Source organism: Rhamphochromis longiceps, linkage group LG23, assembly GCF_057381845.1.
Source record: "Rhamphochromis longiceps isolate RC_006_pf linkage group LG23, R_longiceps_female_GT1.1, whole genome shotgun sequence".
NCBI classification, from domain to species: Eukaryota; Metazoa; Chordata; class Actinopteri; order Cichliformes; family Cichlidae; genus Rhamphochromis; species Rhamphochromis longiceps.
The window spans coordinates 34447817-34736174 of NC_140578.1; the positions used below are offsets into that span (position 1 = coordinate 34447817).

The 288358-nt window shown below is 40.8% G+C and overlaps 14 protein-coding genes across 28 annotated transcripts; 6 read left to right on the forward strand and 8 right to left on the reverse strand.

The window, feature by feature from the left end:
* Nucleotides 1-8648: 8648 nt before the first annotated feature.
* Nucleotides 8649-34524, reverse strand: LOC146642452 (carboxypeptidase O-like). 6 transcript variants are annotated; one of them, XM_085397702.1, is made up of 12 exons: nt 34312-34523; nt 34122-34220; nt 33831-33922; nt 18641-18764; nt 17341-17380; nt 15651-15752; nt 15466-15570; nt 14855-14971; nt 14504-14597; nt 10802-11004; nt 10144-10228; nt 8649-10051 (listed from the first exon to the last, which is right to left on the reverse strand). In XM_085397702.1, exons 3-12 carry the CDS (start codon nt 33865-33867, stop codon nt 9786-9788), a joined length of 1173 nt encoding a protein of 390 aa, XP_085253828.1. In that variant the 5' UTR covers nt 33868-33922; nt 34122-34220; nt 34312-34523; the 3' UTR covers nt 8649-9785. The 6 variants fall into 6 exon arrangements, with proteins under 6 accessions (XP_085253828.1, XP_085253829.1, XP_085253827.1 ...); XM_085397703.1 differs by adding an exon at nt 19076-20353 and having other exon boundaries at nt 34122-34523; XM_085397701.1 differs by having other exon boundaries at nt 34122-34523.
* On the forward strand, nt 23786-39339 carry cpo (carboxypeptidase O). The gene is made up of 9 exons (XM_085397709.1): nt 23786-23868; nt 25210-25249; nt 25977-26078; nt 26159-26263; nt 26716-26832; nt 27120-27213; nt 35718-35920; nt 38461-38545; nt 38662-39339. Exons 1-9 carry the CDS (start codon nt 23801-23803, stop codon nt 38925-38927), a joined length of 1080 nt encoding a protein of 359 aa, XP_085253835.1. The 5' UTR covers nt 23786-23800; the 3' UTR covers nt 38928-39339.
* Nucleotides 39340-39495: 156 nt separating this feature from the next.
* nudt15 (nudix (nucleoside diphosphate linked moiety X)-type motif 15) lies at nt 39496-40992 on the reverse strand. Its single transcript, XM_085397708.1, has 3 exons — nt 40743-40992; nt 39784-39977; nt 39496-39679 (listed from the first exon to the last, which is right to left on the reverse strand). The coding sequence occupies exons 1-3, from the start codon at nt 40889-40891 to the stop codon at nt 39570-39572; spliced, it is 453 nt and encodes a 150-aa protein (XP_085253834.1). The 5' UTR covers nt 40892-40992; the 3' UTR covers nt 39496-39569.
* Nucleotides 40993-43895: 2903 nt separating this feature from the next.
* On the forward strand, nt 43896-52082 carry trim25l (tripartite motif containing 25, like). The gene is made up of 16 exons (XM_085397427.1): nt 43896-44669; nt 45067-45162; nt 45291-45524; nt 45935-46094; nt 46175-46207; nt 46327-46362; nt 46455-46499; nt 46619-46672; nt 46754-46801; nt 46914-46976; nt 48411-48635; nt 48772-48885; nt 49789-49824; nt 49948-50016; nt 50153-50218; nt 50978-52082. The coding sequence occupies exons 1-16, from the start codon at nt 44070-44072 to the stop codon at nt 51535-51537; spliced, it is 2439 nt and encodes an 812-aa protein (XP_085253553.1). The 5' UTR covers nt 43896-44069; the 3' UTR covers nt 51538-52082.
* Nucleotides 52083-53243: 1161 nt separating this feature from the next.
* trak2 (trafficking protein, kinesin binding 2) lies at nt 53244-73868 on the reverse strand. Its single transcript, XM_085397426.1, has 17 exons — nt 73749-73868; nt 68702-68903; nt 67396-67584; nt 64593-64652; nt 62417-62493; nt 62202-62318; nt 61137-61352; nt 60970-61048; nt 60732-60862; nt 60567-60641; nt 60005-60142; nt 59260-59339; nt 58966-59106; nt 58597-58889; nt 57868-58359; nt 57682-57781; nt 53244-57602 (listed from the first exon to the last, which is right to left on the reverse strand). Exons 2-17 carry the CDS (start codon nt 68754-68756, stop codon nt 56822-56824), a joined length of 3024 nt encoding a protein of 1007 aa, XP_085253552.1. The 5' UTR covers nt 68757-68903; nt 73749-73868; the 3' UTR covers nt 53244-56821.
* Nucleotides 73869-73917: 49 nt separating this feature from the next.
* Nucleotides 73918-81456, forward strand: stradb (STE20 related adaptor beta). Of its 2 annotated transcripts, XM_085399042.1 has the most exons (13): nt 73918-74130; nt 74516-74608; nt 74768-74834; nt 75439-75519; nt 78305-78407; nt 78499-78620; nt 78713-78821; nt 78974-79097; nt 79218-79389; nt 80529-80633; nt 80725-80981; nt 81096-81138; nt 81271-81456. In XM_085399042.1, exons 3-13 carry the CDS (start codon nt 74823-74825, stop codon nt 81430-81432), a joined length of 1290 nt encoding a protein of 429 aa, XP_085255168.1. In that variant the 5' UTR covers nt 73918-74130; nt 74516-74608; nt 74768-74822; the 3' UTR covers nt 81433-81456. The 2 variants fall into 2 exon arrangements, with proteins under 2 accessions (XP_085255168.1, XP_085255169.1); XM_085399043.1 differs by having other exon boundaries at nt 74516-74834.
* Nucleotides 81457-90043: 8587 nt separating this feature from the next.
* nbeal1 (neurobeachin-like 1) lies at nt 90044-151207 on the forward strand. 4 transcript variants are annotated; one of them, XM_085397371.1, is made up of 55 exons: nt 90044-90123; nt 90641-91032; nt 108063-108154; nt 109354-109515; nt 109663-109744; nt 113274-113401; nt 115646-115731; nt 116760-116845; nt 117272-117635; nt 117861-117967; nt 119433-119519; nt 122605-122688; nt 123088-123186; nt 123407-123978; nt 124401-124533; nt 124805-124924; nt 125081-125390; nt 125508-125593; nt 125744-125833; nt 126881-127058; nt 127157-127290; nt 128545-128704; nt 131157-131259; nt 131336-131495; nt 132700-132858; nt 133358-133517; nt 133864-133952; nt 135585-136187; nt 138068-138243; nt 138335-138623; nt 138701-139009; nt 139096-139245; nt 139335-139492; nt 139972-140096; nt 141042-141168; nt 141274-141422; nt 141517-141650; nt 141740-141841; nt 142035-142130; nt 142240-142364; nt 142461-142601; nt 142739-142869; nt 143022-143131; nt 143558-143675; nt 143780-143877; nt 143959-144075; nt 144176-144265; nt 144381-144490; nt 145035-145207; nt 145496-145590; nt 145967-146083; nt 146342-146503; nt 146944-147092; nt 147352-147487; nt 148534-151207. In XM_085397371.1, the coding sequence occupies exons 2-55, from the start codon at nt 90982-90984 to the stop codon at nt 148636-148638; spliced, it is 8277 nt and encodes a 2758-aa protein (XP_085253497.1). In that variant the 5' UTR covers nt 90044-90123; nt 90641-90981; the 3' UTR covers nt 148639-151207. The 4 variants fall into 4 exon arrangements, with proteins under 4 accessions (XP_085253497.1, XP_085253499.1, XP_085253496.1 ...); XM_085397373.1 differs by lacking the exon at nt 119433-119519; XM_085397370.1 differs by lacking the exon at nt 148534-151207 and having other exon boundaries at nt 147352-148488.
* Nucleotides 151208-151278: 71 nt separating this feature from the next.
* Nucleotides 151279-157407, reverse strand: LOC146642459 (uncharacterized). Of its 2 annotated transcripts, none has more exons than XM_085398788.1 (7): nt 157329-157407; nt 156402-156439; nt 155241-155330; nt 154212-154750; nt 153986-154123; nt 153404-153515; nt 151279-151455 (listed from the first exon to the last, which is right to left on the reverse strand). In XM_085398788.1, exons 2-7 carry the CDS (start codon nt 156436-156438, stop codon nt 151382-151384), a joined length of 990 nt encoding a protein of 329 aa, XP_085254914.1. In that variant the 5' UTR covers nt 156439; nt 157329-157407; the 3' UTR covers nt 151279-151381. The 2 variants fall into 2 exon arrangements, with proteins under 2 accessions (XP_085254914.1, XP_085254913.1); XM_085398787.1 differs by lacking the exon at nt 157329-157407 and adding an exon at nt 156557-156649.
* Nucleotides 157408-157737: 330 nt separating this feature from the next.
* Nucleotides 157738-163019, forward strand: LOC146642460 (adrenodoxin-like). The gene is made up of 4 exons (XM_085397844.1): nt 157738-158215; nt 161183-161307; nt 161419-161548; nt 162055-163019. The coding sequence occupies exons 1-4, from the start codon at nt 158091-158093 to the stop codon at nt 162161-162163; spliced, it is 489 nt and encodes a 162-aa protein (XP_085253970.1). The 5' UTR covers nt 157738-158090; the 3' UTR covers nt 162164-163019.
* Nucleotides 163020-163291: 272 nt separating this feature from the next.
* On the reverse strand, nt 163292-204684 carry LOC146642461 (rho GTPase-activating protein 20-like). 2 transcript variants are annotated; one of them, XM_085397837.1, is made up of 17 exons: nt 204653-204684; nt 194069-194174; nt 190148-190233; nt 180859-181032; nt 180323-180472; nt 178463-178504; nt 178289-178373; nt 178059-178136; nt 177570-177636; nt 177114-177287; nt 176854-177023; nt 175193-175357; nt 171478-171590; nt 171197-171389; nt 170334-170448; nt 168040-168929; nt 163292-165441 (listed from the first exon to the last, which is right to left on the reverse strand). In XM_085397837.1, the coding sequence occupies exons 2-17, from the start codon at nt 194138-194140 to the stop codon at nt 164659-164661; spliced, it is 3357 nt and encodes a 1118-aa protein (XP_085253963.1). In that variant the 5' UTR covers nt 194141-194174; nt 204653-204684; the 3' UTR covers nt 163292-164658. The 2 variants fall into 2 exon arrangements, with proteins under 2 accessions (XP_085253963.1, XP_085253961.1); XM_085397835.1 differs by having other exon boundaries at nt 168025-168929.
* Nucleotides 204685-208966: 4282 nt separating this feature from the next.
* On the reverse strand, nt 208967-227330 carry pspc1 (paraspeckle component 1). The gene is made up of 10 exons (XM_085397838.1): nt 226944-227330; nt 226555-226704; nt 226305-226456; nt 224945-225040; nt 224605-224801; nt 224183-224267; nt 223796-223901; nt 217469-217526; nt 212913-213049; nt 208967-212483 (listed from the first exon to the last, which is right to left on the reverse strand). The coding sequence occupies exons 1-10, from the start codon at nt 227322-227324 to the stop codon at nt 212298-212300; spliced, it is 1548 nt and encodes a 515-aa protein (XP_085253964.1). The 5' UTR covers nt 227325-227330; the 3' UTR covers nt 208967-212297.
* Nucleotides 227331-227341: 11 nt separating this feature from the next.
* On the forward strand, nt 227342-255192 carry lypd6 (LY6/PLAUR domain containing 6). 3 transcript variants are annotated; one of them, XM_085397842.1, is made up of 5 exons: nt 227342-227477; nt 249115-249264; nt 253885-253983; nt 254753-254883; nt 254954-255192. In XM_085397842.1, exons 2-5 carry the CDS (start codon nt 249147-249149, stop codon nt 255131-255133), a joined length of 528 nt encoding a protein of 175 aa, XP_085253968.1. In that variant the 5' UTR covers nt 227342-227477; nt 249115-249146; the 3' UTR covers nt 255134-255192. The 3 variants fall into 3 exon arrangements, with proteins under 3 accessions (XP_085253968.1, XP_085253969.1, XP_085253967.1); XM_085397843.1 differs by lacking the exon at nt 227342-227477 and adding an exon at nt 243098-243200 and having other exon boundaries at nt 254934-255192; XM_085397841.1 differs by lacking the exon at nt 227342-227477 and adding an exon at nt 243098-243200.
* A 458-nt stretch (nt 255193-255650) lies between these two features.
* Nucleotides 255651-261949, reverse strand: mmadhca (metabolism of cobalamin associated Da). 2 transcript variants are annotated; one of them, XM_085397839.1, is made up of 8 exons: nt 261910-261949; nt 261379-261421; nt 260150-260291; nt 259818-260035; nt 259418-259523; nt 257022-257143; nt 256858-256944; nt 255651-256475 (listed from the first exon to the last, which is right to left on the reverse strand). In XM_085397839.1, the coding sequence occupies exons 2-8, from the start codon at nt 261385-261387 to the stop codon at nt 256257-256259; spliced, it is 903 nt and encodes a 300-aa protein (XP_085253965.1). In that variant the 5' UTR covers nt 261388-261421; nt 261910-261949; the 3' UTR covers nt 255651-256256. The 2 variants fall into 2 exon arrangements, with proteins under 2 accessions (XP_085253965.1, XP_085253966.1); XM_085397840.1 differs by lacking the exon at nt 261910-261949 and adding an exon at nt 261644-261863.
* A 7139-nt stretch (nt 261950-269088) lies between these two features.
* LOC146642465 (uncharacterized) lies at nt 269089-277093 on the reverse strand. Its single transcript, XM_085399300.1, has 5 exons — nt 275227-277093; nt 270635-271657; nt 270237-270392; nt 269846-269938; nt 269089-269412 (listed from the first exon to the last, which is right to left on the reverse strand). Exons 2-5 carry the CDS (start codon nt 271649-271651, stop codon nt 269089-269091), a joined length of 1590 nt encoding a protein of 529 aa, XP_085255426.1. The 5' UTR covers nt 271652-271657; nt 275227-277093.
* Nucleotides 277094-288358: the final 11265 nt, after the last annotated feature.

Sequence of the window (288358 nt, forward strand, 5' to 3'; positions counted from 1 at the left end):
AATGAATGTTTTCCATATGCTAAAATTACCCTCCCATAGTCCCATAATCCCACAGTCCAGCCACACCTGGGCGAATGGTCCTTATATGAAAGAGACAGGAGAGGAACTTCTCTTCCAGTATGGTAAAACTCGTCAGCAACAGACCAGGGAGGGGGCTCCTATCGCAGACCTGTCTCCTCCTGACAGCGCGTCGCCGTACAGTCCCGCCCCACTCCACACCTGAACACGGCCTCCCTCGTCTCACCGTCAGATGCAGGCAGAGGGGCATCCCTGCCCTGTCGTGCATTGCAGCCATCGGCACCCACTGTTGCCGTTCCTGCCGTTAGGACTGGATCGCCGAACAACTCGCAGCGCCCCACAGTCAGGCAGCAGTTCGTTCCACACACGTGCGGGGTTGCACGCGTTCCTTTTTCTCCTCCTCACCCTTCGTGCGTCACTCCTCTCTCCTTTTGTCTCTGCGCTCACCATCCCCTTTAACAGGTCTACCTGGTGGCTGATAGGCCACCTTGGGGAACGCCCCCACCTCACAGGTGCCTACAATTATCTGTTTAGTCCACAGTGGGTTAAAGGAACATGGTACAACATTAACACAAATATAAATATGAGGATAAAACCATGCAGTATAAATATCAACAAACAAACATGCAATATAAATATCACTATAAAATCATGCAAATAAAATCAACACTATGTACCAATACACAGATTGATAAAACATAAAAACACAAATTTCCGCTGTGTGACACAAACAAAACAGTGAAGAAGGCGCAGCAGCGCCTCTTCTTTCTCAGGAGACTGAAAAGATTCGGCATGAGCCCCCGCATCCTCAGGACCTTCTATCACTGTGACATTGAGAGCATCCTCACTGGATGCATCACCACCTGGTATGGCAACAGCACCGCCTACAACTGCAAAGCTCTCCAGCGAGTAGTGCGGTGCTCTGAACGGATAATTGGAGGTGAGCTTCCCTCCCTCCAAGACATCTACAGGAAGCGGTGCCTGAGGAAAGCGGGGAGGATCATCAAGGACTCCAGTCACCCCAGCCATAAACTGTTCAGACTACTTCCATCAGGAAGGAGGTTCTGCAGCATCCGGTCCCGTACCAGCAGACTGAGAGACAGCTTTTTCCATCAGGCCATCAGACTGCTGAACACTTCATAGACACCTCAGATTCACTACTGGAACTTTAACATTATGCACTCCATACTGTACAGTAATGCCACTGTTTTGCACATGTCTCACTCTGTATATTTTATTTTATATATTTTATTTATTGTTTACTCTATTTAATTTGTAAAATATGTGTACACACACACACACACACACACACACACACACACGTAGAAAAATATTTAGTATACACATCCAGAAATGCATATACTATTATATATTGTACATATATTTATTAGTTTCAGATGTAGCCATTCTTGTATTTTGCTTGTTTACGTTATTGTATTTTGCACAACTCTGTTGCTTGTGAAGCTCGCACACAAGAATTTCACTCACATGTGCTGTACCAATGTACCTGCACATGTGATGTGACAATAAAAGTGATTTGATTTGATTTGTTCGACTACTCCGCCTAGGCTGCACTGTCGAGCGCAGATCCACTGAGCGCTCAACACAGACAGCATAGTCAGAAGGAAGAGCGCAGGGCAAGCTAGCAAGACAGAAGTTAAGCTCTGCTTGCAACAAGCAAATTGAACCTCATTCAGATCTGGCGTTTGGAATTATTTTGGTTTTCATGTGACGTATGACCCTGAAGGTAAGCGAGTCATGGACTAAAGTAAAACAGTATGTTGGATGTGCCATGCAATGCTCAATTACATTGGTGTGAACTAGTGTGTTAGCGCAGTTAGCTCGTTAACGTGTTGGCCGTCTAGCCCCATGCACGGAGCGATCGGCGGTAGCTCGTTAACGGAGATTTGCCGTGTTGTGGCGTTAAGGTCATTTCAACGAGATTAACCTGAAAGCACTAGTGGGAACACAACGAATATGACTGCACATTTACGCCGACATCATCCTAGTGCAAAGACAAAAACAACAAGCATGCTACTAACTTTAGCCGAGTCATTTAGACAGCTGTTAGCACATGATTCTCCTTATGCTGCTGAGAATATAGCCCAGAAGAAGCGGATAGTATAGCTTTTATTTTGGAAAGAGCCATTTCTCTGTAATAAACTCTCTTTTCCAAAGATGAGTGATTCCTCAATCAGATACAGGGCTTGCAATATCGCTAGCCCGACGCTAGCGATTTTTTTCAGTCGGGCTACCAAAATCTATCTCTTCCCTGCCCGTCGGGCTATTGTAGGAAAAATATATGTCAATGCTTTTGCATTCTTTCAGAAATGTAGCTGGGTAATTATGTCATTGGCATCGGTGAGCCACTGTCAATATGTGATATATTGAAGTCGCGTTTGAATTTGCGCTTGTTTTTTTGCTTTCACTTTGCAATCGCGCGAACTGTGTATAGAGAGCGACAGCACTGATCTGTGAGTGATGATAATTTGTGCACCAATTCCTCTGACATCGTCTTATCAATTGTTAGCTTACTATGCAAACATGACAAGTGAAATCTCCCGCAGCAAGCTTAAACATGTGAGAGGTTGATCGCGCAGAGAATCGCTGAGCTTATGTGAGTGCATGTGTAAAAGCATTTCACTTCTGCTGAGCCAAATAAGACAGGTCAGGGTGAAGAAGTGACAGCCAAAGAAAAGCTTACCACAAAACGGAGAAGTTATGACAAATCAGACTATAAGGCAAAAAGAAAGTGCAGCTTTATGGTTTCATGGACAAAAGAATTTCTGTGGCTGCAATATGATGAGCTAAATAACCAGGGCTGCACATAAGTGGTCCGCAGGTGTGCATTCGCTGTCAAAATAAAAAACATGCACAAGGGTTAGGGTTAAATTTAAAAACTGTACTTTTGAGTTAAAATATATATTTATAATTTTAATAAATGACAAATTAAAAATGCATGAACATTTTTTTGTATCGAAAAAATATCGAACCGTGACACCAAAGTATCGAACCGAACCGAACCGTGAATTTTGTGTATCGTTGCACCCCTAATAGATATGGGGGAGACTGACGGGGAGAGTGTGTGCAGTGGAGGAGCTGCGAAAAGACCTGGGCCCGTATCCCTAAAGATTCTGAGAATCCTCTCAGAGAGCTCCTAACTTAACCTAAAAATTCCTTGCCAGGAGTTTTAGCTTAGAAGTGATTCCAGAACATTTTCAGTGAACTCTGAGCAAGGAATGGATGGAAAATCCTATCTTAGTGAGGAGGTGTGGTTGACCCCGTTGCTAGGTATGAGTCATCATTTCAAAAGCCGTGATTGGTTGATCCTACAAGTTTGATGGAAATGAGCTTTTGGTGATAATGAGCAAAGGATGTACCCTCAAATCAATAAACATATTATATACTCTAATCTTATGCTGACTGTAATTGTAAATAATATTTCACATTCAAGAAAATATCTGGAAAATGAATAGTAAGCTGTAGGGGTTATAGCCATTAGAATCTAAAATATGTGAAAACTTAAACTCATTACACCCTGTTCAAATAATGATTCGTGTCTTATTTGCTCATATTAATATCCTAGCTGGCATATTTTGTACTTTCACTCCCATATGGACCCCGTTGAAAACAAGATGGCCTATCTCAAGAGGCTGTCCTTAATGAAGTAGAAATCACAACGTTACAAGTCCAGTGTGGTCTTAACGAGGGTAACACGGCTCAGCTTTTAGCAATGTCTGTGATTGAAGACCCAAGTCATCACTGCTGCATTGTTGCATTTTCCCGGTTGCCAAATACCTCGGGGTTGTGATTACTTTCGTCTCCGGTGTAATAGCGTTGTGGCGTCGAGTTGGTGAAGTAATTGCATCTCTAAGGAGATCCACCACAAACATGATTCCTGCACGATCCAATCTGTAGCATCTCAATAATTCCCTGTCATCCAGTGTTTGCAGGACATCTCTCCTGCCTCTTCTGTTGGCCATTTTGTGCAGCTGCTTAGGGGAACTCCTAAGCCACTAAAAGTCCTCTTCCCTGCTCTTAGCAGATCTCGCCTTAGGAGCCCTTTTAAGCACTAGGAATCTTGAGGAATAGCTTTTATATTAACTGGGATTGTCGTGTCACTTTTAGGGGAAATTCTAAGAAAACGTCATGACTCTGAGAATTTTCTTAGAATTTGGCCGCTAGGAGCCACTTTTTGCACAAAGATTCTTTAGGGATACGGGCCCTGAACTCCTGGCCCAAGTGTGCCATACCCTCAGCAATCTGCTTAGCAAAAAGAATAAAAGCAAACAAAAACACGTCAAGTGCACTCTCTGTCACAATGTGCATTTTCAGGCCTGGACAGGCCCACCCTCTGCTCTCTCACTGCTCTCAATATCAGCGTTAGCTCAGATTTCAGTGATAATCATTATTTGATTCAGCTTTTGCTATGGTCCCCCTAAACTGCTTTAATAAAGTATCCTGCATTCAAAAACTCTAAATTGTAGACATAGACAGTAAAGGTAAAAGTCTGTATATTATAACAATATCACTCAAACGGTTCTTACAGGTTACTCTAGCCTTAAAAATGAACATATCCTTGGGTCCTATTTTCCAGGCCACTAAATTTTAACTCACTTATCAAGTGCATGGATTACAGAGGAGACCTGCTGTGAATATGACTGGAGCATTGTACTTGACCGTCAAGGCCACCCAGGCCATAACACCTTCAGAGGGAGCAGGATAAACATTCAGAGGCTGTTCAGGGGGGTTCTAAATCACGGCTCCCTCCAAGCTCTGTATTGCCTACTGGCTGATACTCAGAGAATCAGATCACCTGTGCCTGACACTGACATGCCTTTGTTCATGTGCATCATTGCTACATTAATAAATTGTATATTGCAACAAAATGCATTATTCTGCTTTTTTTTTATTGTGAGAGTTAAGTAAGCCATGTCTGTCATCTACATAAGAAATCATAATATTTTAGGGTTTAAAGAATAGCTGTGCTCACTAACCAGAGCTGCTTCAGTCTGCAATCCCCTCCTCTGCACTAGCCATCAGTACTCATGACATGTAACCAATCAGATCCAAGACAGGACAGTGCTCGCGGCTACAAACAGAGAGAAGCAGCTGCATCAGAGCCAGAGTAGTTCATTTTTTAATCGCTTTAAAGGGGCATCAAAACAAAACACCAAGTATGTTCCATTGCATTGCTAAAAATAAATTAAAAACAGGATGCAAACACTATATTGAGGACTCTACAGTGGAGCTTTCAGGTTAACCTGAACCCCGGGGATTCAATAATGGCATTACTTTAAAAATGTAAAGCCTCATTGGATGAAGCCAATAAATGCCTTGTGTTCCAGCTGAGCTCTGCAGATGTTGACCAGCTTCATATCAGAGATGAGGAAAAGGTTGTTTATGCCTGTGGTATACTGTACCTGAACTCTGCTGTATTTGAAAGTATTAGAACCTGTTTTATATTTTTTATCACAGTTGCTGCTGTGGTTTGTCAGTGCCTGCCTGCTAATGTGAGGCTGAATAACGCTGAACCTTAATCTTCATCCCAGGATAATGTTCTTATGAAACATTTTAACATTTTTTTTTACACCTATTTTTTCCCTTTTTTTTAAACTTTCATTTTTGTGTGTTCGTTAAAGTGGACGTTTGTAACATTAGATGAGGAAAAAGTTGAAACTCCACCCCAGATTTATGCTCTTTATGTATAAATCTTATACCACATGACCACACACCCAGCCCATCTTTCTTGGTGCCCCATTGGTGAATAAATACTAATGACTGGGAGGATCCGGGGCAGTATCCAGGACACACTGGAGAGATTATATCTCCTGACTGGCCTGGGAAAACCTCGGTGTTTCCCCGGATGAGCTGGAGGAAGTGATTGGGGAGAGGGAGGTCTGGTCTTCTCTGCTCAGGCTGCTGCTGCCCCCACATCCTGGCCCCAGATAAGTGAGAGAAGATGGATGGATGGATGGGTGTTTAACATTTGTTTTTCTTTTTTCCAGTTCAATCACACAATTGAGTGGATTACTTTCTAAAGGTTAATTGTGAAATTTCTGAAAAGACCTTTTCTGTTTTTAATCAGCTTACACTGTTTCTAGATTTTTCTAATGCATTTTCTTATCTAACCTTCTCCCTGTTATGCTCATAGAGTGAAAACATGTTTATTAGGGGTGCAACGATACACAAAATTCACAGTTCGGTTCGATACTTTGGTGTCACAGTTCAATATTTTTTTGATACAAAAAAATGTTCATGCCTTTTTAATTTGTCATTTATTAAAATTATAAATATATATTTTAACTCAAAAGTACAGTTTTTAAATTTAATGTTGCTGAAACAACAAAGTAATAAAAAAAAATAGATCTCTCTGATCGAGAAATCACTCATCTTTGGAAAAGAGAGTTTATTACAGAGAAATGTCTCTTTCCAAAATAAAAGCTATACTATACACTTCTTCTGGGCTATATTCTCAGCAGCATATTAAACATATCAGGTCCCCATAAGGAGAATCATGTGCTAACGGCTGTCTAAATGACTCGGGTAAAGTTTGTACCATGCGTGCTTGTTGTTTTTGTCTGCTTCCACTTGTCTTTGCACTAGGATGATGTCGGAGTAAATGTGCAGTCATATTCATTGTGTTCCCACTAGTTCTGTCAGCGTAAATCTCGTTGAAATGACGTTAACGCCACAACACCGCAAATCTCCGTTAACGAGCTACCGCGGTTCGCCCCGTGCGTGGGGCTGGACGCTGTCAACACTTTAACGAGCTAACTGCGCTAATGCACTAGTTCCCACCAATGTAATTGAGCATTGTGTGGCACATCTGACATACTGTATTTACTGCGTATTCCTCAGATGTTCTGCCTCTCTAAGATGTTCTTTTTAGGTCTGGTTATGTTACTTACTTGTTCCCAATAAACCAAAGTAGGTGCAAAATGTTCCACAAACGGGCTCTTTTTAGTGTCACTTACTTACCTTTTGTAGCCCTTGTTCCAACTTTTTGGATGCCAAATTAAAAATGGCCTTACTTTTTAAAAAAAGAAATGTTTCACTTTAAGTTTAAATTGGTAATATATTTTCTACGCTGTAAAAAATATTCATAAATTAACAACTTTTTTCCCATATAATTTTGTACAAACTGTTCCTATTATTTTTAAAACATGTGAAACATCAATACGATTACAAAAAAATAGTTGGTAAATTAACACGTCAAACAACCTGTACCTGGGGAAAAACATTATATTTAGTTTTGATCAGAAACAAAGGCCCAGCTCAGGCCCTCTACAGTGTAACTTGAACAGCAGTGAACTTTGAAATTAGCATATAGGAGGCCATCGCAGATTGTGTAATGTGAACAGAGACAGAGGGGAAGAGACTGTGAGAGCTCCTCAGTTGCCTTAGCAGCGCAGCCTCATTCCTCCACAGTCGGGCTTCAGTCCGCTGTACTGCGCGCTTCACAGGGCTTCCCTCACGGCTTCCCTCACTGCTTCCCTCACGGCTCCCCATCAGTTAACCCTGTCACACTCCGCCTGGTCTCCATTTATTCCATTGTGCTCGAGATTTATAAAAATCTGATAAAAAGAGAAGAAGAAGAAGGAAAAGAAAAGCAAACAGAACTCTGGGCCGCCTCCAAGTTTCCTAAATGCCCCTTCTCCGGCTGTTATGAAGGAGCCAGAGGTAAGAGCCAGAGGTAAGAGCACACAGTTTTCCACATCTGAATCATCCAGGCTGAGGTGTTAAACCGCTACAGATGGCACCAACACCTGGCCCCAGACCCGGTATAAACAGATAAGGTGTTAAACCCTATTGTGTTTAATGTTGTTATTATTATTATTATTATTAACTTCGTTCCTCTTCAATATTGTTCAATATTGATCTTTTCATAAAAACTAAATATGAGTGATTATTTTTAAAAAGCAGCTTTCATTTCTTGTTAATCGTGTTGTTTCCCTTCAGTTTACAAACTGATTAGTGACTAATTCCCTGGTTAAAAAATGCAATCAGTAGACGTAATGTAATGTAATTTCATCTCCTAACTTAGATGATGCAGAACACTAAATAATGCACTTTTACCTACGGATCATTATCCCCACACTGTGTCAGATTTGTGTTTTTACCACAAAGCCATTTGCAATCAGGAGGGTTTTTTTTTTTTTTTTAATGTCCTCATGTGTTTAATTAATCACCCAGCTTCTCACTCAGTTTTCCATTTTTTTCTCTCTCTCTGTCTGTATAATTAACCCACCTGTGACTAAATGTGCGATCAGACACTTACAGCCAGACAGCCAGTTGATGACTGATTGTTAAACTGGAAACTGTTAGTGGGATTGGTGCTGATTGGTGCTTGGTGTTTGCATGTTTGTATGCTTTGGCTCTGATTCTAACTTACCTTCTGTTCCTTTCTGCGCAGGAAACCAGACCTCATGAGAGAGTTGTCTTGTCTTTGATCAGAAACAAAGGCCCAGCTAAGGGTTTAGTCAAAAAGGGTTTAGTCAAAAAGAGGATGATCGCTAATGGAGATAGCAGTGACCGAAGCTCCAAGCAGAATGATCGTCGTGCATTTTGAGTCCACCAGCTTACATCAAACATGACACATTTTGAGCAAAAACTCTGTTGTTCAGTGAATAAACTATGATATTTAATCTTTAATTCCACACTATAGGAAGTTGAAGGGAAATGCATTTAAAAAGCTGAAACGCTACAGTGCAGTCGATGCCCACAGTACAAATACATTCTCTGAAGTCACACATTAAAGTGGGCCTTGTTTACTCTACAAAGTAGCTTCAGTTATTTAGCAACAATCAGTTTCATCAACTCAAAAATGGGAGAACATTTCAAATAAAGCCAAATTAGCTTTTACAGTGTAGCTGTAGATTCGTATTAATTAGTAACTGTCTTCAGCCATGGGTGAAGGTTTTGTTTGCACATTAGGAGGTTGGGCATTAAGTGGGGACCAGAGGGATGCTCACCCTGGAAACTTTATGCAGAGTTTTGACTCACTTGAATGCTTCATTTATCTTTTGTTTACTTCGTGTTAGAAAATGTATTTATGTAAAAGAAAACACAAAAATCTGCAGTCACTGTGCTGACGGTTATGTTATCTGTCCCTTGCATCACTCCTGAAATCTGTTTTCAGTACAGAATGTCTATTTTAATCATTTGTGCATTCCTTTAGACTTAGTCCCTCAATGAACAGAACATATGATACATGCATGAAGGAGACAGAAAGGGCTTGGAGCCTCTTAATATACGTAGATTAATTGTATATCTTCTATATGTCATTTTATAAAACAATATCCATCATCAAGAATAATTACAGGCACACTGTTTTAAAACTGTTGTTGTCTCAAATGTCCCTCCTTTGTCTGAAAATATCATGTAAATATCAATGTTGTTAAATAAGTTTTATGTAGTTTTATTTTGTTTTACATTCTTTTTATATAAGGCATTCAAAAGACTTAGATGGACACAAAAAAAAGTCCTGATAGTCTTGGGAATATTTCAACACACCAAGTATTGGCAACTAATTAAAACTGCTATAACTTCTAATCATTTTCTTTAAACTATGTGAAAAAGTACAGTGGCTGAGGAGATGCTCTGCAAGTACACTTCATGGATTAGAATTTTTGAGTACAAAGAGTTGTACATCAACTGCACTTTTTTAGAAAGCAATGAAACTTTAAAACTCTATTTCTGAAAAATTACTTGAAGAACTAAATATAAGTGCCACAAATTGCAGAATGACTGAAATCAAACAGCTCTCATCTCAGGGTGGCTCCAGTGACACCTGCTGCTAACAGTATGCCGGAAAGGGTCACAGCAGTGTTGGCTACAGCACCGTTAAACGTCTTGTCGTGGGCGTAGGTGATGATGTACAAAACTCCTCTGTAGGCCTCCTCGCATGTAGGCTGGATCTGATCCTCAGGAAGCTCAAACCTGTATGTCCCATTGTCTCTCAGCTCAAAGATGTAAGTTAAAGGGATCCCCTGCATCCGAGCCCAGTCAGTGGCTGAACCAGTTATGGGGTCTGGAGAAAGAAAAGCAGCAGTTATATTTTTTTAAAAACACAGAGATACTGGCAATAAATTTAACTGGCTAGCAATTGATATATAAACCCACATAATACATCGGGCGGGGTTCCTACAGTGTAGTTTGTTCGGTGAACCTTCCACATTGCTTCTGTTGCTCCCTGACCAACCATCATCTGAGGAATCACAAAGAACTTGTCATACAGTCAATAAAATATGGATCCAGACAACCTTGTTCTTGTTCTGTATGAAAAATTTAGTGGTGATATGGAGATTTCAGTAGGCAATAAATACAGATTTAAATGTTATCAGTTCCTTGAGTATCCCGTTGTCTTAGTAGTTTTCCATCTTCCAAAAAATTCCAAAAAGCTGATTAGCTTTTTGGAATTTCTGGACTGCTCTGTACATACTTATTAAAGGCACTGGTTATGTTTTCATCCTGCTGTGTTTTGGTCCACATGCACACTCAAACATGATTGCACTAGGCCTTATGTATATTTTAAACTCTATAGTTTGTGTGGAATCTTGTTATCGTCATTATTGAACGTCCATTTACCTGTTTGCCATTCCACTTTTATCTATTACTCTTTTACTAGATGAATTAACAATAATTACTCATTCTGCTGGCTGTTTGCCTTTTTAATATAAATGCATGCACGATTAGTCATTGTCAGGCTATAAAGATACATATGTGTGTGTATGTTAATTTTTTTTTTAAAAAGCATTATTGCATTTGTTGGCATAAATACCAGTTCATCATAGTTGGGAGCGGTGTAGTTGGGGTGTCCGTAGGGAATCAGGAGCATCTGGCCATAGGAGTGGATGTTGAGGAAACACAGGAAGCTGTCCTTTCGGCTTCTTACAAAGTCAGTTACAGCCCTGGTCTCGAGCTCAGACATAGCTTTGCTTCCAGGGTAGAATTTTGAGCAGCAGTTAAATGAAACCCCAATAGCTGTGAATAGAGGCCAAGGAGGATGATATGAAAGACATATAACAATAATACCTCTGTTTTCAAATTCTTTTAACAAAGGTTAACCTTTTTACATAGTGTGACCTGTTAGGTTGTAAAATTTGGCCAAAAGCTGCAGTTCCTCTAATAGCCACTAAAGGCTGCTTCATGTGTGACTCCTGTATTAAAATGTCCAGAACATTAAAAACCATATTGGCTTTTTCCACCTCATTTTTTTTTAAAGAGACAAGTAGTTAAACAGTGTCTCACCTACCTCAGATGAACAGCAATACACAACACATTCGTTTTATCTATTTTATGAGAAATAAGCCAAAATGCAGAAGCAGTGTGTAAAAAAAGAAGCATGCCTTACTGCTTCTGTGGAATTAGAAGGGTAACTAGCACCAAGGTCCTGCTATTCAAATTCACACTGATCATCAGCAAGTGCAAGCACCTCTAAAGAAGCAGAGGTTTTGGAAGTTTTCTGGAGCATTCATGTGTGTGTTAACAAAATGCTAAGATATAAGCTCAGAGAAGTAATTGTTCCTATCTATTGAGAAAAGTTATAAGGCAAGGCAAGGCAAGGCAAGTTTATTTGTATAGCACAATTCAACAACAAGGTGATTCAAAGTGCTTTACAGAGACATTAGAAACAAAAAACAAATAAAAAGCATGATTTAAAATTGATTAAAACAAGCAAATAAACTAACTAACTAATTAACAAACAAACAAACAAACAAAACAGTATATAAAATCAAAACAGATAAAATCAGAACAGTAGATAAAATCAGTAGTTAAATGTAAGTTTTGAAATTTAAGCTTAAAAGTGTGGATTTGGTGCTTTATTCAAATGCAGCTGAGAACAGGTGAGTCTTCAACCTGGATTTAAATAAACTGAGTGTTTCAGCTGATCTGAGGCTTTCTGGGAGTTTGTTCCAGATATAAGGAGCATAAAAGCTGAATGCAGCTTCTCCGTGTCTGGTTCTGACTCTGGGAACTGATAAAAGACCGGATCCAGATGACCTGAGGGATCTGGAAGGTTCATACTGGGTTAGGAGGTCATTGATGTATTTTGGTCCTAAACCATTCAGAGCTTTATAGACCAGCATCAGAACTTTAAAGTCTATCCTCTGACGGACAGGCAGCCAGTGTAAAGACCTCAGAGCTGGACTGATGTGGTCCACTTTTTTGGTCTTAGTGAGGACTCGAGCAGCAGAGTTCTAAATGAGCTGTAGTTGTCTGACTAATTTTTTAGGTAGACCTGTAAAGATGCTGTTACAGTAATCAAGCCTACTAAAGATGAATGCATGGACTAGTTTTTCCAGGTCCTGTTGAGACATCAGATCTTTTATCCTTGAAATATTCTTGAGGTGATAGTAAGCTGATTTTGTTATTGTCTTAATGTGTTTTTCTAAGTTTAGGTCTGCATCCATCACTACACCCAAATTTCTCGCCTGGTTTGTGGTTTTTAGATGTATAGATTGAAGTTCTCTGGTGACCTGTAATCGTTTTTCTTTGGCGCCAAAGACTATTACCTCAGTTTTGTTTTTGTTTAGCTGGAGAAAATTGTGGCACAACCAGTCATTGATTTCCTCAATGCATTTACCAAGAGCCTGTACAGGGCCTTGGTCTCCTGGTGACATTGTGATATATATTTGTGTGTCATCTGCATAGCTGTGATAGTTTATTTTGTTGTTCTTTATAATCTGTGCCAGTGGGAGCATGTAAATGTTAAACAGAAGGGGTCCCAAGATGGAACCTTGGGGAACTCCACATGTGATACTTGTCTGCTCAGATGTGAAGTTACCTATTGATACAAAGTATTTCCTGTTTTCTACGTATGTTTTGAACCAGTTTAGTACAGTTCCTGAAAGACCTGTCCAGTTCTCCAGTCGTTTGAGTAATATGTTGTGGTCAACTGTATCAAATGCTGCACTGAGATCCAGTAAAACTAAGACTGACATTTTTCCACTGTCTGTATTCAGACAAATGTCCTTAAACACTTTGGTCAGAGCGGTTTCAGTACTGTGGTTCTGTCTAAAACCTGACTGGAAGGCATCGTAGTAATTATTCTGTTTTAAGAAGTAATTGAGCTGTTGAGAAACTGCTTTTTCAATGATCTTACTTAAAAATGGGAGATTTGAGATCGGCCTGTAGTTGTTCATTTGTGTCTTGTCAAGATTGTCCTTTTTCAGTATAGGTTTGATTACTGATAATAAAGAAAAGTTGACGATCTGTAACAGGTCTGACTCTAAAGTCTTTGAGACCTTTTTGAAAAAACTTGTTGGCAGGACATCTAAACAGCAGGAGGAGGAGTTCAGTTTACCTAAGATGTCCTCCAGGTCTTTGCTGTTAATAGGGTGAAACTGTTTCATGGTGTTTAAACAGTTTTTCGGTGGACACAGTACATATCCTGAATCTGCTGTTGATGTACCAATTGCTTGTCTAATCTTTTGGATTTTGTCTGTGAAGAATTTGGCAAAGTCATTGCAGGCCATGGTTGAATGAAGTTCAGCTGCCACTGGCACAGGAGGGTTTGTTAGCCTGTCAACTGTAGAAAATAAGACCCGAGCATTATGGCTGTTTTTAGTGATGATGTCAGAGAAGTAGGACCTCCTTGCACTCCTCAGTTGTAAATTATAATTGTGAAGTTTCTCTTTATAAATGTCATAATGAACCTGGAGGTTTGTTTTTCTCCATCTGCGCTCAGCTTTCCTACACTCTCTTTTTTCGTTTTTCACCAGTGTGGAGTTTCTCCATGGAGACTTTTTCCTTCCAGAGATAACCTTCACCTTAATGGGAGCAATAGTGTCCATTACATTTAACATGTTAGCATTGAAGCTATTGACGAGCTCATTGACTGACCCTCTGGACAGGTCAGGTGTTAATGGGAAGACCTGGTTAAAAATTTCACTACTGTGTTCAGTTATACACCGTTTTGTGATCACTGTTGTTGATATATTTGTGTGGGCTGAGATTTTACTTTCAAAGAAAACACAGTAATGATCAGACAGGCCCACATCAGACACAGTAATCTTTGAAATGCTCAGGCCTTTGGAGATCAGTAGGTCAAGAGTGTGTCCTCTATTATGTGTGGTCTCTGTTACATGCTGAGTCAGCCCAAAGTTGCCCAGAGTGTTACTCAGGTCTTTAATGCCATTTCCACATAATTTAAAATCCACCATTACACAATGAGAAAGGTTATTCAAGTGGAAAACATTCATAAGTGTTGCCATATTCCCAGAAGTAGTCATCTTAGCTAATTCACTACATGGTCAGGGAGGTGATGGTTTGAGTTGAGTCAGCCATACACGCCTGTATACCAAAGTATTCTACAGTGAAAATGAGACCTCTATCTGAAAGCTAAAGTTTGAATGAGATTGGGTCATGCAACAGGACAGTGATTCCAAACATATCGGCAAATTAGTAAAAATAGCTGAAAAAGAAAAGAATCAAGATGTTTCAATGGTCCAGTCAAAGTAAGAACAGCTGCATCACTCACTTCCCCAGTTGGCATCAAAGTTGCGGTTGAGATCGGTGCCATAGCAGCTGCAGTCCTCAGGACCTGGTGACCTGTTCTTCCTCCACAGTCGAGTCTGAGTGGAGCAAAATGTTCAGTCAGTCATAAATAGAATGGCAGCACAACATTTTTGTAGATATTAAATGCTTCCTGTGATTGATGCTGTTCATTATTATTCCATGTGTCTTACTGTAAAACATTCAATTATTTTGTACTTGAAGGTTTTTGAGCAATAATCATCCTATTATATCCTGTTCATCTGTGGTTTGAGATCCTGAGTGCACAACCCTAGAAATGTAATTGGATAAATATCTATCAAATACGAGGACTGACTGTCTTATTTTCCCACGTGTAGATGTAGCCGTCTATATTGAGCACTGGAGTGACGTAGAAGTCCACGTTCTTCATCATCTCTTCCATTTTGGCATCTGTTTTGTATGTCTGCAGAATCTGTTTGGAACAGACGAACACACATCAGGGGCAGGCTGACACACTGGAGGACATTTAGTTATTAAATTAGATTCATTTTGTCAGACAGGATGTTTTCTCCTCACAACAGAAAAAACAATCAGGACAACAAATGGAATAACGAGATTTGTTGTAAATCTCTTTTTTCCTCTTTCTTTTCCATCTCTCTTTTTGTGTGTGTGTGTTTTATTTTGTTTCACTCTATAACGTCCACCACATCCACATTGGCGACCAAACTATAAGTTCATATGTTCATCTGTTAATTTTTTTTCAAATATTTCAAAGAACATTTAAAAGTAGAAAGAAGCTTGGCCTGTTTGGAAAACCTGTAATACCAAAATGTATAAGACATTATTTAAAATGAAATGTTCTTGTTTCTAGAATAAATGTGGCTAACAACACCCCCTAGCATTAACTTTACCCCTAGAAGGGTCCCACGAGTCCTGGTGGAGGTATATTGACAGCAGCTCTCTTACCTCTCTAACAAAGTACTGGCAGAAGGCTGGAGCGATCCACTCTCTGGCATGTATTCCACAGTCCATCCAGATAGCTTTCTTTTCCTTTCCAGTATTCAGGCCAATCTGGAGAACAAATATCAAACATCCGTGTGCATCAGTATCCGTTTGGCATATGCCAGCTTGTGATCTGAAACTTTGTTTACCTTGAGCAAGCTAATATCCCTGCTTTCATAGGTCTTTCCATATTTCACCACGGTTACAACATCAGGGTGATCCTTTACCATCTGTTCCATCCAGCTAGTGATCTGCAAAGTGTAGTACCAACATTGGCAGCATATCAAAACTCTACTAAATTTTCACTGGTTATTTATCCATGAATTTGCACATCCATCATACATACATTTTGATTCAAGAGTTTATTTGAAACTTTTGGAGTGATCTTGACTAATAGTTCTGCAGACTTTCCAAAGGTCTTTCAAAGTTTCATTTGGACGATGGTTTCTTTTTTTTACTCATTTTCAGTCTAAGCCACTATAAATTATTCAAGTATAACAAGACACCTAACTCAAAGGGTAAACCAGTGTTGCATCTCTAGAATAAACAAATTAGCAAAGAACCAGTTTTAAACTAAACTTATGGAATGCTGAAGCCAAATAGTCATCAATCTATACAGAGTAGGTCAAGAGAGAGCTACAACAGTCCTGGACTGTCTGAAAAATGTGAAGGAGCCTCTGTTGTGGTTTGGAGTTGTATTTCAGCCAGTGTTATTGGTGATATTTTTCAACCCCCAAATAATCCCGAACACAGTGCCAATGCAGTCAAGCATACCTGGATAGACAAATACACAATAGAACACTATCAGTCATGGACTAGTCCGCAGACCCTGAAATTGAAACTTATATAAGCAGTGTGGAATCATCTTGATGGAATAAAAGACAACCAACATCCAAAGAAGAGCTTTAAATGTCTTTGGTGAAGCCTGGAGAACACACGGAAGCCTGTTTGTGTTTGTATATGCCATTTAGGAAGTTATTATAATCTTGAATATATTGAATGAAAGTCTGAATATATTGAATGAAAACTGATGTTCCAGCAGCTCTGGCGCCATCTTGTGTTTTAGATGTGTAATATTATAGCATGCGATGTTGCTGCAAGAAGTAGCTCTGTGAATAAGTTAGCAGGGAATCAGTATTCCTATGTAAAGAAGACATAAATCTATAGAAATGCTTGTAATGTACAAACTAATATCAGTAACAGGGTACAGTATGGTACTGCAGACAACAAAATTTAGGTGCTGTTTAATCATGGAAGACCGAATGTACTGAACCTTTTGTTTACCTTACTGAGGGAAGTGCTAAACATGCAAAAATAAGAACTAAAAAATAAGAATGTAAAGCTGGACCCTCCCTAGCCTGCTCAACGGCTAGGTCTGGCCAAAGTTGTGTATTGCAGTCAATATTTTCAGTACCTTTAGTTAGTTATAAGTACTGGGAATAAATCTGTACATCTGGTCTGATGAAGAATATACTGATTTATTGACTAAGTTTCATCACCAGTAGTACAACAGTGATCGTTGTTATTACTATTCTTCTTATTATTATTATTGTTATTTGAACGCGCCTTACCTGTTTACATATGGGGGGGCACATAACATGCTATAATACACATCTAAAACACAGCGTGGCACCAGAGCCTCTGTAGTTAGCTTTCATTCATTCGGGTTTCATTCAATATATTCAGACTTTTATTGCAATATATACGTATATAGAAATAAAATGCTATTATATATATATATATAAGTGTGTGTGTGTGTGTGTGTGTGTGTGTGTGTGTGTGTGTGTGTGTGTGTGTGTGTGTGTGTGTGTGTGTGTGTAAGTGTAACAGCCACCTCACCTCTGTCAAAGGGTGGTATTTATAGTGGTCGTACTGCACTCTGTTGCACATAAAAAACAAGAGAAACATGAGAAGCAGTGGAAGTGGATCATACCTAGGGATAGGTACCGGTATCCGGTGCCATTATGGTACCGGCTCTGACATAAACGGTAGTAACCAGACCGAAAAGCAGCGCACATTTCGGTGCTTTATTTCGGTGCTTTTTTTTTTCCTGAGAAGTCATACAGTTTGGATTCTAGCCAATCATTTTACCGTTGCAAGGATAGTAGGCGGGCCCAGGTACGTACGTTCTTTTAGAGCAGATCTACAGATTAAAAATGCCCAAGGCGAAGTGGTCAAAAGTCTGGCTGTACTTCACAGCAAAAGATGCAAACTCACCAGCCTGCAACAAGTGCTTTAAGGTGATACTGTGCAAAGGAGGTAACTCCTCGAATCTGACGTCTTCAAGAAATTTTAAGAAGTCGTAGCTTTTCTTTCCAAGCTCCTTAAATAAACACTAGAAAACAGGTCCTACATATTTTTATATACAGTTTATGCGCATTGAATGATATATCCTCGATAAATGATCACTAGAAGATTCCTCACAGTGTTACTGGAGTTCATGGTAATTCCATTCAGTGTGGTTAGACAATGTTTCTAAGATTTTTGGGGTCGAGTACAATAACCTCAGTTTTATCTGATTTCAGAAGCAGAAAATTCAGGAAAGAGTTCATTCAGGTGTTTGTCTTTAAGACATCTCTGCAGTTTGAGTGTCATTGGACTTCATGGATTGATAAAGCTTGGCAAGAGAACAGGACTACGTCACCCACATTTGAGACATTACGAAACCAAACATAATTCAAAATAATTATATGCGATAAGTGTTCTGTTGGGCTCATATTTATTTGGGGTGGATTTGTTTCTTTTAAAGCAACGAGCATCTGGGACGACCGGGGTAGAGCAAGCCCTCAGGTGATAGCTGCATTGCTGGCAGGTTGCACCAATGAGACTATCTTGTGGTCGTTAGTGACCTTTCCCATTTTGATGTTTTAGGCCTTTTGCAAGCCCTTTGTGTTCCCTTTGTATACCCTTTGTATATATATATATATATATATATATGCATGCTAAGATACTGCGCAGGACCCTCAAGCTCCCAGGCCTCTGGTAGAGGACCTGAGCTTGAAGGATCGACCGTCCACAGGGGCGAGTAGGGATTTTTTATTTTTTTTTGCTAAAAACCTGAAAGTACAGTAACTGATATTTTGAAGGTAGTTCATCTATTTACAGAAATGATCAAACTTATCTAATGAAGAAAACTCACCTCTCTTTTGTTGCTGTGCCCACTGCTGAGAGCAGCACCACAAAGCTCAGCCTTACAGAGATAAGCATCTTTGTGAAAGTAAAAAGTCCTTGTAACAGTCGGCTATACTGGTCGCAGGAAAGCCCTATAAAAAGACGCACATTTGCCTTCAACACAGACCACTGTAAGCATACTATCACTTGTTAATAATTGATCTGAACTAACAGTCCTTTATGGATGTGTAATCCATTTAAATCATCAACTGCATGAAACCATAGTCGAAAAAAACTGTTAACTCCAGTGTAAACTTTTTGCTGCCATCAGCCGCTGTCACGTTCTTTCTCAGTTTTATACTTTATGCACATATTTTCCAGAAGTAACATGGAAAAAATATTAAACATGGAGTGAAATATGTGCACAAAACATTATGGAATAAAATGGACTTCACCCTCTTACAGAAGCAATAATGAGATGCAGAGAGTCTTCCTGATCCTCCAGAAAAGGACACAGAGTGACTGATTAACTAGTTTGTCCTTTACTCACGAATGAACAATGATTGGTTTATATTTTAAGTTGAGTCTGTCTGTTGGAAAAGCTGGAATCAGCAAAGACGCTGCAAGCTGATAAAAAAAGAGCAAAGGTCTTTTCAGAAATGTCACAATGAACTTTTAAAAAACACAACTGTAAGTATCACACCACATTACCCTGTTAACAGGGATTTTCTTCCAGTCACAAACAGGACTGGACAGCGGTCAGTCTGTCAAGAACATGCAGGTTCATATATCTGTGGAAGTCCTACCTATCCACTGTGCCTTTCACCGATGATGCTAACATTTTTATATTTACTGTTTTTGGGTTACGCAGCAGGCAGGAGGGAGGGCCCATATGAAGGACTCATAAGGACTCTTGTAAGGACTCAGAAACAGCAGGTTGAACTTAAAGGGAACCCTGGCTATTAACACATATTTGCGCTAAAATATGTACTGTGCCTTCAATAACATATATGTGGTATTAAAATACACCAAATGTTTTCCTTTTAAGCACATTTTATATAAAACCGATTTACCAGTAGACCGCCATTGTTATTTACTTCTCAATGCACTCTGTGCTGTGACGTCACATCTTTGCACCGCATAGAGTTCACAGTTAGCAGCACACTGGAAATGGCTTCCCTATATGGAAAAGATATATATAAATCTTATAAAGTTTGTATCTGTCTTGTGTGAAACTTGTATGAAAAGCATATAAGAGTGAAAACAGATATAAGATCCCGTGAAAAATTATATAATGAAACTTGTATGTTTTGGATACTTACTAAAACAATGTATGAAAGTAATGAGAAAGTGGCCACTTTCATGAGTAATCACATATAAGTTTTTACTATTTCTTTTCCTTTTTTTTTTTCTTTTTTTTTTTTTTTTTTGTGTCCCGTTTGGATCTTTAGCCATCAGAATTGTTGTCTTAAGGCCAAGAAAGATGCCAAGCGGATTTATTTTACCAAGTGGATCATCATGGCCTTGCCATATTGGTCCATTTGATTGACCTTTATTATAATTATGAATTTATTTTATTTTCAGTTGCTACAAACGAGACAGACATGACTGGGGGATAGGACAGGGAGAAAGAATGAAAGAAAGAGAGGGAGAGAAAGAAAACCAAAGGGGAGAAGAGACGGTGAGAAGGGGGGGAAGAAAGAAAAAAAAACAAAAAAAACAAACAAAACACCTGGGTCACCTGTATGGAGAAAAAAAACAGAAGAGAAAGTGTGGGCAAGAGATATTTTATTTTGTATTCTTATGATCACAGTTATAATCAGAATTATCATTGATTAATCATTTACCATTGTTGAATCAGTTGACAGAATAATCTTTGAATCACATCTATGTTACTCTGAGCAAATACTAATGCACACGGATTATCAGTACTTTAGTCAGTCTATTGTTGTTCTGTATTATTCTTTCTAGTTGCTTAGGCTGTTAACCGCTCGGACTTGTGGGTCCTGTTGGGCCCTGGGCTGTCTACATTCAGTTCTGCACGTACTCAGGCCTGTAACAACATGCACACACTTATGTAAAACACGCACGTTCACACACACACTTAGTAAGAATAGGAGGGTCGTCTGAGGACAGTTTTTCTAATAGATATACTTTCACAAAATGCACAATATAATACACACTTGTTTTTCTCTAAAAGTAGCAGTTGATGTCCATATAAGGAGAACTTTTTGAGTGTGGGGAACTGTTATCATTTCCAGTAAAGATCTAACTGTGACGTCATCATGGTAATATAAGGATGCGGGACGGTCCATTCGCGAACCAACCTCAACAAAAGCAAACAACAAAGAGCAACATAATAAAAAAAACAGCACCATCACAATAAACTAGCTAGCAGTAGATATCAGTAGATACTAAATAATAAACGATATTGTGCAGCACGCAAGATAGACAGTGCACAATGTGCTTTGAGGCAGCAGCCAAGAAAGCTGTAGTCTGCATCTGTGAATACCCGTGTGTACACCTGAGTGCATACCTGTGTGGATCAGCATGCTTGCATTCCAAAGGTTTCACCATGTAACGATCTGCTAGGGAGTGTGGGGGGGCCACAGCCCCTTCCTCCAGGGTATGAAGCAGGTATGGAGGAGATCAAAACTCCAGACATCCAGAGGCCCCCAGAACACAAGAGACCAAGGAAGACCAACAGAGGGGCAGCTGCGCCACTGTCCCAGTAAGAGCTGAGGAGAGTCCCAGATGAGGGCTCACTCAGCAGCCGCGGAGCAGAAGCCAGGGGGAGTTGCAGTGACGCGCCCGTGAGCTCCGCCGGCAGCCAGCTGTGCCTGAGTGACCGAGCCCCAGGCCGAGAGGCCGGGGGCACCCCACCTCCGAAGTGGCCCGAGCGAGCCCCAGGCTCCAGGCCCCGATAAGCGGCCGCCAAGGAGTGAGCCGGTGTGTACCCGGACGCCCACCCCCAGACACAAAGAACCACCAACGCACCGATACCTGAGGGAGTCCGCCACTGGCAGGGGAAGTGGTGGTGGATGGAGATAGGCCCCCAAACCTTGGAGGGCCTGAGATGTCCCCAGAGAGGTAGCGTCTGATACCCAACCTGACATATAGACACAGACATACAGGCACACACAGACACAAACATCCATTCCCACCCTCATGCTCTCATATGCACTTACTCCACACTCAACCAACGTGGAGACAGACATGAAGAGACGCTGTACACACGATCACACTCCCCAAGCGTACTCTACGAACCGGCTCTAGGTACCCTTGCCCCTGGAGGGGGGAACTGCACCCAGACCCACGTGGTGTTACCCTTTTCCCTGCGGTGGGGAGAGGCAGACCGCCCGGACTCCGTAGCAGCAGGGAGGCCCCACACTACAGACCGCAGTCGAACGGCCAACTCCTCCTCCTAGACCCCCGCTCCAGCAGGCCGCAGAGAATGGGGGTGAGAGAAGACTCCAAACCTATTATTTTCTTTTCTATTTCTTTTCCATATGGGTCTGTTCAACCTTTCCAGTTTGAACCAGAGCAAACTGATAGAGAGAATGAAAATAGTCAATCAGTACTTAGTTTAGATGAAGATGAAAACAATCCGTCACACGAGGACGCGAGAGTGAGGGAAAACTATTCAATTCAATTCAATTTTATTTATATAAATCACAACATAAGTCGCCTCAAGGCGCTTCATAGATACAGAGAAAAACCCAACAATCATATGACCCCCTATGAGCAAGCACTTTGGCAACAGTGGGAAGGAAAAACTCCCTTTTAACAGGAAGAAACCTCCAGCAGAACCAGGCTCAGGGAGGGGCGGGGCCATCTGCTGCGACCGGTTGGGGTGAGAGAAGGAAGACAGGATAAAAGACATGCTGTGGAAGAGAGACAGAGGTTAATAACAGATATGATTCAATGCAGAGAGGTCTGTTAATACATAGTGAGCGAGAAAGGTGACTGGAAAGGAAAAACTCAATGCATCATGGGAATCCCCCGGCAGCCTATGTCTATTGCAGCATAACTAAGGGAGGATTCAGGGTCACCTGGTCCAGCCCTAATTATATGCTTTAGCTACTGGTGTCTATGCGGCTGCTTGCCAATGGCAACGGCGACTGAGAGCGTTTGTTGTAAAGAGCTCAATTTTATGGCAGCAGCTATCCATGGTATCACATAACTGCATGATAAAAACATTACTAGAATTCTAAGTTTTATTATACAGTGAAATTACGATATCGTTATTTTTACAGATTCTCCATGCAACATAGTGCACCAAAACTTTGAAGCCGTCGTGCCAAACTAGGTATCCCCGCCAGAATTTGTTTCCCCTGCATCGGGAGCATACACTGGCCTTTCGAAATCATGGACTATCAGTATCCCACGTTCGTGATTTTTAGTTCTTAAACACTTCTTATAATGACTAACTACTCCAGAAATTTGGGAGATGTTAGCTCTTTATACAGTAAAGTTACAGTGGGATACAAATAATATCAGGCTGATCATGCCACAAATTTGTTCCCCTGTTCAAAGACTTAACGCTCCTGAAATTTGGGAGGTTTTGGCTCAGTACAGTGTTGTACAGTTACAGAAAGATATAAATAATGATCAGTCAAAATGTCATTGGTTTATTTAAATAATCCCGTCCGATGTTGTGCCAAAGTCCCAACGCAGGGGAAACAAATTCTGTCGGGGATTCAAAATTTGGCACGACACCTGTCGCCATTGACAAGCAGTAGCGGCATAGACACCAGTAGTTTTCCCTCACTCTCGCGTCATCGTGTGACGGATTGTTTTCATCTTCATCTAAACTAAGTACTGATTGACTATTTTGTGTCATGTTTTGTCTGCATATTTTTAAATATGCAGACAAAACATGACACTGGCCAAGATAATAAGGCTGATAGCAGCAGTCAAGAATGAAAAGTAAGAAGTTTGCATTTACAAAAGAGAGCGACTTTACATGTCAGCACAATCACCGAATTTTATGGCCATGATCATGGGCAGTTAATGATATAAATAGATGACGGATACATTACTTTCCATTGTAAAGTAATTCACTTAGTCATTTCAGATCAAATATTAACAAGTAGTAGAATGCAACACATGTATCTCTTTACTGGGCTTCTCTGGAATCAGTAAAGCAGACCAGTACAGACAAGGACTTTACTTTCACAAAGAGACAATGCTTGACTGTGTGGGAATGAGTTTTGTGTTGCTGCTCTCAGCAGTGGGAGCAGCAACAGTGGAGAGGTGAGTTTTGTTCATTAAATAGATCTGATCAGGGGTTGTTGTTTTTTTAAATAGATAATTACCTTCAAAATATTCTTAGCATACAAATCCTTGTGATGTTGGTATAAGTTGGACAAAGCTTTCACTTTTGTTACTTCCTTCATTTCTGCTACTCTTCACTATTTGCTGACTTTCATTGTTTAAAGTGGTACACTGAAGATTAACGGCTGGGAAGCGTTCAAGACGTTAAGATGGTGTTGAGAATTTTAAAGTATTTTTAAAGAGTAAAAATGATCTACACATCGACACATCTGCACATCATCAGCTACAACCTGTTTAACTAAAAATAGCTTAAAGACAAATAAATATTAAAACTGAGATCATTTTGTATATTTATGTGTACACAAACAAGGAAGTTGTCTTGATGTAATTTTTTTATTATTATAAATACACATATATTCTAACTATATACAAAAGGGTTTTGAATTGGGGACAGGGGTCAATATGGGCTATGGGCTGAATATGGGCTATTGTAAGACAGTTGAGCAGAGAGCAGGGCGTGGAGGGTTGTAAAGTATCCAATGGCCTAGTGAAAGAAACTTTATTGTGCTTTTAAATATATAATAATTTTTCATTTGGTGGTAGCAAGATTTTTTTTTAAGTTTAAACATGCTCATCTTCATCCTTCTTCTCTGTAATAATATGGAGGAGGCTGGCTGCTGTAGTCTATAGAGCAGGGGTCCCGGGAGCAACTTGCAGCCCACGTCACCCCTACTTGCGGCCCGTATATTGACATGAAGAAATATAATTCAGTTTGGCCCTTGAAGTTACTTTTTTTGTTAGGGAGGATTTGTTTGTTGTTGAGTGCAATGTTAAAATAAGTTTTTTCTTTTTTGTACTACTTGAACACTTAAGTCGCCCTCACATGAGACGTCAGCGCCGGCAGTGGCCCACAGCTCATTTAAGTTTGAGACCCAGGCTCTAGAGCAAAGCATTTTCCTATTATAGCACTTCAGCTGCTCAGTAGTTCATGGCACCTTTTCTCTAATTTTTTATTTCATAATGTGTCAAACATGGTTGAACAGATTCCTTTACTAAACACCTATGTTGCTGTAATTTGTGCAGAATGTGGTTTTGTGAAAAATTTGACAATGGACCCTTGTACCATCACCGATGCTGGCTTTTTAGCTTGTACTGACCAACAGCTGGATAGACTGCCTTTGAAGCAGTTAAAAATTGATTATTGCAGGCTTGTAATTTTAAAAACTATTAACTACAACCCAGATAAAAGAGCATACTATTATTGAGGTATGATTAACGTCAACTGCTTCTCAAGATTTTCGTGTATTTTTTGTGCAACAGAGCCCAGTATGACTACTATAAATACCACCCCATGTCAGAGGTGAGACACACATAACTCAGATGTCACATCTCTCTCACACACATGCACACACACACACATTTTCTAAAATATGCTGTTTATACAGCACTGTACAAAAGTCTTGAGCTAGCCCTCATTTTGTTAATGTTTTCCAAGAAAAACAGGAAACAGATGCAATAATTTACTGGAACATGCAACATTTATGGAAATGTGATAATTTTGCACCTCGCCCCTGACTCCTCTGTACAGATTGATCCCGATTTGAACCAAATCAACCTCATCACTCCATAAGACCAATTTTGGTTCAATTCAGTTTTATTTCTATAGCACCAAATCACAACAGTTGGCCAAAGGCACTTTCTTTGCTAAGTTGTCTATTATAGCGATGCAACACCGGTTTATCCCTTTAGATATGTGACTTTTTTAACTTCATATTTCCATAAGTTCATGGTGATTTAACAGTTGTTTAATGCACACACACACAAAAAAAAACAATACTCTTCTTGAAATGGCCAGATACAAGAACTGGACTGAAAATGGGTGAAAAAGAAGCAAGTTACCGAAGAAAAACTTTGAAGGATATCCAGAAAATCTGCAGAACTATTGCTAAAGACCCTAAGTCTGGAAGCAAATTAAAAAGAAATGAGGGGTTTGATACATGTTTGTGCGTGTGTGGATATTAGAGAAAGACAGCTAACCAGTCAAACGTTTGTAAGACTGCAGTATATGTTGGTACTCCATTTTACAGATCACTAGCTGGATGGAACAGATGGTAAAGGATCACCCTGATGTTGTAACCGTGGTGAAATATGGAAAGACCTATGAAAGCAGGGATATTAGCTTGCTCAAGGTAAACAAAGTTTCAGATCACAAGCTGGCATATGCCAAACGGATACTGATGCACACGGATGTTTGATATTTGTTCTACAGATTGGCCTGAATACTGGAAAGGAAAAGAAAGCTATCTGGATGGACTGTGGAATACATGCCAGAGAATGGATCGCTCCAGCCTTCTGCCAGTACTTTGTTAGAGAGGTAAGAGAGCTGCTGTCAATATACCTCCACCAGGACTCGTGGGACCCTTCTAGGGGTAAAGTTAATGCTAGGGGATTTTGTTAGCCACTTTTATTCTAGAAACAAGAACATTTCATTTTAAATAACGTATTTGGTATTGTAGTATTTCTTTTTAACTATTTTAAGTTTGAATTTTCCAGAACACGCATAAATTCTATTAAAAAGGGTGGAGATTAACCTAACCCTACCCCTAGTTTGATTGCCAGTGACCTGACCTGAGTGTGATTGATGTTAAAAGGCAATAAATATATAAATAAAATTAAGATTTACAGCAAATCTTCTAATTTGTTGTCCTGATTGTTTTCTGTTGTGAGGAGAAAACATCCTGTCTGACAAAATGAATCTAATTTAATAACTAAATGTCCTCCAGTGTGTCAGCCTGCCCCTGATGTGTGTTCGTCTGTTCCAAACAGATTCTGCAGACATACAAAACAGATGCCAAAATGGAAGAGATGATGAAGAACGTGGACTTCTACGTCACTCCAGTGCTCAATATAGACGGCTACATCTACACGTGGGAAAATAAGACGGTCAGTCCTCGTATTTGATAGATATATTAAATTAAATATTAAATAGATAGATATTTATCCAATTACATTTCTAGGGTTGTGCACTCAGGATCTCAAACCACAGATGAACAGGATATAATAGGATGATTATTGCTCAAAAACCTTCAAGTACAAAATAATCTAATGTTTTTACAGTAAGACACATGGAATAATAATGAACAGCATCAATCACAGGAAGCATTTAATATCTACAAAAATGTTGTGCTGCCATTCTATTTATGACTGACTGAACATTTTGCTCCACTCAGACTCGACTGTGGAGGAAGAACAGGTCACCAGGTCCTGAGGACTGCAGCTGCTATGGCACCGATCTCAACCGCAACTTTGATGCCAACTGGGGAAGTGAGTGATGCAGCTGTTCTTCAGTGAAAGCTGATCGTTGCAGTCTTTCCTTTTTATTTATTTTTTTATTGCTGTTTTTGAAATTATGGCCAAGCATGAAACTCTCCTCAGGTCTTTGGAGAACTTTTGGCATCTTTTACCTTATTTCTGTGACTCACTGGTTTTATTAATGAAACTCTTTTCCACCAATCTGTGCTTAAACCATATGCATCACAGTTTTATGTACAATTCTAAGATTCATCAGTGTCTTCTCAAAAGAACTGGTTCCTAGCTAAACTCAGACACTACATAAACATCAAAAATGAAAGACAGACTGCCTGAGATAACTTAAATACACATCGTAGTCTAAGGAGCTTAGAAAGAAAAGCGTCTGGACTTCTTTAAGCTGCTTGAAGACATTTCACCTCTCATCCGAGAAGCTTCTTCAGTTCTAAGAGCAACTGGTGGAGAGTCCCAGATTTAAGCCCTATGGGAGTGTCCCCAAGAGGGTCATGGACCCCCTATTGATCCTCTACCTAATCACATGAGTGAAGGTGTGAAAACGGGTGTAGGTCACAATCAGCCAAGGTTTCAGGTGTCCTATCATGTGATTTCCTGAGGTGAAAAGGCCCAGGGTGTGAGTGGGCGTTAAACCATCTGGGAAGGGATCACAAATCTGGATTATAGATGGCAGACAGTTGGTGTCGTAAACCACCTCCTCTGTTCAAAGATGGTCGTTCACAGTGCATATAAATGGCTTCTTTTACTCCTCTTTCAAACCGTCTGTCTTCTCTGTCCAAAATGTGAACATCGGCTTCCTCGAAAGGTCCTCTTGTTTGAGGATGTCAATGTTAATGCCCACTCACATCCTGGGCCTTTTGACCTCAGGAATTTATGATAAGGTGGGGCTAGGTTTCACAGCGGTTCCACCCAAAACCTTGGCTGATTTTGACCTGCCTACTGGTGGTGGTCAGAGGGCCCGGTGGCGCCAGTGTCCGGCAGCCTCGCCTCTGTCAGTGCGCCCCAGGGCAGCTGTGGCTACAATGTAGCTGCCATCACCAGTGTGTGAATGGGTGGATGACTGAATGTAGTGTGAAGCGCTTTGGGGTCCAATACAAATGCAGACCATTTACCAAAGAAGTCCAGATGCTTTTCTTTCCAAGCTCTTTAGACTACGATGACCTGGATGACTGAGAACCTTCACAGACTTAAACACACATCTTTAAGTGTGCATTACTCTTATTCCCTATATACATGACAATGAAGTGCACACATTTCATTAATCAGACAACACTGTCACAACACAGGAGTCATGGTAAAGTTCTAAGTTATTACATGTCAGATGAACAAAGCTGACTCAGTGACTGCCAGGTTCCCAGGTCCTGTGGCTGCCAAAGAAGCCCAAATCATCACCTCCCATTTTGTAATGAATTGGCTGGGATGTCCTGGGAAGATTGGCAACGGTCTTGAATGTTTTAACTTGTGAATAATCTCTCTCAGTGTGGAATGATGAGCTTCAAACTCTCTGGAAATGCTATTATAAGCTCTCCCAAATTAATGGACAGCAACTATTACTTCTCTAAGAAGACTGCTGATGTCTTTTGTTCTTGGCATTGTGGTAACACACACCTGAGTTCTCCAAACCAGCAAACTGGCAACTTTTATAGAGGGGCTCAGACTTGCTGATGACCAATTAATGTAGTGAATCTGATTAGCAGGGCCTGGCTGCTACTTACTCTCTTAATTCTGACTTGGCAGTCAGGCTTAATTGAACTCAAACAGCTTTAATGCTGCAGCTCGCAAACAAAATACAAAACAACAAGACACACGACTTAAACTGACAACAGGAATGATGACATGGCAAAGATCAAAGGGAAACTGAGGACTTAAATAGACATGAGGTTTATCAGGGAAAGAGACAAAGCTGGGGAAAACAAGGCACAGGTGAACAGAATCAATTAAAGAGCAAGGGGGAACACAAAACCTGAAGGATAAGAGACTATCAAAATAAAACAGGAAACTAACACTAAGATTAAAACACAGGAATTTAGCAGGCCAAAGTAAACACGAAGACAAAACTGACTAAACACAGACACATCAGAAACACAAGCTAGGCCTGGGGAACATAGGAGGGCTCAATACAAAATCAGAATGAAAACCTAAGGTAATGAAAACCTAAGCCTAAGGTAATATTTGAACTGAACACTACAACAAAGTCAAATGGGAAAAATCAAACAGAAAACGGAGTCCCAAACAGAAAACGCTGGGTATCAAATCAAATCAAATCAAATCACTTTTATTGTCACATCACATGTGCAGGTACATTGGTACAGCACATGTGAGTGAAATTCTTGTGTGCGAGCTTCACAAGCAACAGAGTTGTGCAAAATACAAGAATGTAAACAAGCAAAATACAAGAATGGCTACATCTGAAACGAATAAATATATGTACAATATATAATAGTATATGCATTCCTGGATGTGTATACTAAATATTTTTCTGTGTGTGTGTGTGTGTGTGTGTGTGTGTGTGTGTGTGTGTGTGTGTGTGTGTGTGTGTGTGTGTGTACGTACACATATTTTACAAGTTAAATAGAGTAAACAATAAATAAAATATATAAAAATATACAGAGTTGAGACATGTGCAAAACAGTGGCATTACTGTACAGTATGGAGTGCATAATGTTAAAGTTCCAGTAGTGAAGCTGAGGTGTCTATGAAGTGTTCAGCAGTCTGATGGCCTGGTGGAAGAAGCTGTCTGTCAGTCTGCTGGTACGGGACCGGATGCTGCAGAACCTCCTTCCTGATGGAAGTAGTCTGAACAGTTTATGGCTGGGGTGACTGGAGTCCTTGATGATCCTCCCCGCTTTCCTCAGGCACCGCTTCCTGTAGATGTCTTGGAGGGAGGGAAGCTCACCTCCAATTATCCGTTCAGAGCACCGCACTACTCGCTGGAGAGCTTTGCAGTTGTAGGCGGTGCTGTTGCCATACCAGGTGGTGATGCATCCAGTGAGGATGCTCTCAATGGCACAGTGATAGAAGGTCCTGAGGATGCGGGGGCTCATGCCGAATCTTTTCAGTCTCCTGAGAAAGAAGAGGCGCTGCTGCGCCTTCTTCACTGTTTTGTTTGTGTGTACTGACCACGTAAGATCCTCAGCCAGATGTACACCAAGGAACCGGAAGCTGCTCACTCTCTCCACAGCAGCGCCGTTGATGGTGATGGGGGTGTGTACTTCTCTGCACCTCCGGAAGTCCACTATCAACTCCTTTGTCTTTGCGACGTTGAGGGTGAGATGGTTGTCTTGACACCAGTGGGTCAGGGCGCTGACCTCCTCCCTGTAGGCCGTCTCATCACCGTTGGTGATAAGACCTACCACTGTAGTGTCGTCCGCAAACTTCACAATGATGTTGGAGTTGTTAGTGGCTGTGCAGTCGTAGGTGTAGAGTGAGTATAGGAGAGGGCTCAGTACACACCCCTGTGGAGCACCAGTGTTCAGTGTGATGGGGGATGATGCTGCCCAGTCTGACCACTTGGCGTCTGTCAGACAGGAAGCTAAGGATCCAGCTGCAGAGGGAGCTGCTCAGTCCTAGATCCTGCAGTTTCCTGTCCAGCTTCGAGGGAACGATGGTATTGAATGCTGAGCTGTAATCTACAAACAGCATTCTCACATACGTGTCTCTCTTCTCCAGGTGTGACAGGGCAGTATGTAGTGTCAGGGCTATGGCATCATCAGTGGACCTGTTGTGGCGGTATGCGAACTGTAGAGGGTCCAGTGAGTCGGGTAGTGCAGAGCGGATGAAGTCCCTGACCAGCTTCTCGAAGCATTTGCTCACGATGGGGGTCAGGGCTACAGGTCGCCAGTCGTTCAATGAGGAGATGGTGGAGGATTTGGGTACAGGGACGATGGTGGCCATTTTGAAGCAGGCTGGGACTACAGACAGAGAGAGGGAAAGGTTGAAGATGTGTGTGAACACTCCAGCCAGCTGAGCCGCGCATGACCTGAGGACGCGGCCGGGAATCCCGTCCGGACCAGTAGCTTTGCGTGCGTTCACCTTCCTGAAGCACTTCCGCACATCCTCCTCAGACACAGTGTGCGCACTGACGTCATCCGCGGTGCGCACACTGTCCGGTCTCATGGTGTTCGCTGTGTCGAATCTAGCGTAGAATACGTTTAGATCCTCACACAGAGAGGCCGTGGTCTGCGGTGTGCTGGTTTTCCCTCTAAAGTCTGCGATCGTGTTTAGTCCCTGCCACATACTCCGAGGGTTGTCAAACTGTTGCTCCACCCTGTCCCTGTACTCACGTTTGGCTGCTTTGATCGTCTTCCGGAGTTGGTAATGTGCGTGTTTGTAGTCCGATGTGTTCGCGGAGGCAAAGGCGGTGCTCCGTGCCGCGCGAACATCTCCGTTAATCCAGGGTTTTTGATTTGGGAAGGATTTAACTGTTCTGGATGGGACAACATCTTCCACGCATTTCCTGATAAATCCGCAGACTGAGTCTGTGTACTCATCAATGTCCCTAGCAGCCACGTGAAACATTTCCCAGTCCGCGTGATCAAAACAGTCCCGCAGCGCAGACTCCGATTGGTCCGTCCAACAGTGCACCGCCCTCCGGGTTGGAGCTTCCTGTTTCAGCTTCTGCCTGTAGGCGGGCAGGAGCAGGATGGAGCGGAGATCTGATTGGCCGAATGGGGCGCGGGGGAGGGTTTTGTACGCATCCCGGAAAGAGGTGTAGCAGTGGTCAAGTAGCCAGTCTCCACGAGTGTTGAAGTGGATGTGTTGGTGGAGTTTGGGTGAGACTTTCTTCAGGTTTCCCTTATTAAAGTCCCCGGTCGTGATAAACACTGCCTCTGGGTGTGCGGTTTCCTCGCTGCTGATCGCGCTGTACAGTTCCCTGAGTGCTCGGTCAGTGTCGGCTTGTGGGGGAATGTAAACAGCCATAATAATCACTGCTGTAAATTCCCTCGGTAGCCAGAATGGCCGGCACTTAACCATCAGGTACTCCAGGTCCGGTGAGCAGAAGGATTTGACCGGGTGCACGTTCGCATAATCACACCAGCTGTTGTTGATCATGAAACATACACCACCGCCTCTGCTTTTCCCAGTAAGATCCTGTGACCTGTCCGCGCGATGCACGTAGTTGTATTGCGGAGTCCGGTACCTTGTCCGATAGCCAGGTTTCTGTGAGGCAGATCACGCAGCAGTCCCGCATCTCTCGCTGGAATGAGATCCGTGCCCGAAGCTCGCACAGCTTGTTCTCCAGAGACTGCACCAGAGGCGGAGCCAGACATTTAAAACACCCGGGGCTTAGGGCTTTTTTTTTTTTTTTTGGGGGGGGGGGGGGGTAGAAATGACTGAAAGATTAATAGGCTCTGTTTTGAGTTTTGTTTAAAAAAAAATGACTTCATATAGGGAAAAATATATATCACATCTGCAGGACACCTTAAACTAGTTTTTTAATTAAGCAGCGAGGCAGAACAAAGTCGGGGCTTTATCAAGACATGAGGACTAAACCCCAATTCAACCAGACCCAGAACTGATCCGGAATTAAAACAGGACTACAACAGTTCAAAATCAGGACTACTGAGGACTTAACCAAAACAGAACCAGAATCAGAACTAGATGATAGTAGCACTAAAAATCATCATAGACCTGCACTACACTTATTTTTTTAATTCTACCAAAGTACACTATTTAGATTGAGAAAAGTTTATATAATTATTTAGCCTTGTTGTGCAAACAAGCCTGCAAAACTTAATAAATATAGAATTTGAAAAATAGTAAACCTAAAAAGAAACACTTGGTACGAGATACATGAGGACCTATGATACGGTGATACTCTTGGTAAACGACCATTTGACTAACATGTGTGGCTCACCTGCTCTTGTTCCCTCTCTGTTCCTCTCTCTCCCTCTTTGTGCTGACAATCATCAAATATACAGTTTAAACCAGATATTTACACACTCTTCAGATCAAAACACTTTTTTAATTGTAACATCAAATCAGACTAAATGTTTGTTTGTTTTTTAGATTGATAAATATATTATTTATCAATAACATATTTGTTAACTTTAAGAGTAAAGAGAGAAACTGTCTGTATTTCTTAATTGTAAATGGCACCAAATTGTATTCAAACTTGAGCCACACTTATGGAGCTCCACAGTTCTTTTCCTGGTGTTTTGGTTGACATCTCTTGATTTTCCCATGTCACAGAAACAGGCTCTGTGTTTTGCCTTATATGCATCCACAGCTGTGCCACCAGTTTACTCACATGGACTCTACTAACTAATCAGAAGCTTCTTCAGCTCAGAATGGAATCGTCTGCAGTTTTCTTATTAATTAACACTAAACTTAGTGTACATGTACTCCTAAATTTGATGAAAGTGATTAAAATAGAAGCTCTGTCTCTCTTTATTCTGACATTTAACTAATTCAAAAGATATTTCAATATTTATTTATCCAAAACAAAACAAGTTTACTCTAAATTGATGTTGTACAGTAAAAAAATGTTCTTGTGTTTTCCATAAAGTGTAAATATCTGGTTTCAACTGTGAATACACTGCTGTGTGTTGAAGTTCCTCTTGTTTTGCATAGGAATATACTGAACAACATCCAAAGCATAATATATAAAATACTACCTGAGTTTTTTCTTTGAAAGAAGCTCCTTATGTCCATTCTTGTATATCAGTGCATTACTGAAACAGATTTATTTAGCCGTGGAGGGAAACAACTGAAAATATGAAATAAACACATGTAAGCTAAGACTCTCTAAAAAATAGCATTTGTTCAGCTTTTCATTTCGCCATTTGTTGATTCACTTGAAGAGCAAGTAACGTAATATTGGTCAAGTGATCAGTTTGATATCAATCTTTCGTGATTCACCATCATATTTACATTATTTGTACGGTACGAATGATTTGATTTGGTACCTGGTCAAACTTTAGCTCTCCTTAGTATGGCTGGCTCCGTCTCTCCAACAGCGCACACAGGCAGCAGCTGCCCCGCCCTCTCGCTCAGTCGCTTAGTGCCTGAGCTCAGATCATACCAATATCAGGGGGGATTCACGCACAGTCGTAAACTCCCACAGTGTGCACTATGTGCTTCGAATATTGTGTGTACCTTTTGTTTTATACAGTTGTCAGTCAGGCATCTAACTATGAAAAAATTACACTCCAAAAGACCCCGGGCTTCTGACAAAACAACCCGGGCTTAAGCCCAGTAAGCCACCCCCACGCTCCGCCCCTGGACTGCACATTAGCCAGTAATAAACTGTGTAACGGTGGTCTGTTAGTGCGCCGTCTCAGTCGAACCAGAACGCCAGATCTTCTCCCTCTCCGTCGGCGTTTGCGGCCTCCAGGGCCAGAGAACAAAGGCGTCTCAGGTGAGATGAATGGGGGGTCTGCAAACGGAGCGTCCGTGTTGCAAAACTTGAACTCCGGAAAGTTATAAGAAAGACCGTATTTTATGTCCAGTAAGGTTTGTCGGTCGTACACAAGGAGACATGTGCTACTCGCGAAAAAATGAAGGAAAAGTAAAATTAAACACAGAAAAAAGCTGTTGCTTGGGGGAGCTCGCAACGAGGCTGCCATACTCGGCGCCATCTTGTTGAAGAGGGTACAAAACCCAGGATCATGACAACTTCCTTTTTACAGTGACTGTATCTACATACATGCTAGTATTGAAGTTCAGTGTTGCTTAGTGGAGAAAGACATGCTAAAAGTAAAGATGAAAGCAAAGAAAACACTAAACTTTGCTTCCTCCAATTTGCCAAAATCAAGATGCTAATGCTAATGTAGCTTTAGCTTATCACGCTATACAAAAACCATTAAACCTCATCCGTGAATAGGAAACAATGTTAACAGACTCATATTTTGTTTGATGTTTGAACCAAGTAGCCAAAAAACGTTTATAAGTTATAGATATATGCTCCAAAGGTCAAAGTGTATATCATGACATCACCTAGAGACTTTGGACTCCATTTTGAAGCCTCAGCATTTGGTCACTTCCATTTTGTTTTTTTTAGAGTCACAAGTATTTGAAGATGAGGGTAGAGTACAAAGTTATCTGCTAAAGCTATTGGCTTTGTTAGCAAGCTCCATTAAGTATAGACACACATATCTGTCAATTATTACTAAGCAACAAAACTGATAAAATACCAGAACTTTAATCACCGCTCATCCACGTACCAGGCTACATTACCTGTTAGATAATTCCATTGCAAATATCGCAACAGCAACAAACAGCAAAAACAATAGCGATATGCAGTTCAGTGACTTGAATTAGCAACGGTGAGACACTGTTTAACTACTTGTCTATAAAAACAAAAACAAAAAAACAATTAAAACAGGAGTCTATGAGGTTTGACTCACTTTGGGAAGCAGCCTAAAGAGGAACTGTAATTTGTATCCTAATTCTTCAGTCCAGGGGTTACTACTACTTCAAAAGGTAAACTTGTGTTAATAGAATGTGAAAATAATCATGTTAATATTATATGCAATTCATATTCTCCTTCTTTGCCTGCACAGCCGTTGGGGTATCATTTGACTGTTGCTCAAACACCTACCCTGGAACCAAACCAACATCTGAGCCTGAGGCCAAGGCTGTAACTGACTTTGTAGGAAGCCAAAAGGACATCTTCCTGTGTTTCCTCACCATCCACTCCTACGGCCAGCTGATCCTGGTTCCCTATGGACACCCCAACTACACTGCCCCCAATTATAATGAGCTGGTATTTATATCAACAAATATAGTGATGCATTTTTTTACACTTTTCTGAGACACTCTTTATAGCTTGACAATGGTTATATCTGTGTGCATTTACATTAATAAAGAGGATAGCAAGTAAGGAAATGGGTAAATGCACTAGGACATTAAATTCATCCTCATGTGCCAAGAAAGAACAGTGCAGATGAGGTATTGGGTCAAAAATCTGGAGCCAAAATACCAAACTTTGGTTGGTCGTTTAGGGATTCAATTCTTCTAATCTTGTTAGGAATCCAAAACACTCAAAATAAATCACTGATAAAGACTCTCATCTTTCCCAAAGTAGTTCCCAGATTGACAACAAGATGCATGAGATCTTTTAAGTCCTGTAAGTTCCAAAGTGGGGCCTTCAAGAATTGGACTTGTTTGTCAAGCTCATCCCACAGATGCTTGATTGGATTGAGATCTTGGGAATTTGGAGGCAGAGCCCAAACCTCAAACTCATTGTTGTGTTCCTCAAGTAATTCCTGAACCAGTTTTCCATTGTTCTTCCTGAAAGAGGCCAGAGCCACCACGGAATACTGTAACCATAAAATGAAAGGGTGTACACGGCCTGCAACAATACTTAGGTAGGTAGGTAGATAGTACTGTCAGTCCTTCCATCCATGTGGTAGAACCCAAGGTTTCCCAGCAGGAAATTGCATCACACTGCCTCTGTCTGCCTCTGCATCCTGGTGCAACATGACTGGTCTACAGTTATGTCGCCCCATACAAAAGAAACTGTGATGAACCGGGTATTCTGACACCTTTCTATCAGAATCAGCGTTACATTTGTCTAACAATTTGAGCTACAGTAGCTTGTCTGTGGGAGCAGACCAAACAGGCCAGCCTGAAGCCACATGCTTCAGTGAGACTTGGCCACCGATGACCCTGTTGCTGTTTCACCAATGTTTTCTTCTTGGACAACTTTTGATAGATACTGACCACCGCAGACCAGGAACACCTCACAAGAGCTGTAGTTTTAAGATTACCCAGTTGTGTGGCCTGTTACTCAATTACTCACTTAAGCTTGCCCACTTTTCTGCTTCTAACACTTCAATTCTGAGAACAAATTGTTTACTTGATCCCTAATACATTGTACCCACAAACAGGTGCCATGATGAAGAGATAATCACTGCTATTCACGTCACCCATCAGTGAATCGCAGATATATAGAACAGCTACAAGGGTTTAAGTTTTTGCTGTTAAATAAAAGACATATATATAGCATTCTGACAAGTTTCATTTCATATCAGTCTTGTATAATGGCAGCCTAGTGGGGCAGACATTAGTGTTGTCACACTCATCCCGGTGCCTGGTGACTGGTTCCAGCTTCCTCCCACCCTCCAAAGACATGTAGGTCAAGCTGACTTTAGATATGGGTTAGATAAAGCTTTTAGCGGTCAGTAATATTGTGAATGAGCTAATATAAACACTAATCTGTTTCCAACAGTATGATGTATAATATTTTTTTTTTAACTGTATCAAAATAAATTAATGCATTGTCATGTAACCAATTTTCTACTTTAAAAAAAAAAAGAAAAAAGAGTTCATTGTTTTACCTTTACTTTGTGGTACAAAATTGTCAACAGAGCTTTAGGAAAGATCTCTGTAAAATACAAATAAGTACAGCAGTGAAATTCTGCATTACCTCTTAAAAGGTACAAAACTTACTTTGGTTTTGGAGAGTGTATTTTCTGAGATTACATATAATTTTTAAACTCCTGATGCAGATCGTTTGTTGTGATTAAGATGAATCTAGTAGGACCATTTTGATGTGGAACATTTGCAGGTGAAAAATAATCAATCATAATATAAACCATGTGACACCATGTCCCATGCACACTTGTTATTTCAGCCATCCCATACCAGATAATGTAAAGACATTTTTATATGTCTGGCTTTGCTAGATTTTATTTAGCTAGCTGATATTAAAATTACACGACTGAGTCTTAGTTACCAAAAGAAAATATAAAGAAAAATAATGCTCTCTAACTTGCGTTGATGATTCAGTACTTTTAATTGCTTTTAACTGAGTAGAGGCTGGAAAGCAGCCATTATAGATGCATGAAAACTCAAAGTCCACAAAGAACAGTAAATTTTAAGAGGAGTAACAACACAGCTGAACTGATCACAGCCTGTCCAATAAATCTACTGGAGCTTACAGTACAAATTAATTTGGAAGTTTTATTAACACTAGTCTGATTTCAGTATATCTATACTTGGGTATCTTCACTTTCCAAACCCAGCATTAACTTCTGTACAAAAAGGATTAAGATGAACCATAAATCATGCAAAGCTACTCCAGCAGAATCAAAGGATAAACATATAGAATAGGATAAGGGAACAGTAGGTCACAAATACTCATGGAGCACCATAACTTTTAAAACAGTATTGATTGCCTTATACAGTTAGTGGCATCTCATATCTTTCCTCTGAACTTTTATTAATGAAAACATACACCTCCAGATTCTGTGGACTCATGTTTAAGTGACTGTATGCAAAAATTCCTTTCTAATTCCTCAGATGATGGTCGGAAAGGGTGCAGCAGAAGCAATTTGGAAGGTTCACGGGATGAACTACACTGTAGGAGCCTCGCCTGATGTACTATGTGAGTTTACAAATCAGCTGCTAATTATAATAAAATAAACTGCCCATATCTTTAAATATTATGTTTGAAGGATTTTTAGGTGGTTCAGAAATGTAACTGCTAAACTCTTTCTCCAGACGCCAACTCTGGTTCATCCAGAGACTGGGCTCGAATGCAGGGGATCCCCTTAACCTTCACCTTTGAGCTCAGAGATAACGGGACATACAGCTTCGAGCTTCCTGAAGACCAGATCCAGCCTACCTGTGAGGAGGCCTACAGCGGGGCTCTGCACATCATCACCTATGCCCACGACAAGACCTTTAGCGGTGCTGTAGCCAACGCTGCTGTGACCCTTTGGTCCATACTGTTAGCAGCGGGTGTCACTGGAGCCACCCTCATGTGAGGTGGAGAGCTGTTTGATTTCAGCCATCCTGCTGTATAAGGCACTCATATTTAGTTCTTCACCTCAAAGTCAGATTTAGAAACAGGATAAGCTTTAAAGGTTCAGTATTTGCTGGAAAGAAAAAGAACAGTTAATGTAGAATTCTTGTACTCAAATTTTCTTTTATAATAAATAGAATAGTACTTACAGAGCATCTCCTCAGCAAATGTCCTTTTTCACAAGGTTTAAAGAAAGTGATTCTCCCCAATAATATTAGGACATAAACATTGTGTAAAATGCACTTTTTTCTTGCATTGTTTGTTTGTCAAGGCTAACAAACTGAGAAACTTGAATGCCTTAAATAAAAATACTGGCAGTGGCGAGTGCAACCCCTCAGCCTCCAGTAGCTGCACCTCTGGTATGAATTTCAAAATCCTGCCTTGCCTTTTTCTCAAGTTATTGCATTCACGAGATTTTCACAAAACTTCACTCTGACCTTGAGGTCAGGGTCACTGAGATTTATTGCATTATTTCAGAAAATACAGTATGCAATATAAAAAATAAAAAAAAAAGACATGTGAGACAACAGCGGTTTTTAAACAGTGTTCCTGTATTATCCTTGTGGATTAACAGTTTTTCATAATATAACTGGAAGTTTCAGGGTCAACTGTCTTTGTTCCTGAATGGTTGAAAGCCTTGTTGCCTCAAGCGGGCCAGTGGCATGAAGAGCTGCTGCTCTGGAGGAAAATCATCCCAGCGTGTCCACATCCAGCCTGCAAAATGAGAAAGCAACACATTTTGTTTCATCAGCTGCTCACTGGGTGCTTAGTGGAGGTGCTTTCCCCCCACTGAAAAACAGCAGTCCCACTTCACATACCTTCATTTTTGTCTGGTTCCAGGTTTTGTGGCTCTCCTGACTGCCTGTCCAACTCTCCTTGCATGAATATGGTAACATAATGGTACTGTTCCTCCAGCTTGATGGCGTTAACTACTGATGCAAAGTGGGTGTTCACCAAACCCACCCCAGCTTCTTCCAGCACCTCTCTGTGGGCACATTCCTCCCAAGTCTCCCTTTGAATGAAATAAAAAAATAACATCTTATTTAACATTAGCTAAAGTACATTAACGGGCTTCTAAGGCTATTTCAGCTCTTTCTGCCTCCATTGTCTGCATGCATGGGAGTGCAAAAAAAAAAATTAGCAGCACTCCTGAGTTGTTTTGTTTTCATTTTTATACTGAGAAAATGTAATCTGTTCACAATTTCCAATTTGCCAAAAAAATGTTTTGGTCCAAAGTTTGGATGTATATGGAAGAGAGAGGAATTGCAGAGCAAGCTGGATGAAGTGGTAGAGATTGTGCTCCCAGGCAGGAGGCAAAGAGGAAAACCACAAATATGACTGGTGGCTGTTGTGAAGGAGGATATGCAGAAGGTTGGTATGACAGTAGACGCATTTATGCTCAAACATTGCGTCAGACGTTAAAGTGCAACAAAACATATTGGAAATGGGTCCAGAAACCATTTTTAATTAAATATAACGTAAAAACTATTTGATAAATGAAGCTAAAAATTTAGCAGCAATCATTACATATATCAAAACTTTTCACCATAAAGTTTTAAGGCAAATCTGAGCTGATCAAGCAGAGAAGAATGCCCCATTAGCATATATCACAAGTAATGGGATAAAGATGGTGTGGGACCTCTCGTCCCCATATTTCAGCCGGTTAGGGGACGGAACTACACCTGGTTGTCGCACGCCAACCACTTTAATTAAAGAGAAAGAAGAAGAAGAAAACTATGTCAGATTTATGAATGGAGTCTACAACGTCAATGTATACCCGAACTCCAGGTGACCTCCTGGGAGCTGGTATGTCCCTTTTCCCACCGCACTCTTCCGTTTGCCCAAGAGTACACAGCCTGGGTGAGCAGAGTCCGTTACCAGCACCCCGACCCCGACTCCAGGACGTTTAACGACATTATTTGGCATCTGAACGAAACTGAAAAATGGCTCCGAAATGAAAACAAGTTAGTTCAAATCACGCAACACCGCTATGCTACACAGTAGAGAAGCGTCTCCACCTTGTACTTCCGTGTTCGCTTAAAGCAAGCCGTGTCTGTTCTTGAGTTAGCGTTAAGTCGTTTTTATTCCGTCAATCTGGGTAGCAACAGTGATAAGCCGATATACTACCTTATATTATTAGTTCTATTTATCCGCTTCTTTTTAATTTAGTTAAATAGAAATGACTCGCACATTGTTCACTTTTGTCAACATTCGGCAAGTGGAACGGGTTATTTACAGGCTATTGCTTTAACATGAGTGCAGCACTGCCATCTAGTGAGTGGTTGTAGTTACACTAATAAAAGACCTGAGTTCAGGTATAAAAGTGTACAATAGTGGAGATTAGGGGCTCAGAAACTACTTTATTCATGATAAAGTTACAGTTCAGCAGTCTTTATTTATTTAAAAGATTTCAACTGACAAATAGTTCAGTTATTTGAAGGCAAACACAATGCAGAGAAAAGGTCAGGAAGATAATAGTTGGATATGTGCAACAGCAGTTTAAATCCTCATGTGGAGAGGAAAACAAATATATTTAATGGGTTTTCCGATTATGGTACAGGCTCACACTGTGTTAGCGTTGTAATTACCACTGTTTTTCCAGCATGTAGACATCAATCATGGTGTGAAAAGTCATCAGACTCTGAGCACAAAACATTTATATTAAAGAAAAAAATTTTTTACTGCCCAAAGATACCCACCACATCCTCTCTCCTGCCTACTGCTGCTTTAGCTGACATGTTCCTCACCCAAAGTTAAGTCTTATTCAAAGATGACCGTGCAAACGTGTCGGGTTTTTTTTTTTTTTACTTTCCAGTCTGTTCCCGGTGAAAATTTGTTGGTGAGTATTATTTGTAGTGTCACATTTACTGTCTGATCAAAAGGAAGTCTGTCATTATCCAGTAAAAGCTTTTGTGAAACTGCAGATTAAAAGGAGTCAGAGCAACCTCCCAAATAAATGAGGCCAAAATAAACAGTGCATAATGGGCAGAAAGGAAGCTGGTTAAAATACACAAATTAGCTGGATTTGGATTTGCACTATTTGTGCCTATTTTCAAGGAGGCTGATGCTGGTAGTGAGACATTTTGGGAAAGTAACTGTGCCCAGTCTTTTGGACAGACACCTGAAAGCTGACTATTTTTCATTGTTTAATTGCAACACCCTCCATCAGATGTGTTCTATAGCTGCTCATGAAACTTGCAGAAAGATGCTGATATATTTTGGACAGTCCTACAAAACTATTTTAGGTTGTCAGTATTTCTCAGATGTCTTAATTGAACATGCCTTATTAGGTCATGCCACAGTGCTTCAGTGGGTTACCCCCTGTATCATTTTTGATACATAGAGATTTTATGTGTTTTTGAGACTTCTACAAGTATCTTTTTTTTTTTTTTTTTTTACTCCCTTGACCTTTCCTTAAAGCTAAACTGACGTGTTGCCTTTCACAAACAAAATATTTCAACAGCAGGTGGGCGGGGCTTCCTAAGATCAGGGGTGGGGGAACTCCAGGCCTCAAGGGCTGGTGTCCTGTGGGTTTTAGATATAATCCTGGGTCAGCACACCTGAATCAGATGATTAGTTCATTACCAGGGCTCTGGAGAACTTCAAGAGGAGGTCATTTAGCCATTTAAATCAGATGTGTTGGATCAAGGACACACCTAAAACCTGCAGGACACCGGCCCTTGAGACCTGGAGTTCCCCAACACTGATGTAAATATTAGAGCTATCCATCTCACTGACGTACCCCAGAGGTAACTATGGGGGAAAAAATACTGAAACTGAACAGTCAGCATGAATTTTGCAGGGATTAATTGAACATAACTCATTGTAGACACTTTCTGTGTTCAAAGCTACTCATTGGTTAATGAAAACTTTTACCACACTGTTTTACTAACAAACAATATATTCTGTCCCCAGACAACTTTCAGCTATTCTGACATTTCTATATTTATTTTTTTAATAAATATCCTGTAAACATTTAGCAATACAAATAACTTGAATAAGTGATAGCAACGTGAACACTGTAAAAATGTTGAGTCTCAGGTGGACTCGGGGAAGACAGGACTAGCACCGTTGAAATGCAAAGCCCTGGCCTTAATTCAGCATCAGTTGATATCTCAGCAACACACGAATGTCTTGGAAACAAAATTTAAATGTCTTGTTTTTATTTATAGATGTAGTTCATTTTATAAGATGTTTTAATTCATTTTCTTTTAAAACAAACTTCTACATCTAACATTCTAACTGTATGTACACTCACTGGCAACTTTATTGGTTGCACCTTGCTAGTACCAGGTTGGGCCCTCCATTTGTCTTCAGAATTGCCTTAATAGACCATGACATAGATCCATCCAGGGGCTGGAAAGTCTGGTAATACATGGTACGGCTCATCAACTCTGGAAATCCTCCAGATATTTTGGTCCCTGCTGACATGATAGCATCACACAGTTGCTGCATTTCTCTGTATTTCTGTGGCAGAGGTTTTGTTGATTTGTCTGATGATAGGTCAGTTTTTTCTATATTGTAACCACATCTATTCTAATGTTTACCACAAAGCAAGGACTGAATTTTTCAATTCTTCTATACCAATAATAATCTCATTTATCTTGTGGCCGTATAGGGGGACTTAAGCGCAAGGTCATGTACTACTAGACTGAAAAGACTAGAATTAAATAAGAGTAATATGCTGCTTAGAGTTTAATACCTCAGCGTTACAATCTAATAATGTTAAATTGTCCTCATAATAAAGGAATAATCTACTCAAGTAGATTTTGCTACTACATGTAGTAATATTTACTTTCATAAAGAGCCCGAATATCTGTGCCATACTTTGTGATGTGCGGATTTGTCCACTCACACCTTTGGTTTCCTGGCATTCCACAGTTTTCCACCGACACCCGTTCTCCCCGCTAGACCTGCCTGGTGGCTCTGGTCCCGCCCAGCTCACCTGAGAGTGACAGACACTTTCCTCCTGTGAACCCAGGCTTCACACTACCTTCTGAATCTCTGGAGCTTGTTCTTCGATTCTTTGCGTGTTTAAAAGTCTCTGACTTGCTAACCATTTTGACTCTTTTTTTTTTTTTTTTTTTTTTTCATTAACAGCATTATGAGTGCAAAGCTGTGGACAGAGGAGCAGTTTAACTGCCCCGTGTGTCTGGATCTGCCAAATGATCCTGTCACCATCCCTTGCGGTCACAGCTACTGCATGGCCTGCATTAAGGACTACTGGACTAAAGATGACCCCAAAGGGATCTACAGCTGCCCTCAGTGCCGTCAGACCTTCTGCCCCAAGCCCTCCCTGTCCAGGAACACCATGCTGGCAGAGGCTGTGGAGCAGCTCCGCAAAGGAGCCCTCAAATCTGAAGTGCGTCAATCCATGCGACTCGCCAAAGAGAAGCTTTCCTCCTCGGTCGTACCATGTGACATGTGCAAAAATGAAAAACGAGCTGCAGTCAAGAGCTGCCTGGTGTGTATGAGCTCCTACTGCGAGGCCCATCTGAAGCCTCACCAGACAAAGAAATCCCTAAAGCAGCATGAGCTCATCCCACCGACAGGCAACCTGGCCGAAAAGATCTGCACCCAGCACAAATACCTGCAGGAGTTCTTCTGCCGACAGTGCAAGATGTTCATCTGCTGGCTGTGCACCAGCAACCAGCACAAAGGCCACGAGAGCGTGTCCACCAAGGTCGAAAGGCTGGAGAAGCAGGTAAGCAGAGGATGGGTGCTACATAATGACTGGGGCCAGTCAGACAGTTACCAGGGTGATCTAAAGTAAAATTAAAATGACTGGTTTGGGTGTTGGGAAAAATCTCCATAATTTTGTAAATGGAAGTTTACAGTCAATATTCTATAAATAAAGCATATCCGCCCTTCTCTGTGCTGTCCATTATTGTGTATAAAAGGTTTATTTGAAAGAAGTCAGTTATTTCCTTTTGTGTGCGACGCCGGGTGCAGCCAGGCTGAAGACATTCCTAACAACATTCCTAGCCTAGTCATTCATAATGCTCCACCCTCTCACGTTGTCTTCTGTGCCACCTACACACCTGCTTCCTTGTCTGTGGGATTGTTTCTCTGATCTCGTGTCACGGCGTGCGTCTCTGCAGAAATTGCTGTCCGACCTGCAGTCAGCGAACCAACAGAAGCTGAAAGAGAGAGAGCAGGAGCTGAAAGACATGAAGAAGATGATGGAGCAGATGAAGGTTGGTCAGCGGTAGACAATTTTTTTTTTTTTTTCTTTTAAATGGAAAACAGGTTTTCTACAGGGTTTAAATAATATGATGGTGGTTGAGGGGCCTTAATTAGTTTTGTGTTTTCCTTGTGTGCGCAGCGTTCTGCTGATGTGGTGCACAATGAAGCGGAGCAGGTGCTGTCGGAGCTGCTGCGCTCCATGGAACGTCTTCAGGAGCTGCTGGAGGAGGTGATGGATCAGGCCAACCAGGAGAAGATGGGCCATGCACAAGAAGTTACAGATAGTCTGGAGGCTGAGATCAAGGAGCTGAAGAAAAGGGACACTGAGATGAAGGACCTGGCAAGCTGCGAAGACAACATCTACTATCTGCAGGTAGGCCGGACTGTGAAGCTCACTGAGTGGAAATATTGATCATGGACACAGCAGTGATTGCTTATTCTTTACACGTCTTATGACAGAAGGATAACAGCAAGAGTGTTAGGGAAAGTTTACTAGATGGTAATGAAACCTTTGGAGACAATGGCACTGTGGAAACGCTAAGGTTTTTGTTGGGAGTGACATCACATTGAGCATTTTGGAGACAAAATTAAAGCGACATGGTTAAGGTTCAAAGGTGACAGTGGATATTTTGAAGGATGTTAAATGGAGAGTTTGAGGCAGGTGGAAAAGAGGAAGACCACAGAGCAGGATATACAGTCATTTTTTTCTGAATCTCAAGACTCCTGATATCCTGATTAAATAATTTTTGTTGTGTTTTTTAACTAACTGCCATGTTTCCTCAGACGTACGAGTCTATGTGCAGTCCTCTTGAGTCTGGGGATCTGCCAGCTGTGAAAGTCAATCACGAGGCTTCCTTTGAGCCTGTACGAGATGCCATCCTGGGTCTCAGGGAGCGAGTGGAAGATCTATGCAACCAGGAGCTGGGCAAGATCACTAAACAAGGTCTGTCCAAAGAGGCCTTTTGTTCTTATTCTGTCTTATTTTGTACCTCATTTAATGTAATTATCTGTGTTCTTTTAAAGTGAATGACACAACACTGTTCGCTCTGGGAGACTGTAAGTTCCAGGCATTGTTTATAGTTCGTTTTTGTTTTTTTCCAGCGTAATTATTAATGCATTCAAGTTTAGTGTGTTTTTTTTGTTTGTTTTTTTAATTGAACTTCTTCTAATCTTAGCCAACCGAAGCGGACAGAAAGGAGGGATTTTAAAATGTAAGGTTTGAATTTTCTTATTAAATCCAAATAAACGTTTTCACATTTTGCATGATGTTGGCAGAAAGATACCGATTTTCCTTTTTCTCTAGTGTTTTCTGGTCTCAGTGCCCGCAACACAAACGCCCGTCCACAGGGTATGTTTGGTGTTTTTTTTCTGACCACATTTTGTCTACCATGACTGCATATTTACATCTTGTCGTCCAATCTTGTTTAAATATTTGAAATAATTTGTAATTTCATTCTTTTTCTACAGCTTCTACACCCACTATCTCAATTGGAGGGCGAAGTACAGACAAACGAGGACTTGGTACTGTACTCTGATGATTGTTAAGCTTCATTTGACAACGTACAAAGGATTTCCCTGACATTGTCACTTTTTTTTATTCAGGTATAGGACTCAGGACTCAAGATGTGAGGAGCAGAGACACAGCACGGGGTGAGAGTTTGTATTTGTGCCGCTGTTTAAGCATTAATTTAAATTTCGCTCACAGCAGGGATAAAGTAGAGAAAAGTTTGTTTCAAAAGTCAGTTTCTTCCTTGGTTTTTAGACAGAGCTAACACAAGCTCACCCAGACTGCAGGACAAACAGAGGAGAGAAGACAGAGATGCATGTGAGTTGACACTGTCATTAATATCATCACCCTTCATGACAGTAATCTGGTTTTTACTTCCTACTGCAAGGTGTTTTTTCTGCTTAAATGACAGTTCTTCCTTATTTTTAGTCAAGGCACATTGTCTTGAGTTACTCGACATTTGCATTTTCTGTGGCTCAGTTTCTCTTTATTAGAGTCACTGGGCTAACAGTATTCTCACTTAGGCAGAGGGTGGCTGTCTACAGGTCAGTCCTGGGTGGTGGTTCTTCTGCTGCTTAATCTTGCTAGCAGCACACCGTCATCTGCACCTGTTCTATGCTAAAGGCAGATAGCGTGTACGCATTGCGATTGCCACACACAGAGCTATGCAGATGACACTCAATTATACATACTTATTACACAGGGAGCACTTTCTTATTAGACTGGAAAAGCATTATACTAAATGCCAGTCCATTTCCATTAAGCCTCATCCACAGTGACTTGGATGTCAGGTATGACTTTGTAGCTGCTTTGTTGCTAACAGGAAGACATTCATACGCTAATACAGTAAACCTGGTGTAAATCTGGTGAACAGAGTACATCGGCTAAACATCAGTGTGTTGATATTCTCATTGTAACACATGTAAATCTATTTCATGTTGCACCATGAACGCGTTAGTAATTGTGAGGTGGGCCTTCTGCTGTTGAAAGACACAAAACTATTGTTGAAACTCAAACAGAACTTAAACAGTTTGTATTCAATTGCATTTAAGAAATATATATAACAGTAGTTATATTTAAGGATGTCTGATTACTCAGGCCTCACTACGTACCTTTACTTCAGTCTTTTCTTTTTTCATTTTCAATGTCAGTTTTAATTCTTGAACTATAATCATTTGCGTGATTTTTAGATTCCTAAAAGTCTTTTTTTGTCCTTTGTGTTGACATTCATTGTATCCACTGCCTAATGACACTATTTTAGCTTTCATTCCTATCCCCTTTTTTAAATTGGGGGCCTTAAATGGCCATGTCAGCGATGTCAGCGATATCAGCTCTCATAGTCTCTTTGCTCATACAAAACTTTGAAACTTTGTCCATGTTTAATATGACCATACCCCATCGTAACAAACAGAAAACAGGGAAAGATATAATGGTCACCTTTAAGTGACATTCTAAGATGAGACGTTTTTTATAACAAAGAAGCACTAGTGACTAATATTAAATCTCAGTGTAAACTCTGGACTCTGTGACCACTGTGAACATATTTGAAGTGACGTTAAATCAGTTGTGCATGAAGTACCATAGATAACCGATAAAAGCAGATGATGTTCTGATACCATACTGATGTTGTCACCAATCACTTATATTTGCCATAGACACTTTAAATTTTGATTTAAAGTTTATGTAAACACTTAATTTTTGTATGGCTTCGATAAATTAAACTCAATTTTATTCCATGTGTCTTCCAAAAAGTGAGGGAGCCTAACCCCAGAGCCAGCACCAGATCCAACATCAGCATCGGGTCCAGCATCAGCCACAGACTGAGCCCCAGAGCTAGCCCCACCCCCAGCCGCAGAGAATCTCAGTCACTCTGGAGTAGGTCTAGCCAGAGCCAGGCCACAACTCCTACTCCAGTCCCAGCCAGCCTCACTCCTGCTCCTACGCCTGCTCCTGCTCCAGCACGGGCATCTACTGGACGTATGTTTGGATTGTTTCCATTTCTGTTTCCATTTCCATTTCTGAAAAATAAGTTTTCAAAAATTAATAATAATATTAATACAGCTTTGACAAACACTATGACGTGGATTTGACATCTGATTCATGGTATTCTCAGATTTTAGTCGAATGGCGTCGATCAGCAGCATCTTCCGCTCCAATCGCCGTGGCACCAGCCAGGCTACTCCAGCCGCACAGGCCAGCAACACACCGTCCGCAGGAGGAAATCCATGTAGGACCTGACTCCAACAACACTCATACTCTCTTTGCAATCTCAGTAACCAAACCATTAAGTGACTAGTAGATGGGGTGTTTCTGAAGAAAAGATGAAAAAGTGGTTAACATGGTTACATTAAAAAGTTCACTTTTTATAAAAGAGGTTCAAATTAAAGTAAAAGTAGTTCAAGTGTCAGTTTAAATGACGCTTCGTTTCAGTTTAGGCTTTGATAGGTTTTGGTGTTGATCATGAAAATGAAGGAAGACATAAATGTCAGTGCTGAATAAAGCTGAAGTGTCAGTTTGAGTTAGAAAAAAGTGCAAGCAACAAGTGAAGCTGGGAATCAGCTGAAGTAAAAGTGCTGAAAAAGTCGATCATTTAAATAGTTTAGTTGCAGTGACATTGAAGTGTAGAGAATAAAGCAAGCTGGATGAGAGGAAGAAAAGGAGTTACAGATCGCTGTGTACTTTACAGGACAGTGAGTGGAAGTGTCAGCTGATGTGTAAAAACTGAAAGTTGGAGCAAGTGTTGTTCAAAGGAGGAAGCCTGAAATGTTTTGAAGTCGAGGTGTGAGGAGTTGGAATGACGGCATGAATATCGTTTAGCATGTAAGCAGTGAAAGCATTGAAACATCAGTTGATGTTGAAAGATCCGAAACTCAGTACCAGTAATAAGGGGGGGGGAGAATCTTGCTGTTTTATGGTTATTTTTCTGCCTTTGCTTTTGTGGGAAACAAGATGATGATGATGATGATGATGAATGAGAAGTTGGCTAAGTGCTAGATATTTATAAGTTATTAGATGGTTTTACATTTAAATAGACAGCTTTGACTTCTAGTTGAAGTGTTTACTGACTGAAGCACTCAAGAGCAATTAGTGACATTAACAGAAGCAATCACTCTGTCTCTGCATTCAACAGGGGGCATGGCTGAGCTGTCTGAAACTCCCACAGAAAGTAAGAAGATTGCCCTTCTATATATAACATGAATGTATTGTCCCATCAACTGTTCAACCGGTTGAATAAGTTAAGCAATATGCGTTTCAGTGACGTCACTAATGCTGTTTTCTCATTGGTCAGTTAACCCCGGTCTCTTTTTGGATACGCCCACTCCGGACTCCATGAATCACGCTCCGGCTTTCCCCGCCTGTGAGTCATTCAAGCTTTAGTCATTTTGGTATTGAGAGAAGAAACATAAATGGAAATCAAACTATTTGATGTACAGTAAAAAAAAAAAAAGATGCATTTAATTTTTGTTGTTGTTGTTGTTGTTGTTTTTTTACAGTGAGAGAAATCAGCCTTGACAGTATTCAAGCCCCGGAGCCGAGGACTAGAGAGGAGTTCCTGCAGTGTAAGTCTGTACAAAATGACAGATCTAAGCACAAACTGGGACCACAAACTGTCACTTTTTAACCATTCAGTCAGTTTATTCATTCAGTCACAACATACTACACAGACCATACAAATAATATAGGATCAGATGCTCATATATAGGTCTGGCCTGGGTTCATATCATTAAAAGTACCATATGTTCCAAGAAGAGGGGGGGGAAAAAAGTAATGACAACAACAAGCAGATAAACAATATTCTTAAATGAAACCTTCAAAAACATATTTCTCGAGCATTCATTGAAGGCCAAAACTCAGTTACACATTTTTGTTCTCATATAAAAATCTTTTGTTTTGTATATAAGTGAACTGTAGTCACATAGATGAAGAACTCCTAATGACTGTGATGTTTTTCCTTTAATATAATGAGCATGTTACCAGGTGAATTTGTGATCAGTCACAACAATGAAGCATTTTTAAAGACAATGAGCTGCTCAGGGTGCTGTTAGTGAGAAATATACTGTAGTATCATATTATATAATAAACTCAAGGTATTCATGTATAGTTATTTAGTATCCATTACCATTATTTTATTAAACATCTGTCATGCTACCTTAAAATTAACACTGCCCAGAGAGTGAGCCAGCTTGGAGGAGGTTTGTGCTCTCGGAGGGCATCTTGTTCCACTGTAGTGTATCAGAACATAGATGTTGACGTACAGAATTGGCCGTGATGTCATGATAAGTTGTCAAAATATTTTGTCCTTGAAATGTCTTTCCTAGACTCGGTGAGCTTGACCCTCGACTCCAACACGGCCCACAGGCAGCTGACGCTCTCTGAGAACAACACTAAAGCCGCCCTGCAGGGGACAGCCCAGCTTTACCCCGACAGCCCCCAGCGTTTTGATGGCTGGACCCAGGTGATGTGTGACAGTCCGCTGTATGCCCAACGCTGCTACTGGGAGGTGGAGTGGAGAGGCCGGGGCTCCTCAACCGGCATAGCTTACGGGGCGATGGCCAGGAAGGGCTCGGACGCCAGGTCAGGCCTCGGATACAATGCCCAGTCCTGGACCCTGGAGCTGTCGGACACCTGCTGCACAGCCATGCATGACAATCAGAAAACGGACATTCCGGTCGTGTACTGCCCCCGTGTGGGCATTTACCTGGACCTGTCCGCGGGAACGCTGTCGTTCTACAGCGTCGCAGAGAGCATGACCCACCTCCACACCTTCCGAGCCAACTTTACGCAGCCGCTTTATGCCACCTTCTGGGTGGGGAGCGGAATCGGGGTTGGGCTAGACTTCAGTTCAAGTTCTGAGAGCATCAAGATCTGCCCCCTGTGAAGACCAGAGAGTTGGTAATTCACTGACTGACTTCAGAGCTGAACACAGGAAAAACACAAGTGTTCCTGCTGATTGTTAGAATGACACACTGACTGAAATTATTTGCAAAGTCATCTATAAATATATGTATGTGTGTATATGTGTACATAGCTTAAATGCACTTAGTTAGCTTCTACTATTCACAAAAAACAAAGAGTGCACTGTTTTTAGCAAACAGGAGATTTCAATGCCACAGATTTTGGGTTGAGGCTGTCACAATATCAGACTGCATAGTTATCATGGCGCTGATGCCATGTCTTCTATAGAAAGAGAAAATAATCTTTAACTTTATTTATTCCACTTTTGTATTTAGTTTTGTTTTGTTTTTTGGGGGGATCAAGATGTTTGGGTAACCAGGTGGGTGCAGGTGGTGGTTATGACTGAGATATCAAATGAGTAAATGTCATTATCAGAATGTAAAAAGCATCAGCAAAGTGTATAAGGGCTAAAATATTTTTTAAAAGATGGTATTTCGATGTTGTGCCTAATAAAGAAAGTAATAATAATGCTTGACTGAAGTGTGATGAACAAATGCCACTGATATGTGCATATGTGGATATCTGGCACAGGACACGGTGCTGCCTGTTAACAAAGTACCAACTGCACTTCAAGCATGCAAAAAGTCGTTTATCTAATGTAGTCAGCCATCTCCTCCTGGTGTATGACCTTTTGTGTTTTGGGTTGTTTGTTTGTTTGTTTGTTTTATAAGGCATGTTGGTTACTACTATTGCAGTTCTTCTAATGGCCACTTAAGACTGGTTTCAAAAGTAAGTCAGTCCACATGTACATTCATGTTAAAATGTCCCAATTTGATTGTTTGTTTTTTAAATATAACTCTTCCATTTGGGAACTACTAAGGCTTGGAGTTAGGGACGTGGTTGCTTTGAATTACAGGTGAAAGAGAATCAGGTGCCATATTTATCCCATATTGGCTTTTCTTCATTGGCTTCCTGTTTATCCACAATCAAATTTTAAATCCTTCTCCTCACATAGTCTTGTCTTGTATAATCAGGTCCCATCTTATATTAAAAACCTTGTTCTACCATATCAGCACTTTGTTCTCAGACGGCTAGCTAACTTTGCAGAGTATTTAAAACTAGGATGAGCGGCAGAGCCTTCAGCTTTCAGGCCTTTCTTCTGTGTAGCCAGCTCCCAGTTTGGATTTGGGAGACAGATGCTTTCTTTACTTATAAGACTTTTTAAAAACTTTGTTTTAATAAAGCATAAAGTTGGCACTGGATAAGGTCACCATGAATCCTCATTTAGCTCTGCATTTACTCAATATGTATTATTACTCTGGCTCCCTTCCACAGCCCGTCTCCCTCACCTCACCATCTGCCAGTTGTGTCAGATGGTGAGGTGTTAACTAAGCAAGTTAGCATTAGCTTAGCACTTTAGTCTCTCTTCCAAATACGGTCATTAACCCAACTATCTTTTATGTACAGTCTATGGAATCCACTGAAGTTAGATGGCAGTCTTAAAAAAAAAAAATCAAACATTTTAGTCCCAAACTTTTAATATCCCATAACTAACAGAGAGATTGTCACGAAATTTGCAATAGAATTAGTGTATTGCATACAGTGGACTGAATTTACACCCAACTGCAAACCATTTGTCTGGAATTTAAGTCAACTTCCATCAAATCATAACAAAACAGTGAGACGGGCAATATATATATTTTTTTATTTATTTAAAAAGATAGACATGAATAATAGGCATGAGACATGAAGGAATCGCAGGACATTTTCTCTTATAGCCAGAGAACCTCCTGCTTCAAGGGGATGGAAGTTATCCAACTTTATGAATGTACCTTCCTTCCCCTCTGCAGTCCTGCTCTCCTATTAAACATTCAGCTGAAGCTCTTGTTGCCCTTTAAAGCATTATTGTTAATTAGCTGCTAAATGCATCACAAACACATGTATAAGCCAGAATATTCAAAATTAAAAATAATACTGAGTTTGGATTCCCTTCATGTGAAAAGCACAACAAAATGCTACTTATCCAAATTTTTATGGAAAGATGTTAGCTGATATTGTTACAACATTCACAATTATGCTAAATGTCTCTTATTTATGTAGATCAAACTCTTTCATCAATAAAATAAAGGTTAAACACAAAAAACTAAAAGTGCAGTTACTGGAGATGGGGGGGCGGGGCAAGGTCTGGTTGGGAACAATAGCACTGAAGGGTCACAGGGATAAAGCACAAAGCTCTAAGTTTCCTTATTTTTAATGCTATAGCCTGTCACATGTACAGAATGATGTCAGATGTTTTCCTACAGAACACTACCACCTGCTGGCCGATACACAAACTGTATACATCCATGAGATAAAGGAGAAACATATTTTGATCAAATCTTGATCAAATCTGAATTAGGTTAACAGCTAAAATAATAAGTGAGTGTTTTTATTCCCTCTTTACAGCCCAAACCTGAACATCTATTGTCAAAGCAAGCAGTGACCCTTAAACCTCTTAATCCCACTAAGTCCAACTCATGTCCAAATACAGCTTAAAAAAGGAACTCAAACTAGAGCAGTGCTAGTTTCCACATACGGCCTCATACCATTAAAAACACACAAACATAAACACGCACGCACACGCAAAACACAAAGACCTGAAGGAAAACTTTCACCCTATTTGTTTTTTTGCCTGATGTCCCATTTGGTTTTGTCTTTGCCTTCATCCTAACTGTCTGCCAACAGGTGCATGCTGGGACCAGCAGACAAGGTGGTGTTCATGCAGGCGTTGGGCATGGTGCATGGACGGTCACTGGACATCCGTGCAACACTGTAAAACTGTTACAATAATACTGGCATGTTCAGCTGCTAAACCAGCGAGTGGTTGAAGTCTCCAAGCTTGTCCTCCTACCTGTATGTATGAAGAAAGCAACTGCTACGCTATGAGCTAGCAGGATGTTGTTCTATAACTGAGAAGCCCTTAAAACAGCAAGACCCCAGAAGCCCCCCTACCCCCTCTCCCTTATTTTCTTCTTCTTTCATGTTTTAGGGTTTCTGCCAGTGTATTACAAGCTCCTTAAACACCAGATATTTTTGTTTTTACACAACAGCTCCATATATTAATTTAGCTAATACGTCATTAGCCTACTGTTACTGTTAACCACTTTACACACATAAGACCAGCCCGAAAAAAGTTGTTCAAATTGAATAGTTTTGCTTTCTAGTTGGTATCCATCCACTTATGTCCACTAATAACAGAACTGCTAGGCTTTTTTACTGTATGCAAATGATGTTTAGCATGATTGGTGCTCTCGCTTTTAAAAGCTGGAAAGCCAAAAATAAACTCTACAGTCTCTCGTTACCTGTTGTGTGCACAGGTGTGTCACAGCTGGTCAATGGGAAACGGTGTGTTTCCTTTTAATCCTACTGTACACAAAGTGCTTGCAATTCAACTACGGCTGCAGCAGGGGGCGCTCATGGCACAGTCCTTAATGAATAGGAATGAATGCAGGTAATGCCAAAATAATTGTCTGTAGTCAAAATTATGCACATGTATAGGGCTGCCACAAACGATTATTTTGATAGTCGACTAGTCACCGATTATTTTTGCGATTAGTCGACTAATCAGATCGTCATCCATTGGACGTAAAACGTACAGCTTATTGCACCAGCATGCATCTGCTCTTATATAACTATCATTAGCTTATAGCTTGGAGTGTTTAAAGTACGTGCTAACTAAAAATAAAGACAAGATGATAGTTTATTAAATTTTAATGAAATTTGCAATTGTTTCGGTGGAGTTTAATAAACTCCTTGCTATCTAAAATATAACAGGACACCGGAGAATATTCTCGAGCATCTCACACTTCTGATAATCAGTTGTCTGCCTGATGTTTATTCAGCTGTGTAAAAACTTTAATCTCAGCCAAACCGATTTACTCAGGAACAAATAAAATACTAAAAAAAGCCAAACAATAACATTTTTAAGTTATCTAAGTGACTTGTATATGTTTAACCTGAGTAGCGAAAGACAGCGGTGGGTTTGAAAACGATTTGCCGGGAGTCCGGTGTTCTCACGGGCTCTAGTGAGCCTTGCCCCCGGCTAGCTATCGAGCTGGTGGGTAACAGACGTCTCCAAAAACGTCGGAGCACTTTTGAAAGTATGTGGTGTCTTAATAAACTGAGCAGATATTTGAGGTTTACACAGCTACATTCTCGCCTCAAAATATGTTAAACTTTATTTTGTGACCCAGAAATAATAAGAGTAATATTAAAACTAACTAGCTGTCGCCATTGTTGACAAGTGCGCTGGGCCGCACTATGAATTATGGGACACAGCTTCTTCTTCGGGGTTTAACGGCAGCTGGCATCCTTGTACATGCAGTGCTGCCATCTTCTGTTTCAGTCCGTTATTACACTCTTAAATCCTACTACTCATTCCTGCGTCTTTTGTGATCTTACAAAGCTTCAAACGATGCGTCGACTAATAAATTAGTAGTCGACGATTTTAATAGTCGACGTAATCGTGACTAGTCGACTAATCGTGGCAGCCCTACACATGTATGTTTAAACTTTTGCACACAATATTGTTAATATGTACAAACTGAATCGAACTGAACAAATTTATGACTTTTTGTTTTGTTTTTTTACAGTAAAGCTAATTTTGCCCATAGCATTCTTCTAGTGTATGCTAATGGGTCGTTAACCAAAACTTATCAATTACCAAGTTTGTACAGTTATACATTTATTACAACAATATAGATTTTCTGAACATTTTTTTAATGACAATTGTGAGAGAAAAATGCCTGCTTTCCAGCCTGGGCTACTTGAACCCCCTATGTTAACTGATATGGCGGAAACCCCGTCTTCTGACATAAACATACTGACACCCTTTTCGCCCTTCTTTCACTTCTTCCTTTACTTTTCTCTAATCAACTTCCACAAACCTTCGTACACTTACATTTTCCTTTCTTGCCCTCCTCTACCCATGCCTAACATCTAGAGCCTCACTGGAGAACTACTGAGTCTATTTAATATAAGACTGAGAAGAGGATGACCCACTCAGAGGCAAGCTAAGGCCTTTTTAACTATCAGCATGGCAGACATCCACATACACAGAAAATGCAGGGTGGCTAAAACAGTCAGTATCATTAAATTGTGCTTTAAAATTAAGTTCCAAAAAAGGACGGATTGTTCTGCCCACCGCTGCCCTGACTTCTCTCTCCAAAGGCAGAAAGGAGGAGAGATGTGGTGGAGGAATAAAGGAGGGGACTGATGTTCTGTTAAGTTCAACGGTTGGCCGAACTTGGGTAGGAGATAGAGGCAAGATGCCGCCGTCTTTCTTTTAGGTTCCCCCATGGAGGTGGGGGGATAGCCAGGGTCCTGGGGTGAGGAGGAGGAGCTGAGTGACCGGCTGACTTTCCAGCTCGGGCACCAATCATAGCCGGGAGGCTCTGGTTGCGCCTCAGGCCATCTAAAAGGCTCCCTCCACCTGCTGACACAAATGTGGCAGAATCCTGGCGTGGCATTGAAGCATCAGACTCAGAACCATGCAACACCTTAGTGAATCCCAGCTGCCGGAGCTTCTCCACCAAACCAACACTGGCCGGGTCGGGCCTGGATCTGCCTGATTTGGCGGATGAGATGAGGGCTGGGGTTTCTTTGGATGGGCTTGGTAGGTCAGGATGCGGAGCGCGGCCCAGGTTTAACCCATAAACGTCTTGGAGAAAAAGCTCTGCGGGCCGCGAGGCCAGGAAATTGTCAGCTGGGTGTTGGCGGGGCTCTGTAGGCACTGGGGAAGGGGCAGGAGAGTGGGAGGGGGAGTTGGGGGGCGTGCTTGGCAGAAGCTGGAAAAGGGGCTGCCAGGGGGCGGGTCTCGGGGTTGGAGGAGGGTTGGAGACTTGTGCAGAAATACCCCTCTCTAGGACCAGCTTGGTCAGGCCACTGGGGGGTGCAGGCAGACGTCGAGGGGGGAAAGAGTCACCCAGACTGAGTCTGCAGGGAGTCACAGGGGTGCTGGGACCCGTCCTCATGGAGCTAGGCGTGTTCGCCATGTGGGATGACTGAGAACTGAAAGCAAGAAAAGGAGAGTCTGTGTTAGAACAATAACAGTGTTTATGGGATGCTTATTTTCTTGAAGAGGACTCACCTTGGGGTGACCTGTGTGATGTCACACGGGTGCAGAATGCGGCAGGTAGTGAAGGTGTAGGTGGAAAAGGTGGAGCTCTGACACTTCCCTGGGTTTTGGACTGAACAAACAAGAAAACTTCAGAAAACCAAACACGCGCACCTTGGAAATGATGAGCAATAACAAGCTACAAAAAGTGATTTTTACCAGAGGAAGATACTGCTGTCGATGTCAAGGTTTGGCTTTGTGATTGGAGTCCTGCTCCAGAGGCTCCTGGAATGGGCTGAGGCGATTGGCCGGGTTTCTCTGTGGCATGAAGGGGTGTAGGGCAGATGTCTAACCTGATGGAGGAGGAAGCAGCTGGACTCCCAGTGGAGAGAGGTGGCACTGGGACAGATGATACCGCATGCTTTCTGTCCTTTTTCTCCTCGGGTGTAGATGAGCAGCGCACGTTAAAGGTGATTCCGCCTTCCTCCTCCTCATCTTCCTCCTCCTTACTCCGCTCTGCTGCTCCTTTCTCCAGGATACCATTCCTTCTGTTTTCTTCATCTTCTTCATCCTCCTCCATGTCAGACAGGTGGTACACAGCGTCCTGAGCCAATGGACGAAAACCTTTAGTCACTACTCCAGGGTGTGGGTCCAGGATGGTTCCCAGGTGAGGTTTGGCCAGCTGCTGCCAGTGGTGCAGTGTCAGCGAGCCTGAGAAAGAAATGTCAGCATGTGTTACTGCATACTCTGCATTTAATTATTAGTTATTAATAATCTCTGGCTCTCTTCCACTGCATGTCCTTGTCCTGTCTTCCTCCCCTCACCCCAACCAACCCCAGCAGATGGCCACCTCTCCCTGAGCCTGGTTCTGCTGGAGGTTTCTTTAATTGGATTACATCACCTTGTAGTAAACGATAACCTTCGAGGTGTCAACAAAGCAAACATTACCTTCCATGGGTTTGACAATCTGGAGCTTCTCAGGCAGGAAAGTCTTAAAAACAATGGAGGCGATGGAGAGATCCGACAGGTTGGAGAAAGACGAGACTGCACTGCCCATTGGTGAGCTGCAGCAACTGCCTTCTCCTTCCACCTCCGCCAGGGCCTGCACCTTCTTTTCCCGCTCCACCTGGAAGAACTGTCGCTCGGACAGGAAGTTCTGACGGCGCAATGACAGGCGGTGGAGTGCTCTAGTGAGGTCGTTTCCTCCCGGACAACCAGGCTGGCCCACTCGGCCCTCCTCCCTGCAAAACATGCATGTTATGACCTGAAATCGAGCATAAATCTCTTCCAAAACAGAAAATGCTCTTTGAAACTTACCCCTGTGTGGACTGAAACGGCTGCGCTGTCATCACCAGAGAGCTCTGTCCGGAGCCAGGGATTGGTGGGTTTGCTGAAGCTGATCGTAGTACTGAGGCATTAACGGAGCGGACTGTTTGGAAGACTCGCTTCTGGGAAATTCTATAGGAAAATGAGGTGAAAGGTCAGAGACTAGACCTAAAATATAATGCAGACACCTAAACTTTTCAAACCCATGAAAAGTCTGGAAAAAAGTACGAGTTCTCCAACACCAACTGTCATCCTCAGCAGCAAACACATTCTGCAGCTTTTAACCTTTGGTCCTGAAAGGCGGTCTCCTCCTCTATACTCAGCTCCTTCCTCATAGTTCCCTCAATCTCTGCTGCCAAGGATTCCTGTAAAAACAGGACACATACGGAGGATTAAAAGTATGCTGTGGATTCAACAAAAGTAATATTTACAGTCACTGTTCAGTTTAATTCATCCAAGCCTAAAAAATAAATGCACACAGGCCAAAAACTGCAGCTCCTCAAGTGGCCACTTCAGGCTGGCTCCCAAAAGCAAGCCAATATCAGCACGCCCCAGGGCAGCTGTGGCTACAGTGTAGCTTGCCATCACCAGTGTGTGAATGTGTGTGTGAATGTGTGGATGACTGAATGTAGTGTAAAGCGCTTTGGGGTCCATAGGGACTAAGTAAAGCGCTTTACAAACACAGGCCATTTACCATTTACATTTACCAATATCCTACAGACTCCCACATTATACTGAACAAAAACTTTAAAGAATATGTCTAAAGCCAGATACGGTTACCTCCTTAAACCCTTAAAGCCTGAAATATGAAATGTGTTGTGCAGTTTATTTAGGTTTTTCAAGGGTAAAATAAAAATCTCACCGATGTTGTAGAACTCAAAAAGTCACAAAAAACTTTATGTAGCAAATACAACACACTGGGTGTTAAAGGGTTAATAGCAGCTGTATGATTCCTTGTGAACACATGTGCCAGGGACTGTATCTTCCTCTGTGTGCTCCAAATAAAAGTTCAAGGGTGCGTTTCTCTCACCATGGGGTAGAGGCCGTAGGGAAGGTGCCGGCGCATCCCAGCTGAGGGGCTGTTTTTACTGCGCAGCTCTTTGATCTCCTCCTGCGACTCATGGAGCATCTCTACACACTCAGCATTCCTCTCGGCCAGCTCGTTGAGCTGCAGCAGACACGTGCAAATAATCGGGCAAAATTACTCACAAGTTTGTATATTTATATGAATTTATTTTAAAAAGTAAAATAAAACTGGGAATAGGAGGTGGTTAGTTTGTGATATTTCTCAATACTCTGACCTAAATTTACTGTTTATGCTTTTAGGACACAGTTTTTAGGGAAACACATCATTTTCCCTTGTATTAGGAATGATGTTAGGAATGAAAATCAGATCAGACTGACAGATTTGACAACGTTAAAGCTCTAAATTGCTGTAAACCGGCTCCAACACAAACCATAAGTGTGGTTTCTTACAAAGGCTTGACATAAAAGCTACAAACCTACATTATATGATCACATTTGCATCTTTGTAGAATAATTAAACTGGTCTTGCTCTAAAAAGGAACTTGAACACTCGTATGAGACTGTACCTCTGCTGTGAGCTGTCTCTGAGCATCTTTGGAGGCCTGCAGGTGGATCCTGAGCTCCTCTTTCTCCAGAGCCAGCTGGAGATAAACAGCATCACACCAAGAGCGTTCACACACTGTGCCAGCATCTACAGTAGGTAATCAGTGCTAGCAGTTAAGCTTGCCCACCTCCTTCACTCTGTGTTGCAGCTCGACTATTTGGGAAAGCAGCTGAGCGATTTCCTCCTGGTGTCTGAGCAGCTCCTCGTTCTTCTGAGATAGATCTTCAGTCAACGAAACCATCTGGCTGTTGGACTCGCCTGACCCCACGTGTGATATACACAAACACACCAAAGATTAAATTCAGATGCCTGATCTGTAAAAGTTCCTTTTGAACATAAGTTTGCAAACTTCAAGAAAAACTCACGGAGCTCTTTGACACAGTCGCTCACTAGCTGCTGCTCCTTCTCCTCATAGGTGATGGTGTCTCTTTTGAGTTGACAAGCCTGGATAAGTCAAAAAAGCTCAGTTTGCAGCAGAGATTATACTTCAACATCTGCTTCTGATCAATTTGCTTCCCAAAGAACGACATACCTCGGTTCTCAGTGCCAGATTTTCTTCCTCTAGGTCCTGCAGCTTGCTCTGCAGGGACTCCAGCTGACTAAGTGCAGCAGCGGCGGTTCCCCCCGGCAGGTGAGGTTGCCGCAGTGGGGTTGACACGCTGGAATCGGTCTCGCTCTCCTCAGAGGCGCTGGCCACCATCCGCAGCAATTCATCCTTCTTACTGAGCTCATGTTGCAGCTGATGAACCTGACCAATGTGGACAGTTTAGGAAAAGTGATTGGTGTTTACAGGATTTTAACATTTTAAAGCTCTCTTTTTCTAGAGATACAAAAATCTAACTTTCAATTTTTTTGGTTGAAGTTTAGTTTAAAGCTGGAAAGTGAATGGAATATTTGTATGTATACAGCAAACATGCATGACTTGTGGCAGAAATACCATTTTATTGAAATAAAATGGTATGTTATTTTGGCTGCAGATGCATTTAAAAAATAGTACATTATTAATGTATATCAAGCATTTTTTGGTCCATGAGATATTCAATTCAATTCAATTTTATTTATATAGTTCTAAATCACAGCAACAGTCACCTCGAGCCGCTTTATATAGTTCGGTAAACACCCTACAGCAATACAGAGAAACCGCAACAATCAGAAGACCCCTATAAGAAAGCACTTGGCAAAAGTGGAAAGGAAAAACTCCGTTTTAAGAGGAAGAAACCTCTGTCAGAACCACGCTCAGGGAGGGGCAGGCATCTACCGCAACTATTAACTAGCTAACTAACTATTAGGAAAAGGTGTACCACAGGGATCTATTTTAGAGCCCCTTTTTATTATTCAAATGTCTAAATGCTTTATTCTATTTCTCTTTTAAAAACCTATTACAACAATATCACTAGATCATGCAGACATGTTGAGGAGGTAATTTAGCCTTTAAATCAGCTGTGCTGGATCAAGGACACATCTGAAACCTGCAGGACACCATGCTCTTGAGGCCTGGAGTTCCCTCACCCCTAATTTAAATTGATCATACTATCACCCTCTCTTTATGTAGCACAAAACATTATTTACACATTTTAAAGTGAATAAAAACAGTTACCTGATCTACAGACTGTGCTATCTGCTCCTCTAAGGCCTCATTTCGCTCCTGTAGCAGGTGGTTCCTCTGTAGAAGTGACTGACCAATCCGAGCTGCCAACTCCAAATCTCTGTCCCGCTGTTCAAATAGAACACAAGGCACCCAGGGTTAATCAGTTAACTGGCTGTTGTTTTCTTAGCTGAAAAAAATTATCACAAATGAGGTCAACGCCCTACCTCAGCCAAAAGGTGTGTGACCACTTCAATGTCATTGTACGTCTTGGTCATCTGTTCCACTCGATCAGCACTGAGGACTGGCCAGAGGGAAAACGTTAACTTTTAGGCAGCAAACAAGCAAAAACACACACACACACACATCTAGGGATGGGTACCGGTGTCGGCACCGGTTCTGACATAAACGGTAGTAACCAGACCGAAAAGCAGCGCACATTTCGGTGCTTTATTTCGGTGCTTTTTTTTCCTGAGCTGTGATACACTTCTAGCCAATCATTTTACGTTTCCGAGGATAGTAGGCGGGGCCAGGTACGTACGTTCTTTTATGCAGAGCTACAGATTAAAAATGTCCAAGGCGAAGCGGTCAAAAGTCTGGCTGTACTTCACAGCAAAAGATGCAAACTCAGCAGCAACAAGTGCTTTAAGCTGCTACTGTGATACTGACAAAGGAGGTAACTCCTCAAATCCGATGAAACACCTGGCGACGCATAGCATTTTTTTTTTCTCCAAAAACCAAGAAATGCGCTGTATTTGATAGCTTGCTGCGAGACCTCACACCGAGCGCATCTACTGCGGTGTGGTGCCTGTTATCGGACCCGGAGTTAGCAACATACCCAAAAACACGAAGAGGAGAGTCCTGGCCCCTAGCCCTGCCAGTGTAGCAGAAATGATGACGGATGATGATGCAGCAGCAGCCGTTCTTCTCTGCGTGAGTAATTTACGTTGAGTAGGCTAACCACGTTATTAAATTAATGCATGTAAGGTGAACTAGCAAACATCATCATATCTACATGCGGCTGTCTTCTTGTTTGATGGCAGATACTCCCTTCACCCTGGCCAAAAAGGCTAAAATGACCAAAGAAAAAGAGGGAAACAGCTAAACATGAGCGGTTTTTGGACAAAGTTTGTGTTTTTTCCATTGATTAAGCACTGCTTCCAGCCAAGAGTGATACCATATATGCCCTATAGCTGCAGAAAAGGCTAACATTGTTATCTTTTTACAAAAACCAAATCAAATCAAATCAAATCACTTTTATTGTCACATCACATGTGCAGGTACATTGGTACAGCACATGTGAGTGAAATTCTTGTGTGCGAGCTTCACAAGCAACAGAGTTGTGCAAAATACAATAATGTAAACAAGCAAAATACAAGAATGGCTACATCTGAAACTAATAAATATATGTACAATATATAATAGTATATGCATTTCTGGATGTGTATAGTAAATATTTTCCTACGTGTGTGTGTGTGTGTGTGTGTGTGTACACATATTTTACAAATTAAATAGAGTAAACAATAAATAAAATATATAAAATATACAGAGTTGAGACATGTGCAAAACAGTGGCATTACTGTACAGTATGGAGTGCATAATGTTAAAGTTCCAGTAGTGAAGCTGAGGTGTCTATGACGTGTTCAGCAGTCTGATGGCCTGGTGAACCAGCTGAACATGAGAGGTTTTTGGACCAATTTTGTGTTCTCCATTCTTTAAGCACCGGTTCGAGCACCGTTTAAGCACCGGCACCGTTTCAAAAGTACCGATTTGGCACCGGTATCGGATAAAACCTAAACGATACCCATCCCTACACACATCTAAAAAAAATCTAGAATCCACACTCTGGCATGCACACTGTGCATCCAAGCAACTCCACACAAACATGAAAATAAAATCAATTACTGGACACGTCTTTAACATGCATGGTCTACTACATAATAAAGAATTCTGACCACAAGCAACATTAGGAGCTACGTGGCTATTATAGCCACATAACATCACCATTCTTTACACTTTTTAGCATCTGATTATGGACGCGTGGTCCAAATTATGTCCACTAAATTGCTAAATGATTATTGCTGGAGCAATAATTATGCAACACGTGCTAGTGGTCTGAATTTAAAAAGAACACTAGCTTTACAAATTAATAACTGTACTACAAGCTGACTACAGTACACAGTACAGTACTACAGTTGGAAGCAGAAGACCTTTACTATGCAAGTCTCTTGTCTTATTGTTTACATGCAAAAAGTGGAGAGGGGCTCCCAATCAGTGGCCTAGGAACGGATCCTAGATCACATCCTAGAAGTGTGTGGCCACACTTTTGACAGAAGCCCCTTTCTCACACTTGAGTTAAATGAAGTTCCAGAGAAGAACAGGCAAGTAGGAAAAGTAGGATACCTTTGGAGAGGCTCTGAGAGCCTGGGTGGGAATAAGAAGGAGGTTCCAAAGCAAGATATGCTAGTGAGAGAGATGCAGAGAGAGAAAAAGAGGGGAAAGTTCAGATGGTGTAGAAGTAAACCAGCCAGTTTTAAGACAGATGGAAAAAGAAAGGAAAAGGAAAGAGACAAACACTGGCAGAAAAATGAAAGTTTCAATAAACCAACATCATGTAGAGACATTAGTTTGTTGAGAGTCAGAGAATCTACACATCGATTAGTCTGGTCTGCTTTTAGCACCTGAGTGGGTGTCACCAGCGCTGCACAGTTCAGCGTTCCACCTGTTCAAAGAAAAGTGGCAACCCTAATCAATGAGCCATCTGGTTTCAGCTAGAAGCCCTTTAACAGAGTGATGCGTGTCCCCAACACTCATTTAGAATATTTACTTCTGTTGGTTTGATCAAAAACTTACAACCTTATTACAACTTCTTTGTGCAATCCCAGTTTACTGCTTACTGTACAAACACCTACAACTACAATAACAAAGTGTAATCCAAGTACTGTTAACGATAATCTAACCTAAAGAGCGATCGCTTACTATGACACAGCGTTGCACAGATTCACATCGGACTCACTATCTTTTTTTCTGAATAAATGTAGTGTAATAAAACAGTTTCAGCAGGGATTAAAAGTAACAAGCTGAGCTAGGCAGCTGCTCAAATGGATGAGAGCATTCATCCAGTAATCTGAAGCCTACAATGACCTCTGAATCTGGACACTGCACTCCAACAACCAGCGGGTAAAAATAACCTCTGCCCAGCACGGCTATCCTTGTTACAGTTACAGTGCATACATAATGCATATAATGTCTCAAGTTACTGTTCCACACACACAAAATCACAGACAAAAACATACACTAATACCTTTACCTGCTGCTGAAAGCATGCCATCATTGTATGGGTTATGTATGTCCATAGTCTGGCTTGATCATGATCAGATGCTGCATAAATAAATGAAACTGTTTACACCACATGCTGATCGCAGGGTGGGAAAGCAGTGCAGGTTGTATTGACTTATACAAGGCAGTAACTGAACTCTGGCCGCAATAAATTTCATAACAGCAAAGTCCAACCTCTGTTTCATTTTGACATAAATTCATGAACTACAGACACACAACAGGCCAATGGGTGGTCAATGTGTTACTTGTTAAGTAACATGAATCTCCAGAGTCATGGCTGCTTGAACCTTTGGCATCAATAAATTCAACATGTGATTATACAACAAACTCAACTTCAAAATGCAGTGTGAGGAATAAATGGTAGAATCATATGGACACACCAATATGACACCTGGATCAAACTCAAAAAGCTTATCTCTTTCAAATCAACTCTAGGTCGCTCTATGTTTGCTCCGTCATGAGCCAGCAGAAATGCACAGGTTAATAACTCGAGTTAATAACTCATGCAAAGCTACTGGAATTGAGCATAAGTACCCTTTATTCACAACTTTGTCTTTTCCCAGACAAGAAAGTTTTACGACTCAAATCCTGGAGCGTAAAAACACTCCCAGCTCTTGTTGTCAGGCTTTGAAAAAGAGATGGGACATCATCTCGTCGAGCCAAATGACAAGATCCTCAACAGCCATTAAATTACAGTATAAACTCTTCAAATTTCACAACATGACACTAAAACCAGGATACTTGATACTCGTATAACCATAGTGGAGTACTGAAATATTTCAGCGTCAACTGCAAAGTCTAAATATGAATGTCAAAATCAGACCTCTCTAAGTGTTTTCACACATCTTAACATGCCATGCCCCAGCACATGTTATTAATAGGCTGTGTTTAACTTTGCAGAAGTGGAGCAAACAGCACCATGAAACTGAGACTCCTCCAATGTCCAATTTCCTCACATGTGCAACTAAAACACTTCATTCATTACTTGTTTTTTTTTAAGTTACTATTTATTTGAGAAATGCTCAAATTGTTGGTTTGATCAAACATTAATAAAAGGAAATGACGAAACATTCAGTGAACTGAAACAATCAAGATCTGCTCACGTTAAATCAAATAATCTTCAAACGCAGGAAACAAAGCGTTGGCAATTATGAGAAAAACAGGAAGTTTATCCTGTCTCGTTCCAGCATACTGCAACCTGTTTAAATGTAAACACACCATCAGATTTGCCCACTTCCTTTCTAGTAACACACACAGACACTTTGCCCTCTACGCTGTCACGTTTTGCCTGACCTTGCTGACATGCTTACTGAAGCTGGATGCCTGTCTCTCTCTCTCTTTCTGTCTTTCAGACATGTACTGAGGACTGAGCCCATGCTCACCTTCCACAGGAAACTTATCGTACGCCTCCTCATTGTGGATGTTTAACACTGGCATGTTGTGTCTCCTCTCTGTGCTCTCTTGTCTTCATTCTCTATCTATCCACACCGCCTCTCTTGTTACTGTCCCGTGACTCACTCTGGCTTTGGTTTTGAACTCCGCTGCACTTAACTGTGCTGGATCTTTCTCTCTCTCTCTCTCTCTCTCTCTCTCTCACACACACACACACACACACAGTGCCACAGTCACACAAGCAAAGACAAACAGACACAATGACGAACGCTGTGCGAAATAATGTCCACACTAAATCCCTGCGACTTTAATTGAACGGCGCCACATAAAAAGAATCCCTCACATGCCTAATGCACTCACACATACACACACACACACCATCTGCTCGGTTCTGTTGTACAAGGCTTAACCAATCAAAAGGACGTCTGCAAAAGGAAGCAGCTTTGCAAAAATATACCAAAATGTACACACTTACTCATGTAGCGGAAAGTCTCCTCAGCCAGCATGGGGGAGATGGCGCTGTTCCTGGGACCTTCGTCTGGGGAGCAGCTCGGGGAAACCACCCAGTCCTGACTGTCTGACAGGTACACGGAGCCAGAGCCGACCGAACCGGAGCCCAGTGAGCCGGAGCCATAATTCCTCCCGCTGCTGCCCAGCCCCTCGTCTGGAGGAAGACAGACAAAAAAACTCATCACCAACAGCTGGTGGAGCAACCATTACTGTCATTATTGTTGGGGGTTTTTTAATGTTGTTGTTTGTTTGTTTTTTGTTTTTTTATTAATCTTCTAGTCAATAATAGTTGACTAAGTCTCTGTGTCTCCTATGACAACTGGGACAGGCTGCAGCACAGGCCCTTGAATTGGATAAATGGAAGGTGGATGGATGGAAAATCTTCTAGTCTAAAATTGTCCATAATGGCAGGCATATGATGAATTCCTTACTTTTTGAGAATTAAACAATAAAAAAGTCAAACAAAAGAGCTGCTCTATCACAACAAGGTGCTTAGGCTGATTTAGAAATAGTATGAGTCCATTGGTGGGCCAGCAGAAGTTCACAGCACTCCTGGCAGTGCGTGCAGAACAAATAGCAGATGGCAGTGTGGAGTCAAGCAGCCCTTCCCATCTTGTGTTTTCCCTAACACCTGGCTCACTGGCCAGCCTGCCCTTGTAGCAGTTCTCGATACCAACTAACTGCTTCTCCAGTGGATTTCCAGTGAGTTGGATGTACTCCAACTGTACCAACTGGGACTGCAGCTCCCCTTTAACCCTAGATAGATCTCCGATTTGAACTAGAGAGATGTTCAATGTCACTAACCGCTCTCTAAGATGGTGCAGATATACTGATTATGCTGTTTAGTTATGTATTCCCCACAAAGCACTTGAAAAATCAATTATTTGCCACAAAAACAGACAAAAAGTGTGTGGGCTGAGGTATTATCATGGCACAATGGCATTCCATTAAGTTGATAAATGAAGAGGGAAGCTTTTATTTTGGCAAAGCTGTGCAGCGCCAGTGAGATTTGCGTGTGGGCTGATGAACAGTGTGTGTGTGTATATTGTCTTGGCTCAGGCACTGTACAAGCCGATGTCCTTCCACTCGAACAAATATGTGGTTTACTAGGACAAACAGAGCTAACTATAGCATCAGGCTTAAAGGCACCACATACTGTACCTCAGGGAGACCTGATACTCACAAAGCAGCATTTAAAAATGTGCACAAAGCAAATCGGTGGCTGTACTGCAGCTTTTGATATATGATATTTATACAGAAGACCATCTCACCTGTCTCCGTGCTCGACTCTTTCTTCTCCACCGCCCGGGGTTTGACTTCAAACATATCCCGTCTTTGGAAAGGGGGAGTGAGGAGGGGAGGCTCTCCCACTCGTGAAAAGAAGAAGCTGGACAGAACACAGGAGCTGCTACTGGCATGACATCACATCCTGTTCCTGTGCTGACAGGGCGGTGTGCCCATACACACCGCTACCTGAAACAGAAGAGAGAAGTGTTAGTGGTCTCACAGATAAAGATGTGACCTCCACAGAGGCTGAATGAGGGGCAATATTCATGTCCAGGTAACGTGTGCAGCTGGTAATAAAGCAGACTGACTCATTTCCTTCTTATGCTCTCCATCACACCTGTTTTATAACATTTAGAGCCACCCACAGTGTTTGATTTTTGAACCACAGATATCGTTTTCAGGCAAGGACAAATCTAAAATAAATGCTAAAATGCTAACGCTAAAAGATTTCTTCTACTTCTACTAAACAAACTAAAGGTGAGGCTCTGAGATTTTGATTGAAGAAATGTTGTGACAATAACTCCACATACAGTTTTTAGGGAGGGGTGACATTGAGCCAGCCCACATCCTGTTGCCTGTCTCTGTATGAACTCTTCCAATGCTTAAAGGGATGACCGAAGGTAGGGCTGTTCCATATAACGATATATATCGGACGACGATATAAAAACGTCTATCGTTTCATTTTACGCTATCGTTTGTTTCGTGATGTCGCAAAATAAACTGTTTACGGCAATATTTTTTCACCGTTTTGATGGTCACTGTAGTGGCTATATAAATTTCTTAAAGTTCTCTCTTTCTCTTATATTTAATATAACCACACTACCGACGACAAGAGCCTGTTTTTATGCGTTGTCGTTAGCAACAACGAGGGTAAAACCATCGCGTGTCCGCTTGTTTATTTTCTACATAAACCTTTCACAATAAAGCTCAAGATCCTGTTAAGACCTTTCAAAATAAACTGAATCACGTGAAAGAGTATGCAGAGTATTTACGGATGAGAATTAAAAAAGAGCCGCCAGGTGCTAAAAAATAAACCTCAGACTCAAACGTTAGAACAGGCTTTTCCCCGCAGCACGCCGTGTAATAAATACCCACAAAGAAAACGGCAGCCGTTACAACTTATGTCTAAAAATGTGTCGTTTCATGCATCGGTTAAAACACTCAACTCCAGGTACATGACACGCAACTGGAAACACTTCCCGCAAGTCGAGCTGCCCGAGATTCACAGAATTTACAGAAAATGTTAAATTTTTGTGATTTATATCATTATCGGGACTAGAGCCAGGCGATATGAGATTTTTTCATATCACGATATGTTTTTTTCATTTCAGGCAATAACGATATCTATCACGATATAAGCCAAATATATTTGTAAGATTTAAATGTGCCATTGCTCACAAGTAAAATGTGAAATAATCAGCAGCTTGTTTTGATTTAAATATTTATTTCCCATAATAAGTTCAACAGGGTAGATGTACTTAAGGAACATGAGACTTTTTCAGATAAATAAAGGCAAATATTGCAAACTACACAAAAGGCAGCCGCTAAAGCGTTTAAGTTTCAAAATAGAACAAACGAAACAGACTAAATTGTCAATTCCACTTAGAAACAAAATTTTAATTCTAAAAATAAATCTTAGTTTGTTTTACAGAAGAACAGACAAAATTGACTAACTTTTGTCAATATCAAATAAACTGAGAACTAAAAGGAAATTCTCAATCTCTCCTTGTTGTGTAGCTGAGCTTTTCAAACAGTTTTAACAGTTACTTTAGTCTGACAAAAGCCGAATGACGAATTAGCGCTTCCAGTCAGAGATTGAGCATGCACCACTTTATTGGATTTCCTTGTGCTGTACGTAACAAGTCACGTGACGTGACGCTGCGGCTGTGATTGGTTTGGCTCTGCGCTACTTAATTTGGATTGGCTGTTCTGTTTTTTTTTAAGAGGACAAGAGCGGCGAGGCCTATCGCAATAGTTTAATTTTTCTATCGAGAAAAAGTTGTTTCGCAATACATATCATTATCGTTCTATCGCCCAGCTCTAATTGGGACGATAGATGTCTTATATCGGGATATGAGATTTTGGTCATATCGCATAGCCCTAACCGAAGGAATGAGACAGGATGTGATGTCTTAAAGGGATGGGACATGTGCCTCTAGATATATTCTTATTTCCTTACACACATCTTTAATCTCAATTAACTGGCTGCTGTTGGAGTCATGAAAAACATAAAAAAGTCAAAAGTTTTTCAGTTTGCCAGACTACATTTCCCATGATCCAGTTTGCTTGATTTATATAGACGTTATATAAAAGGTGAACACAAATTCAAGCTCTAAAATGTGAACACAGGATCTCTGTTAACAATATGACTATGACGTCATCAGGGTTATTTCTGTGGACTCTAGCCCTCTACAGTGGACAAAGGAGATGTTATACAACTCTTTCCACGAACTGAGCAGCACTTCTGTCCAGTCAAGTGATCATCATGTGTAAAAGTACATCGGTGTTAGTACATCTTAGTAGTTTTCAACATGACAAGCAATTAGAAAGAATCTAGGTTTAAAGAAATTGCACATTGCCTAACTTTTCAGATCCAGGGGTTTCTTCTATCTTTCATATACAGTCTGTGAAAGAGACATGCTAGGAATAGGCTGAGTACCTTTTGCATCAGCAGCCTGTGCATGCAGATGCACACAAACTCTATGTGGGTGTTTATCAGAGAGCATGCCTGTGGAAGGACAGAATCCTTGGGCAACATTCATACACTCCTTACATAACAGTGACACTTAAACAATCATCTCCATAATAGAGGAGATTAAAGGAGATGAGATGCATGCAAGCCTAAACTTGCTGCTTACCACTAAACACCTGGTAGATATACTGGACCTACCCATTAATGACCAGTTGACTCATCCTAGGGTTCAAATGATCACATTAGGCCGTGAAGCAATTTTAAGCACAGAATATTGCATGTGTCAATCATTAATATGAATCTCTATCAAACAAATGCTTCTTATTTTCTCTCCCATTTAAAATGCCAGGACTGATGGTGTCCAAGTGCCTCTGAGTCACTTCATGACTGTCACAGGCAGACAGCTTCCTGACTAAGCACTCAGAAATTAAATGGAAATTTGTGGTTCATTGGCTAGGCTCATACACACAAACACAACACTCTCTGGCTTCACTGTGACCACTGCTACTTAAGAGAGGCGACGGTATAAAGATGTAAAATCCACAGCAGTAAGGAAGCAGCCCTGAAAGTAACACTTAAACAGACTCATCACCGCATCACTACACATAGCACGAGTCTGTCCGAGCTCTTCCACAGGGACTGTCTGCTTACATCAGCCTTTCGCAGGCGTCACCTCCCTTCATGTCTGATCTACACCTTCAGCTCAATGCTCAACCTGACTTTGTTGAAGTTAGCTTAGAATGATATCTCTTTTGACATTTTCCCTTACCGGTTATTGGCCTTGCTTTTTAATCACAGCATCTGCACTGAGCCCGTGATAGAGCGGACAAACTAGGGAGGGCATGTGCACAGGGGAGGCAGCGCATTTGATTGACTGCACCAGGGGCTTTAGATGCATAACCAGAAATCCCTCACAGGAACATCAGCATTCCTTGTCATGACTGGCCAAAAGGAATTAAACCAAGTCACATACAGCATCATGAAATACTAATCTGATCTGATCTGACTGTCAACTATAATCTAGATCTGGACAGATATACTCATTGGCTGATACTGGCAAAACGTATGTCATCCAATACGCAGTTAAAAGATAATATTATCTTAACCACAACAACATGCATTAAAAGATGCTTGGGATTATCTAGAGAGTATTATAAAAAAAAATCTCACTGAGTGGCTCCACATCCGTTGTTTACGATGCGATGTTATCAGCACTGTCTGCACCACACGGAGCAGAGCAAGATCATAAAAACCTCACCACAATCACAGCAAGCAGTCAAGCAGTGTAAAATAATGCAGAAAATTTTTAACAACGACCCCACAAATAGCCTTGTCAGTGCATTCTCGAACAAAGGTTATGGATATATATGTAAACTTTTTTTTTTGCTTATATCAGGTTCAGATTCTTTTAATACCATAAAACATCGATAAACTCATATAAATCCAGTTCACTATGACCCCAAACAAACTCAGTATCTAATGATTCACCATGAACACGTTAACTAAGCAGAACTTAGTTTGAAAATAACCTTTAATTTGAAATGTTTTGCTGTTTAGTAACAGCACAGACTGCCTCCCCTACAACCCCACGGATTATGTGTTACACAAGGTGCTACATGAATTTGAATTATTATTATTATTATTATTAATAATAATAATTCAAATTCAAATTATTATTATTATTATTAATAATAATAATAATAATAATAATAACAACAATATTAGTAGTATTAAAATGTTTAACCACATAAATAAATATGAAAAAGCTACGGTATTCTTCAATTTGGCATCATTCATTCAGCTGATAGCATTTAACAGGGAGTTGCTGGGATAGTTAGTTCAGCCACTGCAGACATGAAACTCTCTTGCTAGCCCAAGCTTTCCTGATATCAAGTACTTTTTCTTGGAACCTTTATCGGCTGAACTCTCCAGAGGATCCAGACACATGAAAAAAAAAATGTTAAGCTAGCGAATGAACCGTAAGATATTGCACACCTGTCTGTTTGTTGAGCTGACCATTAGCTAAAATTTACTCACTCCGTTCTTTAGTTATACTTTTGTAATAAAGGCTAGTAAGAAGGTTATAAGAGATTTATATAAATAAATGCGAACTAAAGTTAACAAAATGTTTTGCATATCGGCTAACAAGAAAACTAACAACCAAAAAAACTGTAAATACGTTAGCTAGCTTAACCATCCTGTGGCTGGCTGACAGCTTCACTGTTGCTCATATCGCGTTAGCCAACAACCGCGAGCTTAAACAATCAGCATCCCTTCCGCGTTGACCGTTATACATTATACAGCTTAAAACACATTTTATTAGTTACAATGAGGCTTACCCTATATCAGTATTATTCCAAATCATGGGCAGTTCCAGCAATACATGCGGTGTCTGTCAATCCCTTCACCAAAGCCTCAAACAATGGAGGGGAAGCGAGGGGAGGGAGGGCAACAAGCGGTCATCAAGTGGCGACAGAAAGCCTAATGACGTCTTTATTCAGCGTCAGCAGTCTGTGTCAAATTAAAAGTCCTCTCAAAACATTTTCGCTGTGGCTTATTTTGCGGTTTGTCATTGACAGTAAAACTCGTTACTTTTCCCATAAAGTTATACAAAATGAAGGAGCGGTGTGAGCTGTAAACGCTAAGTCTTTCAGCATAGCGGGGTGTCCTTGGTGTTTTTGCTTTGTTTATGTGAAAGCGCGGAGCTGCTGTGGGGTGAAGGTAAGCTGCTCCGTTTCTTTTCTCATATAACTGCCAGGTTTTACTTTAATGCTCAACCAGCCAAATATATATATTGTATGAATGTTCTTCGCTACCAAAACAAAAGCTCCCATAAATGTCCTGATATTTAATAATTTAATATTTAATCCGTGCAACAACTAATTATCTAGCTAAAATGTGACAGTTAGCTTAACATGCATATTAATTAATGGACGACAATAGAATAATAATCATCCACTGCTTTTACTGAAATGGCTGCAGTGAATGTAACCTTGAAGTGGGGATGAGTTTGATTGCGAAATATGACATGAGGACGACCTTTAAAAAAGAAAGAAAGAAAGAACTATAAACAAAGACGTTAATAACAGAGCACTCTGTTTTCCAGGATCACCCCCAGCCCTCAGTTTTCCCCAAAGCTAAAACAGCGACTCTCCTGAACGGGGACACTCTTTCCATTTCCATCAGCTGATGCAGCCAGGTAAGCTGCAGCCTGGATGGATGAATGGCCGAGGCTGGATGTAATGCTGCTGCTGGCTGCTTTCTAGTCTAGTGGAGGTGTGGGGTGGTGGGGGGGAGATTCTCGGTGTGTCTCACATTACATTGCTGCTCTCTCTCCATCGCGATCGGTCTCCTGCAGCCTGCGAGCGGATGAATGCCCGAGTCTGTGGTTTTGCCATCGCCAAAAGGACTCCATGTCTTTCTTGGTAAGAATATCGCTCCGCATGTGGTTTTGCTTGGTTGATGCCCTCTGGTGTAGCTGAATGGGTACCTTGTTACTTGTATAGTCACGAATCAGTTGTCTCAAGCCGGTGCTGGGACATTCTGAGTTCAATCAGTCTAATGTATAGACATTCAGAAATGCATTTGGCATCAGCCGATTTCAAATCAGTTTTTTGTTAGTTTGTGAGTAACACGAGCAGTCAGCCTGTTATTATACATGTAAATCTGAGAAGGTTAGATATTAATACTGGCTACCTGTGCACATCCCTCACATCTAAATGGTGCATCTGATTATGTATGCAGCTCTTCTCTCACTCTTTTGGGACACATAAGCTGCCTCTTTGCTGCCTGTTACCATCACTCTAACTCTCTTTCTCCATTCACCATTTACGATAAAAGCCCCGGTGAGAGTGCCTCCATGGCCTCTACTTCCCCTGTGCTTGCTTCTCTGCCTCATTTCACTCTGACCCTATCCAATCCCCCGTGCTGCCTGGCAGCACATCACCCTACACTTTCCACCCCCCTCCTCCTCCTCCTCTTCCTTTAGAGCATGTCTCACATGTGCTCCTCCTCCCCCTCCTTCACTAGGACTGTTCCTGCATCTCCCACGCTCAGGTCCAGCCCATGGACATAGAGGAGCGCTATGAGGACATCAGCCACCAGTTCCTGGTCAGTAGCCAAGACTCTGTCAGCATGGAGACAGGCGTCACACTGATGCTCTTTCATCGTATTATCATTTGTCACCTGTCTGGAGCTGCTTATTACTTACTCAGTCTTGTTAAAGACAGTTTTAAAAGAGAATGAAATCATTTTAAAGATGACCTATTAATAATAATAATAATGGATACTTTATTGATCCCCATGGGGAAATTACTTGTTTTTCTCTGCATTTGACCCATTCACTCAGTGAAGCAGTGGGCAGCCCACTAAGCAGGCACCCGGGGAGCAGTGTGTAGGGACGGTACCTTGCTCAGGGGTACCTCAGGGTAGCCGTTAAGTGGATTCGAACCGCCGACCTTCCAATCATGGGGCGACCACTTTACCTACTGAGCTATCCCTGCCCCACTTATTATGACCTATCATTTTTTTCTCTTTGAAGTTTGAAATTAAAATGAAAGATTAGATTAGAAAAATTAGGTCTCAATGTAATTATCGTTGTAGAACATATATATATATATATATATATATATATATATATATATATATATATATATATATATATATAAAACAGGTTGCTTTAGGACTACATTAATATGTTTAGACTGACTAGACCTGCAGAACGGTACAAGTGTGCAGTACAAGTCCCTACACCACATTATACAACACTTCAAATATTTGTATACCAAGCTAGTAATTATGCCAATTATAACAGCCTAAATTTACATATGATTGACTTAAATTTTTATTCAGCATTTACAGCAGTCTGAAGATTTGTGCCTCCTAGACGGCCAAAAATACACTGATAAGTGTGCATGCACTCACCACATTATTAGAAACTTCATTAGACCGTATTTAATGTGGTCATTCATTGGTGAATCAATATGTAGCTTAATAGGTTCCCTTTAATTCTAATAATAATACCTGAGGCTCCAATAAATTAGCATCCTACGATTCCCATGATGCAACTTTTTTTTCTTACATTTTGAATGCTCTGCTATATTATACCCTCAGGTTTTGGGGCGTTACTATGACATCATCAGACTTTACTCCAAAGCTCCTTCCCCACCCCTTCACCAAAAACATTAAAATTTTCCAGTCTAGATGCTTTCTTCTATATTGAGTACTTTATATTTAATATATACATTATTAGCAACTTAATAATAATTATGAATGTACAGCTAATGTGTGATATCACTTCCTCTTGCTGATGCAGAGTAAATCCTGGGGTGGAGTGTGTATCCCTGAAATCCGTCCAAGACATACACAAGTGTCTCTGTGAAACAGACATCCCCAGAAAGCCTCTGCATCACTAATACTCCCAAGCATCCTCCCCTCACTCCCTCCCCTTTGTTCCTCTCTGTGTTACAGCGCCACCTGCTGGCAGCCACCTCACACAGTGTGGAGCAAAATAGAAACCCAATGTCACTGTGACACTTCATCTCCTTTGAGGTTGTAGCTGGAGAAGATTGTAGGGTTAAGTGGCAGCTGGTGGCTCAACAAATGGAGGAGGACAGGAGGAAATCCTGCCCATTGGTATTATTTTACATTAGCTGCTTGCTTCCAGTTTGTGAACACAACTGGAACAATTTCAGTGCAGTCAGTACAGAAATTAGTGGGAAAATGTTCAGTGAACACATCGGTGCTGTGTTCACGGTAAACATATTTGAGACTCGTCAAATATGTAAATGAATGTTTCCTTCTGCTCTGGGCTCGACTGCATTCCTTTTAAAACCTTACAGATATTTAGTTGTATGCAAAGATGGGATTGCTTGAATCAGGCAATCGTTGCATTTAATTTACATTTAAATGAAATAATTAGGAAAAAGTGAAAATAACAGAATAATGATGATTCTTTTTTGCAGAAGAGATGCTTTCAAATATTACAAAGTAATGAATGTTGTAAATTGTGAAGACTGACTTTGATTTGCTCTATTTTTTCAAAGCAATTGTTGCATTTTTTACTACACAACATGTACTTGATGTCTTTAGCTGTGGTGTTCCAGGATAAACCATTGTTCCGTCCCTGCTGACCTCATACACTTCTGTTGTTATTCAGAGACTTTACACCCTCGGGCCTTATTTATCTTCTCTCGCATAGCTGTTTAGGCATGCTAGTATCAACAAAGGTAGATTTTATTCAGTGCTTAAACTCTGATGTCATCTGAAACAGAACAGACATACTTCCAGGGATTCCTCTCTTTAGTATTTTAGTCTGCTGTTTTTTGTATATTGATGGACTATCACAGTGATTTAAATACCTTAGATATGAAGAGACACTCAAAGTCAGACTCTTCAGGATAAAATGGTTTGGTCAAAAAGCTTTTTAGTCTTTCCATCAGGCTTGTTCCACATTTCAGCACCAACACTGCTTCATAAGCACCAGAGAACAGGATACAGTCTGTGTCGATTACATGTCCGTAAGGTTAATAAGACTCGCAAGTTTATAAAATCTTCAACAAACTAATTTTGTTAGCAACATATACACATTTGTGCTTATAAACACTAATGATTTATTTGGGGAATTTGTGTATTGCATGACTTTTCTTAACCTCTTAAATACATAGTGGCACCTCTGCACTATTTGAAAAGCCATTTGCCAAAAAAAACCTTAGACTTTGCACGAGTTATGACAGAAACAGCATATAGTGTTGAGAGTGAGGAGCCAAATATGAAGACAGTCAGGACTGATGAAGGTCGCAGATGATTTCCTGTACATTTTAATCTGTGTATGCTCTCTCCTGAATCATGTTTGTTTTCTGTTCTGCTGGCCTTGTTTGTGTGTACGTCTCTGCAGAGCTGTGACGGTTCTGAGTACACTCTGCAGGGCCCAGCGGGTGGCGATGACATCACAGGGTTGTCGGCCGAGCCGGCCCACTACCAGCTACTGTCAGAGCTGGGTAAGGACACACATCCAAGCATAAAAATGAGTTAAAGATCTTTAAAAAAATTGCAGTGCAATTCACTTCATGCCAACTCACCGTGTCACAGGACGGGGCTTCAATAATCTGAGCCAGGTGAACATGGCTCGCCACATCCCTACTGGCCAGCTGGTGGCCGTCAAACAGACCAACCTGGACGAGTGCACCGAGGAGGAGCTTCTGCAGCTCATGGTGATTGCAGCCCTACATGCTGTCATGTATTTGAGATATACGCGGTTGTACACGTGTCTTTATCCACTGGATATTTCTATATTAAATCCCAGAATGAGGTACTGCTGTCCCGTCTCTTCCGTCACCCCAACCTGCTGACTTCTCGCCTGGTTTTCAGCTCCTGCTGCCAGCTGTGGGTCCTGACACCGCTCATGGCCTACGGTCAGCCACAACCACACATCCACAGCTTTTTATCCTAATGTAGAAGCTTTCATGGCTTTTTTTATTTTTCCTGTGCTGTGATTTTTATAATTCTAGCACTAGCTCCATAATTAGCTGTTCGACTGGTCTCTTCCCTCTGCTTTGCTGTGCAGGTTCTGCAGATACTTTACTGAGGACATATTTCCCAGATGGAATGAGTGAATCCTTGATAGCGTACCTGCTGTACGGTGTGCTCAAAGCATTGGAATACCTGCACCGGATGGGCTACATTCACCGGTCAGTGGAATGTACAAGACACTATAAAGCTAAACTATAAGACAACATATGTGTTAGAAGGGGAAGAGTATTTGTATCTTTTGTAATGTGTATTTTTTACACCTGTATCTGTCCTCTCAGAGGGGTGAAGGCCAGTCATATCTTGCTGTCAGGGGAGGGGCGTGTTTACCTCTCAGGGCTCCACAGTGTTTACAGTATGATGCGTGAGGGCAAGAGGATGAGGACCGTGTTCGACATGCCCCACCACAGCCCGGCACTGCTGCCCTGGCTCAGCCCTGAACTACTGCGACAGGTCGGTGTCATGCTTCCCCTTCAAAGTGAATTCTGCACATCCCCAGCTCCCCAGATTTTTGCTCTGCCATACCTTGCATGATTCATACTTTAAAATAATTCAATAGTCAGTGAGACTATCTCATGTCTCTATGTTGGTGTTGTTAAACGTTGCATCTGACCAATACGATTGTATGGAGCCTTTGTTTATAGAAAATTCTCTTCTGGAACAAATGATTTCTGGTGTTTTCTTTATTAGTTTATACAATATGATACAAATATTATCAAGTTAGGTTCCTGTTAGCCAAATTTAGGTTATTCATGTAGGTTTGCTAATGATGGCTTTTCAATTCAGTTCAATTTTATTTATACAGTGCCAACTTACAACAACAGTCACCTCAGGGCGCTTTATATTGTAAGGTAGACCCTACAATAATACATAGAGAGAAAAACCGATCATATGACCCCCTATGAGCAAGCACTTTGGCGACAGTGGGAAGGAAAAACTTTTAACAGGAAGAAACCTCCAGCAGAACCAGGCTCAGGGAGGGGCGGGGCCATCTGCCACGAGCGGTTGGGTTTTTAATAGCATTAGCTAACTTCTTGGCTAATCCTAACTGAATAGTCAGACAACATGATTGGTCAGTTAAAATGACCAATGATGATGCAGAAACAACACCAACACAAGGATATCAGATCTTACTAGTGCAGCACTTTGGGAAGACTGTAAACATATGTTTTATTAGCTAAAATTTGCAGATGTTCCCTAGGACAGGTGAGCATGCCACTTCATCAGTGAGTTCCTCGCTTGTTTTCTAAACACCAAGATAGTCCAGTGGTCAAAGTCAAAGTGGCTACATATAAAGTCCCCACAACAATAGCCAAACAAACGTGTATGTGTGTGTAAGAGGGCTCCTCACCCTACACACATGCTCTTTTTTTAATTCCATCTCCATTTAAGCCGAGTTTTGTTCTATTGGCTGATCAGTAGGATGGTTGAAGGTTCTGTGCTAGATGACAGTATTTAGAGGACCAAATACTGGATCAAAAACATCATCAAAAATTATGTTTGTTTGTTTTTTCTTTCGCTTTTGTTTTGTTTGTTTTTTTAACTAAAATTTAGCCTGTTATACGTCTCCTCTTTGGTGTTGTCCTCAGTAGGACCTGCACGGTTATGGAGTCAAGTCAGACATCTACAGTTTGGGCATTGTGGCCTGTGAGCTAGTCAGCGGCAGGGTGCCTTTCCAGGACATGCCACCCACTCAGGTAATCAGCTATACCCAAACTGCTCTAGAAGAATGTGTAGCTACACATCGTTGTCTATAGTTTGTGTCAGTGTGTGAATCTTGCCACTCAGATGCTGCTTCAGAAGCTGCGCGGTTCCCACTGCTGCCTGCTGGACGTGGCTCCCTTCCCGCTTGGAGAGCTGGGGGGTTTGAAGGTGTCGCGCTCTGGGGTGGACTCCGGCATTGGGGAGAGTGTGGCCACGGGGAGCCTGACGCACAGCACCACTGCTCCTCCCACGGACCGACCTCAAAGCCCCGGACCCAAAAACCACTCTGCCACCCTCCACAACCTGGTCCAGCTGTGTCTGCAGCAGCAGCCTGAGCGCAGGTGATTTCAGTGAATCAGCAGTCAGATGGAATTAAAAAGAAATACAACCACATTCACCTACAGCACAGACACACAGACTTTAATGCTGGTGTTGGTTCTGTTTGTCTTCCAAAGGCCATCAGCATCTGAGCTGCTGACCCACGCCTTCTTCAAGCAGGTGGGTTCCTTCAGTCGGACGTCTTCTTTGAAGGCAAAACTCCAAAAACAGAACAAAGGCAATAAATTTAAAAGAGTAGGCTTTTATTTTGAAAACTTGATGTTTGAGCAGGGACTTTCTGTTCTGTTACAGGTGAAGAGGCACACCAGTGACTCCTTCCTCAGTCTCATGTACCCAGCAGTGCCCCTCGCCAGTCCTGAGGACCCTCCAGTATCCAGCCCCCCCACCCCTTCCTGTCACACTCCAGCGTCAGCCACCGCCGACTCCACTGAGGCCGTTTGGGATTTCTCCTAACTGCAGCATCTACACTTCCATTGACTAGCAAGCCAAACACAAGACAATCAAAGAAAAGCAATGAGGCCAAATTCTACTGTGCTTTTAATTTTTATTATTAACCCAACTCTCTGAGCCTTTTTAAATTGTTTTTGTAGCTTTTTTTTATGCTTTTTGAAGGCAACTTTTTGGGTCACAGAGTGGTGAGGCAATTGTGAAAGTGCTGGAACAAAGAAGCTGCTCTGATTTTATAGTAACGATAATAATGGGCCGTCAGCGAGCGAAAGGAATAAGAAAAAAACAAGTTGCTTGCTAATAATCACGCACTTCCTCTGAGATAAAAGCCCCCCCTGTTAACAGTTGTGCATATGTTTGTGAGCATTTTGTTGTTTTTAAAATGTTATATCCATGTTTGCATTTTTTCTTTCAGGTGGGTGACTCTGGTACAACCAAGAAGTTATTTCTTAATAGTAACCACTTTTTGTAAGATATCATGTTTGTGTTGAATTTTCTTTAAAGTGGACCTATTATGCTCTTTTACAGCTCCATAGAGTTCCACTGCATGATTCACAGTTCAAAGTCTCCCTTATTTGTCTCATCCTGGGCTTTTGTGCTACTCCTCTGTTCATGTTGTGTCTACAATTGACCATTTCCATTCTACTTAAGCCTATTTTGTTCTGACTGGCTGCCCTTCGTTAACTCCTCTGTGTTCACAACCTGGGATGACGGTATTACTTTAATGGTAAATGGTAAATGGCCTGTATTTATATAGCGCTTTACTAGTCCCTAAGGACCCCAAAGCGCTTTACATATCCAGTCATCCACCCATTCACGCACACATTCACACACTGGTGATGGCAAGCTACATTGTAGCCACAGCCACCCTGGGGCGCACTGACATGATACAAATCCAAGAATAGAAAAAAACAAAATAGGTCCACTTTAAGGCACTGTGTTTTTAGACTGTGAATAGTGAAAGGTACACTACGTGAGATTTAAACATATGTGCATATATATTCATCTGTGTTAGAAATGTTCAAGTTTTCTTCAGTGACAAAGTAAGGCAGTAGAAGTTGCCTTTATACTCATGCAAACAGAAACTGCTGATATCTAATCCGGCAAGCTTTTAACGGTTGTTTTGCCAAAGCGTAAAAAATACTGTACAGCCAAAAAAAGATTAGTCTGCATACCAGTTAGCTTGCCTGCAGCGAGCTAGTTTGTTTCATGGCAACTCTTTATTAAATGTTTTGTTGACACCAAATTTTAAGAAAAGTTCTTAAATTGAGGCCTTGGTTATTCCCTATATATATATATATATATATATATATTTTTTTTTTTTTTATATTCAAAAATTAAACTCTTTGGTTTTACCACAGGTTACATTGTTTAAAGAGCAGAACAACAAAACAACACATCCACAATCAGCTGTGTAAATACATTCCTGCTGTAGGCTTGAACATATATGCACATAGAGTTCCTGTATAGTATCCTTAAAACCTGTCATAAATCGGGAGGGGAAGGGGGGGAGACTGTGCTATGAACAATAGAATACATGAGCAATAGAATATATCTAGTGTTCCATGTAGTAGTTAGAAACCACAGGTAGAAATAGAAAAACAAAGTTTCCTGTCCCAATCATGGAAAGAAGATTTCTACTGTGCTCTATGACCACTTCTCCAATAATGCCTTTCTGTTTTACTGAACCGTGCATTTAGAATACAGTGATCTCTCTGTAACTGTGATTAAGTGTACTGTGTATGAAAACTGTGACTTACAGTACATATCAAATATGGTAGCTGTATGAGCCTTATATATACATGTGTTATAAAATGATACCGAATGTTTTGCCAACTTGTGGTCATAAATCTTTTTGCAGTTTTTGTCTTTTGGTGGTGTGATGGTTGGCACTGTTGCCTCACAGCAACAAGGTCCCAGGTGGGTCAAACCTACCAGCTGCGGCCTTTCTGTGTGGAGTCTGCATGTTCTCCCTGTGCCTGCATAGCTTTCTTTTAGTACTCCAGCTTCTTTCCACAGTCCAAAGACATGCATCTTAGGTTAAGTGGTGATTATAAAATATGTTATGTGTATGTTAGGTAGATAAAGTGCTTTAAGTCATAGAATAAAGCACTGTATGAATGTATGGTGAATGCGACACTCTGAATGTGAGTACGCTGCATTACGTTGTGAGAGACATATTTAATACTAACAAATAAATTTAGATGGTTATTTTTCAAACTTCAAGAAAATTGAGTAGCAAAGTGGTCTGTTATTATATGCAATGCTCTCTCAAAGTTAGGTAGGTACTAGAGGGAACTCCAACAGGTCTCATAGATGTTCTGCTGATCATCTTGGAGGGACGCTTGGCAAGTGTGAGGAGAAAGGACTCCCTTTTAACAGGAAGAGACTCCCAGCAATGCACAAGCTACAGAAGTCTGTGGAGGTTCTCAGTCATCCAGGTCATCGTAGTCAAAGGAGCTTGCAAAGAAAAGCGTCTGGACTTCTTTAAGTTACTTGAAGACGTTTCACCTCTCATCCGAGAAGCTTCTTCAGTTCTAAGGTCAAATGGTGGAGAGTCCCAGATATAAACCTAGTGGGAGTATCCCCCCTGCTACAGAAGTAAGAAGCAAACGCAAAGCAGGAGATGAAGCATGGCTGAATATGTTTCCAAACCAACTTCATTCTAAGCCAAAGACTAGAAAATATGGTGAAGCATATCTTCCCTTTGGCTTCACCTGCACACAAGTGCCAAGGTAGGTCTCCCCTGCAGAATTGGTTTTCCCTTCATCGGGAGAAGCACTGGGCTGTTCAAATCACGGACAAACAGTATCCCACATTCTTGATTTTTAGTTCACAAACACTTGTTGTAATGACTAACTACTCCTGACATATCAGGCTGATCCTGCCACGATTTGTTCCCTCGCTTCAAATCAGGGACAAACATTATCCCACAGTTGTTTGTTTTTAAACCCATCTTGCACAGAGAGGCATTTTTTGAAAAATGTATTATAGCAATGTTGAATATTATTACACAGGAAAAAAAACAACTACGCTTAAAATAATTACACCGTGACGCCTCTGCCTTTCTAAATGGAGGGACAGTAACTGCGTGTGTATATGTAAGTGTGTAAAACCTGCAGATAGTCAGATTAACAGTAACAGTATTTTGTCTCTATCTGCCATTCTGCAATTCATCTCATGTAAACAATAACGTGGCGCACAGCGTGACGTGAAAAAAGGCACATACCTTTGGTGACCAACTCTGTATTCCTCGTCCACGTGGAGTTTTAAAAAAAATCTCCGTTTTCGGTGATTGGAAACGCCGTTTACGTGTGGACGAAACAGCTGCGTTTTCAAAAATACCCGTGTAGGTGTGGACGTAGCGTAAAAGAGTTAGTAGTTTACTTTCTTACTACCTGTAATTTATTATGGAACGCCAGGACTGCCATAATGAATTAATTAAATACACCATTAAATAATTAATTAAATGTGTCAATAATTAATTAAAATTGGAATTAATTAATTAAATAAATAGTTATGACACATGTAATTAATTAATTATTGACACATTTAATTAATTATTTATGTATTTCACATTTTAATTAATTATTGACACATGTAATTAATTAATTATTGACACATTTAATTAATTATTTATGTATTTCACATTTTAATTAATTATTGACACATTTCATTAATTATTGACACATTTAATTAATTATTTAATGATATATTTATTTATTTCATTTTGGCAGTCCTGACGCCTGGCTCTCGTCATGAAATAATTTTATCTGTCAGCCTCACCCATCAAACTCGGGGGGCGGGGTTAACGCTGCCCATGCAGCTTCTCTAACATTTGATTGGTTGCCGTGCAAAGTAAGTCAAAACAGGTCGATCCTAGAAAATCGATTGCTTGTGTAGACTTGGGGCAGCCAGTTATCCCAGAATGCAGATCAAATCACAGGCAGCAATGGTGGTGGTGTAGTTTTAAAATACCCCGTTTTTCTGTCACCAGCTACACTTTTAACAGTGTTTTAGCCGCGAATGTCGCGACGTATGTCTGGTCAGGTTGTCAACATAGAACATGTTTGCAAAAGTGCTCAGATGTTTTCAGAGATTTCACTAGCTCTGCTAACAGTTAGCATGCAGAGTGCACCGAGGGGGTTACGTTAACCGGTTTGTTTACATATTCCACTCTCCGTGTTCCACATGTTGCATTCGCAGATTCTCATTTTCACTGAACGATCGTCTCTTTCCGCCTGGTCTTGTGTCTCTGTGCTTCTGTAACATAAAGAACGAGCTGACATTTTTCTCACGAAACCAGCGATCAGCTCAACAGACCCTCAGTTTACCTGCATGCATCCTCCTCCTCATCTGTCAGCTGTTTAACACCTGCTGCTAATTCAAGAAACACGCCTACGTTACCTGGTGATAGTCACAGTTTAACTGGGCAGCCGGTGCTCGATATAACGCAATGTCAGCGCATTTTTCTGCACAAGATAAGTAAATATAGTGTTTTCCCCGAGCGCAGAGCTGCTGGAGCTTGTTTCCTTACAGAGCACTTTATAGGCGAGCCAGCTTTATCAGCGGCTGATGTCCAATCACCGGCACACAGCTTTGAAACCTCAGCTGAGTTTTAGCTCTCAGTGGTTAAACGCTGGACTTCATTCACTCAGGTTCTGTCTGTCGGGTCACGTTTACTTCGCTGTTTTATTTACAACTGAGCAAATCGGTTTGGCTGAGGTTAAAGTTACGTTTCATAACTGCATAGTTTCACAGACGTTTAATGGTTCACTGGCACATGTGTTAGACTGAACTATCATCTAAATATCATCTGTTTTTTAATAGTTATTCAACTGTATTCTAAGCACCAGCTGTCTGTTAGAATGTGATTTTTTTTCTCTCTCTGTTGGCAGAGGTATAAAAATGCGCAGGAAAATCTGACATGCATGGCGAACTTCACCGACGATATTTAGGGAGGAATAAACACACATCAAACATAAATGAACCATTTGTCTGTCTCCATAATTGAGAGCATTTTCTCTTCTTATGTCAACACTCTCTCTCTTTTTTTTTTCTTTTTTTTTTTGCTTTTTCGGTCATGTTATGTTTACCTGTCAAAGGCTTGTTACAAACTATGAAACACATTGTGCAGACTTCTGGATGTTAGAAGAAAACTAATACTGCTCATGAATGAGACTAAAGGCAGGAAGGTGTCCTTTAAAACTAAACATGTTAATAGGACCTCCCTGTTTATATCATAGTTTATGATATAGCACGTGTATTTCAGTAATAGCCTGCTGAGGCCACTATACGTGCTGGCCTCATATCAAATGTGAAGGCAGACTGAGTCTATGTTTGACGTTTTTTATATCTAATCTTCCTTTTCAAACATTTAAACAGCAGCGAGTCTGCAGCTGAGGGAATACAAATTCAAATTGTCGGAACAGGTTTGCTCGTTTCTTGGATTCATTTGGTGATTTATTAAATGTATAACTGTTATTCTAATCTGCTGCTGAGTCTCTTACACTTTTCTTTATGCTGTATATTTTCACGTCTCTGGAATAGTTGGCAGTTAGATAGTCAGCTGGGAAACTTTGTGTTAACTCATGGAGCTGAGGATATCGTGGATATGCTGACCTCGCTGCGTGGTGTACAGAGCGAGGTCAGCATGATTAATATTCACAATAAAAATATTAGCCGAACATCATGAAGTCTGTATGTGTTTCATAGTGTCGAACAACCTTTGTACAGTTAAAGCCAGCAGTTACTACATGACGGAAACACCAACGTTATCTCTTTTATGTGTTTATACACAGGTCACGCTGATTACTGAACAAAAACCCAAAGATCAGATGTTAAACAGATTTATTTGCTCTCTCTCCTCCTTAAACATGTTTTTAATGTTAGTTATAATTCAGAATTGGCGACTGAAACACGTAGGACACATAAGAACATCAGGAAATAAAACATCGATAAATATAACCTCAGTAAAAGAAGTCAGCGGGGGTTACTACAGCTGTGTACCGGGGCCTGCGCTTTGTCGGTGGGATTGCTTGCGAGGCGAGCGGGTCTATCCCACGCTTTGCCGTGAGACTGGGCAGACATCTCCGAAATCATCGAAACACTTTTGCAAAGAGGCTGTATCTTGACAAACCGACCAGACACATGAAGATTAAACCACTACATTCTCGGCTAAAAAAATATTAAAACGGTATTTGGTAACACACAAACAGGGTTTTTCAAAGCTCAGTTCTGTTAGCTTCCACATGCCGGTTGTTGTGTGCTAGAAACAATGGCCACCAGGCCAAAGCAATGGTTTTGACTCGATCAGCGTTAACCCCGCCCCCTGAGTTTGATGGGTGAGGCTGACAGATAAAATTATTTCATGATGAGAGCCAGGCGTCAGGACTGCCAAAATGAAATAAATAAATATATCATTAAATAATTAATTAAATGTGTCAATAATTAATTAAATGTGTCAATAATTCATTAAAATGTGAAATACATAAATAATTAATTAAATGTGTCAATAATTAATTAATTAAATGTGTCAATAATTAATTAAAATGTGAAATACATAAATAATTAATTAAATGTGTCAATAATTAATTAATTACATGTGTCATAACTATTTATTTAATTAATTAATTCCAATTTTAATTAATTATTGCCACATTTAATTAATTATTTAATGGTGTATTTAATTAATTCATTATGGCAGTCCTGGCGTTCCATAATTTATTGCAGATTACTTGTATTTGCTTAATTGTTTGCTAAATGTTTAAGTTGTGAAATAAACCGCAATGGAGCAAAATATGGGTGTGTGTGGTTGGAGGATGTGTTTGTGCGTGTGCGTGCGCGCGCGCGCGGGAGGGGGGGGGGCGCGAACATTTTTATTGTAAAACAAAGGGGGGCCTAGCAAAAAAAGTTTGGGAACCACTGTATTAAGCAAATCTGTCCACAGGATCCATTTTTCCATTCCAACCTCTCCACCACCACGGGCAAGCACAAAGGGCTGTCAAAGGATGTCAAGGCCGAGATTGTAGTTCTCCACAAGGCTGGAATGGGCTACAAGACCATCAGCAAGAAGCTTGGTGGGAAGATGATCAGTGGTCAGACAAAACCAAAATGCTTGGAGGAAGCAAAATGGTGACTATGATTCAAGAAACACCATTCCCACAGTCAAGCACGGAAATGGAAATATTATGCTTTGTGGCTGTTTTTCTTCTAAGGGTACAGTACAGCTTCAATCCATTGAGGGAAAAATGGACGGAGCCATGTACTCTTTAATCTTGGATGAATACCTCCTTCCCTCAGCCAGCATGACAATGACCTAAAACATACCTCCAAGGCCACAAAGGAGTGGCTAAAGAAGCACATTAGGGTCATGGAGTGGCCTCAGGCCTGACCTCAGTCATGCAGAATTTTCTGTGGAGAGAGCCAAAGCTTTAAGTTTATGACAGCCAGGAAACCTAAAGGATTTAGAGAGTTTCTGGAAAGAGGAGTGGGCCAAAATCCCTCATGAGATGTGTCCAAACATGGCGACCAACTACAAGAAACGTCTTAGAGTTGTGCTTGCTAACAAGGATTTCTCCTCCAATAATAACTCATTTTTGCTTGGGTAGCCAATACTTATTTCACTCATTAACCCCCCACGACGCATTTAAGTGACAGAAGGAACATCAATTATTATTGCTATTACTACTATTACTATTATTATTATTATTATTATTAGTAGTAGTAGTAGTAGTAGCGGCAATATTAATTCTTTCTGCATATGACCATTTCTAGAGGTCTGAAAATTGTAGTTTTTCTCTGCTCCACTGGGCGGCAATAGAATATCAAAACAAACAGACCGTAACCCAACCCCTAGCAACCACGTAGGTCCACATCGACAACGTAAGTGAGTGAAAACTGTCGCAAATACTCTGAATAGTGTCATATACATCAGAAGCATATTTCGTCACTGTTTAACAGCTTCATTTTTAAACGATAAGTAAAAAAAAACACACCCTTGCCTTCATGAACGCCTTCGAGTGGCTCGTTTTTGTATTTTCGTGCTAGACGCTGCAGTCTCTTGTTTATCCGGTTCCCCCACCAAATTAAAATCCCCTTTTACGCTTGTTATACTGTACACAGTATATGAAGTACTGAGAAGTAAAGTCTAGTTTAATAAAAGTACAATATTACAATATTCCTTTTTACACTTGCTTTTGCTTTGGACTACATATTAGGCATGTCTTTAGTTCTTATAACTATAGGAACATGTTGTTATTTCGAACCATTACACTTTCCTAAATGGTACTATATGCCTACTATGACAGCAAGATAGACCACAACCCTCCATTTAGGGAGAGTAAAATTGTGGCTCCCTTGAAATAAACATCATATAAACTTAATAAGCTCCTTATAGTGTTATATTTAGCTTTTTATGTGTAATTATTTTAGTTTCATTAAAGTATTCTACTTTATTTATGACATTTTGATTATGAAGGTGTTTACAGTTTTGGCAGCTGTAACACCGGTGTTTTCCAAATTTTGGAGCTAAATAAAATATGTTTATTTTATAGAAATCAGTCGACTCTTATTTTTGAAATAAGTCAAAGCGTTAGTCCACAGGAAGTCGCTGTGCGTCCTTGTTGTCGGACGCTGGACGTAAAACCAACTACTCTGGAAACGGTGTCAGTGACAGTTGGTCTTTTCTTTGCACAGGTGAGCGGTCTGCAAGTTATCGATAGGTCTATTTTTATTTCTGGTGTTTTTATCGGTTTATTACTTTCATGTGAACCCTCTGTAGCCGGGCAGGCATTGGCGGATGAAGCGTTTGTGTCACATGAGGAGGAGGAGAAATGGTGGCTTAAAAAATAGAAAAAGGCTTCTTTTTTTTTGACAGACAGCTAGCTTATAGCGAGCTTGGTCAGGTAAGGTTAACTACACAGCAGTGTTTGCCCAGGGTGGCCGAAGAGACTGTACGGAATACGCTAGTTATTCAGCTTATCAGAAGAGCACACAGTAGAAAATAGGCATGTGTATATGTATGTGTTTTGTCGCGTAGTTGACCGCCACAGTACATCTGAGCTCGGAGCCAGCTGGGCTGCTCAAAGTACACAGGGAGTAACGTTACTGAAAGTATTTTGTTGCTTGCGGTCGATAGCCTTGCCATTTGGCTTACAGTGACCAAACATCCGCCTCCATCATATGCAATTGTCTGTGTTGTTATCCTTCATAGCGCAAACGCTGCTGGGAATACCTCCAAGAAGAAGAACCGGGAGGGGAAAAAAAGTGGGAGTCGAGGCCCAGCTGCTCCAGAAATTCCAGCTATTGCACTCCGGGGGCTTCACATTTCTCCTTTGCCATGGAATATATTTTTTAAAAGTCTCCCTCTATCAGGCTGTTGCCTCAACACGTTGCACAGCTTTCCCCACTCTTTTTAAAAGGACTACCACACCTTTGTCAGAGTTGGTAAGTCATGAGCAATGAAGCCGTTTAGCTCATGACGGGGAACCATGAAGCAACCAGGGAAGTGACCTCTGTGGACACCGCAGCCCGAGGGTGCCCCTCACTGGCACCATGGCATCCAACGAGAGACTGTATGAAGTCTGGATGCTCTACTGCACCAAGGTAAGGTTTCTCCTTTTCCACACGCACTTCCCCTGTGGAAATGTCATTCGTGTGAAGTAATGGACCGAGTGAGGGCATTTCCTCCCTGGCAATTGCCAGGGGGGGGGGTTATTCACTCATGCTATTTATGTTTTTTTGAAGTCTAGCAACAGATTAAGCCCATTTGCTCTGACAGGCTGTGGTTATGAGAAAGTACAGCCTGTGCTGACAGACAGGTTGAAGGCAAAGACAATTAGTGCATTGCGGTAAAAGGCAGACTAATGAAATTGCTTGTAGATCCTGAAGGAATTATTGCAGCGAGACACATTATGTTTATAAATGAATAATTAATTCACTGAGGACAAATTTTGTCATAACGTCAGGTGGATGTGGTTTCTAATGAATGTTAAATTCAACCCCAGCGAGGATGCATTCTTAAATGTATCATGGTCGTGATATGTTGTTAATGCTCCCTTACTTTACCAGTAGAGATGAATGAAGGCATGCCAGAGTAGAGACAGCACCCTTTGAGTCAGCTCTTGGCAAGATTTAATTCACCTTGTGATAAAGCATGCGCGCATCCTGCCGTCCAATCAAAACGGGCTGCCTGAGCCGCTCCTCACGTGAGCCTGGCTGCAGTCACACTACCTACCTCCCACAGTAATCCCTCACAATAACGCACCGTGCATAGCCCTCTGAGAAGTCTGGAGGGCTGTGAAGCTGTTACACTTATTTTTAGATTACGACATCCAATAATCCTCATCCTGAGAAGTAAAGCATTTGAATGCTGACACACACAGAGTGTTTAATACCAGCGAGCTGGGTGCCTGGAGTCTCTGAGATTGTTGCAGTCACCTGTGAAAAAGTGAGCATATACATTACATTTGCTCTAGCAGGACTTTTTCTTTGCATTGACTGAGCATTATATTGCAGGGAAGGATCATTTCATTCGAGCCTGGCTTTCAGCCAGAGTCCACTGAGCTAATCTTTATGTCTGCATGAAGCAAAAGAGATGTGGCGAGAGATGCATTCTAATATATATTATATACATGTGCACGTACAGGTGAATTGAATCATTGTTGATCTTGTTACAATGCTGGGATACACTGGAGCTTTGCATTCATACTAATGCTATTTGACAAGGACACCTCTGAAGCCCAGAGCCTGTTAAATCAACACTAGGGAGATCTACACAGTATGGGGCAGACCATTTTAATGATATGGTCTGTGTGTGGGTGTGTGGGTTGTCTAGCCTTTAGTCACATGGTCTAAATTGGTCAAGGAATGTCTCTTTCTGAGGCTTGACTCTTGTCTGAGCTCTGAGACCAGCCACACTGTGTCCCACCAAGTGGTCAACTACGACCGGCCTCTTATCACAATTTTCTCTTCCCAACTCTTTCTCATTGCAAAGTAGCGAAACAGTTTCCTTGTTTTCAGGGCTTCTGCAGGTCATTAGAAAATCTTAAACGGTTTGAAGGGCAGACGGTGCTCTGCCCTTGTTTTTATTCAGTGAGCTCTGCAAAAGCTTTGCGCTCCTTTATGAAATGGTGTAGGAAGCCTGATCTTAAAGGAGCTCTTATTAATTTATTAATAACACCCATGGCTGCTAAGTGAAGTGGTCTTTGCGGGCAGTTCGTTCAAACCTTTATTGGCCAAAACGGTGGACACACTCAAGTCTGCCTTTGATTATTATTCATGTATTTTTCCAAAAGCTAGGAGACCAGCTGTGTGTATATTAAGTATCAGTAAAAGAACAAGGTTGACTTGGATGAAGCAACCAGGTAGGCACTTGCTATGTAGCTAAGTTACATCTAGCTGGCTGACTGACTGCCCCCATGTTGGCTTTCAATGTGAAAAGTCGATACTATTTAGCTTTATGACTTTACATCATTTACATCCCCAACTGCCATTTCAACTCATATATGACTTTGCTAGTCACAGTGATAGCATGGCAACAGCTTGTTGAAGATGACCAGCTGAGGTATGAGAACGAGCCACACATTAGCCCAGAGACAGTATAAAAGATTCAAAAACGTAGCTACTGTGATGTCACCCAATGTCCAGTTATGAAGCCTTGATATGAGTGTTTCCTCTTTCCTCATCTTTATTTACACAAAAACAAACAAACAAACAAAAAAAAAACAGGATGAAGAAGTGCAGCTCTGACTGTGAAAGTGCTCCTCTTTTGGCTAACATCTTATAATTGACAAGTGATTACCCAAAGAACATCCATTCCAGATCCATTCTGAAAAACAATTTAAGCAAGATTTACAAAATGATTATAAACTCAGGAGTGAGGTCACTACAGAGAACTATAGGTCTCTAACTCTAAATAGTTTTGTCCAACAACAGCTTATGTCATTTGGTGGTCTTCAGGATAAATTTTTCATTTATTTATTTCAGTTTTAGTTTTGTTTTGTTTTTAAATCTCTTCCACATTAACTTCCTTTTTCTGACCCTTAAGCTACAACTGTCCATTAGCCAGAAAGATGACTCGGGCATCAGGTTTTGGTTCTGAAAACCAAACAGTTTGACTCGAACACTCTGCTGACGCTAACCAGCTTTCCCCTGATGGCCAAATTCCAGGATGGGCTTTATTACATAGATATAGCTATTTTATAGCCAATTTCACCTAACTTATCTGCAAATCCACACAAATTACATAATGCCTAACTAGCAGCTAGTTGGCTAAACCTAGTTTACTTTCTCACTAACGGTGTCACTAGCTATGTTCTATCTGATGCCACAGCCTTTGTGTTTGTTTTGTTGTCTGTATGTGGAGCTTGTGTTGAATCGTTGTGCTGGGAGCCAGAGTAAGGCAATGGGAATAAGCATAAACGTCACATTCTTTGGATTTTCATGGAAAATTTGACTCAAGTCCTTGACATTGAAATCAGACCACATGCTGTTAGAGGCAACAAAGAGCGTCAGGGAAAATCTACTGTTCGAATTTGGTTGGAGTCCTTTTAAACATTAGCAGTAAAAAACAATTAATACATGAAACAACTGCCTAATTTGCAATGAAATGCTAGTAAAACACACAGTACTGCATTTAAGCTATAGTTTAAACTTTATAATAACCTCTAATTCAACTTTCAATGATAATGCAATTTATCATAGAGTTAGTAATTTGCAATATTATAACACTTTTAAGACTTAATGATTATCCTGAATGCTGTATTTACTCCTGAAACTTGACTATGTGACTCAGTTAGATGACTTTGGAGGCATCTGTCATATTTGTGTACTCATCCTGATACACACCTCTTTCATGTGCCTTGCCTGGTTAATCACTGACAACAGTAGAGTCATGGCAGCCTTTAGTGTCAGAGGTTAATACTGGCACTGTTGTCTAAGAAAGAGTCATTCAGGTGAGTGGTGTTGACAGTAGAAACTTTTACAACACAACCAGCCCTCGGCTCCATTGGGAGAACCAGCTCGTCCTGTTCTGTCAGTCAGATGTCTGCTTTCTGATTATCTCTCTCTGAATCATTATCATTCACCTGACCACTTGGTTCCTGGTACTGAAAGAGGAAGAGGCAATTTTGTGTTTAGACAGACGTGTGTCTCTCCTAGAAGTTTGACTTATGGCATTAGAAAACTGCTTTTGAATACACTTTAAGCCAGAAGTGGCAGCTGGCCTTTTGGCATACTGATGAAGTCAGAAATTGTTGGTTGAACAGCTGTAGCATCAGTTCCAGTGTGGAGAAGTGCGCAGGAGTTGGTGTTTGTGTATGTACCAGGTCATATTAGCCATATCTGAACACAGGCACAACATCACAGCTTTATACATCATGTTTATTCTTTGGGTAGGGTAATTTATGAAAAAACAAATAATAAATTAGGTGCCTTCAGATTACACTCAGCACCATATGTTGCTGGTATACTGGCCTTTGTTTTCCCTTGTTGAATGACAAATGTGTGTTTATAGTGTTTTTGTTTTGTTTCATTCATTTCCTGAAACGGTTGTCGACTGTAGTTTATAACAATTGTTAGGACTATTTGCTACCACAGATTGATGCACATTTGGTGCTGTTTTCAGTATTTAGGGAAGTATAGGTGGGCAGAATGTAGTATTTTGTCCTCCAGTGTAGTTTCAGGCTGTGCACTCTAAAGTTTTGAACACTATTATGTAAAATAATATTTACATTAAAGTCAGAAGGTCAAAGGAATGCTTACTGTATCTTTGACCTTTCATTATATATTGCTAGTAGGGAATAGTTGGGAAACATAGTAAAAGCTTAGTCTGTATGATTACATTTACATTGTTTGAAAAGTACTGTTGGTATTCATTATTTAAAGCTTCTAAAGCTTCTAAATTAATGTATTGGTAGATGTCAGTTATTATGTTGTATGCATTTCAATGAGAATCTGCAGACTAGGGCTGGGCGATATGACCCAAAATTCATATCTCGATATTTTTTAGCTGGATGGCGATATAAGATGTATATCTCGATATTTTTTTTAAGCCATAAAGTAAGAACAAAAAGAGAGTTCTTAGTCAAAGCTGTGTCCCAGATGTCACACAGGCACTTTTATTAACATACAGCACAGATGTACATGAAAAATTACTCAAAATTAAATTATGAGCATTCATTAAATAATAATGCTCCATAAATAAAAGAAAACAATGTTGTTTTTGTGCTAAACAAAGAGCTCACAATTGTGCCGTCAAAATGTAAACTAAAAGACGCTGAGCGTAATAACAAAGACAGACAGATTTCACAGCTGCTCTGTTCCCAAGTTTTACTGTGTGACTGATAGCCTGGAGTTTGAAATCCGCTTCATAACCACGTCTCTTACAGGTGCCATTTATGGTCCTTATACACACACACAATACGGTAATATTACGTTGAAACACAGTACGTATCACTCCGCGAAGCTCCTCGGTAGCCGTAATGCGCCGACAATCTATCAAGCGGTGCAGCTCCGTAGCTTACCAAAGTCGTACTCAAACATTTTTGACAGATTGCTGAGCGCCGTGTACCACATAAAATCGGTTCGCGGCCATCAAGCACAACCAGAATTCATACATAAGGCGCACTGTCAACTTTTGAGAGAATGAAAGGATTTTAGGGTTAGCGCGGTTAGCTCGTTAGCGCGGTTAGCTCGTTAGCATGGTTAGCTCGTTAACACGTTGACGCTGTCCAGCCCCACGCATGGGGCGATGCACAGTAACTCGTTAACGGAGATTTGCCGTGTCCATCTTGTCGCTGCCTGCACGTGAAGCGATGGGGGAGAAGGGGGAGTTGTCTTCAGTGAAGGCGAGGCGGAGTAACGTTGCGTAGAGACAAAAGTGGACGAAAGAGAGGCAAACTTGCGGCTCCACAACTATAATTATAACGTAACATAGACTATATCGATATAAAGGATATTGTCACATCTTATATCTCGTATAAAAATATATCGATATGTTTTAAAAACTCGATATATCGCCCAGCTCTACTGCAGACTACCTCCAGTTTGCTTCTCTGAGTTATAGTGAAGCAGAGAGGTCACAGACAACAGCCAAGATGCTTATGTAACGAGCGATCCTCTTCGCTGACTGTCATTGGTTCGTGCCATAGTGTTGTCCCCCAGCAGCGGCTGGTGGCTGCTGGCATACAGTGGCGCAGTAGCTCTGCTCTCTCGCCAGTGTTTTATCCAGAAGGGCTTGTCAGACAGTGGAGGGTTTAGCAGATTCCTGAATCGTGCCAGTTCCGCTCTTAAGGCCATTATGTGCTGCAGAAAAGCCTTTTTGATTTAACCAAGCACAGGGAACATTTTACCCTCCTGTGGCTTTAAAGTTGACTCTGGTAACTTAAGAGGAACAGTCCTCACTCTCTTTTTCAACTGTCCACAACACAGGGGATTCACAGAACCATCATCCTGTGTGATGTCACCCCACACCACCCTGCTTTTTCACTGGATTGGAGCAAATGCCAGTAATTTGCATAAACCCTTGCTCTTATGGGAATCAGCATGCAGTGAAAGCATTGGTGGAAATCGGAAGCAAAAGAGTCAAGCTGGAAATGGTGCAAGGTTTCAGATTTTCACATATTTGGTCAAGTAGATTACCCAGTCTAATTTCTGCTGACACACACACACACACACACACACACACACACACACACACACACACACACACACACACACACACACACAAATAATCATGTGCATACGCCATACCTCATGCAGTCTGACAAGCTCATGCACTCAGGCTTCGGTTTACTGAATGAACTGCTCCGTGAAGTTTGCTCCCTCAGGCTAACTTTCTTCCCTGGTGCAGTTCTTGCTTCTCATTTTCCCTCCATGCTATGAATATCTCTGGCATAACACTGATGTCACTAACAGGGTGTATCAGACGTGCCTCGTGCAGTGTGGACCCCTATGCACACACACGCACACACGCACACACGCACACACCCACCCACCTCTGGCACTTATGTCATGGCCAGAGGAGTTGTCACAGTGACGGGTAGTGCTGTAAGCCTGTATGGCAGCAGAAACAGAAAAACCACAGCCGTCTATTAAATCTAAAGGGAGGAGGCCTTTAAACATTGTGGTTTCAGCGACTCTATGCCACTTCCACCTAACCAGGTTCCCCTGAACTGCCACCCGACCAGCTGGCTGACCACGCCTGTCTAGCATCTCATAACAGATCAAGTCAAAACGATGCAACTAAAGATCCTGGCAAAATGACAACATACAGTTTTAGAGTTATAGAGCATTGACAGAAAAGCAGTATTTAATGCCCTAGGAATGAAACAGCTTCCCTGGGAACGCCTTGGATTCCCCACAGTGGAGCTGGAGGTGGTGATTGGTTGAGTGGCGTCTGAGCATGGCTGCTTAGACTGTACCTGGACCCAGATAAGTGGTAGAAAATAAATGGATGGTCAAGAATGAGAATAGACTCCAGAAGGAATCGTTTTGTTGTGGTTGTTGTTGTTTTTTTGTTTTTTTTTGTTTTGTTTTTAAAAAATGAGTAACAATTAGAAAATCCAGCATTGGTCTCTCTTTAGCCCTTCAGCTTTTTCTTTTCGTTCATGCATGTCTCTGACATTCGAAATGACTGAGAGCTATTGATAAATCCAGTCTGGGTCAGTGGGGATTTCTCTGTTAAGAAGGACGTGCATTGGTCTGTGTTGCTGTTGACCTTGGAAGGTTTACAGAGGTCAGTTTAAACAGATATTTGGGATTGTGATGTAGCTGGGCATAGAATTTAATATGATAATGAACTAAATCATAGAGGCATGTGATTCTCTCATGGGAACTGTCTGTATACACATTGGGACACAAGAATATTGTGGGAGTCTGGCTGGACAAGGTGTGTGATTGTGTGTGTGTGTGTGTGTGGGGGGGGGGGGGGGGGGCTGTGATGAAGGCTGAGGATAAACAGGGCAATGTAGAGCAGGGTGTGTCCCCTGCCTGCCACAGTACAAACCCTCAATGGGCATCTGTGCTCCCAAGCTGCTGCCTAAAAGAGGACATTCTTTAAGAGACATACACACAGTCATTCAGCCACAAACTCACTTGAGAGGGAAACTACTGGCTTAAATCATCATCTTCTAATTTCCTGGCAGCAGCATTCATATGTACATTAAGACAATAGACTGTTTATTGCTCTGGTTAAAGAGCAGTGTGGGCACCATCCAATAAGGCTGGGCCATATTATACCGTTCACGGTAATACCGGTATAATGTTAGGCAACAATAGGAAAATGAAATATCGCGATAGAATATGAGTAAAACGCGCATGCGCAGTGCCTTTGTTTTCATACGCACATGGCCGATTGTTGAGTGAAACAGATGAACCAGAATTGGTTTGTAAAAATGGTGCAACTTCAGTGATGTGGAACTGGTTTGGTGTTTGTCCGTCAGACACACGACAAAGCACATTTTTTTGCAGAACATGCAAGCGGCTGTCGTTATTGTCGTATTTGTCGGACTTGGGCTACGTTCACACTGCAGGTCTTAATGCTCAATTCCGATTTTTTGATCAAATCCGATTTTTTTTGTCTGCTCGTTCACACTACAAATAAAATGCGACAGCAAACACGCTCTAGTGTGAACGCTCAAAGCGGCCCGCATGCGCAAAAGAAGATGTCACACACAAAGCGCTCTGTTTAGACCCAGAGCAACAGTATTGTTTGACTGATGGCCCTTAATAAAAAGACTTCGGAGTTCACGTTTCCCAATTTTTGCTTTAAGTTATTTTGTTATTTACATAATAATGTAAATAACCTAATAATGATCCTTATTGCTGTTTAAGAGAGGAGCGGTGCTTCAAAGGATAGCTGCAGATTTCTGTCAGAATCTGTAGATTATACAGTACAAATAAAATGTTTACGTTGTCTTCCCAACAGTTTCACTGACATCTACACTGGATGGCCAGGAAGCGTTCGCGATGTCTTCTCGGGCGCTGATAATTAGCTTCAGTCTTGTGTCGGTGACGTAAAAGGCGGATTTAATGCGACTTGACCGTTCAAACAGCAGTCGCTTTCTAAAACATCGGATATGTATCGGATTCAGTACCACATACGAAAGTGACCCAGATCGGATTTGAAAATATCGGATTTGCGCCGTTCACACTGTCATAGCATGATCGGATATGGGTCGCATAGGGTCAAAAAAATCGGATTTGATGCGCTTTCGCCTGCAGTGTGAACGTAGCCTAAGATGCTCGTAAATCTGGAAGTAATCTGGGTCCTAAACTCCGTATTCTTCAGGTCAAAAGAACACTGCAGCATCACTGAGAGTTAAAAACTGTCTAAATTCTTTCATCTTTAATAAAACGATCAGCATTGCTGCTTTACCAAGTGTAACTATGAAGTTTAACTTCCAGGCATCCATGAAAACAAAATTTATTACATTTAACGGAGTTAGAAGTTAGCAGGAAACTAGCGGAAGTTAGCTCGCTAGTTTCGCTAGTTACCTAAGCATGATATTGCATGTTCTGACTGAGAGATTTCTGAAAAAACTCGAACGTACAGCTCTGCTATCACTTCCAACATAAATGAAGACAGGAAACTAAACAGCAGTGACGTTTGTAGGGTTACTGAAGTTGGGCTAGCTGGTATATAATGATGTGCTACGTGATCGCTAGCGACACAGCTATGTTAGCATAACATAAACAGTGAAGCTGGAGGACGAACACTAACACTTTTCCACTTATAAAAGTTAACGTTAAGGTTCCTGATAGTTAGAGACAAATGCAATCGCATGGCAGGATGCTGTAAACGGACCAAACTTCAGTCAGGAGAACAACTGAGATAATCCATCCACAATACAAGGTTAGTCATTAATATACTGCAACAACATGGGAATAGAGCAGCGGCCAGAGAATTCAACATTAATGAATCAATGGTACAGAAGTGGAGGAAGCAAGAAGAATGAGTTTAATAAAGTTTGATTTATCTGACTGCTTTGTTTCGCTTAATGTGCCTTATAATCCCGTGCACCTTATGGTCCGAAAAATACGTACTGCACACTGCAGTTTAATGTAGCAAAGCACCTCTTTTTAACTTCAGTGGATATTATACATGGTTATGCTCAGGATATGTCAGCCCATTTCTACTGGAAATGCCTTTTGGTTAAACTTTCAGCAAGGAATTTGCATTTGCACTGTTACATTTTTATAAAGCTTTAATGTACATAAAAACCAGCTTCTTGTTTAAGTGAAAATAAATGGAAGGTTGTGTTTTTGCGCTAGTAATGTTGTGGAGTTGTATTTTGTCTCGCATCAATTATATCGTCAGTTATATCGTTATCGCAAATTTTCAAATATATATCGTGATAAATATTTTTGACCATATCGCCCTGCTCTACCATCCAATAATAAATGTTTTTCTCTGTCATTGTAAGTGACGGGGTAACACGGGGAAAGAAGCACACACAGAAGACAGACCGTGGCCTCCTAGCAGAACATATTACACACGTGGTTCCTGCTGAGTTCCAGTCCGACATCTCTCTCTCTTTTCTTCTTTTTTTGTCTCTTCCACACACACACGCACACACGCACACACACACACACGCACACACACACACACGCACACACACACACACGCACACACGCACACACACACACACACGCGCAGACGGAGGTCAGCGTCACAGGATTATTCTGATGACTTCACTTGGAATAGCACAGCGCTGGCTGATTCCCACTCTGACACGCAGACAGAAGCAGTCTCCCCCTCTGTAGCCAGGGGCTGTGCTGGCTAAGAAACACTGATTCTATTTTTTCCAGCTAATATTTTTTCCTTAGTTCTGAATTAGTAGTCTGCAAACTCTTTTTGTTTATGCAGGGATTTGATAAGGAGTTTTGTAAATTGGTTTATGAATTGCCTTTTCCTTCACCGTTTCACGAACATAGGTTTTATATGGGCTGGCTGCCTGTATGAGTATATTTTGTGACTTATTTTAACCCCATCCTCAGTATAATATAATTTTAATGTCCCATCTTTCTGTCACTCATAACCAGCCTCACGATTTATGTGTCAAGTTTTACTTTCCAGCTGCAGCTGGTTTGGCTAGGTTACAAATCATAATATTGAACTGCTTCTCTAGGTCTTGTGGTAGCTTGGACTACAGCTGGCAATGACAACTTCTGGCTCCAAAAAGCTAAAAGGGTGGCAGCCGAAATGCTAATTTGAGGCTTCAGAATGTAGAGTCCAAAACCAATGGGTGGCGTCATGGTAACGGCATCAGTCTTTAATATACACTCTGGATAAAAGTCACTGGAGTGAATTATTCCATTATTTATTTGTCAAGTCGGTCTTCCTGTTTGTCGGCCTTTGGAATGATGGGATGTTTTCTGAGCTCCCATATAAGTGAAGTCACAGCAATGAGAAAGTGCCAAATACAGAGTTACTTAACATCCAATCAAAATCAGTTTTATTTTACATAGGGCTGCTCGATTATGGCAAAAATGATAATCACGATTATTTTCACTGAAATTGAGATCTCGATTATTTGACGATATTTATTTAACCCTTTAAGACCTACCATAGAACCAAGTGAGTACAGAGGTCTGACCCAAGACTTTGTGGACTGGTGCCAGCTGAACTACCTCCAGATCAACGCCAGTAAAACCAAGGAACTGGTGGTAGACTTCCGCAGGCACAAGCATTCTCCACTGCAACCACTGAACATCCAAGGTATGGACATTGAGGCTGTGGACAGCTACAGGTACCTTGGTGTTCATCTGAACAATAGACTGGACTGGACTCATAACTCAGACGCCCTCTACAGGAAAGGGCAGAGCAGGCTGTACCTGCTGCGGAGACTCAGGTCGTTTGGAGTGGAGGGCCCACTCCTGAAGAAATTCTATGACTCTGTTGTGGCTTCTGCTATCTTTTATGGCGTGGTCTGCTGGGGCGGCAGCATCTCTGCTGGGGACAGGAAGAGACTGAACAGGGTGATCCGAAGGGCCAGCTCTGTTCTAGGATGCCCTCTGGACCCAGTGGAGGTGGTGAGTGACAGGAGAACGGCGGCTAAGCTGTCATCCCTGATGGACAACATCTCCCACCCCATGCAGCAGACTGTGACAGCACTGAGCAGCTCCTTCAGTGGGAGACTGCGGCACCCACGGTGTGGGACGGAGAGATTTCGCAGGTCTTTCCTCCCCACTGCTGTCAGACTCCATAATAAAGACTTTAACTGATCAAGCACACACATCCATACATATGCAATAATACTAAGTGCAATAATCCTTTCTGTCATCGTTGTATTTTTACTCAGTTGTATATAGTATTTGTATTCTATTTTTATCTTATTGTATATTTATTTTATTTTATTCTACTGTATATAGTATTTTATTTTATTCTATTCTGTACAGTTGTGTACTGTATTTATTCTTATTGTATTCTAATTTTTGCCTCATAACTTTTGCACTGTCCACTTCCTGCTGTGACAAAACAAATTTCCCACGTGTGGGACTAATAAAGGTTATCTTATCTTATCTTATCTTATCTTATCTTATCTTATCTTATCTTATCTTATCTTATCTTATCTTATCTTATCTTATCTTATCTAAGTCCGCCAGAGCTTATATTATTTTTTTACATGTTGTAGTGCCATTTGTGGGAGCATTTCAAGTTGCTATACAATTGTTATAGCCCATATTTTAATAATATGTATACATTAAGTCCATAGTAACTACATTAATTGCAAAAAAGTGCAATAAACTACAAAAAAATTGAAAATCGTTTTTGTTTTTGTTTTTTAACATATATTTCTACTTGGAGAAATTTAAGAGGTTTATCCCTCAAAACTTTAAATACAAAAAAGTTGCAAAAAATAGTTTATAACAACAGGAAATTTATTTTGAGTGTCTTCATAGTTTTATTTTGGAGATACAGCAATTTTTATATACTGCAGGAAAAACAAAAACAATCCTATGATGCAAATTTGCAAAGAAAACAGCAGGTGCATCAAAATAAAATATTTCCAGCAGTGCAATTCGAGTTCTAAGCATCCCAGAAACTATTCAGAAAAGTCAAACATGACCAGTATAGGCTTTTAAGGCCTACAAGTAAAAGAAACTACATTTTCCGCGAAAATGACGTCACTTCCGGTTTCGGGCAGGAAATGGCGGACATGTGATAGTTAGCGGTGACGTTTGTTTCAATGTGCGAAGTGTTACGAGCAGCTGATCGGATCGGCAAAGCGTGTTTCTGGAATATTATGTTTTTGTTCCTGCAAGCGCTTTTTATGCCATTTTTGCAAAGCTATATGTGGAAGGAAACCGTGACTGAGGACAAGCTGATGGCATAAGATGTAAGTACAACTCCGGTTTATTGCGCTAGCTTACACGGTTCAGGTTCTACAGGGATTTAAAAATAGTTACACAAAACAGAGCGTGCTGCTCTGACCGGCTTTAAAGGGTTAACAATAACAATGTATTGAATAATGACTTTAAAAAATAATATAAAATAGTGTGCACCACCACTGAAGTTTTTTTTTTTTTACCTCTCTTTTCAACCAACGGCAGTCACTCTCCTCTCCAAATAACTTCTGCTTAGCTTTCCGAGCTTCCCTCGGGTCCTCTTAATCAGCGGTCTCCAACCTTTTTTGCGCCACGGACCGGTTTATGCCCGACAATATTTTCATGGACCGGCCTTTAAGGTGTCGCGGATAAATGAGGGAGGGGATAATAATCGGCTCAGTCATTTTTAATGATTGTTGAAAGCCCAGATCGTAATCGTGATTAAAATTCGATTAATTGAGCAGCCCTAATTTTACATATATTGCATACGGGCATTGTATGATGTGAGTTCTTGTTATAGCTCCCTTTGTACAAATTTCGTTAGGCAGAAGCAACAGAACGAGAAGAGGAGTAGCATTACATCGCTTCAAAATTCTTGTACTTCCTCATGGCTTGAACGGACTCAAACTTTTACCTCTCACACAGTTTTCACTGGATTGATTGTCATAATATCAGTAGGCAGTTCCCTAGAGAGTGAATGCTAAGGCCTTTAAAAAGCTCCGGGCTTTTTAGTTAACTCTATAAAGGGGGTCAGAGGGGTTACCACCAAATCACGATCTAAATATTTAAAGACCTCTGAACGAGTAGGGGTCAGACTACTCTACCAAATGCTCAATAAACCGAGTGTTGCTATAATCTGCCATGTTTAACTCTTCAGTTTTCCTTGACCTAGATTGCTCACTCACACCCTCCAGATGGCCCAAAGTCCTTATGACAGCATCTGTTAAGAGTGCTTGAACAAGAGATAACTTGTGTATGATGAATCAATGATGCTTTCAGAGTTACGTCTGTGATACAGAGCTGAAACGATCAGATTTGTGTGGGGGTTTTATGTTGTTGTTTGGGGTTTTGTTTGTTTTTTTTCATTTTAGTAATTTTCTTAAGAGACATTGGCAAGTATTTAGTTGTTACAGCTCTGGTTTTTAAGCAAACAAAACACTAACTTGACATTTTCTAAACAAAGCACTTAACCAAACATGAGCAGTAGATTAATTAGAGACAGTAAATCATCCTTAGTTGAAGTCCTGTTGCAGTGTCTGCTGTAACAATACTACTTGCAAATGCTGTTACTGCCACACACACCCATCAATTATGCTCAATGTTCGGAGATTATATGAACAATGTGAAAAATATGTTTCTGTACGCGTTGCTTGCAGCCATTCATTTTGAGTGTCCTCAGGTCAGACCAGTTGGCATCGATTTTGTGTGAGCAATGGGGAGGGACACAGTGAAGGCTTTGGATGTCCTCCGCCAGAAATTTTGAACATCAGACTTTATTTCCTGAATTCCGGATTATTACATTCTGATTATGATACATAGGTCTTTCTTTATATAAAGCAAAACAAACAAAGTCAGGCATTAGGTAAGGAAAATGTAATGTTATAGTGCAAAGGATGTAGCAGTGACAAAAAAATGCATTGTTCTAAATATGTTACATTTACTAATGCAACATATTACATGTAATACTGCATGTCACAGTAATAAAAAAATTTCCGGAGTAATTTATTGTAGCACTGTCACTTGTGTGTGTTGTCTTGTTTGTTCCTGTCTGGCCAGTCCTCATCTCCAGCTGATGCTGGTATCCCATCTTTCTCTGGGCATTGTTCCATGGAATTTAGGAAATGCCGGTCATCCGGCTGCTAGAAATGTGACTGTTAGGAACACTGCCGGGCCTGTTTTCCATTCAGTCAGGTGCAAGTTTTAGCTTTCACACCCTAAGAAAAACGCACGTGTGTCACCATCAGTTACAGGAACCACGGCCTCTCATTCTTATTTTGCTTGTATACACTAAACCTTAAATTCAAATTCTGTTGCTTCTGAATATGAAGCAATGCTGTGAAAAGAGGTTCACAAAAGTCTGGTCAAACATTGCAGCTTGTTGTGTGAACCACATAATTTACACACACACACACACACACACACACACACACACACACACACACACACACACACACACACACACACACACACACATAAACACACTGCTTGTATAAATATGAATCTATTGATTTTTTTTTTTAAATAAAATTTTAATCAATTTCTTGTTTTCTCCAAAATCTAGGACATGATTATATACAGGAAAGCTTGACACAGTATGCAAAAGAAAAAACAAATAAATAAACAAGCAAAAAGTTTCATAATTGTCAGTTTCATAATTTAAAATTTTTCTTTGACTGGGAACCTCTGCAACAGATATGGGAAGAACTTTCTGAAGAATATTTGATCTCTGTTGTAGAGTGAATGCCACTGGTGTGTTCAGCTATTATATCTGCCAAAGGTCGCTACTTTGATTAGTCAAAAGTTTAAAATACATTTTGGTCTATAAATTGATTCCTTGATTTATTTTTTAACTCCAATTGCTTATTTGTACTATGCTTTCATTTCAGAGTGCAATGAGATTTTAAACTAGATGTTTTCACGTAAAATATGGAAAAACTCGGGTGTTCTAAAACATTTTGACCAGAAGTGTATGTATGTGTTTTTCTTGCTTCTAATATAACCAGAGCCAAATGTAGAAAAGGCACTGGGAAATATTTACTCAATCCTAAATGATGTGGGGTGATTAGCTAAATCTGATGTGCACATAAGCATAGAGGTAGTGTGCTTAAACTGAAATCAGCTTAGTTTTATTCTTGAGATCATTCTCCTTCTGCTTGTCTAACAGCATAGGTAAACACAGAGGCTAACAGCTAGTCCTCTCCAGCATCAGTGCTCTAGTTCAACAACCAAATCTGCGTGAGATTAATATCCTTTTTTTATCCATGTTTCAATTGAAATATCATCATGCTACATTATGTCTTTGGACTATTTTTCTAAGGGCAATTGTCATCTTATAATGGGGTGACCGTGCTCAAGGGGTTGGGAAGCGTATATGTAACCGGAAGGTCACCAGTTCGATCCCCAGGCTCTCTGTCCTGGTCGTTGTGTCCTTGGGCAAGACACGGGGTGGCTGTAGCTCAGGTGGCAGAGCAGATCAACCCCTAATCAGAAGGTCGGTGGTTCGATCCCAGGCTGCCCCCTGCCTGCATGCCAAATATCCTTGGGCAAGATACTAACCCCATGTTTGCCTACTGGTGGTGGTCAGAGGGCCCGGTGGCGCCAGTGTCCGGCAGCGTCGCCTCTGTCAGTGCGCCCCAGGGCAGCTGTGGCTACAATGTAGCTTGCCATCGCCAGTGTGTGAATGTGTGTGTGTGTGTGTGTGTGTGAATGGGTGAATGACTGTGCGAAGCGCTTTGGGGTCCTTAGGGACTAGAAAAGCGCTATACAAATGCAGACCATTACTTTACCCTACCGCCTACTGGTGTTGGCCAGAGGGGCTGATGGCGCGATATGGCAGCCTCGCTTCTGTCAGTCTGCCCCAGGGCAGCTGTGGCTACAACCGTAGCTTGCCTCCACCAGTGTGTGAATGTGAGAGTGAATGAATAATGGCATTGTAAAGCGCTTTGGGTGCCTTGAAAAGCGCTATATAAATCCAATCCATTATCATTGTAAAGATTTTATGTATCTGTCTTCCGTAGTTCCTCCTACATGAGAAAACCAATCTTGATGTAACTTTGCAGAAGTAAAATTAAATATCTAAATTTCATATACAAATATTTAATAGGAATTCCACAATTGTATAGATTTGTACATCAGCTGAGTATAGAATGAAATGTCAGACTAGAATGGTGACCCCCCCAATATAAGCATACACATGTTTGCTGTTTCCTATCCCTGTGAGGACCATTCACTGGACAGTGAGGAAGAGTGGAACTGCGAAACAATTTTGAGGTACAGTTAGGAGGTCATGGGGCAGTGTTGGGGAACATTGAAAGAACTACGAAGGGATGCATGAGGTGCCAGGATTCAATGGTATTCCAAAAGTCAGAAATCTGATGTCGACCTCACATTTACCAGCAACTGCTTCCTGAAGTTCCACACAGAAAAGTCATTAATGTCTCACACATACACCACACAACAATAAATTCAATCAAATTACAGTCTGTCCGCTGTCAGCCATTTATTTATTCTAAGTATGACACATTTGTCTACAAAGGTAACTAAAAATACTGTTTCCTCTCTGCACCCTTCTGTTCTTTTCTCAGAGGGATCCAGACTACTTGAAGCTATGGCTGGAGATTTTCATCAGCTCCTACGAGCGATGTCTCGATGTAGACTTTGAAAAGACACCTTCAAGGTAAACTGTGGCAAATTGCAATGCTGAGTTCCTGAAGCTTTCTTTCAGTATAACATATATAATGGTCATAAACCGGAATTAGCATTTACACTGAATAACCCATTCTTATTCTTTAACCAAACCACACTGGTTTGGCAGGAGAAAACACTGACAATGACTTGTCTTCTTGATGAGGAATATTTTAATAGGATGGTAATTTACGCTCTTATTTCTAGCATGTGCACCATTATTAGCTAACAATGTTTTCATTTATCAGCAAATTATTTCAAAGTAGATTGCCAACACAATTTGTGTTGTTCCCTTTTGGTACGTGCACTACTAACGAAGCCTCAAGTTTGGTATTTTGGTTGCTGCTATGTTTTGGTTTGGGTTTTATTTAAATTGTATTCAAACGAGATGTTAATATGCTAATATACTTAATAATACACCAGTGCCATCTAATCAGTTGTAAGGAGCGGGTTCAGAGCTACCTCCTCTTGTATGTCATCCACATCATGACCACACACCGTGGAGCTTTCCACAGTGCAGCCTGAAATAGCATGGCCACAACAGATGCTTTTGTGCAGAGTGGTTTAATTTTGTTGCAGGTGATGCTCTGCATCAAAAGCACCATGCCAACACAAATCAGTTAAGTGAGAGACACCCACTCATCATTGGAGAGCGTGTATCTAGGATTTTAGAGCAGCTTGGTTAACACTGTTCTGCCACTTGTGATCGCATGAACCTCAGATGAAGCCTTATGAAGTCAGTCACATTTTATGAGCAAGGCAGAGCCACAGGATTGGGTGGAGTAGGATGACAGAATATGGGTGTTTCAGTCTAATTGGCTAAGGTTTTTATCTGCCAGCCTGTTATTTGCTTTTTTCGTCCTTTGAATGATGTCATGTTCTTCTTCCTCCTTGCATCTTTGTCCTCTCTTCCCTCCATTTGTCTTCTCCCCCATCCTCTTCATCTCATTCCCTTCCTCTGCAGCTGTCACATCTGCTTCCCTACCATGGGATTCTCTCTCACATATATGAACAGAGTGCAGCAGTCATGCAATTTTTTTCTCTAGTAATGAATGCCTGAATGCACCAGGCATGTGTACGACGCGGTGAGAGCAGATGGTGCTTTGATAATCTGCTGATCCTGGTACACAAACATGGAGTCGACATTCCTTTTCATCCAGCTATGTGCTTGCGATGCTTCTGTGTCTACAGACCAGAAGAGGTTCCCCCGGTGTTGACGCTCCTCCCAGACAACATCCTGCAGGTTTTGCGCCACCAGTTACTGCAGTGTGTCCAAAAAGCCTCTGACGGCCTGGAGCCCGAGCAGCAAAACCTAGCACTGCTGCTGCTCAAATTCCTCATCATCATCTGCAGGTCAGGATGTTAAACATACACATGCTGTAAAGTTGCTGAGATGAAATTTCACTCTAATGAAGTAGGTGTTCAAAAGTAAGTGATGGAGAAGTTAACAGTTGACTTGTCTTGTGTGTTTGTGTGTCCATGATTCGATGTTTACGAAAGGAACCTATCCAATGTGGAGGAGATTGGTACTTGCTCCTACATCAATCACATCATCACCATGACAACACTTTATATTCAGCAGGTCTGACTCCTCCCTTTTTCTTTTGCACATATTTCTGTGTCCTGTGGTCTTGAAGAATGTATTAATTTAGAGTGGAAAAAGAAGCTCAATGTTTAGAAGTTCAAATCTAATATGCATGCTTTTTGATATTAATTTAGCAGAAGATGAACCCATCTCCAAAATGTCATAGACTTAAAGATGAAACCTTCCTTAACACAATTTAAGATTATTTCATTTATTTACCTTTAAACTGTTTTATACTGAAAAAGGAAAGGAAAGGAAGGACAATGCAAAAAATGTGAGCTCTGTTTTGTTTGACCAACGTTTGAGACATTGGTGAGCTGATGTGATGGTTTTAAAAGTCCAGAGAATGTCAGTTATAAACATACAGCATATGGAAAACTTGAATGTAGCCATTGTAATGTCACCCACTGATGCTGTTTGACAGACAATTCCATAAAAATTGCACCAATTCTATTTTTTTCAAATGGTGGACATTTTTTTTATTTAATTTGCTTTATTTTTTTGTCTTTGCAGTCATTGTTCTAGTAGTTCTAGAGAAAGATACACTGCACAATCTTCTCCTTGTCTTATTATTTATTATATAGATAATGATTGTTAAGACAGCATGTCTGCTTGATCTCTGAAGTTGAACATTTTATCACAGCAAGGCTGCAGTCATTTTCATCACTTTGTAGTTTCAATTAAGTGAGATTTAAAACATCAAGAAAATTACTTTCTAACTTGGAGAACTACTTGTAGAATTAATGGAAAACCTTTAAAGATGATTTAGCAAATTAGGGGATCGGTGCTCTGCTCTACTGTGCAGTGACAAGTTTGCAAATATGACCTTTATGGAAACGTTTCCCTGCATTCTCACTAGAGATGGCACGATACCACTTTTTCATGTCCGATACGATATCATAAATTTGGATATCTACCGATATGAATCCGATATAGTGTATTTTTTAATTAATAAAACTGTTTTTTTTAAATATCTTGCTGCATTGTGTATAAGTTCATAGCCAAGTTTAAAAAAAACAAAAAAACCCACTAAAGCTATTCTGTTATACCTATATTCAAAAAGTACACTGCACCCAAGATGTTTCATAGTTCAGCAACACTCATCAAGCTAATAACCTTACACCTGCACCATCCTCCCTATTCTGGTATTTTAAAGAGTACTTAGCAGAAATATTAAACAACCTAACTAATAGGGTTGCCAACTCCCAGCAAAAAAAAACAAAAAAACAAGGGAACCACCCCCCACCCTCCGCCTCGTGATGCTTAATCGACGTAATCAACTTTAATTTAACCCCCTAAGACCCGAACTCTTCCACGGCATGCATTTTTAATTTCTCTTTGATATTTGATCTGATTGGGACCTGATGAATGTAAAAACAAAGAATTAGAAAAAAATTTATTTTATTTTTTTTTTTACCTAATTTTTGTTTCTAAGAAAAATAAGAGCCACATATGAGGATATTCATTTAAAATTTTGATAGAACAGTAGCAGTATAATGTCCTCGTAAGTGGATATCAGGCTCTTGCAGAGCAAAATTGAGTATTTTGGTCTAAATAACCCAAAATGTGATGTCCACATATGTGGACGCCAGGTCCTAGGAGGTTAATGCACATGTTTAAAAAAAAAAAAAAAAAATGCACAGAAATCAATTATTTTTCTACAATAATTAAATAGATTCAACATCTTTCTTCAACAGAATTGCAGACTGCACTGATTGTATCTTCCCAAAAGTACTATAGCTTACTAGGGTATATTAGACTTAATAGTTACTATATACAATAATGGACTTCTATACATTTTACATCAGATTAAAACTTTGGATTTAAGATTCAGATAATTATTTATTAAAAGCTAAACATTTTAAATGAGAATAAGAAAGAAAAGTATTTCTTTGTACCCCCCTTTTCCCTGTTAATGCCCTATCGGCCCACCTGGTAAAACTTTGCTGCACAGTTACCAGCCATGCGTAGAAAAGGATCCTGGTGTAGAATAATAATATTAAATAAATTCTAACAACAGCTTATCAAGCTTAAACGTGCTGCTGTTGTTTAGCCGCTGGTTTCCTCTTTCTGGTGCAAAGTGGGCGATAAATGAACAAGAGACGGGAGTCGCGACAGAAAAGCCGATCAGCTGATCATTAATCAGTTTCATGATTGAAGTAGTGACAGGAGAGGGAGGGATAGAGAAGAGGCAGTCGCTCCATATATCGGTTGTTAAGCTTAATTTGGGACAAACATTCGGAGATGAACTTACACACTTGCTTTACTCCTGTCTGGGATAACTTTCTCGGAGATGAAATGCCGGGTTGGTAGCGAGGCTACAAATGCTCAACCAGACCGCCAACAGGTCTCGCACGCCACAGCCGCTCTATCACGTGACGTATACTGCTCCGATGTACTAAGGTTATGAGCTGAGTTACGCCATGTCGCAAGTTTACTGAGGTGCTTTTGTGCTATTTAATGGATCGGATTACATTTTTTATTTCTCTCCGATATCCGATCCAGTAATTTAGGTCAGTAATAATAATAATAATGGATTGCTCGAGCTTTTCGAGACCCTCACATTCACACACTGGTGGAGGCAAGCTACAGTTGTAGCCACAGCTGCCCTGGGGCAGACTGACAGAAGCGAGGCTGCCATATCGCACCTCTGGCCATCACCAGTAGGCGGCAGGTGAAGTGTCTTGCCGAAGGACACAACGACCAAGACAGACAGAGCTGGGGATCGAACTGGCAACTTTCCGTTTACAAGATGAGCTTCCCAACCCCCTGAACCACGGATACGTAATATCGGATCGATCCATCTCTAATTCTTACCCCCCCAAAAAATCACCGTCAACATAGCCTGATGCATCTCACCAGCAAATCTTTTAGACTGATGGAAAAAAACTGCTTTGGTATGTTGGGGGTAGGGGAGGAGACCTTTATTTCAATGAAAAGAACAACTCTCAAATGCTTGAGCACAGAGGAGGATGGATTATGGTTTTGGTTTATGTTGTAACTGGGGTAGGTGTAAAAGATTTCAGTATTGGATGAAAGAATGGATTCAGTTAAAGGTGACCAACTGCTGTAATATCCACCTCTGTACTTTCATTCTTCGACTAAAAAGAGCAGCTGTGTATGATTCACTGTTCAAAAAGAAGCCTGACCTTTTGGTCTTCCCATTTATGCAAACTGAACATCCTCAAAGACCTTTACCAAAAAACCCAAACAAAAAAAACGCACAAACATTCTGCAAGAGTGGGTCACAATCCTCCAACCATGCAATGAGATTCTCTCCTTGTTACTTTAAAAAAGCATTTTTTTCCTTCTTTTTCCCTGTTTGAATTTGTAAAAGATGAAAAAAAATTCTTAAAACAGAAATAACTGAGTAGAAATAACTAATAGCTTTTACTTGGCTACCTACTCCCAGTAACAGAAATTTGGGTTAACTATTACACACAGCTGACTGTATTGATTAAACAGAGAAAGTCTCACTGAGACTGAATAGTATGTGCAGTATGTAATGTGGCTGTTTCTATTACAGCTGAAGAGTAAGACCAAAGAGAAGGAGATGGCGGACCAGAGTCAGGCGGAGGAGTTTGTCCGTCATGCACTGGCATTCTGCGAGAGCCTCTACGATCCATACCACAACTGGAGGCATCGAACGTGCGGGTAACAACATCTAGCTTTACTGACAATCACACCTGAGGGGAACGCAGTCCGCTTCAGAGTAACAGACTGTTTTTATTTGGCTAAAAGGAGTTAAAATAATTCTTGACAGTGAAATTTAACACCCCGTGTTTAGCAGCTATGTGCTAGCAAGCTGCTGCACTTTGGATTTTTGACTTGGTGGCAAATGCTCACTGCACATGTAGGTGTGCCTAGTCTCACAGTCTGTTTCCCCATTCTTGTGGCTGATAACACCTCATATCTTATTACTGGTAGTCATTTTTTTCCATTATCAGTCATCAGACTGTTGGTAAAACATCCTAACACACATTGTTTGTCTTTTATTTAATTTTTTTTCATCAGATTTGTGTTCCTTGCACAAGTGAACATTGCTAGAACCATAAATATAATTTATTTTCTGGGTTTGCAAAGCTAGGACTGGAAACTTTTTAAAGCTAAAGACTAAACTTTATGTTGAAACAAACTATTTTGCTTTACATAAAACTGCTTTAGATTATTTTTCTTATTTTCAAAAGTCAGACTGCAGTTTGATTTAGTTTTCACTCCTAGAACTGCAAAGGGGATGAGGGTTAGTTTGTCCTGCAACACCAACAGCAGAAATGGCAAAGAAGTCATTTCCTGAAGGCCTTATTTACAAAATATGCAATGATGGGATTTTATTTTAAAATTTACCTTTTAATATCTGATAATACATACAAACCTACTGAAGGTGCTCTCTTGATAGCTTATGAAGAAGCTTACTCCTCATTGGTCTGTTTCCTCCTAGGTGTGTCATTCAGATAATAATTTATATAAAACTGTGGCTCTGTAGTTGGCATGGTAACGCAGCAAGGAAGGTTAACTTTGCCTTGATTAGGTAATCTGCTCAGTTCGGGTCCATCATCCCCCAACCAGGCAAGACAGATGGCTGCCCTGCCGCTGAGTCTGGTTCTGCTGGAGGTTTCTTCTGTCAAAAGGGAGTTTTTTCTTCCCACTTTTGCCGAATGCTTGCTCAAAGCAGGTGGTTTGATTGTTGGGGTTTTCTCTGTGTTATAGTCGGGTCTTTACTAGGGCTGGATATCGTCACTGATTTCTAGAATCGATTCGATTCGATTTAAATCGGGGAATTTTGCCTCAGATAGTCAGAAATATTATAATTCTGATCATTTATCAGTCCATATCTATATTTTTATATCTATAAAAAGAAAGCTGACATTTGTGAGACTTTATCAAAGGTGTAAACATCACAGCAGATACCTTTGTGTCAAAGTAAATAAGGATAAAACACAGAAAAACATGAAGGCGGTTTTCCTGGTCTGGGTTTTTATAGCAGATGACCTTAAAAATGTTGTGCAGTAGATCAAAAACGAAGTGAAGCAGAGCAAAGTTACAGAGGTTTGATTAGAGACACAGCTAAGCATTTTGCAATTTTGCACAATTTTAAAAAGTTTAAATTTGTTCAGTATTGAACAGCAAAAATGAGGCTTTCTTGTCGGAAGTAACAAACCCCCCCCCCCAAAAAAAAAAAACAGCGGCCGACACCGTAGACTGGTGGGTAATAAGTAGGGGTGGGTTTTGATTATCGATTTAGAGAGAGAGAGAGAGAGAGAGAGCTCTACATGAAGTGTGATTTTTATCGTGGTGGAAGCAAAACAGCAAAAGTCAGAGGAAATTCGTGATGATGTTTATGTGAAGCGAAATGTGAAGCGTAGTTTGGATCGTCTTTGGCTGCTGGTTCAGTCAATATTGTTTGGAGAGAGATAAAACCTGCAGCTTCAGAATCTAGCACAAAAAGTAAACACATAAGTAAACACGTAAACACAAAGCGCTGGCCGACACTTCAGAATCAGTGATCTGTCGGCTTTCAGCCCCGACAGCGTGTCCGTGTCCACGTACGTGCCGTCGGGTGAGAAAGGCGACATCTCACTGATTCGGATGTGTTGGGTCCACGTTTTTGTGCAGAAGCCTTGTACCTGCTCTCATTTACTGTTTTGTGGTTGTAGAAATTCTGGTGTTTCGGGCAAAATAAATTTATATTTAAAAATCGATTCAGGATTTTAATGAATCGATATCATGTTCAGAATCGATTTTAATCGATAATTAAAACCCACCCCTAGTCTTTACCCTACAATGTAAAGCACCCTGACGAGACTGCTGTTGTGTTTTTTGGCACTATATAAATAAAATTGAGTTGTACTGAAAATGAACAGGAGCTGTTCCTCAGTGTGCTGTGTTTGTTCCTTCCAGGGAGCAGCAGATGGGTACGGTAGAGAGGAGCAGGCAGAAGTACAAAGCAGCTCCCCTCACTGTTGAATTTGTTCCTTTCTTTTACCGTAAGTGTCTTGCTTTTCACTCGAGCCCTCACTCCCACTCCCTTCAATGTACCAGAGTGTTTTTTAGAGGTATATGAATCAAATGTGCAGAACTTTCAGCTGCTCTGAACTTTACAGTGTGCCACTATGTGCACTTATTTTTAAATGTGTATATGGTCCTTCTTCAGAGTCCTCTTCAAGTAAGGATGTAGAAGCAGTTCTCAGTACATCCCACTACTGTTCTGATTACAGACCATAAGCTCTGCTCTCCTCTGTCCTCCCCTATCATCTCGTCTAAGAGCTCCCATGCCATCACTCTCTCCCACCGCCTCCCCCTCTTTCCTCTCTGGGTCCTGGTGAATCCGTTCTTTGTGCATTTTTTTCTGTTTACCATTCGTGGAGATGAGCAGATAGTGAATAGTATCTGTCAAGCCACTTCAGCGCTGCTGGGGGCCATTTTAAACAAATACTCCTTTCTGTCCTGTGTCAAATGTGTGGCTGCTGTGGTTTATCACAAAAGATAACACCCAAGGCTCAACCAGACTTCTTTTCCTGCTTGTGTGCTTTGGGTTGTGGGCAAGCAGCAAGTCTGTGAGAGTACTGTTCCTTTCATTAAGCATGTTTGTATATTATGTCTAAATTTGTAGGATTGTAATTAGTGTTATTCAGGGAACTAAATTGAATTGTTTTGAAATGTATGGGATGAAGGAAGTAGACATCACGGAGCCAAAATGTCAGATTTCTTTTCCCCAGCTGGATGTGTTGACAGATGAGTTAATGGGTGACTGGGACCGCTGTAAAACTAAAATTACTACAACGTGTGTGTGTGTGTGTGTGTGTGTGTGTGTGTGTGTGTGTGTGTGTGTGTGTGTGTGAGTGAGTGATAGTTAAGGTCCTATCTTATTTGCTTTGCCGATTTCGTCGACCCTCCTTTCATAAAAAATATGAGAATTTGCTGTTTCTGCATCTGAATTCATGCAGTGTTTACTTGAGAGGTGGAAGTTGAGGAAAGCCACACTTGTGTATTTACATGTTTGCCCTCCTTACAGAGTGCTTCCAGGAGAGCGAGCATCTAAAGGAGAGTCTGAAATGTTGCCTGCTACACCTGTTTGGAGCAGTAGTTGCTGGAGATCAGGTAAGCTTCAGCTTAAATGAGCTGGGCTTGCTGGCCATAGATGTGGTGATAGAGTGCTTTGAGATGCCATTCATCATTATTATTAGTAGTAGTAGTACTAAGTAGAACTGCTTCTTGTTAACTGTCTCAGACTATGTTGTGGATATGAAGGAGTGACTTTTGGTTTATGGTTTCTTTTATTTCTCTGCTTTATCTGATTGGTTGATCACCAGCAAAGGAATACAGCATTGATGTTTAAATGAGCACTCTTCATCTTGAATGCAGTGCATGAGTTGCTATTGTATTCTTTATTTTTCAGTGGTATTGTTGTTTATCTTGCCGCTTTCCCACACTCTAGGACGGCGCTTTCAATTCTCTCTGATCTCAAGTGACTTGCTTTGACTAACTCACATTGTTTCCCTCCCTCCACCACTGCAACCCCGGCAGAGGAACGCTCTCCTTGCAATTTCTCCAGCCACCATGGAAGTGTTGATGCGGGTCCTGGCTGACTGCTCCATGGGTAGCTGCTCCTCAGAGGAAGGCGAGGACTGGGATAGTGAGGCCCCGGACCGTAAAGCACTGCTGACGTTGGGCTGCCTGCGGGAGGTGGTCCAGCGGCTCCTGGCCTCCAGCTCAGACCAGCGGCAGGTGGAAATTGCCTCAGTGCTGGAAAACTACTTTAAGCTGCTCAACTCGGACCCAGCAGCTGTCGTGGCTGCCCAGCAGCAGCAGCAGCAAGCCAAGGGCCGAGTGCCAACACTGGGTCGACACTGGGAGAGCAGATTTGTGGCCCTGCAAGTAAACATGCTAGGTATGATCTTAATCCACAAAAGTGTGTCTTTCATCATTTTGAAGACATTTTAAATTAGTTACCAGCTGCTACATTTTGTTTAAAGATAATTTTCAAAGATGGAAGCCGAGCTAATCTAACAGTGTTTACATTCTGTTGTCATTCATCTCTCTACTCCTTTTTTATTTGTCTCACTGTGCTTCTCTTCGTCTTTGCCCCTCTGTGTTGATTTCTCCTGCCTTTCAGACACTATCAGGGACATGTTCCTGTGTTCAGACAGGCCAGTACTACAAGCCATCTTCCTCAACAGTAACTGTTTTGAGCATCTCACACGACTGCTCCAGAACAGCAAGGTAAAAGCACAGCTCCTTTTTTTTCTGTTTCTTTTTTTTTTTTTGTCTATTTATAACCCGTAGATTCAGCTGGCATCGAGAACTGTGCAGGATCTTTGTTGTTCTTGTTAGTATCTTGTATCTGATACCCCAGCCTCCTAAGGCTGTTTGTGTTTACACACTGATAAGGAGGCCGCACTGTGATGCAATGCTTGTATTGTATCTTGTCGTTTTTCATTGTATTTGTTATTAAAAAAAAAGAGAGAGAGAGAGAGCAGGAAGCCAAACACATGGAGCTGTGAGAAGTGGGGTGATATTCAGAGAAAAACGATCATTTGCAAATTTGAAAGTCAAAAAAATACTAAGACTTTTTTTTTTTTATGTTAAGGAATTAAATCTTCAGCTTCTAAGACTGAATCTACCTCATCATACCCCAGATACTGTTGCTAAACAGGGACGTGCAAGCTCATGCATAATCATGCACACCTTGCATGAATATGCATGAGGCCTCGGATGGAGCCTTTTTATGCGGAGTTTGCATGTTCTCTCCAGGTCCTCCGCCTTCCTCCCACAGTCCATAGATGTGCATGGGATTAGATTAATAATGTTAACCCCCGAACCTGAATTCGATAAGCAGAAGAAGATGGATGAATATTTAAACACAGTATATATGATGTAAACAGCAATATGCTTGCACTTGCTGTAGTACGTGATGCAGAGCAGCTATCATCCCCACCAAATAAGAATGTTGTTGCCCTCTAAATGGGCTCATCACACAGCCGTGTCTCTTTAAAGTCTGGAGGTTTCTGATAATTTGGGGTTTCCAGGCTGGAGTTGGGTGTTTCCTTATTGCTAAATTTGTTCCAAAGTTACTTGATTAGGTTCTACAATTCAAGTGCATGACGAGCATCAGCAAACTGTCCTGCATCTCAGATATTATTCAGGATTTTACTTGTAAATATGTGACTTTTTCCTCTGAATACTACACCCATACCTGGGCCCACAGTTGCACTAGATGGTATCATATGGAATCACATTAATGTGTAATTATTTTTCAGATTATTGATTCACTTGAGTAGCATATGAGTTGATGGAAAAAAATTTATTTATTTTTTTTAATATGGAGTTGAAGTTCACATCTTAGAAATCGGTTTTATTATTACATCTCCGGTCAGTCTGCTGCAGGTGACACATTTGAAGTTGAATACAGTTTTGTCCAGGTCTCGTCAATCCTGTTTGTCATGTTTAATATTTCACTGTCAGTGTGAGAACGAGCATTTTGCCCTCCTTGCATGTTTACCTCTGCACAGCGCAGCTGGATCACCAAACAACGCGTCCACACGGTGGCATTGCTATTAACCTAGCACCCTCTCCTCCACTTATAACATCTTTCCTCCTCCCCTGCACTGTCCTCTGTCTCTCCCTTGTCTCTTTCTATCAGCCTCCCCACATGCTATGTTGACATGTTGCCTGTTGTGTCTATCAGCTGGTTAATGCTAGGTGCACGGCGGCAGACAAGGACCAGAAAGATATAACCAACAACAGGTTACTGACAGGCGAGAGGGACACTCAGGTACCGCCGAGAAAAGCCCCACATTATCTCACCCCCTCCACATCATTCATCTGCCCTGCCCTTATTCTCATCTGCTACTGCTGCCAAATCCCTCCACTTTCATCTCACCAGAATCATGAGGCCGCTCCACAGCAAGACCCTCATACTGCCTTACCTTTCTTTATTATTATTATTATTATTATTATTGTTATTATTATTATTACTATTACTATTATTATTATTATTATTACGATTTTACTTAGATTGTGAATTAATAGCACAATAGAGAACAGATCATCAGGAATGAAATTTCCATACCAGACTGGTCATGGTCTGGTTGCCAATAAAGTGCCATTGGAAACTTTGCTATTGTTGGCTGAAGCCAACATGACAGAGGAAAGAGGACAAGGAGACTTTGTGGTGCAAAGTTTAAGAAAGGTAGATGTTAGCACAGAAAAAGTGGGAAAGTAAGGGAGATGAAGTAAGTAGTACTGAGGCGGGACACTTAGGAAGGAGAAAAAGACTTGTATCAATTGGCTGGGCAGAGAGATTGAACTAGAAAGGATGTGCAGCAGGTTAGGGTGATTTAAGATAGAGATGGAGAGTATGTTGAGAAGATGGAAGGAGTACTTTAACAGGCAGATGAAAGAAAATGAGAATGAGGAGGACTGATGGAGGTAAGTTAGTGAATCAAAAGGTACAGAGGATTGGTAAAGAGGAAGTGAGGACAGCTGTGACAAGGATGAAGCTGGTCCAGATGACATACCTGTGGAGGTATAGAGCAGTGGTCCCCAACCTTTTTTGCGCCACGGACCGGTTTATGCCTGACAATATTTTCATGGACCGGCCTTTAAGGTGTCGCGGATAAATACAACAAAAATAAAACTAGTACTGGTACCGAAAAAAAGAAAATTTATTCATAACACAAGTGAAAAGACCAAGGAAAACAGAGTTAACGATAAAAACAATAACAAAATAACGCTGAAAACCAATAAAAACCCTGAAAACTATACACTTCACACAGCCTCAACTCTCATGGCCCGGTACCAAACGACTCATGGACCGGTACCGGTCCGAGGCCCGGGGGTTGGGGACCGCTGGTATAGAGATGTCCAGGAGATTTTTTTTAACACTTTCAGTCAGACAAGATTTGAGGAATGGAGAAAACGTGTACCGGCAGCAGTTTTTAAGAACAAGGGTGATGACGGGTGATGTAGTAACCACAGAGGGATAAAGCTGATAAGTCAAACAATGGGAAACAGTTGTTGAAATTAGGTTAAGAGCAGAAGTGACGATCAGCAAGCAGCAGTGTGGCTTCATGCCGAGAGAGCACTACATATACAATGTTTTAGAGGGTTGATACAGGAAGTCAAAAAAGAGGTCCACTGTGTATTTGTGGATCTAGAGAAAAGATATTATTTGGTGCCAGAGTACGATGAGAGGATGCTGGGGACAGTGTGAGATGGAGGCAGATGATTCACTGTGGCGAACCCTAAAGGGAGCAACCAAAAGATGATTAACAGAGAATCCTCTTGCTGTCAGGGTGCTGATCATTCTTTGTGACTGCAAATGCAGCTAATGCATCATCAGGCGATAGCTCATAGATTCAGAAAATGTTTTCCTACCTTTGCTCTGCACAGGGACTGTTCACCAGCAAACCAGATCCTGCTCAGATGGGATTGGTCAATAGAACTAAAACCACAAGCAGACTACAAACCCAAACCAAAATGCTTCTGGTACCTAAAATCTTTTCTCTTGCCTACAGAATCTTTTTACACAGATATAAAGGTACATTCCCATTAATCATTCCCATAATTAATTTGAAAGGTTCATAAATGTTAGGCTTGATCAGGATCCGTAATTTGTGCCGATAATGCACCAAAAAGATGTCTCGCCAAACAATAAAGAAAAACAGCTTCCAGCATGAACAGAAAGTAACATGTAGCAGCAGGTAAGTTAACCTATCTCACCTACAGAGATGAAAGATTTGGTCTACTTTAGTGAGTCAACAAATACCAGCTGAACAGTGAAAAGTAAAACTTTACTAAGTTCACTAAGTTTTAATATTTCCTGCTCCTTCTTTTACTTCAGCTGTCAGTCAGCGCTCTTCACACAGAATGGAAAGGGGAAAAAAGCAGACGTTCGCTCAATTTAGAGCACAAATATAAATGCGATGAAGTGGGGAGACAAAAACTGATGTTTTAAAACTTCAACTGAGCTAAGGTGATAAACAACCACTCAACAATGTGATTTTTGTGGCCTTGCTGTGGAGTGACTTCGATGCCTCGTGTGTTAAAGCAATTTCCTCCCTCCCCTGAGCACCTCTTCACTCCTATACCCACCTTCTCATGCATTGTCCTGGTTTTCTTTGGTATACTAAGGGCTCCACTGGAATGCTATCACAATGGCCTGGTGTGTGTTCTCACAGAGTTCAGTGGTTTGAGGTAATCTGGACTCTGTGACAATGATCTAAGTGTTTTGTTTTTGCCACAGTCCCTCTCCAGCTGCTCCGAGACTCTGCAGAGCATTCTCATGTCAATCAAATAATGGGTTTAGTGACCCAGAATGTGTCGGGCATGAGCAGGACAAAGCTGGATGGAGATGGATCTGTGTTAAATGTGTCATGGTTTGGCTTGTGTTTTCTGGGTTGCATGCTTTGTTTTAAATGTGTGTGCCACTGTGGAAAGAAAAACAGTGAGGTACTTCTTTGTGGTTGACTGTCTTGTGTGGAAGTGGGTGTTTCTTTTTGTTTTAAACTAAACCTTGATGTCCCGATGCTATTAAAAGGATTGCTTTTTACCTGGAGCAGAAGAACAAGTCTTACCTTCACTATAACATCTGCAGTACAAGCCTTGATGCCAGCTCCTACTGCAGGGTTCTAACCATCATCAGTGATTTTTACTCACTTTTTACACAAACAAAATGAATCAGACTCCAAGGCATCAACTAAAGTTTACTTCTTATCTTTTTTTTATAGTGATGCATGTTGTTTTTAGGCCCTGAAAGAAGTTGGTCTTCAGTGTTGCAATAATCTGTCAGTACCAACTTTTCCTACTAAAAGAACAACTTTTTAGCAACGGGGACAGACTAGTTTTTTTTCTTTCAGGTGTTTCAAGGGCGGTTGGACTCCCTTGCCGTAGCAACCATCAAAGCCCTAACAACAGTGATGCACAAATCGCCAGCTGCAAAGGTAAAACTATTGGTAGTCTGTTACTTTTAATTTTGCAATTTTAGATTTTTAGAGATTGCTAGCGACTGTGGGCTAAAAGAGCTTAAATAGCACACCTTGTATATGAGAGCCTGCTAAACAACCATTTGGCTATCAGCGGAGTCAGCAGGGTTTGACTTGGTGGCCTCCTAATATATCCTGGGAAGACTGAGTGACTGGAGACACTTATATCTTTGTCGGTGTGCTGTTCTATGCCACACAGATGATAGAACAATTGATATTGTTTCATTAAAGAGACTTTCATTTAATGCTAAGTGAATAAAACTTGTAACGTCCTGAAACATTTCTGAAACATTACAAAGACGTTTAGTTGGAGTCAAATTGTTACAAAATTCCTTGTGGCTCTCTTGATTTGTACAGGAGGTTTTTAAGGAGAGGATCGGGTACAATCACTTGTACGAAGTACTTATCTCCCTCGGGCAGCCATCTCGACACCTCCTCAAAGAGCTGATGAATATGGTGAGACAAACACTGAAGACTTTTATTGTCTGACTTTCAAATTTCTATAATTGTCTGAATAATCCAAAGTGTTTAATGGCTGTATTTCCTAAATCGTTAATGGATGGTGACTAGAGTTCTCTGTGTGTGTGTGTGTGTGTGTGTGTGTGTGTGTGTGTGTGTGTGTGTGTGTGTGTGTGTGTGTGTGTGTGTGTGTGTGTGTGTGTGTGTGTGTATCCAGGCAGTGGAGGGTGAGCACACCTCAGTGGGCCTCCTGGGCATCAGTAATGTGGAGCCTTTGCTGCTGCTGGTCCAGTGGCTCCCAGAGCTGGACTCCTCAGAACTGCAGCTCTTCACAGCCGATTGGCTCCGCCGCCTTAGTTGCCTCAACCGCCAGACCCGTGCTACCTGTGTCAACGCCGCCATGGTCATGCGCGCACTAGCTGCCTTGGAGCGCCACGAGCGACTACACAGAGCTTGTGCTGAAAGCCTTTTGGGGCTAGTAGGCTCACTTGGGTGCCAGTCTTTGAGTGCCAGGGAACTGTTGGAGTTTTTGCGTCTCCTTCGGCTTCCAGAGTCCAGCCAAGCACATCCATACGTAGGTCCTGCTCTGAAAGCCCTCCTCGCCATGGTGCGCAAGCAAGGCTTGGAAAGTGCCATGCAGTACTTTGACTTGTCGCCCAGCATGGCTGGCATCGTAGTTCCAACAGTGCACCGCTGGCCAGGGTCTGCCTTTAGCTTCCTCGCCTGGTTGTCACTGGACCAGGACCAGCTGGGCCCATCCAGCAAAGACAAGAGAAAACAGCTGTACAGGTCAGAAGAAAAGACATAAATATAGGCAGGAATAACTGGGAACACATTTCATATTTAAATCAGTGTTGAAGGATGTTTATCATCTTAAATTTTACATATAATGTTAACCTTTGTAAATCAAAGGCTTTTGACAATGGTAGGCAGTAATCTGGTAAAAACCCATCTGTAATCTGTAATTCTATAATTAGCACTCAATCTTTCAAAGCATATTGGATTATTCTGCATTAAATAGTTAAAATAAACAAAGCTGCATTGAGAAGGGCAACGCTGTTTTTACCAGGAAAAAAGGGAATCCAGTCCCTTCGTACCTGAAGTAGTAACCTCAGTGTAACCAGTGTAACCTTATAGCAACAATTTCAGTAAAAAGCTATGCATGTTAAACACTCAAAATATTTCAAATGGTTTTCTTTGATTCTCTACAGCTTTTTTACTCCAGGAGGAACAGGTTTTGAGGCCTTTATCAGCTCAGCAGGTGTGCTGGTTGTTGCCGTATGCACAAAGAAGGAGTATGTCACAGTCATGCTGCCTGATTACTGCTTCTGTGACTCTCTCTGGGTGAGTCAGATTTAATGATGTCATTTCTTTGCTGAAAGGGTAGTACCACTGAAAAATGCGTCTCCAGAGCACATGAATACATCAGTATTTATCAGAGATGAATCAGAAAGATGTGTAACACCCTTGACTGTTCCTTGAGTTAATAAATCCAGCTACACAAAGATTATATGTGTAGAGTATTTATTTAGATGAATACTTCATTTGGACCTCTTGTGGAGTTGTAGTTTAGGAAGTTGACGTCTAATGGAGGTGTTTGAATTTCTGTCCACAGCACAGCATCGGTGTGGTGCATGTGCCTGGAAAGAGGCCATTTGGACAGAGTCTAGTCTACATTTATGTGGACGGACAGCAGAAACTTTCTGCCCCCCTCAAGTACCCGACCATGACAGAGGTGAGACCTGAACCTCCGTTATTATCATTATTATTATTATTATGGACCAATCAGCTTATCTGTCACAACACCTAAATTTTACAGTTTCTAAAATATTTTTGCTGTCTTATATTCTTTCTTTGTTTCCCACATTCTTCTGCTTTACTCTTCCTGCAGCCGTTCACCTCCTGTTGCATCGGCTCAGCAGGCCAGCGCACCACCACTCCTCCACCCTCCCAGATCCCAGACCCTCCCTTCTCCTCGGCCACCACCCCTACCACTCGCTCGTCACTGGGCGGCATCCTGTCCCCTCACACCTGGGGAGGCCTCCTGGGAGGGAAGCCTGAGTCTGTGACTAAGCTAATCTCAGCGGGCACTCAGGATAGCGAGTGGGGAAGCCCCACGTCCCTGCAGGGCCAGCTAGGAAGTGTCATGGTGTTTCATGAACCACTGCAGCAGAACCACATAAAAGCCATCTGTAGTGCTGGTAAGTGATGCGAAATTATGGAAGAGGTGCAAAATTAAAAATAAATGTAAAGAAGAAAAAATTGAACAAGAATGTGGTTTGAATCAGTTTTATAACTTAAGGTTTTTTTCTGCACAGGTCCAAACTGCATCTCTCCATTTAAAGCCCAAGAATCAGAGCTTGGGGACCTTTCAGCTAAATTGTTGCTGCACTACTCACCCAAGGTGCTTACTGTGATTACTGTCTCAGCCACGCCTTCTTAGAATCAGCTGTGTGTAGCAGCAGATGGGATTCTCTGGGGTTACATCACTTCCTTTTGTTTGTGTTTAGCTGAAACTTTACCTGCTAACTAAACAAAGTCCTTTTGTTAACAGGCCTGCAGAAACCCCATCTGCCTGGACCTGTCTCCAAACATGCTCCACGGACGCCTGACAGGGAACAAAGTCGTTAACTGGGATATCAAGGTGGGCGGAAACTGAAACTCGTGCTGTCATGGAAAAGTTTTATGGCCAGTGGAGTATTTGTGCTTGTACTGCATGGATGTAATATACACACTATTTTAAAATGAACTGAAGGTCCTTCTAGAAGCACATCTTCCCTCTCAGCAGCTATTTTTAGAATGAAATCAAGGCCATTGATGCTTAAAGTTTATTTAAAAAAAAAAAGGAAGAAGAATTGAATCAATGTAAAATGTGGCTTGGTCTTTAAAGTGCTGTGATTGGTTGGTTGGCTGTGTTTGATGTGCTGCCTGTGGGAGGGTAACTTTGGACAGTGCCTGAAATGATTCTCCTTACACGTTCTGGAGTTTGTGTGAAAACTGGTCAAATCATGTAGAATGTTTGGTAAGTTTGTCCCAAAATAATGTTTTAAAAGCTTTAGTCCACAGACGTTCCTGAGGATATTATGACTTTGGCTCAGTCCACAATGCTGACATCAGTTTCTGACATATCCCAACAGAGCACTTGAATAAATTAATCATCCAAATCTGTGTTCTACATCAGCGGTCCCCAACCTTTTTGCGCCACGGACCGGTTTATGCCTGACAATATTTTCACGGACCGGCCTTTAAGGTGTCGCGGATAAATACAACAAAATAAAACTAGTACCGGTACCGAAAAAAATAAGATTTATTCATAACACACGTGAAAAGACCCAGGAAAACCGAATTAACGATAAAAACAGTAACAAAATAACGCTGAAAACCAATAAAAACCCTGAAAACCATACATTTCACACCTGAGCCTCAACTCTTGTGGCCCGGTACCAAACGACTCACGGACCGGTACCGGTTCGAGGCCCGGGGGTTGGGGACCGCTGATCTAGAGAACAAAAAAAGCTTTTGGGTATGAAAAGTAAAGTGCCTTAAATCTGTAGTTTTTATTTTGACCACTAGGGGGAAGGCAGGGGTTGGACGACCACCATCTTTAGTGGTGCTGAATTTTCAGCTTTCTTTTTCAATTCTGAGCACCACACGTCCCCCTACTAAGCTCTATGATATTGATCTTTGGCAGGACATGATCAACTGTGTGGGTGGCCTGCCAATTCTCTTCCCAATCCTGGAGCAGTTGGCTTTCGTGACTCCTGATCAGCAGATGAATGATCCCACAGCTGGATCTGATTTCATCACCCCAGATGTGACCACACCAGCCGATGGCGATTGGGTCATTCTCCCATCTAACAGGTCTTCAGGTCTGTTCTGATACAACTGTCAAATCCTTGTCATGAAACAAACAATTGTGTTAATGGGCAGAATAAGGAAATAAACTGAGATACATTTTCTACCTCAGAGGCCCGCCTGGAGAAGAATCTGGTAGCCACATTCCTGTTGGTGCTGAAGCATTTTCTGCAGAGACACCCAATCAACCAGGAGAATCTGCTGTACTTACATGGCGTCGGGACACTGGGAGCCCTGCTACAGAAGGTCTTGGTTTAAGCATGATTTTGCATATGGCTAATTTGGGTGGATACATATTTACAATTAAATATAAAACCAAGTTCATTCTGCAAATTGTTACTTTCTATATTTACAGTTTTGTTTTGTTTTTTCTACACTTGGCTCTGTGTGATGTCAGAGAGAGGACATGCCTAATATGGTCATCTCAAGCACGCATGTCTGTCAGTGAGCACAGAAGCTCCACCCACCTGCAGTTTAAGCGTCCTGTTCATGAGGGGCAGCCAATCAGGTGGGCTGGACCAAGGTCCAGATAAATAAGAAATATTTAGAATCTCTTGTCCAAGAAAACATCCAAAGATAAAAAAAAAACAAACAAACATATGGAGCTTGAAATGAGCAGAATAGCCTCGCTTTAAAGAATGTCAAATTTTCTGATTTTGGTGAAAGTAAATGCATTTCATCTTATGTTAGGTTTGAGCATATCCTGTCAGCATTTCCTTTAGTATAGAGGGATGTTTTAATAGTATTTTTGGTGCAAAGCATCCATTAGATTTTATTTCAGGCAGTACATTAATTAAACCAGGCTGTGCCCAGTGACCATGAGCCTCTTTTGTTTTTCATCCTATTCAGTATGGATTAGTTTGACTCTAAGAGCTTACAGCTGAGGAATTCAGACTGTCTGGCTGACATCATTTGATTTCTGATACAAAGGACCACGTATTCTTTATAATTATTTCACCTCCGATCCTTTTTGTCCCTGTCTGTCGCTTCGTCTGTTTGTTCCTTGTCTGTGTTTTTGTCCTTTTGTTTGACCCTTCGTGTGCTGGTTCTTTAATCTTCAGCTCTCCAATCCAAACCCTCCTTTTCCTCCTCAGTCTTTTGTCATGTGCAAGTCCCTCTCTATTTATTTACTTAGCGAGGAGACTGAGTCAGCATTTACACCAATGGAAAATAAAAGCCTCCACAGAGACCGAGATTAAATGAAAGTGTCTTAGATGTGGTAACAGTTGCTCTAGGCGATGTAACCACACCCTTTAAATGGTATCCAAATAATCCACTAATATGCTTACTTCTTCCCTTATCTGTTTATGGGTACTGAGTTATGGGTGTCACATGGCTTTATGGTGACCTGATAACAAGCTTTTCTTTGTTTCTTAAAAGGTGCATTTTCATATCATACGTGTAGTCAACTGTACTGTGTTTCCTCTGCGTGTCATCATTTTTCATGGGTGTCTGAACATGTTAGTGTTTGAGTTAATAGTTATGTTTGTGTGTGTTTAGCTGCCAGCTGGGCATGTTGGCGTCAGCGTGCTGGTTGCTGTGCAGCTCCTGATAGAACAAGTGACATATGAGAAGAATCAAGCTCTGCTGCAGCAGCTTCACACTCATCTGCTGTTCAATTTCAACATCTGGAACAAAGGGGACTTCCCGCTACGCATAGGTTAGATCTATACATTTGTATTTGTGTGCCTTTGATAATTGTTTCAATACACATGATTTTACAGTTTCTCATCTACACAACAAGGTATTTAATACCAGGGTCACAAACGCAGCTACTCTACATTTGATTCATGCTCTGTTCATGTCCTGTAACTCTGAGCCAGACCAAGGAAGCAGAGCCAAGCTCAGCTAACAATCCAGGCACATGAGCTGATCTAGGTGCACATTCAGCTATTGCTTGTCATATTCTTCCTATTTAAGGAACTTTAACTTGCATGCAGTTTCTGCTGCCTCTGCAAGCTACTTTGCAACACACCTCAACCCTAGACTTTCCATTTCATACCATTTCTGGCTTAATCAATACATTTTTCCATGCACAGACTTTACTTGTATTGGCAGACACAAATATACAGTGGGGCAAAAAAGTATTTAGTCAGCCACCGATTGTGCAAGTTCCCCCACTTAAAATGATGACAGAGGTCAGTAATTTGCACCAGAGGTACACTTCAACTGTGAGAGACAGAATGTGAAAAAAAAAATCCATGAATTCACATGGTAGGATTTGTAAAGAATTTATTCGTAAATCAGGGTGGAAAATAAGTATTTGGTCACCTCAAACAAGGAAAATCTCTGGCTCTCACAGACCTGTAACGTCTTCTGTAAGAAGCTTTTCTGTCCCCCACTCGTTACCTGTATGAATGGCACCTGTTTGAACTCATCATCTGTATAAAAGACACCTGTCCACGGCCTCAAACAGTCAGACTCCAAACTCCGCCATGGCCAAGACCGAAGAGCTTTCGAAGGACACCAGGAAAAGTATTGTAGACCTGCACCAGACTGGGAAGAGTGAATCTACAATAGGCAAGCAGCTTGGTGTGAAAAAATCAACTGTGGGAGCAATCATCAGAAAATGGAAGACATACAAGACCACTGATAATCTCCCTCGATCTGGGGCTCCACGCAAGATCTCATCCCGTGGGGTCAAAATGATCATGAGAACGGTGAGCAAAGATCCCAGAACCACACGGGGGGACCTGGTGAATGACCTGCAGAGAGCTGGGACCAAAGTAACAAAGGTCACCATCAGTAACACACTACAACGGCAGGGAATCAAATCCCGCAGTGCCAGACGTGTTCCGCTGCTGAAGCCAGTGCATGTCCAGGCCCGTCTGAAGTTTGCCAGAGAGCACATGGATGATACAGCAGAGGATTGGGAGAATGTCATGTGGTCAGATGAAACCAAAGTAGAACTTTTTGGTATAAACTCAACTCGTCGTGTTTGGAGGAAGAAGAATACTGAGTTGCATCCCAAGAACACCATACCTACTGTGAAGCATGGGGGTGGAAACATCATGCTATGGGGCTGTTTTTCTGCCAAGGGGACAGGACGACTGATCCGTGTTAAGGACAGAATGAATGGGGCCATGTATCGTGAGATTTTGAGCCAAAACCTCCTTCCATCAGTGAGAACTTTGAAGATGAAACGAGGCTGGGTCTTCCAACATGACAATGATCCAAAACACACCGCCCGGGCAACAAAGGAGTGGCTCCGTAAGAAGCATTTGAAAGTCCTGGAGTGGCCTAGCCAGTCTCCAGACCTCAACCCCATAGAAAATCTGTGGCGGGAGTTGAAAGTCCGTGTTGCTCGGCGACAGCCCCAAAACATCACTGCTCTCGAGAAGATCTGCATGGAGGAATGGGCCAAAATACCAGCTACTGTGTGTGCAAACCTGGTAAAGACCTATAGTAAACGTTTGACCTCTGTTATTGCCAACAAAGGTTATGTTACAAAGTATTGAGTTGTATTTTTGTTATTGACCAAATACTTATTTTCCACCCTGATTTACGAATAAATTCTTTACAAATCCTACCATGTGGATTCATGGATTTTTTTTTCACATTCTGTCTCTCACAGTTGAAGTGTACCTCTGGTGCAAATTACTGACCTCTGTCATCATTTTAAGTGGGGGAACTTGCACAATCGGTGGCTGACTAAATACTTTTTTGCCCCACTGTATATATTGCTTCATTATTGTCAGGTAGCCTTACTGCTGCTGTCTGCCTTTTGGCTTTCCATATTTGCATCGGGAACACAAGCTTCACACTTTATCTTCAGTAGTTTAGCCTTCATTGGTCTGGCTGTTTTGACTAAAGAAGCTCTGACAGAATTGTCAGTCATATTCCTTTCAGATTAGAGTTGAAATTGTAAAGTGTATGTTTGTTTATTTTTGTTTGGTTGTTTTTTGTCTTCTGCAGAACTCATATTTTGAGTCTCATAAAATGTTTGAGATTTGATACTCATAGCAACAGATGATATCAGCAGTGTCCAGTGAAATAAGATCTTATGTGAAAGTTAAATACCGATGAAAATGCATTAAAGATGTAAAACAGCGGGTCTTCAGAGTTTATGCTCCTTAATGAGACAGATCTTGTGCCCTTTATTTGTAATGCAGGTCATATCCAGTACATGTCCACTGTCATCAAAGACAACAGGAAGCAGTTCCGGAAGAAATATGGAGTTCAGTTTCTGGTGGACACCATACGCCTCTATTATGGGTAAGACTCCAGTGGGGGGTGGGTGGGGATCTGTTTGCCAGGCTTTGAACTGATTGTCATTTCTTCCATATTTTAGGAAGAACACTAACAAAGACAGTGACTTGAGCGAGGATGACGTTCGGACCATCCGCGCATCTCTGTGCAGCCTCATCAAGTACTATATTAGTAAGGGCATGTCGCAGGAGGAGATGCAGAGCATTCTGGGATACATCGCTGCCATTGGAGACGAAGATCAGGTTAGATTTAGGATTTTATAGTTGAGGTCCAGTTTTAGCATAAACCTGAGAAACATCAGAGGAAGCAGAGAGGAACTGCTTCCCTGAAATCTCAAAATATTACTATTATTATTATTTTTATTTTTTTTTAAGGAAATTGCTTCTTTTCCTCTGCCTGGTTGTTTTGCTAAATCGTTCAGCTTAATAGGATTGTCCTCAGGAAAAACCAATACCCCACCCCACCCCCAAAAATATGGAAACCTCACTGTGGGAGTACTGCATCCACCAAGAACAGAAGGTTAATCCTTTCTCAGCCTTACAGTGAGCCAGTCAGTAGTTTTGTTGGATCATAAAGACTGAAATATGTCAGGTCAGCATCTTAATAAATTTGGAGTAGGTCATGTTATTATTAGCGCCTGCTTGCCAGGTGACCTATAAATTGTGAAACTGGATAATCCCAACAATGTGCCATTTAGAGGATTTCAGTGTGAAATGAGAGGAGCTTCCACTGCAGGATATGGTGTTTCCCAATGAGACCAAAGTGCAGGGATGCCTGCACAGGAAGCTTTACGCTCGTTTCCCACCTGGCAGCTGTTCTGCTGGCCTCTCTCTTTCTCTCTGCATTATTTTTAAACATTTTCCTCTCAGTCAGCATTACCCATCAGCAGCTGTTAGCTGACACTGACATTAACCGTTTTCCTTTATGACTCTCGGCAGATAACCCTTTCACTGGACTTGTTTACTGTCAACAGTTTGGTGATTTCCATTTACCGTTCTCGTCAAACCTCCTCCTCTCCCCCAATTTTTGAGTCCCACTTCATTTAAGAAAACTTAAAAAGTTGTATGTGGAAGGTTACATCACCTCCTGTGAGCATATGGTCAACATAATCAGATGATCCAGGCATCTGCTCCCTCACTTTCTTATTTATGTCGCACTTAATTAATTTTTTCTGTGAACATTTAGATTTTTTTAAAGAGTATATCTAAAGATAGTCCTCAGTGAAATCAAAACTCAGCTAAAAGCAGGCTTAAAAAGTGTTGTTGGGTATGTACGGTTTGTAGTATAGTTTATAGCAGATAGCTTTGCTACCAATGTGAAACAGCAAAGGTTCACTTAAAGCAGAAATGAAACGTGTCTAAACCAGCAGATGATATGAAAATTGAAAGTATAGTACAGTCTTTACTGGAAGATGTGATGGGTGAACTGTGGTCGTTTGTTTTGCAGCTGTGTGCTCTGCTGGAGCTGTTGCTGAGCCTTCTGCAGAGCAGCCCAGCCAAAGACCAGCTCTTCCTGCTTCTCTTTGAACCCGCGGCGGCTGACTCCTGCTATGCTCTCCTCCTCAATAACAAACACTCAGATCGACTCCGAGAACTTGTCTTTAAGGTAGGTGACAGAAGCGTCATTAAAGCCATCTCAGTGTCTTAGCATAGATCCACAGTCATCAGTGTTGATTATAACTTAATATAGTTAGGTGTTTCTAAATAGAAATAATGCACCATGGTGATAAGAAAGGCAAACTTTGAAATTTGCTGTTTTATATTAAATAATAAGGTGAGAAATGGATCTTATATATAAAGATAAACTAATATCAGTGTCAGACATCAGCTGATGCATGCTAGCACTGACATCAGTGAGTTTGTGAGGTTTACTTTAGCCTTGGCCTTCCTGATCTGATCCTCTGCTCTGTTTTGTCTTGGAAAACACTCATGCACATTTTTGCGTGTACATGCTGTTTGTGCATGTAGCCGCCTGCTTGTTAATATGACATTCTGAGAATTCACCAGTACTACCGAAGAGGAATATCCTACATCCGTTTCAGCACAGTTACTTTAAAAAATGTTCAGAATCATTGATTTGTGTGATTCTCTTCCGCTTCGTGCAGTTGTTTGAGCGAATGTTGCGCTGCGACCGGCTCTATGAGAAAAATAAGCAGCGACTGCGGCTGAGGGAGGCGGGTTACTCCGGTCTATCGCTGCTCTTCTCTGAACTTCACATCACTCCCACCCTGATCCGCTGTCTCCTTAACCAAGTCCTCCATACAGGTCAGAGCTTGCTTCAGTGCATTTTAAAAATTTGTGCTTTTTTTTTTTTTCTTTAGTAGGAAAACAAGTACACATATAGGAACATAAAGGATTGGCATAATGCATAACTTGGTTATTCTTTAAAAACAAAAGCACTGTGGATTATACTTTCACGCTGATAACACACTGGTGCTAAAGGCAAAAAGCATTTATATGGAGACAGGTAAAGATACTTTGGACAGATTGGTGGGGTACAGGCTGTACATTTCGGTCACTGAGGGGAAATAATGCATTAGCACTTCAATGAACCAACCAATACTGAATATACTTGGATCAATGTAAAAGCATATGTGTCTACAATCTGCAGATCAAGTGGTAAACTACAAGGACCTGATGGCTTTGGTCCAGCTCACTCACCGGGCCGGACCCAGCGTGCGACTCATCGTCTGCAAGAGGGTGAGGGAACACCTGCACTTAAACCTGCTGCACTCACACCATTCATCATATTTATTAGCAAATTAGCACACAGGAAATGACTCCTGCAATCAGTGCACAGTATCTAATCCTTTGCACAATATTTTCTGTTTCCTTTTTCTGTTTCTCTTCATACGTTATTTCCTTTTTATTTATTGAAGTGATAATAATAATGCGTCCTCAGCTTAAGCCTGGAAAATTCCAGCACTCACTGCCACTATTTTCGCCGCCTCCACACATTTAGATCAGTGCATTATACTCACATCCATGTGAAAACATCAGCAGCAGAGAGAATACAGTGATGAATGATTTAGTCTAAAATAATTATTGAACATTAGTAGATCAATAACATATGAACAGCTGAGAGGAAACAGTTATAACTTTAGTTGCCCTGCTGTTACAGGCAGTGATAAAACATGGTATATGATCTCTGTATAGCAACTACACACATTAAACAAATCTCGAACGTTGCCTTCTTTCATCTGCAAAATCTAAGTGCATGCATTTGTGACTTCCAGCCTGGACTATTGAAACATTTTATTATCAGGTTGTCTTAAGTTCCCTGAAAAGCCTTCAGTGTGCATCTATATGCCACTATTAACGTTTGTCTACTCTCTCTTGTAGTTTTGTGTTTTGTCTCGTTTGTTTCCAGTTCGTGCTCTCTTCCTCCCCACTGCCACCAAGTGCTTGTATTCTGGGAATCATCTGATTGTTGGGGCGCTCTGTTATACTGTTGGGTCTTTACCTGAAAATTTAAGCGCTTTGAGACAACTCACCTTCTTAACTGACAATACATTAATAAAAACACTGTTATGTCTATATGTTCTGTTCCCTGAAGGAAAGGAACGACATACAATATATATTGTATGCAATATCACGGTCTGTGTGACCTGTGCTGACATATGCATGGGCCTGCCTGCACAGCCTGTCATCATGGTTACCCCTAACCATTCACCGAGCCCACATGTGCTGCAGGGGAACCTGGTGATGTCTCTCATTCCTCTCTTTCAGGGAACAGAAGGAAGTTATAGACATAATGCTCTTAGCCTTAACAGTCAGAGTGGCACTGCATTAATCATAGATACCATGGCATGGCCAAAAACAGTTGTTCAAACTGCGTTCAAACTGGAAAGTGAGTGTGTTTCCAGTCAGAGGAAAGCTTTTTGAATGTTCCCTAGAGAACCTGGGTTCTCTGGAGCACCAAGCAGGAGCGTAACCGTCTAGATGGGCCAAAATGCAGACACCCTTGTCACTTAGGGGAGTTAATTCTGGCTTGACCCCGAGACTGGTTCTGCTCAAGTTTCTTCCTATTCAAAGGGAGTTTTTTCCTTCCCCCTGTCCCCAAGCGCTTGCTCGCTCGCTGCCTTATCCTCCTTTTTTAACAGTGATTGGGTCATAATTCACAAAGGAACATAATTCCTCAATAGCTCTGGACTCTACTGATAGTAATCATAAAGTTGCAGTCAGGTAAGTGTTTAGTGACGTAATACCAGTGAGGTGATGTTTAAAAGCCTTAATTCAAGTTCTTTCCATCTGTAACTTACAGCTTGCCTTTGAAGATTTTTGTTTTGTTTTTTGTCATCTTCAAAGTTGAATCTACTACCTCCTCTTTAGGTGTACCAGCTGCTTCAGTCCCAACAGGATGCTGCTGCTCAGATCTCAAAGCAGCAGTGTTGGCAGGACACCCTCATGCGGCTGTACCTAAGGGGCGAAGGGTCCTTGGCGCTGCGTAGCTCAGATACTGTCAGCACCTGCAGCCTGGAGCTGAGCCGGACCAGCGGCGGTAGCAACCGTCTGGAGCTGCCGTTGGAGAGGAGGGCACAGGCGGGCAGTGCCGGGCGCTTGGACCGGGTGGAGGATGACCGGATCAGCATAAGTGATACCCGCTCTGTGGACAGCCTGGAGAATGGCGACGTCATCTCGCTGTTGGATACGCCGTCTTCCTCTGCCTCCACCGAGCCGCAGCCCCACGTCAAGCCCTGGGTGGTGGGAAAATCAGGGGGCTTGATGCTGGATTTGTCCCATCTGCAGGCATATGAGGGTGGAGAGAGCGGCAGCCAGACACCTGGGAGCATGCCCAGCACACCCTCACCACTGGAAACCTCGAAGCCTTTCCCAGGGAACTCCGGGGATCGAGACGCAACTTCCTCCCTCACTGAAGACAGCTTCCTGTTTAGTGACAACATCTCGCTGGGGGAGTCTTTCAACAATGTTGAGGTGATCCTTCGAATCTTCTACACAGCTTTGCACTTGATTTAAATTGAACATGTTATGCTTTTGCTTATTTTTCAAATAAAATAAAAAAAACAAGCCCCAGAAAAAAAATCAATAAGGAATATTAAACTGGGGATCCTGTTAAGCTGCTATATCAGAGCCCAGGAATAAAAAAAATAGTTATTTTCAACAAGTCCTCAATTAGTCCATCTTTCACTATTTATTGATATTCCTACAGTCTCTGCATTCAGCATCAAGCCTATTGGCCTCTATTACATAAGAGACTTTTAAACTGGCTCAGAGATGTTGTGTTTTAATTTTAAGGCTCCAAAATCTTAAGCAAACATTACTCAATCAGGAGAAAATGGTTCCCTTTTTAGGGGCTAATGTTCAGCGGCTTTAGTGACTGTTAACCAGCAGAGTGTGTGTGTGTGTGTGTGTGTGTGTGTGTGTGTGTGTGTGTGTGTGTGTATTCATTGTAAGGAGCTAATGGTCAGCCTGAGTAACAGTTTTAATGCCCAGATTTAATTTGTTGTTATGTCTATTCTGTCTTTTTTTTAAAAGTGTTGGCTTGGCTTTAGGATTCATTCAAATATTGAGGTACGGGAAGAGAAGATGTTAAACCGGGGGTCTTGCCACACAGTCTGGTCCAGTACATTTTGTTTGTTGCATTTTCTTCATTCTGGTGAAGAAAACACAAAAATCACAAATGCGCACATTTTTGGGGGGACATGTCCCCTGTATCCCTTTTTACATCTACATCTTTGTACAGAGTGACAGCACAAACTGTGGCTGCTTGCATCTCCTCCTAAAACTCTCTAAAACAGAATTAAAGAACTGGATTCACGGTGCAGGAAGCGTCTGTTCCTGCAGAGGAATAGTAATGACGTAAATGCCAACAGATGGTCTCTAAGGTAAACATGCAGTAGTGATGTCAGTCGGTGGAATCTGAGTGCAAACTGTAAATGAAAACCTTCCATCAGTCATGGATCTGATTATTCGATTGAATCCAATTATCACTTGCAAGTTTTCAAAACAACTGATCTCAACCTGCAGTCCGATGGTATATGGTAGTCAGTATTCTGATGTTAATGCTAGTAAACAGCATGAGCTTCCGACTCACTGAGGGAAATGTCACTGTCACCTCAGGGTGCCCACCGCTGACTTTTATCTAATAAGCTTTTTTCCATCACTTCAGTGTCTCACTGCAGGGAAGAGCAGAGAGAGACAACCTGTCTCTTCCCACGGCAGGATGCTGTCAGTTAGAACCTCTAATTTGACATTTTCAAAGTGGTTTATGGAAAAGGAGTCGCTGCTTAATCTTAAGCCTGTTTCACAAACCGCTACTCAGTTTACCCAGAATTCAGTGCCCAGTAGTCTTTACATATAATTAATGGCTGAAATACTTTATATATCTATGTGAAGTCCAGTCTATTCTGAACAGCATAAAATTTGGAAACTATCTAATTAATCTGCCATCAAAGGAGGGTCATAGTGAAGCTGTAGGAAGGTTGGAGTAAAGCTTGAAAACATTAAATGGTAAAATAAAAAGTACTCTTTTACGTACGAAGCACAACGTTAAGGCTGCTTAATTCCTGTTCACATTACGTTCTGTTACACTCTCCATTAGATGAATAAAAGGCACTTTATTTAATCTAATCTACTGTAATTTTGTGTTCTTAATACATTTTGCTGAAGGCGAATTCTGGAAGCTTATGTGGGGATATTCATCTTTAAAGACAATTAGCGTGTCAGTAAACTACACATATATCTCTGGCTCATGTTGTGATTGTCATTTCCGCTGTGGCCTTTAGTAAACCTGTGTTTGACCCTACTGATCTAATGACAGCTCTCTCTTTCTTTGGTCTAATGTCGCCCCCTAGCGTGCAGAAGAGGAGCTGTGCAGCATGTTGCTGGAGATCATCCTGTGTGTGATGTGGCGAGGCGTCGAGGGCTCCGATGATTCAGCGTGGTTGGAGCGTGGTCAGGTCTTCTCTGCTCTCACCAAACTGGGAACTGCCAATGAGCTGCTCCTTCCTGTTGACCAAATCAAGCTCAGGTCAGCCTTCTATTTGAGTTTTAACAGTGCTGGGCAAAGTCGAAGCTTAAAAAGTGTTGAATGATCTCCGTGTGCTCTCTTTCTCCTCTAGTCTGATGGAGCGTATGTTGGAGTGGGCGGTGAGCGACAACAGAGAGGCTTCAGCTGCTACGCTACCGCAGCACACCGAGAATGCAGTTCGCCTGCTTCACATGGTGCAAGACTTCCTGCAGGCAGAGGGTCTCATCAACCCAGCACTGTGGACAGAGAAGGTGCTGGAAGAGGCGGTGACGTTGATGGACAGCCTCATGGTGTGGTACTCCTCTGGCTCCCAGTGGTTCCAGCTCTCCCAGGTTGGACTGAGACTGCTCCTGGGCTTCATGGCTCAGGAAGACCCAGAGGTGAACCTTTTTTGTTCAGTGCTCCATCGTCATACTGCATCGCATGCACACACAGTAATAAATAACCTTTGTCCCAGGTGTGTGCCATGGCCACCGCCAAGCTTAACGGCATCCTGCAGACCAAGGAGATTTCCAGCCAGGACGAGGCATGCTACCTGCTAGGGAAGGTGGAGGGAATTCTGCGGCGCTCCATCCAGGAGCAGACCGAGGAGATGTACTCTTTCCTGGTTCCACTGCTGCGAACGCTGCTCTCCAAAGTCCACCGCCTCCTTTACATGGAGCTGCACCTGCCTCAGCTGCCCGACACCAACGGGAGCCCCTCCTTCTTCGACGACTTCAAGCTTTACTGCAACTCACCCGAATGGCGTGTCTACCTCGATAAATATGTAGGAGATTAGAATATAGTGCTGCTGTTGCTTCAGGACAAAAATGAAAGAGTTACTCATTTTGCCCGTCTTTTGTCTGTCTTCAGATTATTCCGTACATGAAGCAGTATGAAATCGAGATGTTCAGTCAGGGCCACGAGACCATGGCTCTGTACTGGAAAGAGTGCTACGAGGCCTTCATGGTCAGCCTGCATAAGAGAGAGCGGGAGAGAGGAGAGAGCAAGATCCGCTTCCAGGTTAGCTGGCATGTTCGTGAATTGGTGATGACTTCAGAGAGCTCCTCTTTGTAAAAATAAAAATAAATCAAAATTCTGCTGTCTCTCAGGAGCAATTTGTGGAGCCTTTCTCACGCCGTGGCCGCCAGGAGAACCTCCGCTACAACAGCATGTTGAAGCAGCAGCACAGCCAGAATAACGCCACCCTGAGGCAGTGGAAGGCAGCGCGGCGGGGTCTGGTGTGTGAGAGAGGGCCCTGGGCTGACAGGTACTGATTTCAACTCTTGTTCTTCCATAGTATGGTTCCTGTTGCTGTAAAAGGGCAGGGATAGCTCAGTAGGTAGAGTGGTGGCCCCATGATCGGAAGGTCGGGGGTTCGATTCCCCTGAACAGCTACCCTGAGGTACCCCTGAGCAAGGTACCGTCCCTACACACTGCTCCCCGGGCGCCCAGTGGCTGCCCACTGCTTCACTGAGTGAATGGGTTAAATGCAGAGAGGGATTTTCCCCACGGGGACCAATAAAGTACACTTTCTAAAAAAATAAAGTACACTTTCTAAAAACAAATGCTCTCAATATGAGCTTCAGGCTCAGAAAGACGAAATGGAAAGAATGACACTGGTATGAGGAGGGAAAAATATAAGTGCATAAATAGAATAGAATTAGATGGGTTTAAGTTTAAGTGTTTAAGTGTTTATTTATTGTTTATTTATTTACTTTAAAGTCTCCTATGTAACATTTTTAACAGGCGCCAGGATGAGATGCACTGGAGGGTATCGAGTGCTGAAAACTACTCCCGCATGAGACTGAAGCTGGTCCGTAACTACAACTTTGATGCTCACAGAGAGGCCAGTGCTCTGAGAGACAACCTGGGTGAGATAGCATTTCTTTTTCTCTCTGAAATATCTCTCTCTGTTTAGACGAGCTCCTGCCACTTGAGTCGTCTCTGTAGAGAAATGTAGGCTTGAATATTTTTGACTTTAGAGTCTCTGTTTGGCAGCAGGCGCTGCTTTAACAGAGGCATCAGTGGGTGGATGTAACGATAGGGGAAGTGTGTGTGTGTGTGTGTGTGTGTACAGTATATCATGAACACACTCATCCAACCTACTTGCGATAAACAGATTAACAGAAACAGATATGAGAAACAAGTCAGAGTCCTTCTAGAAGCAGGTCTCTTATGCAGCCATCTTTTAAATCCATGTGTTTTAAAGATATTTTGAACCTTAGCTTTGTCCCAGTGTAGTGCATGAATACATGCTTGCATAGGATTAACAGCTCAGTCCCACCAGAGCAACACAGCTGCAGCTTTGCTGTGCACATACATCACTGCAGCATCAGAGGTTTGCTTCTCAGCTGTTTTTGGGGACACGAGCAGGGCAGCAGATTCCTATTCAGCCTCCTCTGGGCCCATGTTGTCTTCTTAAACAGTGTCTCTGAATAATGTCAGATATCATCTTGGTCTTTGTCTGCCTTTGAGTAGTTCCTCTTCAGAGATGATGGATTAGTTTAAGCACCACGTGTTTTGACAGATTTGTGGAACTAAGAGTAAAAAACACTGATGTTGTTATTCTAGGGCTTAATCTTATAATAAATCCTTCCAATTTGCATTTTTGCCCAGACAAAGTATATGAACGGTTATATGGGAACCCCAAAAACAAATTGCGTACATAAACCTGTAGAGCTGAGCTAACCCAGTATGGTTTTGTCATTTGATGGCCCTTGACAGGAGAGCACAGAAGCTGATTTTTAGCAGTGCTGTGTAATATTAATTTGCCGCCTCAATTTTTAATTTCCACCCGTCTCACTTGCTTTACTCAGGTGTCCATCAGCAGCGTTTAAACCCAGAGTCTCTGCTGCTGGAGGCAGTGAAGCAAGTCAAAGTTAGCGACCTGGAAGATGACATCCTGGAGCTGCCAGAGGACGACCCTGTTGCTGCCAACAACCAGTCAGTCACCAAATAATGACTGTCGATCAACAGAACATATTCACGTGTAGATGTGCTGAGTTATTGAAAGGCTTTCTAAGCAACATCCCACTCTGGTTCCTGCAGGGTTGAAGCAGATGAGGCGGGCCAGAAGGAGAAGCTGGTGTTGTGGGAGGATTGTGAGCTGGTGACGATAGTGGACGTGGTTCCCGGCCGCCTGGAACTCACCACACAGCACATCTACTTCTATGATAGCAGCCAGGAGAAGGAGGAAGGTGAGGAAGCACAGAGAGAGAGAGAGGTGGAGGCCAAAAAGAGAGAAAGACAGAACAGACTTAATGCTCGATGTGTCATTTTCCCCCCCCAAAGGAGTGGGTCATGACTTCAAATGGCCTCTGTCGCAAATCCGAGAGGTCCACCTTAGACGTTATAACCTGCGGCGCTCAGCTCTGGAAATCTTCCTAATTGACCAAACCAACTATTTCCTCAACTTTAAAAAAGAGGTGCTGGCACACAAGTGTTATTTTCTATGAGCAGCAAGTAAATTAGTGAAAGAAAAAAGTAGGATACTAACACTGTGTTTTTATTACAGGCCAGAAACAAAGTCTACAGCCGCATGTTACTGCTGCGATCCCTCAACCTATATGAAACCCGCTCTCCTCAGGAGCTCCTCAAAGCCTCCGGACTCACACAGGTCAGGACTCAGTAACAGTATCAGCCTTCTAACACAAACTCTGCAGCTTCTAAAAGACCAAAGACCAACAGTGTCTTTTACCACTGAGGAAAAAATCATTGAAATATTAAGCTCTGTCTGCAGAGAACAAAGGGTTCTTGGGCAACATTGAGTAGAATGAGCTCACAGGATTTGTGTCTTGGTTTGGTCACAGAAATGGGTGAACCGAGAGATTTCCAACTTTGACTACTTGATGCAGCTCAACACGATTGCCGGCAGAACGTACAATAACCTGGCTCAGTACCCGGTGGTACGTTCATCACTCAGTACAATACTGTACAGCTGTGAAACCCATAAGCCTGCTTTCTTGGTTCATTTCATTTCCATTCTGACTGAATCATTTGTGGCCGTTTGTTCAGTTTCCCTGGATTCTAGCGGACTACACCTCAGAGGAGCTGGACCTTTCTGATCCTCGGGTATTCAGGGACCTGTCAAAACCAGTCGCTGTGCTTAATGAACGCAACGCAAAGGCGGTTAGAGAAAAGTACGTTTCACTCTCGTACTGAATTAACATCCAAATGTTCTGACGAGCATCTTGATCATTGAGAGCATTAACTAACACATTAAATGTGTCCGTCAGGTATGAAAGTTTTGAAGACCCAACAGGAACCATAGACAGGTTCCATTATGGCACCCACTACTCTAACGCTGCCGGCGTGATGCACTACATGATCAGGGTGGAGCCCTTCACGTCGCTGCACATCCAGCTACAGAGTGGACGGTAAATGTCTCATTATACATGATTTATTTTCCCATCCTCTTTCCTCTTGTTTATGTGCATCTATCTGTATGGCTGTAGACTCTAATCATAGCATGAAAGCCTGCAGAGCTTAATCTGTACCACCCTGACTGTACCAGGTTCGACTGTGCAGACCGTCAGTTCCACTCCATCCCAGCCACATGGCAGACCCTCATGGACAACCCCAACGACGTGAAGGAGCTCATCCCTGAGTTCTTCTACTTCCCAGAGTTCTTAGAAAACCAAAATGGTGAGATTTCACTTTTTGCTGTATGTATGCAGAAATCTTTTCAGATATTACAGCTACCACCAGTTTAAATGTAGTCCTTTTTGTGCTCTGTGTGGCTGTCATAGACAAATACGATTAGATCCTCATGCTTTGTTCTCGTTGTCTCGTTGCAGGATTTGATCTGGGTCGCCTGCAGATCTCCAAGGAAAGAGTAAATGATGTTGTTCTGCCCAAATGGGCCAAGTCCCCTGAAGACTTCATCTACAAGCACCGCAAAGCTCTGGTGAGATGCAGTTTTACTGCCACTGCTGTGTGATGTCACTCCGTAGGGATCATTCCCACAGCAGAGACTCTCACAGTGCAAGTCTGGATGCATCGCAGACTGACTGTTTCCAGACAATAGTTGAGTTAGCTGACATATCGGGATGCTTCTTAAAGCTGCTTTAAATAGATCATATAGATTAAACAGATGGTGATAATGCACCTAGAAGCACAACATTTTAAATCTAACACAACTATCAGTCATTTGAAAGCATGCAGAAGGAAGGCAGTAATAGTCAAATAGTTCCAGGTAAAAATCAAACATATGTTTCTTGTATAAGAAAGAAATGATGCAGTACTCGATTACCTGTGACTAAAACCTGTAACTGCAGATGGACACTATCTGCTTTGGAGTGTTTGGGTTGTAATCGCATTTTTTCTGTTACAGGAATCAGAGTATGTGTCAGCCCACCTCCACGAGTGGATTGATCTGATCTTTGGTTACAAACAGAGGGGCCCTGCAGCGGTGGAAGCCCTCAACGTCTTCTACTACTGCACATATGAGGGTAACGAATCCACAGCAGCCGTCAGGCTGTCACATCTCACCGTGACTGTTGCGTTTATAAGTGCAGTAATTTATTAGTATTAAGAGAATGGTCTGGGTTTGCAGGGGCGGTGGACTTGGACGCCATCACTGATGAAAAGGAGCGTAAGGCTCTGGAAGGCATGATCAGCAACTTTGGTCAGACACCCTGCCAGTTACTCAAGGTGCAGACTCACTCTGGCATCTGTTAGTGAATATCTGCTGCTCTCAGTCTGATATTTGAGTTTGTGTGCGTGTGTGTTTAGGAGCCCCATCCAGTGCGCCTGTCTCAGGAGGAAGTGGAGAAAAGGAAAGCTCAGTTGGACTCGTGTCCTACCAGCATGTTTGAGCACCTCAGTGACCTCAAGTCCTTCTTTGTTGAGGTATTAGCTCAAATAAAATAAAATACTGCAGTTTCTTTCCTAACATGTCAGATGCTGTGAGCTAAAATTTGACCAAACGTATTACCGTGTTTTTATGAAGGGCATCAGTGACAATGTGCCGCTGGTTAAGGTTGTGGTCCCAAAGAATCAGTCACATTCCTTCATCACCCAGGGGAGCCCAGACACCATGGTGAGCCATGATTTTGTACTTGGCTTTTCTGGTTTTAGAAAAGAATCAAGGAAAGGTGAAGAGGAATGACTGATCAGTGGCAGTGATGCCTTTGTGGTGTTCATGCTGTCTGCAGGTAACGGTGAGTCAGAACTGCTTGGTGGGGACCCATGGGTGGCTGCCTTATAACAAGAACATCTCCAACTACTTCACCTTCATTAAGGACCCCACAGTTTCTAACACCAAGTAAGGACACTGCACCATCATCATATGCATATCATATCATCAAAAGTCAGCATGTCTGTTTATACTATAAAGCACTTTTACTGGGTTTGACTCTGGTGCTCAATTCATTTAGAATAGATTTGCATGTCCTGCAAGGCAGTGGGCATGGTGGGCACTGTGCAGTTATCCATGGATCAGCAGGGTGTATAACACTAATGATGATGATGATGATGATGATGATGATAATAATGGAGTTTATTTGTGTATACTTTTATTTTATGTAATATAAATTATTGTATATATTTTATAATCTAATACTTTTAGCCCAGGTTCATCAGCTTGTACAGGACTCTTAAGTATAATAACAAACAACTAAATGTTGGTAATATAACATGAAATACATATTTTAATAGAATGTAACATCTGCATTTTTCTTTACCTGTAATTGGTGAAACACCATGCAACAGCAAGCAGTGAGCAAATCAAGTAACGCCCTTTATATCTAGATGGATGGATATTCTGCCTGTAGTGTGATCTCTGTCTTCTTGTCATTATCTCCTCACAGAACCCAGCGCTTCCTTTCAGGACCCTTCGCCCCCGGTGTGGAGGTAACCGCTGGATTGTTTGTGGTCTCCCATGATGGAAAGTTGCTCTTCAGTGGTGGGCACTGGGACAACAGCCTGCGGGTCACTTCACTGGTTAAGGGAAAGACTGTAGGACAGCACATCCGGCACATGGGTAAAGAAGGAAAAGTCTTCACTCGCACCGCATTGAAAACTATGATATGACAGTCCTGCCCTCACTAGGTTAGGTTTGTAAGGTCGAGGAGCAGGCATGTGATTGGATAGCTTCTAAATTGAGAGCTTCTAAGTTGTTCTAGATAGCAAGATGGTAAAAAACCTGAAAAAGTGATTATCAACCCAAAAAGAAACAACCACTGGTCAGGTGTATTGCTGTATGTGATTTTTTATTTATTTATTTTTTTGTTTTAACCTGTGCTTTTTTTTTTTTTCATCTCTCCTTCAGACATCGTGACCTGCTTGTCAACAGACCACTGTGGCATCCATCTGATCTCTGGCTCCAGAGACACAACCTGCATGGTGTGGCAGGTTCTGCAGCAGGTTCGCACAGAAACACACTTACAACACGTTATTACTCTGAATTGTCATTGCACAGTCATACGTTTTATAATCCTACAACAGAAATCGAGTACTTTCCCACATGGGTGGAAAAAGCAAGTCAAGCACAGTGAATAATTACCATATGTACAGAATAAAATGTACACAGTATGTGCAGAAATAAGAAAATAAAAGTGCAAAAATAAATCCTAATAAGGAGCTATTAACTAGAAACTGTTTGTGACTTCTTGTCTAAGTTGGATTTAGTTTTAATTCCAGTTTGAACCTAAGAATGAAAACAATTCCATGATTTCACTTTTTAGCAGAAAATGCTGATTAAAAATCTTTTGGTTTGATTGTGGACTTGTCTTTATGCCAGGGTGGAGCTCCTGTTGGTCTCCATCCCAAACCTATTCAGGTGCTGTATGGACACACGGACGAGGTGGTGAGCGTCAGCATCAGCACAGAGCTGGACATGGCTGTATCTGGAGCACGGGTAAGTCTACACGCCTGACTGCTGCTGAGGGCCTGCAGCTGCTTTTCATCTCATCCTGTCTGCTCATTTAAATTCTAATACCACCGTGAGAATGTGTGAAAAGCTATTCTAATCACAAGCTGAGTCAATGAGCTGGAAAAGGGTTTAGCGCTGGAATTGTGAGTCTTTGAAGACGGGCAGACCTGAAAGGTTTGAAGCCCCCCCCCCCCCCCCAACTAAACACATGCATTACTTTGAGCTTTGTTCTCCGTTCAACAGGACGGGACGGTGATCATCCACACTGTGCGCCGGGGTCAGTACATGCGCTGCTTGCATCCACCGTGCGACAGCTCGCTGCCGCTCTCTATCCTCCACCTGGCTGTGTCCTGGGAGGGTCACATGCTGGTTCATACCTGTCTGGAGGGCAAAGCAACACTCAAGGTGTGTGCACATTTTAAGTTTTTAGGCTAACACACAATCTAAAAGGTGGGTAGGACTCTGCACATCTCTACGTGTCTGTTTTTTTTTGACAGTCAGAGCAGGCCAAAAAGCTATAAGCTGACTCAGACCTCTACATTTAAATAAATATAAACTAATAATTACAACACAGTGCACGTGAAACGCAGAACAAGCCACCATGGAACAGACCTAATCTGACCAGCAGACACTTAAAGATCACATTGATAACTGGGCCTAGACTAGTAAGTATGCGCACAGGTGAGCAGAAGGGAGCGTGAGAAATGCAGCGTTTCAAGGGCATATGTGCTTATATGTTGGTTTATAGTCAGACTTCTTTTAGATTAAATCTGAATTCAGATATATAAACTCCTTTGATCTGCAGTTAAAGTTTTAAATGTTCTTCTGTTCCCCCCTCTTGCCAGGATAAAAACGCCCTCCACCTGTACTCTGTAAATGGGAAGCACCTCTGCAGCGAGCCTCTGATGGAGCAGGTGACAGACATGTGTGTTTCTGGGGAGTATGTAGTCATCGGCAGCGAGCAGGGATACCTGTCCATCCGTGACCTCTACAGGTAAACTTATAGAAACAATATTGGTGATTTTGAATCAACATTAGCTGTTGGTATTTGGCTCTTCCACCAGTTGTTCTGTTTTATAAAGCCTTTCATCGAAAGCTTTGAAGAGTAGAGGCCTTTGTGCTTTAACGTTTTAACTGTTTCGGAGCATAACGAGCGACACCGTCCCAAATAAAAATTGCTCGCTGGCAGCTGCGCGTCCTACATGCATGGAAAGGTTACAGATATTAACCTCGAGCTTGTTTCTCCTCCGCAGCCTGTCTCTGTGCGGAGAGCCCATGGCCATGAGGGTGCCAGTGTGCTGCGTCTCAGCCACCAAGGAGCAGAGCCATGTGCTGGTGGGACTGGAGGACGGCAAGCTGATCATCGTGGCCGTGGGCAAGCCGGCGGAGGTAAAGAACTCGCTGCGGAACTACATCGCTCAGAGCCTTGAGGGATCGCCGCTCATGGCGTCCCCCCTACTGGCCCCGCTCCGCGCTCGTTCACCAACACGCCTGCTCCACCAACGTGACCAACTGGTGTTCAGCCCCACCTCCACCTCCCACAAACCTTAGCAAGCTCTAGTGCTGTTCATCCCCTATAACACTTTTATTGCTATAGATTTAACACACACACACACACACACACACACACACACACACACACACACACACACACACACACACACACACACACACACACACACACACACACACACAAGACCTGCTGCACATATACCCCACGTTGACCTTTTAACCCACAGTCACCTGTTCTTCTCAGGGATGGCTGTCTCACACAGTCATATGGCTTCCTCACAAAACAACTACACAGGCACACAAACACATCTGAGCCACATTCCTTCAGCCACTAGAACCACAACTGTGAAATCGAAGCGACTTCTTGTGTGCACCTCATTCTGTGTTTTTGTTTCTGTTTTGTATTTTCGAATACTCGACATCTGTGCAAAACTCCATCCGATGCTGTCTACCTGAAGTGTCATTACATTCTGTGTTTTGAGTGTGCTCTACGGACTATAACAAAAAATGCTGTGAAACAGACTAATTAACGATTCTGCAAACTCAAGCCATATTTACAGTGTAGCTACAATCGAATAATCACTAATCCTGTGCCACACTGGCTTAATATGATCATGTAAATAGTGTGTTAGCACACATGTAGGAGGTTGATCCAGACAGTCCCCCTTGGAATCACTGCGCCTTCCAGTTTTTTATCTTTTCCATTCAAATTGACTCGCACCAAAGTGACTCGAGCTTTGATTTGTTTTTCTTTGTTTGCCTCACTAGTCATTTAAGCTCCAATGAACTAATCGATCACTCATGAATCATGTTACCCCCTCACCCCCCTCCCCCTGTTTCCTTTGACTTCACGCTTTTCTTTCCCCACTCTCCCCCCCCTTCCTCCGCCTCACTTCTTCCACCTCCTCCTCCACTCTTCCCAGATGCGTTCGGGCCAGATCACACGGAAGCTGTGGGGTTCCAGCAAGAGACTGACTCAGATCTCCTCGGGGGAGACGGTGTACAACACCCAGCAAGACCACAACTGACCCGTTCCCCGCCTGTCCCCCGAGCCTTTAAACCATCCCCTTCAAGCACGTCGCACATTGTCATTTCATATCCGAGCAGATTCTTTCTCCCATCACCTCCCACGGTTTTATCAGGGGGTAGGTTTTGGGGTGCAGGAGCACCACAAAGCCTGCATGCCCACATGTGCATTTGAGTGCTCTTGCTTTAGATTGTGATCGCATGGCGCTGGCGCCGTGGTTCCAATGCAGAAGTAGCGCCAGCCTCAGCAAAACCACACCACTGCCCACTTCTCGCACACGCCACAGCTGCCCTCGTCATCAGAATCTTTACTACAGTCAGCCTCATTTAACGGTTAACTAACTGTTCTCTTGTATGTATGCAGGGATGGATGGATGTGTGTTTGCACACAGTTTTGCTGTGTGCTATTTAAAAAATATTGTTTCAAGTGGCCTTTTTGCTCCCCCACCCCCTCAGTTAGCCTTAGGTGCAGACACTCGGCCTGTGATCTGCAGGCCAGGACGATTCATGGTTGCCTCAAAGCTGCCACCACGCAGCCTTATGCAGTAAGACGGCTCCACCACTCACAAGACCAAACTGTCTGCATTTTTCTATCGTTTTTATATACCCGTGTGTGTGTGTGATCTTTTAGTGATGTTTTATTGGGAGTTTGGTTTATGTGTGTGTATGTCTGTGTGCGTGCGCATGCCCAGCAGCTTGGCATCTGTTCATATGCATGGCATTTTGGTTTTGAGATTAGACAAGAAATAGTGATGCAGAAGTCAGTTTTTTGTTTGTTTGTTTTTTCGTTTTTACATTTGGGGTGTAGCTGACGTTTTTTGTTGAGAAACATCAGAAAAGGTGTTTAAAGGTACTTTTTGTAGTCCCCCCTCCCCTTTCCAAAGTGTAACTAACAGTTTCACCACTAGGTGGCAGTGTTTTTACCAAACATTATAATTTTAACATTGATATTAACATGATGCACCGTTTCCTCAAGAGGCATTGCCTGGTTAAACGATAAAATAATGACTCGCTTCATCACCTCGTGGGAAAATTGGTTGATATCTCGTGTAAACAAATCCATTCACATTCTGTTGGATGCTTCAGTTAATTTTTGTTGACGGGATTTTACAAAAAGTACTTTTAATGTTTTGTCATTAGCATATCATTTAAGATCTAGTTTTGTAAATAAAAATAAAAAACACTACATTCTCAATCACAACAAGCTTTGACATGAAGACTTATCACAGCAGTGCAACGAAAAACGACTATAACGTCACGTTTCTCTGTACTTCATTGAATGTTTTTAAGTTACTTGAATCTGTTTCTATCCATAAGTGAAAGTAGCAGTTTTTTTCACACATTGTCTCATGAGTGACATATTTAAAAACTATTCTAACTGTTTAGAAATGAAGGAGAAAGTAGAAATCCTTAAGGGCTTTACGAGATGTCAGTGTTATCAGCAATACAGCTCCTTCATCGCATGCCTGTCGGTGCTTCCTTTCCTCTATTTCTGTCCAGCATGCCTCGCTCAGTCAGATCCTCTATTTTCCAGTCTTCCTATGGCTAAACTGGGACTGTAAATGGACTCCCTCTCTTCCCCTTCTGAATGCCTTTAGCTCTCATCATTGCCTCAAACCCCATCTCTCTTTTATTATTTGTGCTTCTCGCTTGTTTTCCTGTTTATTTTAAAGTGACTGATTTCAGAGTTTTCCTTGTGTGGGGCCTCAAGAATGTTTGGGTCAACTGGGACAAACATGCATGTGAATGTGATTGCATTACTCTGTAATATACCGCAGTATGAAACTGCTGTGTGATTCATAATTTTGCACCATACCTGAGCGAGTGAGTGTGCGAGTGAGAGTTTATTTTCCGTTGCCAAATGTTTTTTTTATTCCTGTCTGATTCTGTGAACTTTTGCAGCCCTGTGGGTTTGGCACTGGGCACAGAGTCGCTCTAACGGTTTTCTCTCGTTTTTTTTTTTTGTTTGTTTTTTTCTGATTTTTGTATTTTGTTTTATTTAAATGTCAGTTTGGTGGATTGCAAAGACCAATCTGTGTCCTCCTTTAAGAGATTTCTGTGAAAGGTGCACAAAATGTTCTATTAATGCAGTTTATTTTTCTTTTGTTTATTCACATTTTTCATTCAAAGACCACTGTTTGAGTTATTCCACGACTGCAACAGAGTGCCTTTTATCCCAGCGTGGTGTCCACATAGAGGTAGATTTCTCCTTCTCCTTCGTCCCAAACTTTGTTGTGAATCAAGTGAAAGCAGCATTCCACACATTAGTCCGTCGCAGTTGCACCGGGAACCAAGAATATGGGACTTCCAAGAAAAATCAAAGTACTATTTTGTGTCTTAGCTACATTCTCTGTAACTGTCACCAAAATGGATGTGTGTATATCTGTGATTATTTATGAATACAGTATATAATGTACAGCATGATTTTTATTTTGGCGTCGTTAAAATGTACTTTTGCACTTTCCAGGTACTAAATTGTAACAGATTGTTTTAACTTTGCTCCCTAATCTGTAAAAACTGCTTTGTATAAACAAGTGGAAAATAATCATTAAAGTCTTGTCTAAATTCAAAGGACTTTTTACTCATTTCTTAGGGAATAAACTTATAGGAAGAAGAAACGCACAGATGAGTAATATGCTGTGTTTTTATTCAAGAATGCACAATCAGCTTGTGGCAGGGAACACAAAGGTATCGTAGGAAATGATACCCGCGAGCCCGTCTCACGTTGCTTCTTTGCGATTTCTCTTACGTAGGAATCATGTACGTACAGATGGACGCTCTCTTCAGATCACAGTTGGCAGTAGTCCACCGGCTGTTGTCTGCAGTGTGGATAGGAAAAGGATCATAGTAGATTAGTCCAGCAGGATAAAGATAATCCCAGTTTTTTATTAGGTGTCTTATCAATTTTATGTGACACAGACAGTACTCTATAAAGCTTTGTTTAAAAGGTGCTTTTATGACACATGCCTCACAAAAGGAACCCTTGTCTAATATAGCACTCATGACTGAGATGAATAAGAAGATCAGGCATTTTAGTTGGCAAACTATTATTATTTTTAAGTCTCTTACAATTTGAGGCGGGAAAAGTTATAATATAGAACCACTGCCTTTCAGTGGTAGAATCCATAATTCAAACGCTGCTCAAAAAAATGAAATGAACACTCCTTAATCAAGTCAGCTAAACTTTTGGTCTGGTCAGTTCGGTAGCAGAGGGGCTTGTTAATCAGCTTCAACTGCTTGGTGTTTAACAACAGGGGCAACAATGAAACAACTGCTAAAAAAAGGAATGTTTTCACAGCTGGAGACCACTGATGTTTTTTTTTACTATTTTTCACTAGTTTTGCATTTAGCTAGGCTCAGTGTCACTACAGCTAGAATTAGGTGAGACTTGGACCCTACGGAGGTTGAACAGGCAGTCCAATTCCTCCAGGATGGCCCATCAATCACGCCATTGCCGGAAGGCTTGGTGTGTCTCCCAGCACAGTCTGAAGCATGGACGAGATTTCAGGAGACAGACAGTTACTCTAGGAGGGCTGGACAGGGCAGGGGAAGGCCATTACCCCTTAAGAAAGACTGATATCTGCTCTTTTGTGAAGGAGGAATGGCATGAGCACTGTTAGAGCTACAAAATGACCTCCAGCAGGTCACTGGTGTAAATGTCTCTGTCCAAACAATCACAAACGGACTTCATGAGGGTGGTCTAATGGCCTGACGTCCTTTAGTGGACCCCGGTCACTCCTCAGCACCATGGAGCCTGATTGATATTTGCCACAAAATGCCAGAATTGGCAGATCCGCCACTGGTGCCCTGTGTTTTTCACAGATGAAACCCTGAGCACATGTGACATATGTGAAAGCGCCTGGAGAACGTTGCTGTAACATCATTCTGAATGACAAGTTTGGTGGTGGGTCGAGAGAGGCACACAGACCTCTACAGACTTGGCAAAGGCACCCTGACTGCCATTACAGATTAGGATGAAATACTTGGGTCCACTGTCAGATCTATACTGGTGCATTGGGTCCTGGATTCCTCCTGGCCTGTGATGAGAGTATGCAGGCAGTTCTGCATACTCTCACTTGCCTGACCTAAATCCGACAGAACACCGTGGGGACTTTATGTTTTCATCCATTAGATGCTGCCAGGTTGTACCTAAGGCTGTCCAGGAGCTCAGTCATACCCAGCCCCCAAATGTCATCTCATTAAGAGCATTTCCCTAGCATTGTCAGGTATGCTTACAAGCCAATACAAACTACAGATTGCCGTTCTGAGGTACTGCAATTAATTACTTTGATATTTTGGTGTGGCTTTGAATTTAGCCCCCTATAGGTTGGTAATTTTCAATTCCATGAAACGACGTGCATCCCTTCATTCCTAACACATTAACCAGTCCATATCAGTATAGATCTAATCTTATCTGATGTGTTACCAAAGTGTTGCTTTAATTTTTTTGAGCAGTGTATAAAACAGTACTGTACTTTTGCAAGCAGGCTATTAAAGCATAAAACGGCAATATCGAGGTCTAAAGTTCAATGCCATTACCTAACAACTCACACCAAATTAAGTGAGGCTGTAGCTACAACACAAAAGTGCTGTATTATGGTGGGGTCTTTATCTTACAACATAAAGAGCCTTCAAGGCAACTGCTGCTGCAAGCTGGCACTATAAAAATAAAACTGAATTGAATTTAAAGCAGAGGTGTTTCAAAGTTACTCTCTGGAAAATGCTGGAATAAATTAGTAATTAGTGTGAGAGTAGCGTGGTTCTTACCTAGCTCAAACATCTCCACACAGACAGGTTTGTCAGTGTGAATGTTGGGGTGGCCTGGCATCCAGTCGCTAAAACCCCACTCTGACCCGTCCACCCATGACGCCTCTTGGTTCTGTGGAGTGCAGAATACATATGAAAGGTTAAAACAAAATGTCTTAAATAACCCAATTGTTTGTAAACTGTCAATAAAAATAAAATGTTAGCATATGAGACCCTTTCTATGAAGAAAAGTATGGCTAATATGACCATATTACCACTTCACTTGTTTTAAAACATCACTTAGTCACAGGACACAACAATTGCAATACTTTAAGATAAAAGTTTGAAGGTCAATGTCTCATCAAGGTAAGAATAACACTATCAGTCCTGCTGATAAGATATCTGATGACACTCTCCTTGGCCTCCATTCATTGACACAGCTCATGACTAGACTGCTGGCATTACAGCCACTAAGAACTGGAGTAAAATTGTGGTATAAGTAAGTAGAGAACACCCTGAAAAACACACTGTTGTTTTAGCACCACATGTTTTGAGAAAACCTTATATACCTATATAGGTCGCCAATTAACATGATAAACTTGCCGTGACTGTGGCTCCCAGCCAGGTTAGCACAGGGCTCTTCTTACCACCCATGGTCACCAGGGAAATCAGATGGGAATGCAGATCACCACTGGTTACAGAAGCAAGCTCGGCATGTGGGGCAAGAGTTCTGCATTTGGCCTGTAGATTGAGAAACATTTAATTTACATCCTTTAAATGAACAGGGGATTAGCTTTTTATATGTTTTTGGAATGGTACATAGTCTAACCTGAGCATCCTTGAAGGACAGCGGTGTAGGGTTGAACTCATAGCACTTGTTGTTGATAATCTCCCCCTGACATGCCACTTTTGCTCTTTGGATGAAGCTGTAAAAGGGCTCGGTTCCCTGTCTGAAGCCTCTTTGGAGAGGCAGAAATGGTTCGGTTCCCTGTCTGAAACCATCTCTGAGTTTCATAAAGGGTTCGGTTCCCTGTCTGAAGCCTCTTTGGAGAGGCAGAAATGGTTCGGTTCCCTGTCTGAAACCATCTCTGAGTTTCATAAAGGGTTCGGTTCCCTGCCTGAAGCCATCTTGGAGTTTCATAAAGGGTTCGGTTCCCTGCCTGAAGCCATCTCTGAGTTTCATAAAGGGTTCGGTTCCCTGCCTGAAGCCATCTCTGAGTTTCAAAAAGGGTTCGGTTCCCTGCCTGAAGCCATCTCTGACTTTCATAGAGGGTTCGGTTCCCTGCCTGAAACCATCTGGGAGATGAGAAGGATTTTCCACACGGACCCAACTACCACCACTCCTTTGGACCGGAACATCAGCATCGGCTGAAAGACAAAAGACATTGGAAGTAAACAAGCTTCTAAAATCATAACGATACTCTAGAGGTGACTTAGAGGGTACATTCGCTAAACTAAATGTGATCAAAATCATGTTAAACAGGTTATCATGTTCATTTCTTTGTTCATGATGAAAAAATACCTAACAATTTATTTTTAGTTAAACCTCAATAATGTCCTGGGACTGAATAGAAAGGCAAAGAGTCATTACAATAAAAAAAATCATCCTGAGGGGGCTCAATAGCTCTACCAAATTTGAGAGGATAATATGTTAGTTCTTGAGATGTCAGCTACTGGCTGCCCTAATAGAGGATGACCATTAACCATTAACCATTTGGATTCATTCACTGGGGAACGTGAATAAATGTGAAAAATGTAATTTGAATCCAACCAAAAGTTGTTGAGATATTTCAGTCTTGGCCAAATTGGCCTGTGTCAGTAGGATCATGTAGGTAGGAGGTAAAAGTAAGCTCTGTACCTTGTCTAAAGCCATCAGGAAGGAATTGATGGACATCACTTGATGACTTCTTCAAACCTCTAGGGGTTTTGATTGGGACAGCTTGGAGGCCTGCAAAGGATTACAGTTACACTATATAACTATAATATACATGAAGCTGCATTTGCACACCCTGCCTTCGACACTGGTGTTCGACTTGATTAACATTATAGCACTAAGCTTGCCAGTTGATGGATACATAAATGTGTGGCCTTTTAGGTCAATTATTAACTATTGTGCAATGCTGATATATAGGCCACGACCTTTCTTTAACAGTGTGATAAATCAATGATAACGGTCAAAGTCTACGTTCTGTACTTCCATTAGGGAACTACAGAATGTTTACTGTCAGTTGTTTTGCTGCCAAGGCAAGAAACAACAGAGCCAACATTAATTATGTCAAGGACACCTCAAAATAAATAAAACATTTGACACTGACCAGCCAGGAAAGTTAATATATTGACTGAACCCTACTGATGTTTCACATAATTGTATTAGTTTTTAAAGATAATTGAAATATAGGGATGGAAGTTTGGATATCAAAATGTTTTTATATCTAGATCTGCTGTGTCGGAATTGCATGATTCTAAGATAAAATCTGTTCTGTATTTTGCACTTATTTCATGAACTCATCATAAACTGATATGTAGAGAAATAGGCCCCTCTTCCCCAAGGATTCGGGAGACTGTAACCTTCTTTATGTTGAAGATTAGGCTTAAGAAAGCGTTCTGCATTTAAACATTAGTCATTATTAATCTCGGCCTCTCTTCCACAGTGCATCTTTTGTCCTGTCTTTCTCCCATTACCCCCAAGCGGTTGCGTAAAATTGCTGCCGCCACATGAGCCTCGTTCTGCAGGGGGTTTCTCCCTGTTAAAAGGGAGCTTTTCCTTCCCACCATAACGAAGTGCTTACTCAAAGGGGGTTGTTTAATTGTTGGGGTTTCTCTCTATTATTGCAGGGTCTTAACATTACAATATAAAGCACCTGAGGCAACTGTTGTTGCGACTTGGCAACAACATTTGCCTCAGAAACACATCATCTGAAAATTAGGTGAGCAGTAATGATATGAAACAAATATCTAGCCACAAATAAATAGGCAAGTTTTACTGCACCAGTGAAAGGTGAAGGCAGTGAGATCTTACCTGACAGTGCCAGGAGCAGTAGCACTAACTTGAACATCCTGTAAGGAAATTGGAAGAAAATGTTTTACTTCTTCTTCATAAGCCTATACAACCTACAAATGTATCCAGGCTCTCCTTAACGGAGTTGTTTTTAACCTCGTTTGTATCCTGCTTACCTGAGGCTGTAATGAGGAATGCTGCAGCAGTTCAGAAAGAAAAGGCCACCTATTAATATGTGTCTTTCTTGGTCATAAACCTTTTTAAAGAGATTACTGATTAATCTAATCTAAATCTCCTGTAGCTCTTTATTGACTGATATTTGATGACCTTTGCCTTCACTCTAAACTGATAAAGATTTGAACTCAGCACTAAATGTTGGCTGTCACAGTCAGCCACTGGCCTCTGACCCAAAGTTATCAAACACCTAGTTTTCCTTGACATCCTATGATACTGTATGCATTCTGTTTTCTAGGGCATGCAAGCATGTGAAGGGTGAATAGCACTTGGTTTAATCAAGGGAGCTCAATCAATATTTGTGAATGTGGACAGAGAGAGACGTTACAACAGATGGTAAACGTGACGCTGGAGGCCACTAAAGGTTGTTTTGGAGGTGACTGAGGTATTTCACAGACCTTTGATGTTGGTGTAGAGCGCTTGTTCAACTTTGTAACCCTGTAGCCATCAGGACATGGGGTGTAGATGGTGGTTAATATTCACTTTTTATTAGCAATGATTAAAAAGCGAGTAACTTCTAACTTGATTCTTCTGAAATGCCTCAGATTTAATATCTCTCGTGAACTCGTGGTGCTTCAAAGATGATTTAAAAAACAGTTCAAAAGTTCAAGGTCATTTTTGACATCACTGCGCTTCTTCGCTGGTCAGAGTAACGCGTGAAGGATTTGACCTTTATTAGGAAACACACTGAACTTTCTAGATGTCTATACTCACACACACGGCGGGGCGGTGACTCCGTAAGCAGCCCTCCACTCGGAGACGTGCTAACTCCGCACTACCGGCTGACGCGGTAATTTAAAACGAGCGTTAGTACAGTTTGATTGGCTAGTTTACACACGTGCCCGCTTACGTGTGTAAGCGGGCACGGGGACGTTTGTTCTTACCGGAATCAAGTTAGCGCCAATGACTTTCAAACTAAAAGCAAAATAATACATTTCTAATCATGAAGGGAAGCCAAGACGTTTGTTTTTTATTAACTCCCACTAGGATAACGGTCTTATTTTATTTTAAACTGTGGGTATCAAATTATTATCCATAGATGGACACAATATGTTAGTAGCTAAAACTTTTATTTTGACGACATGGCAGGAAGTTGTACTGTGCCTGATTGATCTTTGTCAGGAACTACACACAGAGAGTCATGTTTGCGATTTGACTGCATAACCCTGGGCGGTGTTGATAGTTATCTGTCAACTTTGTGTTTTGTTGTGGAGTATCATTGGTGCTCCACTGCGTTGTCAGGTGATTGATTTGGGGTCTTAGACAACAAGCAGTTGCCATATGTTTCACGTTATGCAATGACAGTGACAGAGTGACTTTTTGCAGCTAAAACAAGCTAGCCCCACTAGCCTGCTCGATCGGTTCAGTCAAACTTCTTTAGGTCTCTGCTGAGAAGTTACGCGCTCGACAGGTGTCTGCCATTCGCAGCTCGTAAATCCTCTCCGCTATTTTTCCAGCTTCATTTTTGTGCTTCAAATGGCTTTGGTAACAACGTTAAGACGGCTGGTTCAGAATAGTCTACGTGAATATTCGAGGAAGGCGTCGGCAGTAACCTGGCCTACGAAACAAAGGAGTTTTTCCATCGGCACTCAGCCTCTCAGGTAGGTTATTTTACTAAAACACCTACTATTAACAGGACTCCCTAACCTGGTGATGGATTGAGCCGCACGCCAAACTCCAGTCAAAAAATGTGCAATTTATTGGGGCTCTTCTTTCCAGCGCATTCCTGGCATGCAAAATCATGTAGAAAAGAATGTCCCTTTCACAGAGCAGGGTGTTTTGTGTCGTGCTGTTTCAAAACATTTGAAACTAGGCTCATGTTGTTTTTCAAAACGACAAAGCAGAAACACTTAAATTCCAGCCTAGCGGTGGGCCATTTACTTTAAGTCAGTTTAAATGGACAAGCGGGGAGAAAGCAAAGGAGAGGAAAGTCTACGTGCTTTTAGGTCTCAGGAGAACTAATTTGCAACTTAAATGTGCCAATATTCCAATATGTGTTGAAATACTGAGGGGCGAAATGTGTAGTAAAATATATGTGAGTGTGTAATTGGGTTGATGAGGCAAGATGAGTCTTAATATTAGTTCCTAGAAAAAGTGGTGCTTGAAGTCAAAGTGATTAAGAACACCACACGTGTGCAGCTGATGTTCTTAGGAGCAGGCTGAAGCCTCACGTGTCCCCAAGGTGAAAGTGAGCCATCTTCCCACTCAGGTACAAGGCTCTTACCACAGCTGGACTTCCCAGTGCCAGCCACCCTGTTGGAGCGCACCATGACTGTTGACCTTGTGCTTAGGTTGAAGGTTTTTTTTTTTTTCTCCAGGCTTGCCTTAAACTGACTGACACTGTCCTTGTGTCCTCACGTCGCCCTCCCTTAACTAACCAGTTTAACGTGATTGATGCCAAGTGCGAGTGTGTTTGTCCTGAGAGGTCGTGCAGTGCAGGGCCCTTTCAGGAAAGAGCATGAACAAGGTTTTGTTTTTAAAGCGGATTATAGGGGGCTTGTGCGTTAAATCTATGTCGTAGGTACGTCATTACCCCAAACCCCTCTGAAACTACATTGTAACCTGACATGCACTTTCCTTGAAATCTCAGACCATAAAGGACTTATAAATGGGAAATTTTAGAAAGTAAAGCGATCGATTGCATTTTATATATTTGTGCCATATCCATCCATCCATCCATCCTCAAAAGTGTCAAAACAGCAGGGCCATTTAAAAGCAGGAAAGTCCATCACAGGATTTTCAGACACACTGGGCACAGCCACTATGTCAGTACAGAACATCCTGAAAAGGAATGAAACCTCTTGCACTGAGCTACATGTATTACATGGATTGGCTTGTCCAAGGATGGCAACAATAAGGCTTGGAGAACAGCGAGAGGTCATACTGCAATTTGCACTCATCAGCTGTAAAAATCTGAAAGCCTGAATGGAATTTGCAGAACGAGCAGAAGTCTACAAAAAGTTATTGTTTGCCAGTTTACAGAGAGCTAATCTGGAGAAGTCCTTTATTAAGAGAGGACTTTAACCAGATCTTAACCTAAATTAACCCACACTTCACCTCCCGAAGAGAAGCATGAAGGGAGAAATTGGTATGATGTTGGGAATTTAATTGCAACAAAATAAAAGCATTAAGCTATCTGTCATTTAAAAAAATTGTAGGAATATGAGAAATGGGTGTACTGATTTATTGATTTTTCACTCAGGTTCTTGTGTAACTTGAAGTACCCCAGTCTTTTCTCCCTGTCTCTTCCTTAAGAACGGCTTCTTTGTGACAGCCACATTTACACTGAGAGCTTTTGTGATGAGGCTTCATTGGACAGTAGATGGATGAAGGTCCATCTATCAGGTCCTGTGTCAGTTACAAGGTCTGGACTGAAAATGAGTGAGAGAGCAGCCAAAGCAAACTTTGAAAGACCTTCAGAAAATCTGAAGAACTGCTGTGAAAATGACAAGTCTGGCTCCTTGGAAGCAAAATAAAATAAACATGGAGGGTAGCTTAAGACTTTTACACAGAACTGTAATTAGATTGGTTGCAGCAGATGGCCGCCCTCCCTCAGCCTCCTACTTCCTACTGTCACCAACTGCTTGCTCATAGGGGGTCGTCTGATTGTTGGGGTTTTCTGTATTATTTTAGGGTCTTTACTATATAACCTTGAGGAAACTGTTACTGTGTTTTGGTGATATATAAATAAAATGGAATTGATTGTAAATAGCAGAGAATAAAAGTGCTGATTTCATGCACACAAGTCTTCAGTGCACAGCACACATATACCCCCCACCATGCAGAAGAAAGGTGGTTAAAGAGAGCTAGACAAGCTTATTTCAGGATGACTTAATGAGCTTCACTATGGACCAGTATAATGTAAATGATGAGTAATTACTCATTATCGAATAATGAAATTATAAGTTTAGAAATTAGCATAATAGGTTGACCTCAGTGTTGGCATCCGGTATCAGTTTTTAGACTAAAACTTGGGACTTGGCAAAGTTTGTGCTGTAGTTTTCTCTTAGAGTGATAGACAGGAAAATTCATTTGTACGTGTTATTTTTAGGTCCCTGCTGTTCCTTCATTGTGGCCTTATGCTGTAAATGTAGTTAAATATTGGATATCATGGGATAGACCCCGCAACCCTGACAATGATAACCAGAGAAGGATGGATGGTTAAACAAGTTCATGATCTCTTTGTGTGTGTTTCTTTACTCTTATTCTTTAGGATGCAGGTGGGCGGAGCTTGTATGATGCAGTTTACATGAGATGAAATTTTAGGGATCTCATTATCTGTAGCTGTTGGTCATAATATGAGTCTCCACCACAGTAACAGTATATGACAGAAAATAAGGAACAGTAGATGTTCTCTTTAGGGCACTGAGGCATCTTTTGACTTGAATGTAACTATCAGTAGTGGCCACCAGAGGGCAGTGACCTCTGGCAGTTGGACTGTGCAGTGCTATGTAGGGGAAACTGGATAACGTACGTAAAATACGTAAAACCTGTAAGTTTATCAGTCCAACAGTTGGGTTCCAGTGTTCCTGTCAATCAAACTAAGGTCATGGTTTTTTTTGTCTCAGATCGGACAACAAGGTGACGATCAACTTCATCAACCGAGACGGGGAGAAGATCACAGTGAAGGGATTGCCTGGAGATTCTCTGCTAGACGTTGTCATCAATGAAGACCTCGACTTTGATGGTTTTGGTACGCACAGAGCGAGTTTCACAGGCCTGGACTTATCAGAGAGCTGCATGTATGTGCGTGAGCTACTTCTCATCCATTGTGTGGAGTTCTAAAGGTGTGTGTGTGTTGTAGGAGCGTGCGAGGGAACACTGGCGTGCTCCACATGCCATCTGATCTTTGATGAGGAGATGTATAAGAAGCTGGGGCCCATCACAGACGAGGAAATGGACATGCTAGACTTAGCCTACGGCCTGACTGACACGTAAGGAAGCACACGTGAACACTCACAAGGCCACTGTGCTAAACTGTCATTACACTGATTTTAATTGATGTGATAGTTTATCGACACTCTGCTTATATAACTGCAAGGCCATGTTTTAAATAGTGTTTGGAGAACGTGGATCTTGGCTATGTCAGCTTTTGTGTGATTCATTCTTTCTTTTTGTGTTAATTGAAGGCAAGTGATTGGATAAATGATTAGAGGCTGAAGCTTTTATCACAGTAGTCCTACAGCCTGGCTGATGCAGAAGAATCAGTTCTGGTGGATTTGTCAGGGCTGATCAGTTAATCATTGAGAGACAAAGGACTAAACATGAGAGCTTTCTTTCACTTGGGATATCAGCTTTATTTGCAAACAATGTTGGACACTGTTGTTAAAGCAGCTTTCAGTTTCAAAGCAAATGGCACATTCATGGCTGTCTAAAAATGAGAAGCATCCTTCATCAGACTTGAATTTAACATGCTTCTCATCTCCCCTCCCCTTTGCAGATCTCGTCTGGGTTGCCAGATCTGCTTGACGAAGTCTCTGGAGGGAATGGTAGCCAGGGTTCCAGAGAGTGTAGCCGACATCCGACAGACCAAAGATGGATCATCTTAACAGGAAACATGTGGCTGAGAACATGAGTGTAGAAAGTGAGGGTACAACACATGCGCACAGAGACGATGGTAGGTGGAATCTGTCAGTACTGCTGTGGGCTGCCATAGAACTCTTTCCCACTTTCTTTTAATAATAAAGTCATAGCCTACTAAAGTGAGCTCTCAAAAACCAGGAAGCTCAAGTATGCAACTTTGACTTTCAAATTAATTTTTTTATAGAATGTAAACCTGCAGTACGCAAGATTTTTTAGACTAACAAGGCTGTAATGCTCGGCTTACAGGAGAAACCTGCAGCCCTTAGTGTGGAATCAAAATATTTATGAGATATAAACTGCTGTCTGTTCTGTTTATTTGAATCACTGCCTGGGGAAAAAAAAAAATAAAAACGTTACTTACTTGTTGTACCTTTTCTTCCTGCCCAACTTCCTAATTGTGACTAAATTTACAATGTGAGCTCACGTTTATATCTCAGCACAGAGCTGGACCTTCTGGAAATGTACACACTTCCTCACATGAACAGTTAGTCATGTTGGCGGAGGACCCAAACTGCCAAAAGAAATGTGACTTGGTATGTAAAATCATGTAGAATCATAAACCTCCCATATCACACTTTGACTGATTTCAGTTCAAAGTGTCAGGTATTTAAAAAAAAAAAAAAAAAATTATGCCAATTTTGTCAGTTTTTCTAAACACTTTAATAGTTTTGTTGCATTTACTGGAATTTTTTTTTTTTTTTTCGGAACTTTTTGATTTTGGTATTTTTGGACTTCCATAAATGTCGACTCAACAAGGCTGAAGGAAAAGGTGGTACGCCTCACTGAAATGTTCATGTATTGAACAACAAGAAGTTCAACACCTTACAGATTTCTTCTGCTGTCCCCTGAAAAATGTTTGTTATTTTTGATCAGATTCTTCATGTAACCTTAACAATTTCATCTTGTTTGTGTACACACAACCATCTGCGTTAAACAATGAAAGAAAAATAATAAAACTTCCTCTTTCTAACAGCGTGCTGAACTGTTGGTTCTTTAATGTCACGTTAAATGTGCTGTTTGTACAAAGAAAAAAGGACAAAGGGATCCATTCCCATGAAATCTCCCCAAATTAAAGCAGTAAGCACACAATTAATTTCAGCTCATTTTATTTGCATATGCAAAAGTATAGTGACAGCGTATAAATACATGTACATATATAACAAGGAGGCAGTAGACAATATTAGGAAGCAACAGTCCTGTGGCCTGTTTCGGTGTTTTAAGCTGCATAAGATGTAAAGCTCATAAAACATGATTAATTTCAATCAGTACAGGCTTATGTGAACAGCATTGTTGGCAACAAAAACAAAACAAGAAGCTCTAAATGTTGCTGCTGCAGTCGTCAGTATCACAGCAGGCTGATGTGAGTGTTAATGCCAAGAAGCATTAGAAATGAACTGCTCAGCTGACTGTAATCAGAAACGTCTCCATGTTAATATTTATCCAAACACTACATCTGTTCACTAAAAAGCATTAACGCTGGAAAATAGTTAAGCTGCTAACAGTCGACATGATCCCGAGCAATGCTTGATTTCTGGGGAGCATTCTTCACATATACAGGATATACACGTACGGTTTGTTTAAATATACTGAATGATGTCATGCTTTTATACCTTTCCAACATGTCACAAACTAGTCTACCTACACATTTACGATACTTCTGAGTATTGTAAACAACTGAGCTGAAGCCAAACTACCGATCAACACACAGACTGAGCTGTAGTTCAGAACCAGACTATTAAAACGTAGAGGCAAAGTCACAGTGTGTACCCAGGCTGCATTTACACTATTTATAATATGACTATTAATTTCAATAAACATGATTGTACCACCTGCTTTCTGCAAAACTGTGGTTGAAGTAACATGTGATACCAAATACTGCATGTTGCCCATAATCTGTTTAGGCTGCTTGGGTGGGACTTGAACCAAAACAACACAGTTTTTCTGAGCTGCAGTTAACCAGAAGGCATTTCTCTGAGTGAGTCTTTGTTCATTATGAAGAAGGCAATGCCAGGTGTGTTTTAGATTGGCAGGTTTTAACTTTGGCCTGATGTACATTGGAAAAAATAAAAAAAAATCAAGACAAATTTTTCTGCTTTGATCAGAATGAATGTTATTTGAGCTTATTGGTTATACATTAGAACACTTTTTGCATGTGTAAACCCAGCCTTTAGGACATTTAAGCAAAGGGTTAGGGGGAGATTCACTTTACTTTATTGGCATTAAGCACTAAGCAAAAACTCAAACACACTTTTACTTTTTGCTCCATGTCCACCTTAGCCAACAGATTACATTTCATGTGGTGTTCCAGATAGCAAAATGCTCCCAGTGACACCAAAGCCTTAGTGTGTGATGACGGAGTTCATTTTAAGGTTATGATACGACCACTGTGCTGAAACTGAAATGCTCTGTTTGTTCCACTTGTTGGAGCGATGCTGTACTTCAGTTTGTTTTCACCAACTCATCAAACGTAGGATTCTTCAGCAAACAGGAGCTGGTCAAAGTCTGGCTCTGCTGTGGGATCGCTGCATCTCTTCACCAACTCCCTGCGGCCCTCCACCAGGGCAAGCGCCACCTGGTGGCTGCTCTGGGGATTGCTTTGGGGGTGAGAGGAGAAGTAGTCCCGCACTGCTTTGGTGGCACAGGGGGAGAGGCAGTAACGGGCCTCTGATGTGCCTCCTTGTGAATCCACCCCGGACACTTTCAACCCCGGGTCACTGGGCAACCTTGCCCGGGTGAAGGTGGCGGCTCGGTCCACAACTTGACGTCCCGGTTCGGAGCCGCGGCGCTGATATAGCCGGGCGTTGTGGTCCTGCTCTGTGGATTGAGACTTGGGTCGCTTGAATAGGGACAGTGATGGCCCCCCGTGCTTGTAAAACACAGACGGCAATGGCTGCTTCTGTTCAGTCACATCACTTTGCACAGCACACTTCTGGGCGCTGGTATCACTCCTGGGATTTTTCTGTCTTAAAGTTATTGGGGCCTCTGGGGAATGGAACCAGGCAGATTTAGGGAACTGGAGGTTTCCTGTAGAGTGATAGTGTGAAGGGGGACTGGAGGAGTCCTGCTTGAGGAGCCCTGCTTTTCCCTTCACATGGCTCCCTCCTGCTCCACCTGCATCTTTGGGAGGTCTACAGGATGTTCTGGGTTTGGTTTGGCTGCCTGAGATCAGGTTTGCAGCTCCTTTCTCACCTGCTTTTCCTTTTTCTGGTTTCCCAGGTGTGAGCGACTTATCAGAAGGCCCTCCCTGGGTGGAGACAAAGGTAGATCACATAAACAACTGTTGGAAGTTTTAGTTCTTGAGCTTTGAGAGCTAATGTAGTCCAGAGAATCTAACCTCTAAGGTTCATCTATTCATCATTCAGGCTCTTCTAACTCCATCTTACAGTCTTTATACAGTAAGGGGAGCTGGTTCAGGCAAGTTTCTGAGGGAATATTGCTTCCATCTGTTACTTGGTCAGCTTTAGGTCAAACAGTCCAAAAAAGTTTCTAATATTATCAATACTCGTAATAATGCAATACAACAGGGATATAAATAAAATTGAACTGAATTATGGCAAACCTTGACGTGGACAAAACTGTTGGTAACTTTCCATTATAGAAAGAAAAACCCACAACAGTCACTGCAATAACTTGAAAAGGACACAAGCAGTATCCATTCATCCAGAGTAATAATTCATATTGGTTTACTGAAAATTAACCGCTCCAGCGGTCTCAGGTTTGAAGGGTGCACGTTAAACTTTAGTCACAGGAACATCAAGCTGTGTGGAGTTTTATAGCCTTTAACCACAATTCAAAAGTGGTCCACACATCAGGGGTGTCAGTGGTGTTCGGATAAAGTTCAGCAGAGGATAAAGTCTAGGCTAGGTGAGGTGTTATCCAAATAAATGTTCCAGCTATCTGGCACCAGAAACACTAGTTTGTCTCATTCATGTCACCAGTGTAATACAGCACTTCATTTTTGTATTAAGCTGCCACCTGTCACACAAAACAGCTCCCCCAAAAAGGTTTTGGACAAAGTGAATGGTTGCCTGTAGGTCAGTGGTGTGAGACGTTTACATGGTGGGCCACATACAGCCCGCTTTGATCTTAAGTGGGCCGGACAACTGAAACGCTGCTTTCTGTCAGTGTAAAGAAGTCACATATTTAACTGTTTTTCTGCATCATAAAGAGAAAGCTGCTGTCAGAAAGGAAGACCTGTCAGCATAACTATTTGGACTTAAATTGTAAGAATTAAATGTGTAAAATTACAGAAAAGGTTCTCTTAGCTGATCGCCCAGACTGTCCAGTTTTTTTTGTCTTGTTATTTTTTTAACTGTAGTCATAAAAAAAACCCAGACGTTTCTATAGTAGAAGGTGAAAAACAGAAACTTTTCTGTCATTTAATTGTTTATTGCTTAATGACTTTGTGTAGTATGAATGTTCATAAATTATAAGTCCAAGATTTCTGCTTGTGCTTGCTTGTGATGTGCCATGGCTCTGTGCTACATGCAGACATTTCTGCATCTCTGCCATTCAAAGACACTTTGCATATAGTTTATTTTATATAACATTCAGTACAGAACTCTACATTTTCAAGAAAGCAATTTTGTATTCAGTGTTTTCATAAAAGCCTTATTTTTATGCATTTATTAGGGAGAACACACGTGAGGTTTAAGGCCTGGACAAGTTTAAACCTTTTGTCCTCCACAAAAGTGCCTAATTGTTTGACACTCCTACTGTAGGGTTGTCAGAACAAATAACTAAACTGCTAGTGCTAGTGCTGCTAATGGTAAGCATATACTTGGCTTTGGTTCTCTGGATCGAAACTTCAATTCCATTCAATTAAATTTTATTTATACAGCACCAAATCACAACAACAGTTGGTTCAAGGTGCTTTGTATTGTAAGGTAGACCCTATAATAATGCAACAGAGAAAACCCAACAATCATATGACCCCCTATGAGCAAGCACTTTGGCGACAGTGGGAAGGAAAAACTCCCTTTTAACAGGAAGAAACCTCCGGCAGAACCAGGCTCAGGGAAGGGCGGGGCCATCCGCTGTGACCGGTTGGGGTAAGAGAAGGAAAACAGGATAAAGACATGAAACTTGAAATGAGGATCCATTTTTTAAAGTGTTACCTTCCTTAATCACAACTTTTTACAGGCAAGCAGTCCACACAGCAGAACTAAAGTCAAAATACTTGCTATTGCCATGTTTCACAGCTCACTAACAGCATCTGGTTGATACTGCCCTCTGGTGGTGTGTTGTTGCAGTGCATTACACAATACCTTCTGGGGTAGCAGTTAAACAGTGGGCGTAGATGTTTTTAGATCTTTTTCCCTCAAGAAACATTCCTAATTAGAGGCCACATTTCAAATGAGAGAGCAAGATCTTAATGATTTGCCTGGATACATTTAAAGGTACAAAGTACAGCCGGAACTTCATTCACTACCTCTTTAACAAACTATGTTTAAAAAAAAACCCCCACTTATGTTAAACTATGTTTAATATCCAGAAAGATTTTTAGGACATTAAATCACACGGGTTGATTCTTCACATTTTTTGATTGCATAAATTCATTTTGAAATTCTGGTAGGAAAGGAAGGGTGTGTGACTTGAACACAAAGGTTCCCTGGTCAACTACTGGAAGAGGATAAGGAACTGTAATCCACTGGAAGAGGTCAAATGTCACTGACCAAAAGCAATTCAAAACAAAGGCATATGATTGAACACAACATTTAAATGGGACTGCATTTAAATGTTTTGTTTTGAATATGATATGGGATGAAAATGTGGATTTGAATGATTTTACACCCAAACTGTGGTTTTACATAAAAACATCACATACCACTGCTTCACTTACTGCAGTCTTGTCCTCTTCTTGCTTCTCCAAGTTGTCTTGTTGGGTGAGTGAAAGTCTCCGGTCTTTCTTCAGCCATGAATTTGGGTGGAGACCCCTACAGCCCATTAATGTCCCCCAGCTGACGGGTTCTTTGGGTGGGGAATTTTTGGGGCAAATCTCCTGCTCTGCATGTTCAGTGGAGGCCAGTACAGAGCTGATGGTGAGGGGTGTAGAAGGGACAGAGGTGGAAAGAGATCCAGAGGAGGAGTTGGATGGCAGATACGTCTTTTTTGGGTAAAGGCCCCTTCTGGTTGCCCAGGTCTGGTCACCACTTAGGGAGTCTAGAGAATCAGGGGAGGAGCGGGTTGGTGCAGGGGAGGTGGGGGTGGATGAGAGGCTGGAGGAGCTGGCTTCCAACCCAGACTCACCTCCATACCTCCTATTTTGAACTCTGGAGTACATTCTGGTGACTGTGTGGTTGCTAGGCTCCTTGGAAAGCTCTTCCTCACCGTCTTCATCCTCACCAGTGACACCATCTGTGCTGGCTGATGCGCATGGCCGAAACTTGGCCACATATGCTATAGCTGGTTCTGAACGCCGCCGCTGCATGTTCCGACCCTCTAGGGACAGCGACTCCAGGGTGGAAGAGGTGTCCACAGTTGCTGCATCCTGCCTGGGGCTGGAGAGGTCTAGTTCCTGTCTTCTGTGTCTTCCCAGTGGATTGAGACCTGGTTCTGGTGCAGTATCCTGGTCGTAATCACTGAATGTGAGGATGGAGTCCAAGCTGCCTTGTAGGGGTTTAGGCTGGAGGCACCTTCTGTTGCAAAGGCCTGGTGAGCCACCACTGCTGTTGTCTAACTCATTCTCGAGACTGTCATAGGATGAATCAGTCAGAGGGTAAATCCATGATTCTGATAATCCCCAGGAAAATTATGGATAATTGGATAAGAAGAAGAAAAGAGAAGGAGGACACACTATAAGAGATGTATGTAGGTGGGTGGAAAACAAGAAGCATAAACAATATTGTTAAATACTCTATGCAGTGATGTTTTTGTTTTCTAAGACCTTTATAGAAACCACAAAGTCCTTTGTTCTTGACTGTCTGTGAAGACATTTGTTCACCTTTATCTTAATTCACCTTAATTTACCAAATCTGTACTTGCACTCCTCAGTGAAACTGGAATATACTTCTTGAAACAGAACAAAAGTTCGTGAGAGCTACAGAGGGAGGAGAGTAATATTTGCTGAATATAAGACACAAAGATACAACGTTACTAGCCTAACTTAAAACCTTTGTGAGCCTCTCACAAAAGCATCTTCATGTTGTTATTCAACACTGTGCACACAACGGTTAGCAACATCACAAAGCACTTCCATGTACTTTGTACAAAAATCTTTAGTATTTGATCATAAAATAAATAACATTACACACCGAAACAGCTTTTAAAATACAGCTGTTAATGGAATTCGGATTAAAAGTGCTAGATAATGCTACAATACATTGTTTAGGGTTTTAGGGTCTGTTTCTTTTCTTTGACTTTAATAAATACCTGTAGACTCACATGGCATGCAGTAAAACCAACACAAGAGCACTGTGTGCTGACAGGTATGCTCTTAAACACAGATTTCAGGTTTATATTAGCAGACTCATTTGTAATGAAGTAACTCTTCTTTGAATAAATATATTGGTCTACCTGATCAAGTAGCATTTATTTTGGGCAAGCAAGGCAATTAGTGCTTGTCCAGTGAAATCTAAAGATAGACCTCAATTAAAAAGTACTAAGTGAAAGCAGTTTATCTCCTTTCTTCTCAAACAGAACTCTGCTTGGTTCTCAGGATGTTTGCATCTATCCTTTGAAATACTGTCATCTTGTGGCCACAATTGGTTATAATCTTTTGAACATAGCACATCCCTCTTAGCAGTAACTTGATGATTGTCTGTAGCTGATTCATTTAGTGGACATCTGTAAATTGTAGCTACATCAAAATAACCTGGTTTACACTCCCTCAAATGGGCTCGGCACTCCTTCTTTAAATATTTATACCATGTCTATGTCATGAGGAACTTGTATGAGTATACAATGCATAAATGTATCAATTCAAATGCCATTAGACACACTTTATCCGTCAAATAATAGCACTCTTACCAATTACTGTAGACTGTAGACATTTTAAACAAGCATTCAAGCATTCAGTGGCAACACAATTATTCAGGGTGATGAATTAGACATAAAGATAACAGAAAGTTCATTAAAGGCTCTCCAACTTGTGAGAGTTTAGCCTTGAGCAAACATTTGTCTCATTTGTTTGGGTACCTGTTCCCATCTCCTCACTGTTGAGTCTCTGTGGAGGCCCTCCGAACAGGGAGGAGGGATCCTCTCTGAGAATCTCCTGACAGTGTTCAATCATGAACTTCACCAACTTACAAACCTACAGGCAGAGAAAAGTGGATACTAAGCCAGTGTAGTAACATAGGTCGGAATGCCAGTCTTCAAGGCTGCGTGAAAGCACTTTAAGCATTTACAGTAAGCCAATTATCTGAGCAGCTACTTGATGTTACAAAACTTCATACTATGTGGAACATTTCTCAGACTTTGCTCCGTTCCCGTCCCAAAAACAAGAAGTCAAACTGGTTGGAAATGAGAGCTTTCAGCCTCTATGAAGCAGACATTCCAGTAAGAAAACCTTGAAGGTGTTTAGTGTTATGCTGCTCTGACTAACACAAAAACAACTTTCAGTTGACTGTTTAATCAACTTAATACGTTCTGTAACTAACATAGTAAAGACTTGAACGTGGGTTCATTTATCCTAGTCTCCATTAGGAAGATATTTTCCCCCAGACCAGCAGATCTGAAGTGGCAACTTCTCTGCTCTTTGTCACTGTTTTTGTTGTCTGCAGGTAAAAATAATGTTTTCCTTGTGAGTGAACTGTGAAGCTGCCCAGACTGATGTATTTAATTATGTTGCACTGATCCTACGAGTCAAAGTCATCATAGGAGTGACAAACTCTGTCTGAGGTTTGGGTCAATTTGCAAAGCTGTTAAATTGATATTTCACCTTAGAGAAATTGTTTTGAACAGGGCCTTGAGGAGAGACTCAGTATGGCACAATTGCATTCATTTAGCAAAACTTTGCTAACAAAAATTCTGATGTGATGCTGTTGATCTTCCACACTCACCTTCTTGGTTCCTTCTCCCTCCACCTCAGGGCTACACGGCACTCCAGGTGGCCAGAGCATGCTGGGAGCAATGCACACTGACAGATTAAAAGTAGTCATTTGGTTCTCCTGGGCATTGCCTTGGATACCGTGAAGAACAGCCAGCAGGTAGCGTAGCAGGAGTGCGTTCTCTTTGGGCAGCCGGCAAATCATCCTTCAGGGAGACAAAACAGTGATTGTGTAAAATGTGTTTTAGCTCCTGTGATTAATGTTCAAGCAGTACAGAGCGTGTTGTATGTTACCTCTGTACATCTTGCACCTGCTCCTCCTCCTCCTCCTCTTCTTCCAGCACCTCCATCCAGTCTTCATGGAGCTCACAGCTCAACAAGCTGCCCGGGATGCTGCGCAGGAAATCCTAAAGACAAGCATGCACCAACAGTAAAAGAAGAAAGAACATATCAATCGTGAAAGGAACAATTTTTTGTTCCACATAAGAAACCCTTTTGCTCCTCCCTGAGCCTGGTTGTGCCGGAGTTTCTTCCTGTTAAGATGGAGATCTTCCTTCCCACTGTCGCCAAGTGCTTGCTCATATGGGTCCTGTGATTGTTGGGGTTTTCTCTTTATTATTGTGGGGTCTTTATAACATAAAGCCTCTTAAGTTGACTGTTGTTATTTGGCACTAACGAGCTCAAGCCTTTATAACATTACATAATCACACATTCTGATTACAGTTCTGAAGAGTTCATACAGATCATACATCCAATCCACGACAACCTGTTTCTCAACCGAATAATTGGGTCATTTTAGATCAAAAAGAGGAGTGATCTGAAGTGTCAAACTTGGATCTCCAAGGGCCAAAACCATGCACTCTGAATATACTTAGAAGGAGCTTACCACACAACAAACTCACAGCAAACAGTTTCAAAACCCTTTAAAAAAAAAAAAAATCAATAAAAAAAGGGCAATTTAAGAAAATTGCAATACACCCTGATGCAAAAAAACATAATGACATTTTATTCTGATCTTGTGGATACATATCTACCTGTATCACCCTAAACCCTCGAGGGTTGGTGTCCTGCAACTTTTCCATGGCTGTATCCCAATTCAGGGTCTGCAGCCTTAAAGGCCTCATTTTAAGGCCGATTACGTCACAGTGGCGCGCCGAAGGCTGTCCCAGTTCAAAGGCTGCTCGAAATGCGGCCCTCAAATGCGTCCTTCATTTCCCTGAATTTTAAGGCTGTGGCAGTGTAGACTTCGTGGCCCAACATATTCCACAATTCATAGCGCGGCAGTCGGTGTGGATAATTTTGTGGAGCGGCCGAAGAGTAAACTGTGAAAAGTAAGTACTAATAATAATAATAATAATAATGGATTGGATTTATATAGCGCTTTTCAAGGCACCCAAAGCGCTTTACAATGCCACTATTCATTCACTCTCACATTCATACACTGGTGGAGGCAAGCTATGGTTGTAGCCACAGCTGCCCTGGGGCAGACTGACAGAAGCGAGGCTGCCATATCGCGCCATCGGCCCCTCTGGCCAACACCAGTAGGCAAGTAGGGTAAAGTGTCTTGCCCAAGGACACAACGACCTGGACAGAGAGCCCAGGGATCGAACCGACGACCTTCCGGTTACAGATGCGATTCCCAACCCCCTGAGCCACGGTCGCCCCAAGTACTGAATATTATGTCACTTATTTATGTGCAAATGTTTAATAATGAAGAACATTAAAACATTACTGTTGGCCACATGTCGGCAAACTTATTTGCCATTAGCGATGTTTGTACGTTCAGCTTTTACTTGCTTTTAAAGCCTTTAAAATATAATAATACAATAGCTGACCTTAATCTTACAGAGAATGTGATGATTTTGTGGATAATTAAAGTCAGTGATATATCCACAAACACAACAAGCTGAAAGTCAGTGATGCTGCTCGGTTTGCAGTCCTGAATATCACGGCACAAGTACGATTCACTGCACTGTTAATGTTAGCTATGTTATATTGCTGCCTCTGTTCGGTGGTGTCGAGCCAAACGGACTTAAATGTGTGTTTGAACGAGCTGACGGTTCATTCGTCAAGCTGAAAGAAAGATGCTTTAATCAGAGGAGTCACACATGTGTCCACTGTACCATCTGGGAACTCTTCTTGTTTAGCACTCGTAATAACACAAACACTAAATCCTCCTGTTTGTAGCAGTGTATACACCTGAGACTGTCACCTGTCTGTCTGTCCTGCACTCTCTCTCTTTTTCTTTCTCTCTGATTGTGGAATAAAAGTATGAACATGTATTTATAAGTCACACTTGTGTTTGAATCCTGCAGCTTATCACACATTTGATTTCCATGTGTGACAACTGCAAGTGTCCAGAGTGAGGACAGACTGAGGGACCCACTGCTGCACATCATCTGTGAGGCTTTGCACCCCTGATACATACTGAAGGAACAACATTTGTCTCTTATGTATAATACATCTATATATACACTGTCAAAGATACTTGAGTGTCTTTGAGTGAAGATTTAAGGTGTTAGGACTTATGAATAGCTGCAACTTGAATCTTTACTGAAGCTCAGTATTTGACACAGAGTTCACTCACATGAATTTCACTCACATGTGCTGTACCAGTGTACCTCCACATGTGATGTGACAATAGAAGTGATTTGATTTGAGAGTTCAAACTCACTGCTGCAATAACTAATAATGATTAATATAATAACTATAATATTGGCCATATCATATTTACACTGACTTTAGTCTCATGAACAACATTAACTATTTGTTATTTACTAGCTAATCTTATATGATTGTTCAGTACAGATATGAAGCCCAACAATCATGTTTTACAGTCCTGTGGTCTCAGCCTCAGATACTTATTAAATCACACAAAGCTCTTGTAGAAACAAACAAACAAATGAACAAAATATGTTCTCCTTCATTTCTGTCAACCACACGTTTCCAGCTATCATGGTTGCTAGGCAACCTGGGCAGCGCGACGGAGGCTAGACCGTCCCATTTCACAAGCCTCACACTTCCGTCTTTGAGTACGCGGCCCTTGAGGACCGTTGAGGCTGCGTACTTTAAGGCTGCAGACCCTGAATATACAGCCCATGTGTCCCTGTTGATGAATCTAACTGCACATTCAAATTAAACTTGTCTCTATCAGTTGAGATGTGAAGATGTGATGGGGTAATAGAAACGTAGCTGTAGTTGAGAGTTTTTCTTTTGTGCTAAATGTACTTGAATTGAAATCACTATCGACTGCTTTGTTGTCAAGCTGTGTAAGCTAGCCTGTTAGCTTGTAGGTGCTGTGGAGATGACGCAGGCTACAGGAGCACCGATTGTATAGATGTAGATAAGAACCTATAGGTGGTTTAGGGCATTCTGCAAATTAATCATCCTTTAGTGAGTTGAGCGCCTTAGGAAACAAATCCACATTGTAATCTTGAGTGTGCCCGTTGGCTCATGTGACAATGTATTCAGTCCTGTGCTATGTTGTTGTTGCAACAGATACATATTCCCAAGTCTGAAATTGTGCAACAGCACAACAGTGAAAAAGACATTCAGATTAATTGATGGGAGTGCATGTATGAAGAACTTTTGTTCCTGAATCCAGTAGGTTCTGGTTGGTCTGTTTAAGTCGGAGTAAAAAAGTCCTCTTACATAAAGTAGAGAAATTATTACAAGAAATTATTCAGTGTTAATTGGAAGTAACAATTAACACTGAATAACACAGAATTATTTCGAATTAACACTGAATGCGCTGTGTGAAGACGTCGTCGAGTTTAAGCACTCATGCACAGAGGCTCTGTTATCCCTCCAGATTAAACAAGATTATAGTCTAGATTATATTAACAAGCGTACTATGCTCCTCTGCTATGAACAGGCTGTCCTGCAGCTGCGTACACTACAAAGATGCAGAAGAAGCTGATTAATGCCGTCTTAACAGATGTGGGTCAGTAAGCGTCAGAGATTCACGTACACAAAGAGCACACCATGGTGCTGTAAACCAATCTCCCACCTTAAAGACTCCAGCTATGATGAAGATGTGGTCTCGCGTCAGAGGAAGCTGAGATTCTCCAGCATCCAGAGCATCCCGCAGCTCCCTGACAGCTCGGGCGCCTGCCGGCCGACGGAAAATCCCACGTGTCCACGAACCCTCGTGGTACAGAAACGTCAACATGTCCTGTGAGAGAGAAGAGATAAAAATTAGAGAGGGCATCCTTGTTTATTTTTTTAAAGGTACAGTGTGTAAAATCTCACCACTAGATGTCAGTAAATTGCAGATTGCTGTCAGCTGTTATTTCTCCCTTCCGAATTCAAGTGCATAATCCAGCCAGCCTGGTTGTTGTGGGACAAACAAGTCAGGCCATGGTTCTGTACTGAGTGTAGGGTATAAGTCCATTGTTTGCCCCAGCTAGCAATATGCTGGTGTTCATTTCTATTCACTCTGAAGGAACGTGCAGAATTTCATAAAAGGAGTTCAATACGAGTTGATGAGCTAGTGAAGCTCATTTCTTTGACACAAAGCAAATAAACTCACAGGATGTGAGAATCAAACTGTTTATCTGAGCAAAACCATAATTTTTTAGGACACTTTTTAAAAAAGTTTTTAAATTTGAGGTTATTGAGTTATTGAGCTGTATACCTACTTTGCCAAGATGAGGAAAAAGGCCCAAACTCAAAGCCAGTGAAAATATGCAGCCAATGCTTAAAAATAAGCTCTTTTATTGCACAAACCAAGTCCAAAGAATTGTCTTTAGACCTCCGAGATCTGGGGAAGTTCCCAATAAGCACAGAGGCCTCCATGATCCATAAATGGAAGAAGTTTGGAACCAGGAAGACTCTTCTTAAATCTGGCCACTCTGAGAGATAAGGGTAGAAAAGCCTTAGTCAGACAGGTGACCAAGAACTCGATGGTAACTATGACAAAGCTCCAGCTCTGTGGAGAGAGGAGACCCATCCAGGAGAACAACCACCTTTGCATCCATCAGTGTAGATTAGCGAGATGGAAGCACGTGATAGCTGGCCTGGAGTTTGCCAAAAGGCACCTGAGAGACACTCAAACTATGAGAAACAAAGTTTTCTGGTCTGATGAACTCTTTAACCTGAATGCCAAGTGTCATGTCTGGAAGAAACCAGGCACTGCCCATCACCAGGTCAATACCATCCCTAAAGTGAAGCACGGTGGTTTCAGTAACATGCTGTGGGAATATGTTTATAGCAGCAGGGTCGAGGGAAAGATGAATGCAGCAATGCACAGAGACATTCTTGATGATAACCTGCTTCAGAAAACCAGAGCACTCTGGACCTTAGACTGGGGAAAAGCTTCATCTTGCAACAGGACAACAACCTAAGCACACAGCCATAACAAAGGAGTGGCTTTGGGACCACTCTGTGAATGTCCTTGAGCGCCCAGAGCTCAGACTTGAATCCAACTGAACAACTCTGGAGAGCTCTGAAAATAGCTGTGTACTGACACTACCCATCCAACCTGATGGAGCTTGAGAGGTTCTGCAAAGAAAAATGGGAAAACTGCCCAAAAATAAGTGTCAAAGATTGTATCAACAGGTTAAAATTTCAGGTTAATATTTACATTCATGCTGATCTGTAAGATGTCAATAAAAACGTCCATGAACCAAATGAAATGTGTGCTTTCTGTCACTCAGTGCACACGCTCACCATGACTGGCTTTGGCAGAGTGTCCCCTGCACAAACGGAGCTGAGTGGCTGGCCGAACAAAAAGCCTCGTGCAGTGCTGAGGGACAGCTCATTCAGGTTCGAGGAAGAGCCTCGCCAGAAGGCCCAGGCGATGAGCGAGCGCCTCCTTTTGAATGGCTTCCCAGAGAAATCTGAAGAGATGACAGCAGCCCAGAAAGCATGAAATTGTAATGCTCTAATTTTTATTTTGAATTTCTTTGACACAGAATGGATGATTTTACCTGTGTGCTGTTGTGGCGGCTCAACAGGTCGAGGCTTGAGGATGAACTGAAACTGCTTGTACACCTGCAGCTGCTCTGCCTTCAGTCTGTCTGCAGGTGGAGCAGCAGCATCCCTGCCTCCTCCCTGAGAGTATCTCACATGACTCATGTGGATGCTGAAGGGAAACTCATGACCTAAGAGAGAGAGAAGAAGAGACAATAGTGCTCCCTGAAGGCTCAGTGTTGTTGCTATAAAACAAGATCACATTATGAGTGAGCACACACTCTCTCTGGAGCTACATCACACTCGTCTCCAGGGATGAAAGGTACTAGTGTGCCTAAAAAAAACCATCTCACCCCTGTGTCATGCACATGAAGATCAAAAGGAAGAGAATCACACAGCTGGTTCAGGAAACAAACTAAATACAGAAAAACAACTGACAGTCTGTTCAACTAGTGTGCCCCAAGCTCACCTACCAATTAGAGGATAAGGGGCGTTGTCCCTTTTGGAGAGGACCCACAGCTGGAAGTCTTTGATATTTCCCTAAAAATAGAAAAGAAAAAGAAAGATGAAGAGTCAAGGAGTCAGGAAAACAAAATACACAAAGGAGTCCTGAGAGAAAACCACAGCAGGCAGAGCAGAGATGCGTATTCTTTTTGACTTTTCACATGCTGTTTGTGTTCACACAACCGTGGGGTAAGTAAGAAAACACAGTACTGAGCTTCACTGGCTTTTTGCAAGGTCGGGCACTGTTTCTTTCATCAGATGGCCAAAGTGAGTATTATAAAATAGGTAAAGAGCCAAACACTGGACATTTGAATTGAAACATGACAACTTAATAATAATCAGAGGTGCGGTGCTGTGTATTAAGGTAAAAGAACACCGCTCATACTCAACTACAAACAAGCACATGGCTAAACGTTGGATTGACTTTATGAATAAAGTGTTTTTGGATTATTACTTACGATGATGCCAAACTGCTGCAGGGCCAGGCGGATCACCTCATTGGTTGAATCTGAGTTGCTGACTGGGATCGTTTTGGCCTAATTACAGGAAAAGCAGCACAGAAACACAGGAGATACTGATGAGGAGGATGAACAGAGCATCGCACTGCACTGCAAGTTGTAACAACACCCTACAGTTGTACTAGTATACACAAATAAATCAGCTGTAGGCCCTACAGTTTAAAACTTACAAGAGCAAATGTATTGATTCCTTTCCCGTACACCCTCACAGGTATGGTTTTTGGTTCTTCTATCTCTTTTTCTTCTTTTATATGACTGGAAAGGAAATAGTGCCTGTAAGAATAACTCTTTCTCTAACACACACAGTAAATACGATACTTTGTTGACACATGAAGGAAGTGTACCTCTTAAGGAGGGCGAGCCATTTCTCCTTCTGTTCTGCTGAGCTGAAGGGAAGCACAAACATCAAAAGAGCATCATGTATCACTGCAGACTGTGTGTGTGCGTTCATGTGCGTCAGTGAGTGGGTCATAATACTAACTGTTTTGCTTTTTTTAAGTACAGCAACTTGCAGCATTCTGCAGAATTTCAGGTTGCAGGTCACAAAGTCAAGCTTAGCTAGAATCTCAGCCTACCAGATCAGCTGATCTCAGTCCCAGCCCTTTCGCACATCCACTTCACGCAGGTAGGGTGTGATATTTAGTTGCTTTGGTCTGCACACAGTTGCCGCAGATCTGCAAACCACTTTGCAACCCACTGATCTATGTGTCTGTTCTGTGGGTCTTGCTGGTGCTCATGCCACACGCAAAATATGCAAACTACTGCAGACGGTGTTACTGCTTAATCCATGACTATAAAACTTTTACAGCCACAGTACACCCGCTGCTTCACAGTCTGTTGCTAACGTTCTCAGCAACCACTTCTAAGCCTGCTGTTAAGGCTCAGGTAGCTGCTGCAGTATTCACCTGAACGATAGGTGTCACCACACAGACAATACCAACACATAACCGCCGATATAGGAAAAGAGGAAATCCAAACTGAAAGCCAAGACATTGCAGAGTGCAGAAATAAGACCTAAACTGCGGCATGTCCCAGCAGTTGTGACGTCAAATTTGTCGCACAGCTCCAGGTGACAAGGGGTCAGCGGTGAGCATAAAAAACAGCCTTAGTCTTCCTTCAGAGTAGGATTCCTGCAATGACTTCAGGCAATGTGGTGTTACTTCTCTTGACAACATCAAGTTGATGTCTCCCAATTTTCTTTTTCTTTAGTGAAGATTTGATGCAAAACATAAAGGCGTTACCCTTTTTCTCTTTGCTAATGGGTTCTTCCAAGATTTCCTGGAGCAAAGCAACACTCCAAAACATACTCATTTAAACCCCACACCCCAAATTCTACAGATTCAAATAAGTCCAAGACATTTTGACTAACCCTGCTAACAAACAGAAGAACAAAGAAAAAGTGTCACATATCTAACAGAAAATTTACTTGCCCTTTGTTTCTGTCCTAACCAAGCTGACATGATTCAGGGTGCATCAAATCCTGCTTTGTAGCTCAATCAGCGCCTCTTGGCCTATATTCTTACTCTGCTGCTCAAACTTCATCAGCTCCCTGGACATATAGATAACATCACCTGGCAACTGTGGCAAAGATCAGCATGTCTCTCTCTTCCAAGACACGTGGAAGCTCGAAACAAACAGAATGCTAAAGGCAAAAAAGTCTCTTCTTCCACTATTCAAATGTTTAAATTGACACTTATATGTATATATATATATATATATATATATATATATATATATATATATATCGTGAACCTCAGTTCACGATGAAATACTTTTACTCCTCATCATAAAAGCAGGAATCAGAACTTCCTTTTGAAAATAATGGATAAGAACAAGGCCTGATGTGTTAATGGTTGCACGGTAGGATGTCACTGAGCTCTTTTGCCTCATCCTGTCTGTTTTCTCTTCCTTTGGCATTTAAGGTCAAGTTTACAGCATCAGCAGCATATTTTCTGTGGAAACATAAACACCTTCACAGCTGTTGACGTGAGGCAGCATCAGCGTGAACAAAGTTTGTACAAATGTCGTTTCTGGGTCAACCACATCACAATGAGCCCATGTTAAGGACTTCTAAACACCTTGGTATAAAAGAAAATGTGTTAAAATAAGTACAATTCACCACCGTGTATGTGTGTGTGTGAATATTTGTGTCCGTATGAGTGCAGCATGTGTGTAGTACTGCTGTGCATCTTTGTGTGTGATACCTAAAGGTAGCGACACAGTTGCAGGTGGGCCACCCCATTACAAAGCTCCTCTCTGGGTTTGTGCTACCCTCACACACCTCGTCCATGCAGCCTGCCGTCCACATCTCACACACACGCACCTGGGCTTTCTGCTTGAAGTGGTTGGCTGACCTAGGAACAGAACACACACACACACACACCTTACACTTAAACCTTACACCCAGGCATTAACCTAATTACCGTGTGAAGGACAGGAAGAACAGCCAAAATGTTCCTAATCTGCTTCACAGAAAGAAAAGAATACACACACACACACACACACACACACACGTCGGGTATTCATATCTTGTGGGACATCTAATTAACATAATGCTTTCCCTAGCCCCTTAGCCTAAGCCTAACACTTTGAGTCTCAAAAATGCCTTCAAACTTGTGGGGACCAGGATTTTGGGCTGTTGATCCACAAGTATAGTGAACTTCTAATTTCTGGTCCCCACAAAGATATGAATACATGCTCACACACAAACACGCACGCAAGCACACACACTTGTGCTTACTTAGCTTTGGCAACCACCAGAATGTCAGTAAAGAGGAAGAGGTGTCTGTCCTGAGTCTGCATCCCCGTCTTTAACTGAGCATGTCCTTGGAGAAGAAACGACCTATCAGAACTAGTCAGGAAGGACTGGATCAGCGGACACGTCTCTGGACACATGGGAACCAGGAAGCTTTCTCTGGAACATGAATAAATGGAACAGATTAACCTCAATACACTGCGACAACTTATGATACATCTCTTTCACTTAATCAGTGGGGTTCTCTATGAGTTTGGTGGTTTTTCCAGCAGCCCTTCACATTAAAAGCTTTGGCTCTGTTTAAACTAGAAGAACAGCAGCTTCTTCCTGCTCTGCTGCTATTCCAGCCAATAATATCAAATATTATGTGTTAATTGTCTGCTGTGGTTCAAAAGCGTGCAGTTTGGGTAATTGCACCAAGGTCGAAGACCATCAGCAGTACATCAAAGATGACAAGCAAGTGATGTCCTTCAAGGAGAAGCTGCTCAGTTACATGGCAGGCCCTCCCCAAATCACTTTACTCTGAAAGTTTTACTTGGGGAAGACACTAAACCTCAAGCTGCCTTGAATGCATCACAGTGTGAGGGTGCGTGAAGGTTCTATAGGCAAAACAGAAGTGCTTAGCTGAAGTAGAAAAGCATTGTATAAGTATCAATCCATTTATCAAGGGTGGAATTTCAAAGAAAAGTAAAGAACACCAGTTACAACAGTGAAATTCTCTCCACTCATTTCTTCTCACATTTAGTAATTTAATATGACTAAAGATCTTTACAAACAGAGCATATTTAAGCACTTTCACAAAATGCTAACAAACTTATGTAGCACTGTACTGTAATACTTTTAAACGATAACATTCAGAGTTCATATGTTGGTTTATAACATTTTTGAAAGTTGAAATGATCTCAGCATATCAGTGAGTTATACTATCAGATGAAAAACACAGCATTAATTTACATGATGATCTAAGTCACCTGTTAATCTTTCGAGGCACTCTCACAATAGTGTCACACTGTAGGACGCTACATCCTTCTTTTATATACAGTCTATCACTGCGACCCCATACAGAATCCAAAAGTAATTAATGTTTGCTTTTTTTCCCTTTTGAAATTAAATGTTAATTTTTAAGATAAACTGTATGTCATCTGATGGGAAAGGGGAGTAGGAACCATGAATTGTACTTGTTATTAACCTCTGGCTCTCTTCCACAGCGGTTCTCTTATCCTGTCCTCATTATCTCACCCCAACCGGTTGCAGCAGATGGCCGCACCTCCCTGAGCCTGGCTCTGCTGGAGGTTTCTTCCTGTTAAAAAGGAGTTTTTCCTTCCCACTGTTGCTGGAGTCGCTAGAGGAGGTCATATGACTGTTGGGTTTGGCCTTGAGGCGACTGCTGTTGTAATTTGGCGCTGTATAAATAAAATTGAATTGAATATAAATATTGTACCTGAGACAAAAGAGCAAACAGCCTTCACCTGAATGCTTCATGCCTCAGGAATGTTCTACTACAATAATTACTTTGATATGACCTGTGCTACCACTTCTTATTTAATAGAGTAACTTGTTTTTGAAGCAGCGTGACTCACTTATAATGCTAAGCAGCAGCTAACTCATTGGTCGAAACTTTTCTGTCTTGTAAGAAGATATTTGGAGGTTTACAACATTAGTTTATCTCAAAGCATCTTTGGACGTCCCTGTAGGTAATAAAAAAGAGTCAGCCTCTGCCTCTTAGGCCGAGAGGTTAGTGTCTCTGTTATTAGATTATTCACTTCAGATCTCTGGCTCTTTCTGGCATCCTTAATCACCCAACACAAGATAGCCTGCAAGTACATCAAAGCACTCTCCCTTATGTAAAGTTCACGGGAGTCACTGGTGAGTAGGGTGCGAGTGAAGTACTCTGGAAGCCAGAGAAGAACTTTTAAAAGTTTTATTGATGAAATTTTTGTTTTTCCCTCACTGGTCTAGCCCTTTTTCTTCTGCTATTTTTACAATATAAATTCCAATTCGTATTAACTACTAATTAATTCTCAGGCATCTCACTTATACTGTTAATTGTTTCACATTTTATATGAAGCATTACTCAGTTAATATTAACTAAAAAAAGAAATAGGATGGAGACAAAAGTACGTAGGTAATATAAGTTAGGAACATGAACCCTAATTAGTGAAAATGGGATTCCTGTTAACAACCACACTTGTAACGCACTTGAAAAGTATTTAATATTCCTAAAATGTATTTGAGTAAAAACAGAATTACATGATGAGACAAGTCATAAACAGTCATGTACTTAAGATGCTGCTGTATAAAGGAAGTGGATACCAGATTTAAAGAGCCCATTAAACTGCTTTACAACTGTGTGGCTCACTGCACATGTACAGTGTTTCTAGTATGCACTTCCATTCGCTTCTTAAAACTAAATAAATTTTTTCAGACCTTGGAAAGGTTTTATATACCCACACTGAATACAATTATGTGCAAATCATTTAATCTACACTTGAAGTTCTGAACCCCACTGTAACTGGGTTTGTTGTTACACCACAAATGCACGTTAAAGCTCAAGAAGACAAGAAGGATTTTATTTTCTCTAACTTTCCTACCGCAAATTGTTATTCAAACAATTTGGGAAAAAGGCCGAGTGGTGCTGCTATCTCTCTTCATAAACCTGTGCCAGCATCTCAGAAGTCCACTAATTAATCATATTGTTCCAATGGGAACAAGAGTCTACGTAGTAAAGGCACCCCGCCAAAAATCAGTCCTGTACCTTAAGTCCTGATAAACCTTAAATTCTTGAGTTTTTGTAAGGACCAAACAAGCAAAAAATAATGTGTTAATTAGTGGGTTTCAGGACTGCTTTGAGCCTATTTGGTTACCTTTGGACAGGACCAGGCAAACGCTTTACCCTTTTTCCAGTCTTTATTTCATGCCAAGCAACCCTATGAGTAACTTAGAAATGGTGTCATCACCAGCAGAGCAGCTCCACACCTACTGTGTACATGATTTACACGTTCAGCACTATCTGCAGCACATTTAGCATAGTAGTATCACAGCTACTCTGACAGAGTGCAGTCAGGTGGTGTCTTCATTGTAACTTGCTGACTAGTTTTATAAAATTCTTTGTTGAAAATCAAATAAATAACCCCGTCATCTTCTCTTTTTATCTTTATTTATTATCACACAACATACAATATGAGCTCATACGTTGATATCTGAATTGACCCACCTACTCTGTAGCTGATGAATCTAAATTGGATATTGATGTGAGATGGATAAAGTGTATAAAAAACTGTATGAATAAATGTTTAAATGTGGTTTGTCTAAAGGTGCTTTGAGTGGTCACTGGAAATGTGCTATACAAGTGCCAGTCCCTATAAATGTATGTGCCAAAATGTAGAGCTACAGTTGCTTTATAGTTTGCATACACTCACCAAGGGCATGAATGTCATGACAATTTTGGCCTTTTAATCATTTCTTTAAACGGTTCCTGTTGTAGAGTGCACTGATTGCACAGCAAACCTATTTAATGATTTGTCAAAACTTTGCAAAAGTCTGGGACAAGTCCCAAACTGTCATCCTCAGAGAGAAGAAGGGAGGAAATTGGTTAAGATTGGTTAAGATCAGGGGTCCCCAACTCCAGGCCTCGAGGGCCGGTGTCCTGCAGGTTTTAGATCTCACCCTGGGTCTACACACCTGAATCAAATGATTAGTCCATTACCAGGCCTCTGGAGAACTGGAGAGGTCATTTAGCCATTTAAATCAGCTGTGATGGATCAAGGACACATCTAAAAACTGCAGGACACCAGCCCTCGAGGCCTGGAGTTGGGGACCACTGGTTAAGATGTTCAGCAACAACCCATGAACTTCAAGGCTTAAGCCTGCCATGAACTGGAAACTGCTGGAACACCAGTGTCCTTGTCCACAGTGAAGCGACTTCTATAACACCATGGACTGAAAGGGTGCCTACAAAGACAGGAGCCCCTGGTCCAAAGTTGACACCTCCAAGCTTGAGTAAAATTTCAGCTTCCAATTAGGGCAAGAAAAATGTCTCTGATGAAAGGTTTTATGGTCAGATGAACAGACGTAATGCTTTCAAACATAAGAGCGTTGTGCCAGCTGCCAAGCATGTTGGTAGTGGCATCATGCTCTGGGGCTGTTTTTCGGCAAATGGTACTGGTACATTGCACAAAGTAAATCAAATAGTGTAAAAGGATGAGTCCACCTAAAATTTCTTCAACTTCACTTCAAACCAAGAAGCTAAACAGTTGAAACTTGGAGACAACTGGGTTTTACAATAAGGCATCCTGAATACACAAAGAAACTGGTTTTGGAATAGATAAAGCAATCATACATTTCAATTGGCCTTATCAAATCCCTGATCCCAACCCTGTTGATGTATAAGTATGCTTAAATGCTGGGTCCATGCCAGGAAACCATCCATCCATCTTCATCCGCTTTATCCGGGGCCGGGTCGCGGGGGCAGCAGCCTAAGCAAAGAGGCCCAGACCTCCCTCTCCCCAGCCACCTCCTCCAGCTTATCCGGGGGAATACCAAGGCGTTCCCAGGCCAGCCGAGAGATATAATCTCTCCAGCGTGTCCTGGGTCTGCCCCGGGGCCTCCTCCCGGTGGGACATGCCTGGAACACCTCACCCAGGAGGCGCCCAGGGGGCATCCTTGTCAGATGCCCGAACCACCTCAGCTGGCTCCTTTCGATGTGGAGCAGCAGCTGCTCTACTCTGAGCCCCTCCCGGATGGCCAAACTTCTCACCCTATCTCTAAGGGAGAGGCCAGCCACCCTTCGGAGGAAGCTCATTTCTGCCGCTTGTATCCGCGATCTCGTTCTTTCGGTCACTACCCACAGCTCGTGGCCATAGGTGAGGGTAGGGACGTAGATCGACCGGTAAATTGAGAGCTTCGCTTTTACACTCAGCTCCCTCTTCACCACGACGGACCGGTGAAGCGTCCGCATTACTGCAGCTGCAGCCCCAATCCGTCTGTCGATCTCCGGCTCCCTTCTCCCATCACTCGAGAACAAGACCCCGAGATACTTGAACTCCTCCACTTGGGGCAGGAACTCATCCCCGACCCGGAGTGGGCACTCCACCCTTTTCCGGCTGAGAACCATGGCCTCAGATTTGGAGGTGCTGATCCTCATTCCCGCTGCTTCACACTCGGCTGCGAACCGTTCCAGTGCGAGCTGGAGGCCCTCACCCGATGAAGCCAACAGAACCACATCATCTGCAAAAATCAGAGATGAGATTCTGAGGCCACCAAAGCGAAAGCCCTCCGCCACTTGGCTGCGCCTAGAAATCCTGTCCATAAAAATTATGAACAGAACCGGAGACAAAGAGCAGCCCTGGCGGAGCCCATCACCCACCGGGAACGAGTCCGACTTATTGCCGGCAATGCGAACCAAGCTCTTGCAACGGTTATATAGGGATCGAATGGCCCGTAGCAATGGGCCAGACACCCCATATTCCCGCAACACCTCCCACAGGACACCCCGAGGGACACGGTCGAATGCCTTCTCCAAGTCCACAAAACACATGTAGACTGGTTGGGCAAACTCCCATGCACCCTCAAGTATCCTGGAGAGGATAAAGAGCTGGTCCAGTGTTCCGCGACCAGGACGAAAACCGCATTGTTCCTCCTGTATCCGAGGTTCGACTAACGGACGAACTCTCCTTTCCAGCACCGTGGCATAGACTTTCCCAGGGAGGCTGAGGAGTGTAATCCCCCTGTAGTTGGAACACACCCTCCGGTCCCCCTTCTTAAAGATGGGGACCACCACCCCGGTCTGCCAGTCCACAGGTACTGCCCCTGATCTCCACGCAACATTGCAGAGGCGTGTCAACCAGGACAGCCCTACAACGTCCAGAGCCTTCAGGAACTCGGGGCGGACCTCATCAACACCAGGGGCTCTGCCACCAAGGAGTTGTTTAACTGCCTCAGTGACCTCGCCCCCGGAAATTGGCGGGTCATTCCCCTCATCCCCAGACTCTGCTTCCTCCTCGGAAGACGTGTCAGTGGGATTAAGGAGGTCCTCGAATTATTCCTTCCACCGCCTGACAATTTTCTCAGTCGACGTCAGCAGCGCTCCGCCAGCACTATACACAGTGCAGGTAGAGCACCGCTTTCCCCTCCTGAGACGTCTGACGGTTTTCCAGAATCTCTTCGAGGCAGTCCAAAAGTCTTTTTCCATGGCCTCTCCGAACTCCTCCCACACCCGAGTTTTTGCTTCAGCCACTGCCCGAGCCGCATTCCGCTTGGCCTGTCAATACCTGTCGGCTGCCTCTGGAGTCCCACAGGCTAACCAAGCCTGATAGGACTCCTTCTTCAGCCTGGTGGCTCCCTTCACCTCTGGTGTCCACCATTTGGTTCGGGGATTACCACCACGGCAGGCACCAACCACCTTGCGGCCGCAGCTCAATGCAGCAGCTTCGGCAATGGAGACGCTGAACATGGTCCATTCGGACTCAATGTCCCCAGTCTCCCTCGGAATGCTGTTGAAGCTCTGCCGGAGGTGTGCGTTGAAGATCTCGCGGACTGGGGCCTCTGCTAGATGTTCCCAGCACACCCTCACTACGCGTTTAGGTGCACCAGGTCTGTCCAGCGTCCTCCCCCGCCACCTGATCCAACTCACCACCAGGTGGTGATCAGTTGACAGCTCAGCCCCTCTCTTTATCCGAGTGTCCAGAACATATGGTCGCAGGTCTGCTGATACGATTACAAAATCGATCATCGACCTACGGCCTAGAGCGTCCTGGTGCCACGTGCACTTATGGACACTCTTATGTTCGAACAGGGTGTTCGTTATGGCCAAACTGTGATTAGCACAGAAGTCCAATAACAAAGCACCGCTCGGGTTCAGATCAGGGAGGCCGTTCCTCCCAATCACGCCCCTCCAGGTCTCGCTGTCGTTACCCACGTGAGCATTGAAGTCTCCCAGCAGGACAACAGAGTCTCCAGGTGGAGCACCCTCCAGCACCCCCCCCCCCCCCCCCCCCCCAGGGACTCTAAGAAGGCTGGGTACTCTGAACTGCCACTCGGCGCATAAGCGCAGATGACAGCCAGGACCCGTTCCCCGACCCTAAGGCGCAGGGAACAAACCCTCTCGTCCACCGGGAAAAACCCCAACGTACCGGCAGCAAGCCGAGGGGATATTAGAATACCCACCCCAGCCCGCCGCCTCTCACCAGGGGCAACTCCAGACTGAGACAGAGTCCAGCCCCTCTCCAGGAGACTGGTTCCAGAGCCCAAGCCATGTGTAGAGGTGAGCCCGACTATATCTAGCCTGTACCTCTCAACCTCACGCACTAACTCAGGCTCCTTCCCCACCAGAGAGGTGACATTCCATGTCCCTATTGCCAGTCTTGGCAGCCGGGGGTCAGTCCGCCAGGGCTGGGTCCATGCCAGGAAACCAACCAATTAAAATTAATTTCAATTTTCTTGGCAGAATGGTAAAAAGTGAATATTTTCTTAATCAGAGTATAACATCAAGTCAATTAAACTTTGGGATAAACTTCTGGTCAGTTAAATAGCAGAGGGGTTGTTAATCAGTTTCAGGTGTTTCGGTGTTAATAAATGAACCACAGGGGGACCAGAGGGGGAGCAATGACACAACCCCAAAAACAGGAATGGTTTTACGGCTGGAGACCACTGACCTTTTTTCTCCTCCTCATCTTATGTGACTGTTTTTTTTTAACCAGTTCTGCATTTAGCTAGATTCAGTGTCGCTACTGCTACCATGAGGTAATACCTGGACCCTACAGAGGTTGCACAGTTAGACCCATTAATCAGTTTCACTCAAATCACATGTGACAGATGTGAAAGGTCCTGGAGAAGCTGTGGAGAATGATATGCTGCCTGTAACATTGTTCAGCATGACCAGTTTGGTGGTGGTCAGTGATGGTCTGGAGAGGTGTATCCATGGAAGGATGCATGGACCTCTGCAGGCTGGGTAATGACACCCTCACTACCATTAGGTATTAGAATGAAATCTTTGGGCCAGTGATGCTGGGTTCCTCCTAGTGTATGACAATGCCTGGCCTCATATAATAAGAGTATGCAGGGAGTTCCTGCAGGATGAAGGAATTCATACCATTGACTGGTCGCCGTGCTTGGGCTAAACCCAATAGAACAACTCTGGGACATGATGTTTTGGTCCACCTGGAGCTGCTAGATTGCACCTCAGGCTGTCCAGGAGTTCAGTGATGTCCTGGTCCCGATCTGGGAGGAGATCCCCCAGGAACATCTGTCGTCTCATTAACTCAGATGTCAGGCGTGCACACAAGCACATGAGACACACAAACTACTGAGTATCATTTTGAGTTGCTGCAATGAGCAGTGACAGCCTGCCACTTCTTTTTTCATTTTGATTATCAGAGTTTTCTTTGAATTGCCATCAAACGATCTGCCATCCTTTCGTTCCTAACACATTACTCAGTCCACATGTCCAGCGTGATTTTTCCCCCCACAGAACTCTGATGTGTTCTTTTATTTTTTTGTGCAGTGTATTTGTGGATTAGAGAAAAAACTAAATAATTTTGGACAAAGAACAGTTCAAAGAAAACATTAAAAGCCCAAAATTACCATGACATTTATGCCTTTGATAAGTGTATGTAAACCATCCACAAGTGGTGAATTTGTTGGACAAAATCACAGTGAAGCTTGGAAACATGCTAAGAAGGTGTGAACCAGCTACTATTAGGTTTTAACAAGGTTTTCTTCTTCACTTTCCCAGTGCATATGTTCAAAGACAGAGGCTATTAATAGCTACCTGATCCTCTGATAAGTATGGCAACAGGAGGATTATCTATCCTAACAGATCCAACACCTCACTTAGGGCGTGTGTGTGTGCACGTGTGTGAGAGTGTGGCTTCAGGGTTTCATCAGTGGCCTGGGCTGCAAGAGGGTTTCTGAGAGGGTTGTATGTGACTCATTCACCCTACTTTGGAGACACTAAATCTATCTCTGCTCAAAGACTTTCAACCTCAAGTGTTTCCGATGACCAGTGTCTTTACTGTTCTTTGTCAAAAGGTGTCTACAAAGGTTTAAAAAACAAGGCTAACAATTAAATTGTATTAGTATAATTTTAGACTTATATTTAATTTACAATTAAAGCTGTTAACTATCAATGCAGATGGTTGTTGCTTTAAATCACAAACACTGTGACATACAGGTGCCGCATATTAAGATCATATGGTGGCTCCAGTAACTAGCTTTACAGTGAAAAGTAAATGAAACATAGATACCAGAGTCAGCCTGACCATGTCTTTTACAGTACCTGGAGAGAGTCTTGGACCTGGTCAGAGCCTTGGTGATGACCAGAGATGGGGCGGACTGACGCCGGTAACTCTGAGACTTTGTGCGCTAAAAAAGCAAAAGAGAAAGATGGCTGATGAAGGGGGAGGGAAACATTTCTAATATTAAAATTGCATTATTAATGCAAAGCTACCAAGCTCGATACGCAATATTTTTTCACATTTTTACTGTGACATTCATACCACATGGCATCCATCAAAGAAACTATTTTGCAATTAAAAATTACGACTGTGTATGGTATATGGAGCTTTGTTGTTTCTGATTGGCTGGTAAGAGAATAACACCTCACAAGAAATGAGAATGGTAAAAAAAAAATAGCAATGGTGGAAAAAGTATCGTAAGAACAATTGCGAAGTTGTCTGCCACAAAAAAGAGACATGCTTGTCAGCCTCGATAATCTACCTAAATAATGTCATTTAAAGTTTTGGTTTAGTACTGCAACTCACACAATATCTGACCACACTGCTTAGTGAGTGCTTACTGAGAGTTGGACTCGATTTACACTCTCCTCATTTGTTATGCAAGTGTCCTAATGTTCAACACATTCATCACAGCATCAGGGCTGACTATGGCCTCCAAAAGGACAGGGACAGCAGAACTGAGCTTAAAACACAAAGGAATGCCAGAGCATTTCACAGCAGCCTCTGTTTGTTTTTGCCATGACAGTTCTGACCTTTCTCACATGTTAGTAAAAATCCAGTGTGTGTAAAAACAACATTTTTCATGCTACCTTCCTACTTTCACTTGCTTGGGACCATGTTGATATCCTGTTTTTCTTTACAGGATCTGATTACCCAGGTTTCCCACATAAGGATAATTAAAGTTTCATTGAATCTAATTGTAGAAGGATTTGTCAGCATGAAACAGGGCTGCAAACAAACATTACATAACTACAGTTCTTTCACTGGATGTCAGAATACCACACTGACTAACACAATCAGCTAATACATTGATCAGTGGTTTTTGGACAGGTTAAGTGGGTTAAGGTAGTCTTTTGTTTTGTGTAGTTATTACATGTAAGTCATAGATATGTGAAAAGTGTGAAAACACATTTTAAAGATAACAAGCTCTTAATCGTGCTAGCAGCTCCATCATTCTGTGATTTCATAAGTCTACTGCTAATGTCAGCAGGCTAAAAGAGGTTACAGTGGTTCCACTGACCATAATTAGCTTGTCATTAGTGGTATTTATCATGTTTCATATAAACAGTTTCACATATAAATGTGTCTCAGGAACAAATGTGAGCAGCATATTTAGCTAAAAGTGCAGTCAGGTTGCATTTTGGTGACTGTGAAAATTTTTAAAGAATGGTGCAACTGTGTTAACTGCAATAACTTTTGGGGATAACGCCGCTAAATTAGCCTAATATCAATGATATTGGCTTTTTGAGCCATTGGCTTATTTCAAATAAGAAGACATCTATCAGTAGCAGTGGCAAGTTCTTCTGTTGTGATGCATTAATGTGTTTCTGGATGTTTGAAGAAAGTGTAATTATTAGTTTAGCAGTTAATTTATAATGGTTTGTTTCCCTGACAATCAAGCAGATTAGCTTACTAGCTATAGTGCCAGCTTGGTCATGTGACCTTTCCTGGCAGGGTTGTAGCAATCCCTTGCAAAGCTTGACAGGATTCATCCTCTGGGGACCACGAAAGCCTGTATCATTTCGTGTTAATTCGTGATGTCACTCTGTCCAAACACTAACCTTAGAATTCTAAATGTGGGAAAACCTCAGTCCGTCTTCAGCCTACATCCACCATGCACGTCCACACATTTTTCACAATGTAATAACATTGATTTAGCTAGGTCACAGGCTGCTGAAACATTCCTTGTACTCCAGTTACAATATTACAATGTTACCTTTCAGTCCTAAAAATACACCAATGTTAGCTTCCGTGAAAAAGTGGGTTTACTGTGGGAAACAGCGACTATAAAAACCCCCAATTTGTCTAACATAAACATAACCTAAAAATAGTTTAAAAAATAACTGTAGTGATGATGAACTCACTAATGTAACAGGACAATTGCTCATGCAGCTTTCTGCCCTTTCCACCAGAGTTTATAGTATTTACACAAACCGTTTTCCTTACACTGACACCGTGTTTCTGCATTTTTGCATTTTTGACTCAGCACATTCATCAAGCACAGCTGATGTGTAACAGTTATCACTAAACCAAGGACAGAGCGCTGGCTGTGCAGTGAAGGAAGACTTTGTACCACAACTTTTTACAGTAACTGCAGAGAAGAATCACTGGGAAAAAATACTTTCAATGAATGGAACAATATGTATACCTATAATAATTAAAAGCTATTTTTATTACTGATCTAATTAATTGATAGGTTATTTTTAGTGGTGGCAGTAATACTGCGTGGTCCATTGAACACAACAGTCTGATTTTTGATGGGTAACAGTTTAATTATTTCCACTTTTCTGTCTCCTCCTCACTTCAGTAAAGGATTAAAAAAGCTTTAAATAAATGAAGTGATGTTTGATGTATTACAGGGCAGCCTGTACAGGACAGTGTGCCTAAGGAAATAGCTCTGAAAAAAGCAGAACACTATATTTGGTGTGTGTATAATATCATCATTATTAACTTTTAAAAACGTGTTAATCTGTGATATGAATTCTCTCGCCATCTGCCTTTTGTCTTATTTTCTGCAAGTAAACCTCCACTCATTTATCGGATAATTACCACCACAAAGAGTCACAAAGTAGTGACACTTCTGAGTCTAATTGTCAGCGGGATAGTTTTAGACCATCATGAAATACAAACAAACACAAAAACAATTGATTTGCGACACTGGCATAACAAACAGAGTCAAATTCTGTCTGCACCACATAAAGCTACAATTCTTCACAGTTTCTATCTTTACAAACTGAAACAAACAAACATTTGATGCTTTTTACTCCAAAATAAACTTGAATGACTACCTGATGATCAGAATAGATTAGCTGTGGACTGACAGCTACTGTTTCCAATACAGAAGACACTGCATTTATCATAGAAATGGTTTCGGTACACAGAGAATAGTTAATACCAGTAAAACTGAAACGCATGCTTTGACTAAACAGCCTGGGGATGATAATCGATAACAATAAAACCCTTTAAATCTGATTAGCATTTGAACACATGTATGAAGTAGTTAGCCTGCAGAAAGAGTAAATGTGAAGTGTATACAAGACACACCACATTTGAACACCTCTTTAACTCACACGTACCGTTTAAATGCCACAATTATCTAAACAAATACAGGAATTTATGACATTTTAAGTGTTTATTTTGTCGACAAGGCCATGACTAAAATTTACGTCTATAAATCTATTCATTCTATAAGTTCATGTATTAATGTCTGCATTAAGAAGTTTTTATTTCTTAATAAGTAAAATAAATTGATTAAAATAACTTAAAAAGTTATTTTACTCTTCTTATGACCCATGAGTTAAAAAGAAAATTAAAATCAGAAAAGGGGCAGAATATCTTGAGATGATGTAATAATGACATCACAGGCTACCAACGTTAATAATCAGTAGGTTATTAAAACAGTCTGATGACACACTTTGTTTAGATCAGTGTTTTACTGGAGCTTGAAGACACTCATTAGTTTACAACCTTGATTTATTTTTTAATCTTATAAGTTGACCTCCTGTAGAACTGCAAAACTATCACTGACAAAATTTCCCAAAAGCTGCTTCGGCTGTTTGAACACCTGTCACACTGATCTAACCTCCCAACCGACACACTCATTCATAAAGTGAGTAGGCTGTCCCTTTTCACGCGATGTAATTAGACAGAAATGAATTAGAAGGAAGTCTGTCTTTACTTTCAAAAGAGCAGAACTGTCTGCTAAGGTGAGTGAAAACACAGACTCTTACGCGCAAACGTACCCGTTTGTGTTCCTGCTGCGCGCCGCCTCGACTGAGGCTGTCCTGTTGCTGCTGTGGAGACATGTTGTCCATCCAGCCTCCAGACGCCCTCCGGCTCACTGTCCAGCTGTCCTCGGGTGATGCAGGAGTGAAAGAAATCCCATTAATAAACTCCGACTCCCGGAGATACGAACCATTTCACCACAAGCTAAAAACTTGTTTGCGATTAGATCGCGTGAAGGAAAAACTACACGAAGGAAATTTAATATTAAAAAAAGAAATAAAGAAGGAAAAAAGGTCGGGAGGAAAACTAGCTCAGGTTTCGTCTATCTCTTTGCCATCAACGAATAGCCGTGCTCATGCGTCTCCTGTCTAGATTATCAGTTGCTTTGCCACTTCTTAAGGCGTCTTTACGCATAGAACGGAGGCGGCGCCATAACGCTGCAAAAAATAGGTCCACCTATTTTTAACCAAACTGTTTCATTCACTCAGCGAACAATCAGATTTACCCGAAAACAAACAATGCTAAAGGTATGATAAGCTGTTTGCTTAGGGGATCAGCTTTTATCGAGAATTCTACAGGGATTCAGCAAGTGGGCCAATGAAGTTTCATTACTCAAGCAAACAACATTAGAAAAAAGTCCCGTTATTTTTACTGTCAGCTCGTTACTGTGTGCTGAATGAGATCTCTGTAAATGAGTTTATGTGTTATATTGGTCTCTTGTTAAATCAAGTGACACAATTACCTCATTATCTAATCTGAAGTTAAATCAGAGTGTAACAGTCTGAAGACCTAACGTGCATCTTTTCAAAAACATCCAAAACCCAGTCAGTGACACCTTTGTAAGGCCAAAATGTTAAACTTTTACGCATATCCCAATCTTGAGATGCCATTTTTATAATGCTAGTTGTTAAAAACATTGGTTATCAGTCATCACCTCATGTTATGAATATGAGATAAGTTTCTTTTGTTGCAATGTCCCGAGAACTAAACTGATATAAAAACATGAAAACAGGAGGCTACTCAGGCACATTTGGGAGCTTTTCTATGTTGACTAGGTATGTTGGTATGAATTATCCCACTTTTTGTCAGTCATATGGAAAAGAAAGTTTTCACAGAACCCTTTAATGACTTAAAATAATAATTTTCAGTATGACTTTATCAGTCTCTCACTTCATTATCGGGTCACATCAAAGGTCACATGACTATAGCTAGTTAGCTAATTTTGGTCCACTGTTGTGTACAACATTGCTTCAGTTCACTGAGGTTTGTGGACATCTGTTTATACATAATTCTCTTAAGGTCTTGCTGCAGGATTTCAATCCGATTGTTCAGTCTGACGTCACTAACCGTGTCTGGACCTAAACTCCGCTGCAGGTCCATATATCAAACAAAGTATGGCATTACTGAGAGTTGAAAAACTGTCTAAATTCTTTCATCTTTAATAAAATGATCAGCGTTCTGCTCTACCAGGTGTAACAATTGAGTTTAACATCCAGGCATCCATGAAAACGGAATTTATAACATTTAACGGAGTTAGAAGTTAGCAGGGAGTTAGCTCGCTAGCTTCTATCTAAATACAATATAGCATGTCCTGACTGCGGGGTTTTGGAAACAAATTAAAACATACAGCTCTGCTATCACTTCCAGCATAAATGAAGACAGAAAACTAAACAGCAGTGACGTTTGTAGGGTTACTGAAGTTGGGCTAGCTGGTATATAATGATGTGCTACGTGATCGCTAGTGACACAGCTATGTTAGCATAACATAAACAGTGAAGCTGGTGGACGAACACTAACACTTTTCCACTTATAAAAGTTAACGTTAAGGTTCCTGATAGTTAGAGACAAATGCAATCGCATGGCAGGATGCTGTAAACGGACCAAACTTCAGTCAGGAGAACAACTGAGATAATCCATCCACAATACAAGGTTAGTCATTAATATACTGCAACAACATGGGAATAGAGCAGCTGCCAGAGAATTCAACATTAATGAATCAATGGTACAGAAGTGGAGGAAGCAAGAAGAATGAGTTTAATAAAGTTTGATTTATCTGACTGCTTTGTTTCGCTTAATGTGCCTTATAATCCCGTGCACCTTATGGTCCGAAAAATACGTACTGCACACTGCAGTTTAATGTTGCAAAGCACCTCTTTTTAACTTCAGTGGATATTATACATGGTTATGCTCAGGATGTGTCAGCCCATTTCTACTGGAAATGCCTTTTGGTTAAACTTTCAGCAAGGAATTTGCATTTGCACTGTTACATTTTTATAAAGCTTTAATGTACATAAAAACCAGCTTCTTGTTTAAGTGAAAATAAATGGAAGGTTGTCTTTTTGTGCTAGTAATGTTGTGGAGTTGTATTTTGTCTGGCATCAATTATATCGTCAGTTATATCGTTATCGCAAATTTTCAAATATATATCGTGATAAATATTTTTGGCCATATCGCACTGCTCTAGTAGTGAAGACAGTCAGGGGTAAGAAAACAGTCAGCTATGTTAGCATAATATAAACAAGCTAACTTTTTTTCCACTCAATAAAAGTTACCGTGAGTGTTCTTGGTGGTCAGGAACAAATGTAATCGCATGGCAGGATGCTGTAAAAGGACCAAACTTCAGCCAGGAGAACAACTGAGATAATCCATCCACAATACGAGGTTAGTCATTCATATACTGCTGCATGGGCTGGGCTGTAGTTACATCCTAAGGTTTTAAAAACTGAGCTTAAATAAATGATTAGCGGTAATAAAAGCCGAGGGAGGTCAACAGTGATCACTGTCTGTTTTAGGAGCTTTTTCAGATCAAATATAAGAAAATACATAACATTGAACATGTTAACAACACAAAAGCCATATTAAACACAGACTACTTTAGGCCTGGAAGTAGGATTCGTTGCATCATCACTGAACAACCGGATAGGGTTGAGGTCAGAACTTTGCATCATTTTAACACCTTGATTCTTTTATTTTTCAGCCATTGTGTTATAGATTTCTTCTATTTCATGACCCAATTTCATATTTGACTCTAAAATACTCTGGTTTACAGAGTTCATGATTGACTCAATGACCACAAGGTGCCCAAGACCTGTGGCTGCAAAACAACCCCAAATCCTCACCCCGCCTTGCTTGATTGGTATGAGCCATTTTTGCTGATATGCTGTGTATGGTCTTCACCAAACATGGTGCTGTGCATCATTACCAAACATCTCCACTTTAGTGCAGTCGGTCAAAAAGACATTGTTGTAGAATTGTTAAAGTTTGTTCAGACTTTGCTGTCATGTTCTTTTTAGAAAGAAGAGGCTTTCTCCTAGGAACCCTTCCAAACAAGCCATAAGTGTTCAGTCTTTTCCTGGTTGTATTGTGAAAATTGAACTTTAACATGCCAAATGAAGCCCATGAAGTTTTTTTTTTCTTTTTTCACTTTGTGCCTGTTCTGACCAAACTCAGCACCCAGGAAATCCACTCATGGAAAGATTGCCAACTGTGTTAAATGTTTTCCACTTATGAATAATCTTACTGCGGAAAGTTTGGATATGGCCTCATAAACCTTCCCAGATTAATGGGCAGCAACAGTTCATCATTTCTGATGTTTTTCATCCTTGCTTTTGTGTTAAGAGGCATCTGAATGCTGCAGACCTACAAACTGCCAAAACCTCTGCATGTTTCGAGGTGCACACACTTGATGATGAATTAATTAAGGGTGTACTAAGTTTTTCACAAGACTACAGTCTTTTTCCACATGAATCTAAATACAAGTAAATCATAATTTAACAGTTTTCATTGTTTTTGAATATCAATGTACATCTATAGATAGAAGATTTAAGGGGGGAAAGTAAACTAAAAAGGGTTTAGGACTTTAGATTAACTTATTTGCTTCCATTTCTTACAGTAATAGCTCTGCTCTCAACTGGATAAGAGGCAATTTTATAATGTCTCCTTTAACAAACATAAGAAAGCTGGCTAAAATAACATTCTTAAAAATATATCTTTATCCTAACTTCCAATCAAAACTGAAAATTAGAGGTTAACACTGAGTCAATAACGCTATTGTTTTTTTTAATTTAAAATAGGGTTTTTTTTGGTTTTTTTGCAAATGGGTTTAAACGTTCTATCCAAGTACTACTACTTTGTTTTCACATTTTACAATTTGTCAATGGTTACATTTTTTTTAATTTTGTCCACACTGGGGGAAAATGAGAATTTAAGTAATGTCATATTACAATTTAAGTAGAAAAACATGAAATTCAATTTTCCTGTGAGAGCGTTGACAGGCCAGCAGGTAGAAATTTATTTTAAAACCCCAGATTACTCTATTTATGTTCCCGTTATCGAGTCTTTCATAGTAGGAAATATAGCATACAACACTTCATTTTCATTTATTTTAAATCCCACTTAAACTGAAAGAAGTGTTCATCAGATTGTTGATACGTGTTGGGCTTGGTACAGAGTGGAAAATACAACGACAAGTAGAATTTCACAAGAAACAAAAGCAAACTTGGATAAGAGTACGAAACAATACACTTAATTCTGCTCAACAGGTGTTTTTCTTTCCCTCTTTATCCTTTTAATCCTTTGGCGACCTCTCCGTATTGTTTTTGGACCGTTTCCTGCAGGTCAGGAACCATTGCTTCAGGGTCATTTAAGTATGTTAAGAAATTTGCATGCAAGAACAACGGGGGCCGCTTCAGAACATTCGTGCTGCATGTTTCACAGTAATTGTTAAGGCTTTGGAAAGCAGTGTATCACAAAGTATTTGAAAGTAAATCCAGTTTCAAACAAAATGAACTTTTGCCACATTAACAGATGTTATTTAAATCCAACAGACATGAGTTATCAGAACAGTGCGAGTGTGACACTCACATTCGGCTGAAGACATAAGATTCCTGCGTGTAACAGTGAAACAGTCACGAATAGTACCGACTGTAATCTAGGCCACAAGGTTGTAATGTAGTATATTCAGGGCTTAAAGATTATGATTTGCCTTCAATTGAATTTCACATAAATATGTAATCTTGCATTCATAATGCAGTGTATAAGACCATAATAAAGGTTATTGTGGCTAAAGTTGATTTAATCTCAGAGTGCTTGTTGGAAACAGAGCAGGGAGTTAAGTTAATTCAACGCAGCACGTAGTCAAAAGGAAAAATTACTATTAGCCCAAAAATTGGTTGTACTTCTAGAACCAGAAGTGGGCCACAAACTGGGCTAAAGAAGAACTAGGCCACAGAAGAAGACGAACAGAGACTAGGAGTATTCATTCCCCAAATTGGCCACGATCAGCCCCGTTAAAACTGGATCACTTCAATGATTACCTTCCTTCATGTTGATAATGAACAGCCTTGGGCATGACAAAGAAAAGCAACATGCCCCTCCTTGGCGGTTCCCAACCTTTCTGCTACAAACACACTTTTTCCACCCTCAAAGCATCAACCAGCTCTGACTGTGTCAAAGATGTACTCACATTTTACTGCAAGTCTGCCAGACCTGAGCAAGACTGGGGAAAAAGCCTTTTGGTAAACTGAAAAATGACGATCAGTAATAAACTGTATCATTTTAGGAACCATTTGTCAAATGTGATAACTAATACGTTCTGAATAGGCATTGTGTAATACATGTTGAACTAACAAACAAGCTACTATTACATGCCAGGACTCGTGCTTGTGTGACAGCTAAAGATATTTCCTGTCCCTGGGATCCTCTGACACACCAAACTCTTTTCCTCCTACCTGCCAGCTCCATATTCAAAATCATTACATATATGATACCCAATAATCAATGATCCCTCGTCTGGACATCTTTCATTTTTGTTTTATTTAAAGAACTTTTTTTTTTTTTTTTTTTACCACGTTTGAACTTTCATGTTGATCCACTACAAACATCATTTTGAAAAAGTTGGGACACTGTGTAAAATGTGAATAAAATCAGAATGCAATGACTTGCAAATATTATAAACCTATTTTTAAATCCACAATAGACCATAAACCACCAGTCCAACCACTCATCATCCTAGTACACATCTAGGATGATGACATCGAGCTGTCATATTTGACAGCTCGATGTCGCTCGAGCAGCATTCTAAGCAGCTGGTCCGAAACTGTTTTTATCATTTACGGAATATTTCTAAACTCAGACTAATGGTATCAAAGCTTGAACTTGAGATGATTATTCATGCTTTTATTTCTTCTCGTTTAGACTATTGTAATGGCCTTTTTACTTGCTTTAACAAATCAGCCTTAAATTGTCTTCAGACTGTGCAGAATGCTGCAGCACGTCTCTTAACAGGCACCAAGAGAAGATCGCATATCACTCCAGTCTTGGCCTCCCCTCACTGGTTGCCTGTAAATTTTAGGTTTCATTTTAAAATTTTAGTTCTAACCTTTAGTGGTCAGGCTCCTCGATATTTATCTGACCTGCTGAAACCACATACATCTTCTCGGGCTTTAAGGTCATTAGATCAGAGACTGCTGGTGGTACCGCGCTCTCGTTTTAAAACCTGTGGTGATCGGGCCTTTCAGACTGTGGCACCACGGTTGTGGAATTCTCTCCCACTGTCTCTTCGCTGCACGGACGCCATTGATTCTTTTAAGAAACAGCTGAAGACATTTTTATTTAGAAAAGCATTTGATTAATTTCTTCTTATGCTGTTTTTATAGGTTTATTGTTTTACATTGTTTTATTTACTGTTATATTGTTTTTATATGCCCATTTTCTGTGTTGTAAAGCACTTTGTGATTTTTATCTGTGAAAAGCACTATATAAATAAATTTTACTTACTTACACACATATATGGTGTCAATTTCAAAATCCTACGCCGTTTTGTTCTCAAATAATAGCATTCACGAGGTTTTCAGAAAACATAACTTCTGAACTCCAGGCCGAGGTGACTGACATTCGAACTCATCCGAGATTTTAGCAGATGCACCTATGGTATCAATTGAGCTACCAATGAAGCTCCTACGTCGCATCATTCTTGAGTTATCGCATTCACAAATTGAGGTGTCCATGCTGTCCAGTGGGGTGATGACAACACCTCCCATCAGCCTTTTAACAGTTGAGGGGTGAAAATGTATTTTGAATTTGGTGGCAGCAACACATCTCAGTAAAGTTGGGATAGAGTTTTAGTTACCACTGTGTAGCATCCAGACTGCAAATGTGTGGGAAGGTTTGGCTGCAGGTTTCTACTACGACAAATCCATTCTGTAGCAATAGGTGCAGGATCTGGTTTGGCATCGTCTTACTAACATAATCAAAACCTCTAAAAAACAAAACCATCATAAGCATTTGTTGCTCTAAAACCTGTATATACGTTTCAGCACTGATGGCGTCTTTCCAGATGTGGTATATGCGACTTCCAGTAAAAATGATGAATGAATGAACTTGGTGTTTATGACAAGCCACGTTGCATCTCTCCTGTCCAGAAGATGCAGCAACCATGTATTCCATAACAAAATTCCAAATTTTGATTCCTATGAGCACAGGACAGTTTTTCACTTTGCCGCAGTCTGTTTTAAATGAGTTTTGGCCCAAAGAAGGTCAGCAGAATTTCTGGATCATGTTCAAATATGGCTTCTTTGCTTGATCTGCATTTATGGATGATACAGCAAACTCTTCTTCTAGAAGTGTTCCTGAGCCCATGCTGTATATTCAATGAAAACATACTCGTTTTAAACGCAACGCTGCTCGAGGACCTGCAGATCATAGACATTCCACATTAGCTTTTGGCCTTCTGCTGTGCACCGAGATTTCTCTGAATTTTTCAGTGACACTGTAGATGATGAAATATTCAACGTCTTCACAATTTTACACTGACAAATATTATTCTCAGTACTATTGAATTTGTAGGGGCTTTTTTTCCCTCTTTTTTTGCAGATTGCTAAACTCCTGCCCATCGTAATTAATTAGTTGCACATATGTTCCAGAAGAGTTTTCTTTTCAGTATCATTTACTTTATCAGCTTTTTCTTGCCCAACAAAGACACATGTTGCCGCCACCTAATTTAACTATATATATGTATTCTTGTTCAAAAGAAATTTTTCTAAATAATTCGTTAGTTTTTAAGCCTTCCTGTCTTAAAAAGAAATTGACTAAAAGTATAGACAAAATATGAAAAATAGCGATTACAATTCTGTAACCAAAATGTCCTCTGTTGAAGAGATAGTACTTAGAATTGAACTCCGGCTGGGCAGTGGGTCAACGTACCTCTTATTCTTTTATTTATTTGTTTGCCTGTCTTGTCTGGCAGTGTAGCAGTGAGAATTGTTGTCTGAAGGCCAAACAAAAAGCCCAACAGATTTATTTTCACAAGTGGACCATTACGTCTTTTGCTACAAATGGTCCACTTGATAGTCGTAGTTTATTAGAATTTTTTCATTTTTATTTTGAGTTATTACAATCATAACAGACAGGACTGGGGGATGGGAAAGAAGAAAGGAGAAGTTGGGGAGAAAGTTAACAGAAGACGAGGAAGAGAAAGAGAAAACACACACACACACACACACACACACACTGAAAATCTGTTTGACTACCAGTTGAAAAAAGCAAAGAAAACAACACAGTAGGGAAACCACAGCAACAACCAATATATGCATAAGTAGCAGTAAATGATAAATATTAAATGTTAAAGAACACCATAAAGTACTGATGATACATAACATGTTTAGAGGCAGCAGCCAATCCAGACAATGTGAACACCTGTGTGTGGGAGCGTTTAAGTATTTAATAGTAGGTACATGGAGCCACAGGATGGAGGAGACCCAGGGCCCAGACATTCAGATAAAATACTCCCTTGTAGTTAGACATTTAATGACAAAAAGTGGCTTTAAACCCCAGGGTAATCCTTCATGCTGTATCAAGAATAAAACAAAAAGACTATTATTAAAAACTCAGATTTTATACAGCTGAGGCCATATTGCTACTGTGACACAGAAAAAATAAAGAGTACTAAAGGATGACTGTGTAGAACCTAGAGGTGGGAATCACCATACATCCCATGATACGATATTATCACAATACTTAACGCACGATACGATATTATTGCAATTTTTAAAAATATTTTGCGATATTCAGATTCTGTACATAAAGGTAAACTTTATCAATATTCATTTTATCTAATATCAAAGTCTCACACTCAGTCTTTCTCTCATTTCAGTCAGTTTTATTGTTGACAAACTAAACGGCTTGTATTACAGTCTAGTCCAACTTAACTGAATGCAACCATCTGGTACAATTATAGCTATTCTGAACTATGCAATTTATGAAAACTATGCAGCCCATTCAGCAACTGAAGAATTTGAAAGTAAATTATTTACCATTAAATTAAAACAAAATATAATTTTACATTAAATAAAAAAGTTTTAAACTTAATTAAAATAAAACATGTCTTAAATTAAAATAAGTAAACTGTCATGTTTATTGGTGCCAAAAAACAAGTTAAACACATTTGGACAGTGAAGGAATGTCAGGATTCTTGCTCAGAAAAAGGATCAACATGCTCTGAAGTCAGAGTTCCAGTCCACAAAAACTTTTTTTGTAACAAAGTATCGATTTCTGCTGTCCCTGTATCAATACATTATTAGCAAACAAAATATCACGATACTACACAGTATCGATTTCCCCCCCCCACCCCTAGTAAAACCAGAAAGTGAGAAATCAGAGTCATCAACAGCACTGTGGTTTTACAAATCTTTTTATTTACAGTAAATCATTTAGTGGGAGTAGAAATTTAAATGCATTTGTTTTACTGTAACAAGTCGGCCAACTGATATGAACCACCTTTCATATCTAAAATCTTTTATAACTACACAATGCTGGCTTCACCTAAATCATAATTCAATGGAAAAATTATTAATGACATATGACTAAGACTAACAAGACTAAAAATAAGGGGTTCGGAAACAAGAAGTACTCAAAGCACAAACCTCAGCTAAGGCAGCATTTACTTTTAAGGGAATATAATTGTAATTGCTGTGTTTTCCTTGTTCTTTTTAAACATACTTTAAGAAGACTGCACAACAAAGTGCAGCCTTTTGCTATTTTCTCTGTTGAAACCCATTTATATATACTTCCCATCATTTTTTGCATATTTATTTTTTGTTTTAAGCAAAATTCATTTAGTAATAAATATCAGTGGAAAAACATTTGTGATAACATGTTTATTTAAAACAAAAATCTGGAACATTTTACATGTTTTCAAATTCTTATGTATTAAAACAGTTATAACCTGTAACTGTAATATACTTAAAGGCATAATGTAATTATCAATGATACTCAAAGTCTCCCAGGCCAACATGTTTTTGCCAGTCTGGAAACCTACAATCATTTTAAAAGGCTGTATGTAACATTAGTATCACTTTGTCCTTCAGATCAATCTATTGACATTCAAAGAGAGGTCAGAGGTCGAATGTGACATGATATTTTAAATATTTTTCCTCCAGTTCTATATGTTGACAATAATCACAGTTTCTAAGCTATAATGTTTTTGGTCATTTTTGACCAATAAATCATGAAGTCGACATCCAAGATCTTTGTGGATGTAACTCAAAAGTTTTATTTATTTATCAAATAGAAATCTTTAAACTAAGCATACACAGACAGTTTACCTGTTGCTTGGCTGGATCACTGGAATCAGTGCAGGATCTGTAAGACATGACAAATACAGGAAATAAAGCAAATGTTTTCCAAGACTGAAAGCATGACTAAGGACAACTCTGAAACTTTAAAGTTGTAAAACATAAGTGCGAAGTGTAATGCAAACGATAGTGGGCAGAAACAATGTATTTTCACTCAGTCTGGAGTAATGTAGATGTGAAGCCAGAAAGTAAATGAGCCAAAGCTACCTCAAAACTGATGGTTTTGGACCAACTGAGAAGTCGACTGATTTTTGTTTTCAACAAAACTTGCACTGGAATCAAACAGGAATGTGTGCATCAATATACGTGGACACGTGCTAAACTAGCAGTTATGAAGAGGATGAATGGGTTGGTTGTTAAGAAGGTCCAACTCATCTTTGTTAAGAATCGAGGTGTGGTCAATTTCAGCTCAAAGGTTTACTTAGAAAAGCAAACTGTCTTTAGCAAGTAAGAAGTAAGAGTTGGTGCTGCCGCCCAGTTACTACAGGACAATTGGTTTTCATTCACACACAAGCTCCGTTTGAAATACAGAGAACCAAACGGGTCAAAAAGCCAGTGCTCGGTAGCAAATTTGGTTGTCACGTCAACTGGCACTGAAAATTTGTCTTCTCAACTTGAACATTGTCTTTTAAAAGAAAAATACAAAATAAACCATTACTAGACTATGGGAAGATCTCTTATCTGGTAGCAAATAGAACAAAAATGTCAAATAAGTTGTGAAATCATCATCTTACTATGATAAGATATACTGAGCAAAGACTCACTCTTGATGCTCTGAGACATCAGTTGGACCAAATCCTACACATCTCAAATCATACAATTTAGGTAAGGGCAATCAACTATACAAGTTATACAAAAAAAAAAACAACAAAGAAAAAAAACAAAAAAAACAACAACACACATGCTGATGGATCAGTCATGTGACCTGCATTTGAGCAGGTGTCCACAACACAGGGCCCACTGGGCTGCCCTTAACTGGTCCATTATAGGGTCCAAAACCAACTAACAGAGCAGCCTTGTGTGGCGGAGGTGTGGTCTTTGGCTCTGCTACAGGGGAGCGAGCGGTGGTTATGTACAGGACAGGGGGTCGACCACCTGATCCTGTACATCAGCCGGAAGCTGACATGTTGTGGCGATATGGGAGTCCATGCTGTCCAGGAGCGTGCCCGTTACCGCGTGGGTACTGAGAGCAGATTGGAAGCAGCAGCTGCCCCATCAGCCTCCCCGGCACCACCCCTCCCTGCAGCAGAGCCAAAGACCATACCTCCACCACACTTTGCAAACTGTATCCAATAGCATTATATTCATTATATACAGTGGTTTGCAAAAGTATTCGGCCCCCTTGAACTTTCCCACATTTTGTCACATTACAGCCAAAAACATGAATCAGTTTTATTGGAATTCCACGTGAAAGACCAACACAAATTGGTGTACATGTGAGAAGTGGAACGAAAATCATACATGATTCCAAACATTTTTTACAAATAAATAACTGAAAAGTGGGATGTGCGTAATATAGTGGTGACAGCATCATGCTCTGCTTCTCTTCAGCAGGGACAGGGAAGCTGGTCAGAGTTGATGGGAAGATGGATGGAGCCAAATACAGGGCAATCTTGGAAGAAAACCTCAAGTCTGCAAAAGACTTGAGACTGGGGCCGAGGTTCACCTTCCAGCAGGACAACGACCCTAAACATAAAGCCAGGCCAACAATGGAATGGTTTAAAACAAAACATATCCATGTGTTAGAATGGCCCAGTCAAAGTCCAGATCTAAATCCAATCAAGAATCTGTGGCAAGATCTGAAAACTGCTGTTCACAAACGCTGTCCATCTAATCTGACTGAGCTGGAGCTGTTTTGCAAAGAAGAATGGGCAAAGATTTCAGTCTCTAGATGTGCAAAGCTGGTAGAGACATACCCTGAAAGACTGGCAGCTGTCATTGCAGCAAAGGTGGTTCTACAAAGTATTGACTCAGGGGGCTGAATAATTACGCACACTCCACTTTGCAGTTATTTATTTGTGAAAAATGTTTGGAATCATGTATGATTTTCGTTCCACTTCTCATGTGTACACCACTTTGTATTGGTCTTTCACGTGGAATTCCAATAACATTGATTCATGTTTGTGGCTGTAATGTGACAAAATGTGGAAAAGTTCAAGGGGGCGAATACTTTTGGAAGCCACTGAAAGTGATAAAGCTTCAATCACGTCGTAATCTGTTGGTGGTTGCACTCTACTTATCGTATTATTTATTTTATTGCTTTATTACTTATTCTGTTTGTAAAAAAACAAAACAAACCAAACCAAAAAAACCCAACTATTTATTTATTACTTTAAAAAAAATTAGTTTTTTGTTCATTATTTTGTTTCTTTTCGCTCCGTGACCGTGCGTACATAAGTTTGTTCCACCTCATGTTAACATGTGATGCAAATGACAAAGCTCCTGAAGTGTGGTGAGACAGAATCACTGAGAGACTTAAATCCTTCTTGCTGACAGAAACCTCATTCGTGGCTTATATCACACCCAAGATGGTTAGGTAAAGGAGGTGAGCTGAGATGCATCGTTGATCTACAACAGCCTCTTATGAAAAGACAGATTAAAAGTGGAGAAAAATTAAGACTGTTCAGTGGTGATCTTGTTAAACGTATTTTTCGTAAAGGTCCTTTTTAAATTGCCCATTAGAAAATCCAAGTGCTTAATTATGTTGTAGTCTTACCCCATTTGTGAGTCTTTCCTTTTCCCCTTTAAGAATCAAGTGTTAATGACTTGCACCATCTTGTGCTCACAAGTGTATGTAACACCATCCTAACTTCAGTGGATATCTGTCAGCACAGTAGAAATGCATTGTGGACATGAAGTCATAGCATATGGTAATGCTAAAGGTTTACGATTAACTAATCTCAGGTTTAGCTTTATTACATTAAAAGGTTGTCAAATCTCCAACATCAAATTGATTCTGTTGCTTCCCATAAAAAAGAAAAGAAAAAAAGACTTGACAATCATGCTTTCAATTATGATTGCAAACCGAGAATGGTAACGGCACACACATAAATGGATCAAGTCCACAGTTTTACACCCCAAAGTGACTTCATAATAATATGCACACTGTTAAATATATTCACATAGCCTGCACCAGTGAGCAAGGAAAGGCAAACTTATACATACAGAGAGTAAACTATGAAAAGCACACAAGTCATTTATGTATGATTTAGAATACAAACATGAAGAGAGGAAAAAGTTATTTACCTGCTGTAATCTATTCTTTAGCACCGGTCACATTTCCCAGATCCACTGACACAGAACCAGGAACATCTTTTGTTTTTTTAAACAAAGTGAAGCACGTGATTATGTACAGAATTGCAACACATACCCCTTTAAAATTGACAGGGCACACAAAGACGCAAAAAAGCAATCTAAAGGGTCTCACCCACACCAAAACAGCAAACAGGTGACAACAGTACACACACACACACACACACACACACACACAGGGTGGGGCTTAAAATGTTAATGCAGCATACCAATTATTGTTTGTGCATCATTTACAAAAATTTGAACGTCATTGTTCACTGCATATTAATATTTAATCTCTAATTTAAAAAAGTTAAAGAATCTGTTTAACTAATTTTCAAATTTTAATTTAAATTATTACAATTTAATTAATATTGTTTATAGTAACTTGAAACAATTTTCACTAAAGCTGAACTTTGACATTCAGTCATGTATTTAATTCAATGTTTGAATTAATCTCTGTTTCTCTTCCACAGCATCTTTTATCCGGTCTTCCTTCTCTCGCCCCAACCAGCCGCGGCAGATGGCCCCGCCCCTCCCTGAGCTTATTTCTGCTGGAGGTTTCTTCCTGTTAAAAGAGAGTTTTTCCTTCCCACTGTCGCCAGAGTGCTGCTCATAGGGGGTCATATGATTGTTGGGTTTTTCTCTGTATGTATTATTGTAGGGTCTACCTTACAATATAAAGCGCCTTGAGGCGGCTGTTGTTGTGATTTGTATAAATGTATAAAACACAGCTCAAACACTGAGTCACTTAGAATATCCTTGTTTTTGAAAGAAAACTCTTTTCTCTTGCAAATGTAGAATTAGAAATATTTCAACAATAAATGATTACCCAGTCTTTAATATTTACAAAAGTCCTTTTCTAGTAGGCTTAATTCCTTTGGTCCAATGACACGAATCACCAACTGCAATCTTTCTTTAAAGAAAATTTCAATTTTTGTCCATAATCTACAATAAAAGCCGATTTATGAATCTACGTTTTTCTGAGCTATACCAGTTCACAAAGTACTCCAGATTCCTGAATCTCTCTCTCTTTTTTTTTTTTGTCCAAGTGAAAATGAACTGCAGTCAGCTAAATAGCAGAGCGTTACTACGCTCTCTTCTGCTTCTTTGTGTATTTCAAACAATGTTGATGGAGCTGAGATCATTTTGGAACTTGAAACAAATTAAAAACATAAAAAAAAAATAAAAAAAAATAAAAAAAAAGCTGTTATAAAGGAAATGACTGCAAATGATATACTGCCAAATTAGCATTATGAGGAAACCGATATTGGAGCCAGTACACACTTTACTTTAGAAAAATCATTTTTTCACAATTGTATTTATAGAGCAAAGTGCTGCATTATAAACTTGACCTGCATTAAATTGGGCTTTACAAGAATACAAAGACACAGCAGGATGAATTGAAGTCTATAGCTCGATCTGCACTTAACATGTCTTCAAGTGGTGGCTTCATTAAACGGTTCCCACAATACAATACTTTCGAAATAAAGAGTGAACAGGCAACTCCACAATGATGGGTGGTAACATATATTGGAAAGAAAAAAACAACAACTTCTGAGCCAAAATGTTAAAAGAACAAGAAAAGTAAAGAAACAAAGACACTGGGCAAAAACGGGGGGGGGGGGGGGGGGGGGGGGGGGGGAATTGGATGACAATTAATGACGAAACAAAAAGATGCTGGACAAGAGGCTTGACACCCTTTCAGGTATAGTGGAAGAGGTTTGGAGGGGGCTCTGCTAATGGAAAGAGAGATTTGGGTGTTTTATTGCCACACCGTGTGGATACTGCTTGATGAGGCACACTTCCCTTCAACAGGAAGATGACCTTCACTATGCAAAAACTATCTGGAAAAGAAGCAACAGCACTGTTCAACATAATTTGTGCTCATGGATAAGTAGATCCACTGTAATTTTATTAAAAGCAGTACACATTACTCATGATAGAGTCTTAACTACACAGTAAGTGAAAGGAGTGCTTAAAAAAAAAGAAACTTTTTGATTAAAAGGAAACAAGTTCCTACAAATGTTTTATTTCTCTTCACCATCAAATACAGGATGATTTAAGCTGCTGAAACATTCACTCTCCATTAGTCTGAACAGCTCCTCAAAAATTGTAAGAATGTACAAAGGAAACACCACGATCAAAATACAAAGGAAAAAAAAAGTATTATAAGGACATAAAAATTTACCTTCCTAGCAATTTACCTTTGCTGGATATTTATCATTATAGCACTGACAGGTAGCCACAAAAACCAATACTGACTATAGGTCAATGTGAAAATTCAGAGAACATGCTAGCACGTGTTCTTTAATGGTTTGTAGGTTGGAAAATGTCAGAAAAAGCAAGTACAACCGACAGTCACATGGAGATACACTGCATGGACAGAAGTACAGGGTTAAACGCTGGCAACAAGGTAGCCTGTGAAAGATCTTGCCTCTGATATATCACCACAATGATACGTGGTATTATTGCAAAGAGGAAGCGTTTAGCAGGTCCCCAACCTTTATTGGGCCACGGACCGGTTTATGTCCGACAATATTTTCACGGACCGGCCTTTAAGGTGTCATGGAAAAATACAACAAAATAAAACCAGTACCGGTACCAAAAAAAGATTTGTTCATAACACACGGGAAAAGATCCAGGGAAACAGAGTTAACGATAAAAAAGAAAATAGCACTAAAAACCAATAAAAACCCTGAAGACCATAAATTTCACACCCGGTCTGTGGCCCGGGGTTTGGGGACCACTGATTTAGCAAAAACTGCAACTTAGCAACAGTTTCTTTTTGGAGCGGGGTCACTGGCTGCATGGATACAAAGTGTGGAATATTTGCTGACAACCAAGTTCCAGACCTCCTCTACCATTAACATCAGCACAAAAACTGTAAGCCAGGAGTTTCATGGCATGTAGTCCCATGGCTGAGCAGCTCCTGTAGATGTAATCTACCCAGTACTTTTGTCTAAATACTGTACTTCAATATTTGACTCAAATCTAAAGTAACAAGTCTAAGTTTCAGTTTGCTATGCCAAATTATAAATATTTCAAAAGGTTACCACTTGTTAATCTTGATAACCCAGTCTTGGAGAGATATTCAAAATCCCATGCTGGTAAAGCTCGTCAGCTTGTTACAATGAACATAGCAGAACACGTAACAGGAGCTGAAAGCAGTTCCTAACATCTCGAGACAAACATTTTTACCGGGTGTCTGACATAACTGGAAGGGTGCGGTGGGGGACCCAACAATATATCAATATAATAATATATCGCTTCCCATACCAATGTCTTGATTTGGTGCTGTAAGGTAAATGTGTAGTGAAGAAACAGAAATGTGATGCATCATAACTGTCTTGTAATGAATAAAAACAAACCAAAAATAATAATCACTGCTGAATCACTGCATCATTCAACTGTTTTTGTAGGTGAAACATCACCATAGCATACTATAGTACATACTGTACAGTTCCTACCCATAGTTATCATCGTTTACTCATTGTGCCTGCATACAGGTCAGCACACACTGAGGACGGCAACATGTTATCATACATTCTTGTGTTCACTTAATATTTGTTATTTAAAACTGTAACATTTGTTTTAAAACGTCTTGATGCATTCTCAATCATCCAGGGAAGTAAATCTCCAAAACGTTGATTCTGTTTATCTGGACGTAGCGTTTTGTGGGAGAAACGTTTCATCACTCATCCAAGTGACTCAGTCTCAGCTGACTGCAGGTTTCCCCAATCTTATAAACAGTACATCTGCATAATGACTGAAACCAGCCCACTGAAGGAACAATGGGTTGGGAGGTCAGGAACAGACCACTGTTCCTTCAGTGGATGCAGATGTGCTGTTTCTCGTAGTGTTTCTCCCACAAAACGCTACGTCCAGATGAACAGAATCAACTTTTTGGAGATGTAACATTTGTTGGTACTGACTGTCAAATTGCAGGAATAACACCACTATTTTTTTGAGAACTTTGACTTTGTGTTTTTGTAACCTTATTTTAAAATTCCCTTAAACCAACTTAAAAGTTTATCTCACACAATAGAAGTCATTACGACTGCAAACCTGCCTACCCTTAAAAGCATCCCTTAAAATGCTATGGAACTATGGATCCACAATGAAAACCCCCCGCTTCATTCGGACCACAGAGGGAAGAATCATATTCTACAAAAAAGTAAACACTGAGGACAAGTTTAAATAAAAAGCATGTTCTGTAATTTTATCAATTACAAAATAAATGCCCAGGAAAGGTAGCGGGCTTGTAAACTGTAAAAACAATAATTAGGGCTCATTAACACAGATCCATGAATACCAAGAGAGGTTAGTATCTACGACGCTTGTTATTTGGTCCATCAAAGACTCCCCCCACAGGACTGCCCCTCCCAAATCCTGGAGCTGGTCCAGCCTGGGGGCCCAGTGGTGCTGGCTGCTGCGGCTGCTGCTGCTTTGGAGAGCCAGCATCGGGTCGCCCCACCATGGGTCCGCCTTGTGGGTATCTATCATTTCGCTGTGTTATCATGACGTTGGTGTTGTAGAAATGGTGGGAACATTGAAGGATTGATATAAAAGTTGTGTTGCAAGTATGAGAGAATTTTCCCCCCACAAAGACATGAACAGAGGCCAGAAGAGCAATGATGCAAGGAGCAGGATTTTCAAGAATGGGTTCAGTCAGTGTTTAGTTTGATCCAAGTGTCATCATCCAACAGTAAACGGGAGAGAAATAAACCACGTAGACAAAGGGAGAGAGAGGAATGAAACTGTTAGTTAGGTTTCCAGTTTTAATAAAGCTCGTAAAATCTTAATTTTTCCCAGTATAATGTTTTTAAGGCTTGGCTGATGTTCAATTACTTTTTAAAATCATTTTTAGAAATTTCTTGGAAGCCAAATGAAACTTTTCTTCTGGAAAAACATTTCTTTATTTCTCTATATACATTACCATGGCTCCATTCTCTGACATCAATGGTGTCCCCATTTTTGCTGTTCCCTCTGGGCCAGTGGGTCCTCCCCTTCCACTCATGCCCATCATTTGACCTTGGTTACCACTGGGCCCCGCAGAGGCCTGGTTATAGCCATCTACACGCAAAACAACGGAGCATTGGTTGGTCTTTTGGTAGTTTAGTGTAATTAATGTAAATCAACGGTAGCTTAAAGACAGAGCTATTGTTAATATTTTAAAAGTTAACATTGGTTTTTGGTCAAAAGGTAAAAGATCCTGGAGTCTACGAGATGTACTCGAGCAACAAAAAGGGAATTACTATTTTGAGAAATTTCATAGGAATCCATCCAAATCTTCATCAGCATCACAGTTAAAACCAGGATGTCAACCTCAGAGTGACATAAACAAGATAAAGCCAAAGTCACCAGAATAATGAGGATACATCACCCAAATGTTTTTGCAGAATTTCATGGCAATTCAACAATGAACCAACTAAATGACCGACAAGACCATAATACTTGAGATAAAATAAATAAATATATTTTACAACCAAAAACCAACGTTAAGTTAAAATAGTGGACAAGGACTATGTTCCGACAGAATTATAAAGGCTGCCTCATGGTAAGTAAAAGACAGAAAATAAATAAATAAAAATAACACCAACTCCTAAAGTCCATAGATTTCTAATAACCCTTGGATTGCACATCACCATAATCACAATAAATACAGAGCTGGAGAAGCTAGATAGTAATAGTCAACTACCCCCCCCCCCCAAAAAAAAAAGACTTCTACAAACATGTGATTCATTATTTAACCCCCACCTCAAAAGACTGTACATTTCTGGAGCTAATAATCAACTTGACTTGAAAATTACTCTCAATTCAGAATCAATGATCAACATAATCCTATTTACTGAATTAGGCCAATATTTCTTTTACATGATAAAAGATGTGAGCAAAAAATAAAGAAAATCATTCTTTAAGAAAATCAATCATACTTCTAAATTATAGGAGATAGAAAGAGCATTGTACACAAGTTTTCAAGCATTTTGAATGAGGATTAATCACCATTTGAAAACTGACTATTATCAGAATACAAATTAAATAAACAAATAAAACGCATACTACATATTTTACTTTGCATTCAGGTATAATCAACATGACTAGATCAGCGAAGGCAGTTTAACTAACACAAACATCTACATATCCCCCATCAATAGTTTCAGAGCAACATCATAATTCTGCCAGACTCTTATTTACAAACAATGCCATACATTCAGTGTATTCATATATTATTTCATTTACTGGTTAAAGTAGCATACTCAGAAAAGAACTTTATGGAGTTGTCACTGGGACAGGCGAAAGTGATATCAAAGAAAACAAATTAAAGAAAGTTGTTCAAAGTGTATCTAACGCCATTTATATATTAAAACAAATGACATGTGTTAAAGAAGCAGTGTGCAGGACTTGGTAGAGATCAGGTAGCAGACTGGAACCAACTACAGTATTTGTACTTCACTCTGTACATATATATTAGAAACATAGAGCTCAGTGTTTGGGTATTATTGGACACTGCAGAAAAATGACACTATGACAGGCCTAGTGAAAGTGGATCTGTTGTTTCCATGTACAAAAGAAGCGTTTCTTCTAAGCTAACAAAAATATACGAAATTACATGGGTTTCTACACTAATGAAAACACGATTAAGGATACTATTCAATTTCCTCTTACTTACATAGTAGTAACTTTAATTGTGAGATTTTGGAGATGCTACACATCTACCTTAACAGTTCCCCAATTTTTCCATCTTGTTGCATTAAAATGTTTTCTGTGACAGCTTGCACACTGTTTTAGCATTAGCTAAACCTTGATGGAACATAAAAGACTGTCATACATAGGGATGGGTACCGGTGTCCGGTGCCATGATGGCACCGGTTCTGACATAAACGGTAGTAACCAGACCGAAAAGCAGCGCACATTTCGGTGCTTTATTTCGGTGCTTTTTTTCCCTGAGCTGTGATACACTTCTAGCCAATCATTTTACGTTTCCGAGGATAGTAGGCGGGTCCAGGTACATACGTTCTTTTAGAGCAGAGCTACAGATTAAAAATGCCCAAGGCGAAGCGGTCAAAAGCCTGGCTGTACTTCACAGCAAAATATGCAAACTCAGCAGCCTGCAACAAGTGCTTTAAGCTGATACTGTGATACTGTCAAAGGAGGTAACACCAAGAATCCGATTAAACACCTGGCGACGCATAGCGTTTCTTTTTAAAAGCCCAGAAATGCGCCGTATTTGATAGCTTGCTGCGAGACCTCACACCGAGCGCATCTACTGCGGGTGGGTTGCCTGTTATGCAACATCCCCCAAAAACACGAAGAGGAGAGTCCTGGCCCCTAGCCCTGTCAGTGTAGCAGAAATGATAAGGATGATGGCAGCAGCAGCCGTTCTTCTCTGCGTGAGTAGCTTAATGTTGTTCGTGTGTAATTTACGTTGAGTAGGCTAACCACGTTATTACATTAATGCATGTAAGGTGAACTAGCAAACATCATCATAGCTACATGCGGCTGTCTTCTTGTTTGATGGCAGATACTCCCTTCACCCTGGCCAAAAAGGCTAAAATGACCAAAGAAAAAGTGGAAAACAGTTAAACATGAGAGGTTTTTGGATAAAGTTTGTGTTTTTTTCCATTGTTTAAGCACTGCTTCCAGCCAAGAGTGATACCATATATGCCCCATAGCTGCAGAAAAGGCTAACATTGTTATCTTTTTACAAAAAACCAGCTGAACATGAGAGGTTTTTGGACCAATTTTGTGTTCTCCATTCTTTAAGCACCGGTTTGAGCACCGTTTGAGCACCGGCACCGTTTCAAAAGTACCGGTTTGGCACCGGTATCGGATAAAACCTAAACAATACCCATCCCTAGTCATACATTATAACACTGCACTGGATGTCATGGATCTCTTACAGCAATCCACAAAGTTACCAAAGACAGATTAAGGTAGGGCAGGCAAGTTACAACTAGCTAGCTAACGAATCGTCACTTGTGTCTTGGATAATTTTTAGTTATTAAAGTAAAAAAAATATATTAACCATTGCTATGTACAGTTACATAATTGATTGTTAATTAAAATCAATACTGTTTATTATTAAAGTTAATATCATGGATCACATTAGCTGATAAAGTAATTTGTAAAGCTACTAAACTAGCATTTCCACTCACACAGCAATAACGTTAGCAAGAATTGATGGTGCTATAACTTAGCTAAACTACATGAATTTGATGGTGCCAACAATGCCTGATGACCTGACATTACTTTTACAAAGAACATGAATTTAGCAGCTGATGAGCTCCAGAAGTGAAATTCATCCTGTAACAGAAATCACTCACCAACATTACCCAATACAAGGCCAACTATAAACTGAAGCCCCTGCTTGGGTCGCCCGTTTTATCTAATACATTACAACACTAATTACTCTTGCTTTTTCGAGGCACTAAAGAAGGCCGTTATGGAGCAAGCACAGACAAAATGGCTTTTATTTTTGCAGAAAAATTGCAAGCTCCATTAAGCTTCTGTTAAGCTCCATTATAGTCTGTTCACAGATTGCAGAATTATTCATGTATTCAGATGCTTCTATATTGGCAGAGTTAGAGTACCACCAGACGCTTGCCCTAAATCTACAGTGTACCAAAAGCTTTGTAATATTAAGCTTCTTTAAAAAAAACTGAGGAATACTTTGACTTTTTAAAAATAATAGAGAAAAAAAAATCATGTCAAATGTATGACACCTGCAAATCATTTTTTTAAAGCACTGTAGATAGTTACACTGAAAAGCACACATTACGAACCAGATACAGTACTCTCTTTAAATGAAGTTAGCTAGACATTTTGCTATGAGTTATTGAGTTGCTATGAGACATTTAAATGAGTTACTGCAGAATGGTTTATAAGGTGATGTGCAATCCTAGGTTATAGTCTTTATGCTAAACAGCTAACATTAAGATTAATGTGTCGAGTCTATATAATGAGAATCCACAGTCCCCAGCCCCTCATCCTGCACTCAGAAGATCACAAATTGTTGAAGACATGATTTGTATTCCCAACATGAAAGAAAAAGAATTAAGTCTGCATGTACTGCAAGGCTAAAGGCCAAGACTTGTACAACTTAAAATATCACATAAATGAATATGTTTTTAACATTTATTATCTATTATGTCAGACCCACACAGAGCTGAGGATGAAGGCTCAGAGACCCAGTAGTTCTCAAACTATCAACCCCACCACCCTAAGAGACAGTACCCATTCAGCACACTGTAAATTCTTGTTAGTATCAAGTCCATGTTATTGTGAGGAACATAGTTTATTTTTACTGCTGTGTACTGCATCCCAACTGACTCCATTTCCAACTGAAAAAGCATTAAAAACACTCCAATATATGTTAATTGCAGTGTTGGAAATAAGCCACTAGGAATGCAAGAAGAATAAACCTGAAACATGAAAACAAATCACTTGATCTGGTTTTTGTATTAACCAGTCCTTACACAATGATGCCCATACCTCCCATATTAATGGCTCCACGAGGGCCCAGCTCACCCACTCTCATTTCCTGTTCTCTCTGGAAGAAGTGAAGAGAAGCCTTCAGAATAACACTGCTAAAATACAAACGCTCAGCGGAGAGCCAACTGCAGAACACTCACACTCACAAATCATTACATTTCCACACAATGGCAGACAAGCAATCTCACACTTGGATGAATAGCAGTTGTAGTAAAGCTAGAATTTAGTGTTAGCTTTAGTGCTTCTTTGACTCTATTCAAACAAGGACAAATTACTTTTGTAAAAATATGTATCAAATAAAACTGTTAATATCTGACACACCAAGTTGGCAAATTTCATAAAGCACGTTCTTCATATGTGAATCCAAGGACGGCATGGTGACTGCAACAATACTGTAAGGGAGCCTTCATTTGTAGTAATTTATCAAGTTACAGAATGTCAAGGATGGAGAACAAAGTAAATAGAGTCCATTTTGCCTCTCTCTCGACCAATAACAACAGTTTTTGCAATACAGACCCGCGTCAGTATAAAAATGAAAGCACTTGGACATATCTGAGTACAGCATGTACAAGTGCATTTCTCCTTTAAATAATTAAAAATATTATATATAAATACAATATAACTGGTTTGTAATTTTTGTAAATCCAAAAATGTTGTTCTGAAGTTCTTTCCTTGTTTTTTTTTTTTTTTTTTTTTTTTTTACATAAACATATCATATAACAACTAGTGTTGTAATTTTTGGTTTGCATTGGAAGCTAAGCACAAAACGCACACAGTCACCATATTTACCCAAAGTCAAAAATCTATGTACATGTACATTAATGGTAGCAGACAGGCGAGGATTTGGTGATACCCGCTTAAAAGGTCATTTTGGTGTGTCCGACCCCATGGTCACGCTCGCTTTTCCACACGCACACAACACCCCTACTAAGACATTTCATTTACACACACACACACACACACACACACACACACACAACACCCCTACTAAGACATTACTAAGACACACACACATAATCCTGCAGACACAAAAAGTAATTAAGATTCAAAACAGACCAAATCTAGTATGAGAAAACATAAAAAAAAAATAATGTTCTATTTTAATATAAAGTAAAACTTGTATGAGTAGGTCGATATGCACATTTCCACAATTAAATCACAATCTATACAACAGACTTTCATAATACAGTTCAACAACAACCATGAATGTGGCCTACATCAAAGATATCATTGGAGAAGGTGGGAGAGGAAACAAGTTACTGGAAATACTGTGATTCTAAACTTCTGTACCATTTACTGTACTTACCTTTTAAATGGTCACTATGAAAAACTGACTGACACTAGAAAACTGACTAAAATTGCACTAAAGTATCTATCAAACAGTGATTATTTTACTGCTACTTTAAACTCTAGAGAGCAACAAATGCAAGATTTAGATTCTTGGGAGACAATAAAACCTACAACATTGTACTACAACCTACACCTAAGTACTACAAATTATAAGGACATGAGCAAGTTTAAAAAAATATTTTACTCATCATTGCAAGATATTACTATTATGTGGATATATACTATATCCACATTAAGTGGCAAATGTCCTGACAAACAAAACATGAAACCCTCTTAGTTGTCTGGTTAATACAAAGTGGTTTCTAATTGCTCTTTCTCAGGTATTCTACTACAAAAATATTCATGTTCATTGACACTTCCATTTTTTGTACTGTATTTTTTGATTACTACTCTGACTAAAAGTCATAAGAGACAGATGGCAGACATTGGTAGGTCTAAGTACATTTGTTCAGCATCCATTTGCTATGTGAAAGTAAAGAGACGCCAACAGGACCTTTAAACACAGCAAAGGACACGAAGAGAAAAGTTATAACAGAAATCAATAAAATGCAGTATCATACGAACAGCTACACACCTACATGACAGCATAGTCAGATCATTACAAATAGTCACTGCTGTTAACACTAAATGTTGCTTTTTACCAGCTGATCATATACAGAGCCCTCAGCATGTTTAAAAACGAGATATTTATAGACTCTGTAAAGATATTTTCAAAGTTAAGCCCTACATGTTACACTTTAATAAGATAGAACAGGTTGGGGTGGATGTCACATGTTTTATTACATAACTAATATTTTCTTTTTAAATCGTAGCAAAAATGTCTATGTAGCAAAAACTCTATTCACACAACCTGTATTGAGATCATGAGAACTTAATTTAGAAACTGGCAGTGCAACAGAGCTACACTATTTGACTTCAGATTTTGTTTAGTGCATGTGCATCCTGCTAACTGAAACGAAACTAAGGCACATCCTTACAAAAAGGTGGATTGCCACATAAGACTGTTGAGCACTAAGACATTAATAGCTTAATTACCTAAAACAACACTTCTGCAAAAATACTGCTAATACTTAATTTTTATTTTGTATAAAAGCTTTTTGTAGTTCTTTAAGAAAATAAAAAATTAAATAGACCCCTTTTAAAAGATAAAAATAAATCAGCTTAAAGTTTTGAAAACATTGTCATGATCTTCTGAGCTCAGCATCTGAACTACACAAAGTCTGAGACGGATGTAGTTTCTATGAGGGTCCTAACTACGACCAGTCTTGCAGTCATATTTTCTTCCTTCATTACAATTTTATTTATTTAAATAAATAACTAAATAAGAACAATCAAAAAACGCCAAGAGTCGATTAACAATCCTCACAATAGTGGAGCAGTTATAGCTGCATATACATTTGGGATGTGTTTGTTAAAGATAACACGTTTAAATAACAACACATCTAAACCCAGTTTCTTAAACCATGCTGGTGGTTTACAGCGTAATGTGTGATTAGAGATTTAATGATGCATTGGACAGATTAGGCTATGTTATTCCATACTGTTAGCAGACACATAAATGTGGCACAGCCAATTAATTTTTGCTTTATGAGGAAAAAGAAAAAAAGAAAGAAAGAAAGAAACAAATTAACACCAACATGCTGAACATGTATCACTGACTATGTTACGACAACAAATAAGGCTTACTGTAAATCCTTTATTATTTAACTTAGGAATAAATATACATAAACTACATATACATTAATATGGTATTAAAAAAAATATTGTAGGTCACCATTTATTGAGTACTAACTACGAACAAACAGTTTTCTCTATACATATTTACATTGTTGAAATGCCTAATAAGCATTTCAGGAACTATGTGAATTCTACATCAATCTCAATAATCATGCATTTTGAACCCCCACTGACAACTCTGAGTATTCAATGGCTCTGACTGCAACTAATAAAGCATTACAAGCTTTCATAAACAGGAGATGAAGTCAAATAAAGCTTGAAGTAGAGCTGGGCGATAGAACGATAACGATATGTATTGCGATATAACTTTTTCTCGATAGAAAAATTAAACTATTGCGATAGACCTCGCCGCTCTTGTCCTCTTAAAAAAAAAAGAAAAAAAGAACAGCCAATCCAAATTAAGTAGCGCAGAGCCGAACCAATCACAGCCGCAGCGTCACGTCACGTGACTTGTTACGTACAGCACAAGTGCCAAGCCGCACATGTGTATTTGTTTGGGAAGCAGCCAGCCACCGTACCGCCCGGGTAATGGAGGAACCGAGCGTGCTGACTAGAAAAATCAACCGAGCGTGACCGAAGAGAAAACAGATGATGGTTCCAATGCCGGAGAGATTGTCGAACGGAAGAGCCATAGAAGTTCCGTAGTGTGAAGGTATTTCGGCTATTTCAAGTCTGACAAAAAACAGAGTAGCGTGCACTGTAAATTGTGCCGAAAGCAAGTCTGGAAATACAATAAACTGGTGCATGCGCTACGTCCACACGTACCCGGGTATTTTTGAAAACGCAGATTTTTCTATCCGTTTGCACCTTTCGTCCACACGTAAACGGCGTTTTTGGTCACTGAAAACGAAGATTTTTTAAAAACTCCAGCCAGGGTGGATATTTTTCAAAACTCCGTTTTTGCATTTACGTGTGGACTAGAAAAACGGAGAAAACGCAGCGTCAAAGGTGTGCACATTTTTTGACGTCACACTGTGCGCCACGTTATTGTTTCGGTGAAATGAATTTCTACAATACTGTTACTGTTAATTCTACTCTCTGCAGTGTTTAAATGCTTACATATACACACAGTTACTGTCCCTCCACACATACGACTGGGTTCTGCTTCTACGCCCCAGCTTTGTTTACTTTTTCCCACCGAGGCTTCTAGACTTCTGATTGGCCAACATTTCTGCACGGGTTAGGAATCTAGCGCCACCTGCTGCTTTGGCATGTTCATAGCAGCGTTTCCCTTCATTTCTGCCTTTATGTGTGGACGGGATTATTTTTTAAAACGAAAACGGAAAATCTCAGTTTTCAAAAATACCCGTGTACGTGTGGACGTAGCCTCAGTCTCTGACTGGAAGCGCTAATTCGTCATTCGGCTTTTGTCAGACTAAAGTAACTGTTAAAACTGTTTGAAAAGCTCAGCTATACAACAAGGAGAGATTGAGAATTTCCTTTTAGTTCTCAGTTTATTTGATATTGACAAAAGTTAGTCAATTTTGTCTGTTCTTCTGTAAAACAAACTAAGATTTATTTTTAGAATTAATATTTTGTTTCTAAGTGGAATTGACAATTTAGTCTGTTTCGTTTGTTCTATTTTGAAACTTAAACGCTTTAGCGGCTGCCTTTTGTGTAGTTTGCAATATTTGCCTTTATTTATCTGAAAAAGCCTCATGTTCCTTAAGTACATCTACCCTGTTGACTTATGGGAAATAAATATTTAAATCAAAACAAGCTGCTGATTATTTCACATTTTACTTGTGAGCAACTGCACTTTTAAATCTTACAAATATAGTCATTTGGCTTATATCGTGATATATATCGTTATTGCCTGAAATGAAAAAAACATTTCGTGATATGAAAAAATCTTATATCGCCCAGCTCTAGCTTGAAGTCAAATAAAGCTTGTAGAAAAACTACAAAAAAAATATAGTGAGTCAGATTCTTGTCAGTTGAAGTGACGCAAAATGAATCCAAACAGGAAAAACATGTTCTGCTCAGCAAAGACCACAGGCTGTATATAAAATATAAACACAGCCACCGGGTCAGGGAAGTGAAGCTAATCTTGACGTTCCCTCACTATCACTGAGGGCTGCTACATGTTAGCTATTTGTATTAACTTGTTAGTCGTATAAACTGGGTACAAAGTTAATATACCAGTGAACTCCAGTCACAGAAATGTTTTGAATCATGAAATTTCATCAGTGTCGTCATTTGTTAGAAAATTTGTGTTTTCTGCTTATTTTTGCATAAGTTGGCTTATTTTACAGTTACAGAACGAAAGATTCCAACTTACAGTTTTGGCAAATAGAAGAATTTGAATGCTATTTATATATCTACAATGCACACAATAGTGTTGGTATGACCAAGTGCTGTGACCAGAGAAAGGGAAACAGTTATCATTCCTAATAATATCACTTATTAAAGTTAGCAAGCTAGCCTGTGATACCTGACCTTTAAGTGGTGTAACTTCTTGTTCCAAATAACCACTTCGGTAACAGCCACATGCCAAGCTCGCAGTTTCCAAAAAATAATATTTCTTTCACTAGTTTGACAAAAGAGCATGCAGCACTTTTCCTACTAATCAAATTTGCTGTCAAACTAGATTTCTACACAAGTCTGACTATAAAAGAAATGTCAGTTCTGGGGATGTTTCTATAAGGATAGCGACCTGAAGCACAAACTAAACCCAACATTTGTGCATGTGGTCTGACATACTCACACTACTTCTGCTCTTAGAAGCCAAAAATGATAACTTCAACCAACCCAGCGTGTTAAAATTATGGGTTATTTTGGAACTGATGTATGAAGTACAGGATACATCGTCATATTAAAACTACTTCCTCAAGAAAGGAATAAAAGTGATTGCAACAGATAAGACACACTACTAGTAACAAAGTCCAACAACTGAAGGTTATGAAGTAAGATGTAAAGGTACAGCTCTGTATTGATGGCTATACAGGGTGTATCACACTACTTAGGTAGTTTCATCAAAGTCAATAAGTCAATCTCTTTATATTCCTACATTTAGACCTTTGAAAATGAACTATAAAACAAAACAAAATCTATGGTGCGATGTGACATGCATAAATATACAGGTTGTGTATGTAAGTATTAAGTAAGAAAGTATTAAAAAAACACCAGCCTTTAGGTTACATTACTGGCAGATGCTATTAATTTTAGGTGGCTGTGTACCCTCACATCAGTATAGAAAGTAACCAGGCAGGTGGATGTATGTGCTCCATCTGTACTCACGTTTTCCATGTAGTTTGGTTTGAAGCCATCTGGTTGGCGTCTCAGGTCCTCCTGCTCTCTGTGCCTCATCAGCTCCTCCTCCCTCCTCCTCCTCTCCTCCTCGTGCCTACAAAGCAAAGAGTGAACAATGTGTGAACAATTGCAGATCGATTAACACAAACCTCAATGAGCTTTAAAAGAAAGCATCTTATCGTCAGATTGATTCTAGTCCAGTAATTTTCATTTATTTTTAATATGTAAACAACCAAAATAAATGGGACAAGTGGGGTAAAAATGAACCACGACTTTTAACCTAACAGATCTGTGCCTCGAGAGAAGCAAAACAATATCATTTGGCCCTTTACAGTAAATACTAATCACATTAACCGCTTAAATAAAGAAGCACACCTCATCTCTATCTGCTTTCGTCTCTGTAGCTCTTGGTTGCGAAGCTCCTCAAGTCTCCTCAGCTCCTCCTGACGTCTCATTAGGTCTAGATCAATGACAGTAAACGTAAAAAAGTTCATCCAAGAAATGAGAGACTCACTGGAAAGGCAACTGATTGTAAGGCTACATTATATTGCATGATATTTATTTTCACCAAGTTCTGTGAAATAACAATTTTTCTTTCTTTAATTTTTTAAATCAGAGAAAACACTAACAGTATTATTAACCAGTTCATTTCGGAAAGGTCCATATACTTTTCTTCCATCTAAATATATGCGAAAAGCTGATTAGCATCTCCAAAACATTACTAGATATTATCCACATTAGCAGGCTGGTATTAAACTCCATATGTAAAAATGAGCAATAAAGGTCACAGATCACACCTTGTCTCATTAACATGAGCTGATGTTCATGCTTGGCTGACTCCAGCTCGGCCTCCAGTTTCTCTTTAGCCTCTTTAATGTTCCTGTCCACCTGGTCCCTCTGCTGTTTCTCCATCTCATCAAGAGCTTTCCAACGAGATGAGAACTCAAACTCAAACGTCCCGGGCTGAGCAAAACGTGGCTTCTGTTCTCGTTCCCTGAGGAGAAAATGCAAGTACTGTCAATAAATCCGAATTATAGCATTCCTCTGATACGGACCTTCAGTTGTCTACAACAGTATCAAAGGAAGGAAACAAATCCACTGAATTACGATGTGACTGCAAAATGACTCATTGCTTACTTATAGTACTTCGGAGTCTTTTGGAGCAGTTTTTCAGAAAGACCATCCTCATCATCAAAGTGTTCTGCAGGTTCCACAATGGCAGGACAGGGTGTTCTGAAAAAAGTGAAGAAACTGTTAATTCTAACATTAGCAGATATTATCGTATGTACAGAATGATTATTTACACAGAACTACTGTATAGTTCTGTGTAAATAATCATTCTGTACATACGAAAATTTTTTAATCCTACAACCGTTTATAACTTGCATAGTTCACATTTCTGTATAACTGTATATCTCATATTTCTGTATAGTTTTTTTTATTTCATATTTATATCCTGTTCATAGCCTGTACATAGCTTGTACTCACTACAGCCTGTACATACTTATAGTTATAGAATATTCACAACATACTTCATACCGTGTACATTGTAACATACCATAATAGACCCATTTCTGTAATATACTTACATATCTATATTATTGCTAATATATATTGTAATATATATATATCACTAAAGCACTTCTGGATGGATGCAAACTGCATTTCGTTGCCCTGTACCTGTGCATGTGCATTGACAATAAAGTTGAATTCTATTCTATTCTATTCTATTGGTTAATAAAATTTGGGAGATCCGCATATATGCATTTGGCAACCTGTTTTGCCAAATGCCATGAGGACAGTTAATTTTCCACTGGACAATCTCCTCTTATTTTAAAAATTCAGTCACTTCTCACCAGCTATCCCCAGCCCTTCCTGGCCTGCATTTTTTGCACAACTGCTGGCTCACTGTCCATGCTGCTATTCGAGCATTTCTCAGTACCCTTCAGCTGCTTCTCCAGATGGACTCCAGCTCCATTATCTTGGACTGCAGCTTCTTGACATCTCCTCCATGCTGTAGGGTCTGTTAGAATGTTCAGTAGGAGGAAAACTGCTTCATGTGATGCTAAGCTACTACTACTGTCACCAGCTGAAGTCCCAGGAGATTTAGTTAGGATTTCATTTGTGTGACAACTCTCACCGGAGAATGATTTGATTATATTGCTCACATATTTGTGACAAAGTGATTATGGAAATAAGTTCTGAAAGCATGTCCAATTTGTGCAGACTCATGTATCTGTACACTCAGACTTACTGTATTAATCCTATGAAACATCGCCACAGGAAGTACTGGGGATACCGATGAAGGGTGACAAAATTAATCCTAAAACCATCTTTTTCACTTCTATAATGGCAAGGACCTAATGTGGTGTTGCTGCATTTTTAAAATAAAAACAAGTTACTTTAAAGAACCGAATGTAATTACAAACTCAACACCAGAATGAACATATTCAAATGTTTTCAGCTCATTAAATAGCCTCATCCCTCTGCTCCTTACGTGGTCAGCAACAGTGCTCCCTCGGTGCAGCGCTCCAGAGCTTTACGCGCTGCTACTTTGCTTGCAAACTCCACAATGCCTCTCCCAGTGGGACGACCTCGATCATCTGTCACAGCAATAGCCCGTTCCACTGGTCCAAACTGGGAAAACGCCTGAGGATACAGCGAAGTTAGGTAACCATAAATGCATAAATCATTGTAGCAATACATGCAGATTTTACTAAGTAGTTTTCTTCTCTTGTCTACTCTACCTGTTCCAGCAGTTCATTTGTCACCACAGGCAGCAGATTGCGCACTGTGAGCGCAGAACCGTGTGTGGCAAAGCGGACTCTGATTGGTCGATTATTCAAAATAGTCCCATCCAGCTCGACTTTAGCGATCTCTGCTACAGTTCGGGTTTCCTGAAGGGATAAAGACGCATTCCCTCAACATTGCTTTCACGCAACATTGTTAAAGTGTGCCTGACATAACGTATAGGATGTAGAATTGCAAAAAAATAAATAATTTACTCTCAAATATAAGACGCTACCTTCCAATATATATTAATTAGTAATGCTACATAAAAGCTTGCTATATGTGTGTGTGTTTATTATATTTGAGGCTTCACGTTAAAACCAACAAGTAGAACTATTTTCCATACCAAACGAATGAAGCCGAAGCCCCGCTCTCTGTTGATGAACACCTCGTTGACGTTCCCATATTTAGAAAACAGGTTTTTGAACTCCTCCTCTGGAATATCCGTCGGGAGACTGCCGACAAAAAGACGGGAGCGCTGAGTGAACGTCTTTTCACCGGGCTTTCGGAAACTAGTAATGTCTAGGGTCATTTCTGTCGGGCCTTCGCCGCTTCCTTCCACAGCTCCTTCCATTTGTTCAGTAACGGGGGACTGCCTCGGCGGCGGGGCCGGGCTGTCTTTGTTCGCCGATGTCTGCTCCGCCGCCGGTGAGTCGGTTCCGCGTCTCGCCGGTTGAGGAGAATTGTTGCTTTGCATGTTAACTTGTTGCATATTTCGATTAGCCATGCTTGGAATACTTTTGTAGAAATTTGCCCAAGTTTAATTAACTGGCTGCACACCAGCAATGCCTGCAAACGCCTCCTTCTAATTTTAAAGATGGCGACGGCTGCGTGCGCAACTTTCTTCCAGTTCTCGTGAGATTTGTGGCAGACGCATCGGGTAAGCGTTACCATAGTCACTACAAGATTTGATGGTTCGTTTTAGTGTAAAGAAGTATTTACCAATTACTGTAGAAAACAGTGAGAACTGTGAGAAGAGACTTTTGCAACTGACCCTGTTACTAGTAACAGCACGTTTGAAGCTGAAGCTCCGGCGCATTCAACACACTTACGAAACGAGGCTTGGTTCGTCTGAACAGAGTCACGTGACCAATGACGTCCGAAACTTCATTGGACACGATTCAACAGAACCTTCATTCACCATGGAACACGTTTTAACAAGGAAGGTTAATTAATCAAAATGATTTATTATAAACATAGACATAACGTCATTTTTTCACCCCAAAAAATACATGTTCAAAGCACCATATCAGCCCAATATCAAACAGAAGCTGTTAATTCAGCTCTGTAGAGTGGGCATCATAATAAAGCAGTTCATTTTAAGTTGTAGATTCATGCTGCTCTTCTTATTTTTGCCCACCAGATGTCACCAAAGATGACTGTGTTGAAGAGCTTCGAGTAATGAACCTTTTCTCAATACAAGCTTTAATGCTTCAGAAAGCTACATTTGGCTATCACTATTACACATGTTGTATTGTATTGTTGCTGCTGCTGCTGCTGATGTTACTCACATCATCCTCAGATACTCAGTCTGTAGAAAGTTATATATTTAAAATATATACTCTACCCATCAAAACTTTGGACACACCTTCTCATTTAATGCGTTTTCTTTATTTTTACTACTTTCTACTTTGAAGATACATACTGAAGACATCAAATATATGAAGCAAATATATGGAATTATGCAGCAAAGAAAAAAAATATATATAAAAAACTCTGAATTTGTCTTATATTTTAGATTCCTGAAAGTAGCCACCTTTTGCTTTGTTGATAGCACTGCAAACCCTTGGCCTTCTCTCAGTGAGCTTCATGATGTAGTCACCTGAAATGGCTTTCACTTCACAGGTGTACCTTGTACAGTGTTCATTTGTGGAATTTCTTGCTGTCTTAATGGGGTTGGGACCATCAGTTGTGTTGTGCAGCAATCAGGTTGGTACACAGCTGACAGCCCTATTTGACAACAGTTAGAATTCATATTCAATTCAATTCAGTTTGATATTATTTATACAGCGCCAAATCACAACAACAATTACCTCAAGGTGCTTTATATTGTAAGGTAGAGCCTAAAATAATACATACAGATACATACAACAATCATATTGTGGTGTGTTGGAAGCGGCTAGTTATCTCCCATCATGCCTTGGGAATATGTGTTGCTGTTTAAGATGTTTATTCGGGTTCTTTTTTCAATTATTGACTCTGCCCTGAATATTTCCCCAGCTTCTTGTATTAATAGTTCCTCAGACACCTGTGAAAGGTTTTTGAAGTTTTTTATCAATAAGATAAAACAGCTTCGATCTATGATCGCCCTACCCTCACATGACGTGTCTAAAATATTCACCTGCTCTGCTGTTTTTGATCAGTTTGAGCCTGTGTGTCTTGATCAGGTGGTGGAAGTATGTAGTGGCACAAAGACATCATCGTGTCCAAATGACATTATTCCAACACATCTTCTAAAAAAGATTTTTAAGGTTGTCAGTTCTGACATTTTAGCTATTTTTAATAGCAGCCTTAGCTCAGGTGTTGTGCCAGCCTGTTTTAAACATGCTGTTGTACAGCCTGTACTTAAAAAACCTAATCTTGACTCCTCCGTCCTCACTAACTTCAGGCCTATTTCAAAGCTCCCCTTCCTGTCGAAAATTTTGGAAAAGATTGTGTTTGTTCAGCTGCAATCTTTTCTAAATGGACACAATGTTCTTGAGAGGTTTCAGTCTGGTTTTAAAACTCTTCATAGCACAGAAACTGCACTTTTAAAAGTTCTTAATGATCTTTTATTAGCCACTGACTCAGGTGACTCAGCTGTGCTTCTGCTTTTAGATCTGACCGCTGCCTTCGATACTGTTGACCACAGCATTTTAATCTCACGGTTGGAGCATTGTGGCGTAAAGGGCACCCCATTAGAGTGGTTCAGGTCATACCTGTCTGACAGGACCTTCTCTGTGAGCTTTGGCGATTTTATCTCTTCCTCAGCTCCCCTTACTTGTGGTGTTCCCCAGGGATCTATACTGGGGCCAATATTGTTCTCCATTTATATGCTGCCTTTAGGTCAAATTTTTAGAAAATACAACATTTGTTTTCATTCATATGCCGATGATACTCAGATCTATCTTCAATTGAAGGGAAACAGTCCTGCCTCACTAGAACCCTTACTTCAGTGTCTCGGTGAAGTTAAATCCTGGATGGCCTCTAATTTCCTTAACTTTAATGAGAACAAAACCGAAGTGATAATTTTTGGACCAAGCGGTAATCCCAACACTTCTAATTTTAACCTGCACAGTTTTGAGCCTTTTGTCAAATCACATGCCAAAAATTTGGGGGTTATACTTGACAGCAATTTCACCTTTGAAAAACAAATTAGCTCAGTTGTACAGCGGTCTTTCTTCAAACTGAGGCTTTTATCTAAGGTGAGATCATTTTTATCTTTTAAAAACTTTGAACGAGCGATTCATGCTTTTATTATATCCCAGCTGGACTATTGTAACTCCTTATATGCTGGAGTCAGCCAGACCTGCCTGGCAAGGCTGCAGTTGGTCCAGAATGCTGCAGCTCGTCTTCTGACACGTACTAAAAGATGTGAACACATTTCCCCGGTACTTGCCTCCCTTCATTGGCTCCCTGTCCGCTTCAGAATTAATTTTAAAATTTTATTGTTGACTTACAAAGCCCTGAATGGACAGGCTCCCGGGTATTTGTCTGACCTCTTGCAGACTTATACCCCCCTTAGATCTCTTAGATCAAGTGATCTTTTGCTTTTAGCTGTACCAAGGTCGAGGCTGGTTCATAGAGGTGATCGAGCATTTGCAGTCGTAGCGCCTAAGCTGTGGAATAATTTACCCCTACACATCAGACAGGCTCCTACTGTCAATCTTTTTAAATCTTATCTTAAAATGCATTTTTATTTACTGGCTTTTAATACAGCATGAGAGTTATTTGTTATTTGTTAATTCATATTTGGTGTTTGCTTTTAATACTCTAAGTTGTTTTATTATGTATGTTGTATTCTTGTACAGCACTTTGGTCAACGCTCCTGTTGTAATTAAATGTGCTATATAAATAATTAAACTATTAAACTATTGTTTATGGTTACGTGACTCTTAACTGTTCTTGTTGATGCTGCAGTATAAATTCCCAGACAGTTATTGTTAATGTAAAGAATGTAGTGCCATGAGTGAGTTCAGGCTTGTAGTTATTGACCCTCTGAAACACAGTGTAGTAGAGGGAAGTGTACAATAAAGAGCTCTCCCTATCCTTTTGGGGTAGAACAGCAAGCTTAATGTCTGTGTAGGTGCTTTGTTGTTAAGGTTCCTCAGCTCGACACAATATGACCCCCTATGAGCAAGCACCTTGGCGACAGTGGGAAGGAAAAACTCCCTTTTAACAGGAAGAAACCTCCGGCAGAACCAGGCTCAGGGAGGGATGGGGCCATCTGCTGCGACCGGTTGGGGTGAGAGAAGGAAGACAGGATAAAAGAAATGCTGTGGAAGAGAGACAGAGATTAATAACAAGTATGATTCGGTGCAGAGAGGTCTGTTAATACATAGTGAGTGAGAAAGGTGACTGAAGAAGAAAAGCTCAGTGCATCATGGGGATCCTCCAGCAGCCTTTACCTATTGCAGCATAACTAAGGGAGGATTCAGGGTCACCTGGTCCAGCCCTATCTATGTGCTTTAGCAATAAGGAAAGTTTTAAGCCTAATCTTAAAAGTAGAGATAGTGTCTGTCTCCCGAATCCAAACTGGAAGCTGGTTCCACAGAAGAGGGGCCTGAAAACTGAAGGCTCGGCCTCCCATTCTACTTTTAAATACTCTAGGAACAACAAGTAGGCCTGCAGTGTGACAGTGAAGTGCTCTAATAGGGTGATATGGTACTACAAGGTCATTAACACAAGATGGGGCCTGATTATTTAAGGATTTTGAATTCAATTCTGGATTTAACAGGAAGCCAATGAAGGGAAGCCAATACAGGAGAAATCTGCTCTCTCTTTCTAGTCCCTGTCAGTACTCTTGCTGCAGCATTTTGGATTAATTGAAGGCTTTTCAGGGAGTTTTTAGGACACCCTGATAATAATGAATTACAGTAGTCAAGCCTGGAAGTAATAAATGCATGAACTAGTTTTTCAGCGTCACTCTGAGACAGGATATTTCTAATTTTAGAGATGTTGCGCAAATGGAAGAAAGCAGTCCTACATATTAGTTATGTTTAAAAATAAATTTCCATCCCATAGACTTAAATCCAGGACCCATGAAGTGCCAACTTTATCTAGTTATTATTTATATCCAGCAGAGGTCACCTTTGTTAAAAACTTGAACTCTTCATGCTCGTTGGTTCAGTTTCTGCAGCCTGATTAGTTAAATAAATAAAAAATAAAAAAAACCAAATGCACAGTGATTTATTATATATTGTGTCACTTTTTTCTTCCTGCTTCCATTCATCACACAGTTGCTGATGAGTGTTATACATTTGCAGTCATTTTTTAAGACTTTAAAACTCTTTATGCAATCAGTCATAACACTCACATCCTTAAATCATTCATCTATATGATTATTGTCCAGCTGTGTTGTAATGTTCATCGTTGCTCTCCTGGAGTGTCTCGTCGGAACAGCAGGCTAGCATGTGATGTCATCAGCATATATATTAAATATAAATTTTTGTGCCTTGACCTGTTTTGACTGGGGAGATAGGATTGGTGTTTCAGTTCGTGGGACTTTAAGGACAAGTCTGTGATTCAAAAGTAAAAATCTAATGTGTCTTCTCTTCTAATAACCATCAGGAGTCTGAGCTGCCAAGGGATAACTCTCCACATAAATGTCTTTCTCTACTTCATCCTTACCTTGACTGTGCCCGTTATTGTGCTCACAACCTTAGTGAAGTTAAGTTAACTACTTCTGGATGCTTTGTGAGGGCATCTACCTGCACACTCTGGTAGTTCTTTGCAGAAAAACAACATTTCCTTTAGTATTACCTGCTGGGCTGGGGTAAGTTAAAGACATATTAGACCAGGGGTGGGCAACTCCAGGCCTCGAGGGCTGGTGTCCCTGCAGGTTTTAGATGTGTCCTTGAACCAACACAGCTGATTTAAATGACTAAATTAGGTCCCCAACATGTCCTGAAGTTCTCCAGAGGCCTGGTAACGAACTAATCATGTGATTCAGGTGTGTTGACCCAAGGTGAGATCTAAAACCTGCAGGACACCGGCCCTCGGGGCCTGGAATTGCCCACCCCTGTATTAGACATATATACATCCATATTGACGCATGCATACTTTCTGGCCAATAAACATAAATGTCACACAACATATTTGATTTCACAGGCTTTCCAATTATACCGACAGTGATATACTCGATAGCGCATAACTTTGGAGCCACAGATCATTTCAACAGAAATCACGTGTCAAGCAAAATTGGGAGGAAAGGCGATTTAAGTGACTTTGAATGCCTCCTTTTTGTTGGTGTCAGACGGGCTTGTCTGAGTATTTCAGAAACTGCTGATCTGTTGGGATTTCCCCACACAACCATCTCTGTGGTTTACATAAGATGATCTAAAAGCAGCAGTTCTCTGGGTGAAAATTCCTTGTTAATGTCAAAAGTCAGAGAAGAATGGTCAGACTGCTTTGAGCCGACATGAAGGGAAAAATAACTTGTTACAACCAACGCACCTAGAAGAGCATCTTAATAGAGGAGAAGACTACATCAGATATCACTCTTGTCAGCTAAGAACAGGAAACTGAGTCTACAATTCACACCGGCTCACAAAATCTGGACAACAGACGGTTGGGCAATTGTTACCAGGTCTGATGAGTCTTGCTTTGAGCTGCAACATTGAGATCAAAGGGTCAGAATTTGGTGTAAAGAACATGAAAACATGAATCCATCCTTATAGGATCGCATTAGATCAATGCTTCAGGGTGCTAATGGTGGAATATTGTTGCCGACCATTTCCATCCTTTTATGACCACAGTGTATACGTCTTCTGATGACTGCAGAATAAAACAAAGTGTAAAAAAGCTTAAATCATCTCAATATGGTTTCTTGAACATGTTCACTGTACTCTGGCCTCTACAGTCACCAGACCTTAATCCAATAGAGCATCTTTGGGATGTGTAGCTGATAAATCTGCCATGGACCAAAATCTCTGAGGAATGTTTCAGCCACTCTGTTAAATCTGTCCCATATAGAAATACTTCGGGGTGGCTGTAGCTTAGATGGTATAGCAGATCATTTACTAAGGTTGGTGGTTCGATCCCTGGTTGCTTGAGAAATATCCAAATATACTTGGGCAAGAAACTAACCCCAAGTTGCTTGTGAGTGTTAACATTATATAGAACGGAGTATAGGAATAGGTGAAATAAGTATTGTCACCCTTTGAGTCCTTAGGTGGAGTAGAAAGTACTACACAAGAAACAGTCCATTGCTTCTCAGTACTTCCATACTAAATAAATGCACTGAAGGCAAACAATACGGGTTTATATCAGTTTTTTAGAATTCATCCATCCATCCATCCATCTTCATCCGCTTTGTCCGGGGCTGGGTCGCGGGGGCAGCAGCCTAAGCAAAGAGGCCCAGACCTCCCTCTCCCCAGCCACCTCCTCCAGCTTATCCGGGGGAATACCAAGGCGTTCCCAGGCCAGCCGAGAGATATAATCTCTCCAGCGTGTCCTGGGTCTGCCCCGGGGCCTCCTCCCGGTGGGACATGCCTGGAACACCTCACCCAAGAGGCGCCCAGGGGGCATCCTTGTCAGATGCCCGAACCACCTCAGCTGGCTCCTTTCGATGTGGAGCAGCAGCTGCTCTACTCTGAGCCCCTCCCGGATGGCCAAACTTCTCACCCTATCTCTAAGGGAGAGGCCAGCCACCCTTTGGAGGAAGCTAATTTCTGCCGCTTGTATCCGCGATCTCGTTCTTTCGGTCACTACCCACAGCTCGTGGCCATAGGTGAGGGTAGGGACGTAGATCGACCGGTAAATTGAGAGCTTCGCTTTTACACTCAGCTCCCTCTTCACCACGACGGACCGGTGCAGCGTCCGCATTACTGCAGCTGCAGCCCCAATCCGTCTGTCGATCTCCGGCTCCCTTCTCCCATCACTCGCGAACAAGACCACGAGATACTTGAACTCCTCCACTTGGGGCAGGAGCTCATCCCCGACCCGGAGTGGGCACTCCACCCTTTTCCGGCTGAGAACCATGGCCTCAGATTTGGAGGTGCTGATCCTCATTCCCGCTGCTTCACACTCGGCTGCGAACCGCTCCAGTGCGAGCTGGAGGCCCCCACCCGATGAAGCCAACAGAACCACATCATCAACATTTTTTAGAATTCATTCCTCCATAATCATTCTATCCACTTTGTGCAATGTGCCAATACCACTGGCAGCAACACAGCCCAAGAGCATGATGCTACCACCACCATGCTTGACAGCATGTTCTCATGTTTGAAAGCCTCACCTTTACCCCTCCAAACATACCTTTTATCACAGTGGCGAAACAGCTCAATCTTTCTCTCATCTCATCAAAACCTTTCTTCAGAAGGTATTTGGCTTGTAAATATGGGCAGCTGCAAATTTCAGTCAAGTTTGAAGGTGTCGATTTTGGAACAGGGGCGTCTTTCTTGGTCAGCACCGTCTTAGTCCATGGTGAGGTAAAATAAGCTTCACTGTGGACAGTGATGCTGACGTTTCAGTAGTTTCTAGTTCATGACAGGCTTGAACATTTATAGTTCCTGAACATCCTAACCATTTTCCTCTCATCTAACTAACTTGTACTTTGAATTGTTTTAACTTTAAATCTACAGTTGTACAATCCTTCTTTTTCCACTTTGTTCTTTGGATTTTCCACATTGTTCTGAGTATTGGTCAATCCAATGAGTCCAGTCAAATGAACCCTTTTAATGCACAGAGAAACTACCAGCTGTAATCAAAAATAAGTAGTAATGAAACATTAACAAGCCTTAGCCTTGTCAAGTTATAAAAGACACCATAGAACTGCTGTTACAAAATATATTTGAATCTATCTATCTACCTACTTACCTACCTACCTACCTACCTACCTACCTACCTACCTACCTACCTACCTACCTACCTACCTACCTACCTACCTTTGATCCATTGTGGATTAGAGAAAATCCAAAAATAAATTAACATTTGTGCATCCTGTTCTTGTTTTTGTTTTTGTTGTTGTTGTTGATTTAAGTTATTACACATGTATGGTACCCTGGAAAAAGAACAGTTCAAAGAAATCATTAAAAGAACAGAATTGGACAGGTGAGAGATGGCAGCATAGTAAACAACCTCCAGACGAAAGTCAACAAAAACCATTCCGAAGCCAATAAAAACAGAGGTAAAAACCACAGTGCCTTAACTTTTAGAAAGGGGTGAAGATGACAACCACCTCTGAGAGTAAGAAATCTGTTCTACCTGTCGATAAACTCAACGAAATACAACCCCCTGAAGAACCTAATGATAGCCGCCACACAGCAAACTTGGTTTTAGGCAGCACCAGCAGAGGGGAGGATCTGGTGGATTTATCCATGATTCTCACAGAAATACGCAACTTCAGGCAAGATGTCAAAGCATAAGTCGACGATATTAAAGGAGAAACAGCGAAAACCAACACAAGGCAGGATGAGGCGGAAGCCAGAATCCTGGAAAATGAGGAGAGGCTTTATCGGAGCTGCTAAAAAGGCAGCAGACCCAGCTGAGACTAACCGATCAAGAGGGCCGCTTAAGAAGCGAGACTGATGGACTGAGCAGTAAAGGAAAGGAAACCCAAAAAACAAACTTGGTTTAATTATGCAAATAATCTAAATCTTGGGCCCATAAAAGAGGTCAAAGTAACAGAACTCCACTCAAAAGCTGGCAACAAAAAAAACTACTAACTCAAACAAACTGCCCTACCCTTACATAGTGGCTGATCAGCCCACAAAGACACAAAAGCGGTATCATACAAAAAAAAACCTAACTGAAACTAACATAACAGATTCCATTTGCCCCCCCATGATCAATTTGCAGGTCTCCATATGGACTTTCTCCGCCCCTTTTCCACTTCTTTATTCCTCAACCAAAGAACTGGGAGCAGCTGCTGCTGAGATTAAATCATACACATAACAGTGAAAACTAAAATATGAGCACTTATTTTAGAAGACCGTTTTATGTGATTGTATATGTAAATGAATTCTAAGCCTAAACCAATTCTTTATTACCCCATATTTAAAGAAAGAAAAATGTAATTGTAGTGTTATGTATAAGTCTATTGTAGCACTGTGATGTTTGATAACTATTACCCAATATATGCAACTGTAACTGCAGCCATCACAGAGAATATAGACCATTTGACAGGTTGTAAACAGTGATGACGTAGGCAGTAAAGGGGTCTACTGCACCGACATTTAACGCGGAAAAAAATGCAACTGTACATCACTGATGAGCGCTAATTGGATATATTTAGAACAAGTGTGAAAATCTGTACAGGGCTTAATATAAATCAGCACCCAGTGTGAGGTTTATGCTGCAGCTGCTTCATATTGGCACAGTGTTGGTAACAAAATCTTTTTTGTATGTTTTTGGTTAATTAACAAGTGGATTAACCATGAGCTTTTTAATTAATATGATATTTTTAATGCTAAAATCTAATTATTGTTGTTGACCATGAATTTCATACAACAAACAAAAATAATAGTAAAGCGCAATTTTATAAAAACATTTTTATTAAAAGTTTTTACACACTAAATGTATAAAATTTGTACAATTATTTTATGCGTTATTTTTCAGACTCATCTATTCTTAATGCAGCTGTTCTGAAATATGTACAAAAGTGGTCATGATTAAACGCTTAATCCCAAGAAGAATTTTCTGCTTTAGTCCCAGTTGGTTTCCAAAGGAAATGTTGATCACTTCCTGTCCAGGACTCTGCTGTCTTGTATCAGATAAATCAATGGTTTGTTTCAGGAAAATATTTTTCCTGTTAAACATCTAGTCCAATTTTGTTAATAATACTGAATTTAAGAAGGTTTGGTCTTTGCTACAGAAGTGAAGTTCCACTCATTTCTAAAGTAAATGTTGCATTTCAATTGCCAGTCTTGGTAGCTGGGAATCGGTCTGCCAGGACCTCCGCTCCTGGCCGCTGCCCGACTCACATGCCACCTGACCCCTATGGTGCCTCCTGCGGGTGGCGGGCTAGCAGAAAGATGGGCTCATGTCCCTTTTTCGGGCTGTGCCTGGCCGGGCCTTAGTCCATGGCAGGCCCTGGCAGGGTGAACTGTTCCCTCGATGGTCTTTTCATAGGGGTCTTCTGAATCCCTCTTTGTCTGGTCCCACACCCAGGACCAATTTGCCATGGGAGACCCTACCAGGGGGCAAAAACCCCCAGACAATATAGCTCCTGGGATCCCTGGGACACACAAACCCCTCCACCACGATAAGGTAGCGATTTGCGGAAAAAAGTGTGGAGTGCCCACTCCGGGTCAGTGACGAGACCCTGCCCCAAGTAGAGGAGTTTAAGTATCTCGGGGTCTTGTTCACGAGTGATGGGAGAAGGGAGCAGGAGATCGACAGATGGATTGGTGCAGCGGCTGCAGCGATGTGGACGCTGTACCGGTCTGTTGTGGTGAAGAGGGAGCTGAGTGTAAAAGCGAAGCTCTCAATTTACCGGTGGATCTACGCCCCTACCCTCACCTATGGTCACGAGCTGTGGGTAGTGACCGAAAGAACGAGATCGCGAATACAAGCGGCGGAAATGGGCTTCCTCCGAAGGGTGGCTGGCCTCTCCCTTAGAGATAGGGTGAGAAGTTTGGCCATTCGGGAGGGGCTCAGAGTAGAGCCGCTGCTCCTCCACATCAAAAGGAGCCTGTTGAGGTGGTTCGGGCATCTGACAAGGATGCCCCCTGGGCGCCTCCTGGGCGAGGTTTTCTGGGCATGTCCCACCGGGAGGAGGCCCGGAGGGTGGAGGGAGGTCTGGGATTCTCTGCTTGGGCTGCTGCCCCCGCGAGGATAAGCGGAAGAAAATGGATGGATGTTGCATTTCATATTCTATTCCATGTAGGGTTTAAGTAAGATCCTTCTGTGTAGCTTGTAAATGTGCACAATGCATTGAATGAGTCTACAGTTCAAAGTCTGTATCTCTACAGATGCATTTTCCATTGATCAGTCAGTACCAGTCCATATTTTAGAGCACACTGACTCCTACTGACTTAAAAAAAAAAAAAAAGTTAAAGTCTTTATGTCCCCCGATTTGCAGCAGGTGTCTTCCCCACCCTGAGCCTAGTTTAGTCAAGTGGTCTCTTCCTATTAAAAGGGAGTTCATCCTCCCCAATGTTGCCATGTGCTCACTTCTAGTGGATCATCGTATCATTGCTGTCGTATTGTAGGATCTCTACCTTACGGTGTGACAAGCTTATGTTGTTTTGACCTCCGGTCTGCACAGTTGCTTTTAAAATGCTCATACGGCTCATGAAATATGAGCCGTATCCAACATATGCTTTATACTCACTGATTCAGATTCATCACAGTTGGTGCAATAGGAACCACAGTTTTAGGAATTTTCTGCGTGTCTCTCCTGCTCTTACTTTTTGTCATTTGAATAGTGTGCATATTTGTGAGGTGCTCTTTCAGCAGTAGCCATCTGTCCAGACTTTATAGCATATTATAGCATATCTGTGTGCCTACTACATAAATTCCTCTATGTGCCAAGGATCTGAAGGGCTGCTATCTCACTCTGTGCTCTTTCTACAACGGATCACATAACCAGTCAGGTCAGAGGGCTGCTGCCTGTCAGTGATGAGCTTATCTATCTGTCGCAGCATACCATGTGTTTGAGTCAAGGAATGCGAATGAACAAGCAGTTAGTGCGGCTTGTATCTCAGTAATTTCCTCAAGAAAAATGCAAGCCCTGAAATTTCCATCTTTGACTCTGAAACGTAATCTGAAAGAAACACATTCATGCATGCTTTGGTAGTACAGACTCATGAAACAATAAAGGAAATGCAAGGCATTGGACCAGCACTTACCAGAACACCATTCCTCCAAAATTATTGCTTTGTTTGGTGTTTTGTAAATTGCGATGTTTAACATGTCAGCCCAAAAACCTCCACAGGCCCAGATCCTTCTGTCGCCCCTCACACTGTATGTATTTACCCCTATACTCAGGACTATATTATCACAATTGATCTTTCAGAACAATTATACTTTGACTAACGATGCTTGTCCACATTTAAGAGGTATTGTGGAGGACTGCAATCCCGAGGTCCTTAATCAGCAGGCGCAGTACAAGGACATTATGTCGGAGCTCTACGGATGAGGCAGCTATTTTCTGTCTGGGGGAGGGTTTGTCGAGGGTGAGGGTCACTGCTATGAACCTCATGTATTCGCTCTTTTTTTAACCTGTTCTGGACTAATTTCCACCTACTGTATAGTTATTCTGTTCTTATCATTTAAGGTGAATGTGCACTTTGTCTTTGTTCTATAAATCAACTGAATATAGAATGTGTCATGTCTGGCATTTCTTAAATCTTCACAAGAGAGACTACTACTTCCCACATGTGCACCATATTCAAGAAATAATTACTTTATCACTGACACTAACTGTCTGCAGCAGGTCCACTCCTGTGCCTACCATAGCATAGTTATTTCAGATCATGCCCCACTTACTCTGTCTCTGCCTCTTCCACATCTTCCTATAAAAACTGCACAATAGGATTTCAATTCAACCCTTCCGTCAGATGACAGTTTTGTAAAGTTTCGCCAAGATGAGATATGCTTTTATTTTGCCACTAGCTCCTCCCTTAATACTTGCAGCCTTGTTGTATCACATGTCTTTAAGGCCTATATCAGAGGCCAGATTATTGCTTATTCAGCAAAAATTGAAAAACAGTCCATTTATGAGCGAAATAAGTCAATGCAACAAATTAAGGCGGCTGATGCTCTCAAACAGAGTCACGAAATGTTTAAAAAGCATGTTGAACTCAAAACAAGACTTGACCCACTCACAACTTAATCAACTGAACGTTTGCTCTTGCTTGACAAATCAAAATTCTACATGCATGGTGACAGACCCCACCAATTACTGGCAAGCCTTCTCAACAGTTCTAGGGCAAGGCAAAGTATTCTTGAAGCTCGACCACAAGATGGCAACATGGTTACAGATCATGAAACATTACTGAAGTATTCAGGGATTTTTACTCAGAACTTTAACACCTCAGAGTCACAAACTGGCTGCAATGCAATTAATGACTTTCTACCTAAACTTAACATTCCTGAAATTCCACCAGAACTTAAAACAAGGCTGGATGACTCTACCTCTCAGTCAGAAGTTTCCTTAGCTACAGCCTCAATGCAATCTGGCAAGTGTCCAGGTCCGGATGGTTTCCCATCAGAATTTTTAATCAGAGCACTACATTACTGTCTGCGCAGCTTAGTATAACCCTCACCGACTGCATTAAACAAGGATCTCTTCCTCAGTCATTTTATGAAGCCTGTACCACACTTATTGCAAAGAAAGGAAAAGATCCGATGGAATGTGACTCTTTTAGACAAATTTCTCTTGAACACAGATGCTACAATATTAGCCAAGATTCTTGCCCATAGACTACAATTGGTTCTCCCAACAATTATTTCAAAAGCCCAAACAGGCTTCATTAAAGGTCACCGTTTTAATGTAAGAAGGCTATTTAGCATAGTTTATTTCAGCTCTACAGATGCTGATGAATATGTTGTCTCTCTGGACACTGAAGAAGCCTTTGATCGAGTTGACTTCGACAATCTCTTTGCAGTCGTTCACAGATTTGGTTTTGGAGCAAAATTATGGATGGAATAAACTGCTCTACTCTCAGCTATCTGCTACAAAACAGACTAACGTCCAATTGTCAAAACCATTCAAACTTCACAGGGGCACACGCCAGGGATGTCCTCCCAGCCCCCTGGATTTTAATCTGGCCGTAGAACCCCTTGTCATTGCGTTTCACAGTTGCAAAGAAGTACACGGCATTTGGAGAAATACCATCGAACACAAGGTCTCGCTTTATGCAGATGATCTCCTGCTTTTTATTTCTAAGCCTTCAACTTCATTACCATCTACATTAAATCTGCTTGGTCAATTTGGTCAGCTTTTGGGTATAAACTGAACCTTCTGAACACTTACTGAAAATATGGGGCCAGTATAAGAAATACTTTCATCTCTGTGACTTCTCCCCTCTCAGCCCCACTGCATCTAACCATTTCTTTAAACCTTCTACACAGGACAGTGGGTTTGTGGAGTGGCACAGAAGTGGAATAACTTGCTTTAAAGACCTGTTCATAGCCAACAAACTAGCATCATTTGAACAACTTGCTAATAAATACAATCTACCACCAACACACTTTTTCAGTTACTTGCAAGTCAGGCACTTTATTCATTCCCAGATTTCAGGCTCAAGCCCTCTACCAGAGCTACACTATTAGAAACTATCCTACAACTCAATCCGACCAATAGAGGGCCGATCTCCCTGCTTTACGATAAAATATTAAACTTGACACAAACCCCTTCATCCAAACTCAGAACATTATGGGCAGAAGACTTAGACATGACAAAACATGGGCCTCCATAAGCTAACATGCATCGGTGTAACTTTGTGCTGAAAATGGGGGGGGGGGGGGTCAAGCTCTCTGTCTAAATAAATAAATTGGGTAAATTCCCAGATAATTAAACATGCAACTATTTTGCTGGTAATAACTGAAATGAGTAAAGAAAATCAACAGCCTATTTATGCAAGGTAATTCATAGTTTTATTGGGGGGGGGGGGGTCATAGCCCCCCAAACCCCCCTGGAAATTATGTCCCTGCTAAGATGTCAACACAACATCATTATGTGCCTGCCACTGTTTAATCCAGTTTAAAGTGGTGCATAGAGCCCACTTCTCAAAATCCAGATTATCTCAGATCTATTCTGAAATCACTCCATATTGTGATAGATGCAAAACTGCTGAAGCCTCACTGATCCATATATACTGGTCTTGTCCCAACTTGACCAGTTCTGGACAAAGGTTTTCCATACCTTGTCCAGGATTCTCAGTGTGATGCTGCCACCTGGACCCCTGCTTTCTCTCTTTGGCATCAGTGGGAATGAGGCACCTCTACTGGCATTCTGTTCCCTCTTGGCCAGGAGGGCAATTCCACTGAGGAGGCTGGACGCTGCCCCTCCCACTCACAAACACCTGATGTAGCGGCTAAAACTGGCAAAAATAACACATTCACTTAAACTTCAGCAACACTGTAAAAAGTATTTTATCAAATTAAGAAAAAAAAAGGGAAAAAAAAGAAAAAATAGCGTACATATACTTATTAATTCGTTTATGAAAGTAATACATTTTGATAACTAACAAAATGCATATTTTAAAAAAATCATAAAGGGAAATTTTTGTATATCAGTGCATTGCTATATATAATATATAAATCCCCGCCATGAAAAAAAGGTGAATTAAAAAACATTGTTTTTTTTTATGATCCATTTCTATTTGTGGGAGTGCCGATGTCTGTGACGTTGCAGCCTCCCCCTCCCCTCCTCAGCCGCGCCGAGCTGCACTTCACTAGTTTCTGAGCTTCATCCGCGCCGAATGGAGAGCGTCCTATCGAGCATTTAAAGCTGGTAAGTTCTTATTAAAATAGTGTTGCGATAAAGTCGTAGAATCAAGCTGTACTAACACATGTAATTTTAAATCAATTCCGTGCGCACCAGTGCAATTGAGAAGCGTTACGTTTAGATGAATTGAAGATATGATATTTCATGAAATGCTGTCATGTTTTTGATCGTGAGATTTAGTTCATATTCACCATTTCAGTGAAGAGCAAATATAGTTGTGGAGACAGCATATGATCTTAAACTGAACTATGTGGGAACCCAGTAAATCTTTGTACCTTGTTAAAAGTTGTAAATTTACTGTGATTACACAAGTTTCCATGGTGCTTTTAATGTGGTAGACTTTGTGTGAAGTGCTACAGTCCGTAAAGTATTATCTACATACATTATATTCTGCTTAATGATTGAATAATTTTGACAGCTATAAGAACATTACATTTTAGTTCATGGGCCGCATATAACCCAGTTTATTCTGAAGTGTTGCCAAACCAGTAAAGCTATATTTAATCTGCCTTTCTTTTCAAAAAGTACAGTTTATACTACATGTTTCATTGCATGTCCTTCAAAGTAGATGTGCCAATGAACAAAACCTGGAGTTTTTGGGTCAGTTCTGGTCCTGACCTACATGTCTCACACCCCTATTTTACATATAAATATGAGCAGCTACATTGCAAAAATATTGTATTGGACTCAATTAAATCCCTCCTTATAGTGTGGAAGCTATGCTACCCAAATGTTGATAAAAATTTTAAATACACACAAAGTCCAGTTCTTTAGACTTGACCTCTCAGCACGACTGCTTTGTGGTTTTAAAGCCAAGTTTTGTAGTTTGGTCACAATAGGTTACAGTTTAAAGTTGGAGCAGCTTTAGAGATAACAAGAGATAATAATCCAATTATAAATGTTATATAGCACAGGTCACATGTACTTCTAAGGAATGTCTGCTTATCATATTATCTTGATTTATGTATCATAATGAATCAGCTAATACAAATAGGCAGTAAGGAGACTACATTCATTTAGAGTGTCTGGCCAACTGTGACCTTTTTGGTCATGTTAAACAATGTTAAAATGTCAGATGCTTTATGAGCTAAGCAAAAACCTCACAAAAATCACGCAGTGATGTAGTGTGTCAGTAAATCCAGATGGCAATGCTTGGGAAGGGGACTTTATATTTATGACATTTCAACCACCTAATTATACAAGAGAAACAAGAATTTTGTGAATGCAGTCAATTATCTCTGACGTGATAGATAGGGAGAAAATCAGTGGAATGAAAGAAGTTAAGCCCCTGCCATATGTGTCTGGTCAATAGAGCTGAGCTGCTGATCTTCAAAGTCAACCCTGGTGGTCTAAATGTTGATCAAGTATTCTTTTGAAACACATGACCAATTTGGAGCAATAAGCCAGCTATTTTTGTCAGGTCAGACTGCAGAGTGAGTTAGTGGATTTTACTAAATTAGATCTATTAGCTCAACAACTGAGTTTGCCTGGGTGTAAACTAAAGGAAATGAAGACATTCTGAGTCAAGTGCAACACTAGAACATTATGATTTTGGTAAAGAAGGTTGTAGTTATTTGCTAAAAATTGCAATAAAAACTTAATATACATTTCATTATGATAGTTTGGCACTGGATAATGGTTGCCATAATGGCTAATAATTAGCCATCAGCACAGATAATGGTTAAAATAAACAATTTATATTTATATATGGGTTACACTATTATATACTATTAGTTCATGTCTAAACGTAGTAGTTGAAATAGTAGTGGAAAATACTAATAAAAAAATCTGTGTATAATGAATATCTAGTATCAAGCTAACATTACTGGATTAACATTTAACATTTAAGCTAGCTACATAGCGTTAGGGGGCAGGTGGCTAAATAAAATTGTTCAAAATAATGGCCAAATGATATATGTAAAAAGCTAATACAGTGACCACACAGATAAATTATGATGATGTTGAAATGGTTGTACTACAAAAGTACATAATTTAACTAACCCTGCATTCAAGTTCAATTGTATTGTAAATATCACAGCAAAATTAAACATTGTTCAATTTTAAAAAAAAATCAGGTTAAATTACACTGAAATGATCTCATCATCAGTGAGGTGATATTTGAGTTTATTTGACATAGCTGTGGCTGTGGAGGTATAGTTAACTGAAATGGTTTGGAACCACTGGAGCCGCCATTATTATTAGATCAATTAATGTTTTGCTCTTTTTTGTTTTGAACTTTTTTATGTGACATATTGTAGTTTCCAGTTGTGTTCTGTCACTAATTAGTCTTTCATTATATTTGCCTCCACATCTTCTCTTCTAAGATGTAACAAGTTGCACATGTTTCTGCACATTACTTTCTTTTATGCCAAAAATGAAGTGCAAATAATTCTAATTATGAACTTCATGATGTCCATAAGACAGTTTAGGTCTGTCGCTTTTTTCATTAGTGCATGTCAAGTAATATATATTCATAAGATTCATCTTAAACTCCGAGCCATTTCTTTCAATTTAGCCCATATATCTGCATCACATTAGTTTTTTTGTAATGTGTGGATGCATCCAGATGTGTAACTAAGCAGGTAACAATCTACAGTTTACACTATCTCTGAACTTCATCCCCTGTTGTCTTGACGGACTCTCCTTCAGATTCTTTTAGCCTTCTACAGCCTTTTAACCGGGACCCGAAGGAGTTGGTTGGTGCTGATTGAAACCTCTCCATCCCCCCAGTTATAACAGGGAGCCTTTGTATATAATCCCTGCACTCCTGCCTTCTCCTCTCAGACCTAAAAACAGATTTTACTGCAGGCAAAGCCAGGGATCCTTCAGACAGCTCAAAGTTTGGGACCTAATCTCAAGTTTTTCTTTCAGCATACAGCGTATGATTAAGAGCTATACAGTAGCACTGTGCTTCGAGGAGCTTGATGAATGCAATAGGAGGAGACCTCTCTGACGACTAGGAGACCGCTGTGAAGGCTTTAGATTAATCCTGTTATTAAGCCTGATTTACAGACCTTTTTGTGTTTTCGTGTGTTTATTAGTTTCTCACATGCTGAAAAGACATGCAAATCTAGAGAGGAGGTTTTAATTATTTTAATCCTGAATATTAACTACCACTTAGACACTGTGGCATTCATTTTCACATTTGAGAACCTGGACTCATTGAAAATTAACATTTTAGCCTGAAAATGTATGTGGTCAATCAGTTACTAAGCTTCCTTTTAATGAAATTATTTTAGTTTCAGGTCTTATGACTTATAATCATGTCTTTGTGTTGGAAGTAAAACAAGTGTGTTCTTGTAGCACTTTACATTATGGGTGTTTGGACCAAAGTAAAGATGTGGATCCATTTTACTGGGGCATGCATAATGCAAAGAAAACAAGCATTTACAGCCCCACAGTCTGGCACAGTGCCTGGGGATAAAACATAAAAGTCAGGGATAAAACCAGGTCATCTGGTGTGTAATTCACTGATTGACGTCTCAGTGAATCTAAAAAGAGGGAGTGTTCTGACTGGACTCTAACTGAAAGCTCAGGATTGAGATATAATATCAATACAATCTCAAAATCCTCTATGAGGCTTTAATTATAGCAAAATAAATAGCTTTACTACAATGACTCTGACTTATTGTTGGCAATGTGGACCAAACTATCACTGCGGTTGAGCGGGGGCTGAATGGCTAGTAGCAACAAGCCAGATACTCCATGCTCCTGAAGCTGCATGTTGTAGCTCTCTTCACGACACAGACACTGGTCGGTTCTTTGAAACAGGCGTTTATTACTTGGGCTTTCTCTCCTCCTCAGCTTCACCATCACCAGTACACCAGTACGCCAATACGCCATGAGAACTGGTCACGAGTGAACAGTACAAACCATTTAGCAACTTCACAGTACACATATTAAGTCCAAACACAAATAAAAACATTTCTCAAATGACAACTACCTCACTGACTGTTTGTCCTGAAAAGAGGTCCTTAAGTCCTTGTGCTGCTTTTCTTTTAATAAACCTTTAGCTTAACACGCTTCATCTGCTCCCTCGCAGTACACGAAAGGTCTCGCTTACTCTCGTTAAGGGTATTCTCATGAGACACCAGCTCTTACACTTTACACATGTACATTTCAAATAAAGATATTTTTAACACTAACTATATATATTCATGAAATTTTGTAATCCATTATAAATCAATCATCCACATCATGAACTCTACACAGAACATTATTTAACAGCATTTACACATGTGACTGAATACAGTCTCCAAGTCCACAAAGCACATGTAGACTGACTGGGAAATTCCAACACAACCCAAAGAGTCCAGAGGTCCATGACCAGGAAGAAAACTGCTTTGTTCCGCCTGAATCCAAGGTTCAGGACATAGTCTCCTCTCTTGTACGTTGACGTACATCTTCCTTTGGAGTCTGAGTAGTGTGATCCTCCTGCAATTTGAGTACACCCTCTGGTCAACCTTTTTAAAGATGGGAACATCCACCCCAGTCTGCCAGTTCAGAGGCACTGCCCCAGATCTGTATGTGATGTAGCAGGGGGATGTCAACCAAGAAAGCCCCATAACGTCCAGAGGTTTAAGGAACCCTCCCCACTGATCCTGCCACCAAGTAGTTGTTTACCTGCTTCAATGACCTCACTTCTAATAATGGGCAAGTTGTCCCCATCGTCCCCAGACTCTGCTTTCTCTAAGCATTGTCACTGGGATTGAGGGGATCCTTGAAGAATTCCGACTGTACCCTCAGCTGAAGTCAGCAGCACCCCTATAGATAGATAGAGCACCACTTTTCTCTTGTGTCATCTGGTGGTTTGCCAGAATCGTTTCAACGCTGACCAAAAGTCTTGTTCCACGAGCTCACCAAACTTCTCCCACACCAGACTTTTTGTTTCAGCTACTACATAAGCTGCAATCTGCCAGCTGGTACCTGTCAGCTTCCTCTGGAGTCCCACAGGTTACCCAAACCATACTCTTTTTTTTCAGTGATTACAGGAAGGTTGTGTGTACCTCTGAAGTATAATTTGGTGCATAAGCTGAAGTAATAGTCAGGGACAACTCTCTTCCACGGGGAGAACCCCAACATATAGAAAGTACTCCAATGGGGGATACAAGTATACCTACCTACCCTTGCCCGCAATCTCTCACCAAGGGCAACCCCAGACTGGAGGGAGCCCAGCCCCTTTACAGGAGACTGATTCCAATAACCTCAACCACTAGCTCAGTCTCCTTCTCCACGAGACAGGTGACATTTTGTGTCAATAGAGCTAATTTCAACAGTCAGGGATCGGCTCATCAGGTCCTCTCCCATTCCAGCTGATATGCACTACACTTGACCTCTATGGTGGCTCCTGCAGGTGGTGATGCTGGTCAGTGGATGCTGGGGCGCATAGTCCACAGAGGATACCAACTTTCTGCAGGGTCAATTGCTACAGACCTATAAACTTCATATTACCTTCAGATTAGTTCAAGAATAGTTTCTAGAGAGTTTTATTGATTGGCATTAAAATAATGAGAGCATTAATATAGGTTTACATGACCAGTGTTCAGTTTCTTGAGTAAAATATGGAAATATCAGCACTTTCATTATCTGTTAAATCCAGAAAGGGATGCTGAGGCTTAAAGCTGGCTCGTAGAGTTCCTTTGACATTTGATTAATGAAGCAGGCTCACAGCATGAGAAGGAACACAGGTGGTCACATTTATAGACTTATTGGTTCTATTATTAGCCACTTGAAGCCTTTTGTTGATGTTTCGTTGAGTTCAACTGTGGTTTAATCATGCTTTCTTGTACACCAAAAATAACAATACATTAAAAAGACTCTGTAGTATCTTTAAAAAAAGCTCAGGGAGGCTGAGTGTTTACATTCTTTATCCGTTTAAGATTCTCTAATATTGTCATTTTAATCCACTCATGTTCAACAGGCCTAAGTGCATGAAGACACTCTGGTGCAATAATGGAGGCCTGGCCAACAGTGGCCTGGGTCCTGCTGCTGACCACCATCACTGACTGGGTGAAAACTGCGCAGTCACGGGACTTCACCATGAAGGATATCATCCTGCTGCACCCCTCAAGTAGGAGTATAGGAGTATTATTTTACATCTCAATTTGTTTAAAGGTTTGATACTGAATATGACTGAATAACATTAGCGGCATTGTTTTTAAATAGCGTGCACTGAACTTGAATGGAACATTTTAATAATATCTATCGGAAACAAGCTGCAAGAAAAGCAGAAAGCAAGCACGGTGTAGAAAACAAAACTGTTGTTTTATTTAAATAAATAAATGTTACAAAGGTACAAAAGTCATGTTAACTGAATGAATAACGAGTGAGTACAGATGCATTTAAACGCTACACATGCACAAATAAAACTTAATGGAAAGTTTCGTTTTGTATTTAAATCAGTTGTAGCTGCCAAAACAACAGTTTATTACAATATGTTAAAATATAAATATATAAAAGTATAGTTGGCATCCTTCTCTGATTGTAAGCTGGTTCTGCAGCTTTCATTCTCTCAACCATTGACGTATGACAGACAAACAAAAGCAACAGATTAGGGCTGTTATAACATAGATTACACTGATTGAAATGTGTGTTCTTAAAACACTAACACATATTAAGTAAACTTATTCCAGTTATAAGTTACAGTTCTGCTATTTAACTTGCACCTTTAAAAGATCAAATGTATTTCATCTTTATTTGGAATTAATTCTTGGAAATAACACTGATGAATCCCTTTTCAAAATACCTGAAAAAAATCTTGGAAACTTATTACACAAGGATGTGGTTCATGATCATCAAAGCGATTGGTTTGTGTCTTTGTTGAGAATAACAGGATTGTTCTTTGACTGAAAAGTGGCTGGTCCTTGTTTGATCCCTGAGTCAGAGACGTGGAGTAGACTGATGAGTATCCATAAATCTTTGGAGAGCATCTATGACACAGGCTACAGATTTATTGCTTCTTTTTTAGTAATCAGTATAATTGTTAAATAAGCAGAAAATCAGAAGGTGATTGACCAAATGACATATTTTTAATTAACCCAAAGTTTCACAACCAGAAGCGTGTTTGTATAGTTTTTGTGTACCTGCCAGAGCCTTCATGTAAAAACGAGCTGCAGGACTCACATGAATAGAGACAAAAAACTGAGAGGTTCACCTGAGCTGAATTTCCATTACCAATGATTTTTCCCTAGCTTAAAACACCTTTCACTCGTTAGGTTACCTGTATATTCGGATTCTGCACTTTACAACTCTTATTATTATTTCAAAATGCGGATCCATATAAATGTATACACTTGGGTAATTTCATCTCAAATCAGGAAGTTTTTACATTTTCCGCTTATCCATCTCTGATTTGCATAAAAGTAGGGACTGTATAAGGATGTGAAAGGAACAAAACAACTGTGATATACTATACATGTTTATTCACACACTGAATGAATTAAAGAACTAATAGTTAAAAGTCAAAATACAAATATTTAAATGAATATATGAAATGTGCTAAAACATAAATATCCAGTAAAACCGCTAAAGTGTCTTACTTTAATGAGAAACATGTTAGACAGTAACATGATTTGTTTTAATTTAGTAGTTTTAGTGGATTTTTCTCAATAGACAGAAATTTCTGCCTAGAATAAACAAAAAACTGGACAACAGCTTGTTTTATTTTAAATGATTAAGTGTCCAATGTATTTACCAAGAAAGTGCACCTATGCTAATGCCACTGCCCTTTCTAAAGTAACAGTCAGATGACAGTCACAGTTATTAACACAGTTAGTAATATATGCATAATTTACATGTTCCCCACTGTGGTATACAAAGCATTGTAGACCAGTGGGTTTTGTGTTACTAATGACCAAAAAAAGCAGTTTTGTCACTTGGTATTCACACATTTCAATTGCCCATCGAGAACTTATGGAAGTTATTTGTCTACATCAATCATGACTTACTTACTCAATAACTTTTCTTTTTTGGGGCAAATCAGAGGTTACTGATAAAACAACAGGGTGTTTTTAAGTGTGCAAAGAAAAAAAAGCAGCTAATTTTAGCCTGCTTCTAGGTGGTTTCTAGGTAAAGTGATAGTGTCGTAATATGCCACAGAAAACTGATGTTTTGGGGATAAAAATTAAATGTTAGTATTGTGAAACAAAAATAACATGATGTCATCTATGCCATTGTAGGTGCACAAATTGCTCGGCCTCGTGGAATTGTGAACAACACAAACACAGTCTTAAGACTCATAGCGACACACTTTTTTCAAAACCTTTTCTGCAACAAATAATGTTAATATAAAATGAAATTGGTCTGGGATGAACTTGCAGTTAATTTGAACCAAAAAAAGACTGGTATATACATTTATTTACGTAACCTTTAAAGTGCACTATACTACAGGCCACAGTCATACAGCACTTTATTTTAATAAGAAAAGCATCAAACCTGAACAGTGTGAACATTGTGACATGTGAATTAAACAAATACATCAAAATAGAAATGGTACAAGAAATATGAAAACAGTTTTACTATGTACAAACAGCAGCAGTTTTGATTTGATTCTCATCTGTGAGAATACTTACAGTGGGGCAAAAAAGTATTTAGTCAGCCACCGATTGTGCAAGTTCCCCCACTTAAAATGATGACAGAGGTCAGTAATTTGCACCAGAGGTACACTTCAACTGTGAGAGACAGAATGTGAAAAAAAAAAAAATCCATGAATCCACATGGTAGGATTTGTAAAGAATTTATTTGTAAATCAGGGTGGAAAATAAGTATTTGGTCAATAACAAAAATACAACTCAATACTTTGTAACATAACCTTTGTTGGCAATAACAGAGGTCAAACGTTTACTATAGGTCTTTACCAGGTTTGCACACACAGTAGCTGGTATTTTGGCCCATTCCTCCATGCAGATCTTCTCGAGAGCAGTGATGTTTTGGGGCTGTCGCCGAGCAACACGGACTTTCAACTCCCGCCACAGATTTTCTATGGGGTTGAGGTCTGGAGACTGGCTAGGCCACTCCAGGACTTTCAAATGCTTCTTACGGAGCCACTCCTTTGTTGCCCGGGCGGTGTATTTTGGATCATTGTCATGTTGGAAGACCCAGCCTCGTTTCATCTTCAAAGTTCTCACTGATGGAAGGAGGTTTTGGCTCAAAATCTCACGATACATGGCCCCATTCATTCTGTCCTTAACACGGATCAGTCGTCCTGTCCCCTTGGCAGAAAAACAGCCCCATAGCATGATGTTTCCACCCCCATGCTTCACAGTAGGTATGGTGTTCTTGGGATGCAACTCGGTATTCTTCTTCCTCCAAACACGACGAGTTGAGTTTATACCAAAAAGTTCTACTTTGGTTTCATCTGACCACATGACATTCTCCCAATCCTCTGCTGTATCATCCATGTGCTCTCTGGCAAACTTCAGACGGGCCTGGACATGCACTGGCTTCAGCAGCGGAACACGTCTGGCACTGCGGGATTTGATTCCCTGCCGTTGTAGTGTGTTACTGATGGTGACCTTTGTTACTTTGGTCCCAGCTCTCTGCAGGTCATTCACCAGGTCCCCCCGTGTGGTTCTGGGATCTTTGCTCACCGTTCTCATGATCATTTTGACCCCACGGGATGAGATCTTGCGTGGAGCCCCAGATCGAGGGAGATTATCAGTGGTCTTGTATGTCTTCCATTTTCTGATGATTGCTCCCACAGTTGATTTTTTCACACCAAGCTGCTTGCCTATTGTAGATTCACTCTTCCCAGTCTGGTGCAGGTCTACAATACTTTTCCTGGTGTCCTTCGAAAGCTCTTTGGTCTTGGCCATGGCGGAGTTTGGAGTCTGACTGTTTGAGGCCGTGGACAGGTGTCTTTTATACAGATGATGAGTTCAAACAGGTGCCATTCATACAGGTAACGAGTGGGGGACAGAAAAGCTTCTTACAGAAGACGTTACAGGTCTGTGAGAGCCAGAGATTTTCCTTGTTTGAGGTGACCAAATACTTATTTTCCACCCTAATTTACGAATAAATTCTTTACAAATTCTACCATGTGAATTCATGGATTTTTTTTTTCACATTCTGTCTCTCACAGTTGAAGTGTACCTCTGGTGCAAATTACTGACCTCTGTCATCATTTTAAGTGGGGGAACTTGCACAATCGGTGGCTGACTAAATACTTTTTTGCCCCACTGTATGAGAGTCATAGTTTATATACTTTAAGAGCTTTGTCTATCTTACATCCAAACCTGAGCCCAGTATCCAATCCCCAAAAACCTAACACACGTCTTTGCAAGGAAGTCGGGGCACCTCGGAAAAACAAGCCTCAGGATAAGATGGAAACTCGTTTCAGGAAGATTCGTACCAAAGTGCACCTGGTTTTGGGGCCCCTCCAGCTTTGATTAACAAGCCCTTCACATCTTCTGGTCCTATCTGTGCTTTGAGGGCAACTTCATAACCATGTCAGAAGCCAGGGAAAAGGCAGGGGTGGTCGAATTTTAGGACATTCGTCTCTCTTATGATTCTGAAATCACCCAGAAACACAGAGAATGTGTACAGTGATTGAATGAGCTAATTAAAAAAAACACCCCAGAAGGTTGATGAATGAAGGTCCCTTTCTGCAGGAATGATATTACACACAGGACGAATGAAAACACGCCTTCTTCACTTATTGAACTTAAAACTGAATACAGTTGTGTCTCCACAGCTACTCCTTACCCTGGCGGATTCAAGTGCTTCACATGCCAAGATGCTGTAGACAACTACGACTGCAACCGCTGGGCCCCGGACGTATACTGTCCAAAGGGTACGTCAGCTTTTGATTCATCTGTGGCTGCCTGCTCAAGGAGATGTCAGTTCAAGTGACTTCTCTTGAGAAACGTGTTTCTTTGGGAATGCGCTACAAACGAACATCAACAAAATGATTAAAATAAATAAAATAGATTGATATAAACAATATTTATAATAATTTGCTAGGACTTGGTAGGAAGGAAGAACTTTTAAGCGGAAGTGGCTTACAGGTGGTTTTGGAGGTGAGTGGAGGGAGATGCTAGCCCCCCCTTCTCCAAAATCTCATTTGCATGCCCTTTTTGCCAACACTTCAGCAAGGTGTGACGACTGATGGCTAATCTTGCTCATCAGTGTAGAACGTAGTGATGAACAGGTGTTCCCACAGTTATCTTTCATCAGAGGAACTTTGCTTCCTTCTTCTTGGAATTTTACTTCGCACGTTCGGTCGACTTCACGGGGATCTACATCTGCTTGGCAACTGGAACACATTCTTAATGTGCAGTTAGAGTTGATGGAAACACGTTTTCCCAAACTCAGTAAGGCCAGAGCCCACTGTGGAATCTGAAAATCATCTACCTGCCATCCAACTCTCTAAACAAACTGTGATCACCAAAAGCTGAAAGTGTCATGCACTGAAGAGTACCGTTTGGTAGTTCTTATCTTTCTAAATTTAAATATTTGTTGGCAGTTTTAAACTTTGTACTCCTCATATTGGGGCTGCCTGTGAATCTGTCAAGTTATTAAGACATAATTGGTCACATGAAGGGAATTTTACTGTCCTTCAGATACTAAATACTGCTCCACCCTCCACATGATGGATAGAAGTGGGGAAAGTGTGTCTGTGACCAAGCGCTGTGCCACCTTGGAGGAGTGTCTGTTCACTGGCTGTGCTGACGTTGCCGATACTGGCTACCAGGTACGTGGAGAGCTCTGCCTTCAGATGTCTCCTCAACCTTAACGTGATAGGCTTTCCTCTCATCCCTCAGGTGTGCTCTTCCTGCTGTGAGGGGAACATCTGCAACGTGTTGGTGCCCAGAAATGACAGCAGTGCCATTTTCTCCTCCATTTCTCCTTTGGTTAGTTTGAGCGGGAGTCTTCATTCTAGAACGCTGTGCTTCATCATCATCGCCATCATTGTTGTCATCTTCACAGCTGGACGTGTTTGAGACACGTAGAAAGAGAACAGCTGGTATGTGTAGTGGCAGAACTGGGACCTGTGTTGGCTGCGTGTTTCAGTAACTGAAGGTTTAAAGACATTTTTATATGCAAGACAACTGATTCAACTTTGGTTTCCTTTCTTCTTTTCCACTTTTTTAATAGTCGATCTGCATTTCTGTGTTTTCTGTTATATTTATAATGTTACTTTGTATATAGCTCATAATAAACATCTCTGAGTCAAAAGCTCAGGCTTCACAATGATCTAAACACTGTCTCAGATATGTCTTCTACTCCTGGCTCTGCGTGCCGATGCTGACTATCCCTAATATGGTAGATCATTATAGACTTAAACAATAATAAGAGAAGACATCTGGATTTTTAAAACCTAAAGAAGTCCAGTTGCCTCCCTTTTTCAAGCTCTCAGGACTCCCTAATATGGTCATCAGAGCACTGGTTGACAGCACTGAAGCTCCGCCCACTTGCTGTTCAAACCTGTTTGCAAGACACAGCCAGTCACAAAAAAGCTGAAGTACATAAATATAATTTAATAAGCAGTGTGTCCATGTTCATCCAGGTCAGTGTGCATTCTGGGAGCTGTTCCCATAATAAATTGAAATCTTCTGAAACTATTTATAATATTTCTCCATCGTTTCTTTACACTGTGTGCAACAGATCAGAGAAAACCAACACTGTACTTGCTGCTGTAAAAAGAATATGAGCCGCTAACATGTTAAGGTGTTTGAAACGGAGAGATTTTCCTGGTAGTTAGCACCAACAGCTGTAGAACATCTGTCGCAGTATTTCATAAATACTCAAACTGTAAAATATGAACATTGTCTACAGATGAAGCACATGGTGAAATTGTTTCTTCTCTGAGTGTCTCCCTGCATGCAGAGCAGGGTAACGCTTCTGTCAGTCAGACACAGCACTGACGTTCGCATTAGAGTGTCAGTTAGATCCTTAGCAACACAGAGGTCTGCACAGATGCTTTGTGTTACAACATTACACAACTTCCCATTGATACAAACCAGCTCCATAACAGGAAACGTTAGCGGCTTCTCCAAACCATAAACAGAACCCTTCTGTTTGAATTTGATTCTATTCTATTTTAAAAAAAAAAAAAAAAAAAGTTTATTCCTCATCATTGAGTGCGTCTGAAAATCCTTGAAGTCTAGCAACAGCAGCACTTTGAACAGGTGCATTGGTGAAAATAGTCCCCACAAACAAAGGAGTCCCCCTGAGGATATGGCGGATGACTGTGCAGGAGCTCGACACCTCGATGTGAAAGCCCCGATGTCCCAGCTCACTGTCTGTTCGCAGTGTGGTTTCGCCCAATGGAGACGCAAAGAACTGTTGAGGAAAGGGGGGAAAATTCCATTATTAAAACAATATTGTTCTGTTTGTTGTCCTCAGTTTTCACAGCTGAACTACCAGAATTTGAGTTGACAGGAAGTTTAACGGGAAAAATCTCTAGAAATGTTACAAGGGAAAATACATTTTTCCAGATTTTCCAAACAATGTAACCAAAAGGTTTATAAGCATGTGTGGTTTCACATCATAATGTGTTTGGGCTTTTCCCACCCAACAGACAACTACTTCAATATAACATTTTTTCTATCAAAGAAAATTAAACTAACGTAAGCTTCATTCATAGAATAAGTATATGCTTTGTGAGTTTAGATTGCAGATTGAGACAGTAAAGAACAGGCACAGTGAACACAGAATTACTCACTGCTGCTCCCGTTGTTGGGTCAATGAAGTCCGCCCAGTATCCTGCAGTCCACAGAGCGAAACACATCTCCTTTGCCCCGCTCACAAACTGCAGTTAGGACAAAGTCACAGTCACCAACTGCTACAACCTCTGAAGTCTGTAATGGGAAACACACGAGGACTTACTTTACTTAGCAGCTGGTCTCTATCCAGCTCTGTCTCCTTGTCCTCTGACCGACCGCTCGTCTGCGTGACCGTCACCACTGTGATGGAAACTGTGGGCGCCGAAGGAAACAACTGCTCCAGATCTGAGACACAGAGGCGCACGTATGTTAATAAAGCAAATTATAACTCTTTTCATCTCTGATGTTGAACTTCTACAACTGTGCCATCAGCAGCGTTCTGACGTATGGATTTCTAGTGTGGTTCCCCAGCTGCACCAAGGCCGATCAGCAAGCACTCCAGCGGGTGGTGAAAGAAGCTGGCAGAATTATTGGAACAAGTCTGCCAGAGATCAGTAATATCTTCCCCACTCGCTGTCTGAGGAGGGTGCACAGTATCCTGCGGGACCAACATCACCCTGCGCGCCACCTTTTCCATCTGCTGCCCTCAGGGAGAAGGTACAGGTCTATACAGGCCAGAACATCCAGACTGGCCAACAGCCTGTATCCACAGGCTGTGAGGCTCCTGAACTCTCTGCCCCCCTCTCACGGACAATAACCATATCCAACTTCTTAATAGCAATGAACTGGTCTGCATTGGTGCATCATATCTTTATTCTCTTCCCCCTCCTGCCCCCCCCCCCCCCTCTTTCTTAAATAGATAACTATCATATCTGATATCATATCTCACAGTACAATAATATTGAATGGGTTGCATTGTTGTATTTTGTCATGTTTCTCAGGTCTTTGTCTGAATTTCTACGAACATTATTGCTAAGGATTGTCTTATTGCATTGGAGTCACACTGGGTTAAATATGTACACTTGGGTTTTAAGGGGTATTTATTATTTTCTTCTTTTTTTTGGGTTGTATGGAAGCCCCAAACGCAATTTCATTGTTCTTGACAATGACAATAAATAAATAAATACTAAATACTAAATACTATGACATGCCTCAAACTAGAGCTGGGCGATAGAACGATAACGATATGTATTGCGAAATACATATATATATATACATATACTTTTTCTCGATAGAAAAATGTAACTATTGTGATAGACCTCATCGCTCTTGTCCTCTTAAAAAAAAAAGAAAAAAAAGAACAGCCAATCCGAATTAAGTAGCGCAGAGCCGAACCAATCACAGCCGCAGCGTCACGTCACGTGACTTGTTACGTACAGCACAAGTGCCAAGCCGCACATGTGTATTTGTTTGGGAAGCAGCCAGCCACCGTGCCGCCCGGGTAATGGAGGAAATGAGTGTGCTGACTAGAGAAAAATCGAAGAGAAAAAAAATTTACCGAAGAGAAAACAGATGATGGTTCCAATGCCGGAGAGATTGTCGAACGGAAGAGCCATAGAAGTTCTGTAGTGTGAAGGTATTTCGGCTATTTCAAGTCTGACAAAAAACAGAGTAGCGTGCACTGTAAATTGTGCCGAAAGCAAGTCTGGAAATACAATAAAGTGGTGCATGCTCAATCTCTGACTGGAAGCGCTAATTCGTCATTCGGCTTTTGTCAGACTAAAGTAACTGTTAAAAGTGTTTGAAAAGCTAAGCTATACAACAAGGAGAGATTGAGAATTTCCTTTTAGTTCTCAGTTTATTTGATATTGACAAAAGTTAGTCAGTTTTGTCTGTTCTTCTGTAAAACAAACTAAGATTTATTTTTAGAATTAATATTTTGTTTCTAAGTGGAATTGACGTCGTCTGTTTCGTTTGTTCTATTTTGAAACTTAAACGCTTTAGCGGCTGCCTTTTGTGTAGTTTGCAATATTTGCCTTTATTTATCTGAAAAAGTCTCATGTTCCTTAAGTACATCTACCCTGTTGACTTATTATGGGAAATAAATATTTAAATCAAAACAAGCTGCTGATTATTTCACATTTTACTTGTGAGCAATGGCACATTTAAATCTTACAAATATAGTTATTTGGCTTATATCGTGATAGATATCGTTATCGCCTGAAATGAAAAAAACATATCGTGATATGAAAAAATCTCATATCGCCTGGCTCTACCTCAAACCATTCTGTTTGTTGTAGTTGTGAACTGAGTTTTGTAACCTTGGAAACGAAAAAAATCTGAAAAATGTAAGTTAGTAGTTTTTTCCCTTGTATGTGTATAATCTTTTTTTTTTTTTTTTTTTTTTTTTTTTTAAATACACAGACGCAAATTCTCATCTATAGATGCACAAACATCAATCTTTTAGATATTTTGGTTTGCAAGGTTACAAAACTCAGTTCACAACTACACAGTCTGATTTACAAGTACAAAATATTTATGACCACAATATTCAGTATTTTTTCTTCTATATCATCAGAAATATTGTTATCGTAAATTCTTAAATATCCAGATATCATTTTGGCTTGTGTTGCCCACACTCACAGTCAGCGAAGGTAATGCTGGGTGAATCTCTCTTACCTTTCCTCAGCAGCTCTGGGCAGGAGTTTATGGCACAGTCTGTTTCTGTCTGATTAAAGTACTGCTCAGCTTTGCTTACTCTCGTGGAAATAGGCCCCAGCTTTCCCTGAAAAACAAACAAACAATCACACACCCTCTCAGACAAAAGTGGTAAAAATGTAGCTCTGGCTTATTTTTTCAATTTTTATTTATTTATTGTTAATTGTCATACTTGGAATCTTACAATGAAGTGTTACTGACATCTGTGTTTCTCCTGAAACCAATGAGCCACAGCAGCTCACTTACATTTAAAATAAATCAAAGACATTGACTTTAATTTGTTCTCTCTGCTGCTCTGAACTGTAGTCCTAAAAGCTCTGACTGTGTTACAGCTCATAATGTAACTATTCAAAAATCTTACATGGAACTCGTTGACAAACTGGGCCAGTATGAACTGGTGTCTCTCTGTGCTGCTTGGAACCGTCAGCACATCAGGCACCGTCTTGTGAACCGGAGCCTTCTTTTGGTCCTCCATGCCCTCCAGGTGGCAGTCAAACCCAGCGTTACCAGGCAACTGGAAGCGCTGGTCCTGAGGTCCAAATGGTCCCATGTTCTCATCAGGCCACACAGTCCTTGGGCCTGGAGTGATGTGACAAAGATGATTTGTCAGCGTTTGCTGCCACAGGTGCTAAACAGTTTACTACTGAAAACTGCATTGCAACACTGCCTGACGTCCTTTCCTGTTCGACTCACCTGAGTCTGTATGTGATACCGCTATGTAAGGCTCATCTGAGCTCGCAGCAGAGAAGGTTCTGGTTGTTCCAGCCCTGAGAGAAGCTAAAGCTCGACAGCCAGCAGCACGAGACAGGACCGCCCTGCTTTGACCACACAGCACCTGCAGACAGACGACGACATGTGTTAACAGACAGATACATGAAACAGGAACAGCCCTGCCCACGGTGGACTGTCTGCAGCTTCATACTTTTACTGTATGTTTTGTTTAGGACAAACTGGATGCTGCCATTTAGTTCTGGTTCTCTGGAAATAAAGAGACAGATGCATCTAATACGTTGGAGTATTGAGGAATTTAATGCTTTCCTGCGATCAGACTAAAACTTTTCAATTTTTTTTGGAATTGATCTCATAAAGAGGAGAGGATGACACAGTTCAACACATGGACTTCCTATATAACATAGCTTCTAAGACCTTATCACTGCAGCTGACCTCTCCAATCTTCTAACAGAGGTCTCCTAACTGTCTCTCGCTCAGATTTTAAAACCAAAGATTAAAACCAGTGCTTTTGAGGTAGTGGCGGGCAGCCAAACTGTGAAACAGCCTCCCTCCACCAAACAGGTCAGCTGATTGTGTCATTTCTTTAGACGACTATTACAAACTCATTTTTATGAGTTAGCGTTCCCTTAATCTTTTCTCTTTTATGTTGAGACATCGTTTATTTGAAATCTGACAATTTTAATGTTATTTCAAGCTAACTAAGACGTTTGTCTGCATAAAAAGAGCTTTGATTTTTATGTTGTTTTTATTCTGACTGGAAACAGATAAAAACATATTGTTCTCTTTAGCATTTAAACAATCTGAACATGTGGTTTGATGAAGTTTTGACCTTTTAATATGAAAATACTGCCAATAAAAAATTTTAAAAAAACAAACAAAACCCCAAAATACTCATTAGCGAGGAGTGGTTTCAGACAGTGTGCTTTAATGCTACACTTGAGTGGTGAATAAAAATGTTACTGGCCTGAATGGGCCAACAGCTAGTACTGCCTGTAACTGAAACCCTATATTTAATATCAATATAGGGTTTCAATGATTTCAAAATCATTGTGCAGCGTTTTAAAATGATTTAAAGTTATTTCTTGGACAATCAGACATTCTTTTTAAAATCTACTCTGGCCTAAGTGAATAGCAGTACCCATAACATTAGCATGAGCCATAACATTAGCATGAGGAAAATGGTCACTTACATTAGACATTGTGCTTAGTTTCCCTCGCCTTTTATCCTTGAACCTGTTTGATGAAAGAGTAACAAGAAGAAGATAGAAACTGTTATTCCCAACAGAAAACGGAAAAGAAAACTTTAAAACTCCCAAATGTTAGCTTTGCTAACCAGCCGAGCTAAAATAGCTTGTATGATGCAATGACTGCATGTGTCCCTCCATGAAGAAACACATGTGACCAATACACTTATTTCACACATTAATCTACACAGACTATAATCCTCTAAAATACCTTAGGTTCAACTATCAGCTAGCTAACAACACAGCTAGCTTTGGCACCAGCTATCACAAGGAGAGTCGTTCGGTCAGCTGATATCTACTCTTATCACTTTCTCTTTTTTTAAATAAGAGTTCATCTAAAGCACTTCCTGTTTTCACGTGACCTTAAAAAGACCACTGCACAGTGCAAAGCACGAGCGCCTTCGTGTTCATAATAAAGAAAACAAATGTTATTGTGTTGTTGGGAGTACAGCAGGAAAAGTACACACTGTTCCGTACCTGGCGACTTGCACGTACTGTATGCTTTTACAAAACAAGGACGGAAAGTCAGGAGGGACAAATGAATCCCGCACGACTTCCGTAACGCCCTCCTCTTCTTCTACACGTATGTATGCTCTGTGTGCATTGAGCGCCATCTAGTGGGCGGTTTGCAGTTGTCTCCGTTAGTGAGTGAAAATTTTCTACGATTACTTCTTGTCAATACAAGAACATTTGCTTTATGCTTGTTGTTTAATTCTACAGAGTTTCTATTCTTCTTTCTTTGTCAGAAGCTCGGCCTTGCTGGGTGCATTTTCTTAGCTTGTTACGCTGATGTTTAGGTCTATAACTGGGCAAACACTAAAGAAGACAGAGGAGTAAATCATACCTGTATCTGTGCTGAATGAGAATGAATAATTCCAAATCAAAATCAATGAATGCACAACACTTTTTTATTACGTCTTTCTTCACCCGCTCTATATTCTTAGATGCACTGTATCAAAGACTCTTAAATCAGCATCACTTAACACAAACTTTTTAACAGACATTTCCTCTCACTCCACATCTCATCCAGGCATTTCTTTGCAGCCCACATAATTGCATAGTCTCCGATCCAATCACAAGATCAGCCTGGATGTGGAGCGGAGATTTTGCAAAGCATACAACATTTCGACATGGTGAAATTCAAATGATCTTTTTTTTAAATCTCAGCACAAGATGGCAGCAAATCAACAGTTAACAGAACCAAGGCAGTATTTATAACAGCAGTACTGATCTGCTTCGCCCTGTAATGTGACACTAATGTGTCTGTCTGTTACCTTGAAAAGTTTTCATGATATTCATGATAGCTGCCACATTGCAGCTGCTTTTATGTTGAGCACATGCTGTTCGTGAGAGATAAACATGAAGCAGGGAACCACTGTACTCACAAATGCATTTTTCTAAATGATAAAACCATTCACTTTTGTTGATTTTAATGGGTCTCGGTGTGATGATAATTGTGCTTTGGTGGTCATTTGCATTCATTAGGATGACAAATGACAGAGTGTCAGTAGGTTTTATTTCTGAAGACAGAGCTCTGGTGTCCAATGGAAGCACCTTAAACTCATTTTCACTTTGACTTTAGTCCTTTTAAGGTTTGGCTTGCTGAATTTCTGAGAATTACCTTGAAAAAAAATGTTTGTACTGGACCTTTCCCAGGTGGGATGATGTGAAGAAACAGTATTCACTTGTTCAGCAAAATCCCCTCCCTTGCATGATAAAGTGTAATAATCAGAATGAAAGAGCTATCTTGGCCAGAGGGGCATTATTTACTGTCAGAAGTAGCGAAGGACAAGGACAGGCAGTATTTGCTGGCGTAGACACATCCCTTTAGCTGACTTGGATGAGCTGATTGACACTTTCTCTGAGCTGACGGGATATGCAGTGGGAGTTTACCCTGGGACCAGCACGCACTTGTGTGTGAGTGGTGATGAGGCATGCGGAGCCATGCCGAACGTGGCTGTCAGTACGTCTCCCACAGGATCATTTGTTACAGCGTCTAGGCTCGACGGGGCTCCTGTGCATATTAAAGTATGAGATTTTTATTTGGCCAGCAGCAACTAAATTACACATTGCATTTAGAATAGAAAATGCATTAATTTACTTGTTTACTACTCTAGGAAGTACTTTAGTTACACTGTTGTCACATGACTTTTATGTTAGCCTGCCACATCACCTATGATACTAGAGGTCACATGGGTGATGTTACACAGGCGATGTTCAAAGCTAACTAGCGGTTAGCAACTTAACATCCATTTTCTTCTAGCCCCCAACAACCCGTGTTGTTTGCCGTAGGGCGAGAGGGGGGCACACTCAAGACAGATCACCAGTTTGTCACAGGGCTAACAGAGCCAGACACCCCTTGGCCCCTCCCATTCAGACGTATGGTCAATTTAAGATCACCAATTAACCTAACCCCACTAACTGCATGTCTTTGGACTGTGGGAGGAAGCTGGATGATCTGGACAAAACCCACACAGGCATAACAGTGGTAACCAGGTCACCTTATGTCCACATATCTGCATAAATCCCTGTACTAATATAGAGGTAATACAGAAGCACTCTCAGTTAGCACCATGTTTAATGACCCAGTCACAAAATCCTGGTGGTTGCCTGGCGATTGCATTGAATTTTTTCATATTCGGTAACCAAGTGCAAGTAGTTGCGGTGTCCAATTTCGATGGCAAGGTGACTGCAGAGCTTGCGGCAATGCTTGGTGGGAAGCAACCTGTCTCCCACTGCTTGTAGTCTGACTCAGAATGACTGCAATCATTCTCAGACAGACTGGAAAAGATCTGCAAATAACTGCCATTGGCTTTTTAAATGTAGAAAGATTGGCAAGACTTTGTATTGGTTTGCAACAGTTTGCACCAAAGAGCACATCTGCAAAAATAAAGAGCCCAACTCAACTGGTTGCCAGCTATTTGCATTCCTGTGATATTCCTGTATTCCTATAAAGCAAGGTTGCTGAGCACCTGTGTCATTTTGGACTTAAACATTAATATTGATGGAGGAATTTCGGTTTTAAATCTATGAAGTTCTTGCTGAAGGCAACAGATTTTCACTGATTAATTACAGTTAATCACTGGATGATCACAAACAGATTGCATGTAATTGCCAATTTGACCCTGTTCAAACACAGAATGATAGCAGATCGACTCCATCTTATTTGTTTACTTGTTTTTACTTAATTTTATCTTTGACTTGATGCACCAAAGATGAAAACAGCAACTCACTATGAATGATCTCAAACATGGTCCCTGCCTTGGAAGCAATCATTTTTAGGCTGCTGGGGGATTCCCATGATGCATTGAGTAATTCTTCTTCAACGTCCTTTTTCACTCACTATGTGTTCATAGACCTCTCTGCCACGAATCATACTTGTTATTAATCTCTGTCTCTCTTCCACAGCATGTCTTTATCCTGTCTTCCTTCTCTCACCCCAACCGGTCGCAGCAGATGGCCCCGCCCCTCCCTGAGCCTGGTTCTGCCGGAGGTTTCTTCCTGTTAAAAGGGAGTTTTTCCTTCCCACTGTCACCAAAGTGCTTGCTCATAGGGGGTCATATGATTGTTGGGTTTTTCTCTGTATGTATTATTGTATGGTCTACCTTACAGTATAAAGCTCCTTGAGGCAACTTTTGTTGTGATTTGGCTTTGTTTAAATAAAATTGAATTGAATTGAACCCCCAAGACTGAATGTCACCCATTGGTTAGTGCAGCCTCAAGCTCAACACTCTGGGTGTCACGTGGCGTTCTGAAACTGGCAGTAATGGATGAATGGATGGAGTAAGGGACACTCCACGCTTATGCAGTAGCGCATTGTCAATCACAAGGTGGAACTGCTGGTTCACAGTCCTTTTTGACTCTGAAGGAGACCATAATTTACAAAACGAACAGCATGTTACATTCAGAAAGACTCCAATAAGACCAGAAACTCACCAGGAAAATGTTTACTGACTTCATAGATTAGATACGCCATAGGGTACATGCAAGCCATGTCATTATTATTCATAAAACACACTTAGTATAAGGGTTATGTTGTAAAGATTGGATAGAAAGCACTAAGTTGTAGAAAGAAAGGCGTTGTTCTTAGGTGTGAATGAGCTGTGTTGTATAAAGCACTTACCTAACCTCTTAACATCCACTTTGTCACCAGCACCATCACCATTCATGTCAATCTCTATCAGGCTTTTTGTGCAACTCAACACAATCACCTCAAATGTTCAAGGAAACAATTACATGAGGCAGTTAAGTCCAATTCAAGGTGAATTTTTCAGTCCGTTTGTCTGTGGCTGTGGTCAGTATTAAACCTCCACCGGGTGCTGGACTCACTAACACACAGTGTAAAGTAATAGCCCACTGTCAATCTAGCGAAACACTTTTCTCTGGACAGCACTGTCTGGCTTTGTGAGAGGAATTCCAAAGTGCAGCACAGCCTTAAGAGCTCCAGACAAAGTCATGAGTCAGTCGAGGTCTTTTTGTTGCTGTGCTCTCAAGCTGCACTGGATGTTGTCTGGAATCAGCAATTTTCTATTGCCTTTTCATCCTCTGTCAAAAACCATATTCCCATCTCGCACACTGTGAGCTACCTGCCTGTGTCAGCACACCGTTAACCGCACTCACTCCTTAACTAATGATAAAGTGAAGGCCATTAAGGGTGTGTTTCCCCATCTCCTGGGTATGTGGAAAGGACAAACCAATAAAGATGGGAGAGTTACAGGTTTTGGTCACCCCTCACAGCCCATGCATGCTCATACTAGATATAAAAGCTGGTGCTTATGTGTAAAGTGTGTAAAGTCAATTTGTCTCCAGGCTACAGTACAGTCCTTCAGGTTAGTGACTGCTTTCTTTGACCAAACTGGAGACGTAGGCTTTGGCACTCATATCTATGATATATTTCATATTACCAAGCTCATCAATGAATTATTTAGGGTTAGGGTTGCTTTTTAACCACATTCTAAACAAGCAAAATTTCATTCTGAAACCATTCGGTTAAAGTTGAATGTTCTTAAAGACTTTAAACAGAGAATAGTCTTCATTATAAGCTGCTCATTGCAGGTGTCTGAGGCATAATATGCTCTGATTTATAATGAAATCCATTAGCATTAACGTTTACATGGAAATTCACTTCAGGGACTTCAGGAATTATTTTTTCCACGTAGCACCAGATAGGGTGCTAAGTGCCATTCTCCTGCTTTTTTTGTTTATCTGCACTGTAGACAAACTCATCAAATGGGGAAAGATGGATCCCAGAATTGTACACTGTTTCACACAATGATTTTAAGCCACTTGAGGTTGGCATCAAATGTCAGTTTATCCCTATAGACTCCCTTACTAAAATGACCACGTTTAAAGCATTAAAAGGACTTTATAGCAGAGACTGATCTAACTAATCCAAAAAGTTTGTATTTCAGTTTTGGTGAGTGAAGTTTTAGCACTTCATTAGCCTGTTAATTAGCACTAACTAGCCAATATATACATGCACCTTGTTAACCAAGATTGCTAGCATTAGCTGGTAACTTGGTACTTGGTACCCTTTTATCTGTATAACTTCTGGCTTCCAGGCCAATAAATCCTGTCGTGGAAGACATCTTTTACACTTTCTGTGAAAAACATGTATGCACAATTGTTGCGCCCCGAACTTTAGGTCTCACTTAATAATATCCAAATCTGAAGCACTGGCTGAATTTTGTGCATGCATTTTTGTTCAGGGCATTTAAACTGCTTTACTTTAAGTGTCTCTCTTGGCATTATCTGCTGCTTTCCAGGGAGAGAGCTCGGAAATGTCTGAAATTTACAGGGCTTTGGTCCAATTAACAGGTTTCTTTGATGAGGTTAATCATTTAAATATGCTAAACCAACTTTCATTTTTTTTTTTTTATGTCTTCCCTGATTGCGCCAACTTTGTGAGCATGGTCACAGTGGGCACTGATGCAAAATGCATGAACCCCTCCAGAAACATATGATTATATGAATACAGAATAAGCGCACATACGCGATGCTACCTCATTAATGACTGTAAACCCCAGGCTTACACTTGGGGAAATAATGGAGCATTTCAGCACTACTGACACTGCTCGCAGCATTTTGGAATCGATTTTAATAAACAAGCAGCAGGTGCAGGCACGGAGGAGCGGTAAATTTTAAAATAAGTACTGCAAAGTCTCGAGCAAGTGCAAAGGATATGATTTATGGTAATTTTTATAACAGCACACAAACAAATGGAATTCTACAGAGAAATGAAATGATAATATCATTTACAGATTTTTAAAATCTTAATTTAAAAGACCCAGATGAGACAATTCCTATGCTAACAGTTTCTCAGCAGCATGGTATGTGGTTCACTTCATATTTAACAGTTCAATGTCCAATGTTCTTTATTCATTTCTGGGTTTACTGAGTTTAAACCTCTTGACAACAATGAGGCAAACACAGGGTTAGGGTTGTATTTAGCTGCATGCTAAACAAGCATAGCATCATTAGCATAATTTACTATGCGCGTTTAAAAAGAAAGTTTAAAAAGAAAATGTGTAAAGAAAGTGACTGGACTTCTTTAAGTTCTTTAACTTAAAGAAGTCCAGTCGCTTTCTTTCCACACTCCTTAGACTACTATGCCGTGGATGAGTGAGAACCTACACAGCAATACTACACTGAAAAAAGAAAATAGTTGAACCAACTTAATTGAATTATTTCAATTGGTAACACCAAATTTAATTAAGTTCCTTGAAATGAAGTTAATACATTAGATTAACACAACTGATTTAAGTTACATGTACTTAATAAATTAATTGTTGTCAAATAAACATTTTGCATTAATCCAACTTAAAATTAAGACATTTCAACTTAAAGTTTTCAGTTTTTCCAACCCAATAATTTGCATAACCCAAAAGTAAAATATTGCTCTTTGCTAACCTAATAATGTGGTTTAGTGTAAATTACTTTTTGTAGTGACTCTAAAATGAAATTTTAGTTTGTTTAATAAAGCTTAAATCAAAATTTTAAGTTGGCTGAAAATATTTTTCAAAAAATTCAAAATCCAATGTTTTTTTTTTTTTTTTTAAATGCTTTATTGTATAAATGTAATAAAGTATTACCTTTATGGCAACCAACACAGCTTTTGGTCAAACACATTACACATTTGTCCTTTTTAAAACACATATGCACAAAATGCAAGTAACGCTTAGTAGGACCACAAAGTTGTCATCAAAGTGTAAAGTGCAACACAGTATTACACAAATATCAATCTCAACACATATAGTGTCAACTATGAAAAAGTGCCCCAAGAGTATTCAGAAACTGTCAATGAATAAATATCTGAACAGTGTAGCTGACCAATGGGGATGAAAAAATATAAACACTCCTTTAAGAGTTTTAGAATGTCACAACAGTTTGTTGTATAACTGAGCACATCAAACCTGAAATGCAACCTTTCCCTTGAAACGAAGGCAAATATGTCTGAAGAAAAAAAATTAAAAAATAAATAAAAATACCATACAAAGTATGTATAAAAGCACATTAAATTAGGGTTTGAGGTCTCTTGGAGCATAAAAAAGGCCCAACATCCAAAAGAGACTACATATTTTACATGCTATATGTCCAAACACAGTTGTTCCTTCGCATTATGGCACAAGGCCATTTGTTGGTCATTGTTCTGTGCCATTACTGGGAGCTTTGAAGTTTGATATACAGATTTTGGACTTTGGGGGACATCTTGTGCTGATCATGCTGCATGAAGATTTTTTGGAGCACTTCAAAAGTGAAGCGAAAGGGTTTTGGATAAGCTAGGTTGAGTGCATAGATCAAACCTAGAAGCAGGGCACAAGCTGAGGCAACCGAAGTTAGTTCATGCAACACTTCCACACCCTCAATGACAATGCCAATGTCTTCAGGTGGCTCCTGCAGTCCCTCCCCCTCCTTCCGAATCACATACACTGCCATGGTGACCTCCTCCAGGTCCCTCTGAATATCATCTGCTCCACAGTCCTACAGAGGGGTACAAGACACAAACACAAATCATCATTAGCCTCACTTCTTACTGTGATTAAGTGTTTGGGTGATGTACCAATATGTGTTATGTGCTGGGCTATTTCTTGGCTGGGTGTCATCACACACCAGAAACAGCAGAGAGAGGTGTATCAATCTGACTCTAATCAAATTGTAAGCAAGAAAGATAAGATTTCCCAACATGTCAAACTATTCCTTTGAACTTAAATAATTAAGTAAGCCCGTCTTACTTAAAACAAAGTCAATCCAATATGTAATGTGTTGTTGCTGGGAATTACATAATGTCCAATATGGTCATGATAATAAATACATGTCAGCAATCCAACTATGGTTCACGTGTTATGTTTGTTCTAACAGTTAACTTTTTTTGTGTCCCTTTGACAAGATGTTCTGACAAACTGTTGAAACTTACAAGGTATTCCTTGATCAGGCCATCTGCATCTTCTCCCAGGAAGATGGTGAGGGCTTTCAGCACACATTCCCTCCGATGATTAATGTCCACAGTCTAGAACAACAAATGTTGATTAATTTTAAACTCTAAATTTCATAAGACAGACATCCTTACTCTTATTGCTTAACTTACATGTACTTTATTTAAAAACAGTAATTCACAAGCCCAGAGATTCATTACAAAAAGAAAAGGGGATGAGTTCAGTGGTGTATTTTTTGAGTCGCTAAAAACATTCATGCATATGAAAGCCATGATTAGCATTGGCCTGCCCATATTGTCTTTATGAAGGATTCAGATATATTTTGACAGCCCTCTTAGTTACGAAGTATCTTGTTTGATGGTACAGATTTACCTGGTCCAATGTGTCCATGATGTTCGCAATCTTTTCGCGTGTTGCTCCTCCTTTGGCACGTATGACTTTGATCAGCTGACTTGAGTGCATGTCTAACTGGGCCATGAACTTCCACTCAAGAGGAACAGCCATGAGCCTCTGGAACTCTGTATTTATCTAAAAACAAAACACAAATGACAGTAGATATTGTATTATGGAACAAAATGCTGAAACTGATTGTATGCCAAAATGTCTATATCCCAAAAAGTACAACATATATGGGAATTCAAAATGTAAATTCTTTCATTAAGTTCAGTGTTATAAAATCTCAACCACATCAAGTTATGACCGATTCATGAAAGTTAACTGCAATAAATCCTGACGCATACAGACTTCGATCACTTCAGTTCCATTCTTACCTCTTTCTGTGTGAAGAGTGCAGGCCATCTGTCCTTCAGTTCCTGAATGCTTGGTTCTTGGTTTACCACCTCATGTCGTCTGTAGGCAAACGTGTTAGCCATTTTGTCTGCGATGACCCTTTCATTGTCCCTTATCCCGATCTCTGTCAGAAGTTCTAGTCTCACTTTTTCCATGCTGTCCAGAGTCTCACCAGTAGGAAAGGATGGATAAAAGTTAGCTTCAGAACGTTTTGGCTTCTTCACTTTTTTAGCAGGGAAAGCATCTGTAGTAGCTTTAGATTTCAGTGAGTTTACACACAGCTCTGGACACCCCTGTAATTTGAGCTGGGTCCTGTAGTTTGCCATTTTGTACTTCAGTCGTTGTTTCCAACCGTAGCAGCCATTGAATGATCCAGGTTCTTTCAAACATGGGTGCTTTTTGATAAGGGCCTCTGCAGCTGCGCAGAAATGTGCATCCTCTGGATAGGCCTTGTAACGGTAAATTTCTTCTGCAACTCTTTTCAGGATATCAGACAGCATTCGGGCGCTTAAAGTCAACATTTTTTGGCTCACACGGTACTCAGTATTCCCCCTCTCTAGCTGTAGCTCTGTGTCATATGAAAATTGGGGAATTGCAAAGTCTTCTGGCCACTGTTGTGTTCGAGATGACATAGATTCAGGGGATGAGAGGATAATTGTGTCATTTGATGCCACCGAAATACCGTCATCAGACTCAAATGAAAGAGACAGAGATGAAGTGGACTGATCGGCACTGATCAAAGGTGGATTTGTTTGCTGGTGGATCACTTTGATTGTCCCCAAATTCCGAAGTTCGGTGGTAGAATTCAGATTGAAGAAGTCGTTGCCAAAGTCTTGGTCCATGTATTGCAGTCTGAAGTTACCTTTTAACCCAAAGGTAGTCTTTATCGTGCTGAGAAGGTCTTCAAGTGACTCTGGGATGCCATTTGGAAGAGTCAGCTTTTCAATGTTGTTCTCTCCTAAAATCACCTTCAGTCTTGCAGGTGTTGAACCAGCCATGGTGGTCTGAGAACAAAGCACAAGCACAGTTAGTGAGGATCAACATGTAAACCACTGACATTTCCAATTAGGAGAATTTAATGTCAAACTAGAGGAAAAGAGAGAAGGCAAAGAGAGGAGGAAAGGGGAGGAGAAAATGAAGAGGAGAGGTGGAGATCAGCTGAGGCAGCGAGGAGAGAAGGCAAACCGAAGAGGAGAGGGGAGGAGAAGAGAGATGGCGAGAATATGGAAGACATTGAAGAGAAGAGAGAAGGAGAGGAGGTGAGGAGAATATAGGAGACAACAAGGAGAGGAAAGAAGAAAAAGAGAAGAGAAGCAGAAGGGGGGAGAGCATAGGATTAGCATTCACTGACTGGAATCCAGCGACCTGCATTAAAAAAATGACATAACTGATGAATTGCCAATGACATCATCACACCACTTTGGCTTGCAGTATAAAATAAATATGTTCTGAGAACACATTAGTATTGTATGGGTCTGGGTTTTGTTTTCCCACTTAAGAAAATACTTTATCATATTTTGAGGCCTCACCCTTTAAACATGGACATATCTTTTCAAGGTGACAAGACGCATCCCTCTAATTTTATAGTCTGCCAGTGGGTAGGTATCATGCAGTTCTTGTGGCTCAACAAGTTCCACTTCTTTGCTTGGTGATGTTTTGAGATCATAAGCTCTGTAGTGTTCCATATACCATCCGCTAAGCTTTTTCAGAATGAAGATTAGTTTGTCCTGCAGTATCACCATTTGGATGATTTCACCAAACTCTGGCAGTCCTCCCAGTGAGCCGTGGATCAAGATCATCCCACACTTGTAGATTATTCCATTATATGCTACACTTTTAGCCAAGCACACATTGTCCATATCTGGAGACTTCTGTCTCAGTGCATTTGAGATGTCCTTGTTAAGAACATCAATGTGAACAGTGGAAACATCTGTTACTTCCAGTGGGGGTTTGGCAAAGCTAATTGCATGCAAATGATATGCAATCTGATACTGATGTCTCTGTGAAAGGGAAAGAAGTACATTTTTGAAGCATCTGATGTTCCTTGCAACTCTTTTAAAAAAAAACTATGCTTTGCTTCGAATCGCACAGTCCATAGTGCAACCAGTGGCCCAAACTTACGAATCAAGTATGGATAATGTTCCAAGTAGTGGTGCTTTGGTTTAAGATTAACATCTGGGAAAACCTCTTGAAACTTGATTCTGTGCTCGGAGATCTTAAAACCAAGATATGCAATGGAGTCCTCAGTATGAACAGGACTGACAACAAGATCAACAATGTCCTTCAAGTCTGTTAAGATGTGCCAGGCAGGCTCCTCACAGGGTACACTCTGCCCAACGAACAAAGGCAAAAATCTGATAAGACTCCAGTTCTCGTGTGCATTCCCTCCTACACTTTTTTTGGATGCAAAACTGAGAGCCACAGGATGAGGTCGATTTGTTTTGTCAGCCCACTTAAAGTTGAAAGATGATATTGCTTCATTCAATGTACATAATGTGAAATACTTTTTTTTGATTAACAAATTGAGGCAAAGCGCAAGTTCAAAAGGAACAATTCCCTCAAAAAGATCATGTACAACATCAGGTGGAAACCCAGTGGTAACATCAAAATGTGAGAGGTGCTTTGACAAAATACACTTTGATTTCACACCATAATAACTGGGCCATTTGTTTTCCTCAATAATTCGTAAATGATCTGCATGAATGTCTTTTGTTCTTAAAGTAAAGACTTCACTTCTGACTTCAATAGTCTGGAACTCTGATGTTTCTGCAGTGCAAAATCTACATACGTATGTCCCTGAGAAATTTTCAAAGAATCCAGCAATACTGTGTGCACCAAGGTTGTCGGCAACAACACACTGAACAGTGCCTTTTACTGTTCTGCCCAACTTTGACAGAAATATCCCACTCTGTTCCAAAATTACAAGATCATTAATTACAGGTTTTAACACTTTCTCATACCCATAGCACTTCAGATCATTACTTTTGATTAAAGCAGCCAAATAGATTGAGGTTAAAGCAGAATTACAGCCTGGTGGCAAATTACCCAAAACCCAGTACAATCCACAAATTTTATGCTTCCTCCGTGATGTACCAAGGGGATTACATATTTCGAATTCATCAATGTATAATATCAATGAAATGCTTTCCTGCTTGGACAACAGTCCATTTTCATGGAAGAAGTCACCATCGAAGATAGTTTTGTAGTGCACAGAAGTTTTTTGAGGCTGATTATCTACAGTATTCAAATTAACAGCCTGATCCAAGATTGTCTGGCAGTCAAGAATATGCTGCAAAGACTTTAAAATTGAAATATATTGGAATGACTTGTTATTTTTTCTGTCAAGTATATATTCCACTGGTTCCACTACTTTAAAGTGGCTCTTATAGTTTTCTTTTCGTCTCCAAGGACTGGAAAGTGGACCTTTATCTCCAATTGCTTTTTTTACAGGGTTTGTCTCACAGAGTACACTGGCTAGCTTTTCAACAACTGACTGGTCAAATTGGCATCCGTTGTCTTGTAATACTTGGCTAATAGTCTTTTGGGTAATCGCCACAGAGACAGAACCAATCAAATAGTTTAACTCCTGCAAAAGCTCATCTACAGCTGCATTAGACACAAGAAAGATGTGTTCCAACTTAAGGAGCACTGAAGCTCAATATCCTTCTCTAAGTTTTCAGAATACCCATTGTCAAAAGCAGAATTTAAATTTACATCACTCTCTATAATTTCCACATCTGAAATATCACTGGCAACACTGGCACATGATTCATCAACAGAACTTATTCCAGGCTTAAATGTGTTCACTGTACCAGAGTGTTTTCTGTATTTATGACTTTTGAAGTTCTCATAGACATTGGTTTTATATTCACAGTTTTGGAACACACATGTTACAGTTTCCTTATTTTTAAGATGCTGATAGATATGTTGAAAATATTCTCTTTCTGTGGAGAGTTGATTATGGCCACAAATATGGCAAGTGAATTTGGATGCAGCTTTGGAGACTGCTTGTTGGGCAGGGTGATTTCTTGATAGATGGCTCAGTAGGGCGTTCCAAGTCTTGAACCTACATGCACAATTTAAATAAGTGCATGGATATGAGTGGCCTCGTCCGTAATGCCTATGAATCAGTTTGTAGTGTTTGAGCAATTCAGATCTTTTTGTTAATGTTGTCCCACAGTCCTTGCATCTCCACATGAAGCATAGCACTGGAGAAACAAAGAGACACGCTTTACTGGGTGTATATAAATAATTTGAGAAAACACAGAGGGAGAGTTGGGCAATATTACAATATATCAATATGGTGATATGAGACTAGATCTCATCTCAGCTTTTTGCCACATTGCCCAACACAAAGCGAATCATTTAAACACAAAATGTATTCATCAAATGTAGCCAGCCCTCTCTAATTAGATTTTAAAGGGATAAGTTCAAAACAAAAGTTTAAAAACAAAACCCAAATGCCCATAGGTACATTTTTTTTTTGCAATTGTTTTATATATAAAGCCGATTCCTGTTCAGTGTAAAACTGAATTAAATTTAAATGAGACATTACTATTTTGAACTTGCATACCTTTGTTGTTGATGAAGTGAAAGTACGCAAGTTCACAGGTAAAACGAGCTGCCTGGCACACCTCCACACAGGAATGCCCCTCTTGAAGTAGTCACAGAGCTGAGAAGAAGTTAGGTCAGAAGGTGGCGATGGGGCATCACATTTTACACCAAGCCAAAGGTTGTGGCACTGTCCAGGGTTCCAACCAGAGGTGATGTAATCTTTCTGCCATCAGCAGACACCCCTCTGGAGAGGTTGACAGGAAGGAAAGGAAGCGCTACCCAAAGTCCTAAAGATTAAAGATATGTTCGAGTTAGTCTGTCGATCTTTCATCATGTTTACAGTGTTCATCTGCATCTATGTACTTATATATGTATTCAGACACAGACCAGAAGTGTGCTAGGTCTACAAGAAATCTGATGGCTGTATTTTCTGTGTTCAATAGCGTAATCCGGTTGTTCAGTCTGACGTCACTAGCCGTGTCTGGGTCTAAACTCTGCTGCAGGTCCATATATCAAACGATCACTATGGCATTACTGAGAGTTGAAAAACTGTCTAAAGTCTTTCATCTTTAATAAAATGATCAGCGTTCTGCTCTACCAGGTGTAACAATTGAGTTTAACATCCAGGCATCCATGAAAACGGAATTTATGACATTTAACAGAGTTAGAAGTTAGCAGGGAGTTAGCTCGCTAGCTTCTATCTAAATACAATATAGCATGTCCTGACTGCGGGGTTTTGGAAACAAATTAAAACGTACAGCTCTGTTATCACTTCCAGCATAAATGAAGACAGAAAACTAAACAGCAGTGACGTTTGTAGGGTTACTGAAGTTGGGCTAGCTGGTATATAATGATGTACTACGTGACCGCTAGCGACACAGCTATGTTAGCATAATATAAACAAGCTAACTTTTTTTCCACTCGATAAAAGTTAATGTGAGTGTTCTCGGTGGTCAGGAACAAATGTAATCGCATGGCAGGATGCTGTAAAAGGACCAAACTTCAGCCAGGAGAACAACTGAGATAATCCATCCACAATACGAGGTTAGTCATTCATATACTGCTGCATGGGCTGGGATGTAGTTACATCGTAAGGTTTTAAAAACTGAGCTTAAATAAATGATTAGCAGTAATAAAAGCCGAGGGAGGTCAACAGTGATCACTGACTGTTTAGGAGCTTTTTGAGATCAAATAGAAGAAAATACATAAAATTAAACATGTTAACAACACAAAAGCCATATTAAACGCAGACTACTTTAGACCCGCAAGTAGGATTCGTCGCGTCATCACTGAACAACCGGATACTTTCTTCTATGATTTCTAATTTTGATTTTCTGCCGCACACCATCTCCCTCTCACACAGCTGATCCGTGCGTGTACGAGCGCTGCACGCACCCTTTCTCCTCGCCTTCTTAACGTCATGTACATTGAAAGCAATGCAAGCGGCAGTAAATGCATGCTTCCTGGAGCCACCACAGCTAAACTTTACCTCCTACATCACCCGTGGCCGTGACCGCTTGAACTATTCGCGCCGACAGGCATACTGCGAACAACCACTCGTGTATAAATGCGCGCGCACGAAGTAACGTAGTCTGAAGAGAACCGCGGCCCAGCTTGCCGCTATAATGTGCTAATGCTAATGAATAACTAACAGTAAGCCAACACCGACACACTGCATGAATACACAACTTTAAGCTAGCGTTACGATATTAAAACAAGAGAGTACCGCCGGCAAACTACTAACTTAACCTACATGTCCAAGCACAAACTACCAACAGGTCTGACATTTCGCTAATGTTAGCAGGGCTGAATGATAGCGGTTTGGTCAGGTCAGTTTACTAAACACTTAACAAACTTAACAATACAGTTGGAATATTTTTTATATCTAATACATTAAAATATGTGTTCTACATTTGACTTACCTTCAAGGACTATGGAAAAAGTAATATCTTCGTTACCTTATTGACCAAATTGTTCACGAGGTCCTGCCTGCAGCCAAGTGCCTCTCAAATTGTTGTTCTCAACCGCAGGTAGAAAATTCTGGAGAAGGCGGAGACGTCATGACATCAGACGCACTGCGTCACGAGAAACCTAATTGATGCAGGTTGACTCTAATGAGAATAGCAGGTTACATGTGTACTGAGGGAACAACACGTAATAACAAGTTGATATACTCCACAAATGTAGATTGGCTCCACTAAAGCAGAAATCTTAATGAAACTAACTCTGAACTTTACGTAACTTCAACTACTGCTGAAATACACTTTTTAGAGTGTATGCTTGTTTAGCATAATTTAGCATAGCATAGCATTCCAGATAGATATGAACCTTAAACCAACCCCAAACTGCCGAATCATGTATGTTGAATGCTTCTAAATGACTTTTATAAAGTGCTGATTTGTTTCTGACAGAGGTGGGACCAAGTCATTGTTTTGCAAGTCTCAAGTAAGTCTCAAGTCTTTATCCTCAAGTCTCAAGTCAAGTCTCAAGTAATGTCAGGCAAGTCAGAGTCGAGTCTCAAGTCACTGGTGTAAAAGTCCGAGTCAAGTCACAAGTCTGAAACTTTGAATTTCAAGTCCTTTCGAGTCTTTAAAAAAAAAAAAAAAAAACGAAAAAATAATGTTGCAGTTATATGCTAAATGTAAATATTAGACCATGTAATTTTAAAATCTGTGTTTTTCTCAACACATGACAAAATAGTGAACTTAGAAAATATACACAAATTGTGAAATTGCACCTCTTTAAAATGCAGCTCAATTAAACCTAGCTCCAAGAATAATTTTCACCGACAGTTCTGAGATAAGCTGCATGTTATTCTTGGATGCGGTTGTAGGACCGGCTTTAAAATCGCATGACAAAAATATCATACACATTAAAAAAAAACTGTATCACCAACGTAGCCTGGACAACATTTGCTAGTTAGATGAAGTCAGCTATCTCATCGTAGCATATTTATATGCATATTTATAATCATACGGTTCTTGGAGTGAGTGCATACACTCATGAAGTTTAGTAACTTCAGGTCACTGCAACAAGCCCAGGTACAGTTTACCGCCAGATGGGTGCAGGACCTTGAAATGCACCGTGTAGAAAGTAAAGACCATCGTACGTGAAGAGAAAATCTCCGTCCCGGTTTCCCTCCAAGGCGTGAGCAGATAAGCAGAGTTTTGTCCTTTCTTTATAAGATTCCTAATTATTCAAAGTAACACTCAGGTATGCCGCTCAGCTGGGTTAGTTACGACGTCAGGAGTAGCTTGGGAGAACAAGGAAACACAGACTGCTTCAGGTTGCCTTCCCAAATCGACTCAAAGGTTTATTTAGTACATAACAGCTTATATAGAGGAAAAAAAGGTTCGTGTGTCAGCAGGTTCTCAGTTCAAACCGGTACAGACCAAATAAGGAAACGTCTTCCTGCCTTGTGAGCAAAGAAGTATCCTTTGTGTAGTTTATCAGTTCAGCTACAATTTATGATCATCCCAGCAAAATACACTCCTAGACATAGAATACAGAGTTCTTTCATTAGTGAATTCTGAAACGAACCACCTGGCCTTTAACAAGCTCTTTTCTAAATCATAAGGAAGGGAGGATGGGAGTAAGGAAGTGGTCTCGTCTCTGTGGTATTTTCGACTTTGGGGTACCAGCCTGTGAGTCTTACACATCAATACATGGGTCAGAGAGAAAGAGAAAAACAACTAGTAAATGGGCCTTATTGAGTAACAGTTCTCCTGTATAATATTACTACAAAACAATATCCTGTAAATGCTAACCGTAGTATCAAAATATCACAACAGTACGTATCATAAGTTTACCAGCCTCACAAATCGTCGTCATAAATACACATTCCTTAACCGTTTATTAATAGGACCTTTGAGCTCAACGGTAATTAATTAGCAGTGGAAATAATTTCTGGTAGCATCACAGAAATGTAGCAGTGACAACAATATTGTATGCTGTAATCGTACTGGGCAATTAGTGATACAAAAAACCTGTTTTATCCTGTGAATAAAAGTATATGTTTTTGTCAATGTACCATAATAACAGAAGCGAAACGCAATATTGTGTCAGGACAATTCACTGTTTATGCACAATAAACAAAGGAGCATAGCGCGACAATTTCTGTTCAGCGCCAGACTTGCTTGTAACCTATATCACTAATTATGTTATGAAAATGACGTATTAACTACTAAAAAACACTGACCTTCGTGTAAATGCTTGGAGCAGACTAACCTGTGAGCTGGAGTGTTCTGGGACGTTATATTTGATCTTTGAATGGCTGCAATCCAGGCCACCCGTCGCGTCTTTGTTACTTCGGAAACATGGCTTGAACAATTTCTCTTCCACGACGTAATCCGATAACAACCGATCTCTTTACCCGTCGGCTTCCCGTGGCTGTCATGCGACCGGCTATTGCAGTTAATAATACAACGGCTTCTTGACATTTTTTGTGTTTCTTTTTATCGCTGTGTGACTGATTTTAATTGAAAGCCTGCGTGCGCTAGTACCGCTTGCCACGAGTTCCCAGAATCCTTTGCGGTTCTACCCGTGAATGACGTCACATTTTCAATCTCTATATAATATGCATGTTAAATTTTATATTTGGGGTAAAATATCAAGTCTTTTCAAGTAAACCGGTTCAAGTCCAATTCAAGTCCCAAGTCATTGGTGTAAAAGTCCAAGTCAAGTCACAAGTCTTAGAACATTTTTTCAAGTCAAGTCTAAAGTCATAAAATTAATGACTCGAGTCTGACTCGAGTCCAAGTCATGTGACTCGAGTCCACACCTCTGGTTTCTGAATGTACTTTTATTTACCTATTGTGGACTGTCAAACTGAATTGTGGGATAAATAGTTTTTTGAATCTGAATCAGAAACCAGGCAAATGTTAATAGGTTGAAAAACATTGTTACCTACGAGTCTTACACCAATGTTGATTAAACAAAATAGCTAGTTGAGGGATGGGGGTCAGCCATATCAGCAAAAATTATCATTAGTAATGTTAGCATTATGGAGAGGAGCAACCTTGGAAAACAGGTTTGTAAAATAAACTGTAATTTAAGTTGTTGTGTGTTTAGTTGATTTTCTTTCACATTTTCAAAGTAAAGTTTTTGCTTTTTTATAACTCACATATAACTGACTGCCCTGACATGTTTGTGCTGTTGTTGCCTTTTTGGGCATTTTACAGTGATCTTAGCATATGTGTGTATATATTTCCTCATTAATTGGTAGGCTGAATCCATTGTAATAAACAAGCAGCAGGTGCAGGTACCGAGGAACGGTAAATTTTTAAATATGTACTCTAAAGTCTCAGGGAAGTGCAAAGGACATGATTTATGGTCCAGAAACATCCCACGAGAGGATTCTGCTGGTTATCTATCATTTGGGTTGTTGTGTGGTCCAAATATGGGCACTTTTAGTTCCAGAAAGCATGGCAGTGTTTAAAAACTCAAGGCTTCGAAAACCAGATTCCAAAAACAGCAGTCAGCTCCACAATCAGTAGTTTCATTTTTGATATGCCTACTACAAGTGTGACTTCTGACCACTCAGCAAAGAATAAGAACAATTAAAGAGATGTCATTATGTCAGAGCACAAAATGCAGGGTCTAGCTGCATATGTGAGAACAGAACAGATAATCACATTTCAGGGAGATGATGAATACGGAAATCAAAGAACTGAGATTTATAATAAATGATATACCTGCTGTGGCATGCACTGTAACATGCATTACATTTATACAATGCTGGATTGAAACACAGACTGCCATTGCCATCCATGCTGTTAGAATAGCACAAAGCATCTACGACTACGGTGAAGCTTACAGTCCAGAGCAACACACCAACACAAACCTATCAAAAAAAGATTTAAAACCCTGCTCCACAAAGTTTTTAACACACAGTGAGTCTAACTTATCCGCTCTCTGTGAACTCCAGCGATTTGTCTGGTCCCTTGGTGCTCGACAAAGTTAAAGTAACTCACTATAAGCTTAAGTTGGCAGTAGCAGCAGTGACAGGAAGGGTCAGAAATAATAGAATATCACTGTAGGTGCTTGCACCTGATGCTCATTTGTCGAAGTCTGTTCCAAAACGCTCTGAGCACTGTCAGCGCTGCTGAACTCTGCAATTACGCCCTTTCCCAGTTGTGAGCCTCGGGGCTGCAGTCACTAATGAGGCAGCAGCGTGTGTATGTGTGTGCTGTTACACTGCGCACATAAGATTATGTATATGTAGCGACGGCCCCGGGTATGCAGCTGCAGCACCAACTGATGTTCTACTAGCGGCTGGTGGCAATTTAAGGCGGATTCTAAATGTGCAGGTAAATCTTCTGCAGCTTGACATCTCTTATGGCTGTTTCGCTTTGTTCAGTAACACCAGCGTCACAGCTGAAACAGCTTTTTTATACAGCAAGGGGTTCATTAAAATTCAGGTGAGTAGTAATTATATGGAAGATAACTACATAGCTTGCATATGAGAACACTCAGGCGTGTGGCGCTCTGATCATTTATGGCTTTTTACATATCTTTACATCTTATAAATCCAACACTGTGTGCTGTAAAAGACTCAAACGGGCCTCTTCTAGCATTCAGTTTTGAATGATACTCCCAACACAGTTTCTCCTGAAGTAGCAGCTATAAATAAAAAATATGATTACACATCTATTTCTGACCACCCTGCATGCTTTCATTGTGAAGCAATGCTTCCCCTCCGCTTCAATAGCTTTTCCACCAGGTTCCTTTTGAACGGTCTGCATACTTCAGAGGGAATCTGGCAGCACAGAGAGACTTGGAGTCTCAGTATTAACCACATAAAAAATGTTGTGGAGCAAAAAGAAAAAAAAAAGGAATGCAAGTAAGAGTTGTGGTTCAGTTTTGTCATTTACCTCTTAAATTGTGAAAATCTTTTCATCCACCTGCTTTATAATGCACATTTTTCAGTCTGTGTATTTAAAATCTTGACTAAAATACTTAAATATGAGACAAGTAAATCAGACAAAATGCATGGCACACATGGCACAGTTGTCATGAAGAAGAAATTAATCACAGACACCAATAACTGTTTTTCTACAACCCCTAAACATGCTTTTTAATGCTGTTTCATTGGCCTTTTTTCACAGCCTGAGGGGAATGACTTGGTTTTAGCCAGCCTCAAGTGGCCAATAGAGGACCTGCAGTAACCAGCACTGCTTTGAGTTCATTTTTCAGCCCTGGAGGTAACCTCTTCATTGAGGGCAGAACCTCCAAGAATTAACATACAGTTCAACATGATTACAACAAAAGCAACCTAATTCCAGTAATACCATTTACATGCAACTCAGCAGAACTTGACAACTGGTAATTGTAACTGTGTATCAGTGTATTCATAAAAACATAATGACTTGATTTTCCATCCAGTATATAGGTATAGTATTGAATTGTATTATGTAAGTCATTGTGGAGGGTTTGGTCACAAGAGCTATGTGCTGCTCACTTTGAAGGTCAGCCAGGCAATGACAGTATCCCTCTTTTTTCTTTCACCTTTTTAATCAGGCAAAAATGATTAGAAACCCCTAGCTGCTAACATTTAGCTGACATCCAGTGACTCCTGCTAAACCTGCAAAAATGTGTTTGCGTAACGAAAACATTGTCAGTTTGGAAACATTTGTGTGAGTCGACGCTCATCATTTTTGAGGCACCAGAGGAGAAGCAGGGTGACATTTCTGTAGGCACGTAAAATGTTGCCACTGTCTCACAGCACTGTCTGCTTAGATTACAGCAGCAGAATGTGCTGTGTCGACAGGGAAAGCACTCTGAAAGTGTGAAAAAATATCAGAGTTCTGACATGTCTGATTTACAGGAAATGAAACTAGACCACTTCACTTCAGTGAGTATTAAAAGGGCCTGGTGAGCTTATGTTAAACTGTGTGTGCTTTTTGTGCTGTCTAAATGCAGGAAAACAGCCTGAATACTAATGAAGTGATTATCCACAATTTGACCGCTATGACAGAGAGAACTGCTGTTTTCAGCCACAGAAGTAGACTTCACTATCATCCTTTACCTTTTTATGCAGAGCTTTTTCACAGATGCTATCTGCAGTGTGTGAAACCACACACTGCAAACTGTTTGTTATGCTACACCATGAGGAAAGGACAGAATTCCAGGTCACCGGAGTTGTTCTTATGGTTGTTACTCGTATATCACATTGTATAAAGCAAGAGTGGGCAATTCATTTTTCCAAGGGACCACATGAGAAACTAGGACGGTGCAGGTAAAGGCTACCAAAGCCAGAGAACCAAAAATACCTGAAAAACTGGGCAACTTGTAGATTTAAAATAGGGCAAAATAATTGTGTCACTATCCTTGGTCTTCATTGGTCTTGAGTTTTTGTTGTACACTAATGATTTACTTTTTTGGGATTAAAGATAATTTATGTTCAAGTTCTTCGGTATATTATTTGTTTCTGAGTTTGTTATCTATAGTTCTTGGTTTCTTGCTTGATGTTAGTATGTTAGTTCACTTTCGTGTCCAGTCTGTCCTAGGGCGTGTCCAAATTCAAGTGCTGCATCCTTTGAAGGCTGATTACCTCACAGCAGAGCAACATAGGCTGTCCACAGTCAAAGCTCCTACAAACCCATCCCACAAACACGTCCTCCCTTTCCCTGGATTTCAAAACAGGTTGGTTGTATACTTTGGCCCGCAATGAATCTTGGGATAGGGTGAGCCGCAAACGGGAGATTTGTTCTTGTAACGTAGTCTCATCTCTGTGCCTTGTCCTCTTCATGTGATACCACACAGTGATACCCTGTGGAAATTAGTCATGTCTCTGTGTTTGTTTACAATCATGTCCCAGTTGTGTCCTGTATCTGTCTGGTTTCTCTGTGTCCTGTCTCAATGGTCCCCTTTTAGTTCTTAGTCCTGCTCACTGTGTTAGGTAATTCCTGTTTTATTTTGATGGTTACTCATCGCGTATGCATTATGTTCAGTTTTGCTTCCTCTGTCTCATTCGTTAGATTCTATTCAGCTGTGTTCCCCAGGCGTTTCCACTGTCTGCTTATTGCCTCTTGTGCATTTAAACCCCCAGCTCGCATCTGTTCTTTACCATGTCCTCATACCCTCATGTTGTGTGTTCTGTTGGCCTGCCTGCTTCTCATTTCCAGTCAATTTTTGCCTGCCCGGCTCCATTATTGTTTTGTTTACGCCATCCGTTGCCAGCAATAAAGCTGTGATGTTGAGTTTATTTCTGTCCCACATCAGGTTGTCTTCCTGCCTGCCACACAGCGGTCCCATGACAGTGGGATGTTTAACAACAAGAAGTGGCAGATACAATCATATCATTTTGAATCAAAGACTGAACTTTTAACCAATCAGTAAAGGATATAACAAGGTGTGAAAGGTTCAACCAAAGGTTCAACCGATCAAAGATGAACTACAAAGCAGTGGGTGACGACTGAATTGCTTTACAGGTGGACAGGCCTTAAGAGCCACACTTGTAACATAGTCAGATCACATTGTTGTGACAACTCTGCTCTAATGAACTGGCTGGGTCTCTGCTTGCTTACGTTCTGATTATAATGCCATATAATGACAAATCTGATCATCTCAAAGAAATATCTGCTATCTACACATGAGAAAAATAGCATGTAAAAGAAACATGAGTAGAAATAAACAAATTCCCAGTTTTACTCATTATATAGAGGAACAATAACGTATCATTGTTTTAATGTGACGTCCTCACATGATCTGCTTTCACTTTATCCACCAGGCCCTGTGAGAAAAACCTCCACACCTCCTGGCTGACTGACACAAGACGGCATTGCAGTGACTGTGTAGGTCACAAAGGGTGTGTAAGAGGGCTTGGCAATACTGCAGCTTATAGTGCCCTGCTAACTTGTGCTTTCAGTTTCCATTCAAAACAACAGAAGATCATTGTCCTTGTCAGACCTAGGGGGGTAGCATTTTTGGGAGAAAGGCGACAACACTGTGACTCTAACACAGTTTGATAAAGGAGATGAGTTTTTACACTCAGTGCCCAAAGGTGGCGCATTAGCTAATCTCACTGTTGAATGCCTCCATTCGTATTAGAGAAACACTGATGTCTGATAAAGTCATGCCACAGGGACTTTTCATGCAAGACAACAATATCAACAGAAAGGCAAGTTGGTGGCTTTGTAGTACATTGAAACATTCATTTGGCTTATGAGCACTCGATCAAAGAGCTACATGACACCATATTGCAAAGCCTAATATCTTATTTTAGTTAATAATTCTTAGAGTAGCAAGGCCTATGAAGTCTTTAAGCTTACTGTATGCTACATATCTGTGACACACGTGTGAACTCGCCCTAACCGGGTAACACTGAAACAATTAAAAGCATCAATTAGCCTCCAGAAAAATGACCACTGCTGTTAAACAGGAGGGCAGATAATGTTAGCAGACAGCTGGAGGTGTTCCAGTGAGATCGTCACACACCATGAACCCCGGGGCTTATTTAACTCTTCATGCTTGGATTACACACATCAGCATGATATGATGTCTAGAGGCAAAGCACCTTTGAGAAACACGTAGCCTCACGCTGACCGAATAACCTCAAAATATTAAAGGTCAAAAGCAACAAAGACCAAAGATTTTTTAAGTCGACTAATGTTTATACTTATAATATGTGGACTGCTGCATTGTTAGCAGGCACTCATGTATATGTGATTACATTGTTTAGTGTAGTGGATTAAAAAGTGTGTTTTTATAATAGGATCTATTGTAATCTATTGTGGTCACTTTGACTGACAGAGCCAATTCAATCTTCATGACCATTTTCATTCAGTTTTCATGCTGGATTGAGCAAATATGCCAAGTTTTACCACAAAAACACAACTATCAGTAAATTGTCCTGTCCCAATAGAACAAAAGTTTGTAGATGGTGCTCTAATTATAACTCAGAAATATGTGCATTTTGTCATTCAAGACCTAGGTCACTCCAATATAAACTTTTAAGGATATATTTAACAAAATTATATTTTCAGTTATATTTAATTTGCTCAATACAGCATGAAAGTCAAAGGAAAATGGCATTTTCTATGTGCTTTATTTTTCAGTATTGTTAAATTCAACTATATATGATTCAGAAATCACTAATTGTCTTCTGCAATGCATTTTTTAAAATCAGATTGTGCTCAATATGAGACTTTGCAGGAATGCTGGACATTTTTTCATATTTTAACTAGTCAATACATTTTTTGATGTAGCTGTCCCACATTGCAGGTCCTGATTCAATTCGATGGTAAGAAGGACCAGTTAAAATTTCAGGGTTCTATCTTTAATAGCTTTTAGGATATTCATGTTCAAACATTGCCACAAGTTTCAATGTGTGAAAAAAGGGTTTGAAAGAGGGTCAACAGACCATCTCTCAAAAAAAAAATCTTGAAAAGTATTTTATAAATGAAGCTAATATCAAACAGCATGTGTACAGTGGTCCCGCGTTTATCACCGGAGTTACGTTCTAAAAATAACCCTCGATAGTTACTTCGCGGATTTCACCTAACTTCATTTTTTACAATCATTACAGATGTTTTAAGGCTATAAAACCCCTCAATACACACTTTATACACTTTTCTCAGGTATTAACATTTTCACACTTTTCTCTCTTGCTTAAATACCCTCAAAGTTCAAACCTTCGTAGAAAAATTTGCATCTTCTTCTGCCTTTTGGGTGCTACCGCAGGTGCCGTTGACGCTGCAAATGTTTTGTCGACATTGTTGTGCTTGTTGTGGAGAAAAATTACAATCATACAATCGTGCAGCACTTCACAGTCACACTGCTAGCGATTGAAGATTTATGTAAATTTGACAAGCTGAACATATTCTGTACTGTACAGGAGAGACAGCACAGAGGAGATTGATTGACAATGGTCTACAGCCAATCAGGATGCAGAAGATGTAAAAAAACAAAAGAACAAAATTGCACAAAAATAATCCGCGAAACAGCGAGGCCGCGAAATGTGAACTACATTATAGCGAGGGACAACTATATCTTAAAACTATATCATAAAAAATGTACAAAAACTGGAGATAGCTGGAGATAGAGGAGGAGGTTTTCTGATCTTAAAACTAGTTGTCAAGCATTTCAAGTTTAGAAGTCTTACTAGTTAGGTAAGCACGTCCTTGTTTTCAGGCAGCCTCAGTAAAATGCACATGAATCCTTATAAATCATTTCAGAACATGAGCAGAAATCTTTTTGAAACACATCCAAGGTTTAAAATCCAGAGGGAAATCGATTAATATTTAATTTATCCTTTAAATCTCAGCAGGATGCTTTCCCTAAAGACACAACAGTAGCTTGATACTCAACAAACCTTTTGTTTTTTCACTTATTACATTGTGACTCAGGTAAGCACAAAAACAGACAGAAGACTAAATTATGTGTGCTGGCACAACAGGGATAATATTATGTGAGAGAAGTCATGAATATTTCATTAATATTTATTCTAAAGCAATAAAAAATACCAAAGAGACTGTGTACATGCTGAATTGTTATCTGCTTCCTGAAATTTGTGTTTTACTTCACACAAATAAATAAATTTACAATAAAAATTGATCCAGACAATAGGAGAAGAGAGAACTCCCAGACTTTCTGCTTAATGTCTGTCCTCAGATAATCAATCAAAATCTACTACTAATCAATCACCTGCTACTGTTCAACAGTGTACTGCCATCCTCAAACATGGATTTACAAGATACTGACAATGCAAGACAGATAACAAATCAAAATCTTTATCACTGGGCAAGACGAGGTCATACAAAGATGTTCGGTAGACAAATCAGACAGGAGGCAAAAAAAAGAGAAAATGCTGAAATGTAATAAGGAAGGAAATGCAAGAAACATACAGTAGTTCTAGCCATAAAGCTTAACTGCTTTGAACAAAGACAACTGAAAGGTGGATGACAGCTGTTGGATGTAGTGGGAGTGACTGAACACAGGTGGTTCAGAAAATTAGAGGGAAACGATGAGGCAGACGCTGAGTTAGTGGAAACTACAATTTAAGACAAACAAGGATTACAAAATTAAACAGGAAATGGTAGAAACACTATTTAGCATTTTTTGGAGATTTTTTTATGTCTACTTTCACATTTAAATCACTGTAAGTCTTTTCCTTTTCCCCGCCTCTCGTTTCTAGTTAACGTACATCTTAC

Excerpts from the sequence above, each read along its gene's own strand:
- nudt15 (XM_085397708.1), bottom strand. The coding sequence starts at position 40,891 with ATGCCAAATAATGTCGTTAAACGTCCTGGAGTCGGGGTCGGGGTGCTG. Across the intron at positions 39,978-40,742 it reads GGAGGTCACCTGGAGTTCGG|GGAGACTTGGGAGGAATGTG; the intron begins GTATACATTGAC and ends TTTCATTCAAAG. Across the intron at positions 39,680-39,783 it reads GGAACCAGACAAAAATGAAG|GCTGGATGTGGACACGCTGG; the intron begins GTATGTGAAGTG and ends CTCATTTTGCAG.
- trak2 (XM_085397426.1), bottom strand. The coding sequence starts at position 68,756 with ATGTTTGAAGTCAAACCCCGGGCGGTGGAGAAGAAAGAGTCGAGCACG. Across the intron at positions 67,585-68,701 it reads AGAGTCGAGCACGGAGACAG|ACGAGGGGCTGGGCAGCAGC; the intron begins GTGAGATGGTCT and ends GTCTTCCTCCAG. Across the intron at positions 57,603-57,681 it reads ATCACACAGGTCACCCCAAG|TTCTCAGTCATCCCACATGG; the intron begins GTGAGTCCTCTT and ends TCTTGCTTTCAG.
- LOC146642452 (XM_085397702.1), bottom strand. The coding sequence starts at position 33,867 with ATGGACATAAGGAGCTTCTTTCAAAGAAAAAACTCAG. Across the intron at positions 14,598-14,854 it reads ACACGTGGGAAAATAAGACA|ACTCGACTGTGGAGGAAGAA; the intron begins GTCAGTCCTCGT and ends TGCTCCACTCAG. Across the intron at positions 10,052-10,143 it reads AACCCCGCCCGATGTATTAT|ACCCCATAACTGGTTCAGCC; the intron begins GTGGGTTTATAT and ends TTCTTTCTCCAG.
- stradb (XM_085399043.1), top strand. Across the intron at positions 78,408-78,498 it reads CCAGCTACTGTCAGAGCTGG|GACGGGGCTTCAATAATCTG; the intron begins GTAAGGACACAC and ends ACCGTGTCACAG. Across the intron at positions 81,139-81,270 it reads CCCACGCCTTCTTCAAGCAG|GTGAAGAGGCACACCAGTGA; the intron begins GTGGGTTCCTTC and ends GTTCTGTTACAG.
- LOC146642465 (XM_085399300.1), bottom strand. The coding sequence starts at position 271,651 with ATGGCTGGTTCAACACCTGCAAGACTGAAGGTGATTTTAGGAGAGAAC. Across the intron at positions 270,393-270,634 it reads CACTCTTCACACAGAAAGAG|ATAAATACAGAGTTCCAGAG; the intron begins GTAAGAATGGAA and ends TTTTGTTTTTAG. Across the intron at positions 269,939-270,236 it reads TCATGGACACATTGGACCAG|ACTGTGGACATTAATCATCG; the intron begins GTAAATCTGTAC and ends TTGTTGTTCTAG.
- pspc1 (XM_085397838.1), bottom strand. The coding sequence starts at position 227,324 with ATGGCTAATCGAAATATGCAACAAGTTAACATGCAAAGCAACAATTCT. Across the intron at positions 225,041-226,304 it reads GGAGCACTGTTGCTGACCAC|AACACCCTGTCCTGCCATTG; the intron begins GTAAGGAGCAGA and ends CACTTTTTTCAG. Across the intron at positions 224,802-224,944 it reads AAGACTCCGAAGTACTATAA|GGAACGAGAACAGAAGCCAC; the intron begins GTAAGCAATGAG and ends TTTTCTCCTCAG.
- nbeal1 (XM_085397370.1), top strand. The coding sequence starts at position 90,982 with ATGGCATCCAACGAGAGACTGTATGAAGTCTGGATGCTCTACTGCACC. Across the intron at positions 139,246-139,334 it reads AGAGCAAGATCCGCTTCCAG|GAGCAATTTGTGGAGCCTTT; the intron begins GTTAGCTGGCAT and ends GCTGTCTCTCAG. Across the intron at positions 141,169-141,273 it reads CCTGTTGCTGCCAACAACCA|GGTTGAAGCAGATGAGGCGG; the intron begins GTCAGTCACCAA and ends TGGTTCCTGCAG.
- mmadhca (XM_085397839.1), bottom strand. Across the intron at positions 259,524-259,817 it reads AGTTTGTCAACGAGTTCCAT|GGAAAGCTGGGGCCTATTTC; the intron begins GTAAGATTTTTG and ends TTTGTTTTTCAG. Across the intron at positions 256,476-256,857 it reads ACCCAACAACGGGAGCAGCA|TTCTTTGCGTCTCCATTGGG; the intron begins GTGAGTAATTCT and ends TTTCCTCAACAG.
- LOC146642461 (XM_085397835.1), bottom strand. The coding sequence starts at position 194,140 with ATGGACAACATGTCTCCACAGCAGCAACAGGACAGCCTCAGTCGAGGC. Across the intron at positions 181,033-190,147 it reads AGGTCCAAGACTCTCTCCAG|AGAAAGCTTCCTGGTTCCCA; the intron begins GTACTGTAAAAG and ends TTCATGTTCCAG. Across the intron at positions 168,930-170,333 it reads CAGTGAGGAGATGGGAACAG|AATCATGGATTTACCCTCTG; the intron begins GTACCCAAACAA and ends GGGGATTATCAG.
- lypd6 (XM_085397842.1), top strand. The coding sequence starts at position 249,147 with ATGGAGGCCTGGCCAACAGTGGCCTGGGTCCTGCTGCTGACCACCATC. Across the intron at positions 253,984-254,752 it reads GGACGTATACTGTCCAAAGG|ATACTAAATACTGCTCCACC; the intron begins GTACGTCAGCTT and ends ACTGTCCTTCAG. Across the intron at positions 254,884-254,953 it reads TTGCCGATACTGGCTACCAG|GTGTGCTCTTCCTGCTGTGA; the intron begins GTACGTGGAGAG and ends CTCATCCCTCAG.
- LOC146642460 (XM_085397844.1), top strand. The coding sequence starts at position 158,091 with ATGGCTTTGGTAACAACGTTAAGACGGCTGGTTCAGAATAGTCTACGT. Across the intron at positions 158,216-161,182 it reads ATCGGCACTCAGCCTCTCAG|ATCGGACAACAAGGTGACGA; the intron begins GTAGGTTATTTT and ends TTTTTGTCTCAG. Across the intron at positions 161,549-162,054 it reads GCCTACGGCCTGACTGACAC|ATCTCGTCTGGGTTGCCAGA; the intron begins GTAAGGAAGCAC and ends TCCCCTTTGCAG.
- LOC146642459 (XM_085398788.1), bottom strand. The coding sequence starts at position 156,438 with ATGTTCAAGTTAGTGCTACTGCTCCTGGCACTGTCAG. Across the intron at positions 155,331-156,401 it reads ACTGCTCCTGGCACTGTCAG|GCCTCCAAGCTGTCCCAATC; the intron begins GTAAGATCTCAC and ends AATCCTTTGCAG. Across the intron at positions 154,751-155,240 it reads TCCTGATGGCTTTAGACAAG|CCGATGCTGATGTTCCGGTC; the intron begins GTACAGAGCTTA and ends TTTGTCTTTCAG.
- cpo (XM_085397709.1), top strand. The coding sequence starts at position 23,801 with ATGCTTGACTGTGTGGGAATGAGTTTTGTGTTGCTGCTCTCAGCAGTG. Across the intron at positions 25,250-25,976 it reads AATACCACCCCATGTCAGAG|ATCACTAGCTGGATGGAACA; the intron begins GTGAGACACACA and ends TCCATTTTACAG. Across the intron at positions 26,833-27,119 it reads ACACGTGGGAAAATAAGACG|ACTCGACTGTGGAGGAAGAA; the intron begins GTCAGTCCTCGT and ends TGCTCCACTCAG.
- trim25l (XM_085397427.1), top strand. The coding sequence starts at position 44,070 with ATGAGTGCAAAGCTGTGGACAGAGGAGCAGTTTAACTGCCCCGTGTGT. Across the intron at positions 46,977-48,410 it reads GAGAGAAGACAGAGATGCAT|TGAGGGAGCCTAACCCCAGA; the intron begins GTGAGTTGACAC and ends TCTTCCAAAAAG. Across the intron at positions 49,825-49,947 it reads GTCTGAAACTCCCACAGAAA|TTAACCCCGGTCTCTTTTTG; the intron begins GTAAGAAGATTG and ends CTCATTGGTCAG.